The 250,600-nt window shown below is 35.0% G+C and overlaps 19 protein-coding genes across 25 annotated transcripts; 9 read left to right on the top strand and 10 right to left on the bottom strand.

Annotated features, from left to right (window-relative positions):
• The first annotated feature begins 10,334 nt into the window (after positions 1-10,334).
• On the top strand, positions 10,335-23,827 carry LOC123705853 (zinc finger protein with KRAB and SCAN domains 1-like). The gene is made up of 6 exons (XM_045654908.1): positions 10,335-10,548; positions 15,568-15,797; positions 15,908-16,045; positions 16,871-17,184; positions 19,109-19,259; positions 21,322-23,827. The coding sequence occupies exons 2-6, from the start codon at positions 15,569-15,571 to the stop codon at positions 21,582-21,584; spliced, it is 1,095 nt and encodes a 364-aa protein (XP_045510864.1). The 5' UTR covers positions 10,335-10,548; position 15,568; the 3' UTR covers positions 21,585-23,827.
• Positions 23,828-33,440: 9,613 nt separating this feature from the next.
• Positions 33,441-34,693, top strand: LOC123705986 (the record flags this gene model as incomplete). Its single annotated transcript, XM_045655108.1, has 2 exons — positions 33,441-33,628; positions 34,522-34,693. Coding segments are annotated over 2 exons (360 nt in total), but the record flags the coding sequence as incomplete, so codon positions are not given.
• Positions 34,694-40,039: 5,346 nt separating this feature from the next.
• Positions 40,040-41,069, bottom strand: LOC123705855 (carbonyl reductase [NADPH] 3-like). Its single transcript, XM_045654910.1, has one exon. The coding sequence runs from the start codon at positions 40,954-40,956 to the stop codon at positions 40,132-40,134; it is 825 nt and encodes a 274-aa protein (XP_045510866.1). The 5' UTR covers positions 40,957-41,069; the 3' UTR covers positions 40,040-40,131.
• A 1,333-nt stretch (positions 41,070-42,402) lies between these two features.
• On the top strand, positions 42,403-47,515 carry LOC123705850 (transmembrane 9 superfamily member 4). The gene is made up of 9 exons (XM_045654901.1): positions 42,403-42,590; positions 42,665-43,050; positions 43,135-43,290; positions 43,679-43,956; positions 44,069-44,272; positions 44,527-44,944; positions 46,669-46,852; positions 47,013-47,151; positions 47,233-47,515. Exons 1-9 carry the CDS (start codon positions 42,576-42,578, stop codon positions 47,331-47,333), a joined length of 1,881 nt encoding a protein of 626 aa, XP_045510857.1. The 5' UTR covers positions 42,403-42,575; the 3' UTR covers positions 47,334-47,515.
• Positions 47,516-50,340: 2,825 nt separating this feature from the next.
• LOC123705854 (neuroguidin) lies at positions 50,341-53,990 on the top strand. The gene is made up of 2 exons (XM_045654909.1): positions 50,341-50,821; positions 52,321-53,990. Exons 1-2 carry the CDS (start codon positions 50,813-50,815, stop codon positions 53,197-53,199), a joined length of 888 nt encoding a protein of 295 aa, XP_045510865.1. The 5' UTR covers positions 50,341-50,812; the 3' UTR covers positions 53,200-53,990.
• A 1,592-nt stretch (positions 53,991-55,582) lies between these two features.
• On the bottom strand, positions 55,583-58,222 carry LOC123705856. The gene is made up of 3 exons (XM_045654911.1): positions 57,784-58,222; positions 56,867-56,996; positions 55,583-56,745 (listed from the first exon to the last, which is right to left on the bottom strand). The coding sequence occupies exons 1-3, from the start codon at positions 58,080-58,082 to the stop codon at positions 56,545-56,547; spliced, it is 630 nt and encodes a 209-aa protein (XP_045510867.1). The 5' UTR covers positions 58,083-58,222; the 3' UTR covers positions 55,583-56,544.
• A 4,532-nt stretch (positions 58,223-62,754) lies between these two features.
• Positions 62,755-66,263, bottom strand: LOC123705985 (radial spoke head 10 homolog B-like). Its single transcript, XM_045655106.1, has 8 exons — positions 65,849-66,263; positions 65,661-65,719; positions 65,420-65,572; positions 65,037-65,267; positions 64,838-64,951; positions 63,797-64,763; positions 63,498-63,713; positions 62,755-63,038 (listed from the first exon to the last, which is right to left on the bottom strand). Exons 1-8 carry the CDS (start codon positions 66,183-66,185, stop codon positions 62,755-62,757), a joined length of 2,361 nt encoding a protein of 786 aa, XP_045511062.1. The 5' UTR covers positions 66,186-66,263.
• An 851-nt stretch (positions 66,264-67,114) lies between these two features.
• Positions 67,115-68,076, bottom strand: LOC123705857. Its single transcript, XM_045654912.1, has 3 exons — positions 67,849-68,076; positions 67,342-67,522; positions 67,115-67,264 (listed from the first exon to the last, which is right to left on the bottom strand). Exons 1-3 carry the CDS (start codon positions 67,858-67,860, stop codon positions 67,116-67,118), a joined length of 342 nt encoding a protein of 113 aa, XP_045510868.1. The 5' UTR covers positions 67,861-68,076; the 3' UTR covers position 67,115.
• Positions 68,077-82,338: 14,262 nt separating this feature from the next.
• On the bottom strand, positions 82,339-88,589 carry LOC123705851 (CDK5 and ABL1 enzyme substrate 2). 4 transcript variants are annotated; one of them, XM_045654902.1, is made up of 9 exons: positions 88,141-88,589; positions 87,947-88,071; positions 87,672-87,855; positions 87,318-87,578; positions 86,770-86,805; positions 85,688-85,814; positions 85,282-85,475; positions 84,197-84,404; positions 82,339-82,571 (listed from the first exon to the last, which is right to left on the bottom strand). In XM_045654902.1, exons 1-9 carry the CDS (start codon positions 88,476-88,478, stop codon positions 82,431-82,433), a joined length of 1,614 nt encoding a protein of 537 aa, XP_045510858.1. In that variant the 5' UTR covers positions 88,479-88,589; the 3' UTR covers positions 82,339-82,430. The 4 variants fall into 4 exon arrangements, with proteins under 4 accessions (XP_045510858.1, XP_045510859.1, XP_045510861.1 ...); XM_045654903.1 differs by having other exon boundaries at positions 87,965-88,071; XM_045654905.1 differs by having other exon boundaries at positions 87,672-87,822; positions 87,965-88,071.
• A 1,756-nt stretch (positions 88,590-90,345) lies between these two features.
• On the top strand, positions 90,346-208,868 carry LOC123705849 (E3 ubiquitin-protein ligase mib1). Its single transcript, XM_045654900.1, has 17 exons — positions 90,346-90,534; positions 90,644-90,839; positions 91,041-91,237; positions 91,432-91,599; positions 91,822-91,929; positions 92,284-92,469; positions 92,930-93,085; positions 93,436-93,580; positions 94,782-94,954; positions 95,567-95,836; positions 123,515-123,666; positions 200,386-200,644; positions 200,848-201,034; positions 202,710-203,098; positions 205,311-205,509; positions 206,047-206,357; positions 207,217-208,868. The coding sequence occupies exons 1-17, from the start codon at positions 90,424-90,426 to the stop codon at positions 207,355-207,357; spliced, it is 3,348 nt and encodes a 1,115-aa protein (XP_045510856.1). The 5' UTR covers positions 90,346-90,423; the 3' UTR covers positions 207,358-208,868.
• Positions 208,869-209,215: 347 nt separating this feature from the next.
• On the bottom strand, positions 209,216-211,458 carry LOC123705852 (WW domain-containing oxidoreductase-like). The gene is made up of 6 exons (XM_045654907.1): positions 211,393-211,458; positions 211,180-211,309; positions 210,733-210,986; positions 210,467-210,646; positions 210,036-210,303; positions 209,216-209,598 (listed from the first exon to the last, which is right to left on the bottom strand). The coding sequence occupies exons 1-6, from the start codon at positions 211,425-211,427 to the stop codon at positions 209,329-209,331; spliced, it is 1,137 nt and encodes a 378-aa protein (XP_045510863.1). The 5' UTR covers positions 211,428-211,458; the 3' UTR covers positions 209,216-209,328.
• Positions 211,459-213,899: 2,441 nt separating this feature from the next.
• Positions 213,900-217,311, top strand: LOC123705844 (pre-mRNA-splicing factor ATP-dependent RNA helicase DHX16). The gene is made up of 5 exons (XM_045654894.1): positions 213,900-214,483; positions 214,578-214,714; positions 214,893-216,456; positions 216,562-216,964; positions 217,072-217,311. Exons 1-5 carry the CDS (start codon positions 214,152-214,154, stop codon positions 217,294-217,296), a joined length of 2,661 nt encoding a protein of 886 aa, XP_045510850.1. The 5' UTR covers positions 213,900-214,151; the 3' UTR covers positions 217,297-217,311.
• Positions 217,312-217,313: 2 nt separating this feature from the next.
• Positions 217,314-218,105, bottom strand: LOC123705848 (succinate dehydrogenase assembly factor 4, mitochondrial-like). 2 transcript variants are annotated; one of them, XM_045654899.1, is made up of 2 exons: positions 218,014-218,105; positions 217,314-217,757 (listed from the first exon to the last, which is right to left on the bottom strand). In XM_045654899.1, exons 1-2 carry the CDS (start codon positions 218,063-218,065, stop codon positions 217,459-217,461), a joined length of 351 nt encoding a protein of 116 aa, XP_045510855.1. In that variant the 5' UTR covers positions 218,066-218,105; the 3' UTR covers positions 217,314-217,458. The 2 variants fall into 2 exon arrangements, with proteins under 2 accessions (XP_045510855.1, XP_045510853.1); XM_045654897.1 differs by having other exon boundaries at positions 217,319-217,757; positions 217,837-218,059.
• A 221-nt stretch (positions 218,106-218,326) lies between these two features.
• LOC123705846 (V-type proton ATPase subunit d) lies at positions 218,327-220,385 on the top strand. Its single transcript, XM_045654895.1, has 4 exons — positions 218,327-218,567; positions 218,666-219,174; positions 219,254-219,508; positions 219,592-220,385. The coding sequence occupies exons 1-4, from the start codon at positions 218,447-218,449 to the stop codon at positions 219,751-219,753; spliced, it is 1,047 nt and encodes a 348-aa protein (XP_045510851.1). The 5' UTR covers positions 218,327-218,446; the 3' UTR covers positions 219,754-220,385.
• On the bottom strand, positions 220,379-221,564 carry LOC123705847 (probable tRNA(His) guanylyltransferase). The gene has a single exon (XM_045654896.1). It carries the CDS (start codon positions 221,311-221,313, stop codon positions 220,399-220,401), a length of 915 nt encoding a protein of 304 aa, XP_045510852.1. The 5' UTR covers positions 221,314-221,564; the 3' UTR covers positions 220,379-220,398.
• A 2,728-nt stretch (positions 221,565-224,292) lies between these two features.
• LOC123705843 (conserved oligomeric Golgi complex subunit 6) lies at positions 224,293-226,350 on the top strand. The gene has a single exon (XM_045654893.1). It carries the CDS (start codon positions 224,463-224,465, stop codon positions 226,305-226,307), a length of 1,845 nt encoding a protein of 614 aa, XP_045510849.1. The 5' UTR covers positions 224,293-224,462; the 3' UTR covers positions 226,308-226,350.
• A 2,842-nt stretch (positions 226,351-229,192) lies between these two features.
• Positions 229,193-230,402, top strand: LOC123706114 (39S ribosomal protein L15, mitochondrial). The gene is made up of 3 exons (XM_045655271.1): positions 229,193-229,388; positions 229,475-229,629; positions 229,707-230,402. The coding sequence occupies exons 1-3, from the start codon at positions 229,287-229,289 to the stop codon at positions 230,332-230,334; spliced, it is 885 nt and encodes a 294-aa protein (XP_045511227.1). The 5' UTR covers positions 229,193-229,286; the 3' UTR covers positions 230,335-230,402.
• Positions 230,403-230,895: 493 nt separating this feature from the next.
• On the bottom strand, positions 230,896-234,944 carry LOC123706113 (adenosylhomocysteinase). Of its 2 annotated transcripts, none has more exons than XM_045655269.1 (5): positions 234,926-234,944; positions 233,778-233,831; positions 233,105-233,295; positions 232,146-232,298; positions 230,896-231,942 (listed from the first exon to the last, which is right to left on the bottom strand). In XM_045655269.1, exons 2-5 carry the CDS (start codon positions 233,797-233,799, stop codon positions 231,016-231,018), a joined length of 1,293 nt encoding a protein of 430 aa, XP_045511225.1. In that variant the 5' UTR covers positions 233,800-233,831; positions 234,926-234,944; the 3' UTR covers positions 230,896-231,015. The 2 variants fall into 2 exon arrangements, with proteins under 2 accessions (XP_045511225.1, XP_045511226.1); XM_045655270.1 differs by lacking the exon at positions 234,926-234,944 and adding an exon at positions 233,918-233,972.
• Positions 234,945-236,737: 1,793 nt separating this feature from the next.
• Positions 236,738-246,983, bottom strand: LOC123705935 (importin subunit beta-1). Of its 2 annotated transcripts, XM_045655053.1 has the most exons (10): positions 246,802-246,983; positions 246,127-246,368; positions 245,810-245,990; positions 245,095-245,354; positions 244,740-244,926; positions 243,511-244,652; positions 243,251-243,421; positions 243,038-243,160; positions 241,989-242,281; positions 236,738-238,792 (listed from the first exon to the last, which is right to left on the bottom strand). In XM_045655053.1, coding segments are annotated over exons 1-10 (2,658 nt in total). In that variant the 5' UTR covers positions 246,860-246,983; the 3' UTR covers positions 236,738-238,791. The 2 variants fall into 2 exon arrangements, with proteins under 2 accessions (XP_045511009.1, XP_045511008.1); XM_045655052.1 differs by lacking the exon at positions 236,738-238,792 and having other exon boundaries at positions 241,985-242,281.
• Between the last annotated feature and the right edge of the window lie 3,617 nt (positions 246,984-250,600).

Below are 250,600 nucleotides of genomic sequence, written 5' to 3'. Positions count from 1 at the left end.
AGATGTCGCGAACCTTAACTAGTCGGACCGCTTGCGAGTCGCAATCATAACACACAAAATTCATTGTCGACTGCAATTATTGTTTCTTTGTTGCAGCCATATGTCGATATTTATAATTGCGTTTGGCCTTTAATTAATAAATGCATTGAAGTTAATATACATAATATTATGAACAATTTAACGCTAACGTCTTTATCAAGTCCCACCCTTTGATATTTGATATGACGTTAATAAAAGCTCAGCATGTGCAATTTAACTTCTAGTTTTTAAGCACATTAATTTAACTCATTATATTTGTATATTTACATGTTTGGTGAAAATATGCATAATTTTCGATGTTATAATGTGAAAATATATAAATATTTTGTCGCTGAAACATCTGTAAAAAGTCGATTAGTTAATAAACACATGTGATACATAAAATACAATAAAATATAGGTTCTACTCGTAAGTACTAACCGGTGGTTTAATTATAGATAGATCGTAAAATACTTCAATTCCTTATGAAGAGATACAGTTACGTAGTTTTTGTGATGGATATGCCAGATGACTAGGCTACATTCCTGTGTTCAAGTTGTTCATTACACGAAATAATGCATTGTTGAAAAATAAAACAATGTTCAAAAATCATTGATTATTAATGTTGTTTAAAAAATAACAAGTCAGTAGAGCAATATGTTTTCAATGGACATTCCCATTAGTAATTCTGAATTAAAAAATATTAAATGTGGATAACTAGATACATGTCATGTTGAAAGTTATATATTTCGCCCTTCATCATCTTCTACATCCTTCGTTTAAAAATGTAATTACATAGGGGAAATTGATTTCATATAATATCTTTCACACATAGCTTTCACGGAGTTGCAAAAAATACCTTATTGTATATTATTTATTACAAAGTATGTATTTTGTTTCATACCTAGATCGTAGAAATTATTATTGTTATTGTACATTGAATGTTACTGTACCTATCCTCTTTGTGAACTTTTATATAGAGGCTGTTTAGTGTTTTGTATCTCAGCACAAAGTACAGATGAATCTATTTTCATGGCGCTTACCTTTATATTCAAGGCCACGAATATGTTGAGCAAACAATTCCCAAGATGGAGTAATCTAATGGGAAATTTTATTATTAGAAAAAAATCTTTTATCCATACTAGTAATATTATAAATGCGAAAGAAACTCTGTCTGTCTGTTACTCAATCACGCCTAAACTACTGAACCAATTTTCATGAAATTTGGTATGGAGATATTTTGATACCCGAGAAAGGACATCGGCTGCTTTTATCCCGGGAAAATGACGCAATCGAGGAAATCCCACGGGAACGGGAGCTATGCGGGTTTTTCTTTGAATGCGCGGGCGAAGCCGCGGGCGGAAACCTAGTAATTAAATATTATCTATTGCAATTAAAAAATGACAATATGTTAAAACCACTGTAAATAAAATACATTTAATGTTAAGTATATAAAAAGATATGTAAAATTTATGGATTGAAAAAGCGCCTGAGGGAATGGTAATGGGAAGCTTGCAAGCGCAATGTGCGTTTGCGACCTTTTGTGTGTAATTATTAGGCGCGTGCGATTCGAAAACCGCTATTTGTTGCCTGTTCAGATATAGAAACTACTAAAAAATTTCATACACCGGCTGTTTCTTAGCCAACATTAATATTACTTATATCTCGCGATTTATTAATAAATGTTTACTTACTTATTATTCATTATTATTGATTAATTATTTATTAGGTAAGTACTCTTGGACCATCTATTTTTTTATACAATAGGTAGGTACACCTTTATAGCTTTTTATGAGTTATTAACCGACTTCAAAAAAAAGGAAGAGGTTATCAATTCGGCCGGTATAATTTTTTTTTAAATGTATGTACACCGATTACTCCGAGGTTTCTGAACCGATTTACGTGATTCTTTTTTTGTTCGATGCGGGATGGTGTCGAATTGGTCATATAAAAATTTTATTCGGATAGGCCCAGTAGTTTTTATTTTATTAGCATTTTTGTCTGTATTTGTAATTGTTGCAAGTGCAAGTTTGAAGTCGGTTGTTTTTAATGCAGTTATCACTTGTTCACTATTAAAATAATTTTATAGTTTTCATAGAGATTTTAGATATTCCAGGGGCCAAGGTTCAAATATAAATATTTTTTTTATGGCTGTGAAAATCTTAATTTCCCAAGCATATTTAGGCACTTGGAGAAGATCTATTTTGATCACCACACAATATCGGTAAGAATATTATGAACATGCACATAACACTTTATATGGTATGCCTAACTATTAGTGCTTATCATTTTCTACTTTAGATATTAAGGAATATTCAAAAAAAGAAAAGACGTGAAAATGCAACTGTTAAAAGTTCATTCATCATTCTTGTCTTTGTAGTGCAAACTAAATAAAAAAGTCACTTGTGACAAAAGTGCTACACTAATAGGCGACGTGTTCATTGCTGTGTATCTACTGGTTGCAAATTTTTATATACATAATAATGAGGAGATGTACATCATTTTGTCTGTTTGACGAAAGGCTTAATGGAGATATTTAATCGCTGTGTTTTGACGGCGGCGGCCGCGGCGCGGCGGAAAGATCGTTTTATTATGCGCCCACGCCTTCAATATTAATGTGGTTAACGACAATCTGTGGCTTGCCGAAGGGATAATTATTTTATTACCAAGTTCGCATGGATAATACTTGACTTTTTACGTGTTTTTAACGATTAACCTTGCTTATTTTCGATGCACATGCATGAATTTTTTGATCAAATTCTTGCAATTGCAGATATTTTCATTTCATAGTAATGTATGTATATTTAAGTGTAAATTCCCGTTTCCCCTTGCGGGGTATGGGACAGATGCATTTAATGCATTTGTTTAGCCTATTTTGTCCTGTTAGACTGAGACTTTTTTTTTCTTTTTTTTTTGTAAGTCGCCACCGGAAATAGATCCCTGGATCCCACGGACCCCTGGAACACACTTTGCTCACGCATTAACCACTGTACCAAGGAGACGGTCTCTGTATAGACCCTAAAAATACCTGAATATTGGTTTAAAAAAAAACTAGGTACACATCTTTCCTCTTTCTACACTATCCAAAAATCGAAAATAATATAGCGATTTTTAACATACACAACATTCCTATCTAGTATTTTCTAGGGTTTGATTTTACGCGAGTATTATACATTTAGAAATTAAAGACTTTTTAACGGATTTTAAACGCGATTTATTCATTCTATTATTTTCCCGACGTTTCGAACACTTTACAGCGACAGTCTCCCCGTGACCACGCTCGCTGTAAAGTGTTCGAAACGTCGGGAAAATAATAGAATGAATAAATCGCGTTTAAAATCCGTTAAAAAGTCTTTAATTTCTAAACATTCCTATCTACTACACAAAATCAAACACTAATAAAATACGAAGTACCGTTACATTATGTACAGTAAAATGTGTGCGAACGTCGGTTGAAAGTGAAATTGTATAGGTATACGATATTATATCGAGAATCGTCTCAGATTGGAATCAATTAAGTGGCGGCGAACGCTCCTGACGCGGACGGCCTTCGCGCCACCTGCCTCAGCGCCCTGCGGAGACGGGTCAACGGTACGCGGGGCCCGCTCGGCCCAATAGACGAACGGGACTAGCCACTTGTATTTGAGGTCACTTGTAATCTGATTGTATAAATCGTGTACCCGCCGCAATCGCTTCTTCATTATCGAATTGGGTCAATCGTCTAATGGGGTATTCGAATTACGCAATTGTCTTCGATGTCTTCCACTTTGAAATTTATATTACAAATCTATATCGAATATCAAGTTTATTCTGCCGTGTGTGTTTTAATCTTATTGTTGTTATAAAATAAATGACCAAGATGCAAAAAAAAACATATAGCCGATGGTAGCTAAGCCCGTAAGGCAAATGTTAAGTCGCCGGTTGTCCCATTCATGCTCGGAACAGTACTTAGCAAAGTTGGATATTAACTACTTTGCTTGAGGGGAGAATAAACTGAGAAGTTTTTAATAACTCCAATCAATTCCCCGTATAATCGTAATTTAATGACCAAAGTGGTTAGGTATAAACATTTTTATTTTAGAAATATAGGTAACTACTAACTACTCTGGGTAAGTAAGATTTGTCTTTTGGTTGGGATTTCAGAATGATGAACATTGCCATTAAATATGTACTTTAGTAGGATTAACGAAGAGGAGTAGTTAAATAGTCGTTTTTTATCAGATTTATTCTTTTAGGGTCTACAAAATGTAAAATTTATTAATAAAATAGATTATGCAATAAATGGGCGAAATTGTAGTTAACGGATTTCATTCATCAACTGCGATAATAACTTTTGTTTTGAAAATTATATCGAACCATTTATAGTTATCATGTTAAAACTAAATGTGTAGACTGTAGAGCTTAATACACCTTACCAATCAACTACCGATAAATAGCGTATAAAATAGGCAATGAACGCGATCGCTGCGACGAATTCCAAGCTTCACTGCCTGAAGCACGCATCTACTTTTTGCACAAGCAGGTGCAAGTGCATATGCTATTAAATTGTCAAAGATATATACACACTCGCATGCGGCTCTGATATCTCCCAATTCGAAGCCTAGGATTTACAATTGCATCTCATGTTCTGCGTAGAATGTCGTGCATAAATACTTATAATACTGACAATTGATTGAACCGAAAGTTAACCTTACAATGTTTTACCGCTATTTATTGAAATAATTTGCATATGTACCAAACATACGCATTGCGTAACAGTAATTGAAAACCGCAACATTGAAGATCTTGCGGCCTCGGTCGAAGGAACATATGTGTGTGATAGAAAGATCGCAATTAGCTACTAAGAGTTGAGTTTTAACTTTTATGTCGTAATGAGCGGGCGGGGCGCGCGCGTGCACAATGCTGAGCTTTGTGTGCACCGAGCTTTTACGGTTTCACTCGCGCCCGCCGCCCGCCATATGACTCACTTCTCTGTCTGTTATCAAATTGATCAAATTGTTTTACCACTATTTAATAAAATTAAAGTAAATGAAGCATTTTTTACAATATAATATTCAGAGTGTACAATATTTATATGGTCAATTAACATGACCAATTAACATATTATGTGATATTATGTTGAATTAAACGTCAAAATGAATAAGTAAACTCTACAGTTAAAAAGTTGAAAAGTAAACCTAAAACCACATCGTTATACCCGTACATATTTCAAAAAAATTCTTATCAATAATCTGATTAACAATTCAATCTACGAAGCCACTGTCGCCAATCTCATTATCATATTGTTAAGTTAAAAAAAAATCGTAAACGGACTATGAAAAGAGATTCCTACTATGGAAATTACTTTAGCATGACGATTTTGTTTGAAGAAAATGTGTACCTACACATGCGAATGAATTTAACTTACTAATAGGTAAACTCAATTCATAAATGCGTTTATCAAAAAAAATCTGTTTCAACATTCCCAAATGACGGCATTTATTTAATTCATAATTGTTAATTCATATTTCAAAATGAGGGTAAAGTAAATATTATATTTTATCTTTGAGTTCCTATACCTAATAATACCTTCTAATTTGTTAAAGTAAAATGTTTGCGTGCTAAGTTATTCTTTGTTTTAATTATAGCATCTATTGTTTATAGGCCTTATAATGTGTGTTAACAAACAAGTTTTATTGACATAGTATGAAATAATTTTTAATTTTAAAAGTATTTCAATAAGATTGGCTTGGATAAGACGTGATATTATTTTGAAAGTTCTACTAACCTATATAATTAATAAGTTAGAGACCGCAGGGCGCAGCTTCATTCGCGTGATAACCGTATACAAGTGCCAATACCTATGCTAATCGAGACTTTAATCTATCGGTGTAACGAATTTCATACAGATGCGATTTTGCCTGAAAGATTAACAAACGTCCACACATTCTTACAAACTTTAGCAAATAATAGCACTGGCAAGATACAGATTTTAAATTAAGAATCCTTTACCGTACCTATCTGAAACGATCACAATTATAAAAAGAGAAACAAAAGATTGTTAATTCTTGATTCACCGTGTAATTTAAATAAGAGCGTATTTTAATAAGGGGGTGAGGTAAGTGTGATGGGCGACACGCGCTGTTTGAATAAATCCGTTAAGGCGCGCACGCACATGTCGCGGTGCGGGTGCTTCTGAATCTTATCGACCGCGACTGAGGGTGCCCCAAGACCCACTAGGGATTAGCTGAATATCGATATTTTTTTTCAATCGATTTTTTAAATTAATGTATTTTATGTAGAGATGTAGAGTTTGAAGAAGGCATCATGTAAATGTTAGAATTTTTTACTTTTACTAAGGTATTTATATAGGTATATTTATTATTTTACTTGTATCTATAGGGACATATTATTGTTGAAAAACTGAACGTATTAAGTATAACATAATTCTAAAAGGAAAATCTCGTACAAGCGCCAACAACTCTAACAATACCTATAGAAAAGAAAGAAAAAGAAAGAAAAAAAAGCTTTATTGCCAACAAAAACTTAGATTAACTTAACTTAAAAAGTAAACATAATATATTAGGCAATCGGAACAGACTCAGCCATGCTGTGGGCTAGCACCCGAACAGCGCTGATTTTCAGTCTGCCCGCGTATTTTCCGAGGTCCTACATTTAAGTATATAAATACTAATAATAAAATTACATCTATAACTGTTCCTATCACTAAAAGTAAAAATTTATAAATACGTCTGCATATTGTGTACATATAATATATGCATATACCTAAATACTATAAAATAAACAATATTATTATACTTAACTACATAAATATTTAAATAATTCGGATAGATAAGTGGGTATTTATATTATTTATGAATGAGAATATATAATATATGTATTGTAATATGTATATGGATGGGAATATTTGTAATCAAAAATTTTTCATAGCAGAAATCGAACATAGTTTTGAATCATATTATCTACATTTACTTACAATAATAAACCACTATTTTCTTTATGAATATAATATTAAATACCTACTGTTTAATAGTTTAAGATCCTGCATTTAAATATTTCCAAGAAATTAATAGATTTCAATAATAACTAATTAAAGGGTTGGTCGATTGGCACTATCTTAGTGTTGTGACGTTGTCGATAAGGCTGTATCGAGCTCGAGGAGCATCTCTAGCGGCTGCCACCTGCCACCCGCACCCCCACGCTATATTTTATTCCACTTAATCGTCCTTTCCGTTATAATGCCCGTTTTTTATCCTGCACTTAAAGCAAATATTCTTGTTTCTATAAACTCAACAATGTCCGACCGCCCTATTAAGCATAATAGACACTTTTAATTGAGAATCTATAAAAGGTTTCGCGAACTGTTGCCCATATAAGGGCGGTGCATTCATCAGGAGGCCGTGGTTCTCATCTGCCCAATTAATAAAAGTTGACTGTGAGGAATGGCGGAGGACGACACTGTCAGCCGTCCGAGTACCGGTTCTGCAGCTGAAACAAACCCGTAACTACCCGCCGAGTTTTATTTTTGATTTGCTTATCTATCGGCCATGTAAACGTAACTATGACATATTTTGCTAGCATCCCATAAAATGAAATCTTATACATAAACAGCAATTTATACTTTAGCCTAGTGCTTCAGCTGCCTTATAATATATAATATAATAAGGTATAAAATCACCAACGCGCACGCTGGACGGCTTAAATTATTTCCATAAACTGGTTTTCGTCATCAACCTTTAACATCTTCTTTTTAACAGAGATAATTCTGTTACTGTACCATAAGTTGTGTTTCACATAACCGACCTTATTACATAACAATTTCAACAATATCACATGAAACATGTACCTACCAAATAATTTAATATAATATTATGATCTACCTTTAACGAGTAAAATTGTTGATTAAAAAAAATTACAATCACATACCCGTCGATCTTCTCAAAATCAAAACATTTCCGAATCGGCGTATTATAATGAACAGTACCGCAATCTAACATCAAAAATTTGAACAAAGGGAGGCAAAAATGCGGTCAGAAAAAGGATGATAAAAAGTTGCGCGCGCGCGTGCCGGCGTGACATGTGCGCTAACGGGCCGCCACGCGCTCGCCGTTACATCCACGCGTGTCAAGCCTCCCCCGCCCCCGCCCCGCCACCCGCGCCCGCCGCACCCCGCGCTCACCCCGCGCACCCTCGCGCCTGCCGTACACCCCATCTCTGAAGCACTACTGAAACCATACATTTCCCGTCTGTAATAAAATACCTTGTAACCAAAGCAGATTAGCCGTATAATTAAATTTCCCGAGATTGCTATAAGGGGTTAATCGAGTGTGTAATATCATTTAAGTGGACACGTTAATGAGGGCGTAATTGTAAGGAGATATATTTCAATAAGAGACGTTTAAAAAAAAAATAATTAATATTGTCGACATTATAATAGAGAATTTTTAAATGTCGGTTACTCAATGGTGTGTTCAAAAAATTATTTATAAGTACTTACCAATGTAGATGAATTATGTCAGTGATAGGTATTTGTGGTATGCCTACCTACTTCATTCCCGATTTTTGGAATTTAAAATTGGGTCACGATGATCGTATTTTCCTTTCTTGGGAATAATATCTAAACCTTGATTATTTCAAGTATTCTGTCTTTAATACATATGAATTCAGAAGAAGGAATACCTACCAAAGATTAAATCCAAAGATTTATAGTAGATATACAAAAAATACCGATTAACGAAAAAATCTTCTTTACACCAGCTAACAAATGTTATAAAGCAGGGTAAGTTACAAATTACAAATGTAGTAATATGAACATAAATTTAATTAGTATGATAAAGTTAATTAAAATAATTCCTGTATAAATTGATTTGAAAATTTCAACGTTCTGTACCTACGTATGTATGTACTTGGGTACTGTACTAGATAACCTCGATTTAGATAGGTACACGTTCCAATGAAATTTTATCAATCAATTTTTAAAAACTTAAGCTCTCTTTGAATAATTCGGAATGAATAGGTAGATAATAGTTTTTACCTAGGATATAATGTTTTCCACGGATAAAATAAATTGGTGTACCTACTTTGGAGGCTTTAAATATCAAATATTTTAGATTTAATTTATTTAAAATTAAACAATAACCTACGTCCTACATCATCGTTTTAAAGAAGGTTAAAACCTTCTGTTTATTTTAACATTAATTAATTAATTTAATGTAATTTAATTAAGTAAAATAAGCAATGAACCCTAAATAGTAAATACTGGTAAATTTATAAAATACCATATACTAATGTAGGTAATTTTTTTATTGTCACCGGACACCGATCCTTTATGTTCAAAGTTTGATTAAAATTTGTCAAACAATGTTTCAAGTGGGTCAAATAGAGTCAAAAGCACAGGTCAAAAGTAATCGGTAGGTACATCCAATTATACAACTAATAAAAAGCTCGATTTTTTTATCGATGCTACTATCTTTTGTCCGATAGATAGAGCCTTTACTTTTAGGTATGTAGGATGATTTTTTTATCAGGCCGATATTATTACTATTGCGTTATCAAAAATAAAAGTAATATATCTATTGCAATTAAATAAAAATATATTTCTTTAAATAATCAAAAAGCAGTTTTGTTTCTAAGTTCATCTAAGCAACGCTCCGCCCAACGCTAGCATATGACCAATCGCGCCGGATGGGCGGGGCCGAACTCTAAACAAATCTGAGCTTTATCTTTCCTACGAAAAACTATTTCTCCATATTAATTGAATTATATGTTATGACATACTTAATAGATAATCAATATTTAATTTTATCAAACATTTTTACTCCAATTATTTCCCTTCGACAATTTGTCATAATCCATTCTGATTAAAAAATGATTGCAGTTTTAATAAAGTGCGTAATTTCAATTTGTATAATTTTTTGTAAAACTTGTACAATACACATAATATTTAATACAACTCTGATTATCATCGCTCAATTATTGTGATTTATTAAGAACAATCAACAGTTGCTAATGACTAAAATTTAATGTTGCACGGCCAGAACTACTAATTTCCACTCATTTGTATGCGCAAAAGACATTTTTCAGCATATCTTAAGCGTAGTTAGCTGTGTGCAAGTAATAATTAGCCAATGTATGTGAAGATGCGACGCGAGTCACCTGTCAAGTAGCCGTTTTATCAAATCATTTCTTTATTGCGTAGCCTCCAGACCTGTTGTTTTTTGTTGGCAAAGTTGAAAAAAACACTATTGTGGATGAGCAGTTGGGTAGATCGGGGCGCGCGAGCCTTATTTCAGTCAGGTGCCAGGCGCCGAGCGCGATACACCGTACACTGTATTCCTCTCCAACCTATATACGCACTACGCAGCCTTTACGAGCGCACTGCCTTCGCCGGTTACACATTGTTTAGTATTTACGAATACTAAACCATGGTTATTTCTTTTAAACTGAGAACAAAGAAAACTTAATAATATAAATCGTGTATTTCTACTGTGATTCAGTGACAACTTGCAGTGATTAACTTTGCCGCCCAAGGTAAGCCCTAATTCAGATTTTTACCTTTGCAATGTTTCAATGGCTTCATAATATAATAATAACTACCTATTAGTAACCTTTTACTTTATTGTTATGATTTAATTCTGATTACATACCTTATGCATTTGAAATTAAGGGTTTGGTCTAGTAGTGCAAACAAATGCATCCTGTCATCCTATATGTAAATAATACAAATGTACTAAGGGAAAGTTGCTCCACTTAATTTTTAAAAATTAAATCATTCGTATGCATAATTTAATATTCGTAATAAGTACCTAAAATGACAATTTGAAACAATTTTCGTGAAAATTACACCGGGTGATTCTTTTTATCAGTACACAAAATTTGCGAATACGTTCTATCAAATTTTGTATATCATAAAAAAAAATGTAATGTTTGTGTAAAAAATTATAAAATAGAAAAATGCGCAAATGAAAACAAAAGATATTTATTTTTGACTAGCTTCCGCCCGCGACTCCGTCCGCGTGGATGTCGGTGTTCGCGTGGATGGTTTATTTCTCCATTTTGAACTGGGAAGACGTTTCTCACTAAATTAATATTAGACGATTATGATTCACTCCAGTCCAAACAGCAAATAAGCAGGCTTCTGCTTCTGCAACGTTTAGTTGTCCCTGAATTTGGAAAAAATAGTCATGTTTCTTATCTATGACAAAAGTGTTATTTTTTTGCATTGTATTTCAAATATTAAATTTTTTATTTTTAACCGCATTTTCCGCATTCATGTATTTGGCCGGAATTAGACATTTAACTTCTACTTACTAGTCCCATTTTCCCTTCTTGATATGGGAATGTATAAAGTAATTTTTTTAGATATTTCTCGTTATACTTTTAAAAAGTTATAATTGTCATTTTGCTCATTAGGTAAAGTAATTTCGATATCAGTTTTAAGTTTTTTGATACCTGCAATAATAACGTCATAATCGCCTGCATATACTTATCGATTACACCCTGTATACAATCCACCATCCACATTCATAATGTTTTCCTGTCCTCCTCTCCTTTACATTTTAAATGAGTAAATCTGCTACCACTGAAGGATGTTTCATTGTGATCAGCAAATTTTCACCACTGTTGTCGATTATTTGTTTTTCATTTTTAATCAGCAATTGGGAATCATCAGTTTTATTTTTTGCAGATTGGTGATGTACCCTAACAATACGTCGAAAAGGGAAAGCATCAACGAATTATCGTTTTCGTCCTCTTTTTTTATTCTTCGCGTCTCTGTTACTTGTGTTTGTTTAGTTCTCAACACCTATTGAATTTTCTATGTTATTGTGATCTTCCATTACATCTGAGTTTTGATGATGTGATGATAATCCATTCGTTTTAATATTGGTACTTAGAGGTCTAAACTAGAAATGGTAGACTAAATTTGTCAGCGCGTCTGTAAAATCAGAATATAAAACCAACATCCTGTATTTAAGTTACAAAATTAATAATCAAATAACATGCCGCTACGTTCAAAATGACTAGAAGAAAAAATTAAAACACCTCGACATATTTGGAATTTTGGAGTAAACAAATCATTTTTCCCGTATGTCCCAAGTTCAAGTTCTCAATACAAGTTTATATTATGTTTCGTATTTCTCAAACGAAAAATAAACATTTTTGGAACTTCAAAAAAAAAATTATATTATAAGAAAATTTATGAGCTTACTTTAGTTTTAAAGAAATATACATCCCTTTACTGACACCCCGTAAAATAACGAAATTTTTGCCAATCACCTTTGGTTTCATTTACTTTATGTTCGAAGATAATTTTTTTTCTAGTAGTTACACGCATATTTTTTTCGTTTATTTTCCATATCGAAATCAAATGTTTAAAAATACGAATATTTGCACAAAACTAAGATAAAAATAATCAATTAACAAAAATATTAAATTTAATGAAGTAGAGCAACTTTCACTTCGGTATGAAGGAAAATCGAGCGTAGAGCACACGTCAGAACGCTCCGGCCCAAGGAGCGCGACTAAAGAAATTCGCTAGGATTTTTCCTACTTATTTTAAATATTTTTTTAATATTTAAAGAATTATCAAAATTCAAAAAAAAATTTTTTAAAGGTTTAATACTCATTCAACTCGAATAAATTAATGGAAAAAATAACTTTTAGCAGTATTTATCAATAGTTTTTGTAAGGCAAAAAATGGGAAATTTAATGAATTTATAACGTTCTAATTAGGAAAATCATAAGTTTTTCGGCAATTGTATTCAGCAGATTTTAATAACGACTATATAAGGATAATAATGCGCTGATCAAATTGTATAAATTGTAATCGGTTGCAACGTAGTGAGTGCACAAACTTAGCTCGAAATGTCTTTGGGGGAAAGAGACTTATCTTGAAGGCCTGATTAAGGTAACATAAAGTAACTTTATAAATGTGAAAAAATTCATGCGCATTGCGTATATAACACTAATTGATAAACAAGAAAAAAAAATCAGTTTATCATTTCAATAGCCGGGAAAAAATTGTCAAATAACTTGTTGAAAACGCAATTTTGCTAGACTGCAGCCTTAAGAAGATTTTAAACACTTAGGTAGGTACACAAGTCAAACAGTTTGCCGCTATGTTTGCCGCCCATAAATTTTCTTTAGTTTTTTAAAGTTTCTTTTTTTATATTTAAAATATTTTTAATTTTAAAATCAAGATATTTAATATTTGTAAATAAGGTTGTTTTTGTAAATTGTTGGCAAATTTGTTAGTTTAATTAATTTTATATCCTATGAATCTTGCAGGGGTGATTATTTTACATTGAAGAGAAAATTTAAATATATATTATTTAGATATTTATGAGTCTCGGATAAAAGTAGATAAATGAAAAACTAAAAATTATTATTAATTAAATTAAATATAAAATATATTTGGGGTTGAAAAGGCTATTCATAACTTTTTACTAATTAGGTTCACTTACTGAATGTATTTTGTAAGTAATATCTTTTACCATCAATGCAAGAAAGAATGATGTCATTGTTAAAACAATTTTATCGGAATCGAACCCAGTCTTTTTACCATCTTTGGGCCCCGAGCCGGGTATTTTCCTATCTAGAATTTCATACAGGCTCGAGTATTAGTAGTGAATCATAAACACATATTAAAATAATGTAAGTCAAAGTAAGGAAGGGCTATCAGTGGAAATGCTCTTATAAAGTTAGAGCATTGTTGTAAAGCTCACTGCATATAAATGATTTAAATCTGACAATTAAATTATTTTGGTCAATATATACTTATTATTATATTTAATTACTGGTAAGGATAAGTTCCAAGGTATCTTTCTAAGTATATAATTGTAAAAAATATGTTAATCTGTACTTTATAATATAAAGCTGAAGAATTTATTTGTTTGTTCAATTATTTGAATGCTCAGGAAGTACTCGTTCACAGGGCGGATCTAGCGATCCCACGATTACCTACTAGCGTAAATCAATAGATAAATAAGTAACGCTAGGTACTCATAAATAAGTAACGGTAGGTAGATAAACGCAAAAATATGTTTTAGTTCTCACTTAAATATAGAGATTTGGTTTTTTTACATTTTCTTATATAGGTACTATATTATAGAGCCAATTAATTTTTCAGATTGTAGCTTACAATATCTTTCTTTTTATTTTGAAAATACATAATGGGTTCCTAAAGGTCGTTGAAGATTATATCGGCCTGATAAATTAATTAATGTTGGATTATCTTCAAGTGAACACTTGGCGGTTCCCACTAAACTATATATACCTATGAAAAGAAAATGAGTAGACACGACGGTTATAATTGCCATTCACCACCTAATGAAAACTTGCTTTAATAGAACAAAAAATTGTGACACTCAACCCTCGCATTACGCTCCTTACTCAATTACCAGTAATAGCTTGAAGCAATTGCATTCAGCTGTTTGTATTGTAAACTCTGTGTTAGTTAGGAATTTATTACACGTGTAGACGTATCAATCGGACCCAAGTCTTAATTATGATAACATCTTTACGACAAACAAAGGTACCGTTAATACAGGTGGATTCGTCAGATATATATCACCCTCTGTCACTTAATTATTTCCCCAACGTTAATTACAAATTTGGCAATTCATTCCCGATGATTGTGATCGTTATATTTTGATTTAGTCGGTCAGTTAAGTAATAACCTAATACCAACACACCTTCACTTTAACATATTTGTGTTATTTGACATGGATTAGAAACACGATGGGTGAAGTCTAATGCTTTTTAGTCTAATGAAGATTGTTTCAGTCCGATATATCGTGAATTATTAATGCGCGTACGCAACGGGTGCCGCACCGTACCGTCCACTTTCATTATTCTGATTCTTCATTTACTTGATTGAGCTTTTAATACGATTCGTTGTCGACAAACAGTTGAGCGGATTAATCAAGGCGAGAGCTGTCAACAAATAGTTAGATGGGCGCTAATGGTGATGGTCACGTAATAACTTTGATGACAAAGGTGTATTCGTACACTACTGTGTACACTACTGCTGTGGGATCAGTATTAGCTGTACGTCGCATTACATATTATGTCGTGATTGCTCATTAATTACGTTTGCTTTGTGTAGCGTGACCAAAAATTTAATCTTGAAAACTATGTTTTTATATGCAAATTATTTAATATTTACTCAGATGTTTTGACATATCGACCACTAAATGCATGAATGCAGTATTTATTTAGATATAGGTATTTACCTATACAAATTTTGTTTAAAATCTGTTTCCATTAAGCTTTAAGTCGACATTTTAGCAAATATACATTTGATATTCATATCCACGCAATGCAATTGAACACAATGAAAGTGAAATGGTTCGTAATGTATAGAAGAAACATCGTTTTATTAATTAAAATGAGAAAATATACATTTTGGCTTGTGAATTGCAAAAAAATAAAATAAATGCGCTAACAGACTGCATTGCCATGACGTCTTTTATTTGATAAGAGAATCACCGAATTGTAAGTGTTTAATTAGAATTTAAAAAACGCGTATTAAGGCTATTATTTTTGCAGGATGTCACGCCACGTCCTTCTGTCTCGGCTGGCAGAGCAGTTCCAAGCCTCATCGCCGCCGGCCCAGCGTTTCCCGTCCCCCGAGCGGAGTGTGTCTCCTCACTCTCCGACATCTACGAAGTCACCACCACACTCCCCAGATTCACTTTCACATAACCGATTAGACATGTTGCAACTGGGAGACATTGAAATTGCAGGGAGAGCACTGAAGCAATATGCTAGAGCTACAGGTAAAATTATATAAATAAACCCGAATATTCTTATTTATTCAGCCGTTTTTATTAAGTTGCATTTTATCATGGGTATTAATCTAACTTTATTTTTAATTACGTTCAAATAGAGCTCGGGGCCTTGATGTACTGCAGCGGGCTGGGTGCGCTTTACGGCGGCGCAGGAGTATGGCCGCTGCTGCTGCCACGAGCTTCACCCAACTTTGTCCCACCACTCGACCATATGAGACACACGCCACCACGAGAAGGTAATTTGTTAAGATTTATAAGAAAACTATACCTATAATTGTTGATTAGGTACCAAATGCATGATTTATAAACTAAAGCGTGTTATCGAAATATTGACGTCAAAGTAGGTGACCTTGCTTGTAGCCAGTTAAAACCTGATATCTTAAATGTAATTATTCTGTGTTTCATGAGTTCTACTTGAAAAAATTCTGACGAATTACGAAACGTTGACGACAATATATTCTATCAAAACTTCACCTCGGCCTCCTTAAAGACTTCTCATGTTTCCCTCATTAGAATAGTTATCAGTGCTGTACAGCGATTAATAACTCGCAGCGCTGATACGACGTCGTTTACATGTCGTTTACCTCCATGAGCGAAGCAAAGTTACATGTTTCCAATTCGCCAAGGAAAATCGTGTACCTACCGTCTTACAAGCGCCGTATAACGTACACAAATTCTTTGAGTATTCAAAGTACACGTTATCCACACTCGTGGAGGTTACGGGTGTTCGATATAGATAACTAATGAGGACCTAGATTCGAAAACATTTGATTTCGTTTTAACTTTTTCAATTTACTTTTAAATAGAGAACGTTAACGCTTATTCTTTTAAATGTTATGTTAATTAAATAATGATGATTAAATAAAAAGGAGTATTCTTCATTGTTGCATACTAGGTATCTAAAATTGTATTGTAAAGGTAGACATGACGCAATCAACAAATACCAGCGCACCTGTACAGATTTCATGAACACTCATAGAATTATAGACGTCCGATATGACCCGACTGACTTTCAAATGATCGCATGAAAACTGTGAAGGGTAACAATACACTTGTTCCAGATGACGAAGAAGAGCTGCCTTTAAATTTATCGACAAAAAATCGTCAAATTTGGTCGCCCGGTAGTGCTTGCGAACGAGAGCAAGACAGAGACACTGATTCTTCCACGGGTCGCTGGGATGCGCAGGACGAGGGTGACGCACCCCTGGAACTGGTCAAGCGCTGTCGCAGCAGTCCTGATGAAGACCACATCTCCAGCTCTGAGCCTCGTCGCTGCCCCTCCGCGCCCGCCTATCAAACATTCCCACCCCCAGCAGCAGATATCAACTTTTCATTATTACTCAAAAATGAAAACAAGACTGAAAAATCATTTCAGGTATGTACTGTTGCACATTTAATTATCACTATAAGTAATTAAAAAATAATAATAGAAAAACTTCAAGGGAACGGTCAATGAATTGCGACATCCTTTAACGAGATCGGGATAACTGTACAATTTCCGCTCAAAATGCTTTTAAATAGCAAACCAGTATCGGTTTTTTTACAAATCAAATAGCAAAAGTTGCCCCTGGCTTAATAAGTACTCTTGTATCGAAACAAGTCGCACGTCATGTGCTATTTGAGGCTACACACAGCCTTTGAACATCTTCTTGCATTTTAATACTTTCGTTTCATCGGATGGCATTTTAGCCACGTCTATTTTAGGCATAATATTAAATATTTTTAAGTTGTTTTGATAGAACGGATACTTTCTACGTCAAAGTATGATAAGTTCAGTTTTTAGGTACATTGTTAATTGTTATCATGTAAAACGACGCGAAACGAAGTCTGGGTAGGTACCTTTTGTTATATTGTTTTTTAATATATATTCAGGCAAAACATCAATACATATTGTGTTAATATTAGTAAATCACACATTTTTTGAATCATTAAAATAATTATAATTTTTTTTTAACTTCTGTTCATTGTTAGTTAAATTTTTATTTTGCAGTACTTTTTTATTAGCTCCAATTATAAAAAAAAATTATTCGTTTAAATTTTCTTTATATCTTTTATATTTGACCTCATAAAATCTAATAAAATAATATTTAATAAACATTTTAAACCTCAGTCCATGTTAAAATACCAATAACCATATGTGGATGGACTCACCCTCGCCAGCACCTGTGTTGTTTATAAGAAAATGCATCGATATAAAAAGGCTATCAAAAAACTATGAGTTTTTGTAGGCGCGAGGTGAGGCAGCTGCCTCGCCAACTGTCACAGGCCGCTACTCGGATTTGTGTTCGGTTATCATTTGCCGCATACTTAACGGGCTAACCACCCGAGTAATAGCGGCATACTTACTTTTTCCGTTTTTTAAAGGATTCCCTCCAAAATTTCGCGGGACAGGTGGTGTATACCTAGATACAAGATGAACAAAGCATAATAATTAAAGTTTAATAGTTTTTGCCATTTTACACATATTACGTTGCGTTATTAGGCGACGGCCGGGAAAATGTAGTATATGTACCTAGATAATATATTGTTAAAATAAACCACCTATAGTTATGAAGAATAAGTTATTTAGTAAATATTTTATAATAAAAATCCTACATACGTACCTGTTCCATGAGTGAGTTGAACTTCTTAAATCTTTCTATATATATTTACTCATTTGAATAAAGAAATACCATTGAACAATAGTATATTAGTAAAGATCTACTATTTATTGCGTCATAACACGTAGCCCGTAGGTGATTTTCTATTCAATTCTAACAACATCTGATCAAATAAATCTAAAATTTGAATCTTTTGTAACAATAACTTCGGAAGAAACGGCTAAAGAATTTGTTTGTTAAGTATGCAAATGAGGTTTCGATTGTCTTTAAATTATAACCGCCTGCTGAGAGTTAACTGTTTTACAGTTTCAATCGATACTTCGTAATTGTCCGTAATTGTAAAAAATACGATTTAGTAAAACCCAGTATTAATCATACATTGACAAATGTTAATTACTGCCTTGGAAAGTTTAACACGGGTTGAAAAATCAAAGAACAGAGCGAAGAAAGGGTTTTCAACTGCCCTGTAATTATTACATTATTATTAGCTAGCGTCTATCTACTTGTCTACGTTTTAATTTATTTTTATTTTTTACATTGAATTAACGTCAATATAATGGTTTCAGTGGTTTCATGTTTCTGCCTTTTAAAAGTTATGAAATAAGTTTGACATTGATACATTTTGTACTTTTTACTCTTTTTCTAGCGTAAGGTTTAAGTATGTCTAAAAAATATTAACGAATATTTTGTTTTGTTTAGTGCAAGCAATGTGGAAAATGCTTCAAACGCAGCAGCACCCTGTCTACTCATCTCCTCATTCACTCCGACACCAGGCCGTACCCGTGCCAATACTGCGGCAAGCGCTTCCATCAAAAATCGGATATGAAGAAACACACCTACATACATACAGGTAATTTAATTGTAATTAAAAACACCATAATTATTTATCACGTATTAACTTCGCATATAAATTATTCTAATTTGTAACACTGACAAAATTATAATACACACTTTGAAACTTTACTCGTTTGATTGAAGATAATATTCAAAATTACAGCACTACAAGAAATAAAGTTACGTAAAGGACGGTGACTATAATTTGAGTTTACTAACGATTTTAGTAAGTGTTATAGTTTAGTAAAGGGCCGTGCACGTACAAGGTGTCATTTCGACGACGGGTATTTGATGAAAAATAGAGAATTTAATTATGTATTGAAATATGCAAGATGCACTGGTTTATTTTCCTTTCTATACCTATGTATATAAGTAGGTTTATTGTGTACCTATTTCTATAGTAGCACAGTTAGAGATGTGGTATCTAATTGATAGCGACTCAAAAATATAAAAAATATATGTTAATAGACCTTCATTTAACAACGTAATTTAGCACGTTACATTTTCTTGGACTGTAAATAATAGTAGTTCCGTTACTCACTTTTTAAGGCGAATTATGAATGTTTTATAGATCAAGACAATATCAATAACAATAAAAGTACGAAATCGATGAATGTTATTGATAACAAGGCAGCGCTCGCTACCTTGCACGACGGCAAATCGCTGCCAGTGTACGACGCGTTAATGAATTTCCAATGAGCAAAAAATAGGCGACACTCCTCACTGCAACCCATCCCAGCATTTTTCAATGAGGTCGCAATTAAATCTTAATATGTTCTGTTTTCCGGTGCTATTTATCAGTTTTGGATATATAAAGAATTTACGGTATTTATAATCGTTTTATATACATTGGTAAAATATACAGTTCCTAAAGTAAGGTCTTGTGTAGTATATGAAATTATTGACACGGAATGTTTATCTATAGGTAGGTAATAAAAGGAGAAAAATTTAATTTTGAATCATCACAACTTTTTAGCTCTAGCTATTGTTGCTTTAGTTGTGTTAGCTACTGCCTATTAAGTAATCTGTGCTCTAGCAGAAATAAATGATGTGTCATGTGTGTGTTATATTATTCGTGTATATATATTGTTTTCATTTATTTCAGCGATTCATTATGCGAAATTACATACAAAACGTAACATTTATTTTCTTAAAACAAATCTATTATCGATCCATATAAAGTATCCCAGGGACATTTGTAGTGAACCATTCAGAATAATATATTTTTATTTAACCACTTCAAGAAACTTCAACGAGATGAATTAACTATGCAAAAAAGCATTGTGGACATATTTGTCTCCGCTGAGACATCTCGTCACGTCTGCACATAGTTCCGAATGATTTACAGTAACCTTACAAGGCACTGGTCCACCCGATAAATACCTCATGATCAATATTCCAAAATGTGGCCAGCCTGCAATTAGCCGCTCAGCCTTCGCAGACCTTCACGTGCGATCACACTACAAACAAAGAGACGATTTAAATCCTGTTCTATCTATAAAACAACATTTTAGTTTTTTGCTTAAACGCATTCGAGTTTTCAATAAGATTCCAAATTAATTTTTATGTACTTATATGTATGTATCGATACATTCCTACCTACTTGTAGTTGGGGTACAAGTTTCGCTATGGGTAGAGCAGCTTGCGGGATTTATAAAATTAAGGTTGCAGAAAAAGAAAAAAATATAGTTGCCGATTATATCTCGCTTCTGGATAAGCGGCAATAATCTATTTTTTGTAGTACATTATACTACTTTATGTGCATAGAATCATACATCAAATTTGGTAATGTTACTTTTTTTCTCTACATGTAGAGCATTCTGCATCTATGATCGTCAAGGTTTTCTAAAGTTGTTGAATAAGTATATTTGTTTGGTGACTGCATATACATACTTGGATGTCCATCTAGTGCAGTGATCTGTTACTGATTTATTAACAAACATTTTAACTCCTCTTAGGGTTTATGATCGCAAAACTGCCTACTATTAAAAATACCTGAGTTTCAGGAGTCAATACATTCATTCATCCTCTCTAATTTAAATTATTTATCTAAGTATATGTTTATTTGTTTGTTACAGGTGAAAAGCCCCACAAATGCGTCGTATGCTCAAAAGCTTTCAGCCAAAGCTCGAACCTTATCACGCATATGCGTAAACATACGGGGTACAAACCTTTCTCCTGCGGTCTATGCGACAAAGCTTTCCAGCGAAAGGTGGACCTACGCCGACACCGGGACTCACAGCATTCAGATGCGATAGAGACTCCCAATACAAACTTGACAGCTCGTTACCGATACTACGGAGAGGAAACCACCTCCCTAGCACCACTTGTTACAAACTAAATAGATTTTTATGACTCAAATATACATTTTTAAACTCAAGTTTTCCAATGCATATAACATATTTTTAATTGACGCATTTAAAACGCAAAAGTATCTATCGTCCCGGTGAGCAATAAATATAACCAAAGAGCATTTTAATTGTTGTTGCCATCATTGCATTTATTGAGTTAGAGGGTACTTTAACATAAAATAAAAGCTGCTTCTAGAAAGTGGGTAACAAAATATTTAATATAACTATGTAAACTGTAGGTTTTTTTTCTGAATAAGTGCCTTAAAATGCCTTTTACTGTAACGTAATAATGTACCTAGCCATAAAGATCTTAGACACTACGTGGTCATCGCTATATTTTTCAGCTATCCGTCCATTGGAACTGTTTCTTTAATAAGCTTATGTGTGTTTAGTTAATATTTACAATAATCTGTAGGAATTATAATTTATGCATTCTATTTTTATGACTTCAATGCGTTTAATTCCTAGTCAAGTCTTACATACGTATAGTTTTTTTTCTTTGAAATAATTGGGGTTGTCGGTACCTACGCATATTTTTAAATAAAATTATTCGCGTTATCGACACAACTGCCTCTTCATTATTAAAATATTGAAAAATCTAGTAAAACGAGATGTAAAAGTACCTTTTTAATAACCATTCCACGAGTTAGACAGTGTTTAAGTATATATATATATATATATTTAATTCGGTGTGATTTAGTACAAATATTTACTTTTGACAAGTGAAATTTTTAAAATTGTTTGCACAGCAGATTGTATGTGTATGAAATGTTGTATAATTAATCTTAAGTAAATGGTGTTTGTATGTATATGGATTAATAATTATTATTATTAGATGTGTAGATATATCTGTTTCACGTAACGAATGTAAAATGAGTGAATTTAAGTCTATTGAAAAAACCAAAGTAAAGTGTCTTGTAGTCGAGTGTAAAACGCTTTATTTATAAAACTTAGTTAATTTTACAATAGGTTCTCTATTAGATTCATTTAGGTTTAATAATTTACCATTTTATTTATTTTGCTGTGCATTTGATTTAATTATTATTATTTTACAAAGGATTTGTGTAACCACTAAACAATAAGACGTTCACGTTACCAAACAAAAATTGTAATAAGTATTTAAACATTTCATACGAAATCTCATTTGGTGTTATAATAAATATCATAAAATTTGATTACCATCACTGAGTCAAATTTTAAAAAGCTACCATAAGTAGGTTACCATTTTTCATAAATACCATTGTAAATAGCATAACCTGCTCTACTATAGACATACGTTAAAGATTCATTTCAAACTCTTACCTATATATATGTAGAGAATGTATCCTATAAAACGACCATCTATTTTACGTTTATTGAATAAAAAAATACATAATTTGGGTTTTTTTCGCATTATTAGCACCAGCTTTTCTTTTTACCAGCGGTTTCGTTCCTATAGTTAAATTATGCCGTGACAGTCAATTCCAATGCAACTTCTGTCCGGCACCGCCCATTTCGCTTCGTTAGAATTTGTTTTAGGGCCGTTTTAACGTTCATTCATAAACTATTACCATTCCAAATTTCTGTGAAATTACAACAATGCTAAAATAGATTTAAATGATACATATTTAAATTTTATAGCTGTACCAACTTTAACTTATAAGTAGATATTGAATTATAATTTTAATTTAATCTTCTAATATAAGTAATATGTGTATTCGTATTTCAATTAATTTTTCAATTTTTATTTTCTCGTTTTATATACGGAGCATATATATCGTTTTATTTAATTTCTTTTCCGTACGTAACCAGTAGTTAGTAACATAATATGTAGATACTGAAATAAACGGCTAGAACACCAAAGCAGTAATAATATAACATATTATCTTTATGAAATAACTACATAATTGTACTAGCTACCTATCTACTATCTATGTTTTAAAATTATTTAAGTTCTCAAACTTTCGTTGATAATATGAACGGTTTAGGAACAAATAGGTAATCTGTATGTGGAAATAATTATCTACCTTCGTTTTTTGAACAAAAATGAAAACCTTGAAATTTCATTATTTGTATTTGTACAATATATATTTTATACAGTATATGTCATCGGTACGTTATGTTATGCGGTTAGACCGATAACAACTACCAATAGCTAAGAATTTTATGTTGTACTTACCAGTTAATAAAATATAATTTGTGTAGATTTTAAGTTCGTATTAAGATAAGGCCAGTTTTAATAAAATTATTTATAAAAAAATGTATTTTATTCTTCAACTTTTCTCTACCTGCCGTACCAAATTCAATACGTAAAATAAAGGTAAAATACGAAGAAAAAAAAAACAGTCAGAAAACAATCAATAATTTTTTGGTATTATTTTTCCATTACTTACTTATAGATAAAATTAATAAACTTCTTCTGTTTTAACTAAGCCAAATTTTAGCTCTAGCTTTCACCCCACGACATTTAGACAACTTTTTAACAAACTTACGACTTCTCTCGGTGTTCATCATATTTGTTTTTATTTTTTTTTCATTTTTGTTTTTTTTCTTCATATTTTTCGTATAAAAGATTTAAGTACCTACTAACTTTCCTAGCAGCTTAGCTGTGTGTTGTCACTTGCCAATCACATTTTATCGGTGACTATACCATCCAAACCACTAGCCACATTTTAAATCGGTTCTCAAAATATATCGATTAAAGATAAGTAAAATATTTCAATAATTATCCGCTTTTTCGTAGTTCATTTTGTACCTACAAATGTGGAAAAGCATGACGTTGGTATAATTATTGGAACACAGGTTCAATTTCCACATTCAATTGAAATAACCTTCATATTTTTCGTACATTGAATGACTTATATTATGATTTGTTGTTCGTCCAATTCATAAAAATGGTAACAGAAACGATTATGACAAATATAGACCAATAACAATATTACCTACTATTGACAAAATAATAGAAAAGTATAGGTAAACCAGAATCTGATGGCAATTATGGAAATCAAAATTTTGAGTGTGCAACCCTAGGGAAAATGGACTGAATGATCTTGATACTGCTTATTTTTTATTTTGTCCTCAATATCATTAGTCACATTACATAAGTGGACAATACTGTACTTAATAATGAGATATCCACTTAATATTATGTAGGTATATACTTACATGTATAATATAGGTACAATTATACATATTACTTTTATACAGGTAATACATATTATTATTTACATATACCTATATCTGTATATTCATTACGAGTATGCCATGTGAAAATATCGATATTATAATGATAATGTAGATCAAAACTGCTCATAATTTTTTATTAAATAAAATAAAAATGTTTATTTTCGTAAGTATTAAGAGATACACACATTATAAAATTGACTTGGACAGCTTGGACTTGAAGAATAGCCGTATTGGAAACTCCTGTAATAAGTTTTCATAAAATTATATTCTTAACAACAAACAATATTATAGTTACCTACATATAATACTTTTTAATCTATAGCTTATAGTATCAAAATGGGTAAGTCCAATTTACCCATTAAATTTTCAAAATTGAAAATTGTGATGTGTTGGACCCTTCTTCATCAAATGTTTTTCTATACACATTATAAACAACACCTCTTGCTTGTGATCGCAGCGGCTTTTTCAACATTTTCGAAGATTTTTTAGACAAAATCCTAAAAATTATTCATCAACTGCAAAAAAGACAAATAATTTGACAACCAATTTGATAGTTGTCAAATAAGTTGCCACATGAAAATCTTTTATTTCTTAAATATAAATATGCCATCAGATTCTGGTAGACGGGCTAGACCTATATATTAGTAGCCAACATAATTACAGTTTTTATGAACGCTTTTTATGAGCCAACTATAATTACAGTTTTTATGAACGCAACGACATATTAACAAGAAATCAATACGGATTTCAACCGCATAAAAATACAACACAGCTGCTTTCCACCTAAGATAGTCTTCTTAAACATCTTGACAGTAAAAAGCATGTCCTAATCGTATTTATTGACTACTAGCTGTTGCCCGCGACTTCGTGCGCGATTAGGTCGTTTTTCGTCATTCGTAGTTTAAAAAAAAATACGTGACAATTTATCTTAAAATGTTCTTAATAATTATAGTCTCTTATAAATTTAACTACATTAAAATTGAACACTGATAAGAAAATCTTAAAATCTGAAGAAAACATGAATGAATGTGATTTTAATTCTACATTACTTAGTAGTTAGTTCGTGTTCGTGTTCGTGTTCGATGTTCGTGTTTGATGTTCGTGTTCGTGTTCGTGTTCGTGTTCGATGTTCGTGTTCGTGTTTGATGTTCGTGTTCGTGTTCATGTTCGTGTTCGTGTTTGATGTTCGTGTTCGATGTTCGTTGTTCGTGTTCGTGTTCGTGTTTGATGTTCGTGTTCGTGTTCGTGTTCGTGTTCGTGTTCGTGTTCGTGTTCGTGTTCGTGTTCGTGTTCGTGTTCGTGTTCGTGTTCGTGTTCGTGTTCGTGTTCGTGTTCGTGTTCGTGTTCGTGTTCGTGTTCGTGTTCGTGTTCGTGTTCGTGTTCGTGTTCGTGTTCGTGTTCGTGTTCCTGTTAGTGTTTGATGTTCGTGTTCGTGTTCGTGTTTGATGTTCGTGTTCGTGTTCGTGTTCGTGTTCGTGTTCGTGTTCGTGTTCGTGTTCGTGTTCGTGTTCGTGTTCGTGTTCGTGTTCGTGTTCGTGTTCGTGTTCGTGTTCGTATTCGTGTTCGTGTTTGATGTTCGTGTTCATGTTCGTGTTCGTGTTCGTGTTCGTGTTCGTGTTCGTGTTCGTGCTCGTTGGTCGTGTTCGTTGTTCGTTGTTCGTTGTTCGTGTTCGTTGTTCGTTGTTCGTGTTCGTTGTTCGTGTTCGTTGTTCGTGTTCGTTGTTCGTGTTCGTTGTTCGTGTTCGTTGTTCGTGTTCGTTGTTCGTGTTCGTGTTCGTTGTTCGTGTTCGTTGTTCGTGTTCGTTGTTCGTGTTCGTGTTCGTTGTTCGTGTTCGTTGTTCGTGTTCGTTGTTCGTGTTCATGTTCGTGTTCGTTGTTCGTGTTCGTTGTTCGTTGTTCGTTGTTCGTGTTCGTTGTTCGTTGTTCGTTGTTCGTGTTCGTTGTTCGTGTTCGTTGTTCGTGTTCGTTGTTCGTGTTCGTTGTTCGTGTTCGTTGTTCGTGTTCGTTGTTCGTGTTCGTTGTTCGTGTTCGTTGTTCGTGTTCGTTGTTCGTGTTCGTTGTTCGTGTTCGTTGTTCGTGTTCGTTGTTCGTGTTCGTTGTTCGTGTTCGTTGTTCGTGTTCGTTGTTCGTGTTCGTTGTTCGTGTTCGTTGTTCGTTGTTCGTGTTCGTTGTTCGTGTTCGTTGTTCGTGTTCGTTGTTCGTGTTCGTTGTTCGTGTTCGTTGTTCGTGTTCGTTGTTCGTGTTCGTGTTCGTTGTTCGTTGTTCGTGTTCGTTGTTCGTGTTCGTTGTTCGTGTTCGTTGTTCGTGTTCGTTGTTCGTGTTCGTTGTTCGTTGTTCGTGTTCGTTGTTCGTGTTCGTTGTTCGTGTTCGTTGTTCGTGTTCGTGTTCGTTGTTCGTTGTTCGTGTTCGTTGTTCGTGTTCGTTGTTCGTGTTCGTTGTTCGTGTTCGTGTTCGTTGTTCGTGTTCGTTGTTCGTGTTCGTTGTTCGTGTTCGTTGTTCGTGTTCGTTGTTCGTGTTCGTTGTTCGTGTTCGTTGTTCGTGTTCGTTGTTCGTGTTCGTTGTTCGTGTTCGTTGTTCGTGTTCGTTGTTCGTGTTCGTTGTTCGTGTTCGTTGTTCGTGTTCGTTGTTCGTGTTCGTTGTTCGTGTTCGTTGTTCGTGTTCGTTGTTCGTGTTCGTTGTTCGTGTTCGTTGTTCGTGTTCGTTGTTCGTATTCGTTGTTCGTGTTCGTTGTTCGTGTTCGTTGTTCGTGTTCGTTGTTCGTGTTCGTTGTTCGTGTTCGTTGTTCGTGTTCGTGTTCGTTGTTCGTGTTCGTTGTTCGTATTCGTTGTTCGTTGTTCGTGTTCGTTGTTCGTGTCCGTTGTTCGTGTTCGTTGTTCGTGTTCGTTGTTCGTGTTCGTTGTTCGTGTTCGTGTTCGTGTTCGTTGTTCGTGTTCGTTGTTCGTGTTCGTTGTTCGTGTTCGTTGTTCGTGTTCGTTGTTCGTGTTCGTTGTTCGTGTTCGTTGTTCGTGTTCGTTGTTCGTGTTCGTTGTTCGTGTTCGTTGTTTATTTATTTATTTATTTATCAATTTAATATACCACACCAAGTAATATTTACAATTATACAAAGGTACATCAAAAGGTAGGTACATAAGGCGGCCTTATCGCTTACTAGCGATCTCTTCCAGACTGCCCAAGGTAAGAGATAAAGAAGAAACGTACATGTTACGCGGGTGGCTGATATAATAAATAAAATAATAATATAGATTATAGAAGATAGAATACATAAAATATATAAATTAATAATAGGAAAGGATAAAATACATAATATTAAGTAGAAGGATATGCTAAATTGGAGAGGTGCTTATATAAAAGAGTTTTAAAAGATTTTATAGAGGAAGCTCGTCTAACGTCCACAGGCAGAGAATTCCACAGTCTGATAGCGGTTACAACAAATGAGTTACCAAGGAAGGAAGTATGGTGAGAAGGAAAGCTAAGGAGAAGGTTATCGGCGGAACGAAGAGTGTAGGAACCTGAATCTAAGAATTTAAATTGATTTTTAAGATAGGAAGGAGAATTGGGATTAAAGAGGATGGAATATAACAACTTCAATGCATTTGCATTCCGGCGAAGTCTAATAGGAAGCCACTTGAGTTTTTTGCGAAACTGAGAAACGTGATCGTATTTGCGTAATCCGTAAACAAAACGAATGCAGAAATTTTGGAGACGCTCAAGTGTATTCAATTGCTCTTCGCTAAGATCAGTGGTACAGGCGTCAGCGTAGTCAAGGAGTGGAAGGAGAAGGGATTTGGCTAACGTAATTTTGGTAGAAATCGGTAAGAAATGCCGTAAACGTCTCAAGGAACTTGCCGCAGCGTAAAGTTTACGACTTGTTTCCTTTAAGTGGTACGACCAAGACATGGTCGTGTCAAAGTGAACCCCTAGATTTTTGACATTATTTTTAAGTTCGATTATGGAGCCATCTATATAAACTTTAGGGATGTATGCCCAGTCAATGCGCGAAATTAAATGGTTGTTCGTGTTCGTTGTTCGTGTTCGTGTTCGTTGTTCGTGTTCGTTGTTCGTGTTCGTTGTTCGTGTTCGTTGTTCGTTGTTCGTGTTCGTTGTTCGTGTTCGTGTTCGTTGTTCGTGTTCGTTGTTCGTGTTCGTTGTTCGTGTTCGTTGTTCGTGTTCGTTGTTCGTGTTCGTTGTTCGTGTTCGTTGTTTATTTATTTATTTATTTATCAATTTAATATACCACACCAAGTAATATTTACAATTATACAAAGGTACATCAAAAGGTAGGTACATAAGGCGGCCTTATCGCTTACTAGCGATCTCTTCCAGACTGCCCAAGGTAAGAGATAAAGAAGAAACGTACATGTTACGCGGGTGGCTGATATAATAAATAAAATAATAATATAGATTATAGAAGATAGAATACATAAAATATATAAATTAATAATAGGAAAGGATAAAATACATAATATTAAGTAGAAGGATATGCTAAATTGGAGAGGTGCTTATATAAAAGAGTTTTAAAAGATTTTATAGAGGAAGCTCGTCTAACGTCCACAGGCAGAGAATTCCACAGTCTGATAGCGGTTACAACAAATGAGTTACCAAGGAAGGAAGTATGGTGAGAAGGAAAGCTAAGGAGAAGGTTATCGGCGGAACGAAGAGTGTAGGAACCTGAATCTAAGAATTTAAATTGATTTTTAAGATAGGAAGGAGAATTGGGATTAAAGAGGATGGAATATAACAACTTCAATGCATTTGCATTCCGGCGAAGTCTAATAGGAAGCCACTTGAGTTTTTTGCGAAACTGAGAAACGTGATCGTATTTGCGTAATCCGTAAACAAAACGAATGCAGAAATTTTGGAGACGCTCAAGTGTATTCAATTGCTCTTCGCTAAGATCAGTGGTACAGGCGTCAGCGTAGTCAAGGAGTGGAAGGAGAAGGGATTTGGCTAACGTAATTTTGGTAGAAATCGGTAAGAAATGCCGTAAACGTCTCAAGGAACTTGCCGCAGCGTAAAGTTTACGACTTGTTTCCTTTAAGTGGTACGACCAAGACATGGTCGTGTCAAAGTGAACCCCTAGATTTTTGACATTATTTTTAAGTTCGATTATGGAGCCATCTATATAAACTTTAGGGATGTATGCCCAGTCAATGCGCGAAATTAAATGGTTGTTCGTGTTCGTTGTTCGTGTTCGTGTTCGTTGTTCGTGTTCGTTGTTCGTGTTCGTTGTTCGTGTTCGTTGTTCGTGTTCGTTGTTCGTGTTCGTGTTCGTTGTTCGTGTTCGTTGTTCGTGTTCGTTGTTCGTGTTCGTTGTTCGTGTTCGTTGTTCGTGTTCGTTGTTCGTGTTCGTTGTTCGTGTTCGTTGTTCGTGTTCGTTGTTCGTGTTCGTTGTTCGTGTTCGTTGTTCGTGTTCGTTGTTCGTGTTCGTTGTTCGTGTTCGTTGTTCGTGTTCGTTGTTCGTGTTCGTTGTTCGTGTTCGTTGTTCGTGTTCGTTGTTCGTGTTCGTTGTTCGTGTTCGTTGAATGTAGGATGGACATTTTATTTTACGCTAATAATGAATAGGAATGGTAGCTAATTTTTTAACCTTTTATTATGTATCAAAATATAATATTAAATAACTTTAAGAGAACTGAAGATAATTAAAATTTAAAAAGTTAGTAGTAGCATTTGAATGACATGTAAATTTACTAATACACACTTATCATTTTATTCTCGTTCATATTGGACATATGCATTAATGGATAATATCCAATGAACTTTTATTCTGGGGGTTTTTAATAAGACAATATTAGAGTAATCAACTATCATTACATTAAAAAATGAAGAATGAATTACATAAAAAGTAATATAAATCAGTCTTCCTGATCATCATCGTGATCATAATGTACATGGTCATACGAATGGCGCCATAACATATTTTTACGAGAATAAAATGATAATAGGCGTTCGTCATTATTTCGCCGATTCGTTTTTCCGAGAATATTATTGTAACTTTTTCACTATCATAATACTATCATAATTTTCTAGTACGAATATGTTCTGGGAAAAAGCAGTGAATATTATTGTAATATCTTATAACTTTGTGGATTACAGGAGAAATATTACAAAAAAAATTGTATAGATGTATTAGGCTACGTAGGCTTCAAATATCGCATAACAATAAAACTATGATAATGGCGATTATCATTTTATTCTCCGGGGACGGCGATATTATAAAGCTGAAGATATTGAAAGAAAGAAAGAAAGAAAGAAAAGTTTATTCAACACCACACACATAATAAAAGAAAAAAAATAAACACAAAACAAAAGCAACAAATTAAAAAAGGAAAAAAAATAGTATCTACTTATTCCTAATCAGTGTGGTGCTAAAAAGGGTCGCTCACGTCACTCAGCATGTGCTGCACTTGTTGTGAATCGCTGATTTTCAGTAGCCCCTTGTTGGAGTGCCAGTCAATAGACTTGAATTATATAATATACGTATTATAATTTCTCATGTATACTTAAATATAGGTAATATATAAATATATAATAATTAGTAGAATACACATTGTTTGTTTGAACGCGCTAATCTCAGAAACAGTATACTGGTCCGATTTGAAAAATTCTTTCAGTTCTAGATAGCCCATTTATCGAGGAAGGCTATTATATTGGATTGGATTATTGGAAGGTTGTTATAGGCTATAGATAAAAAATCTCACTAAGACCAACATAAGAGGAGCAATGTGGGTGAAACTGCGGGGCACAGCTAGTATTTTCTATGAGTGAACCGATTTTTATATTATAGCTACTATATTACTCAATTTGTCTGTAATTCTCTAAGTTCATTCCGGTTTCTATTATTTAACCAGACCCATGACTGTCAAACGTCTAAATATTTACTCTGGTAGTTAAATAATCCAATTTACATGTTACACATAAAAAAGTTATTAATCTACCCAGCGCTTTTGAAAAAGTTAGGTCCTTCGCTTGAAATACCAAGAAGGGCACTGTAGGTACCTTATTAGAAATGGCGGAGCTGCCAGTGACTAAGAACCATGATTGATATAACTTTTCCTCAATAGACTTATATAATTTTGGGGCTAATTTGCCTTATTCACTACGCTTGGTAGGTAAGGAGGGACTGACTAACGACAGCGTTTTATGACATCCGAGCAACATCCGAGAGATCAGAGAATAAATTGAACTCTGCTATTCATAGACTCAGTTTAACAGTTTTAGAGGGGATCTCTTTGAGATAAGCGTAAAATATAAATATAAACGACTTGTCGCAGTCAGTTTTCTGTGTATTTAAAAAGCAATTGTTTGTTACTACAACTATGTAGATATTAGGTTTATCACATCTAAGTCTGCAGGTTTACGTTATAAGTTGAGTGGCAGTTTTTAAATACTTAACCCGTTAACACACTATAAAATGGCTTCAAATAAATAAACGCCCACACAGCCATATAAAGGCTTCTGTTGTTGCATGCGTATTAGGCGATAAGCCGGTTGTGCACCACCCCTTACCCTGTCCACCATTACGATTTCTTAATACAATTATGTATGTAAGAAACGAGTGAATCCATACAAAATACTCAAATGCAATAGAAATTCTTAATGAGATTTATTTGTATCTATGACATGTTTTATACCTGTAATACTAGCTGTTTCCCGCAGCATTATCCGCGCGGATGTATTTAAATTTCAAATAGATTATTGGCTAGCAGGTATATGTTATAATACTAATTTATTTTGGGGAATTAGAACACCTCAATAAAAAATCTCAGCATCTGATTATAATATAAGTATGCCTTTAAGAACTTGAGCAGTGTCTATGAATTTGAGTAAGCGAACAATGGACATTACTTATGACGCGCTTTGGTTAATAATGAAATATAGAAAAACAAATAATAAGGTGAGAAAACTAGCTAGATAGATGGCTTTTAAAAATATATAAAATATTTTAGCCGAGTCATTTGTATTCAGCAAAGAGGCATTCGCCATTCAGTATCTCATCATATATTCAGCTCAATAATACCAGATTACCAGGGCCAAAGCTGCCTAATTCTCAGCTTTTATTAGTTAGATTGTTAGTTATATAGTATTTCTTTTATTTCCTTGAGAATCCATTGTCATATTCTGTCTTGAAGATATTGAGACTAAGATTGAGACCACCTCAACTTAAATAAAAATTATTTTTAGATTTGATTCACATTGCTATCTTCAAATCATGTAAAAATCACTGGGCTGATTTTGATAAAATATATTTATAGGTAATAGACCGATATTAAAAGGCTCAACCACAGGCTCAACTTCATTTTGTTTGTGAAAAATAATTTTAGGATGTTTCTTTATATTTCACACATGTACCTACCTCAACGGGGAAAAATGTCGCGATTAAAATATACATACAATTCAACGACTTGTTATCGGTCTTAAAAATAAATAGAGATTTCTGAAAAGTTTTATTTTCCCTCTTCTTCGAAAATCCAAAATGTTGTCGAGAAAGCGCGGGTGGAATGCTATAATTTTTATTTGTTAAAATTTTCATACATAGCTGAAAAATACAGCTTTTATTGTAATGTAGCCTTATCTCTTACGTGCTAGGGTTTCGCTTGTACCTATTGTATTTGGAGTGAGCGCATGCGTTATTTGTATTGTTTATATCGTTATTTTGAATATGACATGAAATTTAATTGTTATTTGATAATTGCTCAGCACACATGTTCGCAGACGACCTGTGTGCCATGCGCGCGGGTACGGACCTCGCGGAGACCTGCCGGCTCGTACAGACTGATATAGATGCATTAGTCAAATGGTCACATGACAATGGAATAGTCTTAAATACTGATAAAACTAAGCTTTTAATCGTACACTCACCATACCTATTGTCTGGCTAACGAAAGATGAGACTGGAAAAAGGCGGCAAATTCAAAAAATCAACATATGGCAACTTAGGTTATAGTTGGAAATATAGTTTTAATACTTTTATTTATTATTTTCTCTTACGAGCAAAAAAAAAACAACAAATTCTTCATCTTTATAATATTGTTTTATGTAATATAGTACAGTTAAGTGATAAAGATAGACAAAAAAGAACACCGACTGAGTGCAAGAAAAAACAATAAAAATACAATTAGTTTGTTTAATCAATATAATCATAATAATATTAAATCTAAAAATTCAACCACGAGTGAATAGTAAGAATCACTATCATTATCTCTGACTCTTATTATGAACTCTTCCATTTCTGCAGTTATTCCATCTCGTTTTTTATACTATCTTCAACACGAATAACATGGTCCGGTCATAGTAGAAATCTCGTCAAGATACTTATTTTGTGTCTTTAAAAATTTTGAACGAAACAGTTCATTCAATTTTTTTTTATTATTGCTTGAATAGTTTATAACTGGACTATTGGTATCATCCATGTTACCTGCAAAATAATAAATATTAAACAATGCAATCAAAATGAATAGTATCAAAATATCAAAGTCACACATAACAATGCATTGAGATATTTCACGAAAACACTCTTGTTTTTCCTAGAAAACTACATCTCTTTCAACTTGTTTCTTTTCAAATTTACTAATCATAGTAAAAAGAACCCTTTTTAAGTCGCTTTTCAATGTTTTCGTCTCGTTTTCAATTAGAAATCACTAAAATCGCGGAAATCATTTTCACTTTGACACATCAACAACTCAGGTTTTATTGACAATTACGTAATTATAAGTGTTGCCATATAAATTTTCGAAATAAAAAGCCAGTCTCATCTTTCGTTAGCCAACCTCTCAGTCAAACATATTCCATGTTCACCCACACTTTTGAATGCATCCATAATAAATTTAAAACTTGTATTTGTAAACCGATTGAACGCGTGAAAACTGTTACATATCTGGGCATGAGGGTGGATGAACATTTTTCTTGGACTAACTACACATATAGACTATTATAGGGTTACAGGAAAAGTCGACCTAGATCCGTTAATGGCGTGTAGTACACATTATTTCTGAATGATTTTACTATGAAACCCCCCCCCCTCCTAAACTTAACCGTTTTCGAGATATTCGAGTTTTAATTTTTTTTATGAAAATGCCCAATTTTTCGGCTATTCAATTGAATATTTTGAATTGTTTTGACTCTTATGATTATTTTTTTGGTTTTTTACATGAAGAATGAGATGCTTAATGACCTCAATGACTAAAATTGCACGTAAGTTAACTAAATAGGTCATTGTAGACGATCGAAACTTAAGAAAATAAGTACAAATTATAAAAAAATATTTTTCTTTTCTCGATATCTCAAAAAATTATTATGGCACTTGCTCTGCAAATGTGCTTAAAAACACCTTCATTTTATCAGCTATCCAACGAGGTATAACACTCTAGGGTATTTATTAACCTCAAAGGTGAAACTTAGTTTCTAAGGCTACATGGCAGTCAGAATAAATAGCGCTTATTTAATCTAATTAATTTGACTTAAGTTCAGCATCATCATTTCAGCCTACTGGCTTCCAATATTGAACATAGGCCTCCCTCGGCTAGCTACTACCTTCATGCATGCATCGATATCCCGCTATCCTAACCTAGGATCATTCAGTTTTATAGCATTTTTTTTGTTCAGATCGTCGATCGTACAAATAATGACCGTACGCCAACTATTACTTGAGCGTAAGTGACTAGTTACTGGCTTTTGTAGGAGAATAACGTTTTTGAATAAAACTTTATAGTTCATGTTCTACGTGTCCACCTCTAGAGGTATTTCGCACACATTTTCTCATTCTTTCACGTAGTCTACTTTTCACTACACCAGTGGTTAATGTTCTTCTTATGTCGTTAGCAGCATTAATTATCCTTTCTTTGAGAATTTCCACTGATGATATGGGGTTGGGCTCACTGTAGATGAGGCTCTTTATGTGCCCCCATAAAAATCCATGGGGGTCAGGTCGGGACATCTGGCTGGCCAGGGTAAAGGCCCACCTCGTCCAATCCATTTGTTAGGATAGTTAGTGTCCAACCATTCCGTAACGCTTCTTCTGAAATGAGCAGGGCAGCCATCATGTTGAAACCACATGTCCCGCAGTAATTGTAATGGGAGATCATCTAGTAGTAGGTATTCAAAAACGTTATTTTCCAAACAAAAGCCAGTAACTAGTCACTAACGCTCAAGTAATAGTTGGCGTACGGTCATTATTTGTACGATCGACGATCTGAACAAAAAAAATGCTATAAAACTGAATGATCCTAGGTCAGGATAGCGGGATATCGATGCATGCATGAAGGTAGTAGCTAGCCGAGGGAGGCCTATGTTCAATATTGGAAGCCAGTAGGCTGAAATGATGATGCTGAACTTAAGTCAAATTAATTAGATTAAATAAGCGCTATTTATTCTGACTGCCATGTAGCCTTCGAAACTAAGTTTCACCTTTGAGGTTAATAAATACCCTAGAGTGTTATACCTCGTTGGATAGCTGATAAAATGAAGGTGTTTTTAAGCACATTTGCAGAGCAAGTGCCATAATAATTTTTTGAGATATCGAGAAAAGAAAAATATTTTTTTATAATTTGTACTTATTTTCTTAAGTTTCGATCGTCTACAATGACCTATTTAGTTAACTTACGTGCAATTTTAGTCATTGAGGTCATTAAACATCTCATTCTTCATGTAAAAAACCAAAAAAATAATCATAAGAGTCAAAACAATTCAAAATATTCAATTGAATAGCCGAAAAATTAGGCATTTTCATAAAAAAAATTAAAACTCGAATATCTCGAAAACGGTTAAGTTTAGGAGGGGGGGGTTTCATAGTAAAATCATTCAGAAATTATGTGTACTACACGCCATTAACGGATCTAGGTCGACTTTTCCTGTAACCCTGTATATATGATAAATTAAAAGTATTGTTAGGTAAATTCTATCACTTTAGTTACAAAGTTCCTATAAAGACTTTAAAATGTCTGTACATGGCCCTTGTTGATTCTATTCTTAGTTATTCTCTGGATTGTTATGGACTTACTACTAAAACTAACTTAAACAAATTAGAAAATATGCAAATTAGATTTTTAAAACTCTTAGTCAGTAAAAAGATAAAACATAAATATAAACATAACTATAGAATGCTATTTAAATTTTGTAATATTCTTCCAGTCAGCCTTAAGCACAAATATCTTCTTGCTGTAAACAACCCTTCTCTAATTCTTTTAAATACCAATCATACAACAAGGTCAGTGACCTCAGGAAAATACGAAGTACCTAGAGTCAATAATTATTTTGGAGATCGAACCTTAGATAAACGTTTTAGATAGGGAGGCGAAGAGGGGAATTTTCTGTAATACTCGAGCGTGGCAGTTTAAGATATGAGAGATACCTTAGACCTAATAGAACAACCTTGTTAACTATTTAGCTCTATATGTAGTGACGCGCGCCTAGGATAGACGATCAGATTAGTAAAAAAAAATCGATAGTCTGAAATACTCGAGCGCGTCAGATTAAGATATTGGGTGTTGATTTTAGTGTTTTAAGACTAAATTTAACTAATCTGATCATAAGTCCTTGACGCCGCCGAGTTATAGGGTCGCGAACTTGTAAAAAAAAAACGTTAATCCGGCATTCTCGAGCGTGATTGTTTTTATTTTTATTTTGAAGAATATAATCTAAAACTTATTAAAAATACAAAATCTGCCGGTTTCCGCATGACCGGAAGTCTGGAGGAGCCATTTCATCTTCCGAAAAACGCGTTGCAGCATATAAGTCGCAAACTTTACTTTTTACAAAAAAAAAGTTTAAATAAACAAAAAAGGTAATTTTATTTTACAAAAAAAGGTCTCTTTTCATTTTTGTCCAAAGTTAAAACTTTTTTTACTTGAAGCATCGTAAAAACTCAAACTCCCGGTTTTTTGTGTATATCTCGAAAACTGAGGGAGTTAAGAAAAATTGATATGAAATAACGATGATTAAAAAAAAGAAACCCACAAACCTTTTTCGGTCAGATTAAGAGAACCCACCAACATTTTTGTCAGATTAAGAAAATATGCTTTCAGGATACCGAGATAAACCTCCCCTATGAAAATCTGACGCGCTCGAGTATTTCAAAAGGACTCTTTTTTTCTGCATTTTCAAAAATTCATCATAACTTATCGTCATGTCGTAATCGTCAGTTTTTTTAAGGGGAGCTTCCTTGGGGCCTACTTAACACCCCTTCCGAAAATCTGACGCGCTCGAGTAAATTTTTTTTTTGTGCATTTTTGACGAATTTATATGCCTAGCCCCACCACGCAAACCGGCAGATTAGTATACCGTTGTTATCAGAGGGACTTGGGGCATACGTAGTATGAATATCTGACGCGCTCGAGAATGCCCAAGTAACTGTTTTTTTTTACATTTTTGAAAATCCGTACATGCCAAACCCACCGCTAAAATGGTTTTTACCATAGAAGCTTTTCTTTTCGAAATTATTTTCTCTTTCGATTTTGATAAGTCTCGACGACGCCGTTGAATTACGCCATTTAGCTACCTCGCCTCCCTATCTATTTACCATATTTTCTCAATAGTTTACCAGAATACATACGAACAGAAGCAAATATCCACAAATTTAAAAGATTATTAAGAAAACACCTTCTTCAGTCAATAGAATGCTAAAGCCAAGAAGCTTAAAGCACAAGCTCCTAAATAGATATACCTACTCACTCAAATAAATACAGATAATAATATATTTATATAATATATTTAGTTATAGATAAGATATAATATATTACTTGATCCCACAGACAAACTGCATGTGCAGTTTTGTGGGACTTAGACTTGAAGTTATTGTAAGTAATAATTTGTAATAATAATTTCAATAAAAAAAAATTGAATGATTATCAATACCATATTACAATAAAATTGATTAGGTATGAGAATAAATAATTAAGTTCATCGATTGAGTTACTTTTAAATTGTAATTTTACATATAAGTTATGAGAGCTTTCATATTATACATCATTACATATATTATACGCACCCATTTTACAATTCAAGTCTAGGTACACTAGAATCGTATTTATTTTTGAACATACTGTATTGTAAAATTGCTTAGGTGTGAGTACTGTGAACATGTCAGCTTTCCTTAATCGACCAGTAATAGTAGTACTGCTATTTCATACTTAATTTTTTTATGTCTGATGTAATTAACTACCTAAGTACTTATGTATCTTAAATTTGTATTACGCTGACACTATAACAATTGTAGATTCATAATAACATGAAACTGTCCCAGATGCCCAGGGTGTCCACGTCGTGATAAAACCACAAGCGACCTTACGATCATTTTAATTGAAAGAATATTATTCGAAAAGATTAAAGGCCCACTGCAACCACGTCAACTTCTGATCAATAAACTATTAAATTGGAATGCGTAACTTCATATGAGTAGTGAAGGAGTGCTCGCCTTATTAGTTTTTACTTGTAATATAATTCATGAAAGATAACAATGCATTAAGCCTAAGGAATATCTACTTGCACGTGGTTTTGGCCGTAGAGGAATTCGCGTGACACATACACATTGTTTGATTTCATGCATTTCAAACCTCACGGCTTTCGAACATTCATCCTAATCCATCCATACTAATATTATAAATGCGAAAGTAACTCTGTCTGTCTGTATGTTACTCAATCACGCCTAAACTACTGAACCAATTTTCATGAAATTTGGTATGAGATATTTTGATACCCGAGAAAGGACATAGGCTACTTTTTATCCCTGGAAAATAACGCAATCCCGGAAATCCCTGGTTCTTCTTTATCTGCGCGGGCGAAGCCGCGGGCGGAAACCTAGTATTATTATAAATGCGAATGTTTGTAAGTATAGATAGATGTGTATTACTCTTTCACGAAAATACTTCTGAACCGATTACAATGAAATTTGGTATATTGTACCTAGGTAAGCTGAAGACCCAGAAGACATAGGCTACTTTTTATTCCAGAAATCCAAAAACACGGGCAAAGCCGTGGGCGGAAATCTAAGGAAAGATATTGGCAATGCTCAAAGACGAAAATAGATATTAAATAGATTTGAATGATCGAAGGTAAAGTCAAAAGAAACAAATAATTAATCTAGAAATTCAAATTTCTCTTTGTTTACTTTACACATTTTCAACTGCGTTTTGAATAAAAATAATTCATAATTTTAAATGGATGGAAATTGCTCTATGAAATATTTATTTTAATTCTAATAAGAAATTTCTAATAAAAGAAATTCTAAAATTAAAGCCTACCTAGAATATTTCAGGTTACATCCAGGAATAATTATAAAGGAAACACATTTAAACTAAAAAAAAACATATATTATTAATTTTAAAGTGTTGTGACACTAAATATTATCACAGGATTGAAACAATAATAAGTAACATATATTCAATCATCCCAGTTGACTTGATGACAATCATGCCAAATGAAGGTTCCCTTAAGGGATTGTGGAGCTTCTAACGCTAAGTACAAAGGAGCTCTAGCACCACGTTCAGGAGAAAAATCTCCCATGCCCTTAGTCATGTCGGTTTTTACAAAACCCGGATGGACACAGTTGACAGATACATCTTTACCCTGCGTGATAAATTCCCTTTGCTGTACAAAAGTCAGAGCTGACAAGGCTACTTTAGAAACCTTATAATCACTATAGTGGCCAGCGAAAGAAAGAAATCCATTTTTACCATTCTTTACAGCTTGCAAAAATTCATCCACAAATTGTAAAATCTCATCAACAGTTAAATCATCTTTTATCAATGTATCCAGCCAATTCTGTTTCCTGATGTTTGATAAGAGACCCCAGTCACTACTGATATTAATAATCCGAGCTGTATGTGTCAAAAGAGGAAATAAAAATTTCGTTATCCTTAGCAGGCTGTAAAAATTTGTATCGAGAAGTTTTTTGGCATCATCGAAGGAAGAAACAGCTTTATCAAAATCAAGTATACCCGCGTTGTTTACGAAAACATCAATGCCCTCGTGCTGTGATTTTATAAAGGAAGCAAACTGTTCAACGGATTCATCACTTGTAACGTCCAAAATATGGAAATGCGGTCGCAAACCAATTCGTTCTAGATCCTGAACTGCTTTTTGACCTCTTTCTTCGTTTCTAGCTGTGAGGTACACAACACCGTCGAACTTTTGACATAATCCTTTAACAATTTCAAAACCTAACCCTCTGTTTCCACCTGTGACTATAGCTACTTTGGTTGCCATTTTAAATGAACAAAATTTTATAAACTAATATGAAATATAACTTGTAAATATAAATATTTTTAGTAAAAATGACATTTACACCCCGGTCATTTTCGATTATCAGTCGAAAATCAGTCTTCAGATTTAATATGTCACTGTCATTTAAAAGATTCCTTGATTAGCACAGAGGAAATAATATATTTTGGACTATTTTGTTTACGGTTTTCCTTCTACTATTTTATAAAACTAATAATAAAACATATTTTTTTGATATCATTTTACTTCTTTCGTTATACAATGGTTACATACCCATTATGATCTAAAACTATGGCATCCATGATTTTTTTTGTACAAATTTAAAATATTGCATCAATAACCAAAAATTGTAAGTTGACATTTGACATACTATGTCACAAATGTCAAATTTCAATTGACATTTGACAAGCGTACAATCTAAGGCCCCGTTTCCACCTGCAAGTAAACTCGCGGAAGTCTTGCATGAGTTACTTGCAATGTCGTTTACATATCCTGCAATTTATTGCTGCAATAAATGTCATGCAAGAAGCTCGCGCATCATACTATCGCAACTTATCGCGGAGGTGTTTACACACCAGATCTTGCGAGTGACGGGATAGGAATTACTGTTACAATTTTTCTATTCTATTTTGTGAAATAAATCGTATACTATAATTTATAATGTGTACTATTTAATGTAAAATGATCTAATGAACTAATGTAAATAATATATTGTTTAAATAATAACTTAGTTAAATTATAAAATTAGATAAGCATAATATAAATATATTGTATGCCAATTTGTTGGTGAATTGTGCGGACATGAAATTTATTATAAAAATTTTGTAACCACAACTCAACAAATAAATTTTCATTTCATTTCATTTTCAAAAAATAATCACATTATTCCATCTTAAGATCTCATATAATCCTATTGACTTTATAGTTTCTTCATTCTTCACAAGAGCATTCACGACTCATTAATTTCAAATAAACAAAAATCAAAAGCCATGTGGGCGATACTTGCAGCTTGCTGCGAGATATACGGAACTAGACCGATAAGCTGCGAGAACTGTCGCGAGTAGACGCAGTCATGTTTACACATGCTGTCGCAACTTCTCGCAAGAAGCGCTTGACAAACTGTCGCGACAGAACTTGCAACATAGTTTACACATGCAAGCTGCTGTCAGACAGACTGTCGGGCAGTTCTTGCAGAAGTTTACTTGCAGGTGGAAACGGGGCCATACGGAACTAGACCGATAAGCTGCGAGAACTGTCGCGAGTAGACGCAGTCATGTTTACACATGCTGTCGCAACTTCTCGCAAGAAGCGCTTGACAAACTGTCGCGACAGAACTTGCAACATAGTTTACACATGCAAGCTGCTGTCAGACAGACTGTCGGACAGTTCTTGCAGAAGTTTACTTGCAGGTGGAAACGGGGCCTTACGTACAATTCACAACTTCCCGAGTCAAGTCAAATCTGTTTCTGTGGTCAAATCAATGTTCAAAATAAAAATCTAAATTAATTTCAACAATAAATAGTTGAACCGTTCCACAAAACTTATTTATTAAGAAAAATGTATTTGTAAATGTTTATTTGTTCTTAGTACATTACGTTTTAATAATGTTCTCATATCGAGTATGTGCATAGTAATCTATAATCAATTGTCTTACGGCATTAGTGGAATACTAAAGTTTTTCTTCTGTTTCCAGATTTCTTTTCAGATTCTATTATTGCTATTCAATTTTGCTTTTAATAATGGGTTTTATGTGCCGGGCGTTGCACCCGTGGAGTTTAAAAAAGGGCAAAAAATCGAAGTTAAAGCTGTGAAAATGACCAGTACACATACACAATTACCGTATGAATATTATTCATTACCATTATGTTTGCCAAGATTTGGGGCGTTCTTATATAAATCCGAAAACTTAGGTGAAGTTTTGAGGGGTGATCGTATTGTAAATACACCCTATGAAGTTCATATGGCAGAAAACATTAAATGTAAACTCTTGTGTCATGAAAAAAATAATCCAATGAATTGGAGTGTGGAAGAATCAGAAAAGGTTGCGAGCCGCATAGAACATGAATACTATGTGCATTTGTAAGTCTTTAATACAGAGATTTTTTTATGCATTAGCTTTTACGAATTTATTTTAATATACTATTCATGCAATTATCTTTATAGGTTAGTGGATAATTTACCTGTAGCTACTAGGATTATAAACCGAGAAACATCTGAAAGAATAGTTGAACAAGGATATAGACTTGGATTTATGTCAAAAGGAAAAGCATACATCAATAACCACTTAAAATTGCTACTTAAATACCATAAGCATAGTCAGTAAGTATTTTGCAGCATTTTACTGATATATACAGAAATTATTGTTACAGTAACATAGAAAAATATAGTAGAAAAGAAAATCTTTTCAACCATCTTCCGATTAACATTCATTTTCAATATAATGAAAGTAATACATTACATAATAATGATTAAAGCAGCAAATTGTATTGGAATTTCAACTACCCTATAGCAATTATCCAGTCTTTGTTCTTGAAATTAATAAATCTAAATCAGGGATGGCAATTTGAGTAATTTATAAAGAAAATCGGACATTATATTTTTAAAGAGATAGTGGGTGATATAAGTTAATAAATACAATGTAATTAATATTTATAAATAAAGTTATTCTATATTATATTGTAGTGACATGTAATATTATTTGTTTCAGAGATTCATATAGAGTAGTGGGCTTTGAAGTTGAGACACATTCAGTCAGCAAAGATGATATAACATTTATCGATGATTCTTGTCAATTTGCACAAGACGCTAAGCCTCAATTAGTTAATGAAGATTCTGGAACCAAGTTGTTCTTTACATATTCTGTGGAGTGGGGAGAATCAGATATTCAATGGGCTTCTAGATGGGATATTTATTTGGGAATGAAAGATGTTCAAATACATTGGTTCTCTATAATAAATTCCATAGTAGTATTGTTCTTTTTATCAGGTAATTGTTGTATGCAATATGTAATTTGTACTTAAAAAATATGACTTTGTTAAGAAGCATTGAAATATTTAATTCACAAGAAAAAATTGTCTAAATCATTTTTGATTTCAAGGAATTTTAACAATGATAATGGTCCGCACATTGAGAAGGGATATTGCAAAATACAACTCTGATGAAAATATTGAAGATATGATTGAAGAAACTGGTTGGAAGCTAGTTCATGGTGATGTTTTCAGGCCTCCACCAAAACGAATGCTTTTCGCTGCTGTGATCGGAAATGGGATCCAAATATTTCTAATGGCCCTTGTAACTATTTGTAAGTCTCACTGTACCTGTTACTGCAATTACATACAATGAAAAATGTGCTCTGCCTTTCGAAATACAAAAAATCATAATATATCATGCTAATTATTTATTAAATTTAAATTTCCATTACTCATTATACTGGTAATGAGTATTTAGTATTTAATTTTGATACCGTATATTGAAATTTAAAGAAATGCAGAACTATTTTTTTTTTTACTGTTTTGATAAATTTTTGATACATTAATATAAGACATTTCTTTTCAGTTATTGCAATGCTTGGCATGCTCTCACCAGCCAGTCGAGGTGCGTTGATGACTGCAGCTATATTCCTCTATGTTTTTATGGGTCTCATTGCTGGCTACTATTCAGCTCGCTTATACAATACCATGAAGGGAAAACAATGGAAGCAAGCAGCTTTCCTAACTGCCACCTTATACCCAGCAATAGTATTTGGAAAATGCTTCTTTTTGAACTTTTTCATTATGGGCAAACATTCAAGTGGAGCTGTGCCATTTTCAACTATGATGGCTCTTTTATGTCTATGGTTTTGCATATCCCTTCCCCTTGTGTACATGGGATATTATTTCGGCATTAGAAAGCAACCATTCCAACACCCTGTGCGAACAAATTTCATACCTAGAAAAGTTCCTGAACAAGTGTGGTATATGAATGTTTTTATATGGTGAGTCAGCACTTTATTTTTTATCATTTTTTGCTAAGTATTATTTTTTTTTATATGCTAAGACCAAGAAGCTTATATCCTCTAATACACTGGAGATTGCACTATGACCATTAACTTGAAACAAGAAACTATGACATTCAATGACGTCAGTCATGTTATTTGTCTCTTTCTGTCGAGTGACCACGCTGGTTTGTAAATTCAGGATTTTTCAAAATAGAAAAAACTAAAAATCATGGTCTATAAATAATAACGACATATATTTTTAACAGTATTTATATACATATATTATGGTCATACTTTATAGGTAGGTACATACAATTTTAATTGGTATAGAATGATAGTTATAAATAACTTTTGGCTACAAAGCTTGGGTATGAACCGATATATAGCATTAACATCCTTTGTAAATAGAGGAAAGTTGTGTTTTGCATCAGATGCTGTTTACCAAATTGTTAGCTACTCAGATCTTCTTTTTAAACGCGTTGCTTCGACGGGTCAATTTCAAGCCAGAATCATCAAAGAAAAACTGTTTATAGCAGCCTTGCACAAATTTCAGCTAACTTTACAAAGTTTATTTTTCAAAAGGTATTTTTTTCTGGGTCGTAATCCTCAGTAACCTTGATGGGCACATATATTTCTTTTTATTTTACTTTTTGGAAAGCTGAAATACGTAAAACAAAAAAATATGAGGTAAGTTAAAAAAGTATAAATTTCAATGTAAAAACGAACAATCTTATAACTACATGTGAGTGCAATACCGATGTCATGTGTTGTTTCATTACTAGTAACAATCTTTAAAATGGTGTTCTAAATTTTCATCATAATATTGTTATTACAATATATTCTCTTCGCTATCCATAAAAACTCGTCATCATGGTTACCTTACTTGTTAAATCTGTTTATTGAAAACTTGTTGAAAAATGATAAAGTATTAGGGAAATAACAAATTTAACATGACTGCTTACTAAAATGATGCTAAATTAGACAATTTTTGCCATTGAAATGATTCTAAACAGGTAAATGCATTGAGGAATATTGTAAATAACGTAAATATACACTTGCCTGTGAAATTCTATGCCAGAATTTGGTGTCCAAACACTTCTGCAATTTTGCACAATACAATGCATTCTTTATATTCGGAAAATATTCATTAAATAAGCAACAATATTAACTTAAATATTCGAAGCGACGCAATTTTTTTGACACACATGCCATATTGACAAAGTGAGAGTTGCTACAATTTTATTATGGTGACTACCCATAATCAGGGAGTATCGCTTTTTAATAATTGGTTCAGATACTTAGTTTATTTAGCATAAATAATAATTGTCTCATCCAACAATGCTTCTGAATGATGTTGTTGGCAATTTATCAACAAACTCATGTACAAAAACTAACCTTTTGCACAGAATATTACAGCATACATAGTAGCCTTGGGAAAACTTCGTATTAACAGTGGCAATACCAAGTTAGGTGTGAAAGTGATAAAAAACATGAACTGGGCAATATTTTCTTGTTACACGTCAATGTTCATACCGAAATCTCCAGTGTATTAGATATAAGCTTCTTGGCTAAGACTTTTTTAATCAAAATGTTATTGAACTTTGACAGTGTAATCCTACTCAAAAATGTGAGACATTGTAGAATATAAATATTAGCATTTTACCATACCAATAAATCATGTAATTAATGCCTTAATTGTACTAATAAATGTATTTTTTCAGTATATTGATGGCTGGAATTCTTCCATTTGGAGCAGTTTTTATTGAGCTGTTTTTCATATTCAGTGCACTCTGGGAAAATCAGTTTTATTATCTGTTTGGGTTCCTGTTTCTGGTGTTTTGTATATTAGTTGTGTCTGTATCACAAATATCCATCGTCATGGTTTACTTCCAGTTATGTGGAGAGGTATTTATCAACATTTTAAAATTAATTGGTTTTTAAAATCTTTAAATGTTTGTAAGTATATTATGTATATCCATAAACTAGATACAAAAAATACCGTCGAACTGGTTTTTTATTATTCTAGATAATGGTTAGAATATTAACAGACATTCTTTTTTTTCAGGATTATCACTGGTGGTGGAAGAGTTTCATAGTATCGGGAGGTTCTTCTGTATACATTTTAATATACTCTGTATTTTACTTTTTCAAAAAATTGGAAATAACAGAGTTTATACCAACTCTTCTTTATGTAGGTTATACAGGTTAGTTGTTGATTTAATAAGTGGGGATTTAGATAATGTGAAATAACCAACAGCAATATAATACATGACAATATGTTTCAGGTCTCATGGTTTTAACATTTTGGTTGCTGACGGGAACTATAGGATTTTTTGCGGCATACACATTTATTAGGAAAATTTATGGAGCTGTCAAAATAGACTAAATTTGTTTCTGTATGAGAGCTGTGGCCTGTGAAAAGCAAAGAGGAAATTACGTATTTTTGCGTATACAAATATGTTGTGTGTGAAATGCGTTTTTGGAGGATGCACATGATATTTAGTTTTAAAAATTTGTAAATAATTTAATATCACGAGATGAATAATAGTTATAAGTATTGGTATAAAATTAAATTTGTGTGATTTCAACAAGAACATTCAGGCTAACAGCCTGGCTGTCTATCATTATCAAGCACTAGTTGCTCCGCGCGGTTTCACCCACGTGACTCCACCCGTTTTGGTGTGATGATATATAGCCTATGATAACTTTCCTCGATAAATGGGCTATCTAACACCGAAATAATTTTTCAAATCGGATCAGTAGTTCCCGAGATTAGCGCGTTCAAACAAACAAACAAACTCTTCAGCTTTATAATATTAGTATAGATAAGTATGAATTCGCCGCGTGTGCGTTAATGAGAAATTGCTAAAGCTACATCATATTATTATTTGTCAAAATTTAACCCAAATTATGTAATATAAGCTTGGATCCAGTAGTTTAAAGGCTGATTTACGCAACACCGTGTCCTTAGAAAATTATGAAAACAAATTTCCAAAAAAATTCAACAATTTATAAAAACTTTATCTTCTTCACAAAATCCGGAATATTAGCTACTTATCAATATTATGCTTGGTGTAAATATATTCAAGTGGTATCATTAAATCAAAAAATAATTAACGAGATAATTTATCTGGGGACACGGCCGCGGCATTGCCCCCGCCAAATCGAGCCAAAAAGCGGCCCTACTATCCTAATTACTTTTATTAACCAAAGTAACAAACGATATGGTTAACTTAATTTTTTTATTTTATTGATTTTATTATTATTTTGTGATTTATTTTATTATAAGTACTTGATCTGTTTATTATTTTTAGTAGATAGGTAGGTCTATGTGTGAATCTGTACCTATTGAGGAACAAAAATGTCACGGTTCATAACTTGTATCAATCTTTATTATACGTAAATTCTGAAATAAATTGTTATATTCCCTTAAAGTTGTAATTGTATTTCCACTGATGCTAAGAAAAATTCAAAGGTTGTTGTTGATATGAATGTCTTTATATGCATGGTGTGTATCCGATAGGTAATAATAATTTAATAATTAATATGTAATACACGTCATATCATAAACTTCCACATTTCCTAATTTGCATTGAATTCCCTCTAGTAGCTAAGTTCCCAATAAATAATGTAATTAAGTAGGTACATGAACAACATAGGAAATAAAGAAATTAAATTAAAATATTGAAGTGGAAATTTACTTTGTACCTATTTAAATAAAATGTAAATCCTATGTAAAAGTTAAAGCGAACCGTTTTACAAGCATCACACCTTACATCACACCCTTCCTAATAAATTTCGTTAGGAGTAGTCATTATACATTGAGTTGTGCTTGCTTATTTTTGTATTGCTAATTCTTTAGCGTCTATCGTTTCTTCGGAGCAAATCTTAATTATTAAAATATAGTTTATCGTATGAAATCTATATTATTTTTTAACCGACTTCAAAAAAAAGGAGGAGGTTATCAATTCGGCCGGTATGTTTTTTTTTTTTATGTACCTATGTACACCGATTTCTCCGAGGTTTCTGAACCGATTTACGTGATTCTTTTTTTGTTCGATGCGGGATGGTGTCGAATTGGTCCCATAAAAATTTTATTCGGATAGCATTTTTGTCTGTAGGTATTTGTAAATTTTGCAAGTGCAACTTTGAAGTCGGTTGTTTTTAACGCAGTTATCACTTGTGTTGTTTTAATTTAATTTATCGATTAACTTCATCCATTTGTTAGTACTTAGTATGTATATGTATCACTAGCAGTTCCACGTGGTTTTCCCTGCAATGCTCTGCTCCAATTGGTCTTAGCGTTGATATACCTACAGCTTTCCTCGGTCAATGGGTTTATATGCCTATTTATTATATCTAGATACTATAGTACTTACGTAGTACGTTCTCTTACCAGTATTTGTACGTAGAAATTTTCAAATCGGACTCGTAGTTCCTGAGATAAAGGCTTCAAACAAACAAAAACATCCTTCAGTTTTATAATAATATGTAAGTATGTACTAGATTACCATTTAAAAAAAAACCCGCAAAGTTCTTTTTCCTGTGGGAATGCGTCTGCGTCTTCAGCTACCTACATAAAAAATTGCATTATAATCGATTCATCATCATCAGCCCATATACGTTCCCACTGCTGGGACACGGGCCTCCTATGAGGGTACAGGCCATAATCCACCACGCTGGCCAAGTGCGTGTTGGCGGATGACACATGTCGTCGAACTTTTTTAATTCTTCGACATGTCGGTTTCCTCACGATGTTTTCCTTCACCGTTCGAGCAGTGGTGATGTTACAACATGCGCAGATAAATTGAAAAATCAATTTATTTCCTGCGCGCTCGCCTGGTCTCGAACCACGGACTTATTGATTCGAAGTCTAAGGTCTCACCACTGAGCCACCACTGCTCTAATCGATTCAGTAGTACATATTTGTGCGATAGAGTAACAAAAATCCCTCCATCCTCACAACTTTCGCATTTATAATATTAGTAGGATAAGTATTAGTTATATAGTTATGTCACTTAAATGTGACCGTATGTCTGGTAGTTCACTGTATTTTAGCTCCCGAAAACGAATATGAATGCAAAAAAAAATATAGGTAATATAAAATATGTAGTATTCTTCTTAAGCGGTTGAAATTGCGGGTTTATAATGCCTCCTCCACACTACTCGCGAAGTTCCTCGGCGAAGTACTCGGCCGAAGTTGACTGAAGTCCGCGGTGCTACACTACACACTCGTTCAACTTCGCGAGGAACGCATACGTTCATATTCAAAACGAACTTCAGGTAACTTCGTGCCCTTTGACTCGGGCGCAAAAACCGACAACAAACGGAAGTCGGCCGAGGCGAGGTAAAGTTGGACCTGTGAGTTGGACGAAGTAAGCCGAAGTGCCTCTCTACATTATTCTATTCGTCTAACCTCGTTCAACTTCGCGAGTAGTGTGGAGGAGGCATTAGAATTTGAGTTTTTGCCAAATATCTTATTTTTTCTATATGGCAGGAATATATTAATTACTCTTTCAGAAAGTAGTAACACTAAAACATTAGTTGTCATTACTTGCTCTGTGGTTGTCAATTATGTGATGTCAGTTACGTAGTAACTAATACTTAATCTGTGGATGTCAGCCTCTGCCCTCTTTGTCAGTGCATCAATGAAATGTGAATAAATCTCTAGTTTTACTTTTTTTAGTTTGATTTATTGTGCAATGAGAGAGCATTTCAACTAGTTTTTATTTCTAGAAAATGACAGAAGAATTATAGTTTAGTGTACATAACAATTAAAAAGAGATTGCAAGTGTTTGTGATTTGGAAAACAAATGTTCTGGGGTTATAAAGTATAGGTTAATTAGCTTCCAATAAACAAGCATCATGGTTCAGGTATATTCTATTAATTATTTAGATTATAAATATGGGATTAGGTATTTCTTTAGAAATTTGCGGCACGAATTAAGGGGGGGGAGGGGTGGGAAAGGGAGGGGGGAGGTAAGGGGAGACCCCCTATAAAGTGGGGGGGTGCGGAAACCACCCCTTCTATTTTTTTCGATATTATATTTATAAATGTAGTTAGAAGTATATCGAAGATTATGGGCATTCTTGACTGCTGCGGCGCTGCAGAACGTGGCGCTTGCCCCCGTGTACCTCGTTGCAGGCAGGAGTCTTCACTCGCCTTCGTAGCTTCGGCTTTTTGGTCGCCTTTGGCGACCAGCCTCAGCCACTCCAGCTCGCTTGACTCTGCCTGCTCCTCAGCACACGCGGGCGCCACGCTCCTCCGCGCCTCCGACTTTTTTAATACTCTCTAGTGTATGACAGACAAGTACCACGTGGATTCGGGGTTGACAGATTCGGTTCCGTTACTAAGAATTTGTGTGCAATATCAAACAATAATTTTTTTTTTAATAATTATTTATTCTAATTATTTGTACATCTAATATGTACATGTTTGATACAATTTACAAGGGTAATGAATGGATCCATTTTATTTTTTTCCACCCAGCGTCTCCACATATTAAATTCTTTTATAATATCATCGAATTTTGGGTGGTTTGAGTTATCTTTTTAAAAAATCTTTTTACAATCAAATCAAATATTTTCCATCAGGGGCAACAAATGGGTTGTCTGGGTCTGAGTGATTAACTTTTTTATGAACATACCAATGTTGCCCCAATCATATACCTAAGTACTACTCGCCAATAATCCTTATGAATTGTTGTCCCTCAGCAACATGCTTTTGAATGAACTATGAAGGAACTATGGTTTTGAATGTACATTTTGACATTTGTTATCTCTTTCAAACACAATATTCTTGAAGTTTTGTCAACGTTTTTCTAACAATTTTGAACATAACCTCACAGATTAAAATTAAGATTTCTGTGTAATTATACGTTTCCGCACGAAAAGCCGCTAATGTATGTTTCAGGCCATTATTATCGATCAGAAAAAATAAAAATCACGCCGAATTTCGTGCCGCAAATTTCTAAAGCCAACCCTGGGATTATGTTAAACTCACCATAAAACTAAAAATTATTGAACTTTTAACGTAGTTTTTTTTTTCAATCAAAAAGACAGTAGACACACCAAAGTAAAAAAAAAAAAAAACATTTAAGCCTAGAAACATAAGATTAAACTCGCATTAATCCCAACGGGTGATACTTACATGTTTAGATTAATGTGCCCTTATATAAAACGAAGTATATTTCATTGAAAGTAGAAGAATTTATACCAAAATGTGAATCAAATCTTTAATGGTATAAACTTAACTGTTTCTTTATACATACATTAAAATATGCGGTGCAGGATTTTGACTATATATGTCGCTGTTAAGCCTTGTCTAATAAATATTCTTTGTTTGGTCTAATAAAATCTTTTCTTTTACTCAGGCTACAGATGAAATGGAGCTTCCTGATCTGCCACAAGCATTAAATTTGTTAAAAGAAATGAATATGAATATACAACAAGTGTCTCAGCTCGTGGACAATATGTTGATCCGTGTGAAAAGTGGTGAAATGACAACTGATAAAGGTTTGAGCTTTTTAGAAATGAAGTATCAAATGTTATTAAGTTATTTAATAAATTTAACTTACATTGTGCTAAGAAAATGTTCAGGAGAAAAAATTGAATCTGATCCTTCAATTGATAGACTTGTAGAAATTAGAACGGTACTTGAAAAGATACGTCCCATAGATTCTAAGTTAAAGTATCAAATAGATAAACTTGTGAAAACAGCTGTTGTTGGTGCAACCTCAGAGGAGGATCCACAGTCCTACCATGCTAATCCGGCTAATCTAATAAGCAAGGTTGATAAAAGTGAAGATGAATCCAGTGAAATGTCTGATGATGCTGAAAAACCCAAAGATAATAAATCAAATGTGTATGTTCCTCCTAAACTGGCTGCAGTACACTATGAAGAAAATATTCCAAGGAAAGACAATGAAAAGAATAAAGAGAGAGCTAGAAAGCAATTCCTTAATTCAAGTGTTATGAGAGAACTTCGAGAAGAATACTCTGAGGCACCAACGGAAGTCACAACAGGGAACTATGTCAAGCACTCAATTTCTAAACAGGAACAAGAAAAGACTGAGTATGAAGAGAATTATCTAACACGCTTACCAGTTACAAAAGCTGAGAAGAATCGTAGGAAAAAGCTAACTACAGTTGGTATGCTTGCTGATGAAATAACTGGAAGCCGTAGCATTTCCCGTAAACACAAGCTCAAAACTAAGAAAGGCAAAGGATTCAAAAGAAGGAAAACACATTAACCATGAACCCTTCTCAATTTTATAAATTAGTAACATCATACCCACTCAATGTTTTTCATATTATGTAATTTTAAATTTAATTTATAAGTTTGAGCCCTCATTTTTTTAATTTTAAGTATGGATAGCTTTTTACTTTTAAGACTGTATAGGGGTTAATCAATTCATTTGAGCATTAAAATTTATATTTTTATAACTTTTTATAAACATAAATATAAATTCTGTTAGGGAATGTGTCAAAGTTAACTAGCATATCCAGTTAATTCTTCAGTTAATTAAGTGGAGTTATAAAAAACACTTTTTAGTTATTTTTTTATAACATAAGAATTGAATAAGGTACCTAAATAGATAACAAAAACGTTTAGAACATGATTGTATTATTAAGAACTGTCTCCCACACAAGCCTATTGTTGTTGTAAATGTCAAATATAAATAATATAAAGTTTCATTAAGAAATAGAATACAGGGTACTGAATGAGATAATTTATTTGCTAGATTAATTGCACAACTTTTTTTAAAACTATAATACAATGTTAAATAGTTTACATATTTTATACACATAGCAAGATTTATTATTAAATTCATATTGTGATTTATCTTGCCTTGCCCAGTGTGAGTGGAAATCATGGTTGTTACTAAATGTAAATTGGAAAGTATTTGTCAATGATTGTCAATGATTACTATGGGAAACAACCACAGAACAGTAAGAACATAATAGAAGTGCTATAATGTCATAATTAGTATGAAAACCAGTGTCGCCAAACCCACACATTTAAACCGATAGTTATACAGTACACTACAAGTAAACTATGCCTTTGATTGGACAGCTTAATTTGAGTAAAAACTGACTTAGGTTATAAATTCAGCATTTCAATATGTACCCTAACGAACCAAGTTACGGTTTATTTTAGTATAACATCCCTAGGTATATTAGCTGTTTTGTTTCTCTTTGCTCAGAAATTCCAAATTCGAAAACATTCAGCTATTCCACAACAGAGGGCGTTGGTTTTCAATACATATAACTTTGAAACTCAACACATAAAGATAAGGTTGAAATTTGTGTCACTCTAAATTAATGACATTAACTTGACATTAACCTGATGCTATGCTCTAAGGGATGTGAGCCTTGTTATCGATAATTCACAAATAAATATATTTTTGTGCATTTTTTTTTCTTTCTATTATATGAGTATAGGATAATGTGTCACATTTTGGAGTTTGTTTATTACTACTAAGTACGTCTTTTCATATTATTATATTTAAATAAAAAACGGAATAGAATAGTATAAATCTATATTTACAAAACAAACAGAAAATATGCATTATTTTAAATCTTGGAACTGCCGTAGGTTTGATGTATCGGTGGCCTTTGTTAGACTGCTCATTGCTGTTCGGCATCCAGTTAACTCGTCACGTTGCATTTATTATCCATTTCTCTTTTAAATTAGGCTCTTTCGAAAATCTATAAATAAATAGGACAAATGAAAGCTAAGGAAAAATAGAATAAAATTTAATATTTATAATGTTTGTCTTTTCTAAAGTATCGATACTGTCGATATGCGCCACATGCATCACTAATCCGACATTCGTTTGTTTATTGCAATAATATTCCAGAAAGTCTTGTTTGCTGTTCAATCTATATTAGTACTTATTTCTTATGGATTAAGGTTCATTTTGACTTAATATTTTTATAAATTTTTGACAAATTACGACAAGCGAAGTTGTTACATAAAATATATTTAAAATAAATTAAAATAAGACTTACCGATGGTATGAAATGCCTCGATTGCTGATATTATTTCGTCTGCTATCATTTTTCCACTCTAATACCGAACAACACGCTCTAAATAATGAATAAATATGGAAATAAGGTTTGACAGTTGACAACCGACTCGAATATTTTTCTGCGCACAACTGAGAGCGAGTTAGGTGATCTTACCTTACTAGTGACACGTGGGCCACGCCCATATCGCACTTCTATTATGTTCTTACTGTTCTGTGGAAACAACTATAATGTTTATCACATATAATGGGTGTGTTTGATTATATTGATGTTTATATGAAAGATTGGGCACTGGAACAAGGCCTACACCTTTTTGTCATGTTTACAAATAAGCTTATTATATTGTCACTTCTCATTTATTTGCAAAAAACTGTGGTTTTTAGATGGCATTGAAGCATTGCAATTGCCAGCAAACTAATTATTGTTATAATTTTTGCTCCATTATTTTAATTACTTATTGTCTTTAGTTTTATGTGTTTTGTTTGAAAAAGTTGTTTTATTTTTATTAATAAGCGTCAATTGGGATATAACTACATCCACTGTATAAAAATTAGTATATCTTCTATAACTGCTGTGTAAAAGTCCTTCAATGATACTACTGAATGCCATTGGCACCATTCCGGTGTAAATAATTCATTTATTTATTCAAGTAACCACGCATTTTGTTAGTAACAATTAATAACTTAAAAATTATGTCAGTAAAAATAATACAATTTATTATGACTGCTAGAAATGCACACCACCGCTACAACGCTATCAAAGAAGCAGACAATTTGCAGCAGTGGTTTACATACCAGCAGTCGAGGCGACTCGCTATACAGCGCATGATTACATTGGGGCTGTCCAGCACACGGCGCACCAGGGATGTGCATCTCTTTCGCATTGTAGCGTAAAAACAGTCTATACGAGCTTCTGCAAACATCCCTGATGCGCTGCAATAACGGGGCAGCCCCATTAACAATATATGCCCGAGATGTTTGAATTTAAAATAATTATAAATAAATTTTGAAATAAAATGTATAAGCTCTTTTTATTTTTGTTATAATATAATAATTAGAGCTTGTTTTATCAATAAGGTTGATAAAAATATATACTGACTATGGGATATGTAATATACTTATTACATAAAAATTTATATATGTTTAATGAATTATTTGCAGATTAGTCGAGGGCTTAAAAGTAAATTGAAAGATAATATGGCCTTTACTTGCTTATAAGAGACCCTAAAATCGATATCTCAAGATAAACCCATTTTCGTAAGTGTTTATTATCAATGTTTCGTTTATTATAGATACCTGGTAATCAACTAAGGATAAAATATTAATTTGATGTTTAAGCATATTTATTTTAACAAAAAAAAATTATCCATATGAAGTATCACACTTGTTTTGATTAAGTTGTAGCCTAATAATAATAACCTTTGGTTTATTGTATTTTTTAACTTTTTGAGTTTTAATTTTGTTTAGTTAATGTTTAACTTTTTTTTTGTTTGTATGAATCGATTGTGAATCTAAATGTAATAAATAATTTTGGATACAGATTCTTTTATTTATCCCTGAAATCGACTACAGTTTTGGAAAATCTTGAAGGCAGGTAGCTGGATTAAAAGATTGGTATCGAAATAGTCGCATTTCTCGTATATGCCCTATAGGAGTATGGGTGTCCAGACACTGGTAGTCACCTCTGGGCGGAGCTGTTCCATGGTTATGAGTTAGATCGGAGCGGATAACTCTATTCATTAACCATATTGGAGACGCCATTGTTAACTGAAAATTATATTTGAATTAAGTAAATTAACCGAAAATTGCTAAGTTTTATAAGATGTTTTGCCTTTGATATTTATAAAGCATGAAATAGAAAAGCAAATTAAAATAAAGTGAGGTATACCGGTTTTGTCACTCCTGGATATGGACTCCTGTAGTCGTCTTGTTGAGTAGTGAGATAATCCATAACACCAAAATCATAAGGTAGTTGGGGCAAATCAGCTTTCTTCATTAACTTATTTCTACCAGGTGTGCTATTGAAATAGAGAAATGCAGATTATTTACTGAACTGATGACTGGACCGCGATATTGGTGTTTTATCTTAGTTTAAAAAAAATTGAGGGTGCTTTTCCATCAGAGCTGTGCTATGCGACGTTGCTGTGGATGCGTTTGATATCCACCGACCACCAACCATCCATTTATGATTTATGCAGATAACATTGGTGGGAACGGGTTCAACTAAGATAAGACGTTTTTTATATGGAAGGATGTGTGCTAATGGGTATACCCATTAGCTATAGCAATGTGCAAAGCGCTTACTATCGAAACATCGCATAGATCAAGCTGCGCATCTTCCTCTCGTATCTGCTTTGTTGCGACGCATCTTCATAGCACATCTTACTCGCAACGGCCAACGCTTCATACCTTAGCATCACTGGAAACGGTTACTTTAAACATAGTTTCACAGCATATCTATTACATTTTCGTAGCACAGCTGCATAGCACATCTCTGGTGGACAAGCACCTTAAAAAAGGACTGGCCCCAGATCAATCTAGAAATGGTGACCGAGTTGACGGTTGTCCTTTGGGAGCAATCCCGTGGGTGCTCCATTTTAACGAAACACACAAATTTAAAACGAAACTGATTCATTAAAATACAAAATAACTAAATAAGTGAACCTATGCATGTAGAATATTAGCAAGGACATTATGGTCATTGTTTTGTACACGTAAAATCGAGCGTGGTCCGACCGTTATAATTTAAAGTGATAATTTATCTTTCATTAAATTTAGAAATTAGATAATTTATAATTTACTTACTCTGTACAAGGATAAGATGTAAAGTTAACAAGTGGTTTAAAAGCGTAAATTGGGTCAGTTTTTGTAAATACTTGTTCAAGCATACTTCGTGTTTCTGTTTTTCCAATACCCTGATCTTGATTTCCCCAACGTGTATAAGTGCTGATGTGGTTGCTTAAGTAATCGCGATACACATAATTATCTTTCTTTTCCGCATGTATCTCATAATCCCAATTCTCGACTTTAGTTTTAGGTCCATAGGTATTTTTAGAAAATAAAATTTGTTGGGGCTTTTTGGCCATAGGATTTTTTGTTCTCATTTTTATTTATTTATAACTAAGTATATCGGTCATAAATTATTATACTAATAAATATTCTACGAAATAGTAATTAATGAAACCTGTTAAATTACAAGGTGACAAAAAACTTACAAGCCCCATTTATTGAAATTTCTTTTATATAATTTTAATTATTGTCTATGTACAATTATTGTATAGTACCTGTAACCTGATGTGGTACCTGTTTATACTACTCACGTACTAAGACCAAGCCTAATACACGTAGTATATTATTATCTGTGCTAATACCATACCAGTGTACCCACAAGTGTACTTACCACGTACTTACCTATTTATCGAAATAATATAAATTATGCAGACGTGCAGATGAATAATTTATTATTAGCTAAGTACTTCCAAAATATTATATTTTATGATATTTCCGTAAAATATACAACTACTAAGTACGCAACTAAGTATTTTATTTTTTATTCCTTAGACTTTAGAGTTCCTCACAGAATTCCTATTCAGTTGTATCAAGCTATCTGACTATCTACCGGTATTGGGTACCTGTGGGGTACCTACGCCCGCGCCCTACACGTTGGGTGCTCGGCCATATGCATAGCTCCCACTGCGGGTAGAGCAGAACGTTCTAATGATTACAAGTATTACAATAAATCATTTCCGTATTTACCATCTAATATATATTATAAAGGCGAAAGTTTGTAAGTATGGATGTATGGATGTATGGATGTTTGTTACTCTTTCACGTAAAAACTACTGAACCGATTACAATGAAATTTAGCACACATATAGAGGGTAACTTGGATTAACACATAGGATAGTTTTTATCCCGGAAATCCCACGGGGACGGGAACTATGCGGGTTTTCCTTTGCAAACGCGGGCGAAGCCGCGGGCGGAAATCTAGTATTATAGCGCCAAGCAATGTGGCAACCCCGCGCGCCTAAAGGACTCGTCGACCGCCCGTTCGGTTTCGGGATACGACGTAGTTATTTAAAAAGTGAAAGTTAGTCCGTTACAATCTCGCCAGCGTCCAGCCATGTCTCTGCGCTTTTTAAAATTATTCATTGTAACGGTTTTGATCTGATCCTTGTAGTATTTTGTGTTTTTTAATATTATAATAAATGTTCTTTTATCAGTAATAGTGTATAATTCCAATAAACCCATTAACTAACGAACCCAAACTATATGTGGCGTCCCAACGTTAGGCTGTGCAGTATTTAAGTTTAAAAGACAGTTAGCAAGTATTAAAAACTTTTGTATATAATATTATGAATATTATCGTGTGTTTTGAACATAAGTGAATAGTGAACGTCGTATTAAACTTATAGTGATCGTTTTAATTGTAAGTTTAAAGGATATTTGAAAGACTTGTGAATATTAAATGTTAGTTAATAATATTTGCTATAGTTTGGTTATTTTAAATACGTTTGACTTTTATAATTTTACATAGTAAGTTTTAATTACAATAGATACTACATATGAATGACTATTGTTATAGATTGGGTTTTTATATACGTTAGACTTTTTATAATTTACACTTTACTTAGAACATTTAATTACCTTTGTGTTTGCATAACTTTTATTATTAACCATGGTGCTTTCTCGGTCACGTGCGAATAGTATCGGACACAGTGAACAGCGACCTAACACACACCCTGTTGTTGCGGAGCAGTATGACGGTTCGTTACCGTCTACTTCACATGGCAGCGCCGTACCTGTCGATGTTCGTACATCGACACCGCCGCTGGCTGGACCTATGTCCGCCGGCGTCTCGGCCCCATCACCTCCGCCGCTATACGGGCGTGAGTCGCCCGACTACTTACCGCGATCGCAGCACGGGCGTGCTCCGCCTGTCGCCTCACCTCAGCCGCCGGCTTCAGCACCTGTGCTTTTATCAGATCAGCAGTTTGTATACTTACTTCAGGCATTACGGCAGCCGCCTTACCAGGCCGCGCCGCCGCCGTCATCAACTGTAAGTAATCTTTCAAATTGCTCATCAAGATTTAACGGCGAAGGAGACATAATGGCATTCATAGACGCTGTTCAAATATACAAGGACTGCTTAGGAGTCAGCAATGACATGGCGTTGAGAGGATTACCGATGCTACTACAAGGTTTTGCTGCCACATGGTGGCAAGGCGTGAAGCACTCCATTTCTAGTTGGGATGAGGCTTTACATCTATTGCGTCAGACATTTGGACCGCGCTTGCCACCACATAAAGTATATAGAGAAGTGTTCAGCCGCGAACAAACAGATGAAAAAACAGATGTATTTGTGTGTCGAATACGATCGTTGTTTGCACAACTCCCACCAAATACACTGCCAGAAAATCCAGTGCAGCTTGACATGGTTTACGGCCTGCTTCATAGAAGGATTCGTGAAAGAGTACCGAGAACTATATTTGCGTCGTTCTCCGAGTTGTTACAACACGCCCGAGTGGTGGAAGATATTTTTGATGAAGTGCGCGCTACCGCGCCCGTCAAGGAAAATACTTATATACCCGTTACACCGGCACTTGTTGTACAATCTCCGTTAATACAAACACCTTCTACCTCTACATCGATACCTTCGTCTAGCAATACACCACCTAACAATAGACAAAGATTGAGGTGCTCATATTGCAAAACTTATGGACATAATATAGGCGACTGTAGGAAGTTATCGCAAAGGAGACTCGCTTCAGAACCTGTAAAAAAGGAAACCGCACTTTCACCAGAGTTATTGGAACCGCGCCCGGCAATCACTTGTTTTGGATGTGGTGCACCGGGGGTGGTTCGATCAAATTGTGAAGTGTGTAAAGAAAGACGAAGCGCACCTATGCCTTCCACATCTTCATTTCAATCAATAGTAGCTGACATTTCAGTATTTAAACCGTGTGTGCGACCAATTTTCAGTGTGGAAGTGTACAATACCATCGGTACCGCTTTATTGGATACCGGTGCTAAACAATCCGTTGCTAGTGTCAGTTTAACGAGATGTTTGCGTGCCAATGGGCAAGTGTTCAAATCCATAGAAACCGAATTGAAATTTGCCGATGGTACTAGGCGCGTAGAAATAGTAGAAACCGCTTTAGTCAATGTAAAGGTTCACGGAGTTGCCATAACTACGCTTTTTATAGTTTTACCAGGCGCCACCGATTCATTATTGGGGATGAATTTTATCCGGGACGCTGGCATGGTACTAGATTTTTTTAACAACAAATATTCAATGCGCTCCACCACTTTTTTTGAACTCAAATACGAACGAGACGACCACGTTGTGCTTGTGGCTCGTTCTGCTATGGTTCTCCGCGAGTGCGAGACAACTCTCTTAACAGATGTTGATAAGAATAAATTAACAACTATACTAGAAGATAATAGTGGTATCTTCAGTTCAGGGGGAGGACCTACTTCCATCGCTGTGAATAAGATTGAACCTAATCAAGGAACGGGTCGTTCGGGGGCAATAATCTCTGATACAAATTATTTGCCCAATAAAACGCCCTACCTTCAAGTAAAAGGGCGAATTGATCATCCACAGGATTTTAGAGAGCGTGCTGCTGATAAAGACCGTCGTCTAAGTCCTACCTATAAGGAGGGTGCTCTCGTACTCGTGGAGACCCATCGCCCAAATAAAGCTTTTAGAGGATTCACCAGTAAATTTGCTCCCAAACGCGAAGGTCCGTACAAAATTTCCAAATGCGTATCTTCCACGACCTATGAAGTCGTGGACAATAACAATACCTTCCGAGGCAAGTACCATGTCAGTCTTCTGACCCCTTATACCGGTGTTTCCACCCCAATTGTTCATGGTCGTAAAAGAGGTAGACCAAAGAAGAAACAAGGTCCCAAGCCAGCACCAGATATTGCTACTGACTTGGAGGGGGAGGATATAGCGCCAAGCAATGTGGCAACCCCGCGCGCCTAAAGGACTCGTCGACCGCCCGTTCGGTTTCGGGATACGACGTAGTTATTTAAAAAGTGAAAGTTAGTCCGTTACAATCTCGCCAGCGTCCAGCCATGTCTCTGCGCTTTTTAAAATTATTCATTGTAACGGTTTTGATCTGATCCTTGTAGTATTTTGTGTTTTTTAATATTATAATAAATGTTCTTTTATCAGTAATAGTGTATAATTCCAATAAACCCATTAACTAACGAACCCAAACTATAGTATTCTAATATTTATTCCTAGGAGTAAATGATTTCAATTTCATAACCTTCCTATGTTAGTTCTATGGTTAGTTCAATCAAACAATAAACTGTACAAATAACTTTTGCGCGTAGAGCAACAGCTCCACCCGCTCTACCTTAGATCACACTTTTATTGCAGTATACACACGCGCTATCAAAATATTACGTCGGTATGTCCAGAAGTTTTTTTTACCTACGTCTCAAGATTGGGTGTTTCATTAAAAATAATTGTGAAATATCAAATTGCCATTGCTTTGCAAGCTAGCGAAGAGAATTAGATAAGGTAAAGTTAAAGTAAATATCTATGAAATACCTATTTGGGTTCATATTATATACCACCTTTATACCATATTCAACCACTTTTATTATGTCCCCACAAAGTCGTTTTCAGATACTTGAAAGTAATTTATAGATTGTGCAGTGAATCAAACAGATATGATACAGATTCGATGCCTTTTGTCTTGGGAGTGTTCGTCGAGTAAAAGAAACAACATTTTAATAATATAAAAACGAATTTATTTACTTTATTTTGGTATTGTTTTCATCAGGTGTAATATTCGAAGATCGCTCTCGATTATTTATCTCTTCCTCACTCAAGCGCATGCTTTCTTCAACACATGCTATGAATACTTCGAAAAATTCAAAGAAAGTCAGCTCTATATTTAGATTCATTATTTTATCCTTTTCTATGATTTGAGGAAAGATAAGGGAGAAGTATGATATTACAGTCTTACTGGAAAGGTTGCTGATGTTAAACAATTTTAAGTCAGTCATTTCGAAATTATAATCTATCTCTTGATTATCTGAAATTAAAAAAAATATAATTACGAAATATATAACTAGTTAAATTAAATAAGTACACAATTTAAAAAAAACATCACGCCTATCAATCATTATCTAAAAATATTAAATGTGAATCCATACTAATATTATAATAAATGCGAAAGTAACTCTGTCTGTCTGTAACTCGATCACGCCTAAACTACTGAACCAATTTTCATGAAATTTGGTATGGAGATATTTTGATACCCGAGAAAGGACATAGGCTACTTTTTATCCCGAGAAAATGATGCAATCCCGAAAATCCCACGGGAACGGGAACTATGCGGGTTTTTTATTGACTGCGCGGGCGTAGCCGCGGGTAGAAACCTAGTAAGAAATAAATCATAACGTTAGGGAGATATAACGTTTTATATGCGTACTAGTTTTACCAAATCCTTTACCTATAATACCTATATGGCACATTGCATAAAATTAGTTACCTGCAATAAAAGTTATTTCATCACCAAAAACATAAGCATTTCGACCAAGTAAAACTTCTTCTTCCTTTAAAACTGGTTGTGGCATATCTGTGTAATGTGGTGGTCGTCGCATACCACATAGAAAGTCTCTTACAGTGCAAGGCTCTCCTAAATATCTATATAAATTATATACTCCTTTAAGCGGTACGAATGATCCATATCCACTTGTTAAACGACCTGTAATCATTATTTTAATGGTACCTAGTAAGTTTAAACAATAATTGTGACCTAAATATGAGGAAATACATATTTATAGGTACCTTTTTTACGGCCAACTCCCGGTAAAACGTCGTTTTCCATAAAAATTCTAAATGCTCCGGCTAAAATAGTATCAGGCTTTTTTTCAGGCAATTGATGTTTAGCGTATAGCTTATTAGCGATCGAAATGAGGCAGTGTAGAAATTGCCAAAAGTAAATTTTTTCAAATGGATTGTGTGGTGATCTTGCTAACCATTCGGGGTTAGCATGAAACATTCTATCTATTTCTACAAGAGTAAGTCCTTTCTCGTGAATGTTACAATCATAATATAATTGCCATAAATATAAACGTATAAGAATTGGCGTGTGGTGTATTTCTTCATCGTTACAGATAGTTGCATATTGGTAATATATACGTTTCAGTTGTATTTCATAACACTGTAGAGATTTTCGCAAGGAATTTTCTTCAAATTTTAGAAAATCTACGAAATTAAAACTATCACATTCCGTTTGTCGGTCATTTTTATGAACTGAAGTGTAATCTACTGTTTTGTTGTTTTCCATATATTCATTTATAATAGCATCTCTTGTTTCTTGGTCCTTATCAAGATTTTTAATGGCTTGTTCAATGTGATAAAATAATCCTATATATTGATCACAAATGTCAAATTGATAGGGTTGTTGAGGCTGGGTCCTTTTATAATCCATGGATAAATTATTACATTCGGTGTTATCAGATAGCGGTCCAAAGTTATCATCCATAAACAAATTTTTATGCTGAAGTATTAATCCACTATTCGTTATAAATTTCCCCGCACCGTGTTTATTATTATTCTTAAACTCTCCCTTATAATATGATCCTAAACCAAAACCTAGGTTTAAGACACCATATCCATGACGTCGACCTCTCTCCCAATTGCCTCTATAAGCAATAATGGAAGGCAAAGACATGGAATTGTTAAAATAAGAATCCCAAATATAAATTCCATATCCAGACATTACACCATTCTTCCATTCGCCCCTGTAAAACTATAAAGACAATTATTTTAAAACGAATCTCAAATCTAGTAATCAAGTCAAATAGCTTTCCAGTTTCCACTAACATCGTGATTTGGCCATATCATCAAACCTTTTCCATCTCTTACGTAATAATCCCAATCGCCTTTATAACCACTCAAAGCACAATATTCACGGGACCCAAAACCATGCCGTACATTCTGAAATAAAAGGAAAAAATATAACCTTTTAATTAATAATTCCACGAATAATTAATTTGTTTAACATTTTCTAAGAAAAACTAACGTGGACCCATTCTCCGGTATAGGAATTTTTAAAAGTTCCGGAAAAATATATGGCCCCGAGACCGTGCTTAGTTCCACAGTGCCAGCCTCCTGAGTACGAAAGTTGTTTACGGGAATCGACGTAGAGGCCTCTACCGTGACGAATGTTTCCAACAAAATCACCCTCATACCATGTATCATCTTTCCACTGAATGATACCTTTACCATTTATTTCGTTATCTTTGAATTGACCCTATAAAGAATAGAGAAGAATGTTTACATATTGTACCTTGGTATTATTTGTATGTATCAAGTATCAACATATATTAATATTATATGAAATATGAATTCAAGTGAAATATTCGAATAACATAGGTACAGCAAAGTAGTAAGGTGTATTCGTACTAAATAAACTGTTCCATCAGCCCACTGGAAGCGCCCTTCCCCATGCATGCACTTCATAGATATATCGCCTTCATAAATATTTCCATTGCGGAACCGTATGATGGCTCTTTCATCTGGAGATGCCCACCAACATTGTTGGATTGACAAATCAGTCTAAACAGTTAAAAAAATAAATTAGCAGCACCATATAGTATCATTGTTAGCAGATTCGTTAGTCTATGTTACTTTATAAGTGACCTACCTGTGCATTGTCGTAGAACTCCATTTTCGATTGACTTTTCTTATTTTTACTTGATTTAACTGTAAAGTTTATACATTTTTAGGATGCAAGTGACTAACTACATTAGATAAAAAATAATACGTTTATATTATTTTTCTATATTTACTCCAAGAGTAGCTCAAACTGAAAATACTATAAGGGTCCTATACCTATTGACTTTTTCTTCTTGCTTCCAAAAGTCAACTCGCTAGCTGTCCGTGGAAAATCAGTAGGAACTTCCTCGACTTTCCTGGTTTCTATAACATCCCAAGAATCCACTATGTGATCAAGCATTGATTCGAATAACATAGTGACGAGCTCTTTTTGAACAGAGCCCTTCTGTCGGGCTTCTATAGAAGCTCCAGAATCGCTTACGAGACGCACAGTGGATGGCCCGCGAGCAGTTGAAAATGCTTCGTAATCGATTTTTTCATCTTTATTGTGTTTACCAATTACTAAAGAGCTCTCGCGTCTTGTGATGGTCCGTTGGGAATCAACGTAGTACATATTTTATATTGCTTTAAATTAATTTGAACTAGATTAAAGTCTTGAATAATATAAAATATGTTAAATAATTACTTGTCAAATTGACAAAGTACCAAAAACTTTGTTGACTGCAAGGAGTATGTACGTTTTTGTATACCTACTTACCTACGGCTACGTATAAAATCAAAAATAAAATAAGTAGGTAAAAAAATTCTAAGAGCTAGCGCGCACGAGCAACTTTGTCTCCGCAACTAGGTATATTTTTGTCTCTCCACCCATGGGCTAGTAAAAGTGCACGCACGTAGCGACGCAACTCCCCATAGAGTTGATGGGAGAGACAAAATTGAAAATAGTTGCGGAGACAAAAGTTGCTCTTGCGCGCTAGCTCATAATCTAACTAAATACTCTCGCAGTAATAACTAAATTCAATTAGGTAACTATTTGTTTTCTAAATAAAATTTAACATAAAGTTAGCCCCTATGTTGTCGAGGAATGGCAATTTATACATATCTAATATGTAGTTATAACAGAAAAATGTTATCCTACTAGGTAGTAGGTACAACACCGTTATGTTCTATATTTATTAATTTAATATTACAGTTTGAATTTATATAATTTATTTTATCTTTTTACACATCGCATGATAGGCGTTCTAGATACTTAAATTGTCATCTCATTTATTTCCATTTCCATCGATTTATTCGATACAAGAGGATACAAGCTTAAACAATTCACAGACACAATTTAACTTTTAATATTTCCTGATAAAAAAACCTTTTTAATATGTTATAGCACGTTATAGAGCAAAATTTAACCAGATTCGAAAATTTTATCCAGACTCCGTTTTAGGTTGGTTTTAGGCCTGAAAACGGCATTATGCTTTATAGCATATAGCATTATTTGTGTTGTAATAAACCGGTAGATATATACGTAGAATTGAAACGAACATATTTATTTGTCATAATTTTGTATTTTCACAAGAAATTTAATCTTTCTCTTCAATTTCCGTTCAGAATGTAAATTATGATAGTAAGGTCTTCTAGATGCACTCTGCATTAAATCAGAAGTATGTGTTAAACCCTCGTTTAACACAGAACGACCTATTGAAAAAATTGCAGTTTATTATACGCACTTAAAAATAAAATCTACTAAAACAAGTGATTTTGAAAATTTTAACCCCATTTCCAAAATTTCCAAGGCCAATATTTCCACGATGACGAAGGACTGTCTTGATGTCCATCGTTTGTAGTGCCACTGAAACTTTCTACGGGTATTCTCTGTAGAGATTGACTTTCACCAGCCGTTTCTCCTCTTAAGCATGAAGTCAGACATCCCATCACAGTGCAGAATAACAGAGTCTAAAATCATTAAAACAATATAAAAATCGACAAATCTATTTGTTACAATTTTCTTGTGAGCAAATAATGAAACAAAATTAACTAAATATTATAAACTTGTATCGAAATTGTTTTTCAAATAAACGGATTTGAAATTTTTTAAACATATTTTATGAGAAATCTAAAATGTTTAGTATTTAATTCAAGGACCAATGGCTTGATTTTACGATCACTAATTGAAGATTTCTCCCCGTTTTAAATAGCAGAAAAGTTCATTATGAGGATCGGAGATACCAATTTTGTATTTTAGAACACGAGTAGTTATAAAAAATTAACATTAACATTACCTTAGAGTCCATTTTTTCGAACAACGAATTGTCTATAAAATCTTAAAATCTTTAAAGACTGTATTCTGAAACTGTGTAAACTGTAAACCATATAAGTAATGTATTCTTTTATTTACACAGTTATTAGCGATTACTTAAGAACGGTTAAGTCATACGTTTGCTGTACAACTAGGCTTATTATGACTGAAGTAACTAGCATATTGTGCTAAATCCAAATTACCCAGGAATGTAGTATCAAAACTTGTTTACTTGTAACTGTCTGGTACAGTTTTTATGTAACGTTATGAAATTATAGAATTATAAGTAAATGCTTCAATAGGATTGCGGTCAATCTTTATTATTGACAAGGAAATTGGTGAAAAAAAAAACATTATTTTGAAAAAATATTTATTGTATACATATTAAGTACATTGCTCATTTAAACTTTGGATTAATAACAAGAGGACATTTGTTTTCTATGTTACAGTATAATACAATATGGATAAATAATTTCTAAAGTTAAACATTGGGATAAATTTAGTGTTTTGATAATGTCGTTTACATTAACAAAACACAAAATATTATTATTGAACATGAAATAATTTTTCTTATTTTAGTTAGATGATGAGACTGCGTGTGAGGGTTCTCGTAATTTTTATGTTTAACAAAAATGCACTAAGTATTGATAGGAAAGACGTAATTTCATATGTAAGTAGTCATAAATACATAATATCTCTATCAATATTTTTATTCCGAGGAACTCTTTTCCCGCTTGTCACGCATCACAGACTTGAATAATAACAATTATCCCAATGAACTTCAGATAATGCAGAATAAATTCTGTCTTAGTGTCTATAACTTATATAAACGTGGAGAAGGGTATGTCACAGAGGTACCTACATGATGTAATAATACTTGGATATTGGATCGTATTTAACATATCAACTGCTAAGTAATAAAAAGAACAAATAATGGCAAGAAACTTAAAAAATAAATAACAACAGGATTGTATAAATTAATAATAATAAAAAACAATATCTTCTTCATACTCGTATCCTAGTTGGTTTTAATAAACTCACACAAAGAAAGAACCATCTCAATGAGAGTTAATAGTTACAACTTACAGTTAGTACCTAAAATAATATACAAGTACCATTTCTTAGAACCTTGTCCATAGATATACCTAAACACACCGATACTCTAAAACCTTTACAACAATGTTAACAATTCGATATTAAAGCATAACAAATCTGGGCACTTTTCTTACGATAATTTACGGTAGGAAATGCAGTTTGAGTTAATATTCAATTGAAAAAAGGAGAAAAATACTTAAATATGGATATCACATCCACGGCGATGCTGATGGGAATGTTACTTACTCTGTCGCCAGAATAAAGTTGTCCCATGAAAAGAAAAAGTAATTAATTAAGAGACAACAATTTTATATTCTCCACTTTATACCTATTTACCAAAGCTGACACATCACAGACCAACATTAAAATATGTGACTATATCATACTATAGATATATTATAATATTATGTATAATAATTCGTAGTTTGTAATTTATGGACTATAAATTACAATACAATAATTACAATTATAAATTTACATAAATTGTGCATTATGATCATTCCACTTTTCCTAAAAATACGTCTATATATACATCATTGTGCATTTATTTAACAATTTCAATAATTATACACTTTATCTATATTTTCATTTCTTAAACTTATCAATAGCACAAAATACATGTTAATAAAATACCACTTAAATAACGTAAATAAAATCACACGATATTTTAGATACAAACATAAATCATACTCGTTGCATTAAAACAATTAAGATTAGAGATAAAAGCAAAGCAATTAATCAAACGATAATCAATTAATTTAATAGGACAATATAATAATCTAATGAATAAAGTACAAATAATTTAATACGTTAATTATCTTTGGCCTCGTTTTTATGCTGAGCAAGATACTAGATATCTTAGAAAAGTATTTCATAATATAATTACTAATTAGGTCTATAAACGCACCTCGAGATGTATTAGCGACTTACTATTTCCCTGTAAAGTTATCAGAAATATTTACGAATATTAGCCGATGGGTCTTTCTAGTTCTCCTGTCTCCATAATAAAATACGGAATCATCTCCAGTAAACCACAACGACATTAAAAGAAATGTGAATTCAACATTATGGTAAAGTTCGATTCAAACTTAATGGCGGTTCGGACGTTAGCCGCAAGTGTAGGACGCAGGTACAGTCAAGTTGACAATCCCGCTGGGCGCTGATACCCAAAATTGCGTAGGTACCTATTGCGCATCGGAACGTACGATGTTCCGAGACGCCAATCCTACCGTACCTACGTAAGATTTCATTTAAAACTTTGAGACAAATTCTAATAGAAGTGTAACTAAAAAAAAGTGTACTATAGATAGTGCTGCTATATTTGTAACTGGCTAAACAATGACACTGTCTTAAAAATTACACGATACACTAAAACATCTATTAGTACCTAATTACTTCTCGCAAAAATCGCATATCTTTCGCTATTGTGACTAAAGGGAGACCGCAATGACCATTAAAAGTAAAAAGGTGTAGACAGGCTACCAGCATATCATTCGATATTCAAAAACGGCATACTAAAAACCACCTAACACACTCACGATAAACATCAAAGTAAGTTTCAACTATTGTAAGCGAAAAAGAGACAACTGAGGTCATGTTATGTTCTGGGTAATTAGTCACATTTCAACCTGTCGCTCTCGAAGCGCTAATAAGCCAGGTTTCAACATGCCCGGATCGCCTTTAGCCTCTCTATACTTTTCTACTTACAATATCATTGGGAGACGTATCATACGCTTCCACAAATAATAATTCTTGAAATATCTTTCTGGCATATCTGGCGTTCTGCTTGTTTTTGAAGATTCCCTAAGGCCGTGTCTGAACTGCAGATATTTTCCGCGCGAATAAAATCCGCGTGATTTTTATTCCGCGGTCAAAATTACACCTATACGCACTCCGGATAAAAATCCGCGAGTAATTTGTCAGTTCGATGCAGTTCGCCGTACAAAACGAACGTCTAAAATGGATAAACGATCAATTTTGATTTACTTGCTACTACGGCGGCGACGTAACAGACGTATCAAAAGAAGCACTCGATTCACCCGTTTACGGCTTTGAGACCAATGAAAGGATTTTCCTACATAAAATATCAAGAGCTACGAAAATACAGTAAAAAGTTTTTCAGTTATTATAGATAGGGAGGCGAGGTAGCTAAATGGCGTAATTAAACGGCGCCGTCGAGACTTATCAAAATCGATAGATAAAATAATTTCGAAAAGAAAAGCTTCTATGGTAAAAACCATTTTAGCGGTGGGTTTGGCGTGTACGGATTTTCAAAAATGTAAAAAAAATAGTTACTTGGGCATTCTCGAGCGCGTCAGATATTCATACTACGTATGCCCCAAGTGCCTCTGATAACAACGGTATACTAATCTGCCGGTTTGCGTGGTGGGGCTAGGCATATTAATTCGTCAAAAATGCACAAAAAAAAAATTTACTCGAGCGCGTCAGATTTTCGGAAGGGGTGTTAAGTAGGCCCCAAGGAAGCTCCCCTTAAAAAAACTGACGATTTCGGCGTGACGATAAGTTACGATGAATTTTTGAAAATGCAGAAAAAAAAAGTCCTTTTGAAATACTCGAGCGCGTCAGATTTTCATAGGGGAGGTTTATCTCGGTCTCCTCAAAGCATATTTTCTTAATCTGACAAAAATGTTGGTGGGTTCTCTTAATCTGACCGAAAAAGGTTTGAGAGTTTCTTTTTTTTAATCATCGTTATTTCATATCAATTTTTCTTAACACCCTCAGTTTTCGAGATATACTAAAAAAACCGGGAGTTTGAGTTTTTATGATGCTTCAAGTCAAAAAGTTTTAACTTTGGACAAAAATGTAAAGAGACCTTTTTTGTGTAAAATAAAATTACCTTTTTTGTTTATTCAAACTTTTTTTTTGTAAAATATATCGTTCGCGACTTATATACTGCAACGCGTTTTTCGGAAGACGAAATGGCTCCTCCAGACTTCCGGTCACGCGGAAACCGGCAGATTTTGTATTTTTAGTGAGTTTTAGATTATATTCTTCAAAATAAAAATAAAAACAATCGCGCTCGAGAATGCCGGATTAACGTTTTTTTTTTACAAGTTCGCGACCCTATAACTTGGCGGCGTCAAGGACTTATCGTCAGATTAGTTAAATTTAGTCTTAAAACACTAAAATCAACCCCCAATATCTTAATCTGACGCGCTCGAGTATTTCAGACGATCGATTTTTTTTTACTAATCTGATCGTCTATCCTGGGCGCGCGTCACTACTTAAAGAGCTAAATAGTTAACAAGGTTGTTCTATTAGGTCTAAGGTATCTCTCATATCTTAAACTGCCACGCTCGAGTATTGCAGAAAATTCCCCTCTTCGCCTCCCTATCTATTACAGGATGAGTAAAACATCATTCGATGATTAACTACGACTATCTGATCCAGCTATTATCTATGAAAATACAAATAGGAGAAAAGTAAATTTTATTCCGCAGTGCGAACCAGCCTTACGCAGCTTCTATTTTTTTTTTTTTTTTTTTTTTTTTTTTTTTGGTAATAGGGAAGCGCTTGACCACAATCTCGCCTGATGTTAAGCTGAGATGCGGTCTAAGATGGAACGCGCTTCCCTAGAAGGTACCTGTTCACTCTACGCTTGAAGACCCCCATATTGTACTCGTCGGGGAACACAGACTCAGGAAGCATGTTCCAGTCCCTCGCGGTTCGGATAAAGAATGTGGAACCGAACCGCTTAGTCCGGGTACATGGAACGTCCACCATATGGCGATGCCTAGAATCTGTGCGCCTCGACGATCGATGGAAGAACGGGGATGGCGGAACGAGATCGTGCAGTTCCGCAGCGCACTCTCCAAAGTGTATCCGATAGAAGACCGATAAGCTGGCCACTCTGCGGCGGTGACCGAGGCTCTGGAGCTTTTTGCCTACTAGGTCATTGTCGTTTATGAGCCTCTTGGCACGCCTCTCTATCGCCTCAAGCGCCTCCAGCTGGTACTTGGCGGAACCGTCCCAGAGGTGAGAACAGTATTCCATGCACGATCGGACTTGTGCTTGATAAAGGTTGAGCAACTGTCCCGGGCTGAAATACTGTCTCACCTTCGCCAGAATTCCAAGCTTTTTTGAGGCTACTTGGGCTTTAGATTCAATGAAGGAACCAAAGTTCAGAGTAGGCGTTAAGGTGATACCAAGAAGCTCGAGGTGGTTAGTTATCGGCACGGACACACCTTGGAAATTCGGAGTCAGGTGGAATGGACTCCGTTTAGCAGAGAACAGACACGCCTGGGTCTTAGACGCATTGAACTTGACCAGATTGGCATCGCCCCAGTCGGAGACCGCCTGTAAGGACAAGTTCATGCGATCGACCATCGCCTCCCGTAGAGACTGAATTTGTGCCGTACTGGCTCGCGCGCTGGATACATATCTCTCCACAACAGTGCTATCGTCTGCGTACCCATAGATACCGGGTTTCAGCAGATCGTTGATGTGTAGCAGGAAGAGTGTTGCGGAGAGAACTGATCCCTGAGGGACTCCGGCATTTATAGCCATTTGGTCGGACGAGCAGCCGTCAACGACTACCCGAAGCGACCGGTCTCTCAGAAAATCTGAGATCCAGGCGCAGAGACCAGCAGGCAGACCGTAGGATGGAAGCTTGCCAATAAGACTATCATGCCAGACCCTATCGAAGGCCTTCGAGATATCAAGGGAGACAGCAAGTGCTTCACCATGATTCTCGATGGCCTCGCTCCAGATGTAGGTGGCGTACGCTAGAAGATCCCCAGTGGACCGGTTTCGGCGGAACCCGTATTGTCGGTCACTGAGGAGGTCGTTCGCTTCTAGGTGTGCCAGGAGCCGGCTGTTCAGTACACGTTCCATAGTCTTACAGAGTATGGACGTGACTGATATTGGCCTGTAGTTGGAAGGATCGGCACGACTGCCTTTTTTGGGCACAGGCTGCACGTTGGCAAGTTTCCATGATTTCGGTACTATTCCAGTCGTCAGCGAAAGGCGAAAGAGGCGTGTCAAAACAGGAGCAAGTTCAGGCGCACAGGTTTTAAGAACTATGGCTGGAATTCCATCAGGGCCACTGGCTTTATTCACGTCAAGATTCCGCAGCGTTTTAAGAACCTCCGTCTGACGGATGCGAATTTCCGGCATTTTCGCCTCGCATCCAGGTAGACTGGGAGGTTTTGCGCTTGCGGGATCCAGACGAGAATTTTCCGCAAATAGAGTAGCAAATAGGTTCGCTTTCTCTACGGCGGTGTGAGCCAGCGTCCCGTCAGGTTTCAGCAGTGGAGGAAGTGAGGGGCGGCAGAAATTCGATTCAACCGACTTTGCCAGGGACCAAAACGCTTTACTACCGGAGGGGTAAGAAGCCAGTTTGTTCCCTATACGGCTAACGTGGTCAAATCGAGCTTTCCGTAGAGCCTTCTTGCAGGACTTGGCAGCCCGGTTAAAGGCTTTCTTCTTTTCAGATACATCCCTCGCTTTGCGGTGTCGAGCGTCAACCCAAGCCAGATACGCCTCTTGCTTTAGCGCTTCAGCGCGTCTGCAATCGGCTCTGAACCAGGGCTGAGCTTTGCCGGACATGGCTACGTCGGAGAATGGAATAAAGTACTCCATTCCCTGTCGCAACACATCAGTCACAGCATCCGCGCAGGTCGAAGGGTCTTCAGAAGAAAAGCAGACAGGCCGCCAAGGATATGATGCAAAAAAGGAACGCATCTCATCCCAATCTGCTGATTTGTATTGCCACACGCGCCGAGAGCCCTTAGGACTGGGATCGGGCGGCGAGTAGACAGATACAGATTTCACCAGACAGTGATCGGAGCTGCCAAGCGGCGAGGAAATCGCTACCGAGTAACGGTCTGGATCTGTTGTCAGCAGAAGGTCCAAGCAATTGGCTGTATGGCTCTCAACATCAGGAACCCGCGTCGCTCCTTGAACCAGCTGGGTGAGATTCAATGCTATAGCAAGTTTACGCATCTCTCTCCCAGCGAGGTCAGTGCACTGGTATGGGTATAGCCACTCCTGGTGGTGGGCATTAAAATCCCCCAGTAACACAAGCTGAGCGGAAGGGTATTTGTGCTGAGCAGCGTCCGCCGCCTCACTTAGGTACTCTGTGAGCCTGATCGTCTCCTGGTCTCCACTGTGCGCTCGGTAGACACATGCATAGAGAAGTTTCTCTGGGCCTGTGTCCACCAGCATCCATAGTACGGAAAAATGGGGGTCTTCAAGATACCGGAGACGCCGACAACAGATGTCGTCTCGGACGTACGCGCACACACCTGACCGAGCTTTAAAATTGTGCTCCAGGGTGTAGCCGGGATAGGATAGGTACGCCAAGTCAGACGGACATCTTATCTGCGTCTCCGTGAGGAACAAGATACAGGGTTTATGAGTCTCTAGGTGGAAGTGGACTGCAGCGAGATTTGAGTGGAGACCTCTGATATTGGTGAGGTCCACTTTCAGCGAGAGGGAGTGCTGCCGCTGTGCAACGTTACTTCTGTATCTTGCCTTTTTCATGTGTTTTTAGAGGAGAGTGAAGAAGGTGAGAAGACGGTAGTGAATCGAGGCGCTTTACAATTGGACCTGAGACACACACTTAGAAGCCGCAATGACGGGGACTAGTCTGGAGACTGCGGGGACGCCCGAGCCCCCCCAAGTTGTCCATAGGGCCCTCTCATCCGGTCGCCAACCGGCACTATATAAAAAAAGATTGTATGAAACGGTTACTAAGGTCTATGGCGGGTATTTTTGTCCTTTTTACTCTTACAGAATCTATCTCTTTTTTTTTCTTTCAGTATTGTCATTACTGTCAACGTCACATTGTTAACCGAAAAAAAAACAAGTTTCTCTGTCCCTAACCCCTTAGCTTAAATCTTTAAAACTACGCAACGGATTTCGATGCGGTTTTTTTTAATAGATAGCGTGATTCAAGAGAAAGGTTTATCATTAATATTTTATCATTTTTATAATAAAAAGCATTAATTTTTGTACACGGAAAAAACAAACTATGGAAAATGTGTTTTTTCTATGGTACGGTTGAACGGACCAAGGAAAATATATTGTGACAAATGGAAGTCTCTGGGAATTGACTAGCTTAACATGCCTGCTGTTGATGTAACCTGTCCACATTTTTTTCGTTTCTTTCGATATATATATAAACTTTTTTTATATCTCAGTGTATGTTTAATAATATTGTTTCTTTGTTGTGCAAACAATGGGTTAAAGTGGTCGGGATAGAAGATTTGGCTTATCTGCCTATAGAGAAACTTCATTCGCTAAAACATGTGTGTGAAGTGCATTTCAAACCCAGAGATTTTAAGAAAAAGAAAACCCAATTAAAAAAACATGCTGTTCCATCAATTGGTTTGATACGTGAACCGTTAGCAGATGAATTACTAATAGGGTTTCCCCTTCATGTAGCTAAACAAGTAGCGAATATTGGTAGGTAACCCTAACTATATTTTATAGTAAAAACAATAGCTTAAGACTTACTATCTTATTCATGCAAATTATCAAACGTCTAATAAACCTATTTTAGTCATAAAGAGTTTTGTCATCATCTCTCTACTGAATATTTGGCCGTGAAAGAATGAGATAAACCATTTTATAACTAGGTTTTTTGTTAAAAAGATTTATTAGACGAATATAAATTAATTGATTTTCATTTAAATGGTTTGCCCTACATTATTTTATATCACAGATCGAGTGAGGAAGTACCTTACCCCAGAGGTACTTCTAAGTTGTACCCTGTGTTATTTTTTTTTCTTTTTACAGAATCAAGTTCAAAAATTCTTACGGAACACAATTATTCCAATATTTCCAAATCATCCATTTCTGGAGAGAAAACTAGAAAAGGCAACATAGTCCAGGTACCAACACACAAATTATAAAAAATGAAACAAAACTTTAGTTTATTGATATATTCTCTGTGCCTCTCGGTTGTCTAGCTATGACTTACTTTGGAAAATAACAATGTTTTCTTTCGCAGAACAGTCTACTTCCAAAGTATATAAAAAGGAAAAAAAAAAAGTGATCCAAGTAAGTGCGATAAAAGGGATCAAGGGTCTGGTGTTTCTATGTCAGGACATGGTTAGTATATTTTGCAAATAGTTATCAAACAATGCATTCAAGTTGTTGGTAAGATAAACTCCATTTTCTAAAACATGTTAAGGATTTCAAACTCACAGAACTTAAAAAAAACAGTATAAGCATGTTGTTCCTTTAACTGGCTTAATTTTATATATGAACCGTTAGCAGATATAGAGTTTCCCCTTGATGTAGCTACACAAGAAAACAGTAATAGTATATCACTAATTATATAAAAACAATAGGTTACGGCTTAGCCTAAACAAGGACCAATTAATAACATATTAGAAACAAAACTTTAGTTTTTTGCTATATTCATTGTGCCTCTCGGCTGTGTAGCTATGAGTGCTATGACTTACTTTGGAAGATAACAATGTTTTCTTTTCCAGAACCATCTACTTCCAAAGAATATAACACGGGAGATAAAATGGAATCTGATCCAAGTGAGCACAGTAAACAAAATCAAGGGTCTGATGTTTCTATGCCAGGAGAAGGTCAGTATATTTTGCAAATAGTTGTCAAACAATGAGTTGAAGTTGTTAGGAAAGATTATTTGATTTATGTACCTTCAGATAAACTCCATTTTCTGAAACATGTTTGTGTGTCAAGGATTTCAAACACAAAGAACTTAAAATAAAATAAAACAGTTATATAAGCATGTTGTTCCAGCTAAACAAGAAACCCGTAACGGTATATAACTATATTAACTATATCTATACTTAATATTATAAAGTTGAAGAGTTTGTTTGTTTGTTTGTTTGAACGGGCTAATCTCGGGAACTACTGCTCCGATTTGAAAAATTCTTTCGATGTTAGATAGCCCATTTATCGAGGAAGGCTATATAACATCACGTTACGGCCAACAGGAGTGGAGCTACGGGGGTGAAACCGCGCGGAGCAGCTAGTATTTTATATAAGACAATAGTATAAGGCTTTTTCTTTTTAAGTTGTAATCTTTGTTTATTTATTTTTTCTTTTCACAGAATCAAGTTTGATAAAGGCGGAACACAATTATTCCGATATGTCCAAATTATCAATTTCTGGAGAGATAAGGCAACATAACCCAGGTACCAACACACAAATATCAAAAATGATTTAAAATATTTAACTTTTCGAATAACATAATAGAAACAAAATGCTATGACTTACTTCGAAAGATAACAATGTTTTCTTTTCCAGAACCGTCTACTTCCAAAGAATATAACACGGGAGATAAAAGGGAATCTGATCCAAGTGAGCGCAGTAAAATAAATCAAGGGTCTGATGTTTCTATGCCAGAACAAGGTTACTATATTTTTCAAATTTTTGTCGAATAAGTGTACTAACCTTTCTCTATAATATTTATTACTACTTTTCCTCTTGTTAATAATATATCTCTTTTCAGCTTTGTTGGTCACACCTCGAAAACGCAAACTTTTAAATTAATAAATACGAAATTAAAAATTCGAGTTTAAAGAAAAAACTTAATGAAATCGCAAATATTGAATCGCCTGTTTTAAAAAGTTTGGTTGAATCTGGTATCAAAAATCAAAAACGAAAGAGTGTGGCTTTGGCAATATACAAAAAGTCGCCAAAAGCATATAGATATCTGAGCCAGCTCTTGCCTCTGCCTAGTATTCGTACATTGCAAATTGTTTTAGAAAATATGAAGCTGGAGCCAGGAATCGACCCAACCATACTAGAACACTTGAAAAAAAAAAGCAGAGAAATTATCTGATAAAGAACGAACTTGTTATCTGTTATTCGACGAAATTTCTCTTAAAAGACGGCTCATTTACAATCCCTCAATAGATCAAATAGACGGCTTTAAAGATCTTGGAGATAGCAATGGACGATCAGAACATATCGCAAATCACGCTCTTGTATTTATGTTACAAGGCGTGCACAAAAAATTAAAGCAGCCGATTTCTTATTACTTTGTCAAGGGTACTATATCCTCACAAAAATTAGCAATGCTTATAGAAAACAACATCAGGACTTTAAAGTTAATTGGCTATAATATCATAAATACTGTATGCGATCAGGGTTGTACGAATGGAGGTGCTCTCAGTCTTTTGAAAAGCAGATGTGAAATTCTTCCCCACGAAAACTACTTCTTGCTTGATAATGAAAAAATTTACATTGTTTTTGACGTCCCGCACCTTTTTAAATCCATACGGAACAATTTTCTGAAGGGTGGAGAACTAATGCTTGATAATAAAAAGGCAAAGTGGAGTCACTTGGTTAGAGGAGAAGAAAAAAACCGCATGCAACTGCGATTCACAAAAATAACTAAAGCGCACGTTGCTCCAAAGTATCGGGCCAAAATGAAAGTAAAGACTGCTGCTCAAATTTTAAGCAACACCGTTGCTGCTATCCTGAAATTAATGTCTGAGAGCATTCAGGACGAAGCAGAAAGTAAGGCCGTTCTACAGACTGCTGAAATCATTGAAAACCTTGATCGGTTATTTGATTGCACCAATGGGCCAGCTTCCAAAAATGATATAAAAAAAAATATTCGCACAAACGTAAGCAAAAACAGTTTCCATCATACGCTTTGGCCGAAATATAAGAAAACTCTCGCAACACTACACTTTTTAAAGTCCGATAGCCAACTGCGATTGAGGAACATTAGATGTGTTAATGGCTACATCACAACAATATCATCTCTACAAAATATTTGGGAAGTAGTAGCTGCAAAAGGATTCAAATATCTCAATTTAAGGCAACTGAACCAAGATGCTCTTGAAAATTTATTTGGCATGATACGACAACACAGTCCAACAAACCGGCACCCAACATGTTACCACTTCAAAGGAGCATTAAAGTCATATATTCTGACACGCTTAAGCACACCTCTAAGCAGGGGATCAAACTGCCAAAAAGATGAAAATGAAATCTTATTCGGTTTTCACGACATTGTGTTCCCCAACATTTCTAAACCCAAAATTGATAAGTCGACTCATGTGCCATCCATTCCTGAAATTCAAAGTAGTCAAGATATACCAATTCTCCAAATTCCGGAAGATAACAGTACAACACAAGAACTGCAAGAAATTGAAAATTATTAAAAAAAAATCGAAATACAACCGACAGTGTATGTGAGTGGCTATATAGCGTATTCTGTTTTGAAAAAAAACTGAATGTTTAAGGTGTAGGGACTCTTTAACAATTTCTAGCCCGGTAGAAAATTCTATCTATAATTATATTTCGCTCAGAGAATGGTGGAAGGAAAAACAATCGCTCACCTATCCAACAATAAAACTATGTGAGACTGTGGATGTTGCTCGCAAGGTGTTTGAAGAATATTTATTACCATGCCTACATAGACACGACTTGTGTGTTTATTCAAAGACCGTTATGATTGCTAATATCGATTTTAACTGGATATGTAATAACCATAAGACCAGCATCGTCGATGCATTAACACAGCGCCTGAGTCTTTTATTGATTAGAAATTATTGTAAAATTGTAAATAGGTCCCTTGCAGTCCCTGAAGAATCATGGGCTGATTCGATGAAAAGGGCAGAGCAACAAGGGATGGCAAAGTGAGATATTGTTCAACGATCTGTGTAAAAGAAATGTACCTCATATTGGTATCATTGAGTAGATAATTACTGCACAAGGCGCATCTCCGAAATATTTTTCTAAATATATAAAGTTGCTGTTGAAAGTTTTGCAAATATGTATATTACATAGTGTATATTTAAAAATATTTTGGCGGTGCGACTTATGCAGTAATTAATTAGAGATATTACCAATATTTTGAGATACATTTCTTTTGCGCCGGGCCTGGGTCACTTGTACTGTATATTAAATATTGTGGGTTATCCATAAGAGATAGACATATACCATCACGGACTTTTCTGTAGACCTTTTCAATGTGTACAATACTTAGTACATTATTTTGATGAAACTCGTAGGGTTCAGCCTGCGTTTGCAATGTAAGCGGAAAAAATGTTATTATTTACGACATCACATTAGAAACCTCAAAACTAATAGTACTTCTCCACTATTTAATGGATGTTATTATACATATTATAAACCTCTTGATTCACTCTATTTATTAAAAAAAACCGCATCAAAATCCGTTGCGTAGTTTCAAAGATTTAAGCGTACAAAGGGACATAGGGACAGAGAAAGCGAATTTGTTTTATACTATGTAGTGATTACATAGTGTATATTAAAAAATATTTCGGCGGTGCGACTTATGCAGTAATTAATTATTACTCAATATTACCAATATTTTGAGATATATTCTTTTGCGCCGGGCCTGGGTCACTTGTGACCATTGGCCTTTGCACATAACATGTAAATATTTTTTGTAGCGCGTTTGTTGTATTTTTTTTTAGCGTTCAGGATCCCACTAGTGCTGGGTAAAGGCCTCCTTATTTCCCAATACACTTCACGATTCTTAGCCATTCTCCACCAATATTTCGACGAGTCCAGTTTGTTGCGCCACGCCATCTTTATGTTCAAATATTTTGGCAGACATTTTTTTTAAATAAATATGTAATACCTAAATTGTTTTGTTTATTTTCCTATATAATAAACTGTCACTATCACTGAATGTTACTAAATTTTTTATGATATCGATAAAAATCAGATGTCGCAACACGGACAACACTATTTTCAATCGGTAATGTTGCTTGCGACTGAAAGACTTGTATCCATGGTTATGAATAAAATAATTATTTAAAAAAAATGGTCATGTTGCCACCAATGGAAGCAAAGTATCAAAATGTTTGAAAGTTGGTACTAAGCGCATGGTAACTGTTTCATAGTTTATTATTTTCAAAGGGCGTCCCACCTCTTAAAACGTAGTGATTATATCCTCTTTGGTGCGAACATAGTCATATTACATACTCCACAAAATATCCGCGCGGAAAAAAATCGCGCGAAATCTGCACCAAATTATAGATTTGTGACTTCTAATTAGCGAATTATTTTCCGAGCGGATTTTATTCCGCCAGTGCGGAATGCGGATACTCTCATTGTATTCAATGTGTTACAGAATTGCGGATAAAAATATCCGCAGTGCGGACACGGCCTCACCCAACTCTTACCTTCATCTATATTCTATATAATATTATAAATGCGAAAGTAATTCTGTCTGTCTGTCTGTCTGTTACTCAATCACGTCTTAACTACTGAACCAATTTTCATGAAATTTGGTATGGAGATATTTTGATACCCGAGAAAGGACATAGGCTACTTTTTATCCCGGGAAAATGACGCAATCCCGGAAATCCCACGGGAACGGGAACTATGCGGGTTTTTCTTTAACTGCGCGGGCGAAGCTGCGGGCGGAAATCTAGTATTCTATATCCAAGCATTAGCCCGCAAGTTGTCTACAATACTGGCTCGCCTGCGGTGGTACGTGCGCAGACAGGGCTCGCAGGCCAGCCGGCGCCAAGGTCACGAGTCGTGCAACAGCCGCTGGTAGTGCGGGAACACCTCGTACGGGGGCACGTGGAGACCGAACTCGAGCGCCACAAGCACCGCGAACTCGAACTTCATTAGGTCTTTCCTGTTCACTCTGAATGTTGTTTCGATACGCTGGAATAAATAATTTTGACAGATGTTGGTTATTTTTTTTTTGTAAATGCCTGATGCCAATTGATTTTAATGTATAAGCACAGAATACATAATAGTAGCTAAACGCTACAGAACGGACACTCTCCGCCTCCCGCCAAAATTAAACACTTACCTCACCCCGCACGATCAGACATAAAATGGTCCATATTTTTCTACAGGGACGATACGCAACGAAGATTGACAACATTAATCAAATTGACTTAAAGTATCTTATTATTTTGGATTTGTGATTATCGTTTTTCGTAGAAAATGGTTAGATATTGTGCTGTTTACGGATGTATTTCATCAGAAAAACGCGATTTTTTTTTACGCTAGTCAAAAATGTGCCATCCATAAAGCGTTAACACACACATTTGCAGTCTCTACAGTGTGACTGTCAAAACGATAATTTTGTATGGAGTGTCCGTGGTGTGGTATAAGTACATTTTACCTATACCTTAACCCTTAATTACTCGCGTCCATATAGTTACACTTACGCTCGCGTGGGGTATATTTAACCCCAATTTTAAAGGTACAATAAAACATATTTTTAATGACATACTTTTATTTTTATTGTAAAAATTAGAAAGAGACAACATTGTTCTAAATTATTAACTATCTTTAATCAATATAAATGTAATAAACTTTTAAAGATGAAACTTTAAATTTAGGAAGTTTTTAATCAATACATTTATCACATATCATAGTGGAATGGTCGCGACAAACTTGCTGGTGACATTTGGCACACATAAATCTTATTTTTTTATCCTTTGACCTTGGACAGATATGGCACCTTTTATAAGTTGTCGATGGACCACCTCTGGAAGTGGGGCTAGGATCCCGAACTTGAGCATTTTTTTGCCGTTTTTGTATGGCCCTAGGCAGTGTGGTAAATATAACCATAGGCCATATTTTGTACGTATTTTGCCGACGTTATAGCTAACACACATTTGGTTGAGTTGTGGTCACTCTGGATCACGTCCTCGTCTACCTCATCTTCATCGGGACTATCTATGATGCTTTCTACGGCGTCTTCCAAACGCTTAACAATCTGGTAGTCAGAAAGACGCTTAATTGCCATTTTAGGCATTCTAACCTAAAACAAATAAACAAAAAACAAAGATAAGTAAAAAACGAACTATTTAGTATATGTACTGCACATTATAAAATAAAAATACACATACTCACTCGTCCAAAAAAAGTTGCACGAATACTCGCGTGGGGCAATATATACCCCAGACGCGATCTCCTGACACAATCACACGACATGGAGCGGCGCTCGCGACTGATTCGCGGCGGGGAAGGTATTTAGGCAGCTAGTAAGAACGGCACGCAGGTAGCTTTAAAAATGGCGGAGATACGACGCTTCAAATACGCCGTGGGGTCAGATATACCCCACGCGAGTAATTAAGGGTTAAAAGGACACTCATTCATGAACAAAGAGTTGATTAAGGAGTGATAGTTTAAATCTAGAATGTCAATCGCGAATGCCAAAGATTATGAATATGTTTGTATTATTTTTTTAACATTAATTATGAATATACAGGACATATTATATAAATATGTATATATATAATAAAGAGACTATATGATTAACATAAACTTACCTCTATAAGTGCTTTAAGCATTTCACCCTTAACGTCGTTAAGTTTCGCCGACAACAACAAACAGGCGCCAGCGCACAATTTCCTATTGTCCTTATTTATAAGATTTGCTAATATCAATTTTTCGAAATAAACGTATGCTTGGGCGACGGAAAGCAAATCGATTCCACCACTGTCATGTTTCGCTATCTTTCTCATCTCTTTCTTTATGCTGCAAAACAAAAAAACGATATGAAGTAAAAAAAAGTATAGTTTCCTACTGTACAAACCCTCTCTAGAATAAAATTAAATGACACATTGAAAATGTATATCGGTTACAGACAATAGTAAATACAAGGCAGAAGTTGTAGATAAAAAAATTGTGATTTACCCTCACAAAATTTGTAATGCTCAAAAAAAAGCAACCAAATGTACCTATGTTTAGTTGGATAATGAATTAAATAGATAATGAATTGTTAAATGTTACTGTTATTTGTTATTATTTATAAAACATTTTAGTTCAGGATACATCGCCCATTTTTGCAAGTGACTACTATCAAGCTGATTTTCCGTTTGTAGCTTTATTTTGATGAGACACCGAATAATTTCGTGTACGAAACTCTCGATTGTGGTAGCTAACAGAGATAACAAGGATAAAATTTTTTGATTTGATGGTTCTCAAATATTTATTACGCAATTTGTAGGACAACATGTCTGTTGAATTATATAAACATTAACTAAGTGAAAACAAAAAAATCAGCTTGTTAGTAATCATTTATGATGACCTCGCTATCGATACACTTTGGAAAGGGGGACTCTTTGAACAAACCTTAGATTTTGTAGGACAAATATTTTTTCGAATACTTTAGGTAATTATCTTGAGATTAAACAAAAAAAAAATTCATTCAGTTAGTAATAAATATTTGAGAACCATCAAATCAAAATTTTTTATCCTTGTTATCTCTGTTAGCTACCACAATCGAGACTTTCGTACACGAAATTATTTGGCGTCTCATCAAAATAAAGCTACAAACGGAAAATTAGCTTGATAGTAGTCACTTGCAAAAATGGGCGATGTATCCTGAACTATTTAAAATATAACCACCTACCTCCTCAATTTGCTAAGAGTTAACTTGATGTGCGGGAATTTTTCCCTGAATTTGTCGTTTAATTCCTTCTTCAAATCTTGTGGTCTAACATAATCAATTATTGAAGTCATATACGATGTGAAGGTGAGCAGAGTTCTGTGCTTCCCCGCTATTAATTCAGGATCGTCAAGTACATTCGGACAGTAATGCACAGCCTGTAAAATTTATTTTTAAAACATTTATAAAAGTCTTGATTCTTTGAAGTCTTTGTTAATTTCTCTCCGCTTTCAATACAAGCATATAATTAGGATATTAACGAAAAAGTATTTTGCAGAATTTAATTATTTATTTTGAATAGGTAAGGTTTATCTGGAAATAAGGAGATAAGAAGAATATAAAAATACTTTTTCTTTTACTTTTTACCTACCTTTGCACTTCCATATTTTTGTGCTAAAAGGGCCTCTTCATCCCAATCGAAGGTTTTGTTTTCAATCGACGAATGTGGAGGAGATGACGCTATTGTGCTTCTTTGAGCCGATTCATATGAGAAACACCTAAAATCATAAAACATAAATTTAATTACAAAAAAAAAATAAGATGTAATTAAAAGAATATTGCCAACATTTTTTGCAGTATTCCCTCACTTACAAGCGTGGCACTATTTCTAATCAATACTTAAAGTGCATGCAATAAGCCACTTAAAAATTACTAAACCGCAGAAAGGGGTGAAAAAATAACCATTTAAAAGTGCATGCAAAACAGCCATGCCACCAAGAGTGAAGTTAAGTGAAGAAATTCAAATGTAACTGATTTGTTATATGTTTTTAATTTTTATAACCTTCCCTCAGTATTGTAAAAAAAACTTGAATGGCAGTTTTTTTTTTTAATTTTTTCTAATGTGCGTAGCTTGCGCAGTGCGTCATAATAAAATGAATTGTAAAAAGTAAGTAAGGAAATAAAAATACCTTCATCAAATCTAACAAAAACTAAGAATAAAATGAGAATACCCATATGATAACTGTGATATTTTAATTGATTTTTGGTTCATTGGTTACTTGTGACGAAAATAAATAAAACTACAAAAATAAATTGGTAAGGGCAATCTAGTCTAGTTCTAATAAAAGTGTTAAATCATAAGAGAGCAGTAAAATTTAAATCAATAATTTGTACATAAATACAAAATTATTCATTACTCATTAGCAAAAAAAAATTAGGAATAATGATAACTGTGTTCCTGACTTAATTTTTTTTTATTACACTCAATGATGAGCTAAAAGTCGATTTTTGTAACCAAGCCCAAACAAAGATTGTTGAATAATCATATTGGTCAACAGCAAATGAGAATCTTATCTTAATTGTTAATCAAATAATAAAATATAATAAACTATTTACATTATGCTATAATTTATGATACAATATTCCTACTTATTATTCTACATTATTATTTACCCCAACTACTCATATTAAAATGAAAAGTGTGAGTATTAGTATATATTTTTTTGTTTTTACCATTTTTTATCCTTGTGCCTCGTCAATAACTTAGTCCTGAAATTTAAATATGATAGAAATGATATGAGATGGAATGTGACAGCGAGACAATCAACAAACAAGTCAGATGTTCAAAAGTAAAACATAGAAAATATGAAGAGAAGATTGCTATACTGAATACTCTTTACTGAGTGATATTTATTAATATGCACTCACATTTTAAGATTAATGATTTACTATTATCACAACATAGTAAAGAATATAACAGAAAATACATTTCACATCAATATGTTTCAAAAATTATGAATACATCAATGCATTATACTATCTTAAAACATATGTGTTGTATTTGTAAAATATTTACCTCATTTTTGCTTAGTAAAAATTATATTTTAGAAATTATATACCAGTTCAAGACAGTAGAATGAATTTTATATTCAACCACATGTATAATATGAGAACATGAAAATGAATACAATATGCATGAATGTGAAAAGATATACCAGGATAACATGTAAACATTGACGTTGTAGCATGCCCAATGATCTGGCAAATAAATTCAGTTTTACCTAGCTATTACATGAGGGTGCCGATTGAGTAGTTTCCATGAGGCCTTATCAGTAAAATCTGCTTCATACATTTTCCTATACTGTTCCCTTGTGCATATTCTTGAAGGTACCAAGAGTTTGGAATATGATATATCTTGTCCATGTTCCTCACGTTCCAATCCTAGTAAGTCAAATGGATCCACACCATTATCAGTTATAGCAGAAAGTGGTCTTGGGCCAGATGTATTTCTTCGTCTGACTCCATCTTTCCTCAAGTCAGATCTGTAATAAAAATAATTGTTTAAATTACATTACATACATACATTCTATGGCTGACAAGTTAATAGTTTAATGTTTAATAATAAAAAAAAATACCTTGCACATCTAGTAGTCTTTGAATAAGGTATTGTGCTGAATAAAGCACATGGAACTCCTTGTGAAGGTGTAAATGCAAGTCTTTCGTCTTTGAATGATACTCCCTTAGATCCACGAAACAGCTTGAACTCCTTGGTATAAGTCTGGTTTTCTGGAATACAAGTGCTACTGGTTCTAAGACGACCTAAAATAATAAACAATAATAAAAGAATATTATTGTAAATTATTTTGATTTGCAGTAAAATTTTGGAATGATTAATAAAACATATATTTACACTGTATAAAAATGTTACCAAAATTCAAACTCTCTGCACTACTTTTCTCTTCTTGTGTGCAGGTTTTTCGGATGCGAAGTGATGGGTGCCTATCCTTATACAACTCAGCGTTTCCAGAAGAACACCTATAAATAAACCATTGTTATCTATGTTACGATAATTATAAGGCTTATCCACTCAATAACATTACGTACCTTTCTCTAAACGAATTATTACAAGCATTCTTTACGGGGGTCATGTGTGCAAACTCTGAATCTGAATTCAATGAATGGTTATCACTTCCTATTCTATGCAAAGGGCTGCATTGCGGCATTTTGGTTTTGATTTTGTGGCGCGTAACATCTTTTTCATTATGATTCGCAACATTCTTTACCTTAGATGCAGAATCACATTTATCAGTTTTAGACGTCTTGTCTAAAATCTGGCAGAGCTCAGTATCCTTAAATGAGCCATCGAGGGAAATGTTAGAAAGAAAAGTAACAGCAGCTAATCGTCTTCTAGCTTTTTCGTACTTATTTCTGTTATGAGACATTTTTTAATTCAGCTTTTATGTTTATTTGAACAAACTTAAATTATAGGATAAACTATTTTTAATTAATCATTGCGAAAAAATGTAACAATCATAGAATAATTATGAACTGGATTACAAAAACTTGAAGGTCGCAACAAAAAATCAAAATGAAATGAATATTGGAACGTCAAAATCAGATGTCACAGTCTAATGTCAATATACTCAGTCAATATACTTCAAAATACCACAGCCCTACAAACAACGCCTACAAAAATGTTAAGTAGATTTCACAGTATACCTAATAATGAAAGACCTGTGGAAAGACCTAATACCTATATACAATTAAACATAAAATTGGATTGTCTGTTTGCAATATTAACTAACTACTTAAAAAAATGTAATATTAACCATTTTGTACTGAAAGGATATAATAATAAACTACTTATTTGTTCCGGCTTATCTCTGGAGCGGCTTGAACACTTCTTGAACAACTTTGACGGGACTTTCCCTGACATATAAGAAGCAACTAACTTCCTCACGTGCTCACAGTATTATTCTTATTTTTCAAAAGGATTATGAACATAATTAAGAGGAAAATCGTTTATGCGGATGAAACTGTGGGATGCACGTTAGACTGTTAAGATGAATGAAATACATCGGTATATTTCCAGTAACTAATAATTCATCATCGTAATCTTAATTTATTTAAAGTACCACAACATGACTTTATCTAAACACCATAATTATTATAATATTCTTCTTCTTCTCTTTTTTAATGGCTACACCCAGCTGCAGAGGATCTCCGTATCCAGTGTGAGTGGAAGAGTCAGGGAACTATGTAATATCGAAGTAAATATTATAAATATTGCTGCAGCTAAACATTTTTTACTATTATTAGCTTTATTCACTACTACAGTATTACCTATTATAACCTAAATTTACTAGGACTTTATTATAAATTGCCTTTAAATTGCATAGTGAAATATTTTGTTCTACGCTTTTATGGAAGGACTGCTACCACAGTATTACCATATTTCCTACAGTATGTCGACGAATGTACTTGTGCAGAGAAACGGAGGGGAACTGGCGGGGGGTCGGGCGACGCGGGCCGCTTAATGCAATCACGCTGAGTTTGCATTAACTATCGCGACAGGACGACGCAGTCGTATTTTTTGTGTAATAATTTTATTATACATAGGTACTTACATATTCTATTATGGCGCGCAAAAACTGTTCCGTTTACGGATGTAAATCTACATTGAAATCCCAGAAGGAAACAATATTTCAGAAAGATTGTATTAATAAAATTGTATCTGTTGAATTAAAATCAAAGCTATGTATATGTTGTTCTCATTATTTTCTAATCAGATTGTACATCCCAATGCAAATGCATTACTTAGTTAAATGGTACCTATAATATACAATTAAAAACATCCAAAAATAAAGTGTCCACATAAATAATATTTAGCAGTGCAATATCTGTAATTATAAATTTATGAACAAATAATTACATCAGATTTAATAATCGCAATTATTTTGAATGTACATATGAATAAATGATTTCATCATAATATTAATAATCACAATTGTTTTATTTCCCATTTGTTGCAACCCTAGCGTATTTTCGTGTGGCAGCGTAAGTAGGTACCTACGCTGGCGGCGGCGTCGCGCGACATCAAAGGCGTTTCCTTACCGTAGGAAATAATATTTATGCTACTGTGGACTGCTATAATTGCTCTAAAAGCTCTAAAGATTCTCCCTCTGTGGTACATATTTAGTAAAAATAAAAAAAATGTTATCTATGAAATTGAAATGTCATCTGTCAAACAATTGTAATGTCAAATTGAAACGTCAGTTTTAGTTTACAAATGCCAATGCTATTATGCTAATTCTCAATATTGTGTACGATTAAAGTTTGCCTTTAGGTCGTTTGCCTAAATATTATTATATTAATCATTTCCTGAAAATGGAATCAAATGTGGCAGGAGCTACAACATCGTCAAGAGCGACTAGATTTATGATGGAAGGGGTAGGAGCTCGTGTAATACGAGGACCTGATTGGAAATGGGGCAAACAGGTAGAGTATATTTTTTAGTTATTTCTATGATATTTTATTATTATATTTTTAAAGCATGCAATGAAAATTTAGATCCTTAATATTTTCTCTACAATTTCGCTATTTTTAGGATGGAGGTGAAGGACACGTAGGCACGGTACGCAATTTTGAATCTCCGGAAGAAGTGGTAGTAGTGTGGGACAATGGAACAGCTGCAAACTATCGATGTTCAGGAGCTTACGACCTGCGTATTCTGGACAGTGCACCCACAGGGGTAAAACACGACGGTACCATGTGTGATACATGCCGCCAACAACCTATATTTGGTGAATGTTATTTTATTTCAAATTAGATTTTCTCCAATAGTAGGATATTTATTCCAGTTTTATTATTTGTATTTTATAGTTAATTTAAAATGTTTCCTATAAACCATTACTACATTACAGTAATAATTAAAAAATAATGTGTAAAATTGAATACTATGTGTTGTCCAAATTTTTTTTAAATTTTACATTTGAATTTTATAGGTATTCGTTGGAAATGTGCAGAGTGTAGTAATTATGATCTATGCTCAGTCTGTTACCATGGAGATAAGCACAATTTGAGGCATAGATTCTATAGAATAAGCGCACCAGGAACAGAGAGATGTCTTGTTGAACCAAGGAGAAAAAGTAAAAAGCAAGCTGTTAGAGGTATATTTCCTGGAGCTAGAGTTGTTAGAGGGGTGAGATTTTTCATCTTTATAATTGATATGCTTAGCATTAGTGTGTGCTTAAATTTTAATGGCAAGGATATATTGAATAATTATTATTAGTAACATATTTGTTTGCTTACATTATAAACAATGGCCACAAACAATATTCTCTTCACTTTTAAGAGTGAAGTACCAGATGTTAATAAGTAAATTTTTTATATAAGGTTGATTGGCAATGGGAAGACCAGGATGGTGGAAATGGCAGGCGTGGAAAAGTGAATGAAGTACAGGACTGGTCTGCAGCCAGCCCTCGCTCAGCTGCTTATGTAATATGGGATAATGGAGCTAAGAATCTTTATAGAGTTGGATTTGAGGGGATGGCAGATTTAAAAGTATGTATTATGGCGTAGACATTCATGTTTCTAACGTTTTGATTATTGCTTCTTTTTAATATATATATTTTGTTGTGCCTTACTTAAGTATAAGTTTATTGTAATTATCATTTGTCTGTGTTATCTAATAATGCCTTACAAAGATAAAGGCTTTATTTTATTGTACTCACAAATTTATATTATTTTGATAAACATTATTTAACATGTTTTTTTTGTTTATAGGTAGTAAATGATGTCAAAGGTCAAAATGTTTACAAAGAGCATCTGCCTCTATTGGGGGAGCTTGGACCTGGTAGCACAGGGCCGCATGGCTTGCAAATAGGGGATCAGGTAAATTTTTTCTTGTACTACTAACTACTGAAGCAAATAACTCAAAGAAAATCATACCAATAGAAAAAAAAAAATATAATTTGTGTCATTTCCTTTTCCATTGCTATATTCATAAAAATATGTATAAGACTTTTTACTATGTATTTGTTAAAAATAAAAACTTAATGATAGGAAGCTCCTTCTTCTCTTAATTAATCGCTCTACCCAATAAAAAGACTTCACCACTGGCCACATTATATGGGTAGTGAAAGCTAATTAAAGTACAATTAAATAATGGCATTTACACTGACAATAATTTAACATACAATGTATGTATCAAATCAAATAATAAATCAATAATCTCTCTCATTAAAGGTCAACATAAATCTCGACTTAGAGATAGTACAGTCGCTACAGCTTGGCCATGGAGGGTGGATAGATGCAATGTTCGAATGTCTGAGCACAACTGGCACTGTTGTGGGTATTGATGAGGATCATGATATTGTTGTTACTTATCCTAGTGGCCATCGGTGGACGTTCAATCCTGCTGTTTTGACAAAGGTAATTTAACATTTTCCCGTAATTTTTGTGTATTAATAAGTCAGATAATTAATTAACATGCTTGTAAATTCATGATGCACAGTGGTTAGTCCCAAAATATGTTTTTGGATCTGGTTATAAAGAATTAAATGAACAAATTGCACAAACAACAAATCACTGTAGGTGACACAGTAGATTGAATGACATAAAAAATTATATTCATTAACTTTGTAAAGATTACTTGCTTTAATAAAAATGAATTGCTAAATGTGTTGGTAAGGCGACGAATTTAGTATATTTTATTCTTGCCAAAGAAGTTTCTCTTCTGATACGTGTGCTCGACACACACACTCTATTTTTTTTTTAATAATGTGTTTGTAATATTTCACTAGCCCAAATATTAAAAATGTGATGTATATAACAATGACTGTTAATTTATTTTAACATCACGACTCCTATATAATATAAAAAATGTTCACAGGTGTGCAGTGCAAATATGAGCGCTTCGACATCCGGCGGCGCTACTTCTGGCAGTAGTGTGTTTGCAGTCGGCGATATTGTTCAAGTCTGTTCTGACAAGGAACGTGTGAAAGCATTGCAGCGCGGACATGGGGAATGGGCGGAGACTATGGCGCCTGTGAGTTGACATAATATATTTATGGTCTTATTGAATAATTAAGTTTAATTGAATGGACAATATTAATACATTGACATATGGCTGAGGATGATAAATAGTAGAGAAATTCCCCCCCCCCCCCCCCCCCCTTATTTTTTATCTTACAATATTGTATCAATGGAACATGGCCTTTGTTAAACTTAATATTTTGTTTTTATAGTTTATGAGAGGCTAGGTGATTTCCCGGTATAGCAAAAAAGACAGGTTCGATTCCCACCTCATGATCGACTTTTTTCTATTCATATAACAAACAGAAAAATATGTATTTTGAAGTAAAATGATCGAATTATACCTTCCACAATTCTTTACAGACCCTTGGTAAAATAGGTCGCGTGCAACAGATATATCACGACAATGACCTTAAAGTGGAAGTCTGTAATATGACCTGGACATACAATCCAAATGCAGTTACTAAGCTTGTTTCATCTGATGGCAGCCTTCCGTATTACTCCCCTGGTGAGTTCAGTGGTGAGAAAAAACAATGTTTTACATACATATTATTATTTTTTAAGTCTATACATATAATAAATCTGTAGAAGGGTCAATTCTGTACATTGAAAATATTGAAAAAATAAATACCAGGGGGTGTTACTGGATCGATACCAAACCCAAATATGTGATTAAAAAAATTTTTGTCTGTCTGTCTGTCTGTCTGTATGTGAAGGCATCACGTGAAAACTAGCGGTTCGATTTCGATGAAACTTGGTATAATTATACCTTATTATCCTGGGCGTAAAATAGGATACTTTTTATCCTGGAAAAATACGTAGAAAAAAATTAATCTTAATTTTTCAGTTTTATCCATAGACGTTGTTCCGTAGAACCGCGAACACACGTTGCGTATTATTATAGGCCTAACCGTATTTGGGAATTGGATCCAATAGATATTTATAAGATGTTATTGTCAGAGGTCTCAAAATGGAGAAATAAACCATCCACGCGAAGACCGACATCCGCGCGGACGGAGTCGCGGGCGGAAGCTAGTATAATAATATTATTTATGCCGATCCGCGGGTAAAATGAAGTATTGCGTTAACTCATGTGTTATTCTGATGTGATATTACTGTAAAGTTCCATCCCACTCGTACAGTCGTTTTTTCGCGAAAGAGTAACAAGCGTACATACATCCATCCTTACAAACTTTTTATATTAAATTCGAAAGTTCCATGCATCTCTACAAACTTTCGGATTTAATATATATTCGAAAGTTTGTAAGGAAGGTTTGTAGGATAAGATGGATGCTTGTTCCGTTGTTACCATCGATAAAGAAATTGTCATCCCCCAATTGCAGTGTGTGTAACATAGTGGAGGATGTTTACCATATTATGGTGGAGTGTGTCCGGAACGAGGCTGAGAGATCTTCTGCTGAGTTCAACCTTAGGTTGTTGGGCAATGTTAATGTTTTTTTGGCGCTTCCTTCTTCTAAGGAAGCTAGATTTATTTATAAAATTGTTAATTTAGGTATTAAGCGTAGGTAGTTGATTTTTGTAATGCCAATGAGGGTGGCATGATCATGTCTGATCAAACCCTCGTTAATAAAATAAAGATAAAAAAAAAACATCGATAAAAAAGTAGCTTTATACTGGTATTTTTTTAGTCTTTTGAGTATTTGTGTTATATAGAATTATTATAATAAATCCATCGTGTTTATGAACAGGTGAGCGTCTATCCGTGTTATTGAAGCGGTTGTTCGAGTCGCACGGCAGCGCGAACGAGGAGCTGGTGAAGGCGGCGGCCAACGGGGACGCGGCGCGGTGCGCGGACATACTGGCGCGGGCCGACGCGCAGGCGGACGTCAACGGCGTGTACGCGGGGCACACCGCGCTGCAGGTACACTAGTGCGATCAGTATTATGAGTTAGAATGACAGAAGCGGCTTCATACGTGATTGAAGGCGAATTCCCATGGGAATTAGATTTTTACATTGTAAAATATTTAACATTTTATATTTAATAAAATCGCCCCGTTATGACGGGTTATGTCAGGAAAAAAAAAAAACAAATATGTTTAAAAAAAAATGCAAAATATTGAGTTCAGAACCTTTTCCTTTTCTTTTGAAGTCATTTGAAAACAAAACACGCATACTTTTGAATTTGATATTTTTTGACGTGACAACGTCTTATAATTCGATAGAGCCGGCTGCACGCCCGAAAAAACATGACTCATGCGGCGTTACCTCGCTCTGAGGCGTTCCAGTGCAAGCGAGAGCGCGGAACGAGCGACAAAGAAGCACAATCGTTGTCACGTTCAACTATCGTCAGTAAACCGACTTTACAGACAACCAATTTTTTTTTGGATTTATAGAATTGAAATACTTTATAAATAAAAATTTTTAAAGAATAGATGCGGTCCGAGGCCGCCTCGTGATCGGAATTTTTTATATTCTTTATAAATTAATAAACATCCTTTTGCATTTATAATATTAGTGCGTGTTTGTGTGCAGGCGGCCGCGCAGAACGGGCACGTGGACGTGATCCAGCGGCTGGTGGAGGCGGGCGCGGAGGCGGACGCGGAGGACCGCGACGGGGACCGCGCCGTGCACCACGCGGCGTTCGGCGACGAGCCCGCCGCCCTGCGCGCGCTGGCCGCCGCCGGCGCCGACCTCAACGCGCGCAACCGCCGCCGCCAGACGCCGCTGCACATCGCCGTCAACAAGGGCCACCTGGGCGTCGTGCGCACGCTGCTGCAGCTGGCCGTGCATCCCAGCCTGCAGGTCAGTACACAGCACACGGCAACAAGGGCCACCTGGGCGTCGTGCGCACGCTGCTGCAGCTGGCCGTGCATCCCAGCCTGCAGGTCAGTACACAGCACACGGCAACAAGGGCCACCTGGGCGTCGTGCGCACGCTGCTGCAGCTGGCCGTGCATCCCAGCCTGCAGGTCAGTACACAGCACACGGCAACAAGGGCCACCTGGGCGTCGTGCGCACGCTGCTGCAGCTGGCCGTGCATCCCAGCCTGCAGGTCAGTACACAGCACACGGCAACAAGGGCCACCTGGGCGTCGTGCGCACGCTGCTGCAGCTGGCCGTGCATCCCAGCCTGCAGGTCAGTACACAGCACACGGCAACAAGGGCCACCTGGGCGTCGTGCGCACGCTGCTGCAGCTGGCCGTGCATCCCAGCCTGCAGGTCAGTACACAGCACACGGCAACAAGGGCCACCTGGGCGTCGTGCGCACGCTGCTGCAGCTGGCCGTGCATCCCAGCCTGCAGGTCAGTACACAGCACACGGCAACAAGGGCCACCTGGGCGTCGTGCGCACGCTGCTGCAGCTGGCCGTGCATCCCAGCCTGCAGGTCAGTACACAGCACACGGCAACAAGGGCCACCTGGGCGTCGTGCGCACGCTGCTGCAGCTGGCCGTGCATCCCAGCCTGCAGGTCAGTACATATACAGGGTCTCCCACTATCACTAGTTCACGGACTCTAGGTACTAGCTCACGGATAGCAAAGTTGGGCGGGTTGCTGGTTAGGAGTGTACACATAGATTTAAGAATTCATCTGTTTGAGAAAAAAATGCGTCTGGATTTTTATAAGTATTTTTTACGTAATCAGCGTATGCAATCATCCTGCATCCTTTAAGCTAAGTATACTGACGTTGGGACACCCTGTATACAGGGTTAAAGTTAGCACATCATCCTTTGCAGGCCCCTTCACTACATCATTTCCACCAAAATTTGTTCTAAAACTTTTTACATCTTGCTAATAAACACATAAAAAGATAAAGCAAAAAAATATTTGCTGCCGCGATTATTTATTGGTCTGTATTTTTTCCATTGCTGCCGCGCGCACCGCGCATCACGTGCCCATATTTTGCCTACGCAAAGTGTGCAGCGTAGAGTAATGCGAGTTGCATTACACTATTAAATACGCTGCAAAAGCAATAAAAAATTTTAATAATGAAAACCTTAATTTTTTTAAACTGTTAATTCAAAAAAGTCGTTGAACATTAATGTTATTTGGATTGATGTAGTAAAGCTGCTTGTAAGAGGTGATGCTGAACAATATTCGTCAAACCAGTAGTGGTGAATGATACCGACAATTCGTATGTATTCTGTTATGCTTAAAGTTACAATGTATGAAAATATAGGTACGACAAAACGTGTCAAATGGTTTGTCATAACCTATAAGCAAGTGGTGGGTATAAAAGCGGCCCTTCGTAATCTATCCTAATACTAGATAGGCTACTTGAAACAATTTTAAATGCATACAAGTAGATTCAAACATTCGCCGGCCGCTGACATGGCAGGCCCGCTCGGTTTGTGCGGTAGTTCAAAGTTAACCTAACACGCTATATGGACCAATTCGACACCATCCCGCATCGAACAAAAAAAAGAATCACGTAAATCGGTTCAGAAACCTCGGAGTAATCGGTGTACATACATAAAATAAAAAAAAAAACATACCGGCCGAATTGATAACCTCCTCCTTTTAATGAAGTCGGTTAAAGAAAACAAGTATTTAGTAATAAAATATTGAACACAAATTATTTGTCATTTGTAAATTGCATGTACCTAAAATAAAAAGGGAAGTACTTAAAGCTTTTTGTTTCGACAATTTAAAATTGTTTAAATTTAATGTAGTAAAGGCCTGTCCATTGTTATATGGTATATCAACTAAAAGTCAGAACGCGTCCTGATTATTCATAAATAAATAATAAATAAAATAATTATTGGCCGATTAAGGAAAGCTGGCATCTTCACAGTACTCACACTTATGCAATTTTACTATACAGTATGATCAAAAATAAATATGATTCTAGTTTAAGAGTAGACTTGAATTGTAAAATGGGTGCGTTGTAGATAATATGAAAGCTCTCATAATTTATATTATGTAAAATTATAATTTAAAAGTAACTCAATCGATGAACTTAATTATTTATTCTCATAATCAATTGTAAAATAGTATTGATAATCATTCAATTATCAAATAATAATTAAATTTAATGTCATATTCAAAATAACGATATAAACAATACAAATAACACTTGCGCTCACTCCCAATACAATACAATTGAAACCCTAGCACGTAAGAGATAAGGTTACATTACAATAAAAGCTGTATTGTTCAGCTATGTATGAAAATTTTAACTAACGGCGTTTACATTTTGTTTACAAAACATATTAAAATTATTACATAACTAGGTTACCGCCCGCGGCTTCGCCCGCTATAACTATTCTTTTGCTCAATGAGCATTTTATTCTTGGAGTGTAACATTTACGAGGGCGATTCAATAAATACTTAGCCTACAAAAAGTATACGAAAATTTTGGAAAAGTAGCAATTTATTTTTCAACATAGTCTCCTTTTAGTTCGATATACTTAGTCCAGCGATGCTCCAACTTTTTTAACCCGTCCGAAAAATATGTTTTCTCAAACTCTGTAAAATAGGCCTTCGTGGCAGCGATAACCTCCTGATTTGATCCATATCTATTCCCGGCGAGGGATTTTTTCAGATTAGAAAACAGAAAAAAGTCACCAGGGGCTAAATCTGGAGAATACGGTGGATAAGGCAGCAATTCGTAGCATAATTCGACCAATTTGGCCATGGCAACGGCAGACGTGTGAACCAGTGCGTGGTCGTGGTGTAACAGCACCTTTTTCTTAGCCAGATGGGTTCGTTTTTTCTTTAATTCGGCGTCGAATCGGTCCAATAAATTGGCATAGTAAAGCCCTGTAATTGGTTTACCCTTCTCGAGGTAATCGATGTAGACAACTCCTTGTGAATTCCAGAAAATGGTGTCCGTAACTTTTGTGGCCGATTTTACTGTTTTCGCCTTCTTTGGAGCACGTTCCCCGGTCTGGATCCATTGTTTTGATTGATCCTTGGTCTCTGGTGTGTACCAGTGAATCCAGGTTTCACCGACCGCCACAAAACGACGCAAAAACTCCCCTGGATTCCGCTTAAACAACGCCAAACACGTCTACGACGTGGGCTCACTGTTGCGCTTGTTTTCCGGTGTGAGTAAATGCGGCACCCATCGCGCCGACAGCTTTCTCATGCCGAGTTCCTCGTGAAGAATATGATTGACTGTTCCTTCTGAAATGCCTACAGTCTCAGCTAGCTCCCGAACCTTCAATCGGCGATCTGTCAGTACGAGATCATGGATTTTTTTAATGTTTTCCTCCGTAGCAGCTGTTTTTGGTGCACCTGGACGTGGTTCATCAAAAACCGACGTACGGCCACTTGCAAACTCGTTGAACCAATTCTTGACGGTGGCTATCGATGGAGAAGAGTCACCGTACATAGCATCCAAGCGGCCTTTGATTTCGATACGCTCTTTCCCGTCCAAAAATAGGAACCGAATCACCGAACGATATTGCTCTTTTTCCATTTTTGTAAAACCGATCAATACGTTCGCTTCCATAGGTTGTCAAATTAAAACAAATGAAGGGATTGGAATGAAAATTAAAAAAAATACTTAAAAACAAATGAGCTACACTGTGGTAAACCTATTTTGAAACAATAGCGCCCCCTGGTGATGAGGCTAGGTACTTATTGAATGCACCAGGTATATTCCGTCTGATCAAACTTGATATGCAACAAGGTGTTTTTATATTGTGTTCTGTCAAATTTTAATGTGATTGTTGACATTTGTTGATTGTTTGTGACAGTTCGCTTCAATTAACTATTCATTTTAGCCTGTATATTTGCTGCATAAGTTATGACCTGGTTAGTTAGCCTTTGTGGATATAAAAGCAAGCGTATGAACCCGTAATACACGTAAAAGTACTGTAATAATAAGGTGTGAACTATGTCCTTAAAAAAATATATTTGAAAGTATAGAAATAGAAGCTTAAAATCCAGAGAATCATTTTACTGAAAGTTTGAAAAACTCTGTGGCTTTTCACGCATAACCGACGCTAGCAGAACTCGTAGTTCATCGCTGCGACAGCTGGCTTCTATGTTTTAGGTACAAATAACATAAAAAAATACCCTCCGAATTGCGCTTCTGTTTTTTTAGGGTACGTCGTTTTAAAATAAGAACTGATATAATACATTTTTTTCTTAGCCTTTCCATCCGTAAAATCGTATCCTTATTTTCGAGATAACTAACAAGGATACAAACTGATGATATTTAAATTTTGATAATATAATACTTCTGACCGCTAGGTAATTAAACTCTAGCGCTTGACATCAGGTGACCCACCACCTTTGTGGACGTTAACATAAAAAAAAAACTGTACGAAATTTTGCTTGTAAAAAAGCTGACTTTTTAAAAATATTTACATTTTTTACGCAAATAAAGGAATTATTAAAAAAAAACATTCATCAAGTTTTTATTTATTGCGATTGTTATTATGATGGAAAGTTTTAAATCACCTGTTTTATATGAGTGTACCTGCTATAAAAGTCAACACAAATTACTAATTAACGTCCCGTGACGTGTTTCTGACAAAAATGAAAAGGTTCGTTTGTACTTATAACTTTTTGTTGCTGATTGATATGGGTTTGTATGTTACGATTAAATGAAAGGTATACAAATTTTCATATAATTTTTTTTTAAAGGGACTTTGTTGCTTAGCGAAGACGTTATTCCGTATTCATTTACAATCAATCAACATATAAAAATGTTATTTCTATAAAATTTACCAATTAAATTCATAGCCAAGTATAAGATGTCGTATATCGATCGTCGCCATTTATAACTCTTTTCTCAAAGAGAAAACAAGTCGTATCGTGAGCGTTTCCAATTTGACTCCTGCGATACATCATACCATTCTGAAATGGGGGGCGCTATAATTGTAGGGACTATACGAAATTGAGATGATAATAGATAGTAAAAGTATCTTATTGAGACTGTGAGAAAAATTAAACACTCTGGCTGGGCCTGGCTTGGAGCTGTTATTTAATTTTTTTTATTGTGAAAAATTTCAATAATATTTCATTCAACTTAGATTTCGAACTTGGGGACTTCACATCGTAATCACTAGAGTCTAGACCGACAAAGTAGTTGAAATATATGAGCATAATATTTATAAGCTCATAAAAAATGCTGCTGTTGTATACTGAAAACAAAAATGTCGGTATAATCTACTTCATATGGATAAAGATAACATGGAGAGACTGGATGTAGTCACATGACATAGCAATTTATCACGACAAAGTTTCAAAGCGCTTGAAGCTAGAATACCTACTTCGAGTAATAAACTTACGATGCAACCATTTCATACGAAGCCACCGTCATATCTGCTGTGTATGTAGTTTCCAATTGCTAGCAATCACATTTGGGTAATAGCAAAACTTCGGTTATTTCTACATCCTTTGCTGATAAACTTTGTTTAACTCTTCTATTTATGTGGTAGTGAGTGAGCACCTTTCGAAATCTATAATTTTGTTTACTAGCCGCTCTTTTGAAACTTTCAGGAGCACATGAGAATAATTATAAGAAGACTATAGGCAGTGTGGTATTCTTGTATACACATGTAATCAAAAGTTTATGCTCAAAAACACGGAAGTATATTGCGCTAGTAGGTAACAAATGTAGCAACGCTCTTCGACATGTGGCCGCCGTAATTGCCAAAGTTAGGTTGTCCCAACTCCTCACCGCCTTGACTTCTCGAGAAATTTCCGTCTTACCATGTACTTACAGTTACATTTACGGCCATTCTTCTAAAAAGGCGAAGATAGTACTTAATTATACACAAGTAATATATTCGCTTTATCTTATGACATACATATAACACCAAAAACAATTCATCCAAGGAACGTAATTCCCTAACAAAGTCCCCTAAAATTGAATACCTCAGGCGGTTCTCTTCCATGCAGTAAAATTATCTCTCAAATCTTTGTTTAATGAAACAACTATCTGAGAGCTAGCGCCATATTGAGGCGCAATTGGGCGTAAAGCTATTTAAATCTGAATAGAGCATTGTGAAAGCCCGTCACCTTGATTCAGAGACAGCGCCAGCGTCGCCTTAATAAAGTTAGAATGTCGGGGAGGCTGTGGACTGATATTCCATCTAATGCTGCTTCAGGCATACCAGTTAATTAATTCATAACTGAACGGAAGAAAGAATTTGGTTAAAAATGTAAAGTACATAATCTTATCAATAAATATGCTGCGGAAGTGTTGACAGTTAACACATTATGCCATTAAATAAATGCCAGTTAAATAAAAGAAAACAATGTCAGCAGTCAGCAAATACGTTTGTTACGTAAATATCGACTGGGTGTGTTGTGAATTGAACAGAATACCCGATGAGGGGAGGCGTATGTCCCATTTTTACCGCATAAGTAGGCGAATTTGGCTTACGTTGAGTGGCTTAGTAGCGATCGGAGTTCGTTATAGCATGGAGTTTTATGTTTATAATTGAAGTTTAGCAAATGTTTAACGATGTACGTGTACAATCATACTAATCTACGAAGTGTCATTAGCAATAAAGAACTACTAAAACAAGAGGGCTTACCACAAAAGTAAATTCAGTGTTTCCGCTTCTGGTTATATGGCGATTTATATTCTGCACCCACTCGCCGCCTGAGAAATCTCATGTTGGAGGTGCTCTTTCAATTTGAATCGGAACACTCGGATCGGGGAATAATGTATTTCGGTATCGACCCTCCGCTTGGAACGAATCCTCCTGTTTATCGCCGTTCTCATATATTCGGGCGTCGTCGCGCCTTTATTTTTTTCATTACAAACTGTGTCGCACTGTTTATCCATCGGCGCTTAATACTTAAAGTAAATTTTGGTTTAGGCATTAGCAAGTAGCTTTTATTTTGTATTTTGTTTTTAAATAGTTCGTAATTACTATTATCAACCTTTCTAATTATGTATGATTTTCATGTACAGATGAATAGGTTAAATTACCTCAAAAAAGTAAATTGTGTTCATAGTGGAACTGTAACTATTGAAATTGATTTTCAATGTACCTACAGATTTACAATAAAACTAAAAAAAAATATATTTTTTTTTAATATACACCGTCATTTGAAATATCCAAGCGAGACTTTCTTTAAGTGACCGGGGCTTAAGAGGTTACGTAGTCGGTTTGTAGCAAAACCCTTCTACGGCGGAAAGGCTACGAATTGTCACTGTAGATACCTTTGTAAATCTCTACTTCATAAAAGTTAAGTAATATGTGTTTATAAAGCATATAATTTTATTTTATTTTATTTCATATACGATATAAGATATAAAGCAGCGTAATATACAGTACATACACTCGTACATTACAAATAAAATTATTTTTTATTGTTTATTTTCAAGTGACTTTTCATAATAAATTGTTTTGAAGGTTATTTAATTTGAACCTTCATTTGCAAAGTTTCGTAGTTTCGTTTATGATAGTTTGAGTGTTATAGGTAATGTTGGGCTCGATTAGCGTCGATGTCTGAAATGTCTCATCTAGTATTCAAGACGCGACGCGGACATCCTGCGAGCCCTTAACCCGTTTCTCCTATTCGAGGACTGTTTACGTCGTTTTGTTTGATAATCTGCTATTGTTTCGTTGGGTTGCGTAGCGTCCTTGCACGAATTATACGAGTTATCTTTTGAGAACGTGCGCCGCGTACGGGTATGTAATGAATAAATAATTCAAGATTCGCTTGCATGAACATGATAGACTTATCGCGATGCTTTATAAGGAAGATCGAGAAACAATTTCATACATTCATTGTTACTGGAAATTGTTTCTCGCTGATATACACCATTGATAAGTTATTGCTTGATTCGAGTCGTTCATACGATTCATGAAGCCATTCCATTTGCGTTTATATGCCTATTTGTATTCACTCTCTTCGTGGCTAGAAAAATCTCTATACTACGACGCTCTTTTCAATTCGAATCGTAACGGCCGAATCGGGAAATAATTTATTTTGGATGCGACCTTTTTATTCGGATAGGCTCTGTATTGGTGTCGTGTTTTATGTCGTTTTTCTTGTTTTTATTTGCTATATCCGCTTAAAGTGCGGACATACCACAAAGGTCGTAAAACACAGACACCTTCGCTTCTGCAAACGATGACGTATATGTGTAAGACAAACGAGGTTATGTTACGGTATTCGAAGAAGTAAGATTTTCACAGCTATAACATTTTGCAATTTATTTCATACTTGGATATTCCTCCCGAGTCTCTTATTCATATTAATATCACGTATCTTAGCACGCATCTAGGTGCGCGACACTGTAATGAACGGGTTATCACATTTATTAACCCTGCAATTCTGTATAGGGTAAACGAGAAGGTGTAATATAATCATCTAATGATAGAGATATGCTTATGAAGGAGTATTGTTGTTGTGTTATTCTTTTAGAGATTTGAACTTGGTTGTTTTGGAGACGTCGTTTTAAACAAAATTAATTTTGCTATAGTTTTAAAATTTCAACTTGAATAGTTTACCGAATGTTTCTCTATTAACTGCTTTAGAAATAGTCAAAAGGACAGTCTGCGAGGGGTTCGCGTATTATACACTGGTTGGAGCAATACCGGGATGAGGTTAGGATGCTGACGGTGCATTAAAAGGAGGAGCGTGACCGTCTCGGCATTACTGGGCTCTGCCTCAGATTTGTTTCTTGCCTCGACACAAGCGTCTTATTGAAATCTAATTTTCGTTAATCCCACGACCCTAGTGCTAACACAGCTCGGGCGAAAGCTTTCCAGTTATTTATTTTTTTGTTACAACGGTTAACTCATATTTCCTATAAGTATCTAATTTTAATTAAAATTTATGAGGTAAGTCTTGTTCTTAAAAAATGGACTAAATAGAGCTTCCGAAACTGAGGCTTATTATTTTTTTTAATATTTACATATAATTCAGTATCAAACATTTCTTTTATAATGGAACAGCTATTCCGTAGGGTTTAAATAAAAATAGCTTTTTTGTTTCATACCCCTTACCCTTTTAAGAAATATCGGCATTTTCTCTAAGGCTATTGGGATGCGACCGGATAATTTATCTATAAGTAGGGACTAAAAACGTTTACGTACGCTTCAATAATTTTAACGTTATTTATCTTTTCATACTTATTGCTTCGTATCAAGAATCATATTGTTATTGCCTATGGGATTATAATCATTAAATTTATTTCTGGTACAGAATTTAAATAATTATTGTTGTATTTCTTCTCTAAATTGAATTTCTGAATGAGTTTTTTTATAAAGACATCAGTTTAATTGCATAGTTAATGTTTTTAATGTTCAAGTAATAATTACAATACTAATTATTACTTGAACATTAAAAATAGTTTTTCATTCACCGTATAGCTGGAGTTAAATAGATTTAACAATGCGATCACAAAAAGCTCTACATTAAAGTATACGTTTTGTTCCTTGTATTAAATACTTAAAAGCGATTTAAATTTCATTGTGGCTCTGTTGCGTTACACCAATGTCTTAGAGGCATGTTACGTTACATCCTGATTTATACTGTTTGCGCGTAAAGCGTAATTAATGGCTTTATTAATCCTCCCGTCTTACAATTTCAGATATGTGGTCTACTAAATACGGCTTAAACTTAAAGGGCGTGTCTAAATAATTAAAACATTTGTACATTAATAACAAATAAAAATAATTACTTTTTGTACTCCATATAACGAAAATTGTTATATTAGACCTTTATAGTTTAATCTAATGCATAAACACTTAAAATCGACGATTTACAAATTCCACACGTAACATGTGGAGCGGTCTGGTAAGGCCATAAAACCCACTCCTTTTAGACAAGAAGATATAAATTTGAATAATAATACGTGATTAACGGTAGCCGGAGTTTCATTATGGAGCGTCATATTTCTTGTGTAAGTAATATCGCGTGTGGCCCACATTTTGCCGGTCGGCTCGCAGGTGAAAAATTTGAGCTCCATCGCGTTGTGGTGCGAGCTTAGTGTTTTATCTCGGCTTAACGTTACGAGGATTTGTGGCTCGCTAAGTAAGGTTTTATGTCCCTGAAACGCCTGCAAGTTTGCTCCCCAGATAAAAATGTATCTCTGATGTTGCAGTTAAGGTAAAATGAAACGCGCAAAATCTTCCTACAAAAATATACCATAACAAAAAAAGGTGTGGAACATTAAAGCTTGAAGGGATCGAGGATTTAATAAAACTTTACGAAAAAAAAATATTTAATATACACTACCCAGTACGCGGATTATAACGTAAAAGGATTTTGCGAAGTATCGCTTGTATTTGCTGCTGAACAAAGTTCCTTAAAAGCAATGGTGCCGGAATCGCCAGTCGTAAATAACGCGCAGTGCACGCCTGCTTCCTCCTACGCTTTAGAGCAATCCTTCACAACTGTAGGTAACATTAACGTATATCAAAAGTTTCTCCTCCAAGACTTAGTTCTGTATGCGCCGAGAAACAGGAAGTTGCTTACAAGCGGGTCGCGAGATGCGTTATGATGATTATTTCTTAACTCGGATTTGTATTTTGCAATTTGAAGTGAAGTTGTTTTCACACCAGTTTGTTCTTAAATCATATGTAGACGATGAGAATATTGTTTAGAATATAATATGTCTCACAAAAATAAACGAAAGGATAGGTACAAATGGATAAAATTTCGAAATAATATAATACACATTTTGATGTGTTACACATGCCACATACATTATTTTCGTGATAGTTGAAGAACACAATAAAGAATATTAAAATTCGATGTGACAACATAAAATACAGCGTCAAGGAATGGAATTCAAGCGGCGCGCTATTCGGTGTCGTGTGTCGTTGTCGGTTGGAGAGCTAGGCGGCAACCGGCAACCATTGCCGCAAGCTGCGAGCGTACGTACGGAATTCGGAATAGTCTAAGCTCTACGGTTACACTCACATCGTACAAATAATTTATGTTCCGTACCGTTTACCACTGTAAATGAAATACCTAACATGTAGTGACGTAGTTTATTGTTTTTACGCGCTCATGAAAAACGGCTTGTTTAATTGCTTTATGCAAAGGGCATTGAATTACTATCACGAGTTTAGTCTATCTAACCCTTTTCATCTACTCGATAATCGTTGAAAATACATTCGACATACATCACAGAAGAAAATAATATTGTAATAAAATACGAGCTGCATGTTGACAGATATGTCCAGTTCTAACAAAGGAACTTTGGTTCGCGGGGTTTGTTTAGATTTCATACGGGATTGAGGAAACATTGGAACGAAATAATCAGATTCATCGGCCCTTTGTCTTTGTCCCGGTGTTATCCCGACTCGAAATGTCGCCGTTTATTGTTTACTTCGTTAGCGAGGTCTGTCTTCGCCAGTACACACGCTGCTTCCTTGATATTTGATTTAGTTATTGTCGGACATGTTCGTTTTAAATTTTGCGCACAAGGTTATCATCGTCTCACAAAATGGTGTTACAAACAATTACATATATACATATACAAACGATTAACACGTATCTTATGTGATTGCAATTTGGACTGAATCCATTTATTTTAATTTACATCAATAAATTTCTATTTATATACACTCGTATAAATAAAATAAAATGAAAAATAAAATAAGGTCTCTCAACTGATTAAAAAAGTTATTTAAGAATTCAATAATAAATAAAATATATTTTTTCTTATTAAATATTCATTACAATTTTAAAACTCGTTTCGCTAATTGTACCTTTTTACAATTAAATATCCAACGTTAAAATTTTCTCCGTTTAAATAAAAAAGGAGAATGAGCAAAGAGGAAAAAGCAGTTTCTGTGTATTAAGAAAATTATCTCCAGTATCCTTAGTAATGGTTATGATTATCGTTATTGCTTCCGTAAGGGTAAAATATCGTAAATCGTATTGAACAAATATAATGGTTATATCGCTATCTGAACGGCAAAATCTTTGAGACGTAGTATGGAAAACGATAAGCTCCTTTATTTCATGAAATAATTTATAAATTGCAGGAAATATATTTCAAGGAAACTGAAGGCTAAACGTTGTTAACTTTTACTCTTATACGCTTTAGTTATAGGCTTAGCCTACGCTTTTGTACTTAACGACACCTGCGTCTCATATAGAGTTCGCACCGTGTAAATTTATGTATGCTTTCAACGCTTTTACCGTGTGCCACCTGACCTGTACGGGCCTTATGCTGGACAAATGTCGCTTTGTTCAGATTTATATTGGGTACTTAACATCAATGTTCCCAGAGCGTAAAGAAAATAAAGATAATGACATCTAAATACTGCTTGTAAAATTTTTCAATAAGAAGAGAAAGAGTTTTTTTTTTATATATATTGTAAATTGATATTGATAATTCATAGATTTAAAAATTGATATTAAATAAAATACATATTTTGGGAACATATTTGTATGCTATTTATAATTTTTTTTTAATATTTCCTGTTTACTTAACATTATTCTTTACTTGTAGAATAGAGATTATCAAATTGTTAATTAATATCTTTGTGACGTAGAAGGTTATTCAATATTGTATTTTAATTAAAAGTGAAGAAGGAATGTCCAATAATTTCAATCAGTAAACGTCTAAAAAAATTGGCAAAAGTATTTCATTTTATTGCGGCGAAATCACAGCACGTTGCGTGTACTTAAGAAAAAAACTTTTTTAATATCAAATGACACGACGACTGAACTGTCCCTTCGACCCGGAATGAGACTAGTCGATTTTAGATCTATAAAAACGACTATCAAGCGATATTGCATTTCCACTGAAAATTCTTTATTTTTTGGGATAGAAATTAATATTGTTTAGAAATTGATTTAAGTATATACTACAGTGCATTATAAGGTAAAAAATATGGATTGCTATTTCATCAATCGAATATTATTATATTTTGACTAAAGAGTAAAGACACAAACAGATTCTCCGAATTTTTTTAATCGCATTGAATAATGATTTTAACATCGAAAAAATAAATTCCGTAAAGGCTAATAAAAACATGGAACAATTTTTAAAATATTTCGAATGAGGGGAATATTGTTGTGGTGCTTCAGGCGTAGGCGGTGCGTGAAACAAGAGCCGCCGCGAAAACGATTGTGGGGCTATCACGTTCAGGCAGATTTAGTGTACCGAGATAGCTCCTATTTTACTACTAGCCTAACCACACGGCGCTACGGAAAAATATTTTGCTGTACGCCACCTCTGAATAAAGCAATTTGTTTTTGTAACTAGCTTTAATGCTTTGAAATAAAACTTGCTCTTATAACTTATAAAATTATTCAATACGCCTCTCTTAAAAATAATTATTGTACATAATAAATCATCCTAAATTTAGTATTACGTTATAACATTACGTCAAGTTATAACTTGAAGAATAACCACGTTCACTAGTTTGATATTAAGTTGAGCTCGTGTATGTACCGCCAGCAAATAACCGACTCATCGGGCAACATTTATTATTAGCACGAGTTTGAGCAGGGAACTCGATAAGTTTACAGAGCGAGAAGTTGTTATAAGTATTCCCAGGCTGGAGTTCCCTGGCGGGCCTGCTTGGCGTCAGCCGGGCTGCGCGACTCGGGAAACATCGTCCGAGACGCCACAAAAACTTCACCCTCGCTTTATTATACTACGATGCTAATTAAAATAGCTCCGAATAGATTACGGGCAGCTTCTGGCAGAGAGCGCTTAATGCGATGCTTTTACGACGTCACGCTTTATGCTCTCTCATTAGCGTCTCCGGGGTATACGTCTTTCATGAATATGTTCTTTGTCTACTGATTTCTGTGAGTATTATTGAGAAGACTGAATTAATCACCCTGAAATAAAATGATATCGCCTTATAAGCACTTCGTTTATGCCGCGAATCAGGTTTATTAATTAAAAGCAATTCATACTATTAATCATTGAAATATAAGATCAAGACACTATTATTGTACAAACACAATGTTCCTACGCTGTATTTAGAACAAATATAAAATAGTCCATATATTATATCTATACATATAATAAATCTGTAGAAGGGTCAATTCTGTACATTGAAAATATTGAAAAAATAAATACCAGGGGGTGTTACTGGATCGATACCAAACCCAAATATGTGATTAAAAAATTTTTTGTCTGTCTGTCCGTCTGTCTGTATGTGAAGGCATCACGTGAAAACTAACGGTTCGATTTCGATGAAACTTGGTATAATTATACCTTATTATCCTGGGCGTAAAATAGGATACTTTTTATCCTGGAAAAATACGTAGAAAAAAATTAATCTTAACTTTTCAGTTTTATAGACGTTGTTCTGTAGAACCGCGAACACACGTTGCGTATTATTATAGGCCTAGCCGTATTTGGGTCCAATAGATATTTATAAGATGTTTAATTGTCAGAGTTACTCAAAATGGAGAAATAAACCATCCACGCGAAGACCGACATCCGCGCGGACGGAGTCGCGGGCGGAAGCTAGTTGGGTCATATATGCTGGAGGGTATTATACAATATTATAATCGACTTTGGTAGGAGTGTGACAATGGCGCTCGCCGCTCGTTAACCGAACGAAAATTACCTATTGTTAATGTTTTAATTCATGTCCGCCCTTTTGCTTGTTTTATCCCTACGCGTTCATTTATCTGTAGTAACCACCACATAATCCCTTTCTCTTTGATTTCAATATACATTACAATAATATTTTTCATTCTTATTATTTTACTAAATTCTATAATTAGGCAAGCCCATTTGTTTTTCATTCTTTCAGTAAAACATAATCGTTATACTATCACACAGTGATTTTTTCATAATGTCATAGTTCTACATTTTTTTGTTAAGAATGTATCAATACAATACAAATTACCTATAATTAAAATAACAGTGAAAATGCTTTGATATCGACTAATATAAATTCTTTGAATTCAAATACAATAGTTTACATTTAATAATCTAAGTAGAATGAATATTTTGATTTGTTTCGTAAAGCTTTTCCTTACGGCGTGCTAAAGTGGTTTTCATTTAATTTCAAGTCATGACGAAACGTAGAATGAGAATAGGCGCCCATTTTCCGGAACCTGGCCTTTGTGCTCCACCAAAGCCGTCGGTTTGTTTATTTCAGGGGCCTGGCTCGTAAACACTCGCAGACCGATATACTAAATTTAAGGTGGCCTTCTTTATTTTCCCTCGAGAAATGCTTTTTCGGAATTATCCATGGTTTACTGGAATTTTTATACTTCTCATTTTTACGAGAGTTTTCAAGTTTTTAGCATAAAGTGGCTGTAATGTTCTGTTTTTATATTAGTTTGCCTTTTATTTTTTACTACTACACCAATTTCATACGATGATACGTTCCAGAAAATGATCAAACATTTTCACCAAAGTAGCTGTTTCTCCGTGCTACTTAATTTACTGCCGCTGTAGCGCCAGAAACACGCTCCATATCCACCGCATTATTGCCGTCTTGAAAACAAGAATGCCATACACAGTTCCTTCATATCTCCTGAATTTAAGCGTCTGCCTGTCTTAGTATTTTATTCAGTTTCATAATGCTTCTGCCAAAATTATTTGCTTGCGCGTCGCTCGGTTTATATCTACTCGCTTTGATAAAATAATAAAAACGAATGACTGAATATATCGAGAGTTATTTTAGTGGCAAGTAATTTGCAGAACGAATTGCTAGCACATTTAGAAAAGTGAGAATCACGGGAAACCATAAAGTACGTGGCTGTAGTTTTAACTTTGAGACTTAATTACTTTCAAGAGCGAATATAACTTAGTAATATAAGCAATTAGAAACTTATTTGACGCTGCCGGTCCGCCTGTTCCGCCTCAGGGGCAGGAATCGTGAGCGGGATGAGCCATTACGTGCTTTTGCAGAACTTTTCCTTTTAAAAGTCGTCTCTACTCTTTTGAAACTTATTATATTGGATAATTTGGCCAGGAATATGAATATGACGGTAGAAACTTCCGAGTTTTACCTCTTTAAACAAAAATTTAGTCTATTATATAAAAATTATGTGCCTAAAAATTACCTCTCGTTCGCATTTATTATATTAATTAGTAAAGTTAATTATGCACGGCTAATACTTATTTAGAATATACATTGAGCTTTAAAAGTAGGCTCAGTAATAAGTTCCTTTTTGTGAAATTCGTATCAGCGTAGCACAGATGGCTACGTTGACAACGAATACTTTTCACAAGGATCTGTTCATTGTACTGATATAGGTACTTCTATTGCCAATTATGCAAAGCGTCTTTCGCGTTGTGGTGCACGGGTGGCAAAGCTCGCGGGCTCTGTGGGGCGGCTGCTGTCGCGCTCTTTCCTCACTCGTAGCGAAATAACGACCTCAATTTACATAACAATGCTTGTCACCCCTTACACCCCACCAGCGGCTTTCGCAGGCAGCGCAGCGCAGTCCCACCGGACTCTACACCTTTTTTGTTCATGAAAATCTGTCCGTTTGAACTGTCTATTAACATTTATAAATTCATGCGTATAATTAAAAATAACCGAAGATGAATGGCTTGAGGTTAGCAAATGTAAATATGTTCAATTCGTAAATTTACATGTAGAGAACGGCTACTCCGCTGCATAAAGATTGCAAGAACAGATATTTCAAACCCGATGAAAAAGGAATAAATCACCTTGCTATGATAATTAAACAAAATAAAATCATAGAAGTGTGTGCCCTACTCGGATTTAAATCTTAAGACTGGTGCACTACAAGCAGCTTTGATCGTTCAAACGCAGAATCACGCACTTCAGCGTCGCTGGCGCTCTGCTTTCTGCGTACAACCTCAATCAACTCTTCTAGCCGCATTCGAAACTTCTTCGTATAACTTTCAGTTTAATTGAATCGAAGTTTTCGGCTTTTTGCGGCAAGCGTGCCAGCCACGCACGCTCCTCCAACTTCGATAAACTTTCTTTATTAAATTATTGGGAGTTCAGAAACATTCGCCTTTGAAAACGAATTGAATTATAGATAGCCATAAGTTACAATTGAGTCGTATTTATTTTATTAAAATGAAATATTGTATTTTTGTAATATCTTTATTAACGACAAACATTTAGTCCTTATAATGATTATTAATAGAATCAGTATTCCATCGCAATTCATCGAGCAGGTTTCTCTTGTCTTGAATTATATTAACAAATATTTCAGATAATAAAATGTTGAAAGATATTTCAAAGACCTGTACTAAATAAAGAATCAAAGCTGAAAATCATAGTTAAAATAAATTATATTGTAATACCCATTAAACTCATATCTTTATTGTGCATTTAAATGTGCTAACTTTTTATCTTGACAGTATTTCGAGATAAAGCTGTAAAATTCCTTAAATTAATATCACAAAGAAAGAGGATTCGTATCGTCTCCAAGTAAACAGTCTATAAAGATTCTTCCTCGTAACGACTGAGACATTCGTCCTAAAGTCTCCCGGAGTATTGTTTTGCGGCGTAGCTTTATCTGGCGTGGAGCGAGTTGTCGTTTCAGTAATTTATAGTTGTTTCCCCGCCCCGGGCTCAAAGTAACGATACGAGACGTGGAGCTTTTCTGCCAAAATGGAGTCCAAGCCCTGGCTGAATGTTATTAAACGTCCGTAATGTGAAAAGATTGCCAACTCTAATGGCCGAACTCAAACGTCATGTAACATATCATTTTAATGTAGCTTTTGGTTAGATTTAGTTCAACGAAGTCGGTGTCTGCTTAAAATACAAATATATGTAACGAACAGGATTAACTTTTAAATTGGTTGAAGAACTTTTTTTCAAAAATCATATTATCCCCGTACTGTTGTATATTCTATTGCTGTAATTTCGATCAAAAACGTTTCTGAATTATATGAAAAGTACATCAAAATATGTTATACTTAATTTTTAAAAGATATTATTATTTCGTTACCTAACAATGTTATTCCGTTAATAATGGCATATCTACGAAATCAGGGGAAAATAAAAAATACGTCGCTAGTTCGCGAGCCATCCATATAGTGCTATTATTCATGTCTTTTGTTGAGCTGTATTTATGGGGCGTTTCGGAAGCCGATCGTTGCGGATATTGGAGATTTACCTAACTATGACGAGATCCGCACCAAACTTGTGCTAAAGCTTTTTCGCTCTATATAAATATATTATCTTATGTAACATTATTTAACGATTTGACTTATTGAATCGCAGCTATTTCATTTAACAATGACCTAAATAAAGTACGTGTCATCCATCACCAATTTTGCCCTTGAATATTCGCCAAAGCCTTTAGGTTTCTTTCCCAGATCATTGGCCCATTATCCCAAATAAACCATATTCCCAGCAGAACACTAACGCGTTCATAAGGGACGTAAAAAGCTCTACGATAGACTCGCTATCAACGGCGGGATAAGTGCAGCCAGTAAGGTACGTTCAGTCGATGACAGCGCAATGGTTCCCAGCGGACACCTCGCGCGATCCTCGTAAATTGCAAATATTAGATTATAAGTACAGAGCGGCGAGCGGCGCGGGTGCTATCAACCAGATACCGAACTCGTTCGCTGCTTAACACCGCCGGCGACGCCGTGATCTGAATTTGCTTTATAGTAACTCCCAATTGCATCATAATCCCGCTTCCAAAACTATAGTTACGAACATCCGATAATATTTTAGTGAATAGCGCGAGCGTTAAAACTTGTATTATGTACAATATTATGTACAATATTGTAATATTAAGCCAAAATTAAATAGTTTATATGTCGTGTTGATCATAAATTTCTACATACAATATTTTGAATACGTTATAATATATTCTCTGCAAGATTTAAAGTTTGCATTTTGTTGAAAATTCTAGTAATGAGTTACAAAAAAGTAATATAAGTAATTTATACAATGTAAATTTGAGTGTAATTAAATTTGCATTCTATGAAATTTACATTATTTTCAGCTTAATTTAAGGATAAACACTAGCAAGGGTTAAGTCTAAAATTTCTTAATAGAGAGTCTGTGTAATTTAAAGGAATGTGTTCTGTAATGTCCCTTATGCTGATCATGATAATAACAGAAACAGCTGCGCCACTGTCAGTTTGCCTATACAGTTCCGTTACGGCTTCATTAGACTACACCGCCGGTTGTTCCCTACATAAGATTCTTATGTGCACCTCCTCTCTACCACATACCTATCGTTAGTACGCATATTGTCAATACAAACGGGTAAAGGTATTTAAAATACTTAAGACAGTCATAACATGACTGTCACACACGTACACAAAATATTATCGATCGATTAAGTACATATTATATCCTAATTTAATGCCACATTTTGTTGGCTCAGTACTGTGTATCTCCTTAATCTAATACTAAGGTATTTGACTTTTACATAAATGGTTCGTACTAAGAGTCGATGTTTATTCATAATAGGAGGTATAATATATGTAGAGAGCAAGAGCTTGTAATGCATTACTGGCGGTCACGCGGCTCTGACGCTCGCGCTCCCGACGCCCGCTCTTCAGCCTTTGTGAGCCGCCCCGTGTAATTACTCTGGGACCATGGGAAATAGCTCACCGGGCGCTAAAGCACTTTTGTATTATTACAGTAAATTAATGCAGATAAAAAAGACGACTTTATTCTCAGAATATGCAAATTAAGATCGGAGCCTTGTTAACAGAGGATTGTTCTAGAATTTTTTAATATACGATCAGATCTCTAGATTTGCTGCCGTCTTTCCTTAAGTGCGCATTTGTTCAAACGTTTCACAATCAAATATCTTCTTATCTTTTAATTGTTATTCAGGAAATATTCGGCGGTTTATTGTTAATCATAAGCCATAAGATAAATGATCACTGCGTTTAGTTTTATCGCTTCTTAAAGTAATTTTCAAACAGTCCTTAAAAATTATGTTTGTAGCTAGCGGCTCTATGATATCATAATAGATATTAACGTAAGTATTATGCCGAGTTCGTGGGGGAGTTCAGAAACACGTTATCTAACGTTTGAAACTTTGTAAAAGATAAATTTGAGGCAGAGATAAATACAGAGGCAGTTTTACGATAGGCGGCTTGCGTGGTTATCAGGACTTGGTGGAGTAATATTTTACGTATGTGCTATGTGTTCGTTCGCACACCTGTATTTAATGCCGCTCATTACTTCTCATTACACAACCCTTGTTAATTTTAAGTTTATTATTACCGCGTTGCTCAACGTTGTGTACGTTGTAATTAAATAAGTTTTATCAATTACAACATTATTGTTCTTTATTGCAAAGTTTGGAATTTATTCGGAAATTCGCGGGATTAAAAGGAAACGTTCGAGATTTATAGAGAGTATCCTAAGTATTTGTTGAATTGCACCGTGAAGAACCCTTTTAAAAATTCTTTTTGTACACGCCGGCTCAGGGAAAGTTCCACTTAGTTTGTCCGCTACGGTGCCGGTACTGTATCTAAGTAAGAACATTGCGGGCGCTTGAAAGGTCCAAGACGTTTTAAAGACCTTTCTGTTACAAATTGTTACACATTAGTGTATTTCGTATTGCACACGTGTGTGTGTTTTGGAAATAAACCAGATATGTTATCTGGCTTATGTAGTTGAAAAAGTATTTAAAGTAATATACAATCTACTTTTGTAACACACATTATTCAATATCGGTAGCAATTGTTCTTTATGTAACGAAATCCCAATTTATACACCTTATGTTTATTTATGTAACAGCAGCAACAGGAAAAAATATGTTTTATATATTTTTTTCGTTTACGGTCAAGCAGATTATTCGTCTCCGGGGCGTCCGTGTTACGACTCTTAAACGTTCTCTCGTTCTGCCAGCTTGGATACTGACTCCTCAGCCGTGTAGATAAAACGTTTCATTTTATTTTCACATTTGTCAGCTTTCGTTTTGTACCCACTAACATAAATTGGATGCGGGAGATACCTCGCAGGTGAATGTAAAATAGCCAGCTTTTCCCAAGATAATACAACCGAAATTTTACGACACCATTATGCGATTTATTAGCCGTGTCATACAGAAGAAGAATTTTTATTTTATATTTTTTGGGGAAATAAAATTTTCCGTCTTTGCAAAGGTTCAACTGACAAACGTCATTATACTTTTCGTGCATCTTTTTTACTGTACATTTTTGCTTTTATATTATCAAAGTAAATAAGCACGATAATGTTAATCGGTGTTTCAGAACGTAAACTAGGCGCGATTTGTGCAAGCGTACGATCCACCTAATAACTGTTGTCCCGTACACTAATGGCTGAAACAGGCGTTCAATTAAACGTGCCAATTCGGTCGGAGATAGCTCTGTTAAACACTACGCATAGGATACTAGTCTGACGCTCAGCCTCATTTCATTCTCAATGTTTACTGCAAATTAAACCTTCTATACGTCAAAGCATATACACATGCTTTAAACTGTCTTATAGCCGTATTCTTAAAATTTCTAAAGGATTATCCATTTGTTTATATCATTTAAAGGATATAACAATATTCAATCATCCATGTTAATGACTATATTGATCGCACCGAGCGCACATATACGTTTGAACTATAAATTAATGAATTAATCCCAGCTTGCCACAGTTCCGATTCGCCATATAACAAATCCTGATTTGTCTCTCTTAAAATAAATTTATTACTTTTTGTATTTGAAATCCCATTTATTTTCTTTAATTTGTTTATTGCGGTATCTAAAAATAATAAAAATATCTCTATTTTATAACCTAAGTGTAAATGCTTAATAAATTGTATTCTTGATGACCCTGACAATACCAAAAATAAAATAATATAAACTTAACACAGAAGAAAGTAATGTATAATATGTAAAATAGAAATGCTTTCTAAGGCTCATGATACTTTTTAATATATTTAAAACGTATGTCCCTTGTAAAATTACCTTAAAAATGGAATAACAGATAGTTTTCCACGTTCACAGTCACCCGCAACAGCAGCGTTAAAACATTCACATGTAATGATTTTGCGTTCGTTCGATTTGGTCGTTTGTATATGGAACGCTCTCCATCGCATCGTCGTCAGCGAAATCTTTTGTTTTTCCATTTCCGCCAATATCCGTCAAGGCTCGCTCGCTTTGATCAATGGAACGGCGCACTGCCATTGAGGAGACCGTCACACCGAACAACGAGCTTTTCACTTGTGTCGACGACGACATAATATGAAAAAACTATTATGGCTCCAATAAATGGCCCTTTGATTTTTTATCGAAGCCGGCTAAAAATCGATTTCGTATCCAAATTGAAAAACTAAATCATTCGTGCTTCCGTTCAGATTTCATTTGTGTTGATTGAAAAATTACTGCTACTGATTTACTGACACAATTTTTTCGTTCATTTTATCGAATTTACACAACACAGCTGCCAAGATTAGTACAATTAACTAATGAAAGTTTGCCGCTCTGTTTCACTTCATAAATATTTTCTTATAGCCTGTTACCACGACCTGTCGATAAATTTATGGAAAGGCCGACGTCACCTGAAATTTTATGTTTCCTTTCATCGCCACTCGCCTCTTATATTTTATTACCCAGGCCTTTTGCTAAGGTGGAACGATAGCTGTCATCTAAGCAATTTCCAGAAATTCTTACTCGTATGGATGTACCACTTGATTGTATAATCTAAAAAATAAAAAATAAAATAAAAACTCAAGCAGATTTTGAATAAAAATAATAATTGATATTGTAAATTAATCTTATAATTGAATTGATTTTATAATGTTTATTAGTTGTATAATTTTTTTATACTTACATATTTTTAAGGCCATTACTAACAATAATATGGATGTATCATCTAAAATAAATAAATAAAAATACGATATTTGATGATTTTTCCTTACAGTATATACAAATAATTTACTTTTATTACAAACTCTACTCAGTTCGAGAATATGGAACATAAATATAACAACAAAAAGAAAATGTGAAATGATTGAATCTGATATATTTGAAAAATGTATCCATATATGTAGTGGCTATTGTAACAAATTCATTATTTACACCGGTCGGTGGGGTAGGCTTCGGTAACAGTTGTAAAAGTCCCTACGTTTGTACGTAATCTCAGCAAACTCACAATGCTATATTCACCTAATAAATACTTCCATTTCCGAACATTTCCAAACTTCGCGGATTGTTATTGGAATAGAGGACCCAAATATATTAGGTGCCCGGTTATTGCATTTGGCATGTGTTTTCAGCTGTCTATTTTCGGTTAAACGACTACAATAGATAACGTTGCATGGTAATTGATGATTTGTTGAAATACAACGTTTTGATTGTGAATAGAATACAATATTATTTGTCATGACTGAAGTATAGAAGGTTGTTTTTATAATATCGTTTAGGTCAATTACTGCAAATTCAAATTGTATTTTTAGATTAACAATATTATTTATGTTTCTACTGATAGCTTAGTCATATAAATATGAACAGACTCTGACCGTAACTTAAGATAGGGTTTATTAACATTCCTATTTGTGCGACTAATTTCGTTAAAAACTCTACTAACAATGATGATGTTGCGTGAAACTATTTTAAAAACACAATTATTTCTTAAGCTCGTTACTAAATAACATGACGAATAGCGTATAAACTATATAAACCTTACATAAGACTGGCAAGCGACACGTCTCCTTTTCATTACATTATAAGCCGCGCGATGTATAACGCTAATAGTTACAAGTGATTGGATTAGCGCTAACGATAACAAATACCCGCCGCTCACAGCACCGCTAAACAACATGCTTTAGACCATGGATTACTGGAGAATATATATATAATTACCGATATCCATTGCAGCTAGACGATGTCTCGTTGGTATTTAGCTTGGAAATTATAGTTCCCAAGTTTCCTATTATGAATTAGCGTGTCTGCAGTTGAAGTTTGAATCTTCTTTAATTCCAACTTTGAAAACTTGGACTGGATTTTTTGATTTAAGCATTCGATTTGCAGTCTGCGAATTTAATTGCAAACGATTATGTGTATACGATTTTATACGAAGTTAATTATAGAAGAAAGAAGGTACGATAATAACATCTTTCAAAATAAATGTCGTTAATATTATTAAAAGGATAAATCAATTAATAATACTCAACTCTATCACCGTTAAATCTATACCGATAAAATTGCTTCTGAGTGACATTCTAGGCATTTTTTTAGTTTTGCCCAAGGCTTATAATCCAGGTAAAGCATTGTAAAACAGTAAGTTCGAGATAAAAACAGTAGCAACATTGCTTCATGCTATTTTCTTATTACTTATTGTATTTCCATAATGCCTTGTAGAAATACTATCGGGCTTAAAGACAAATTCATTTAAATACGTAACACAGCGACAATGCGGACCACAGAGCTGGGGCGACATTCAGTGTTAAATCGCACATAGTACATTACAGTTTTCCAATACCTAAAGCAAAGCGCTCGCCGTCATTGCGCTCCACTGAAATAACAAGGAATTGCTTAGTTGAAATATTGGATCTGAGTAATAGATACGAGTATTTATGAAAGAACGTGTTTGTCTTTGTACTAATGATTTTAGTATGATTAAAATGATTGAATGTTAGTAAATACTCAAGATATAGTTGAATGTATAGAGATGCGGAGCGTGGGGGCTTAATTCCGCACAATCAATCAAGGCGGCTGATGAGGGTGCACGCTGTTAGTACACCGGCCGCACTACTTAACTCGTTGTGCCAATCGATACGCGCTATCGATATGGATTGGCAAATTAATTCGGTTAGTTAATTACTCGCACGCTGGACCCGAACGGTAAATAAATATTTTATCTCTTGTTGAATTTCCATAAATTTTAAAATACCCCGGACCGACCCTATTTGGCGAGCGTCCATGTTATGCCGGTTTGAATTTATTTTTGCGTTATGCTATTGTTTTCTTAATCTTCGTTTTGGTCGTAAAATCACACGTAGGCTCGACGTTATTAATTTGGTTCCGTATCTCACAAAAATTATTTCGTAAATTACGCAAAGGTGTACATAGGTGATATCGTTAACGAAATATTTCAGAGATGTGTTAATCGCTTTGTTTATAACTACCCTATGTCCATAAAATATGCATAAGCTATGCTATAACTGAGGATAGAACGATTATTACTATGATGCTATGTAATGTTAAATAGTTTTGATTTTTTTAATAAACATAGCTTTAAAAATGAAAATCACATCATTATAATCAGATATTTGTATAAATATCGCATAAATATCACGAAATGGTCTTATGGCCTTCATCGTAAGTCAGCGCGATCCGTGATGGTGCGGCAACGCTCTGATGGCGGGCTATATGGTCCGTGAATAATCCTCCCGTAATACTAGACTAAATGGCTTGGAATTAAACAATTAGTTGTTTTCTTTCTGCCTCGTCAGTGATGGAGCTCTGCCCTACTGCGATCGGGCGTGCTATTTATTTGATACCGATTATTGTACTGGGTGCGGTTGCTTTGGTTTAGAGGACAATGCCCTATTGAAATAACGCCTGTTAATTAAAAATTAACACAAATTATAACTTTTGGTTGAATCATGTTCCATTTTTAGTTTTTTTTATTTATGTAAATACGGGCCAATGAAGCCGTTTTTGTAAAGTAAGTAATAACAATCTGTTTTTCTGATGAAGCGTCAATATTTTAAACCCAATAAAAATCCATAGAAAATATTCAAAATTTCGGGAGAGCCTCAGAGCTATTTACGTTATGAAAATTATTGTAAATGAAATGCTGCATGATAGTATTTAATATCAGTATTTTATCAATGTTTAGTTAATAAAGAGCCTGGTGTGAGATAAAATTTTAATTCAGAGCTTTATTAATGCAATGTTTTAATTAGAGTTAAGAGGTGGGTCCGCAGCTACGGAATCTCGCAAGCCATCTACGCGATATGATCACTAACCTTCCGGATTTCTTTTCAAGATTTGGGGTTGCCTTTCCAACCCATTGTTCTTATCTTTGTTTGTTTTAGTTACGTTTTTGTCTCACTCGTGGTTTATTTTATGGAGATTAAACTAAATTACTACCGGTGTAAAATTACGACTTGCTTTTAAAATATTGTATTATTTGTAAAATTATATTCAAATTCAAATTATATTTATTGGCAAGAATGTAGTTACAAATTATAGATGTTATCATTACAATATTATGTGGCTAATACATTCTACCCATTGATTGGGTGTGCAAATAGGTGGAGTATCCGCATTTTCTTTGAGAATACTTATCACTTTTTCTGTGAATTCAGTTTATGCTTATATTGAAGTAGGTATTATATACAATTATAAAAAAAAAAACTAAAAAAATGTAATAAACGACGGGTATTATATTGTGAAATTCGCGTATGTAGGTAAAATATGTCGCCAACGCTAGTAGGTTGCAACTCACGTGCACCTGCGGATATTGCCGCGTAAATCACATTTCTTTTCTGACACATATTTCTTCTGCTATTCGATTAACCCGTCTATCAAAACCGCAAATGTAATACTTTTAATATCAACATTTCTATGAAATAAAACTACATAAAACCTTATTGAACTGACCGCATTTGCACGTAATAGCTACTGTATGTGCGTATCTGATAATAAACATCGTTGTAATCAGTGGTGAATCGATTATTATCGTACTGATAACCTCATTAGGAAACTAATTTATATAAGCATTTAAATAATTACTATGTGCTTGTTAAGCATATAATTATATGGCTCGGACGACATGAATTACATGCTGTAATGGTCATCTATACGCCAAGGGGATTAATATTTAATGCTGCTATTCTGTACGGAATTACTCTGACGCTGTGGTTGAGCTTCCACTGAATTACTGCCTAATAGCTGGACTCGGTGTCGAGTTGTCGATACCACATTCTGTCTAGTTAAAGCTAAATTGCATAAAGTTCGTTAAATTTCAGTTTCTCGCTGGCATCAAATTGAATTTATAGTTTTATCAGCAAAATAAATTGAACAGATGCAGCAATAACGTTCGCTACATCTGCAGACTGACGTTCTTAAATTTATTTATTGATGTTTTAAATAAAGATTCCAATAAATTGTGAATCAATAAAATGAACAGTTATTAGCTAATGAAAATCACTTATCTCGTGGCTCCCAAATTAATTGTAAAATGACAGAGCAGCACGGCTCAGTTCTCTTAATGTTCGCTCACAAAGCGAAACGGCTCGGGCGGCGCCGTAGCGCCACGTAGCGACGGTGATTATGATAATGACGCGGTAGCCGCGCTTTTTGTGTTGCTCGTCTTACAACACTGAATTCGACACTATTCCTGATTTTGTTGGGTTTCTTACGATTCTTACGCTGCCCGTTTCAGAAAGTGGAAATGCTTTTAAATTATGCAACTCTACATAATCCACGCCCTAAACGCCTTCTCCGTTACCTCAATTATTCACTCGAGCGGTTTGATGTTTTAGAAAATTGTCGCGATATTGCAGACGAGTGTCGTTGTATAATTTAGTAGCCTTATGTTTTCAACACATCTGCTACGAAACTTTCATTTTCTTTATCTTATAAAATTATGTTTAAGTTAAAATATCTTTTTTTTTTTTTTGTAGAAACATGTATTTTTGAACTTTAAATCGTCAAATTTCAATTTATTTTTTATTCCATTCAGGATTCCGACGGCGATACACCATTGCACGATGCAATTTCAAAGAAACGGGACGACATATTGACTTTGCTGTTGGACCACGGAGCGGACATGACACTCACTAACAGTAACGGCTTCAACGCTCTGCATCATGCCGCACTTCGGGGAAATCCAAGGTAATATAATGTTAACAGTATAGAGAACATATTTTTACGAGGTATTTCAATAATTATTGCGGAATGATTTAACGCAATATGCAAGGCAATTCACGATACAAAACGTCTTTCTTTAGCTATTAACTCTTACCATCATTGAGATTTCAAAATAATTAGGTAGTAAAGATAAAGGTGAAGGTAAAGATCTGAATTTCAGGTCTTTCTATGACATGGAAACATATTAAGATCGATCTTTTACAATGTATGGTCAATCTTTCCACCGTTAACAGTTTCAAATTTACATAACTTCTACAATATTATCCATTTTAAATTAAGTATAATGATTTACTCGACAGTTTGCATGGAATACATTAACTATTAAGCCACATTTCTTGGTACGAACCCAAGAAATACCAGTCTCTTCGTCGTTTCTATTATCCATTGCTCGGTTGATACTTTTAGGTTTTATTCGTTGCTTGTAATAAAATACGAAGGCAAAAAGTCGAAATCTGGATTCGTATATCGTTAAATAAATTTAAATAATTTGAAGGGATCTGCGGATCTATGTAGGAATTTATCGCGGGAACGGGTGGTTATGACCGAGCTAGCCCGATCATAAACTCGTACGCGCACAACGGTTGCTGTCCGAGGCCTCTTTATTGCGGCCCTACGCATATCTACATTATTCATGTATTTATATGATTTTGCACTGCTAATATATGCGATTCTAATCCGTTTATGATTGTTATAATTGTATGTCACAGTTATGCCCACCAATCTACAATCTAAAACATCTTTATGTTGTTATACGTAGGCATGCTACGAAATCTTTACATCTCTTTATCAATTTTAACTAGTTGTTTTAAATAGTTGTTCACTTAAACCACGTTTACACCCACTCAATTGTTTCTTCGACTTACACTCAAACTAAAAACTGTTTTATTCATGTAAACATAATTAATTTCGATTTAAAAAAACAAAAGATATCAATCAATTATGTTTCTTTTCTCATTAAATAGACAGTATTGATGAATTCCATAGTCTCAAAAGAAAAACTGAGTAATCGTAATAAATGACTGTCCAGTAAAATCGACCTTTTGATATTATTGCTATACAAAGCTGGGTAAGCGTATTTTATGAATCAGTAAGCAAAAGTAACGCAGAATAATGAATCACCGCTGGAGAATCGTGCGTGAAGCGGTTTATTTGTTGAGGGTCCGAGGCAGCGCTGGATCCGAGGAGCTTGCGACCGAACGCTATAATATTCCAGTCACGGGACGCGTCCTAGGGAAATAATACAAAATGAGCTACGTGACCAGTTCATTACATTGAAACATGGCACGCACTCGCGGTCTCTTCCAATCTGAACGTATCCCTTTTTCATACCCGCAGCTATCGAAATGTCCCAACTATGAATTATGCCTCCCTCTTACTTATCAATATCGAATTTAATACACCTTTTATAATAAAAGTAATAATGGTTTGCATGAATTCTGGGAACGTGAATTTTAGCCGTCTCCTTAATATTTCCATATTTGGGCGTCTTGCGCATTGAACTAGATATGATTTTATTTTTACGTATAGGTGAATATATTTTCTATTTATGGAACGGACACGCGTGGCTTATTTTATACAGGCCATGGATATATTTCGATCTTTCATTAATTTCAATTCATATTAATTTCTCATGATTGAAGCCAAAGAGAGCTTTTACAAGATAGGTATTTGTATATGGCAATAAAATATCTTGACATATACGACTCGGAAACATTTGATTCTACTAATAAAACGCAGGTAAACAGTATAGATCACCGAAGTTTTTTTAAGATTGTTGCTTAATGCGAATCGAATAGGAGATTGTCGTAAAACGTCCCCGATTTTATCGCGAAATGAGAAGTCGCTCGCGACTTTTCCCATTCTACAAAAACGTTCGTTTCCCTCCCGAGATGTAAAATCGTTTTATTTTATTACTTCCGCCAGTATAGCGCTATATCGATATTGTACCTCTCACTACGGAAACTTTTAATAAAAATCCTGTGCAATTTATTAAGATAAATAAGAGTTTTCCGAAGATATTATCATTTTAATACTCGATTACTTAATTACAATTCGTTAATTTTATCTTTTAATGGGACGTAATACACATTGCAACGTTTTCAGTTAATTCTCCGTCTGTGAAACTGATTTTACGATTCTTATTCTTTATTTCCTTGTTAAATTAAAACTGTATCAATTTTTTTAAATTACCCGTCATAATAAAAGAGGAATGAAGATGTAATATTTGATTGAATTTCTGTTTTTTTCGGTAATCTTCTATAGTACTCTATTGCTTAAAAATACCATTGACAAACCGATTCAATAAAAATACCGATACATTTTACCTTTCACAGCGGAACTCTAAAAATACAACAAATTATTTAACATGGAAACCTTTATTATTTCGAAGCATAAAATAGTGTTTCACAGATTGCAGTGATTAATATGTTTTACAATCCGACAATCATTGGAAGCCCGAACAGCTGCGACGAGCGCGGTTCGTTTCGATAAGACGAATATTCGCGCTCAGCATTAATCGTGAGCTTAAATATTTTAACGCGTCGTAACATTGATTTATTCGGAGCGTAATCTCCGCTCGTGGTTTGTTTGTTCTTCGGCTCGAGACGTACAGGCAAGAACGGGCGCCCTCTATCTACGCAGCCAGTTTAGTGGGCCCATATAATTCATTCCATCAGCGCCGTGTTTATTGTTTGCCGTTAATAGCCTATCTATGTCTATTTTCTTTCGAGGGTATAATCGATTGTTTCCTTCTACGGCCGCTATCTGCATTGACCACACGTACGGCGCTAAACAAACCTTCGATCTCTGCACAGTCGAGAATAGAATGAGCGCAGCATTCAGGGGAGATTTATGTGGTCATTGTGCGGCGTTAATTGCAGCGAATGGAGCAAAGTGCGATGGTATCCGACTATCTGAACGAGAATTGTAATCCCCAGACTGCATTGCCAACCATGCCGACCTTATAGATATTCCATTTGTAACATTAAACGTCAATGTGGACTATTTACTACGCAAGTTATTACGCTTGAAAGCTTCAGGGTAAGCATTTAATGTTTTTAAGTAATATCGTGTAACGGAACTCATAGGATTTTTTATTTCTGCTTTCAATATGATGATCTGGTACTAGATTTATGATCTTCATGAAGTTATGTTAATTTGACTCAAATAAAAATATGGATGTGCTTCTTGTAATAGTCATAAAAAATAACTGCATACAATTCGTTAACATTAATTAACAAAATCATACCTTCAATTATGTGATGTGTTACAGACAATTTGTTGTAGGTATTGTAAATGAAAAATGTATAGCGTTGTCAGTATTGCCGTCCGCCGGCCGCAATTAGCGGCAGCACACGCGGATAATCCGGCGCCGCTCGCCAGTCGCCGCCCTAACACTATTGCCACCAGCGCTTCGCACACGAATGCACTACGAATTCAGCGAATAAATTCATTTGTACGCAAATTGTATTGGCGCTTGCAATTAAAACTTTGTTGGCGCTCCAGCTAAGATAAATAACACTAATACATTCTGGTTATTGCGGAGAAGTTGCAGGATACAGAGGATATATTAATGTTGTTACTAATTTGTTTGGGCGGTGCCGGATTAACGGTGCTGTCCTCGACTTATATTTCTACAATGGTCCCTTCGTCCCCCGTTGCCCCATATTTAATATTTGACCTCCTTAGAGAATTACCAAAAATACATAAAGTTTCTAAATAATCTATGATTTTCGCAGAACCCTCTTTTGTTTTACGTGTTTTGTTATAACTATGAGGTATGTATTAAATTATAATAGTTGGAGATATTAATTAATTAAACAACACGGGAATACTGTAAGTTTTGTATACTAAGTAATAAAAAATACTTGACGAAATAAACTGTACAATGTTCTGAATTATAACTGCTGAATATTGTCGTTACAATTTTAAAACTGAAGGTGTTTCAAGCGACATAAAAATGTTTGAAACCATTATAAAACTTTTGATTAAGATCTTGCATTCTACTTTGCGCCGTGCAAAGCTACTTTAAAAATAAATCTCTTTCTTTTTGCCTCCCCTTACATTACATAAGAAAAGTAAAAAACGAACGTAATAAATTGGCGCAGTGGTTCAGGGCGTGCGATAAGAAAATCCACTATTAACGGGATCTAATTCAGTGAGGCGTTCTAACTAACGTCTACTTTGAAATTGATTCCACAACTTACAACAGAGTACTATTCAATTAACTTAGATTGCAACGGATCATTTGGAAGCTCGTAGATCAAATGTGCTCAAATACTTTTGTGGGATATTAATCACAAGGAGTGGTTATTGGCATTCATTAGCAAACGGATAAAGTCTAAGGCTAATATTTCAGACGCTGGAACAGATTGTGTTGATAGCAGATATTATATGTTATGAGTTATGTTTTTTACCGTCTGTTGTGTTTTAGATCTGATCGTGCAATAAGCGATATAAGGTTTTTTTCATATTCGATTAAAAGTGTTTTGCCATTCTTTTAATAGAAGAGGCTTAAATGTACATATACAAATTGTAATAATTAATTTAGAATTACTGACAAAATGCGATTTTCCACTGCAATTTTTGATTAGTATTAAAGACCATGAATGCCATTGTTCAATGTTCAGTTTCACTTAAGAACAATTATCAAAATTAATTATATTTTATTTTAAACCCATATTGTATTGATATAATCAAATTTATATCAAATCAATATCAACCAGCAATATACGTAAATTATATTAGATTTGATTAATGCTCAGCTGCCTCGGTTAGTTATATATGCCATTCCAAGTTAATGTTTATTACATTCACGTTCCTTTGTATTGCTGAATAAGTCTGAACTGGGAATAATAAACCAAAAGTTAGTCCGTCCTGTCTAGATTCGTGTTATTATTGCGAGTTTCTAAAACGCGATTTGAACGAGAGTAATTTTACAGAGTGCCGTAGCCTCCAGAACTCAACGGTCTTAAACTGGGGCCTTAGCCAAACGGCAAAACGCCAAGGAATAGAATACGCTATCGATAGAAATTGACATAAGCGTATGATGTTTTGCATAAGGATTCGGTCACCCTACCAACGACAACGACGACCACGAACAAAATTTTCATCCAGTCGCAATTAAATAAAATTGTGCAAAACACAATTAAAAATGAAATTTAAGAATTTCCTGTCGTATTGGTGTTTGGAAAAAAAAATTTTGAGATCAATGGATAAACAAACAGGTTTTTCATAGAAACGGTGGCTCCTAGAAAAAAATGTATTTAACCTTTTTTATAGATAATTAGATTATATACAATTTTGGTTCAGGTGATTGTATGATAAACTTACCGTCTCGGCGAAAATCGCAAAAAACCCTATTTCTTTTTATTAATTGACCTCGAATTTTTTTATTCCTGAGTACCAGAATGACGGGAGATTTTAATATTGATTTTGAACAAATTTCGGCAAGATTGGAACTTTGGTCGTGGTCGTCTTCGTCGTTGGTAGTGTGATCGAACCATTACCAAAATGTCATGAGCTTATGTCAATAATTAGCGTTAGCAGTTTCTATTCCATGGCGTTACGTACGTTTGTCTAAGGCCCCTGGATTAAATGGAGCCGTAAGTTATCATCAACACCCATAAAATACAGACTGCGTTGAGTGAGACTACAATTTATGAACGGTACAAAGCGCCTCGTTGAGATTGGAAATTTTGACTTGCTGAATGCAATTTGGATATCTTATATCTGTTTACGGCAGCTGTTAATCATTGACGCCTTTCATTTATATTGTCTTTACACTCTTATAAATCTGCATTGAACAATAACAAGAGAAATAAATATATCTAAAGATACTGCTGCTTTGAATGTGTTTTAATACAATTTATTGAAACTTCTTAATGCACTTTTATTAAACAGTTCTTATTAGTCCATATGAAAGTATGTCAACTAGGCACTATGTCTACGCTTATTTCTGTAGAAACATAAAAATAATATTAATTTCTATGGAGCGTTTATCTCGGTTATACTGAAAGTAATTTGAACTTATGAAAAAATTTTTAATGAATAAAACTTAATAGGCCAAAAGACCACACGTGTTACCTGGCGTTTGTTATTTTGGGTCACGGCATCTATTCCCTTTTAGTAAAAAAATTACGTCCTCTAAAATTTTCAAAATTATTATATTGACCTTTTCGATTCGGTCATAATAAATTTGTAGTTCCTAATCAGTTCATTTGTGGGTGTGCAGTCGATTGCGCTCAGATGCGGGCATCGTGGCGAAGGTATTTTCCAGAGCAGTAGATACACATAAATAACACAGAAACAACTTAGCGATGAGTAACTAGTAAGTATAACGCAGCGTATACGTGTATGGGCTTGCCTGGCTGTTCCGCTTCTTTGTGTACTTTACCATTGTTCCATTTGTTAATGTTGTTAGTGCACTTTTTCAACGACTACGCTAATTTAAATACCTCTTGTTCCTTTTGCGAAGAGTGGCCGTCTTCCGTTTTCCGCGGGTACCGTTCCCTTTTCGTTTGAGACGTCCGCATCGGGAGACTGCATTTAAATGAGACACTTAATCACTCGGGTTGGCCTCGTGTTCTTTATAGCGGTTGTTGTCTTCGTTCATTACGAGAATAAAATATAGATTTAAATAAATTCGCAAATTTATTGAGCAAAGCGTTTAATGTAAGCTACGGCTTGAGTATCTTTTTAATTAACCTTCTAGTTTATCGCTTAATTAGAATTTACTTAAACATTAATTAAATAATACTCTTTACGAGCCAAAGATTCGCAAGGAGTTTATAAATTAATCAAATTCACTTAAAATCCACTCACAATAAATTATTTAAATAAATAAGTTCATTTTATGTCTATCGCAGCAACTATTCTTACTCTTTATACCTTGCTAAATCGTGCATTCAAAGACGGCTCCCACGATTTAAAAGTGCAAACGAGGCCTTTCTGTTCAATAGTGGGAAGAATCCTTTGATATATTACAGAACCAATGCAAGTAAATAGAATAAGAAGAAACGTAAAAGGATTCCAACTCGGAAAATATGGACCATTGGGAATATGTCGCCGGCGGTCGCGCCTAGACCGCTAACACCCACTCGAATTGTGTAAATATGAGTAGGGTAATAAACTCGTAGCGAGGAGACTGCGCTCGGATTTGCCTGTATGAGTTCTGTACGTGAGCGGCCCCCGCGTGCCCGGGCCCGCTCCCCCCATTCCTCATGCCTAACGTACAAACCTAACTTTTCATCTCAGACATCGCTTGCTTTCCTCTGAGACGATACTTATTTCTTTGGTGCTTTAAAGAATTTTGAAGTGCACGAGTTTCCTTTGAGATTGTACCGAGGGATTTTGTAAATTAATTTCAAGTGAAATGTACTGTAACACTTTATGTATTTTCCTAGTAATTGTTTGCGATGTCATTTCTCTCGTTTATCAGATTTGTTGTATTGTGAAGATTCTGTTTCTGACTTATTATTAGGATATAATATTTAGCAATGTTTAAAGGTCTTATGTTAGGCATAAAAATCTTTCTTTTTGTAGACGGTTCAGTGAGAATGTTTTATAACATAAAGTTTCCAAGATAAATAATGAAAAGATAAACATTTTCAATATATTTAAAGTTCTTAACTATTCACATATTGTTATAATAACGCAATTGTGTTTTTATGATTAGCATAATTATTATCAAACAAAAAGCTACAGTAAATAATGAGTTATAATAATAGTAATCAATTATTGAAATAGTTTGCATGCATTACAGATGCGGCGCGCATAATTAACAATCCGATAGATTGTGTACAAATAAATTGGTAATAAATTATGTAAACCAGATAATAATATTTAATGCATTTTATTTGAATTGTTGAACAATACTTGAATATGAAAATAGCTATTAATAAATTTAACAATGAAAAGAGCGTTTAATTGATAATATAAAATGCTTTATTGGATATTGGTTTTGTATTACACGCCATTAATCGAATTCACAGAACCACGTTTATAACGTGTTGTCTATTTGAATATACATTTTAAACTTCTTTTCACTTCGTCTAACGCCTCTCAAACATTTATTCATTGTGTCTCAAAGGGATCTCGATAAAGCTGCTTTTATAACGTTGATCATAGTTACATAAAGACTGAATAGTACTACTAACAACCTAATTTCATTCTGTATTATATTAGTAATTACCATTTACCAAAGTAGAAAGTCTCAGATTAAAATTAATTTGAATTAGACCAACCTTCTAGATGTTATTCAAACATTCATATCCTTTAAATTTTATGCTTATTTTGAAATTATCACTTTATTACTCTATCAAGAGATTTCTTGTCCGCACGATAAAATAATGTTCATTGTCACGTGGATAATTTAAGATAAATTAAAGAACGGTTTCATAACTTCTAAATATTTTCTCTACAGTTTATCTATCAGTTAAAACGACGTTTAATGTATGAGAATGTACCTCAAAAGTGTCAAATAGGCTATCAGGGACATTATCAGTGAGCGGCGAAATCATCCCTAAAGATTAATTTTGAAAACAACATGCGAATATTCTTTATCCAGTGAATTATAGCCGCGCTGAACACATTTTATTACCGTAACACGAAAACAATTCGATTTAAATAACAAAACAATTTCTGTCGGTCCTGCGTCAAATGTTTTTTGTCCACGGTGGTTGTCACAAAGCCACACGTCACGGCTGTTTGCGTATTAATTTCTGTACTAAGCTGAGTGGATCAGAATGTCGGCGCGGCTCTCCGAACGTAGCCTATGATGCATGGCCCGGCTTGGTGAGATATTCGCGGCGCGAGTGAAACGGACACCGCCATCAATCACAGGTGAATTCTCTTGCGCTGACCACTTACTTCGGGAACGCTTACTACGAAAAGGGGACACAATGGTCTGTTTTTAATTTACTTGAGCACTAGGCAATAACGATACTCAACATCTTTAGTGGGTATACGGACTTAAAATTTTACTACTTCAAATATTCTTATTGAATTTACATTTACAACATAACTGAAAATGTATAATATTCCTCTGCTTCACATTTAAATCAGATTCATTTAGTAACACACGGGAAATGCAAGACAATAGACAATAGTATAATCTCTAGAGGTCTGTAGGTTTGTCTAAATGTCTCCAAATGTCAAACGCTTCGGTTACTTGTATTATATAACCTTCACATATAGTAGTAATGTAGTTTCACATAAATGATAAGAAAAACATACAAAACTACTTAAATTATGAAATAATTCCGTTTAGATTCCTTTTTGCGAAATATTTGTAAGCTGTTTTAGAGTTTCACAAAACACAGTGTCATTATAAGGCTTAGTTATTCAGAGTGTCATATTAAATCGGTACATAATATACGATAGGTATTCTGCTCCCGTACAATCTCATTGTTATGTCTACGAATATGAATACATAATGTTGTTACAAGGTGCAATACTGTTGTCGCGAACGTATATAAAGCTAGATGTGTATCTAGTCTCAAGAAGCGTTTCAAAGCCTTGAGATGCGGAAACTTTACACCGTGCAGTCTGAGTTTACCCTAGGTAGAAGTAGTGTGTAGGGTTTGTATTTGCACATCCCCTATGCAAGGCACGAGTTTCGATACTTTTCACGAAGGAGAACGTCGCTCAACAATGTTACACGCGATATTGCCAATCACTCATGGCTCGCGTCTGCAAGACGTAGACTTAGGAGCGCTCTTTCTTTTGCGCCATTTGTCTTGATTGGCGCGAAGATTACTTTACTAATAGTTCTCGTCAACACTTTCTTAGCTCTTCTCTGCGTTGTGTTATATTCGTCAAATTCGTGTATGTAAATTATCAATAAACAGGCTACTACATAGTTGTCCAAATATATCTCACAGTTAATTAACAAACATCTCATAACCACAATCACAATTATCATAGTAGTAAGTATGCGATTTTCAATGATTAGATTATACATGACGTATCGTATACATTTTTAGATCAAAGGGTAGACGAATAAGCCATTCAATTCGAGAGATGAATCGAAGCAAGCGGATCAGTGTCATCGAAGAAAAAGTAGGTGTATCGAGGTCACGTTCATTCCATAACTTTGTTAGTTTCGTTATTACGATAGACGTGAAAACAGTAACTGAAAGACGTGACGGCAATATTAACAATCAATAGCATTATGTTTTATTATTAAATATAATTTCTGTTTCGCCACAACACTGATTCTCCGTTTTAATTTACTCGTTATATTGTAGACTAATTAACTTATCTCGTTCCATTATATGGTAGACAAAATTAAACAGTGTAAATGAAATTGAATGTTGAAGTTTCCAGTGATATTCTCGGTATAGTTGACTCGGAGTTTTCAAGCGCAATGTTTCGCATTATACTTGACATATACGAATGGACACTTTCAAGGCGGAAACTTAAAAGGCACTTTTAAGTATCATAATAGAATATCTTAATGCAATCTGAGGGATAACTAACTTTTATTTAGTTTCCAGTCTTTGTTTTAAACTTGGTCTATGCGGACGGTAAAGCTTTATATTGGTAGTGCTCGTCGGACATTGTTAATAGTTTCTTTGTTCGCAAAAATAAGTATGAAAGACGAAGCAAAATATTGGATTTACAATTTTAAGCAATTGTGTAGTTCCTACAGTATCTTTTTCAGTTTATAAAAGCAAGCAAAGCTACCTAATTCATAATACATTTTTAAATACTGCACTTTAAACTTGAACACCTCGTCATAATTACGTCGAGATTTAAAAATAAAAAATTGCTACATTTATCAGAAAAGTAAACAAATCATTTATATTAAAAACATGATACAACTTTTTAACATTTCCAACAAAGCTTTTCTATCGAGATCGTTCTAAGAAATATCTCTCAATACTTATTATTCACTGCCCTTACCTCAAGCGGGGAGCTTTTGTATAACCCACGTAATAAGCGTCAAGCCACAACGAATTACAATAGCTCTTGGCATGCAGAATGGAGCATGACTCGGGCATTATTTTACTATCAGTCAAGATGACAGTTGTATTTTTCGCGACTATGTAGCGTCCGACGCTTGGGCGCCAGCTCGTCGTTTATCATCGACTCCGCCGTGTCCAAGCCCTTACTTATAATGAATATGTTGCAAGAAAAAGTAGAGTCACTCATATTGAGGCGGTGCATTATTAATGAAACTCGGTTTCATATGAAAAACTTACCGTTCTATGCATATAACTACGTTCAACTAAAAATAAAAACGTTGAGTATAACGTAAACGCCGATTAAAAATAGATTTGTATAGAAAACTCTATTTATAGGCTATAGAAATATCGAACCACGGCGTTATTATTATAGAATAACTGAGAAACATTCATCTTAACTTAAAGACGGTAATACCCTAACAAATATTAAGAATATTTCATCGTCATCCATTCCTTTATTCGATTTTCGCTAAAACTTGCCGTCGATCCAAACTTTCGGTACTCAAAATTGAGATGAGTTTTCTTTATTAAGTCTACTAGAGTTAATTCATTAATCGTGACTAATCTTTTTGTCTGCTTACATTGCAAATAACACAATGATTTTGTTGTTTTGTTTATATTTAACGTTATCGTATAATTATAATTAGAAAGTACTTAGTAACACTAGCGATGTCTAAATCCGTAGTTTATTAGCAGGATAATACGGGGCTAATGTCGTTGAGCATGGCTATGGCGGCCGGTACTTGCGTTGCACCAAAAGCCGTCGTCAGCAGCACGTGCGACATGGCGCCGCACTCCGTACTCGCTCCACGTTTATTATCGAGTGATTGCCCGCCTGCGTGATTCGACTTGCCAACTATCTTTTTGAAGCGATACGAACGTACCGCTCGGAGATTAGCTTCTTTTATTTCCTTTTTATAGTCAGTCGCATGATTACAAGAAAGGTAGACTCGGTACGAGGCGTAATTCCGTGCGAAATTTATGTCGAATCGACGGTACTGCTGCCGTTACGAGATCATTGCACAGAGCACGAATAATAGAAAAAGCAATGAACACATTAATATGAGTATAGGTACGATTTCTATCTACGTAGACTGGCTAAGTATTTTACAGAATCGACCTAGTTTTTCTATGCCTAGTGCCGGAAGGGTTGGAACACGGGTTAACCACTTGCCAGTAACATGGTCTAAGTTATATTGTAATATGTATATTGACCTCTACACATTAATTTTTAAATCTTAATTAGTCACCTGCAACAAATATGTTCATAAAGCCATCAGCAATTTTTGTGTTATGTCAAAAAAGTTGTCTATAAAAACCACTTTCACGCTCCTGAATAGTTTAGTTCTGTAACTTCAAAAATTAATAATGTTAGCCGCTCTGCGCGCTTCTCTCCGCTTTGACTTCCATAGACACTTTGACAGTTAGTAGCGACAAGTCTGAATTATCGGCGTGCGCGGCTTAATCGTTCAGGGCGCGATATTGGCGTTACATCATGTTGTCAGCGAAGAGAAAAATTGCCGCACGCCGCCCTCGCACGCCCTCCCGTCCGCTGATGTCGACAGCGCGTTTATATTACAGGGGGATTTATTGTATTTTTATTAACGCACGTATATCGGTTCCTATAGCAATTATGATAACTTATAACTATAATGCGCGAACGTTGCATACTTTATGAAGACTTAATTTTCCTGAAGCATTGCAGGTATAAATAGAATTGTTACCCAGGGCAACAGTTACAAAGATATATTATCTATTTTGTTGGTTTGTATTTTTATCTTACGTTGCAAATCGATAACGCTAAGACTCCTCAGAGTCCTTTCACAATAAACTTCAATAAAAAAAAGCCTTTAAGCAACAGCTGATCAATACTCCCCATCCATTAAAATAAGTAGACGCGTGCAAGTATAAGACGTGTATTGATGACTCACTTGACTCAAATGCATTACAATTCTTTTAAAACATTAATTTCAAGTTAATTCAGTACATATTTTATTTCATACTTCACCCGCACGAAATGAGTCGCCCATTAAAATAATTTCCACATTAGTGAATACTTGAAGCTTTTTAAGAAGCACACAAAAAATTAAGTTTTGTAAAACTGAAATTAACAATGTACTGTAATTTATAAATATCTATTTTAATATGAAATATGCCAAAGGTCTCCCTAATACTGTGTGAAACGGCGCAAATTTATAATCAAATCAGGCCTGTAATTTATTCATTCACTTGTAGCAGTAGAAAATTTCATGAAAATATATTTCCCCTCTTCGTTTTTATAGGAATAGTTTCAGAAATTACCTTACTTTGAATGAAATTCTTGTAACTTGAGGAATTGCTGATAACGAAAATTTCAGAAATGTATCTTGAAATCGGTTACGTATTTCTTATAATCTTTGATAAAAAGAGGATTAATAGGATTAAACGGGAATGTAATCATAAAGAGAATGTTGTCATTAAGGGTACATTACCTAAATTATATTAGTTTAGGAAATACTTTAGTAGAATAAATATTAATATAATCTTTATTAGAAGAAAAACATTTTCATATATCTCCTCTAGCTGTGTATTCATTAGTTCGACAAATATTAATAACAGTTCCATAGAATCATAGCACATAGAAAGCCAAACATGACGAACGTCGATATTAATTACCCATTGTTTTCAATTGATTCAGAGACAGTAATTTATACGTTCAAGACATTCGTACTACTATGACTGCGATTAATATCCAGCGCCATTCAACTACAGACACACCTGTTCGATTTATGGTCTCCGTAAATTCATTGTTATTCACAGCCAATAAGCATGATGTACGACTCTTATCTACTCTAAAGGCTTGTTAGTGACGCTTTATTTGTGATGTACAAAATTTAGTTCGTAACGAAATCTAGATTATCATTACATTTTTTTTGAAACACGTCATTGTTTAGTAATTCAAAAGATTGAAAATACAATTGAAAAACTTCAATTGTACTGTGCATATATCTTTTGGGAATCGTTAAAAATAAAAATTATTTCGCCTCTATAAAATATAAAAAAATGATTGCTTTAATTTATTCGTTCATAGCCAATATCTTTGATATTGGAACATCATCTAAATTATACGAAAAATCAAATATGTATCAAAAAATAAAATAAACTAGATACCAATAATATTTGTAATCAAATAAAATTGTTTAAATATTATAGATCCTTAAATATATTCTTTTATCATAGCTGCTTAGTACTTACGGACTGGAGGATGGTGCAATAATTTAAAGGCTTAAAGAACTAAACCCTCATAGCCGGAGTCTATCGTCCCACCTTTCGTCCGCTCGTTCTAGTAACGAGCGGCAGTAGCAGAGGGAATAAACATTAATTACTCCTTATTCTCACTAAGTGGATTCGTTTAAACACCTTCTAAATGTATGAGTGAAGACATAAATCGGACAGACATAAATATTCTATTAAAACTCTCCACTCTGAATTGTCGTGCTACTTATTCACCACAATAAGCGACAAATGAATACTAAGTATATTAGGTACATATAAACTTCACAAATTGTTATAAAAATATTAAAACTTTTAATACAACGCGAGAGAAAAGGCATAAAAGTAATCCCACCAAAAACATTTTCATGTAAAATGTTGCCAAGACGAGCCCATATGACTCGCACTGTCAAAAAGTTATCAGATCTCATGTAGAGCCAAGCTTCTAACACTACACGCCCTAACTCTACAAGGCCTAACTTCACAAACTCTACACCTTAGTCAAAATATGTGGCTTGGCCATTTCGCTACATTCACATCGGCGTAAGGTGAAAAATTAATTCACTGTTCATTACTTTTGTGTTATACAATAGTTCTTGTAGTAGCGAACGGCCAAGCCACATATTTTGACTAAGGTGTAGAGTTTGTGAAGTTAGGCCTTGTAGAGTTAGGGCGTGTAGCGTTAGAAGCTTGGCTCTACATGAGATCTGATAACTTTTTGACAGTGCGAGTCATATGGGCTCGTCTTGGCAACATTTTACATGAAAATGTTTTTGGTGGGATTTCATTTCTTTTTGTAAGTTGTTTGTAACAAAATTTTTTTTTATTTTTTTCTTCTTTTTTTGGGGTGTATTTCTTGCACATCAGAGACGCCTTTTTTTATAGCCCAATCTCTTGTCAAGGACATTTTATTTTTATTTTTAGCTACTGTGTGGACGTAAGAGGCAGGAGACGTTCGCAACACCTATTCATTAATATTTATATGATCTGATCTGAAGTATATTATGTCTCAATATATGTCGATTAAATTTTTAATTTTTTTTAACAAGGAGTACCTATACATATATATATCTAGGGGAACCAAGTTTTAGATTATTAGATTAGACCTCTAGCGATATCAAAATTTAATTTAAAATTACAGGTCTCATACAAACTCCCATCCCCTAGTTTAAGGGGTTGGGGGATGAAAGTTACAAGTTTTATAATTTTTTTGTTGTTTGTGTGCTAATACTAGCTTACATACAAAATTTCAGCTTTTTAGGACATTAGGAAATACCTTAAGAATTTTGATGATCATCAGTGAGTCAGTGACGAAATTAGCGTTTTTTAGATATAAATAAAATCTGAAGTATAAAAGCTAATGTAATTAAAACTTAATATGTTCAATAAGTCCGCTATTGACAATATATCGCGAAAATTTTGTTGATCTAGCATAATCCAAACCCAAGTTATGAGGGTTCAAAAAAACGTCGAAGCGCTTCGAGAAAAGGTAGGTTGTGCCCGTGCGCTTTGCTTTCGCTTGGCTCGTCTTGGCGGGGGCACTACCGTGCCCCCAGATTTATGAAAAGATTTGAAAAGCAATTGTTTGCGAAACTCATAAAGCACCTACCTGAGCTATGACAAATGGATTTAAATTTGCGTAATCTTCCACCAAAGTAAATTTTAAGAGTTTTTAAATTAAATGTATTTTATTCCTCTATTCGTTCACGTATTCCACCTATTGTACTAAAATATTTAAATAGAAATATTGTAAATTAATTATTCTTTGTTTATATGACAGATTTTAAAAGGTAATTTCCATTATGGTGAAGGTATGATACAAAAAGAAAAAAAAAAAAACTTTAAGTATACTAAAATTTGGTACTATTCGTTAATAGCACACGTTTATAATTTCCATGGAAAGTAAATCGAATATTGTATAGTATTTGTGTGGGTAATAGCGGTAGAAGATTGGCGTGGTCGAGTGTTCGGCATGGTCCACGTGGCACAAGATTGCGGAGGCGCTGTTTGCTCTTTGGCGAAGCCCGCAACGGTCTTACGGTTCAGCGAGCCGTGCGGCGACCGCGCGGCCTCTCGGGTCACGTCTCCGACCAAATTGAAATATCCCGCCACCCTGACTTGTGCTTGCACTCACACCAGCACCCCTCCACTTCATATATAAGCAATCAGACATGTGCCGCCGACGTATGTGTTATGTGCGACTCTAATCTACCACCCATTGTTCTTTTTATAATTGCAACCTACTTAAATAGTAAAGAACACAATCAACATTCTAATACCATTATGATTCAGATTGTATTCCTACTGTGAAATTAATTATGGTAGGAAAAAATACGTCTCCGTAGCACTTGAAGCTATTCGGGGGTATCGAAGCGTTTGTGCCATATTTCGCGAATATTATGTATTGTTATGGTTCGCGAACGATTCAATTTCCGTGCGCAGACAATGTTGGAATTTACGTGCGCAGATTTACATGCCAGAGAAATAATTTTCAAACGGTACTCGAACTTTACTACCGTACATATTTCGGAATACTTACACTGTTACGTAAATAGATACTCGTGGTGCTTTTCAGTTATTATTTATCTAGTGGTGAAGACAAAGTTATTATTGTAAATCAAGTTTATCTTCGGGTTATTTATAACTAGACTGTATTAAATTTAGAATAAAGAACTTATCATTGCTTAATATAAGTATCGATACCTCATTATAATAAGAGACAACATTAACTCCGTTCTAACTGCAAATGTTTAAATAGGAAAGCTTATACTAAGTAAGAATATTAAATATCCGCTTAGTTTATAAACCAAACATTAGAATGTAAATTAAGATTCCGTTTGAATGTACCGCAGACAAGCAGCTATAAAAAGAATGGATTCAACGCGTGCACACAATGTTTAAATCGATAACCTTTGTAGAGGTTGCCTTACGAAGCCCCTTTGCAGGTAATCCTGCCCACTTGGAGTTATTGCCGCCGAGGGAAGGAAAGATTACCTCGGCGGGAGATAAGGAGGTCGACGGGGCTCGAGTGCGATTGTCCCCGAGTCAGGCGTCGAATTGTGTCAAGTGAAGCGGCAAATTGAACGGCCGAGCCTTCTGCGCACTCCGTCACTAATCGTCACATAAACTGCCGCGACCCTGACGCTTAATTATGCAAAATTATTTTTGCCAGACTCCAAATTATCTTGAAATATTTTAACGCCGTGCGTAAAAAGTCTATATCTATTTCATCATTTAAAGCAGTCCTTATTGCTCTATTTTATAATAGAGCAATTCTCGTAGCTCGAAAGCTTCAACCGTCTGAAGAGAGATAAATCAGCAAAATGTTTTGAGTGACGTTAATGATAGGGCGTTTAGTAATCGCAGTCTCGTAGCAACGTAGCGCCCAATTACGGGTGCAGTAGTGAAGGCGGAGGGCTACGGAGACGCCGCGGTCGGAGTCACGCGGCGCTCCCGTCGTTACGTGACATGCCACTAACATCTGCGACGACCGTGCCTTTAGCTGCGATAATAAAATATGAACTTCAAGCAGCAATCAGGATTTTCACATCTATTCACAAAATTGTGTTCTTACTCGTGATTCTTATATTTGTATCGCAGATGATCCTTAAACGCATGGAAGCTCTTTTCTCATTACGGAAAAAGCAGTGTTATTATAATAATAATAACTTCAAGATTTCTGTTCAACGATTGTAAAAATAAAAATGTCTTCTACTTGCACGGAGTGCACAATAATTAGGATATCACTGATATTTTCCTTTCTTGTTATTACATTTAGATCCGTTGAAACAATTGTATTTACGTTGGACGTTGTTCAAGTTTCTACAGTGATGGAGATCTGTACCAGTACCTTTATATTTTTCATTTGGCTATATTTGTCAAACTTTTATTTTTATATTTCAACATTAATATATAATAATAATCGTCGTTTTTTATTATTAGTATAAATAGGTGGATGAGATATAATACAAGTCTATATGAGATACAATACAAGTTTTATACAAAAAAGAAACATTAATATTGATAAAGGTTAATATTTTAAAGAAAGTTTTGTAAATTTTAATGAAGCCATCTTAATTCATTTATTAAACTTTTTGCTTTGAATATCACCTATGATTAATTAAAACACACCTGACTCCTTACTAATCTTTTAAAACAGCTATAACGGTAACATAAACTCTTTATTTTCGAACAACAGCCATAAGCCATAAGAAAATGTGATGTGAAATGAAAGAAATGAGTATTTTCAACAAAATACTCCACGTGGAATCTTATGATAAGGTGAACTTTCCCTTGCTCACAAATTACACTGAATTTCGTTGATAGAGAGAAACTTTGTTCAAATGAAATCACTTCTACGGTCTCCACAACATTTCTCTGTTTTACTTTCTGCCGACTCACCCAATCGTGAATCGTGTCTTTCGGGATGGGAACTACTAAAAGAAACAAATTGAGTTTCGCTTACCTAATGCCCATTACGCTCGAGTTTAAATTTTAATGACTTCCGAGTCCGAGATAGCTGTTTCGATCCTTTATCGACATCAAACAGAAGTGAATCATTTCGTAATGTAATTTAGCGAGTACCATCTGTTTTTATAATACATAAAAAAGAATGTTCGTAGCTTTTGGTGCAAATGGATTAAAGAAATATTTAATTCTCTGAACCACAACACTCATGTAATGGAAAAGTAGCGGTTAGCAGAAAGGCATTGCACGAATCCAGTAGGTACTCATATTTGAAATAAAGTCGGTCCATTATGTAATTGCCATCTAAGTAAAATTTGTTATCACATATATTGGCATTCAAACGTTTTATCCGTTCCACGTTTGAATTTACGTATTGTTTAAATGCTAATATAAGATCATGCATTCAGTGTTCCTCTTTGTATGTATGATAATAAATGTATTAACATTATTTTCATTTCATTGTTAGCGATTTCCAATTTTCCATTGTTTGCGCAGCGTTAAATTAATGGACCTCAGAATTAAACAGAAACGATGACGCGTATGAATGTCAAACAGAAGTTTACAATGAACGGTGACGTACGATATCAATTTTATTGCGTTGTCAACGCATAACAATGCAGTGGCCGGTGCACGGTCGGTTAAGTTGTCAATCACGTAATTGACGATGTAGCTCTTTGACGTGTACGTACGGCGCTGACACAGAAGCTCGGCCGCGCACTCGACGGAGCGCGCGTGCCGATCGGCGCCACTTCGCCACGATAGCATCGCCCACTCTGTACTTGGCACATACACATTACTCCGATCTGACTTACGATCTTGCATTAAAAGGCAAATAGTTTCTCCGTCCTTTATTGGCGGTGCTTTAATTTCGCGTTCGAATCGCTTTTAAAAACTCATCGTCTCGGCGCTCACATGTTTATATTCAAATTCAGGAAATTAATGTCCCGAATACAATGAGGTATAAAATTGCACGATCCCGTTTTATATTTCACGGTATGTGTGCGGGTTAAACGCAACACAGTAATTATTTCCATATAACATAAGCCGAGCGTTGCGACACGTAAGGCCTCGAGGGACTCGTCATGTAGTCCGAGCGTTGTCCGATCTCGCAGCCGGGACATGGCAAATCGAACTTGTTCCAATGTAGCTTCGTCACTCCTGCTTCTGTATTATGTATATAAAAATCAATGCCACTTTTCGTTGTAATTCCATAACTCGAGAACGGCTGAACCGATTTCGATAATTCTTTTTTTATTATATTCCTTGAAGTACGAGGATGGTTCTTATGTAGAGAAAACGTTAATATGTACCACGGGCGAAGCCGGGGCGGACCGCTAGTTATGTATATTTTATTTCATTGCAGTTTGAAATGAAACAAAAATTTTCATTAATTAATGTACTAATAAGATTTTTTTTTTTAATTTACTAAAGCTTTGAATTAAATGATAAATGATTGAATTCCAAATCAAAAATAAGTGTTTATTAGAAAAAGTAAGAAAGTTATCATGTTTGATACCTTTAATATTATAATTTATAATTTTTGTTTGTTTATTATACCGGAAGTAGGTAAATTAAGTTTAAACTTTTATAAAATTTACTATATTTTAATATTATTACTATTTCAGGTAAGTCTGATGCGATGCAGCGTACATGAAAACTAGTAAGTATGTATATAAAAGTATCGTTTACACAGCAATAAAAAAACAGCTTCCACGGTATATTTATTGCCAAAAATAATAAAAATAGAAGAAAAAATTTGTCCGTCGCTTTCGCCGCCATCGGTGTACACGACACGGGGAAAGCCTCGGCTCAAACTTGGGAGCGAACGGAGACATTTGATTTTAAGCCTCGCGGACTATAAGTGTTATTTCTTTGGGAGAAGTATTATTCTACAAGAAGAGCGCTGCTTCGCCGTCTCGAATGCTCCATTTAGTTCCAAAGTTTTTCTCGTTTATCACCGTTGGGCTCTCAGAAGCGGAGATTTTTCCTTTAGATTTGTTGTCACGCCAGACCTTTTTAATGTACCTTTCTTATCGTTGCGTGATTAAGACGAAGCTTATTTCAGATTTAAAACTTTCCACTTTTCCAATAACGTCAGCCATGCGAACAATCGCTTCCTATTCGTTTGAATTATGCGGCTTACAAAATATATTATAAATTAAATTTTAAACGTTGAACGTTTCGAAGAGTTCGGTGTGTTTTAAATGAATTAAAGACTTTAAATATATAAATAAATCTAATAATAAAGTTGAGACATTTCTCCGAGCAATTTCATCAGCGTCTGACCAACGAGATAAGGCTTAGCTTTTGGCGATACGAGTGTTTCGTTAATTAAACAACGGAGCGACGGTGAAAAGAGGGTAAATTAAGTTCTTGACAAAATCAAGTACGTAAACAAGGCATGAGTCTGTAATTTTATAAGAACACGTTGTGTCCGGTCTCTCAGTATTTGCACGGCGGCCCTGACTGGGTGGACAAGAATTTAATAAGTTGTGTACCTCCGTTTATTCTATTACGATTTCATAACATGAAAAAGTTGCAAATTTTGTATTTTTCCGTACACTGTCAATATTATGTTACGAATCAACCATCTCGTTACAAACCTAAAATTACCTTTTACAACAAAATATTAAAGAAGGAATCGTAAAACATACTAATAATTTATACAAAAGCAATTTAAACGCAAAAGCATTTAAGATATTAAAATAAATTTTCTTCATGGAATGGAAACATTTTATATTCATGACCGGAAATATAGGTGCTCGAAATTGCCAAAGACTTCGATTCGCGCTGGCCAAAATGTATCCATCAATAATTTATTGGAGCCAATAGATTTAATGTAGTTATTATTCTGATTGAAAAAACCCAAATTTATTATTAAAAATGCCTTAATATTTACATACATGATTATAATAATTGAAACATAGCATAATGCCGTTTTAACATTAAATAAATCATTTATTTCCAAATTAAAAATATTTACAAATTAAAGTGACCCAGAATTAAGAAAATAAAACCTACAAATAAGTTTTTCCAATATCGGTAAGCAAATACACATCATCCCAACTGTCCTTATCATGTGTGCGGCAATTCATAAACATAACGATAAAATGACAAGGATTAGAGATGGGAAGGTTCTCGTAAACAGTTCAGTAAATCACCGGGATTCCGCCGCAGTTTGACTTGGACAATATTTATGCCAATAAAATCTCTAACAATGCTGTTGTTGTCAACGATAAGCCGTCCAACCTATTTTTTGTTTGTCACGGATAACACTATCACGCCAACCAGTATATCAAACATTCACGATCGCTGCTAACAATATTGACTTTCAGAATAATACAGTTTTGGTCTGTTCAATTTATAGTTTTAATCTAGCTGCTGCAGTTTCAATTCAATTATAAACGTAATATAAACTTCTATTATAGTTTAAATGTCTCATTACGCACAACAAAATATGTTAAAATGAAAAATACCTTATTGCATTGAAACTACATAAATAGATACATATAACAAAGACAAGATCACAGAAACAGAAAAGGGCGGCCTTATCGCTAGGTAGCGATCTCTACCAGGCAACCCAAATGATGAAATATGTTTTGTCTGTTTCAGACTTATAATTTTGCAGTTTGCTTTAAAGCACGAATCATTATAATTATGTCCTTATACTTGCCATAAATGAAGAGAAGAAGAAGTCTTTATACTCCGAATATTCTTCAAATAGTTATTACAGACTCGTGTTCACTTCATTCGTAACTTGCTACGAGAACAAATACATATTAAAATGCTTTCGCTTCTTATGATTTCTGAAAGAAACGAGCTGCGCTTTAATATAAATATTTTTGCAGCATCAACGAACATTTATCTCGGCTAGTAATAAGCATAAGCATGTTTGCCAGAGTCGCTTTCTCCGCGTTCTTAGCTTCTCAATAACTTGAAAACTATCAACGGCAGCTCTCGCGGGTGGATAAGTAATAAAGTAAGTTGGAGAGGAAAAGTAAACTAATATCGGCTGGTTCGGATCGTCGCCGGTGGTCGCTGGTAGCGCTTTGGTAGCGCGCCACCGGGACGTCATACTCGCTACAGATTTATTACTTTAATATGAGCACTCCATCCGCCGCCTATAAATGTCACCGTTACCACCCTTTACTTTATTTCAACGAAATGAAAACTGTCTCATTTCATACGTTGTATTCGCTAATCGATACAATTTTGAATTGAATTATCGACAAACGAAAAATTATCTAAGATTTTACAGTCTACCAATTTCAAAATGTTTCGTACAAGCGCAAGCGTACTTTATGAACATCAATAGTTCGAGTTGCAAAATATCCATGTTAAAAGAGAGGCATATAATGATTCATCCCTCCTCGGAACCTGAAGAGCGAAAACAAAACAATAATCATTAGCACTTCTCCCATCTTTCTCACTTCAAAAGTCGTTTGGCAAACTTTCTTAAATTTCGCGAAAAAAGTTTTTGGTACAAATTAAGAGCGAATTTAACTCCGTCCGTTTAGTCATTAGTAATTTCAGAGTTCTAATGAATTTTCTTCTTTGACATTGAGAAATGATTTCGACCCTTACTTCTATCGCGGGGACATCTGTAACGCACCACACTAGACCTACATCGATCCGCGGTCAGCGGGACGATTCCGCCCTTACCGACTCATTTACATACACCAACCATGAGCTCCACCTTTATTTTATATGTTACAGAACAATATACACATACGACATTATAAAAGCTCTCACAAAACCTTCAATAACAAACATAAACACCTTATAAATGTTTTGCTAAAGTAATTACTTTAAGCCGTTAATACGATGTTATAGATTTAATGAAAGGACAATTAATCGCAACGTTAGAGTTCAATAGTACGTTTCGGACGATAACTTTAAAGTAGAATAGGGTGGGTGTATCCTCTCTCCGCTCCCCTCATTACCCTAACTGTACCCCATTAGGCTCACGGGCCGAAATACCCCGGACCGTAGTTAATCCACGTCCTCATTCTCTGTTATTTCGAAGGTTTGATCTAATCTAAACAGGGCTCAGGATTCAACAACGCTACAACACCAGTATTTCGCGCCAGTTGTCCCTTTTATGTACTCGACTATCCTCATACCCGGTCCCGTCGGCCTGTCAACGTTCGCCTTGCTATAAAAGGAAATAACACTTCCGAAACTTCCGCAGTGATTTCGTGTTAATGCCTTTGTATGAAATTAATTTTGTTGTCGGACGAAGTACTATGAGCGCCGTAATTGCGACCTTGTAAGTGAAGGGTTAGTTTTAAGAGTTAGTTACGGTCTTATTTATATTATATATAATTGTATTCTCATATATTTTGTTTAATAAACATTAAACGTACGTGAATAGTACTGACAGTGGCATGACTATAGAGGTACATACTTGAATGAATGGATAGCAAAGTAGAAGGGGTCAATTTAGAAGCTATTATACGGTGGCCGTTAGAGGCCTACTTCCGGCGACTGCACTAAGCTGCCGTGTTCCAATCCACTCGCTCAATTTCGGCCTTTCTATTTTGAAATCCAGCTATGCTACATTTACTATAACTAAACATAATGTATTCAGTATTATAAAAGATTAACTTATGGAAATAGTGTTCGTATGAAAGCTTGTTTAATTAGTAAATCACAAAAAAATATGTATCGTCTTTAAAAGTACCACCTACCTAAAAATATAACATCCCCATATTACCCACCTGAGCTATAAGCCGATTTTAGATTACCTCCTCAATTTTTACGAACCACGGCAGAAATTTAGATTGAGTATTTATGGATTCCATATTCATTTATAGCTTAGGTCGACCCGATTTTACCATACCGACAAGGTCGATCGTATGAAAAACTTGAAGAGGATCATTTACATTTACGCCATAAAATATAGTCTTCGAACCAGTAGTGCATGGAGCTGAGAATTGGACACATATTTTTTTTATTTTACTTTTATCTTTTAAATACACTTCTTTTGGAAATTACTTAAGTATTCTCTATACTCATTGTGTAATTCGCGGTAAAACATAGAATAAATCGCGATTTAGTTTGCATTCTAGTTAGGGCGAGACGCATCGCCAGTCGCTACGGCAGCGCGCTAGTGGAAAAGCGTTGCAGTACATTGTAACGGGGCACAAACGAGGAGTTATGACGGCGGCGGAGGATTACGTGAGTGGATGTCGTAATAAAGCTTGCGATGAAGCCGTTAACCGAAGATAAACGTAAATATCTCTGGGCGTAGCTGTCGGCTGCTCGACCGAACTCGCCTTAAACCATGAAACCCCCAGCCTAACAACATCCTATCTTCCCTGGCGTTTATTTCTTTTTGTATCTTTATGATTTTCGCATAAATCAATTTTTCCTATGCTCGCTTTATTGTGGAAATAAATTGTAGCTAAGACCATGTAAAATAATGATCTCGACCGATAGGCATAATAACGTTAAACATATTTTTACAACGTTCACTTATTTAATGTTCTAAATAAGCAAACATTCTAATAATATATTTTTAACGGAGTTCGTGGGTATCATTTCATGATATACTCGTATATCATGAAATGATACCCCATCGTATCACCCATCGTATTAATAAAAACATAATATTACTCAATTTGACATTCATACATTAACTTGTTTGTCTTGCGTATTATTTGTCTTAACTCTTGGTCTTATCTCCGAAATTAATTACATAAATCTTGTTTACATACGTCTTAAGCTTACGGTGGTGTACAATAATTCAACCAGGGCAAGTTTACACAGCTAACGAAGGATGTCTCTAATATGTATAAGTAGAACTTTCGACATTATATTTAATCGAATCGATGAAAATATATGACTTCGATATTCGAATAGAGTCTAATAGAAGATTGAACAAATTAATGTTCGATATAGATTTTCATTCATCACGAACGCATATTGCGACGTGGATTTCAATCACAGGCAACGGTTCCGCATCGGCGTCTAGTAAAGAGAGTAAATGAAGACTTCCTCGCAAGTCGTTCAAATATTCCACAGGCGGGCTGGAGCGGCAGAAGCGCGCCCGCACTCGCGCGGTAATCAGCTTTTGTGCGCGGTAATTGGGTGTCTGAGCTGCCAACCGAAGCATTTATTCCCGATAAATTGAAAACTGCTTTGTGCTTTGAATCATTTGTAGCTGAACGGTCTTCCCCTAAACTTTTAAGCTGGCAGAACGTATCTTCTTATTTTTTTATTATTATTAGGAAGAGAATATTTTCCTATGAGGATCTTAATGTTATTAAAGAAAATGAATTCCGAGAATAAATGCTATATTAAATTTCATAAATCACGACAAAAGACACTGTATATTAAAGCTATTGTTTCAGTTTAATTAAATAAAAGACTAAAGTTTCTCTTCGTTTTATCTCCATGATTAAGAAATTGTTTAATATTGTCTTTATATTGGTAAGAGCAGTGCTAATGAAAATATTGCGTCGTTAGTGTTACCCTCCGTCGCAATGTTAAGGCCCTTACCGTTGTATCTACGAGCTGGAACGGCGTCATTTACATATTTTAATAAAATAATATCGCAACTGAATCGTAACTGAGAACTTGATTTAAGTTCTTACCGCGATGAATGTAAATTCGCCACCGCCGCTGCCGTCGCAATTCGTGATTTCAATTCCAGAATTAATGGTTGCCGTCATTCGTGGCTCGTCTAATATTTGCATTACTTCCGGAGACTCTTTGCAATAGATATGGAATAAATTAGTGCAGATGGATCGGTCGCCGAGCGCTATCTTGATAAAAAATGCGATGCGAAACCGTGGAAAGTTCGAACGGCTTCACTAACGTATGCGGTCCTCTCGAGAGGTCTTTATATATTTTTGCAGTATATTTGGTAGGCCGTGCACGATGTCGCTTGGCCCTGCTAAGCGTGCATTAATATTGTCAATAGTTGGAGTTAGTGGAAGTGAAGTACGTGTTCCGCCTGCCGCTATCTACGGCGTAGCTCGCGCGGTGAATTCGAATGGCCTCTCACACCGCGCGGGGCTCGGCCGCTCCCGGCAGCCCACCTTGTGAACCCCCGCCTCCCCCCTGCACACCCCGTAACGCCCCATAAACTCGCGTCTTAATTTTAACTTTATTTCTTACCGCCACTGTTCCAGCAAAATTAAGTGTGAACGAACCGCTGAAAGATTCACACGGCTGAGTTTATGCGTTATAAACAATGTCTGCACAAGTGTAGTTCGACATATACGTACGAAATTCATATGATAACCTCTAGTTTTCTTTTTTTTTATCAAAATTACAAATCTTGACAATAGATTTAATATTGTTAAGTAAACTGAAACTTATTGACGAAGTACGGTAGCTACCAGAACACAAGTATATTTATGTGTTTGATGACAATATCCCTTTTATTTATAAGCTTGCCCTAAAATGATATTATCACTAGGTATAAATTTTTAGTATGGTATCTAGTTCACGAAATCCGAAAATCCACGATTTATATTAAATCTAAAGCGTAAACATTTATACAATTGTAAATATTTATCAGCGTTTGTATGTTAAAAATAATTAAACAAAGCTCTTGAAGCTAACGTTCCCGTAAGCAGATAAAGACACTAACAGATCCATACATTAGCCTTTATGAGCGCCCAGCGCTTTGTTTAGGCACGTATATGCGTATATTTTTTACTCTTTTTGGAAAGAAGCTTGCTTTAAAAAGTATTGCATTTAAATAATGAACAAAGTGATATTTTCTTTATTTTAAAGAATTTAAAATTTTTGTTATACATAATTTGTTGTTATGATAACATGATATATTATTACATTGAAATTATTTACAACTAGCGGTACGCCCCGGCTTCGCCCGTGGTACATATTTACGTTTTCTCTACATAAGAACCATCCTCGTACTTCAAGGAATATAATAAAAAAAGAATTAAAGAAATCGGTTCAGCTGTTCTAAATTTATGCGCTTACCAACACATTTTGGGATTCATTTTTATATTATAAGAAGATAGATAGATATAGATATACTAGCACTCGCTGTTTTCCATCTGTTCCTGAGGTATTTATATTTATATAATATCGTATTTCATACTCTTTGCCAGTCGAACAGTGAATATTTTTCGCGGAAAAGTCAAAGCGAATTTCATGCATTTACAACATGACGAAAATTTCCCTTAATTTCCCTACAACATTGCACAACGTTTCAACGTAGTCTCGAATCTAGAAAGATGAACAAGATATTCAAGTAGAGGTCGGTGTATACGCAAACGATTGCAGAGGCTAGCATGATAAGTACAGTGGCCGCAACCCCTCGCGGCCCCCGGCGGCACCGCACAATAGCGATTACTGGGACAATCGGGACGCCCTGTAATACCACGACGAACGCTGCGATGCAAATAAATTTGAAGAAAGTCGCAGCCGGACAGCGCTCGTTATTATTCGGTTCTCGCGGAATGGCTTTTATGCCCTTAATGGAAAAGTGGGATATTTACTTCGGTTCTGTACGACGACCTTCCTTTCACGTTTTCCTTGTTATCCTACGATTTGTGCCCAAATTATGCAATTTACTTTTACTTACACTTCTGTTCGCTTTATTACCTCTTTTAACTGTTATCCTTAGCTTAATGTATGTTTACTAATCCAATGACAAGACCATTACAAAACAACATTATTGATTACCCTTAAAACATTTTTTTGTTCATTACTATAGTTAAATAGCTGACCATTGAAACACTCCGCATCTCTATTCCGTATCTACATCCTATTTTGTATTGAAACTGATATAATCTCTTGTGAATTGATACGTAAAGTACATTGAAAGTTATTGAAGTAACCATAAAGTAAATAATGCTTAGTAGATACGCCAGTTGGTGCGAACTGCCCCTTTAATTATGAAAATGTATGCGAAGCACATGAAAGTTTCTGCAATTATGCCCTCGCCGGCGCGCCATCCGTGCGTCGTGCGGTAGCCGGCCGTCCTTAACTACAGAGTGCCCTGCCTGCTGCGCTATTCAATTACCTCATAACGTTCCGACTTTCGACAGAAAATGTCAAGATGCTCTCATTATACATAAAACCTTCTTTAAAATAGCTCTTGTAAAACTAGTGGAGAACTTTGAAAGAATAATCTGTTATAACATAGTTGCTAAAGCGCTTCTTTTATTGACTTTGTGTTATGAAACAATTCCAATTTCCAAGTATTCTACATTGTAGCAAAGTATTATTAGAAATGTAAATAGCTAAACCTATATACACAAAAATATGTTTAGCTATTAATTTATATCGGGCAAAATAAAGGGATCCACAAAATTCATAGCCACCGCGTTGGGGTCAATTAAGTAACGATAAAATTTTTAGTGTTGCGTACAAATTGTTGATTCGCACCGGCTGACGGATGGTCGCTAGTCTGGCGCCGGCAAATGAGCACACGATAAAATTATCGTTAGCGGTAACGACATGAATAAATGCAATAGGGTGGTTCGCGAGTGAGTAAGAGGAGCAAGAAGCGCGCTCCGAGCTTTGGACGACTGCGGTACGTGCTCGTTAGGACTTTTGTGCGGGCGGCACGACCCGCACGACCCGCTCGGCGCAACTCTCAAATCCCGGTCGACTTTCAAATATGGGCTCTATGTTAATTTGCTTGCATATAAGCTCTGCAATACGTACCCCATGCGATGCTGAAACATACAAATAGCGAATGATGCACGCCAAAATAAACTTTGTTTGTGTATGCAGTCAATAACAAGAAATACCATTAGTGGCCAGCCGAATGTAATGAAACTCCACAGAACGACGTACAATGTAAATATGTGAGTAAATAACATTAATAGTAAATATAATTAAGCTACACGCGTGTATTAAACCCGAATCATGTAAACCGAGTAATAAATATCGGCATACAAATAGTACCAAAATTATTGGGCGCATGAGAATTACCATTGTGGTTTAATATTATTTGCATTTATAATTTTACCCTTATCCTTTGATATTTGTAAAGTTAAATGGGAGAGATTTTAAAAAACAAAATAAGGTAAACAGATACATTTATCTTACAGAATGTTCGGCCTCAATGTACATTAAAGTACGAACCTCGCCGCACAAACTACTGTTTGCTTTGATTTATAATACGCCGCTGCCGGCCGCGTGGTTGGAAATTTTAAACGTCACGCATTTATGATGAATACTCGCAATTTTCTCGTGGGGGTAGCGGAGTTGATAGCGCTACGACTTTATCGCACTTTATTTGGTTTGCATATGCAAAGTATACGGTTCTTCTGTACGGTCGCAATTCAACCGATATGTAGATTATTTTTACAGCTTAATGTTGCGTATTTATGAAGCGCCGCCGGCCGGTAGAATGGTAAAATTGTTCAGTGTAAAGATGTTAATGTAAGTCAGTGTCGGTGTGTCGTTGCATGTCACAATCGCGTCGCTTTCACCCCTCCCGTCTGTTGGAGGATCTAATCGCGTCGTCATCGCGAGTAGGCTAGGCTCATGTCGTTTCGCTACGGAATTGCCATAAATCAGTCGACACCACGTGATGGATGATATAGCCCCGACAAAAACAGAATAATCTAGTGTGACTATGATATGATTTTATGCTTTGCTATCTTAACTGCCTCAACTAAATACGCTTATTTTTCTTTTCTTTTTTTCTCATTATTTTTTACATGTTCCTTGGTAAAACTAAATTATCTTGATAAAAATTATCAGAAATGTATCCCTTTCCTTAAGAGACTTATTATAAGCTCGCCTTTAACAGAAATTATTTGATTTTTTTGAGGTATTAAGTCTTGCTTTCATTCATAATTATAATAATAACAATTTTAACGTAGGAAACAAAACAAAGCGTTACATAAACAATTAAAAGTGGCACATTAAGACCTAAAAACTAAAAGCACACAAAAAAAGAAATAATGTTCTCTCGGGAGTAATAGTAAACAGCGCTCGTGATGAGTGAGGACTTGAGTCGAAACGATGGTTGCTCCGTTATGGCAAAACGTTGCTAACTTGTTTTGCTTGCTTTATATATTTTTATAAGGCTATTTGTTACTCGATTCAATATTTTCAACGTGAAGTGAACATGCATATTTACTAGTTATATACATTGCCGATTAGTGAAATAGCAAAAACCAACAAAGAAAATAAACGTGAACCGTTACTGTAGTAGTTACAATCGTTGGTACAAGTTAAGTTAATATTGCGCCAATTCTGAGCTAGGACAAGCTGTGTATTGAAAATGCACACCCGCTCGTTAGGTTTGGACGATGGCGCTTGCGGTCCGACGCGTGACGTCACGTCCGGCGGTCCCGCCTGCCCTCATTAGCATACATTATATTCGCCATTACGCCCCGCGCAGCTTGCGGCTTTATAATGTTTTTCATACTACGGCCGTATGGGAAAACATCGCTTAACGGCAGCTGTATCGTAAATCATTTAAAGCAAACTTGAATATAACTGATGATGCTTTACCAATTTGTGAATGAAATACATAAAGATAAGCTTAGGCAGCATAACGGCGTCGTGTCGCACACACGGGGGCTCCCGCTGCGCTCTGATTTAGTCTCCCGCCCCCGCCACCTCCACTAACACCATCTACGAGCAACGCGTTTCTCAGATGCTACTTATGACTTAAATCCCTTTTATACGATTTAAAATTCAAAGTACTTTTAACTCGCGCGTGATGAAAAGGGATTTGTTTGATATCATATCAATTATGAGAATCCGGGAGGCAGTTAATTTTTAATAAGCAATCGTAATTTTGTAACCGAACGTCGCGACACGTAATTCACTGAGCTGCCGGTCAGCGAGCGAAGCTAATATTTGCATATCGCGATTGATGCGAAGCAATCAATACTGCAAATAATGGAATTGTCATATAAAATCTACAAAACGGATTGTGCTCAACTCGTTAATAACAAAACTAATTGAATTAAATACGTTTGTTTCTACATTAAACAGTCTTTTAGCAATTCATGATAGTAATAAGTTTTGGTCCTGCGTATTTTCAAATATGTACAAAGAGCTGATATATTATAAAATATAACAGCTGTTCAAGACATATTAAAACCAAATTCCGCAACTAAGCTGTAGGATATTTCTCCCTACTTTGTTCAACTTATTCCCTAAAAGTAGGTAATTGAATACTTCACGATATAAAAAGCAGAACACAAAATAAATATTCATCTATATGTTCTCATTGCAAAGCTATGGCAAGACAGTCGCTATTTATCCCGAGCATGCAGGCTTTAATTTCCGGTGTAAGGTTCACTTCATAAAACGTGCCCAGTAGCCTGTTTCAATAGCCACACTAATTTCTCTTTAAGATATTTTCTTGAATTAAAATGTCTTTTACAAATATAAATGCTGTGGATGTCAATAACGCCCAGTGTATATTCTTGGTATTAAACTGGACGAAAGTATTTTCCATTTTAAAACTTAAAAGCGAGAAAACCATAAAAGGTACGCTATCGTTTGTAGCAAATACGATTGTCTTTATAAAATCGTGAAAGTTTACAATAGTATTTTATGGAACCACAATACAGACTATGATATAACAATTTGGAAAGAAGCAAGCTAACAAAATGCCGGTGCACAAAAGCGACACAATCAAAATAACACATCGGCGATGCGCACCCCGAATTGCTGTGTCAAAGTATTCTCATCCTGATTGCGCCGTTCTGCTTCCGTGGTACTTTTGCCCGACTACGTTAGCTTTTTGTCCTTTTATAATCGATACAAGGAAAATTGGACGCAGTATCTGTAAGATTCGATAATTAAAAGAGCAGATCGATACTTGCCGTCATACTAAATATTCTTGAACATTGAGATAAAGTCAGGAATTTTTTAACCTTATTATGTTATCGTGTTATAATGTTGCTTCCTTTGTTATGTACCTACATATAACACGCCTTAATTATAAGAAGATGCATAAGGCCACCCAAGAAGGACTTGTACCTAGTAACGATGATGTCATCGCGTACACCTGCGATTCCAGAGAGTATTACGGCAATCACCACCACTGCGAGTAGCGACGCTACCCGCCGAAGACGATGGACACTCTTGGAACCGGAGGGACGTTGTTTAACTTAGATATAATTTAAAATGTAATTTTTTTTATTGCATTAAATTATTAATAAGTAAATTTTGGTTTTTTTTGCGCCTTCGCGGGTCGGTCAATATAATTCCTTTCCTTTTCAAAGGACAAAAACAAACAATACGTTTGTTTGAGATATTTAAATACAAACACGAGTTTCCCCATACACTTATTTGTGTGTTATCACTTCTGTGTTTCATTTTCCCAAATGTGCTAAATAAATGCCATTTACTATTGTGTACAATGTGTGTTTCTTGCTCTCTAGAGGCATATTCAGAACCCCTTTTCGCTATTAACCCAGAAAACTGAAAGTTTCCACACCGAAACAAGGTACGCAGATGTTAGAACTTAATAGCGCTGTCATACTTAATATATCCACAGGTAATGTAATATGTAAATATTAATATAGCGGTGTGATACTGCGGCTATGTTTTGTCTTATTCTGTTTTGATATTTACAGTTAGCGAATTGATGAAACATGTTATTGTTAAAATATAATTTATTAAATATTAAATTGGCTATTTAATATATTTTATTAAATAACCGGGACTTTATTTTCGCAAATATTAAACACTAGCTTTCCGCCCGCGGCTTCGCCCGCGTTTTGAAAGAAAAACCCGCATAGTCACCGTTCCCGTGGGATTGCGTCATTTTCCCGGGATAAAAAGTAGCCTATGTCCTTTCCCGGGTATCAAAATATCTTCATACAGAGTTACTTTCGCATTTATAATATTAGTATGGATGAATAAGACGTTTCCTATTCTATAAAATTCTTGAGATTCAATGATGAAAAATAACACGTAGGCGTGTGCTTGGTGAGAGCCAACTATCAACACGGCCTGCTCGATGTAATTCAATTTCTGTTACTCGGCTAACAGCCTTCAACTGAAACGTCCGGATGAACGGTCACGCCGCTGCCTTTACTTCATTACGAATGACGTTAAGTGGGCAATTATTCTGAATCCAAAGTTAGTAGGAAGGAATCTAAGCTAGCAGACACTTGATTAATATTCTACTCAGCAACTTAGTTTCCGAAAGTGCTTACACCCTAAAACATACTAATCATGGCGAATCACTCAATCGAATTAAATAAATTTTCATATAAAAATAAACCCAGGAAAATATTGTCGAAATTTTGATAGAATACTCGGACGTGAGCAATATTCTGTCTTTGATTTGGTCAGAAACAATTCGGATCACAATCCTTTCAGATAGTATGTAACAATGAGTTTAATCCTATTAAAACGGACACACATTGTGCCAGAATTGTAGCGTGGTGGCTTTGGTCTGTCGCCATTCTCATCGGGTGCCTAGATCTACTAACCGGAACCGGACCTTAAACAGAATTAAACATGGTTTAATTTTCCTACCGAAGTGTCGGTGAAAAAGCTCCGCCTAGTTGAAACACAACTATGCCGGGAGGAAATAAAATAGTACGGGAAGCGATGCGGGCGTCGGACGAAACGATTATGCAGTCGAGAATAATGGCCGCCGGTCCACATGCACGTTTTTGTTTGTGGTCTGTGACGCGATTTATACGTGAATTTCTACCATCGCTGAAGTGAACACTATTCACAATAATTGCTTTGAACAAAATTTCATACCGGCTATCTTTTGTCTAAATACACGCTCCGGGCTTTACGTTCACCTGAAATTTATAACTTTGTTTCAGCTGCAGCGGTTACTATACCGTTTTATATTTCCAAGTCGTATGAGCAATCGAAACTCTGACAGTAGTGGTCCTTGGTATTGTAATAATAAATGCTGAAAATGCCCGGAATAAATTAGTTATGTAAATTTGACTCTTTGGTCGTTTATCGTTTAACGCTTACTTTTGGCATAGGGACCTATAAGAATTTACTTAATAAAAAGTGAAATTCAGAAGTTTTGTGGAGTATGTATGCTTTATCATAATTGTTTTGTAGTATTTTCTCGTGGTTTTGTTATTCCATAAAATCAAAAGGTTTCGTAGTTAATCACCATGGGGAATAACTAAGTTTAAAACATACTGTGTGTTACTACATAGTTTTGTGATAGTACCGTGAAAGTGATATGCGTACATAAATATTGTTTTGTTTTTTATCTTTTAATGCTCAACTAAACCAATATATTGTCATAAAACGAACATATACCGACAAAAGAAATTAATTATGTTTTTTATGTTTGCGAAATGATCTTATATTGTTATTTGTAGAAGGTTTGATTCTTCCGATTCTCTTTTGCAATGTAGGTATTAGATGTGTCTGTTGATCCAAACGGAATGTTGAGAGCGTAACTTTTAATAGCCTTATCAGACTCGGACAGACCGCACTTTTTACCTCTCGCCCATTTCAAAGAAACGTTTATACATTGTATAAAGGCTATTTTAAGATATATCTTGCAACACGTTTTTTTTATTCCAATGTCCAGTCATTTATTTAATTTTATCTAGACATAATTTCAGTCGAAAATGACTACTAAGAATTGCTTTACTGCTTCGGTAAAAGAGTTCAGTACCGTTAAATCTGCTATAAACAATAAAATTTGCATTTATTGGTCGTCGTCGGTGTCGTAAACTGTTGGTGAGCCAACTGCCAGAGACATTTCCAGTGAATGTTTGATATCATTAAAACCGAAGCAGCAATTGTGGTATGATCCCATCGAGGCAGCGAATTCGACACAATAATTTTTTGCAACTCGATGAACCATTTAAGGTAAACCTGCAAAATCTACGCTCTTATATACATATCTATCATTTATTAATTATTTTTATATTCATTTCCAGCTTTATATGAAAATCTATCATTCTTTATACTAAAAATGGAAAAATATGTCAGCATTCTCATCTCGATATACAAACACATTAAGAAAAGTTCCATGCACGGTAAAGTATAAATGTTCAATATTTTATAGGAGCGGGATGCTTATAATGTTTGAAATTATTCGTGCTAACTTTAGAGAAATCCTTTTTAAAAATAGAAATGTTTCCGAAAAAGTATTAAGTAATTGGATCCCACAATTTGGAAGGTATTTTTTCGATTTAAACTTTTAAAATCCAATTTAGTAATGTACGCTATTGGTAATAGTGGACATAAAAGTTGTCTGCATCGACATCTACCTAAGTGATGAAATTCATAGGAATAGTGGAATCTGGGACAGGATAATGCAATGAAGCTAAGAGTTGGGCGTTCGGTCGCGATAGGCAGCAAGGCGCTCGCGCTGGGGCACAATGGAAGTGCGGCACGACGACGGAACCGGATAGCGCCTATTGCCGGGCTCCGAGCCGATAAGGGCGCGCGGCCTCGCCCGCTCCGCGCCGCCACCGCGCTGCCGCCCGCTCCTGATTTATGTACGACGTGTCTCCTTTTTAATGAGTCCGCAAGAAGATATCTTCACCGACATTACAATAAATTTCTCAACTGTGACTCGCCGATGGCTCCGCATCGATATCTACAAACAAACGCAGCTCCATTCCGTTAATCCGCCGAAGCGACCATACGTATATAACTCGCTCTTATCTCTGGTAATGGCCGTCTATCTAGTTGATCTGTCGGTTTTATTTATAGCCATGTTTTTCTTTACACGCTCCTTCCAATTTGTGGAGAGTGAAAGGGATTGTTATGAGGCTGCCATGTTTCATAGCAATAAACATGTGTATCCAAAATAACAACATTAACAATTTTCTTCGCCTCTGTTGTTTCGTGTTGCTCACTGTTTTCTTTTAGTTGTTTGGCTGTTTCGTTGGGAATTTACAAACTATTTCTATTTAGTTTCCTGAGCTTAGTCGGAAACTTGGAATTCCACTTAACCGCTTGAATTTTATTTCAAAACAACATTAAATAAATCAATATCAACTATACAAAAATATATTTCATATCCTGGAAAGAAAATGCGCTGCTCGTGCTTGTTTTTGTTAATTTTACATATTTATAAAAAAAAAGATATCACATTATCGGTTCTTCAACACGGTTAAGGATAACTGCTATTTGAAAATCCAAACTACTCCACGATCGTTTTGGGCAAGCTAACAAAACCTTATCTGATAGCACAGCCGTATTCCAACCATTTTATTCAACATAAATGGGATTTGAACAATAATACCTTTAGGATACCGACCATTGTTTTTACTAGAGCCTTAGCTGTAATTTACGAATAGATTAAAGCTGACTACCATATACTTGTGCATGCTGTACCTGTTCTATACATTTAATACATAGTAAAGGCCTGTGCCTCGAGTTCACAGAATACACAACGTACATATATATACAACGTACAACTAGACTCTAAAAGTAGACCATTTTCTATTTTAATAAATTCGTTAATGGCATAGAAAATGTAATTGGATAAATAAGATTGCATTTTGCTGTATTACATCTTATAACATGAATCATAAACATGTTTGTAGCGATCGATACAAATCTTTCGAGGATGCTTAACTAAAATTAAAAAAATATATATATCTATCAGATATTTTTTCATGGCCTTATACGCCTGGCTAGTAACAAGACAACATTTACCGAATCTACTTCGAGTTCGTTACTATTATGTAACGAACTCGAAGTAGTCCAAACAAAAAACAAAAAAACTCCAAAGTGTCGTTACCGATAAAAAATAATTGAAAATATAACGGTTTTGTTGGTATTACCAGATCGCATCCGCGTTTTGTGTAAGTAGTGCATTTATCCTGCTAAATTTATAGCTGCTTTTATATCGGCCGTTACAGAGAGGTCCCCTTTAGCCCATATCAGACCGCGCGGAGCCCAGCTTAGTGAAGTCGCAATTACGTTTTACCGGCTTTGACTCTAACGGAGGCGACTTTTGCCGTCCATCGAATCGTAATGGAATTAGCGTTCCAACGTTCTTTTAATTTGTGCTCTATCCTTGTTCTAAACGAATCTTCCGCTAGAAATGATCCTTCTTTTTTGGTAGAAAAAAATCTCAGAATGTCAATAGTTTTCTACAGCATAAGGAATGAACTTTTTAATTTCCAAGATTTAAATTCCTTTATTCTCGTCTTTGAGTGAAAATCTTATTGTATACGGAAATAATCTCATACATATTTATTTTCATATTCATAAAAAATTTGAGCTTATAACTCCAATATCCAAAAGCTACAACGACAACTATAATTTATCATACGCCTAAAATATGATGATTTAAATGTGTAATTAATCCTTATAAATATCATAATCATTCTTATTTTTATTTTTCTCATTCAAAATATCTAAACATTGAACTCGTAGCGTTTTGCTACGCATTCACTACGACGACAACATACATCACACGCTACGCTTTGAAGCCCGCCAGTTAATAAACATTAAAAGTTAAAACTAAAGAGTACATTCAGCGTAAATCTTACATTTTCAGTGAATTGCAGTGTATGCGTAGTGCATTAAAAATAAGGCGTGCGACACCTGTACCGTGCCGAACGGCAGCGCCTCATATAACATGCATGCGCTAACACCCTGCCGGCCGCCCCTTTGCATCTCATTGCTGGTGACTAGTGTACACGAGTACAAAGTCTCCTCTTTACTGATTAGCTTATTAGGTTGTTTGCACGAGAGTTATGAATGTTCCTTTAAAGCGCACAACAGATGCGCCAAAAATTACCAACGATCAACCAATACTTATTACCAATACTTATCTCTACGACAGTTTTTCTTCCACAACCTGATAATATTTGTCAACATGTAAAATCGAAATATATGAGTCTATTAATTTATGAATACAAAATAAAGCTTTTATCGTGCCGTCCGATAGATAAATCAAAAATGGCTTAACATCTGCATGAATGATTTGTCTTCTACGTAGCATCGAAAACGTAAATAATTTACGAGCGTTCTGTCGATGCATGAATATTCGACGACAGTTAGCCAGGAAACATTTTTCATCTCGGGAGGAACGGTAGAATCTCGCGGATGGATATTATGCTTTAAAATTGAACGCTGATATATTATTTCCTCGGCGGAATTTTAATACTAGTGTCGGTATTTTACAATCAAATCGAACCGATATTATGAATGCGATGAATTGTGAAATATCGTATGTTGGAACCTTGTTGGAACTTTTATTAATCTATGTAGAAAAAAAATATTGAAAGTTTGTTGATAATAATTAATGTTCGAACTTAGCTAATTATTATAAATCAGTATCTTTGAAGTACCTATCGTTTTAATTGGATACAGATTTAAAGATGTAGACGCATGAAATGTATATTAGATTTGTGAGGACCTTATTTTGTATCAACGCAACAGAATCAAACGTATTAATGTATAAAGATATATTCCAAGTGCCGCCTATGACTTAGGAAATTTTTATTGGCCCAAGTTAGGAGAAATATGATGTACATAATTGAGGAACATTTAATGGTCTAACATATTATAAACGATATTGGTTCAACGAGCATGAATTTTTAAATGATGATAATAATTATACAAAACAATACGATAGTAATTCTAATACATGATATACAAAATTACTTTTTTTGTATGATTCAAACGGACTGTTATTGTGAATATGTCAGCTTTATATCATTTAATTAAATGAAGGTGTAATTGTAATTTTCTTAATAAGGGTAACTGTAAGTTGCTATGAAGTAAAAAGTGTAAGTCAGACGAGTCGTACCCCTTTGATCCGCTTGCCCTGTTTTCTACGTCGTCGGCACCAACGCCGCCTTTTAATAACACAGTCGAGTGCTCTCGTAACCAAGATTAAGATGACTGCAAATATTACCTGCAACGTGTTTATACCGCCACATTCGTCCCTCGATTTTACCGATACTAGATACCTTAATAGACAAAATTTTATGTCCGATATTTAGACTGATATATATGGCACGATCTCGTTCGAATTTAAGGCCGATTTGGAGGAAATTGAAAACACTTCCATTTCATGGAATACGGCATCGTCAATTCGCTGTATCTAACCGCGAATACTATAATGACTATGGATATTTAGAGGGGTTTTTTGTAGTCTTGCGTATTCCGTTTATTCAAGAAGGCACTATTGTCTTAAGAGTTAAGTTAACATATTAGAAATAAAAAGTGATCAATATTTAGCAATATTTAGATTAATTAAACATAATAATCTTCAAAATTTTCTATTGAGGTTATTTACCACGGGCTTAGGAAATAAAATATATAAAAGCCCCGAGTTCAAGATGCGTTGACAGCAAAGTTAGAAAACCACCCTTAAGAAAGTTGCTTAACTTGTCCCCCCTTCATTGCGCTGCGTCGTGACGCTAGGCGACGTTCTCGACCTCATGTAAACTGTAATCCGCTGATGATACCCGGCTTTAGCAGCTTTATATAACTTGTGCCAGGACTTGTCTGATAAACGTGTCCTTAACTATGGCCGACGTTTGCGGCGCCAAACTCACAATTATGTTCTACAATACTGTACATACATTCAATAGTTTAAAGGCGACTAATATAAAGTGACTTGCAATCGTACTAGATAAAAATCTATGCAATGAAATAAAGATAATGAATTATTATCATTTTGTAGAAAATTCATAAGCTTCAACAATACCTTTTACATAGGGTCAATTCATTTTAATAAAATAATATGAGTAGGTACCCAATTCCAATATTTTAAAATCTTGTTCCTTCTTTTCGTGCAAGTAAATGTAGTGGATTGAAAGATTTGATCAGTGTATTTTTGTTACAAGTTAGGTGTAAGTCGAGGATTCGCGAGGTTCACTCGACTGCGCTTGAATAGCGCTCGCGTCGCATTATCAGCCGTCACTTCGCTCGACAGGTGTCGCCTTCAGCTAACTCGAGAGTAAATTACTAGCTTTGAAGTCGCTGAATCAACCCGACTTCCTGATCGATTTTTAAACCACTACAGAATGAAGACATAGCATGTGTAATGTCACGTGTGTAATACCCTTGTACATTACCTGTATGTATATTGTACGATGCAAAAGCTCTATGAAGACAAATTTCTAAATTTTTTATACATCTACGTACATATCTAGCATATGTAATTGAATAACATTCTAATCTCAAACATCTAAATTCAACCTTGCCGATACAAGGATTAGATTCACATGCTCCGTTCGTAGCGTACACAGGTGTCAGTTTGCATAGTAGGATGAATAGTAACATCTTGCATGCTAAGCGCGAGCAGCTAGCTCGTTTTCGTATTTAAATAGGCAAATGGGAAACAGACGCAACGAGTCGACGAAGCACTGGTGGTATTGTTTTAATTAAAGTAATTGGAGGAGGCACGTCGAGAGCCGGCGCTCGGTTGGCATGATCTGTGCCTTGAGGATTTACACCAATTTAAGACCGAGCTCAGCGAAGCGTCAATTAATGCTGTGAAAGATACTTGATCGTAGAACAAAATGCAAATTCCGCCGTTGTTTTTTTTCCTAGTCGATGTACGTTTTTAATTAAATTTTAGCTGAAGCATTGCATAATTGTATTGAACAAAACATAACGTAGTTCAATTTTGATCCTCAGAACACATAACAAGTTCTATATATTACGAATAAATAAAGTCCGCAATGAAAAGGTTTATGTTGTTATTACATTTTCTCTTTGAAGCGACAAATGCGACGACGAAGTATAAGAAAAGAAGTAACGATACAAAACAAAACAACCAAAGATAAACGGAAACAGACTCGCTCATAGAGAAAAGTAGAGACGCTAGTGCTACGGAAACTTTGCGGGCAGACAGTTTTTAACTATTTTTACGTGCTATGTGTATCGCTAACGAATTTAAGCAGTGTTAAAAAGGTTTCTGAAATGTAAATTTTAGACGTATCTTATATCTTTTCTTCATTTTGTTTTCTATCCATTTATAAATGGAACCTTAATTATAAAACAATACATCTAAAACTTGTGATTCAGAATATGTGAAAACTATTTTAAGAAAACTTCACGCGCGCCTAGCAAAAAGTTTGATACACAAATTTAAAAACAGATCATATTTTTTCGAAGAAGATAGAAGAGTTGCGAAGTGGCAAAACAGAATTTAATATTCGTAAAAGGGTTGACGTCGGGAGCGGGCAGCGCGGCAGTTGACGCGTGCCCTTACTAGGAGTTTTTTTGGCCACATTCCAAAATCAATATCTTCGAATATACAAGCCGTCGCACATTTTGCACTAATCTTAGTGGAACAGCAACGTTCGGCTCAGATAAGGATCTAGGTAATATGGGGGGCCAATTGGGGATGCAATTAAAACCCTCCTTTTCTTTATTCAGTGGACTGTATTTCTTCTTAATAACGACGTACAATTTCTCCTTAATAACGACGTACAATTTCTCCTTAATAACGACGTACAATTTCTTCTTACTATTTACAATAGCGGTAGGTATACTGAGCGACGACTGTTGACCGCGAGACTTCTTGCTTCTTGCTGTTGCTCAAGTGACGAGCTCTTGACTAGTGGTGAGTGGTGTCTTTTTACGGTCAAAAGTCGCCTTCTTTATACAAAACTATAGGGATTACTCCCGACGGTGGGTAAGACGCCGTACCCCGTAGGCTAGAGGTGCATTTTTACAGAGTATACACCCGACGGTGGTAAAACTATCGTGCGTCTACCGAATACATTACTACGTTACATACAATGATAAAATATAAAATTCTCTAATTGAATTACACATTAATAACACAAATAAAACTTTAAAACTGTATATAATAAAACACACGAATGACATTAAACAATAAAACTACTTAGACAATTACAGGTGGTGAGACTATTTACATTATAGGATTAGGTTGTCGTCCGTAACATCCTCCCCCCGGCGCAGAACATCGGAGCCTTCATTTATCGGGAGGACGACTAACCTCCTCACGGGTCGCCTAAAAATCCCCCCCTTGGTCCTTACGTCGGCGCTTCGCACCACCTTGTCCGTCCCTTCGTACACACGTTCTACTTGCCCTAGAGGCCACACGTTGCGCGGTAATATTCCGTCTGTTATCAACACTACGTCCCCTTCCTTGACGTTTGGTGTCGACCGTACCGCGTCTCCCCTAGGTGTAAGCGTAGGCAAATATTCCCTAACCCATCTAGCCCAGAAAGCGTCGGCTAACGCTTGCGAAACTCGCCAAACCCGCTTATCTAACCGGTTACTGGATCCTAACACTGGCATACCGTCTGCCGTTCCTAGTAAGAAGTGGTTCGGAGTTAACGCCTCTGGGTCTTCAGGGTCGACGGAAACGTGCGTAAGCGGTCGCGAGTTTACTGTGAACTCGACCTCGTTCATCAACGTCTGTAGCACTTCGTCCCGGGGTGCTTGTTCATTCAATATAACTGACAATGCGCTCTTTACTGTACGAATTTGTCGTTCCCAGCTACCCCCTTGGTTGGGTGCGCCCGGGTCGATGAACCTCCACTTCGTTCTTCTTCCCAGCGCGCATCCTTCCAACTCTGGAAGCCACTCTGCGTAGGCGCGTCTTAATTCGACGTCGGAGCCGCGAAAGTTAGTACCGTTATCGCTCATTATAACCGCTGGCCATCCGCGTCGCGCGGCCATCCTACGCAATGCCATTATGGCTGAGTCCGTACTCAAACTATGTAAAATTTCTAAATGTATCGCGCGCGTCGTCATACACGTGAATAGCATTCCCCACCGTTTCTCTCTGCGCCTACCTACCGTGACCGTCATTGGGCCGAAACAATCTACCCCTGTACTCGCGAATGGACGGGAATACATGTCTAGTCGTACCCGCGGTAGGTTGCCCTTTATGGGCACACTTGGGTTGCGTCTCTTCACCGTGCATGTGACACATTTACCTATAACTGATTTTACTACGGCGCGTATGCCTATCACCCAATATTTTTGCCGTAAATTATTTACTACGTGTTCGCGACCGATGTGAGCGTTTTCACGGTGTTCCTTAAGAACGATAAGACGTGTGAGCGGGTGCTTGCCATCGAGTAGGACCGGCCGTTTTCTAATTTCCGGAACGTCGGCTGCGTTAATCCGTCCTCTCAAGCGCAATAACCCGTCTTCGTCTACACAAACGTTCAACTTAAACGCGCGGCTAGTGCGCGGGACGCCTCTGCCGCACTCGAGCGCCTTGATTTCATCTGCGAAGCTTTCTCGTTGCGCCTGCTTTAATAACAATCGCTCCGCTTGCTCGATTAACGTTACGTCCAGGCATTTCGGTTGTTTGCGGCATTTCGCGACAAACAACAGGACTCGTGCTAACGTTCTTGTGCACCGCGTATACGACGAGAACCGCGTGACGTCTATAAGCGGCGTTACTTCCGTCGCGTGCGCTATGATTTCGCTTGAAATTGTTGTTGATTTTCCTACGCTCTCTTGGGGCCACGTGTCGGGCGATTCTAATAGGAATCGCGGTCCCCTAAACCAGCTGTTCGTGCTTGTGAGTGCGGTATTTCCTGCTCGTGTGGCTGCGTCCGCTACATTCTTGTCCGTTGGTACCCATCGCCACTGCTTTGCGTTTGTTAACTCGGTGATCTCGGTAAGCCTGTGCGCTACGTACGGCGTGTATCGCGCGGATTCGTTCTCGGAACTACTTTTGAATCCGTTATTGCTTACGACGTGCAACACCGTCTCATCGTCCCGCGTTATTGATCGGCGCGGCGCGGTCCCGTGGATGACCCAACCTAACTGGGTAAATGACGCCGCCGGTTCATCCTTTCCGCCGACCAATAAGCGTCGCGAAACGATTAGGTGCCAGTTGTCTGTGCCAATCAGTACTTTCGGCGTCGCGTTCTCGTAGCATAAGTCACGTGCCCTTAATGATGTTAGGTGCGAGTGCACTAGATACTCGGCTCGCACCGTCTGACTCCCGATACGCAAATCTTTCATTGTATGCGCCTTTAGTCGTTTGAAATCGCTCTGGCCGCGACCGCGTATACTAATCTCTACTTTCCTGCTTTCGCTCTCATTCGTAGCAGACGAGATTCCTCTTATACTTAACGGCTGCGTTGGCCCCTGTGCGCGTACGATGTTTGCGAGTTCATCGTCTATCAAGGTGACTGTGGACCCTTCGTCCAGTAATGCGTACGTCTCTACTTCCCCGCCAGCGCCTCTGACGGTGATCGGACAAACCTTAAGTAGAACCTTACTGCGAGCCGTCGTGGCGTGGACTGACGCGGTATGTACGGCTACGTCCTCACTTTGTTCGTTTTCCTGTTCGCTATTTTTCTTCAAATGCAATAACGCGTGATGGCCCTCTCGGCACTCCTCCACGCCACAGCGTTTTGCCTTGCATCGAAAACGTTTGTGCTTGCTATTCATGCACTGGAAGCATATGTGCGTCTCCTTCGCCCATTCCCATCGCTTTTGAACCGGCATTGCTAATAGCTTTTTACATGTAAACGTCTTATGCTCCGCCCCGCAACAAAAGCATACGTCCTTACTCTCCACCGCCGCGGTGGCGTATACTTTCATCGGTTTGCGTTCGTTACGTTGTACCGGCTCGTTATACCTACCGATGTTTCGACCACCTATAGCGAGCCCCGAGGACGCGAAAGTGTGCCTTAGACTCCTATCCGCCTCTCGCATAAGGAAGCGTGATAGTGTCGTGATCTCTGGCTCCGCGTAATTTCCGTTGTCCTCCGCGTAATCGCACCAGCGTGATCGCATGTGCGGGCTCAACTTGTCTACTACAGTTCGTGCTAACATCGGGTTTTGCAAGTATCCTCGCTCATCTAAACACGATATTACCGTGACTATATTTTGCAACTTTATCGCGAACTGATTTATTTCGTTGGGCGTGGTCCCTAAACGCGGCAGACGCTTAATGTCCTCTAACGCGTTATCTATAATAACCTCTGGTCGTCCGAAACATTGTTCTAACGTTTTTAGTATAACGTCCGGGTCGTTCGCTGTAAACAATAACGCGGATACGGCTTGCCTAGCTTCTCCTTTTAAGCAAGACCTTAAGCGTGCTATATTCTCGCTTGCTGTGAACTTATACTGCGCGTTTGTTTCTACATACGCTGCTTTAAACGGTAGCCATTCGCCCGGGGCCCCGTTAAAGCCTGGCAACTCCATAGCTTGCCTTGGTGGCGGTCGATTCCTTGTTAGCTGCTCTAACGTAACCGCGAGTTTTTTTATATCGCTCTGTCGCCGTGGCGACGGTGATTGTTGGTCCCTATGCCTACCCGGTACGCGACGAGACGTCAGCTCGCGAATCCCTGTCATACTCTGCCGTGCCTCTGGCGAGTGGTTCCGCGGCGTCTTCGCCCCTGCTCCTATCGCGGCTCTGGGGATTTCCGACTCCCCCCGTGGCATACTGTGCTCTAACCAATCATTCACGCGATGTTTAATAATCTCTCCCTCAACGCTCTCCCTATCCGTTTCTTCCCGAATATCGACGACGTCCGCCTCGAGTCGTTTCCGTTCTAAATCGGCCTCGATGCGTAGCTCTTCCCGCCTAAACGCAGCTAACTTTTCCGCGGTCTCTAACTCTCGCCGTTTGATCCTAGCCGCTACGCTCGCCGACGATGATCTAACCGATGGCGCCGCGGTGCGCCTAGCTTGCGTTCCTACAATCGTCGCGGGTGTCGTCATCGCGGGTGTCGTCGTCCCTATACCAACGTGTGTGTCCGGGACTTCAAAGGTGTCGGCCGATGCCGACGCAGGACCTTCGGCGTGTACCCTATTCGCGTCCCCCGTAGTCTGACTGCGCGTTGTTGGCATCTTCTTCGGGCGCTGGTGCCCCCCTACCTGCCTAACTGGCCCTAGCAGACCTTCAGGAGGGCTCGGCTCGCACCGAGATATGCTCCTTCAGGGATGGAATATAAGGATAGGAAAGGGAGGACCTACCCGGCAGAGAGTGCTGGAAAGTACTGGGTGCTCTGTCACCGGCGGGAATGTCCGATGCTTTTGGCAGTACCTACAGTCCGGTCCCAATACCGTCCAACACCTTACCGGCGTAGCAGTGCTTTTCGGTTCGACGCCCGTCGCGTCTTTTGACTGAACCGGCAGTGTCACACCACACACCGCACCACTGTCTTGCAACAGCGTTAAGCTCTGAATTCACAGCGTTTGACACCGTTAGGTGCTGTGAATTAGAGGCGCGGTGAAAACCACGTTTTTTAATTGAAGCTGGATCACCCCGATGCCGCTGACTCGCTGCGCTGACTCGTTGCGCTGACTCGCTGCGTTGCTCGCTGTGCTGGCTCGCTGCGCTGACTCGTTGCGCTGCTCTGCACCGCAAACGCCTGCCCGTCGCACCGTTGGGTGATCTTGATGTTACTTGGGTCTCTTCGGTCTTCAACCAGGTCTTCTCACTGCTCGTACCGGTTTCTTCTTTATCCGGCTTCCGAAGGGCCAACCTCTATGGGGGGCCAATTGGGGATGCAATTAAAACCCTCCTTTTCTTTATTCAGTGGACTGTATTTCTTCTTAATAACGACGTACAATTTCTCCTTAATAACGACGTACAATTTCTCCTTAATAACGACGTACAATTTCTTCTTACTATTTACAATAGCGGTAGGTATACTGAGCGACGACTGTTGACCGCGAGACTTCTTGCTTCTTGCTGTTGCTCAAGTGACGAGCTCTTGACTAGTGGTGAGTGGTGTCTTTTTACGGTCAAAAGTCGCCTTCTTTATACAAAACTATAGGGATTACTCCCGACGGTGGGTAAGACGCCGTACCCCGTAGGCTAGAGGTGCATTTTTACAGAGTATACACCCGACGGTGGTAAAACTATCGTGCGTCTACCGAATACATTACTACGTTACATACAATGATAAAATATAAAATTCTCTAATTGAATTACACATTAATAACACAAATAAAACTTTAAAACTGTATATAATAAAACACACGAATGACATTAAACAATAAAACTACTTAGACAATTACAGGTGGTGAGACTATTTACATTATAGGATTAGGTTGTCGTCCGTAACAGGTAACTTACTTATACGATACAACTGCAAATCGTACAATACAATTGTTTATCAAGATGCATTTTAACGTTTAAATACAACAGTTACGTATTTGTAAATAATAAATGTTTTTGTAATGTAAAAACATGCAGTAGTGTATGCTAATGTAAAATTAAAATATTTTCATAGTCGAATAATATTAACGCTATGAATATTAACATGTATTCATTATTAATAATAATTAATTAAATTAGCATCTTTGTATATAAAAAAAACAAATTTGAAGGAATTCAGGAGAATAGAATGTGATAGGTGAGTTCTCGGTTAACAACAACACTATAAGACCCAATTCATTATTTGTAAATATCGAGTTTATGTAATGAGTGAATAATTTTAGGAAAACATATGTGTATAAAATAGCAATCTGGTAACGTAATAACATTAAAATTGTACACTTTAGACGATCATTCAAGTGAAATCCTTCCCAGGGAATGGCCGGCGTGGAGCTTATTTGGAGAGCAAACTCAACTCGAGTCTTGAGTATTTGAAAACGAGGCTTTATGTTTCATTTTTGAACTATATATATATCTCGTTACTTCGTAACTCGGTTGCTATGGATCGTGAGCTAAATTGATATATTCCTACAAACTTTAATATATTCCGCTTCCGCCTTTATCCAACTTTTCACATTGTAAGTAGACACCATAACGGCTTTTACGACAAATATCATTATCGTTGTGCCGAAATATCACGTGGAAATGAAAACGTTCGAGGACACATGAATGAATAATACATGAAAATAAATCTTTTTCTCGTCGACGTCTCTTTCTTTGAGTGGAATTTGCAGTAGATAAACATTTTTATGTGAAGTACAATATAGGAAAGAGAAGGAGCTATAACTTTGGCGATATAAGCCGAGTGCCCTGAACTTATAATTTTATCAAGTAGAATTTTAATGTGCTCACAGAAATGAAGTAATCGTTTGAAATCGAATTAAGGCAATGCGACGCGAAGGGTGCATTCGGGTGCGAAGGGATGCACCGTGCTCGAGAGCTTGGTTCATTTAAAGGCACTTGTCTGTAATTGCTGAGCGACTAAGACTTGCCTGCAGCAGGCGCTATAACTAAAAGAACTTTTAATAGAACCACTGGCTTTGCCGACCGTCGATATTCCTTTTGCGGACGGTTCACTGCACAGTCTTTTAGCTTACGCAATGCTCATGGTCTATTAAATAGCATAAGCGGTCTTTCGAATAAGCTTTTAATTGAACTTCCTTGAAAAAAATAATGAGATCGACCAATTTATAAACTAAAATTAAATTACAGGACATATACACAATAATACACACGTACCTATAAAAATAGTCTCGGACGCTATCTTTAAAGATTTTCTTATTATACAGTGCATCAGCTCTGATAGGTCTTAGATCGCTGTTGCGATTTAATGGAAAACGCAATAAATAGCCCGGGCGGTACCGCTTGACCCACTTCTCGTTACATGCCGAAACACCAGCGATTTAATCGCGACCTCCAGTTCCCCTACCTTTACTTTAAATACAACACAACGCCTTCCTTAACTCCATAATTATTATTTTTGTATTTTGCACATTTATTCAATGAGCGTAACTTAAACTTTTTGAAGATGACTGAGCTCTACATGACAAAATTTTGAATTATGTAAGTAAGTATAATTAATATTGATAAAAAAATTCTTATTCAAATTTTTTATAAGACATATAAATTATGCCTATATACGCTTCTCACTTTCCTGTTCTATTAACTGAGTATACGAGTTCCGTTTTATCAGATAATGGCATCGTTTTCTACACTGAATTCTAATCAGTAGAAGGTACACAAATAACTGATTGAGCTCAGAAAATATATCCGAGCGTTATCTAAATCCTATCTCGCAGTTTTATCGGCTAGGATACAATTCTGCGTTCTTTTTTCGATTTAAAGAGTAGCGGTGTTACGTGTTTAATTTTCGGTCGAGTTGTCGGCGCGGAGCGGCGTGCGGCGATGCGGCGTGCGGCGGTGCGGCGCGGTGGCGCGAGCGTCGCATCTGATAAGGAAGCGGAAATTGCGCGGCGCATCGCGTGCGCCACCCGACGCGTGGCCGTGACGTGCACTCTGTTCCAAACATATTTTATTTCACGCTGCTTCTTGGTGCAACCCTGCAGCCTTCACTACGCCACATTCGCGTCGTCTCATTCTCGAATCTACTTTTCCATTTCTCAGAAAATATTTCAAATTAATAAAAGCTCGGAACACTTATATTAATTAACAAAATCCTCCAGCAATTTTCCCAGAAGAATTTGCAATTAGATGTTGAATAAAATTACTTTTACGTAGCAATAAAAGCTCTATTAAATTACGTATTCCGTTATAATGCATGGACATTTCTTGAAGCGAGAAGGAAAATTGTTACAAAAACAAGTGATCACTTAGACACGTTCTATGTTATAATAAAGTATTGGGTAATTATTTGTATGGAAAGAAGGTAATTGCATCTGATATAATATTACAAATCTTTTATATTTTATTCACTTCCATGACTGTTTTCGGAACAAATTTGTTTACAAAGACATCAGCAACGAGCGTGTCACAATAGAAATATTATAGACGTGTATGTACAGCTATACATATGTGTTGTCTTCATAACAAAGCAGAAACGAGCGCTCTCACAAATATTTTTGTGAAACTTTCATGAATATATTAGCCATAAATGTGACTAAAGGAATCTATTCCCTGCTGTGAACCAAAAGCACAAAACCCATACTATGTCGTAGAGGCGACTTCATAATATAGGTATATAAAACCTTAATTGAAACAAAAGTCAGATTCGAAATAATTTCATTTCGCCAGTCATAATACTTATAAAAAATAAGTATAATTTGTAATTTTGTTTTCGCATCCGTTTATTTTGATCTCATACGCAAATTAAAATTTAATGTTATCCCTCCAATGAAGCCTTCGAATATAACGCAAAAATTACTCGGGTAGCGTAATGATGAAACAATGTTTCTATTTCTTTTTGTAACATATACCTTTGTGCTTTAGCTTTTTTATACTATATATAATCACGATACGTTAAAATTTTGAAATGCAATATTGCTACACTTTTCCCTGACTTTCATAAAACTATTAGTTGATCAGTTATCTTAAAACTGCATTAATATGATTCCAAAAAAAACCAATTGGTAACTTGAATCTTTAATTAAAGATTCAAGTTACCCAGTCAGATATATAAAGCACGATGAATAAATATAGGAAGTGGTGGTCGCGTGTGGGAGGGCCATAGCGAGCGGACGGCAAGCCTTGGTACGGTGCTTTCCGGCGAAACGCAAGGAATGTTGCCAATAGATTAACTTCTGATCTCTTTTCCGATATTATAGCGAAGCACTTATGTAAGGAATTCTACGCAGTTCAATCTGGTTTGCGGCGGGGATTGTTACCCGAATTCCGGCTCGGAGATTTGTCAACCCTATATCAAATTTGATAATGGCATCAAGTTAATTATTTGATATTCTTTTTTCGATAAGCAATATTATGTTAGGGTATTAGACGTAATTCGACGAAAATGAGTCTTAAAATCTGATAGCCACAACGTTTAAGCACGAGATAAACACAAATAGAAATGCCAGACTTTTAACCATACACTTGCTATGAAAAATTTGACCCATAAAAGTTGTAGTTTCCCGTAATGATGAATAAGTCTACGATTTCTTTTTCTTTAACGTTCGACCTCGTTTTTCATTATGCATTTCGAAAAATAAACAAAAAACGCAGTCAAAGCCAAATTTCAAAGGCATATTTTGCTGGCCAGCTATTCCTATAATTAATTACACGGAGGTTTATAAATGGCTTTGTCTGTTTAAGAAATTCAGCAAATTAAGCTCAACTTTAGTAGCCTGTATAATATTTATTCTTTTGCAATAATTTTTCTTTGGCAAATTGAAAAAAATAAGAATCCTATGTTTGGCAGTGGGTAAATAAGTATGAATGTACATTAATTTGAAATAATTGATCCCGCCTTTTAGACATTAAAAAATATAAGAAATTTTAAAATTTTAAATAATATCGAGAGGGTTTCTATAGTACGTTCTGGCGTAGCCTGCCGCCGTAGCCGACCGCCGGAGCTACGCAGCGGGGGCACAGGTAGGGCGGAGGCGCGCTGCGGCTTGTTTGCATACAAGCGAATTCCATTAGAATCCAACTTGTGTACAACAGCCTCTACGCTTCATTCATATCCCATTAGCTGATCGATTCATAGGCTCTTTTACTTATGCATACATTAATGCTACGGTTTGCTCGCATTTGCAGTGTTATTTATGGCCGGTGTAAATTCATACGAGTCAATATGCGAGCGTGTAGGCGCATACAGCTAAACCTTGCAAATGCCCGGATTAACAATTATTCGGCCAAAGCTACGTTGCACTATTAGTATTGGATTTCTGTTTTGCAGAGTTATTGTTACGGCGGGTGTGAAATCGTATTACTCTAATTGAGAGTTATAGAGAGCTTATAGGAATATTGCGGCCTATCAACTTGTTTTCATTTAAATAAAAAAGTTTAAATTAGTGGAAAAATGGCCAAATGAACTCAATGTAGGTTTTCACCATAGAAATCTAAATAATAAGACATCTCTGATTTTCCAATAAATTTTAAAAAGTACCTATTACAGAAAATTTCCGGTATCGCAGGAAACACGACGGATCCCTGTTGTAATAATTAATTGCATTTAAATATTTTCCTGGGGTGTAATGATAAATTTTAAATTTTTAGCTAGACCTCGGTCCTCATGCTTGCCTTTTTTTATGTTTAAAAATACAAATTTTCTAATCAAGGAAATAAATTGAACGAAAAACTAAGAAATAAAAACTTCGTTTTTAATTGAGAGATTATTTATATTTTATAGTTATTTATTAAGAACTGCTTTCCAGACTGAACAAAACGAACTGAATATTATTATTTGATAATATAATAAGCGTTTGATAAGATAAAATAATAATTGATTTCCACAAACTTTAAATCAAAACATAGTCGCAACGTCAAATTCATCCTCGGCGTATGTATGATGCACACTTGGCATTTTTTTTTTGTTACGTTTATAATTATTTTTATGAGTGGATTTTTTGAAAAATGCATTTAATTATCGATTCATTTTTCAAAATCAAAAATCAAAATCAAAATTGTTTATTTGGAACACAACAACACATTACAAAAACTTTATGCACGATGGCACCCATAAAAGCTTAAATAAGCTGCGGCACAGGTGCCAACGCCCGCCTCCAAACAAAAATTTTTGAGAAGGACTTTGTTTCTATTTAAAATGTATAAGCGACAGCGAGAATAGGCTTTTGGTTTTCTTTTCAATCCATCGTTCTCCTTGCGTTTCCGCTTCTTCTATTAAAAAAATATATTTTATTCACTAGCGGTTCGCCCCGGCTTTGCCCGTGGTACCTACATGTTTACGTTATTTTTTCATAAAAACTATGCTATCTCTCAAGTTGGATCGAACTGCACATGGTGTGCGAATTTTATTATAATCGGTTAAGTGGTTTAGGAGTCCATTGAGGACAAACATTGTGACACGAGATTTATATATATTATTTATATTTATATATTATATATATTAAGATTTATTTTCCAATGTGACCTGTTAATATTAATGTAAACACAGAATTAGTAGTTCTGTAATTTTATTAACCAATTTTTATTTATTTATTAACCATTATATTTATAAAATTACAATTGACATTTTTGTTGATCATCCCCAATTTAAGGTTTTAAATAACCTAAGTATTTCTTCGCCTTATTTACTTTTGCATTTTTATTTAAAAAAGAAAATTATATCCCTGTATAAAATTCCCATGAAATCTTAAATTTTGCTTAAAATTAAACTACTTCGTACTAGGAAGATAACTTGAAACTGATAGCACATTTCCACCCGAAGAAACAGTCGCAAAAACGAGGTAAAATAAGAGCGTGCATGTTTGCAAAATACTAAAAACGTGACCGGACACGGACGGCCCGAGCTCCGACCATTATTATAAAAACTCAACATGAGAATCCATTTAATTTAATGTTACATAAATGTACTCAAGCTTTTAGATGTGTGTTGAACTGTGCAGTGTGCCAGTGAAACAATAATTAAATTTTCCCTCGACGCCGAGTGTGGAGTGTGTCGTTTCATCAACCTGCGCGCTAACTCGCGGCCGCCGCGCCACCTCAAATATTTAATTCCAACCAACCATTGTACCGTAATGCACCGGAAATGAATTCTCGGGACATTTCACTTATGTATAAGCATATTTCTCGTTTCGTAAGACCTTACAGTGTAGCTGTTTTAAATATTTAAGTTTTGGGTGGTTTACGTAAAACTGAAGAGGTTTTTGTTAAAATACTTAATAGACAATTACTTGCTGTAGAATTCGACACTTAATGATTATTTTTATTAGGTAATGTCTTAGCTTTATCCTTATCAGATAAAAATTTTAACTCAAAATTAAAGGTTATTTTATGAAGCTGGAAATTTTAAAGCAGACCTGATCTCGCCTACGTTAAGACGGAGGACGATGATTGGCCTGATTTCTTCACCACAGGCTTATTTCCATCTTATTACAGGCAGCAAAGCGATATTAAAACGGGCGCTATAGCACCACCCGCGTCTCCGCCCTGTCTTTGGGTCCGTGAATTAGGTTAATGGCCTGCCAGGTGATTTCCTTCTAAGCCGTATTTCGAGTAAGGCGCCACCGCCCTGACACGCCAATGTCACTGTAACAACCCCAAATGTTAGACTTATACACGACACGCGTTACACGAAAAAGGCAATTCGCTTCATAAACGTACACGCGACTCTATGATTGCTCTGTTGCAACCGTGCAAGATCGCAGATAAGACGTATCTTCGGTAATTTATTGTAGCAAAATATTTCAGTATTTCATAGTTAGAACGTTTGATCAGAGCAGTCCCGGGGGTCTTTGATTTATGGTACAAAGTCTCACCACGACCCGTCGCGTCGCCGCCGCTGCCTTCGGCGTTTTTGCAACCCTCCCCCTCGCTACTCAGAAACGCTGTCATAAAATATGAAATCTGTATTAGCTGTAAAATACTTTCAGCCAATCATTTTTCAGCTGAAAATATATCGTCATATACTTATTTTTTACGTAATAAATCGATTGAGAATTAAATTCATTATATTTACTTACTAGTAGTTACTGCAGTTAAAATTAAACCGTTCAATTAATTAATCGTATGGATTTGGGGAAAGTAATTACGTATTAAATACGATAACTCACTGAAATAGATGATAACTTCAACATTTCATTTAAAACTCATAAAAATGTATTAATCTCTTGTTTAAAAATTTTATAGTAATGCAATTACATTACTACGTAACTAATTAGTTAACTTCGTAAACGAACTTGAAATTTCAAAAAGGCTGAAAAGCTCGAGAAAGGAATAAAATATATTAGAATTTGTATTACCGTAATTTCAAATATTTACTGGTATAAGAAAAGCAAAAAATAATACTAGAATTATGCATGAAATTATTATTTGCAGCTCGTATCTTTATACGAATAAATATTTTATGAATTATATTTTACTTCTTGTGAACATTTTAAAGAGAAAAATAAAAAAATACAATATAAAATCAACAGCTAACTATTATTACATTCCAATAACGAGAATGAATTATTTGCCACATTTTGTTCAACTTTCGAACTTCAAAGGATGCTTAAAATTAATTACTTTGATCTCAAGCTCTCGCAAGATTTATCCATTAGCTGTGTACATATTTGTCTTTGCTATACGAAATGAGGTATGTTTCGTTTAACGTTTACATAATTTAAAGTAAATGCTACTAAGCGTTGTAAAGTTTACTTTATTGTAAGAAAATACTCCAGTAAAGTAAAAGAAAATTAGGTCTAAAAATAAATTGTCATGAAATCATTTAATGCTGTTAAGGAATAGATTTTCAATGATTTTTAAAACAAGATACAAGCTTATTTTTAACGTATGATAGATTGAGAAATAAGATTATGTCGATAACTTTCGTAATCTCACAATAAATGGTGAGAGTTTACAATCAGCGTAATAAAGCTTATTTGCTCGTCAGTTAATTAGAACCGACAATTAAATACAATTTAGTGGAAATCGGTATAATATTGATTACCTGATTATTACAGTGGAGATGATCTATCTGACAAATTCATGAGAAATTTTTATTTTAAAACTTTACTGAGTTTTAATTTCAAGGCAATATAATATAATGTTTGATTATGATATAACAGAAAATGATATGCAGTAAATTTTTGAACGAAGCAAATTAATAATTCGATACAAATAAAATAGCATAAAATAATATACTATAATTGTTAATTAAATACCTATGACAACATTTTAAAGATCATCGTTTTTAATTCATTATAAATTTTACTTATTTATACATATTTAATTAAGATAGGTATTATATTATTTCATTGTTCGATTATTAATGTTAATAGAATTATATATCAAAATTCAAAATATTTCTACATAATATCAGATGGATCATATTGTGTTATGATGATTGTATACAATTCAATTATTTAGTTACAATACACATGCAATATTTTATCTATGTTAAGTAAATCACATCACTTTAGTTTTGTTTTCTTCAGGTAACAGCGTCTTCTTAAAACTTTGTATACGAAAGTGAAGCAGATGCCAACTACAGCTGGTTGAAGGGGACCAAATGATAGTAAGGTACAATTTGACCCGAAGTCAACCAGCTAAAGTGAACAACGCTAACACTTCCGTACATATCTTCATTTATCTTCGTAGAAGTACTTTACCAACGATTCCTCTCTTCTTACAAAAACATAAAGCACACAATATGTCAGTACAAGTTTTGTTGTGAAGCCGAAATTCGTGAAACTTCGTAGGCGTAATGGGATGAAGTCGGGTTTGTTATATTTAGAACGTGTAAGATTTTGTGTGTTTAATGAGTTCAAGAATAGTGACGCGCGTGGCGCGAGAGGTGCGAGGTGAAGCGAGGGCGACGGTGAAGCGGCGCGGTGGCGGCGCCACATATAGGGCTGAGCGCGCGCGGCGCGGGCACACGCAGTGTAAGCTTACCAGCGCGAGGCGCGAGCACGCGCGTGCCGGCGCGCCGACATTGACGCGCCGCATGTAACCGTACACGCCGCCTCGCTATTTTGGTCCCGGCCGCTGCACTAATTCGGGCAGGGTTAACGCCGCGGCCTCCCCGATCGCCGTCGGCGGCTGAACACTTCCGTCTTCGTTATTCACGTTGTCACTCAAATATTACAAGTCGCTCTATTCGATCGTACGTTTATTTTACGCGATCTACGCGGTGCTACACAATCACTATCTTCTCCCCGACATCCCCTATTTGGTAGCTAGAGCCCGAGAGTCTAACCCGATGACCCCGACGTCATCGACCTGCCGCGAGCCCAGACGAGGGGTTCGTTGACATCTAGCTAATGTGACCTTGCATCTTCGTTTGACCTAAATAAAAATAATTTTAAACAATGTCTTTGGAGATTTTAAAATTTTAAAACGCGAGATATTAAATTCAGAACCATTTTCCCCAGCTAGACTTTCTACGAGATAAGAGGTGACCGACCCCAGGTAGAGGACACGACGACACCTCAGGTCGCTCTTAACGTCCGCGAATGCATTCCGACCGACGGCGACGCGACATCGCGAACCTACTAACCCCGCGCCGCAAGGGGACCTGCGCCCCGCGACCCTCCGAATCCGGCGACCCCTCACCCCCTCTTCCGGTCCATCCGAAAGCTTCGAAAATACTTAACGTATCGCGCGTAGACTCGATAAAGGGAGCCGTCGGGAGAATAATACGATACGAGGCCGGACATATGAATAGTATACGATTTAGGAAGATTTTTTAGTAATGTATGTCGGTTTCGAGCAATATGTAGATGAGGGCGCGTATCGGCGAGCGCGGGGCGGGCGGGCGGCAGCACGGGCGGCTAGGGCGGGCGGGCCTCGCGTCTCGACTGAGAGGCGCGCAGCATCGCGGCGGCGCGCCGTGCGCCCGCCCCGCGCCCCGCCGGGCCGCACCGCCGCACTGTCTGCCGCGCTGCAGCCTCGCGCCACCACCCAGCGCCACCGCGCCACCACTCAGAGCTCCCAAACTCTACTCCCACATACACGACACGCCGGTTATGAATGGCACATAAAATTACTAAACGATTATCCTCACGCATTTTTGACCCCGAATTTTATATGACAATTCGAATTTTATTTTTTCCAGCTATCAAGATATTCTATAGCTTATGAATTATTTCATTTTTTTATTCGATTACGTTTTGTTACGGGTTTTATTACACACCTTTTAAAAATACCTATCTGTAAATGTTTATGTTTATCATTATTGTACCAACTGTAATGTAAACATAATTATACTTTATCTTTCAAACAGATGCATAACTTAATCGGCAGCTTAACGGAAAACTATAATGATATTCTACACAATATACAGTTAATATTATACACACAAAATGCTAGTGAAAAGAATATGATTTATTCTTGAATAAACTTGACAATGTCTTAGAAACGGGTTTCAGGGTTATAAGCTGAATAAATGATAATACCTTTTGGGGTAAGACTATCTACCGCACCACACTCGTGAAGCTTATTATGATCAATTTGCAAGAACTCTGGTGCTTCTATATTTTCTCTGTGTAAACTTTGTGATATAAAAACAAGCAATTTGTTATTATTTAACAATATTTATTTTCTTACAATACATCAATCACAATTGTACAATTATTTGATCGAAACAAATCTTATAAAGAATCTTAGAAAGAAGATAGAAATAAAATAATGTGATTAAAGAAATCTTTTAAAATAAAGATGTAGAAAACACACAAAAACCTATAAACAATGGTTTCCAAGAAAGTTAAGACGCATTAAGTTGCCATACAGCCCGCTTTCTGACCGGGACATATGAAATTCCATTAAAGGAAATAATGACGAAAAAACGCGATGAAACCGTGCTTTGATGATTGTCAATTCGGTCGCTAAATGGTGGCGGGCGCTTTGAATAGTTGGACTGTAGGCATCGATATTCTGTGACAGTACCCGTGATTATTTCAACACGAACGCAATTAGAGAGGAGCGGCGAGCCTCCTCCTGTTTGTTTTAATTACGTCGAAATAACGCCGCGCTGCCCGCGACCGCACCCTGCCCCTCCCCTCTCTTCTACCTCCACTTTTATTGCAAATTGCAAACCCATTTATGATTGAAAGAAAAACAAACCAATTTTACTTTGAAATCAAAAAGCCGAGCTTTAATAACTTTAATGTTACCTCAGTGATAAGAGAGTAAATTACAAAATGTTTTACTGAAGCACCTCCGATTTGTGTATTTTATTTCACAGCTGTATTTGCGTTTGTAAATATTTATTTCGATATACGTATTGTACACAATTGATTAAAAAGAAAATTATAAGCGAAAGTTAAGTAATTTTTATCGTTAAATATGGTACAATATTTAAGTCGCTTAAGGACCCTTACATAGCATTATGGTACGACGATATAAATTGGTAATTGTTCTGTTCTGTGTTTTCGTATTGTATTGTAGGTACCTATTAGCAAAGTTCAAGTTCAATTTATTTTATTGGTCTATTTTTGATAACTAAATAGCTCATTATTTTATGAATTCTTTATATCTTATTTATATTTTGTTGGATGTAGGCTTTAAATGCCTACAACTAATTAACGTACACTACCCAACGTTACACTGACGAAATGTTATTTTACATGAAATAAGTTTCTTCATTGATATGCTACAGCCTAATATCCATTGTTACTACTCCTGGAGTAATCAGTTCTGTGGTAATAATTATCATCTATATATATAAAACTCAAAGGTGACTGATATAGTGATCTATCAACGCACAGCCCAAACCACTGGTGACTGGACGTATCGGACTGAAATTTGGCATGCAGGTAGATGTCATAACGTAGGCGTCCCCTAAGAAAGGATTTTAGAAAATTCATCTCCTAAAGGGGTAAAACAGGGGATGAAAACTTATACCATGAAAATTTATCTTTTCCACGCAAGCGAAGCTGCGGGCAACAGCTAGTAAAGCTATAAATACGTATATTGGGTTCATTGGCACGACTAAAAAAGTTACTTGGAAAAAAATCACTAATACCGTAGAACAATTATTCTCAGCGGAATTAGTGGAACCGATATCGTACAAATTAATGGTTACGTTATTGAATTCTGAATACAAATAAAAAGAGAAATGTGTTCAAATGGCTTTCACAAATTACGATCGATTCAGTCAACGTCAGATAACATTCCAACCCTTTTGTTTGAAGTGAATAGCGTCATTTAGAAAATCCTGATTTGTCTCTCTATTTTCATATTTCTTACTTGTGTTTTATTTGTACTGTGTGTTTAATAAACAGCTTTTACGCTGATATGAAACAGTTAGTGATTATTAGATCTTCTTCGTCTATTTTTCACGGCTTCATATATTGTATGTAATATTATTTTTTCTTTTATATTGTAATTGAAACTCGACTATTTTGATTATATTATATTAATCCATTACGGCTTTCAAATATAAATAAAATATTAAACTCATATGAATGCACTTGTATTTTCCAAATCTTTTAATCGGATTACTACAATTCATCAAGTGTTTTAATTGAAATAAATATACAAAATTTTATGTATCCTCTATGACTGTGTTAGTAGGGATTTAAAAAATTTCTGAATATTCTTCATGTAGGTTTTGGAAATTAATTAATTTCGTATATTAATGTTTGTATATGTACATTAATTGTTTTAAAGAGGCAGTTCGGGCGCTCTACCTCTTAAGATCTACTGATAAAATATGTTTCGTAAAACAATGAATATTAAATAATGTATATGAACAACTAAATATTACAAAACTATATAAATGTTGTTGTTCGACTATATGAATGTTGCTGTAGTGATGACCGGGCCCACTCCGTCTAGTATATCTATATGTAAAAATGCACAATACACAACTCTACTAGACTACGAAGTCCTCATTTTTTTATATTTTGATAATATTTCTTTAGCAAGTAAAAAAGTTAGCGCCACGTTATCAAAAATTCATCTCTAAAGAAAAGTTTTAAATTGTTTCGCACCGAGTTCTCATCTGAAACCTGTATTATACGTATCCACCAAGGAGCGTAAATTAGTTAATTTGACAACAATTTTGGTTAATTTTAATGAATAAAATATTTCAAAGACTAAGCTCCTTATAAATTACAACTAATTACAACTAATTACAACTAATTGGAGAAATTGGGCAAACTATGTTGTAGTTCAATAACTAGTGCTTCAAAAGAGTTTCTTATATTAAAGTAAATGTTAATGATCTTGTTATAAAATGTGATTGAATGAAAACAGCGAAATAACAACTAGGCGAGAAAAATATAGCGCTTTTAATGTTAATTTTATCTAGATCTTATAATTATTAGCAAAAGCTTAAAAGAATGATCCCTTCCTCCATTGTACAAAATGTACTGATTCTCTCCTTTAATTCACATAAATTTCTCGAGTAATGCAGTAAACGTTTATTTAAATAGTTCTCTAGCTGATCGTAAAAAAGACGAATAAATCGTGTGATATTAAAAATTCCATTCTAGCTCACCTGTTAACAACAAATTTTAACTAAAAAGAAGTTTCTTTAATTGAACAAATTAAAATAGAGAATCGTTTGTTACTTCATCAAACAGCATCTTAACAGCATCGATAATCTTATATATAAAAATGAATCGCAAAATGTGTTGGTAAGCGCATAACTCGAGAACGGCTGAACCGATTTCGATAATTCTTTTTTTATTATATTTCTTGAAGCACGAGGATGGTTCTTATGTAGAGAAAACGTAATCATGTACCACGGGCGAAGCCGGGGCGGACCGCTAGTCTTCTTATATATAAAAATGAATCGCAAAATATGTTGGTAAGCGCATAACTCGAGAACGGCTGAACCGATTTCGATAATTCTTTTTTTATTATATTTCTTGAAGTACGAGGATGGTTCTTATGTAGAGAAAACGTAATCATGTACCACGGGCGAAGCCGGGGCGGACCGCTAGTTATTTCATAAATCTATATTAAAGGTAATCTTTTTATAAGTAATTCAAAGTCGGATAGTACGTAAGTAAAAGTATAGTAGTATTTTTATGAATACTTGTTAATGTTTAATTATTTATCCTAGTTTATTAAAAATAGGCCAACCGTTTTGATAGTAAATAGTGTTAATATACATAAGTATATAAGACTATATAAATACTATAGTACCTACTTATATAGAAAGGACGAAAAGAGCAGAAAAAGACTACAAATAACTAAACAATACACGTAAAATAATTGAGGTAATTAAGTGCTTGTCACAGGTCATGTCAATAACAACGCCGTGTTTTATCTAAGATAAACGACCTTTCCTAGTTTTATTTTCGTATTGGAATATTAATTAAGGTATAAAAATCTACTTAATATGAAGTATGTTATAATGAATGTCTTGGATATACCACATAGCTACGCATTTCATACAGTTCATTAAGCGATATACGTGTATTATTTTAAAACTATAAGTTAATCGGATTCAAAATGTTTAAAGATGCGTCCTTTATTTTTTTAACTGCGAGTAAGCGATCCAGCACCACCAAATAATCACTTTTTTCAATGAACGGAAAAGCCGAGCTTATTAAAAAGAGCCTATGTTTTTCCTTAGCTTTAGTTCTCGTAAAATAATGACGCCGCATTTAATTAAAATAACTTTATCACTTTTCTCAGTTTGAATTCTAAACGGAATTAATATACTTACTTATTGTATATTGTTATAAACTTCTAAATAATTGAAAATGTAATTCATTAAACAGGAAAAAAAATTATCGTCTTTGAAACAATTGCAGTCGCTTTAAAGAAACACATTTCCTGTTTTATTGTTTCCTAATTTTTCTAACTTGTTCCTGGCGCGGCGTGTACGCCAGCCAGCGTATCTTTTGTTCCATTGCTTGAAGCTTCCTTCCGAACGACGTTACGGTTAAATTGTCGCTTTTATTATTATCCTCCTCCTGGTTGCAAGTCTGTACTATACTTACGTACGTAGTGTAGGTACACTATCAACCATTTGAACTTTATTTTATAGTACTTTTCGTTTGTTACACGAACCTCGCTGCAGCGTGATTGAACTAGCTCATAAAGGGTAAATCTATCTCGAACGTAAGATGGGTTTAAGAGGATTTTTATTTTTTATATTTCATCCGGTTAATCTGATCCAATCCTCATACTCGCACAAATATAATGGACATGTCCCATATTTTTTAGTCCCTGCGCGTATTGTATTGAAACATTTACAATATCAATTTTTTATACACAAAAGATTCTCTATGTCGACGTATGTGTATTGTGTACCTACTTGGTACAGAATTAAATAATAAATTGAAATTGTACTTGCAATAACAGAAATTAATTTCCTACCATTTCGTTTCCTAAATATCATCGTCGCTACATCATCATTATTCATTATTTTGCACATAATTAAATAGCAAACGTAGAAATTGCATATATGTATACCAGTCAATATTAACAGGCATTCGTACACTAGCTATAATGAATCCGTTCGAAAATCAATCGTCCTAAAAAATCGTTGTTCAAAACAGTAATGAACGCAAAAAATATTTTACTTTTTGGTGGCAGTCGGCGCTAACTACGACACTCAAAGCCTCTCAAATTGTGTTGCAAATTGCAGCAACGTATGCAATGATAACAGCTATTGTGTTACGCAACAACGAGCCGACTAATCGATTCACTTTACCAATTACATTTCATACTATATGTTAGTGATGCTTTGACTGATCCGTCTAACTGGCAAAATTGTATAGGCTCGATATTATTGTGCAATTTGTTATCATACATATTCATACGTGGTACATTCACATGTTAAACACTGAATTTGAAATGCAAAATGCTCTTATTTATAATTTAAGGCTTTCAGATTTAAAACTCTCCATTCCTATTTTGTGTAATCCGATCGCATCGTTTCGTATTTAGCGAATGTAATCACGGCGTGCGAACAATAATTAAACAGCACTTGAATTCGTTATAGTTTTTAATTTTAGACGTAAATAAAATCGAATCTTTCGATTGTCATAGAGGAATATCCTTAAGGAAGTAGTAAATGAGATCACTATTTTGTTTGTACCGTATAGACTAAGTATTCATTGCACAAACTACGTTAACTTATGTCTAATTTTAACATGCACGATATTTTTGCTTACAACCTAATGCTTTATTCACAAACAAAAGCATTTTTTTATATGTTTATATTGAAATAGAATTCAAATTGGAAAGGTTTTCGACCGCCAAATAATTCTAAATAACATGATTTGGCTTAGGAGGATAGTATTCGGTTGAGTGAGGGGCGTTTAACGGGCTAATTATCAAACGGCTAATGAAGTTTGTATTCAGCGGGCGGGCTCGGGCGCCGGGCGGCGGAGCTCGAAGGAGCTACGTGCGCCGACTGGCAAAGTGCCCCACCTGATAACACCCCGCCCTCCACAGAAAAATTGCAGAGAAAAAGTTTCATCGCGAGGGAACGTGAATGAAATGAAGAATTGTGTCGGTCGCTTTCGGGATTATTCCTACGATAGAACACATTCACTTATTTCTGTTTCGATTTATCTATCCGTCTCGAGCTAACCATTTTTGAGTGTCACTTCATATGCATTGGCTCGCGTTAGTTCATTCGCTTCGCGTCGCCCGGGGAGCGCCGAGACGACGCGACGGTTTCAACAGAAATGTACATAGGTGTATATTTAACCGTATCGCAGAGTTGCCGTGACTTGACACGATAATTTATGGTTAGTTAGGTAACACGTACTGAACACGAGTGCCTATGTATCTTGTTTAAGCGACATGAGATTAATTATCACTGAAATTATTGCGGATTCCGCTTTACATATGAAACTTTGAATATTTTAAATTAAAACAACGCGTTCGCAACGCGTGATCAATATGCTCACATAATATAGTGGTTATGTTTTGTAGTTGCTCGTTGACCTACAGTTAAATATCGCTTTACAAATGTAATCGAAACCGTAGTACTTGCGTCATAAATATGTTGATTGATCTAAATATTGAATAGTAATTAAATTAGACACTTTTGCTGAATAGCCTTACAATATGATTATCATACAATAATTCAAACTTCACTCAAAATCAGTTCACTTACATTCAATACATTAAACAAAATCCTTCCAACGAGGACATTTTTGAATTGCAGCATCGAGGAAATGGTGCAATTTAAGGTACTTTATGCTTTGCGGTTGTCAAGTTAACGTTTAAGCTTTTAAAATAATACTCCTCTTGTGGCTCGTCGCGGTCGGATAGAGACTGTTCATACCAATAGTGGGTAAAGTTTACAATTTATGAAATAAACGACTTTTCATGGTTTACTGTTATAAAGAGAAAATCCTGAACATTAAAGTCTTCAACAAATAGCGAACTACCTACGTGAAATGTCAGGAAGCTTTAAATTTAAAACTTCTTATTAATCATAAAACATGAGATGTTTTCTTTATTTATAGGTATTAACAATTGAAAAAAGTGAAGTAGGTGTGTATTCTTTTTTACCACCTATTTAGATGAAGTGTAAAAAAATCATGAAAATTGGAAAAATCATAAGTCTCTTAGTTAGCATTTGAACTATATTTATAGAGTTCAAATTGTTATATACACACGATACCATATAACGATTATTTCTTGAAATTAAATTAAGCGAGTTAATATAGATATTGGATTATTAATAATTAAAAAATAATATTTCTAAAATCGTAAATGAAAGGCCTTTCAATCAGATAACGTTAATATTTAAGTTATTAAAATAATGTAGAGCACAATTTAATGAAGGTAATTATATTAAATCAACGGTGCAAATGGAGTCCTTAATCTGTCTGTTCACCCACGCATAATATACTTTTATTGGGAAGAAAATATAAAATCTCTATATGTATAAAAATGAATCCCTATTTCCCTTGGTCACGGCATCAAGCGTGAACGGGTCGACTGATTTTGATATTTCTTTTTTTATAATATTCCTTGAAGTACGAGGATGGTTCTTATGGAGAGAATAGATATTTGTAATAAATAAATTCAACAGATTTTATAATTTTATTTGGAAAAAATATTTATTATTTGTTACTTTTTAATACAAAATAAGGGAAAGAAACAGTTTAGGGTATTTGGCGGCCTTATCACTTAGTAGTGATCTCTTCAATGCAACCAGGGTAAAAATATATCACTTTTTATTTAAACATTGATGTTAATCTTTTATATTAGTTATTATATAATAATCATCATTAAATACAGCAGCAGTGCCGGGCAGTTGGCGCGGCTGTTACTGATGAAGCCCAGACCGCAGTCGCCTGCTACTAATTACTTAAATATTCGCGTTACTATACAGATTCGCTTTAGAACCTTAGTTTTCTACGGAGATTATTTATACCTTAAGCAAGTGTTTTTTGCAGTAGTTTAAATTTATTTATTTCAGGCACTGATGCAATATACCTACATTATACATAGTATTATTTGGTATATGACAGATATGTGCGTATTTTTTCTGAATCAACGAAATTTTACTAAATTTAATTAACATCTATAGTTTCAATCAGTTTAAAAAATATGTCAACACAACCTACAATAAATTAAGATTAAAAGTTCACAATCACTATCACTACAAAGTATAAAACAAAGTCGCTTTTTCTGTCCCTATGTCGCTTTGTATGCTTAAATCTTTAAAACTACGCAACGGTTTTTTATGCGGTTTTTTAATAGATAGAGTGAGTCAAGAGGAAGGTTTTAATAAATAATCAATAATCAATAATTTTATTATCCAAAATAATATGATACATACAATATAAGAACCCTTTAGTATATAATTTATTAGGTTTAAGACAAAGCGGGTGAAGCCGCGGGTGGTAATTTAGTCTACAATAATTATTAAGAAAAAAACTTTCTACGTTCTTTTTTTATTTCTATTTTACATGAACTTTATAAGTATTTTTCTCAGAGTTGAACTTGCTCTATTTTCCATGCAAGAAAAATACGGGTTACGGGACTCTGCTAGATAATCGTAGCGGGAAAATATCATATTACCAATATTGGTTTCGCTTATAGCGATTACATACCTATAAGTAGACTGAAAATAGAAATGTGTAAATAATGCTCTATAATTTTATTAAACTTATCGATTAGCTAGCCCTCTATCGTGTAGAGATAACGGGAATATTTATATTAATAATAATTATAGGAAAAGAGTTCCGAAATAGCAAAAGGATTATTTTGCAATAAAAATCTTTTTCTGATAATATTATAAAACAAGATTTAAAAAAATGCCTGGTACGTTTTTACCCTCTTCATATACCTAACCCCACATTCGCCTAAATATGTGTTTTAATACTACGTTTATCAACCAACGATTTTTAATACATATTATTTCGTTTGAAATAGTTTCTTATGGTGACATGTACAATGAACATATCCTTAAAAAAGGAGCATATCGATTCAGTTTAATTTTGGTAAATAAAAATGTTTAAAGAAATGGAGCATCGTAAAGCACTCGATGACGTGGTAGCTGGCGGAGCGTAAGCAGTGTATACGAGTATGTATGTATTATGTGCTCGATAAAACAAAGTAAATATCGTGCCAAGCTACTCGAAGCACGCGCGCAATTGACTGCATGTGCATGGGCGGTGAATTTGAGCTCATCAATCTGACACACAATAAATTACCGTACATTCTGTATGTTCAGTTTATGCGTGTTTATTTATCTTGCTTCGCGTTTCAGTTTTCGCGATAATCCCGTCGAACACATAGAACGCGCTCGCAAAGTTACGCCAATGTTTGCACATTCATTCCATTGATACGAATTGCTGACTCTAATGACTGATTCATCAATAGTGTTTGGAATTCACTTCAATTTCTTACACTCTACATCAAGCTCTACATACGTTCAATCGCTCTTGTATTTATAATAAAGCAACTCTATACTTAACCTAAATAAAAATATATGTATTCCTATTTCGTAAACATGCCAAACACGAATGTTAAACTGCTTATTCAATACCGCATAACTATTCCTTAACCTCCATGAAATAGAAAAATTCTTGGCTTTATTTTTCTTAGAAATAAAATGAGATAACGCCATCTATCGAACGACTCCGTAAATTATTTGTAGTCTCTATATTGACTGTAGTTTCGATATTTGACGTCATATTCAATGTCGCTACGAATACAACTCTATATTATCAACATTGACGAAAAATAGAGAATCAGTTTTATAGTAGTAATCAGTACTATTTTTCATATACAAAAATATATCATATCGTTTATTAATATACAATATTATATTTATTTTATTAAATTAAAAAATCAGCTGTTTGCTCATTTTCACCAGGAAATGCAAAACGACATAGTATAATATCTACCAGCCACTTATTAGGTATAACTTTAAATACGTAATATTAACTTCATATTAAAAAATTCCTTTAATAAAAAAATATATGTCTAGTGGTTAGTTCAACCGGCTAGAATATGTTAAATTAAATTCTATATGAAGGAAAATTGATAGAGTAGGTAACCACTTGTGCTCGACCTAAATGCTTTGACGCTTCCACGCCGGTCCCTTTGAATGACATCCTCCATCAAAAAGTCATGTCGCGTTATTTCTTCCTCTACATCAATCTTTTATGTTCAGGAGTCAGCTGCACGAGGTCTTTGTCATAAGTAAGTTATTTATTATTTATTAGCTCCTTTCCGCAGCTTCAGACGCCTTCGATTCTCATAAATATTTACCGTCTAGTCTATAAAGTCCTAGTATTGCTCGAGATAAAAAAATATAAAGTGCATATAATTACAATACTAAGCATAAAAGTAGGACGAATATATTGTCTTGACCCACGTTTATCGTAGGCACTAAAATGTGTTATTATGGTTTTATTTTAGCTTTGAAATATGTTAATCAAGCATAATATGGTGGTTTAGCGATAAAGTAATATACAAGTAGAAATATCACAGTTCGCTATAAAAATAGTTTAATATTACCATACCATAAACATTCCATATAAAATGTTAATCTTTAATGCGTTTATTATTAAATTGTATCCATATAATAATGCCTGCAAACTAATTCGTGGCGAATTTTGTGGTTTCATAGCATTAATATGAGTAGAATTTAAGATGTGTTTAAAGAAACAGTACATTAACACGTTTCATCGTGTTATGTATTATATTTTATGTTCATTAAAAATAGCTGTGTTATTTGTACGTTTTATGTGCTCCAAAAGTCATAAATTCCATTCAAGAAGATAAGTAATATCTACATGACTAAGCAGTAGTCCGTCAGAAAGTTTCACGGGCCTCTGGAGCGATGCCAAGGAGTCGTCTCATGGCTATTTTCGCGTCATCCATACGAATGCCATGACATCGGCCTGACCTATAGCTACTTATACAAAGTGCGCTATGGAAAATAGAATATTGCTATCGATAGCAATTATTATTGACAGAGTTATAATGTCGACATTATAACTCTGTCAATAACCTATTTAATAAAATTAATGACTCGTTAACTATATCAGTAGCAACGATTTATTTTTGTTAGCATTATTGTGTAGAACTTTTCGTAGAAATTATTAAAAATTAATATCATATTTCATAGCTTGTTATGTCCATAAATACTCCTACTTTATTTACCTCTCATATTTCAATTTCATCAGATATTAAATGTTGAGATAAATACAAGGAAAATGAAACACATTTTTTCATCGGAATGTTTTACTATTCTATTTATTTAATGTTGCATTGCTTATTCGACAATATAAATTATAAAACATAACTAGGATTACTCGGTTTTACCCCTTGGATCACAAGAGCATTCACCCATTCATTGTCGAGAAATAATACTAAACCGAATAGCACGTAAGTAACTCTATTAAAGTGGTCTTTGACTAGCATTCATTATGCCCCTGTCTAGTTTTACATTCCTTTGTCAGCGATTGTCGTTGCATGGATGCATGAATAAATTGTTTTTCATAGTGATTTTTGAGAGTCGAACGTTCCGAGCGAACTGGTAGGTCAAGATCCCTTTCTCATAGAAAACGCTTTTGTGTTATAGTAAAAAGCGTGTTCTATTAAAGGGCGCGGGTCGTGCTCGGTTAAGGTAAAATATGCACTCGCCGTGTTCCGCTCCTGTTTTGGGTCTCGCCGGGAGCGGCGATGATCGGCGAAAGCGCGGGAATCAATCTCCGCGCTGCCAGCCGCGCCGCCTTCGCGCTTTGTTTTGGGGACCTATCAATGAGGGGCTGCTTTTGGTTCATTATGCCGCGTCATACTACTTATCTTTTTAACACAATTAAATATCGCGGGTAACAAAATACTGTTATTGACCCGTTTTACATTTTAAGCGACGTATAAATATTATTACTTAATTAACACATTTTAACACAATATTATTTTATACCTACTTCTATAATTACAAAACGAAATATTAATCCTTATAGATGTAAATCACATTTAGTTCATGTACAAAGTAACTATCCACAATAATATATCAAGGTAATAAAAAACAGAACTCTACCTGTTTATGTACCCTATAAAAATAATCGTTCTTGAATTTTAATTTTACATTCTAAACTCTACATTCTACATAAAAAACAAGTAATTTATTTAGAATCATATGGTAACAGACACATCAATAGTAAACATTGCAACAATATCCATTATAAGCTTATAATAATGCAGCAAGACAATTTAGAGCAATAAAATGTTACGGCTCACTGGTGTAAAAACAATAGAGGCAAGTCGAAGGCGGGGTTCGGGTATAATGTAAAAGACATTGTCTGCGGCTCGGCATGGGCAGCGCTACGGCACCGCCAGTCAGCCGCGACCGATGCGCATAATGAGATGCAGTGTTCCTCCAGATGTGGCGCACCCGCCCACACTAATGTTTTTTGTATAAAAACCTTTTTTTGCCACCATACATACTAAATACCAACAATGTCACCCGGCTAACTACGCGATATTAATAAACCATTAATGTATTATAACTAACATACACGTGTTCGTATATTTATATCTATATGTAAAATATCATACAAAAATCTTATTAGATAATTTATCGGTAACACACACTGTTATGGCGGATAATTTATTCAAGAGTACAAAGGATACAAAAATAACAACAATAAGAAAAAGTAAAGCATCGAATATACACAATAATGATTTTGTTTGGCGAGTTGCTAAATATAATCTTGTTTGCGAGAAGATTTGAAAGCCGTGGCCGTTGTCGCCTCAAGTTTATTTATGTAGTCATAGCCAGAACCGTTACCTACTACTTGCCAGATGTTATATTTCAGCAAATGAATAATATAATAATTACTTATTCTACACCCTTCATGTGAATGTTATATGACAAGTAATTAATTAAATTTATATCATGCTAAAAAAATTATCTTACGATACTATCGTCAAGGGGTGAAGTATATCGGTCCATATCACATCAGTTATTTAAATTAATTATTCAGTCACACTTCTCAAAACACATAATAATTTTATATACATATCATAGTCTAACACAAAATTTCTTCAGCAATTCATAGAAAAACCCCGTTGATATGCCGGCGCAGCTCCATACTTCTTTACATTCCATATGAATATAAGCACTATGGGAAGTAAGGAAGCACGGAACTAGCGCATGGCCATGTTTCTTGCTCTTCTTTCTTGATTCACTTTACCACATTCTATCGCTAATGCCTCATCACCATTAGCACCTAACGTTCCGAGCACGACGCCATCTAGGTGGCTACAATATTGATCACTTATGTCATTTGCCGATATAAACGCGGTGGTGTCAAACGACACAGCGTGATGGCAGCTCGACGAGCACTGGCAGCGCACTCCATGCGCAAGCGCAGACCAGCTCTAAAAATGGACTCAACCGGCGGAGTTCGCTTACGACTCGCGAGTACCATCCATTCCAAATTTGTATTTTCCCAAAATAGAGCGGACGGCGGACGCCCATCGGATCGGTTACTCGAACGTGCACCGACCTGCAGCTTGCGGGCTGGAGCGCAGGGTGCGCCGGCCCGCGGCGGCGCACCATGGGTTATGTAAGGCGCGCTGTAAACCGCGCCGCGTGACGACCGTATCGAAAATAAACGTTCACGCAGAGGCGACGCCGGCGACGGGCGCCACATGTGCGCGCTCCCGTCAGCGCTGCGATGATCGCTCGCTGGAGGGGAGGTTATTATTAGTCGAACACCATCTACCACTGTCACCTCCCGCAGGGTAGTCGGGCTATACATAGTTCACGTCTTGAGATCTGGCAATCTTTTGCGTTCACTGACCCCCTGAAAGAATGTTAATTATATATTTAATTCTTATATAATACGAATTATGCGTACTTACGGATAAATTTACATTTTATAAAGAAGTGTGAATTTAAACATTCAAACAAATTTAATGCAAAACAGCAACACTTAAATTTGGATATAGTTTTGAAATATTGAAACTTTAAATGCCTAAAACTCACATTGCTGACCATAAAGCTTGCCTGTACGTTCTTTCAGTCAATAAAAGAATTTGGCAAACTTTCGTAGACAAACAAGTGGGACGACAGCCAACTCATCTTTTGTCTGCTTGAAAGCAACATAGTTTTGTTAGCATTTTTATACTGCCATGTTTCAAACTAGTAAACAGGAAACATTTACACTATGTGAAAATTTTCTTACGGTCGGGTCCAGATAAATATTCGGAATCCTTATTTAAGGCAGATCAAGTTTTGATAAAAATTCAGTATCAAATGTCGGATATTTATGGGACTCGCGGAGCCATAATCGGATAATATTATTTCCTTCACGTATTGTAGTACAAAAGGGAATACTTTCCTTTGAATTTAACGACATTTTACTTGATCAGCTAAGATGCGCTAGTGGGTAAAGAATTGCGATGCTGGCCGCAGTATGAACGTCCAAAGAGCGCCTGTTGAATATTAATGTGACATTGTTATTGGCCACAGTTGCCCGCTGCTGCCCCAATCGCACATTTCCATAACTTACTATTCGGGATCTGCGGGGAATCAGCTCGCTTTTGTAGGAATATGATCGCTCAGGATATCCACTCATATCACGCCTCTCAAATCTGTTTGTCACGGTTTCACACTAACCTATCCGTGGCTTTAGCCTCTAATGCTTCAATATTTTATTGCGATAGCACCGCCATGCTGTTTAATGAGTCATAATTGAATCGTGTCTTGCACTTATTAATACGGATAAAATGGATCGAACAGTAACATTATAAAATCAACGATGGAATATATATCGTGTACGTTAAAATATTCCAATATGTTTTATACAAAAGAATCGTATGCTAAATAATGTTTATTACATACGGCCGTTTCCGATAAACGCATCCCAACACCGTTAAACTGAATACTAAGAAAGAAACTGAGTGTGGTTCATTTCAAAGCAATTTTTTATGATCCGGTTTAGGCCCAAGAAAGCGTAAATAAGACAAATAATGCACCACATGTTCTAAAGTGTGATCTCATAGTTCTCCAAAACAGGGAATCGGTATTATTCTTTACAATCATTGTCTTTATGTTGGGGATTTATATATTTAATGGTTACACTGGGTGAGGGTAAATGTTTACATTAATATTACGAAAAAAAAAACAAAAACATGGATTAAAAAAATTGTCCAAGAGGTAATAGAATTTAAGAAAAGTTAATATAATATAATGTAATATTTATATAAATACCCAGAATGCCTGATGTGCTGGCCAAAATATATTTCTGAGCTTTTATATAGATTCGCTTTAAGTTTGAATGTAGAAAAAGTTTGATGAGAATGTCTAAAATCGTCTCCATAGCCTATGTTCATATGCGACGAAAACCTATTGTGTATTTTAATGAGATTTTTCTTTACTAATACATATGAAATAATTATCAATACATAAGTAAGAATAGATAAAACCTAAATGGTCAGTAATTGTAATGTAATTGAATGAAAAAAGTGATCACGACTTTGGTATCATTGAAGTAATATAAATAGCATTTATTATCATAACTTTTTATGAATTTTAAAACTCTCGTATATAAAGAATCATTAGTTATTGATTCATTGTTATTCCAAGCTTATTAAAGTATACAAATATTATAAAAGTTAATTTTAGAAATATTGCTCTACCTTTCAGTAAAAATTAATATTAGATGATTTCAAACTCGTGTAAGTATAATTGTATAAAATATACACGTTTTCGATAACAGAATTTGTATACATTTCAAGGTGTGCAATACAAAACTAAAGAGTGATACAAAATAGCTGCCATTTTCGAGGCTTGTCTATAACGAGCGCTTTATGTTAAGCCGCACTACAAATTAGCGCTCTCACTTGTAAAACGGTGCGGTTTTAAACTAGCTGCAACTCAGTTAGCAACTTTGCAAGTTTCAGTTCATCTGCAGTACGCCCTGAGTACTGCTAATAACTACTGTAATCTAGCTTTTCCTTTTCGTCTTACACTATTTTGTCTTAGAACAAGAACCCATCGTATGCGGGCAAATAAAGTATGAAGTATACAATGCACACTCGTGTGTATTTGTTGGTCTTGTTGTATGTTTAGTATCGAATAGGTACTTTAGGTATAAACATTAATAGCATTAAAAAGTATATCGCATACTTTTGGAGGGAGCATAGGTTAAAGAGTAGAATTTCGACTTATGATCGATTCTATTTGCTTTTTTATGGTAAGTTGATGTGCATACTACAGTTGTAACAGGTTATGTGAAATTACAAAATTATTTATTATTTACAAGATATTATTGATTGACCTTCGGAGATGCTTTAACTCTACATTTAGTAATTAATGATTTATATAAATTACATAATACTAAATCAAACAGTAATAGTATCATTAATTTTAACCAAAATGACAAGATAAGTAATGGTCTTATTATGAAGAAAATATGGGAAGAATTTCTGTAAAATCATGTTGCTATTTTAATAACTGTCGACGATAATAAAATTAATTGACATATTTTAACTCAAGAAATCGTATGTCAGTCCCTTAGAGAACCCTTAATTTAAAACATAAAATGCCTCAATTCTTTCATATCTTAAGAATGTAATTTTAAAATAACCCTTCTCTATCAAAAGTAAAGAAATTAAACTCGTAAAGGAATTTTATACTTGTGCTATCTAAATAGGGCTAAATAATTTACTATAGTGTCAATTAAGAAAATACGATCGCTATGTGTAATTATAACGAATAAGCCACTGTTGTGTTACGCTATAATTTAGCGTACATTGAACGTTTAATTAAAAAAACGCATTTACAATGGCGTCATCCAACATGACGCTGCGCGTGATATTCCTGCTTCATTTTAATATCACATTATATTATAGTTACACCACATTGTTTAAGGTTTATTTATTAAATCCATGATAATGTGAAAATACTAAAGTGGATTGATGATTTTTATAATACTAGTGTTCCTCATTTATTCTTGCCTTAATAACTTACGATATCCTTAGTGTACTGTTGTATTAAAATGTATTCTAAAATGACATAGCAAAATACTTGAAAGATTTTCACTCGGTTATTCCAGACTTTCAAAATTGTGTAGAAAAATTACTGAGGTGGGGCGTAATTGACTTTCAAGCTTCATTGATTAAATATCACTTCGTAGTTCACTGAATATTGAGAGGAAGCAATAATGAGTGATAGGATTGTGAGAGTGAGGAAGGGTGCGCGCGAGCGGGCGCGACGCGACGCGCGACGCACGGATTCCAACTGTTGGTGTTCGTAGGACAAGCGCGAGCGCCGCCCGATGACCACGACGTTTGACCTTATTTAATTAGTTTGTTCGTTTTTACTCTTTGAACGTAACGCAGCATATTAAAATGTGTACCACCTAATTTATTGTTGCCATCTACGCTATTGCTACTGTTAATTCCACATGTACGCAAAACGACGAGTGTAAGAGCACGCATTACGTAGTTTTTAATTTTCAGCGTTGTATTTAAGAAGTAATTTCCTTAGAGAAAAATGTTTCGTTGCTCTCGCGTGTCTTGAAATTAACTTTTACACCTTACAACTACAGACGCGATCCTGTGGTCTATTTCTGTTCGGAGTTCAACCACCTCGGCACGAGCACGAATTTTTGCTATCTAAACTACCTACACGTTTTTTTCCTGAAACTTTAATTTACAGTAATTGAATTATGATATTTTTTAAATGATGTATGCAACAACAACTTTTTTAAACTATATTTCACTTGTAAATAGATACCTATATTTTTTTATAAAAAATATACTCTGCAACAAAACGTTTTCCTGTGGTTTTCACAATGGTACCGTTTTTAGTAAGGTCACATAAATATTTACAGAACATTTAATTATATTAATACTGCATAATAGAATGATACGATTCTCTGAAATTTCATTCAAATTTTCGAAATAACATCACATAACATCAACATTCCTTGTTAAAGTCGTTAAAACAGAAGAAAGTTAAAAATACATCTTCGCAGTGGCTTTGACTCTCGTACCTATATGGCGCTGGCTGGAAGTTTCTTTATAAAGTTAAATAAAACTCTTTAAATGTCATTTGCATAACAAACGAGATAACGCAGTTACGAAATCAGCGATACTCAAAGAAAAACAGAAATAACCAACTATCTGCAACTCTGTACATAGACGTGATCTGTATCGATAGCAGTATTCAATTTACAGACGCAAATATATTCTATTAGTCATTTACATACAAAACATTTTTAAGAACGTTAAAACTGGGGTTCAAGTTATAATGTTAACTTATTAAAATATTTTCTTTCGATGTTGATTGTATTTCTTTAAACATATTACAAAACGTTTCTAAAAAAAATAAAAAGCTCTTAGACTTAGCTCTTAGATAAAATTTTTTGCAATAGGTTTGAAAAGTTAGCTTAGTCAATTGGTAGAGCTTATCATCCACTATGATGATAATTAACCACTACAAAAATAATAACCGAACTGACATTGTTACAGTGCCATGAAGATAATGCTGGCCAAACTACCTCGTCCATGGATAGTGGACGACGCGAAGGACGACGGCTACACGGCCCTCCACCTGGCGGCGCTAAACAACCACGCGGAAATAGCTGAATTGCTGGTCCGGGGGGGCGCAAGGCCAGACCTGCAGAACGCGAACCTGCAAACAGCCCTCCATCTCGCAGTGGAGAGACAGCATACGCAAATCGTCCGCCTGCTCATTGCGAACGGAGCTAACCTCAACATTTGTGACAAGGTTAGCTGAACGTTACGTTATGCGTGTGTACATTTTAATTGAGCAGCGAGCGTACTTTAATATCTTTACATTTAGTTTAGCTATTTCTTTTTTGGTTGTTTATTCTTTAATGTCCACATTTGCAATCTGTATTTCACTTACAACAAAACAACAACAAAATGGTGAATTATTTTATTTCCAAAGAAATAATTTGTTTTCAATAGGACGGTGATACGCCTCTTCACGAGGCCCTAAGACATCACACGTTGCAGCAGTTGAGGCGATTGCAGGACGTCACCGATTTCCCCACACTCGGCGGGATTGCGAACGCACACGACAAAAAGTCATCCGCCTCCATCGCATGCTTCCTTGCTGCTCATGGCGCTGATTTAACCATCAAAAATAAAAAAGGTACAGTGAAAAATTTATTTCAATAATATGATGAAATAAAATATTTATAACCTTTGAATCTAAAAGGGAAATGCTTTACTCATTTAGTTGATTGCTCAACTTGCATCGGCGCCAAATTACTTAGACGTATCGTGTAGTGCATTTGACTCAATGATCCCGTACTTCTATGATTAACAATAAATTTATTTTATGTTGTACTTACAAGATTTTATGGCACGGATCGTTTAATAAATTAACAACCACTTAATTAAGGATATTTCTTGTTTCCGTTAATAATAGAGTTCTGGTTAACAAATTTAAAATTGAGTTAAACTCTATTTTAAGAAAATGAAATATTTAATTATTATCGTATAGGAGGTAGCAACGTTGACAAGTGAGCATTTTAGTATAGTTGGTTCTTTGATATGCTGTTCCTCTTGCTATTTCGGTTAGAGTCCGGGCTGTCTGGCTAGCCGCAGTGGTTGCGTTTAATAGTGCGCATCTTATCTGCACAGGAAAATATCCTTAATTTAAAGTCATTTTTTAACGCGTAATTTTTAATCTTTTGCCTTTAGATAGATCAATTAGACATACATTTTTTATTGCAAGACGTTTTTTTCGTTGTTAAATAGGTGCCAGACGCAATTTTTATTTCAAAATAATTAAAATATCATCGAAGTAAGTGAAATTCCATAAACATGAGTCCCAGTGAAGGATAATTAATCACTGTGTTACTTATACTATATATAATATTCATTTTACTATTTACAGTTTTTTTGCAACAATCTACCATATCGCCTCCTTTTCCCAACGAACCTTAAATAGGACGTTAATGTAAACTTGATAAAAACCAAATATCATCAAGAAATTAAAGACTTTTTAACGGATTTTAAACGCGATTTATTCATTGTATTATTTTCCCAAGTCTTTAATTTCAAATGTATAATATTCGCGTAAAATCAAACACTAGAAAATACAAATATCATCAAATTCATATTTATACCCAAAAGTGTAATAAATATGAAACCATCTATTAAAAATATTAGTTTACTAATTATTCAATATAAGTATTAAAAAAGGATAATACAATATAAATAATAAAGTTATTACTTACCTTTTAAGCGGACTCATGTTGATGTAATTTCACTTATTTCGATGACATTTTAGTTATTTTGAAATAAAAATTGCGTATGGCACCTATTTTACAAAGAAAAAAACGTCTTGCAATAAAAAAATTATGTCTGATGGATCTATCTAAAGGCAAAAGATTAAAAATTACGCGTTAAAAAATAACTTTAAATTAAGGATATTTTCCTGTGCAGATAAGATGCGCACTAATAAACGCAACCACTGCGGCCAGCCAGACAGCCCGGACTCTAACCGAAATAGCAAGAGAAACAGTATATCAAAAACCCAACTATACTAAAATGACTTTTTTTTAAACGTTGCTAGCTCCCGTACCATTATTTGTAAGTAGTTGTTTTTTTTATTTTCGCTATTTAGCTGGGTTAAGATGTGGGTTGTTATGAGTTACAATTTTCCACGTGCTGTAGAAAAATAAAAAGAATATTCAGTATATTATGTATCTGCATAGGTATTCTTATTAATAAAAACTTGTATTTTTTTCAAAATCTACATTAAAACTAAATAATATCAATATGGACTGGTCTGCAAAAATCCACATTGAAACTTCCAGGTCAGACACCATTGGACCTGTGCCCCGATCCGAATCTATGTAAGACGCTGACGTCATACCGCAAGGAAGCCGGCACCACCAGCGATGGTACCCCCGAGAGCGAGAGTTCTTTGAGTGCTCCCGTCGCAAGCACATCTATAGCATCTCACACGCCGCAAACACCCCAAACGCCACAAACGCCGCAAGTGCCGTACACGCCGCAAGTGCCGCACGCGCCGCAAGTGCCGCACGCGCCGCAAGTGCCGCACACGCCGCAAGTGCCACCAGCCACTGACGCGCCCAAACAAGACGCAGCCAGCGACGAGTGCCTCGTATGCTCGGACGCCAAACGGGACACACTGTTCAGACCCTGCGGACACATTTGCTGCTGTAACGTCTGCGCCGCAAGGGTGAGAATCGCCCGACATTACACCATTTAACACGATTCACAACCCATTAATTTGCTTATTTATGAACGCGATTGAATTACGTTTTATTTAACTTAGCTTTATACGGGTTTTCGTGTGATTTTAAATGTGTCTTTTTTATCATGGCCGGACGTGATTGGATTAAATATTTATTCTATTCTTTGTTCTTTTCTCGTAAAGTTCTATAATCTTCTTTTGCTACCTCTAAAATTACGGCGAGCATTGCGGACAGTTTATAGTTATAGCGATATAACTTTAAGGGGATGTCTGGCTACAGTCTGTAGGTACTGCGGCAAATTCAAAATGCGACGTAAATACCGTAAAACCTGTGTGTAGAAACTAGAAACTGCATAGTTAGTAAACTTATAACTAACCATTCTTCTATAATTTGGAATGAAAATGGATCTTTAATGACAAATAACGTTACAAAAGTCTTATATGATGAATACTTCTTATACTTTGAATCGAATCTTATATGATGATACATAAGTTAAATTAAATTATTCCCGTGGCCAAACTAAAATCAAACCTGATATGTGTGGAGAATTTATTAAAATCGTACCTAATTTTCTTGGCCCCGATCCAATCTAACTTTTCTTAATATGCGCAATAATTTTATTGTACAAAGCCAAAAACTACGTAGGAAATACCTACTCTTTAGGTAGGTATATAATTAGAACAAACATAACAATATACAGAAAAAATAACTATACATGAGGTTATCAACGTTTACAGAGCATCGGAAATTTATTAAAATCGAATGCTGACTGACGTCTATGAAAAAATACTTAAATAAAACATGGACTACTAAAACCATCACACTAATAATATATTGAATCACTCAACAGATGTTGTTGTTCGATTTTAGCTCACTAAAATATTCGAACTCATAGAGCACACTGTAGATTGGTATAGCAGTTGCCAAAATTACACCTATATATCATTTTTATTTCATAAAAAAAGTCGCATATATGAAATTGGAAAATATTCTATACTTTTTAATTGCCTTTTTTGTGCAAAATTGCAGTTTATCATTTTAGCTTGACTATCACCCTATTAAATAAATAAAAAACACCCACAATAGAATTCTGGATGCGATAATGCCAGTGTCATTGCTATCGTTTGATTGATTTTATACCAGAAAGGGGTGGCAAAGAGCCAAACGACCCATTTTAGGCACGCAAAGACACTCGTGGATATAATTTTCGACAAACTATGCTTCAACTATATACACATAAATTATGCAAACAAAACCCATAGAGTTTTCGGTTATAATGCATGATTTACTTGTTTTGCTGAACGTTAAGAAAAGTAACGTAATTACTCTTTGCCGTGAATAGATAAATATATGACCTATTTCTAAACATAATCTCGTTGGTCTTACTTTGATGAATCAGAGGTTCTCGAACCCATATATTACCAGAATTAAATCCAGTCAGTTCCTGGAAAAAAATAATTAACCTCTTAATTTTGCTAAAAATTGTTTTGAAATGATTTGGGCACTTTTCTCTATCCTACGTGAAACGGAAAATAATTCGTGACATTAGCGTACCTCAAATCTTCGTCCATTCGCTGCCTATTGTGTAGAGGGCCCATTAGATAAGCGTGTCACTGCTCGTCCATTATTTTATAATTCAGTTGAAATTTTTTTTTCATTTTTTTATATCGATATTAGTAAACTTATAGGCGGCATACGAATTGGACTCTAACGGTGCTTTTCCATCTGAGATGTGCGAGGATGCGTTGCGAGGAACGTGTTTTAAAAGAACAAAATCCTGTCGTTTTATTTACCTCGCCTCTGTCAGCACAGCTTTGGTGGAAGCGATACTATTGGTTCTTTACAAACACATACGCTCGCAACGCATCATCGTACATCTCTGGTGGAAAAGCACCCTTAGGGTTGTAGTAATTTTTAAATCCACTGTTCAAGAGGAACATTTGTAACGAGAATTAAAAAAAAACACTTTTAATTGAATCAGACTAATCTTTAACACATTTAATAAGAATGGACGATAATTTCATTTAGAAAAAAAAGATTTTTACGTAAAATCAAACACTGGAAAATACTACACCACATTTAGTGCTAGATCCCACCGCAGGATCAGTGCGTTCATAGTTGACTATGAACGCAATAGAATCTTAAACTAATTTATTTATGCAAAACATGAGGAGTATAAAGTATATTCCGTGTCAGGTGAAGAAATGCCTCGAGTGCCGCGCGAGCGTGTCGTCCCGTTCGCGCGTGGGCGAGTGCGTGGTGTGCTCGGAGGCGCCCGCCACGGTCGTGTTCCAGCCGTGCGGCGACGTGTGCGCGTGCCGCAGCTGCGCGCCGCTCATGCGCAAGTGCGTCAAGTGCAGGACGCCGCTGCACCACAGCGGGCTCAACATTGATTGTGAGTTGATAATGGCAGGTGAAGCCGATGTAGACTAGTTGAAATGGTATGAGGTATTTGATCATAGATCAGAAGGTGGTCAATGATGTGAAGAATTTAAAATAAATTCAGTACTATCAAAAGTACTATACTAAGCTGGGACCTACTGGCTTTTATCTACATTCTACGACAAATCTATACTAATATTATAAAGCTGAAAAGTTTGTTTGTTTGTTTGTTTGTTTGAACGCGTTAATTTCGGGAACTAATGGTCCGATTTGAAAAATTCTTTCGGTGTTAGATAGCTCATTTATCGAGGAAGGCTATAGGCTATATATCATGACGCTACGACCAACAGGAGAGGAGCCACGGGGATGAAACGCACGGTGCAGCTAGTGCAGAATAATTTGCAAACACTTTATCAGTTGTTTGTTATATTGAACTTGTAATGTGAAACTTAATTTTAAAGTTCATAGAAAAATCACCGTCTACTACTTTGACTGATATTAAAGCATGACACATTTCAATAGTCACCAACACATAAATCGCATGTTACAGTGGAGAAAGAGAGCACGAGCAACCTAGCATCAGTTCAAGTGAACAAAGGGCAACCGGCACCCGCACAAGCGGCGCCTCACCACATGAACAACGGCAGCCGAACCGCAGCACCAAATAGCAACAACAATTCCCAAGCCACCGGTCACACAGCTCAGCCACCCGCAGCTGTGCCGCAAGCTAACCATGCTGTGCCGCAAGCGAGCCATGCTGTGTCTCCAGCTGGCCATGCTGCGTCCTCAACTTCGCCCGCTGCGCCCTCTACGGCCGAGGTACAGAAACTACAACAGCAGTTGCAGGACATTAAGGAACAGGTAATTAATATAGATAAATAAATGAGAGTAGTTATTGAAATGTTAAAATTAGTGAATAACAGACTATTCTTATCGACTTACTATTGAATTTTTAATTCGACGGTTATAGTTTGTTTAGCATAAATTGCATTATTCGATAAGGCTAGAATTTAAAAAATAATTATAAACTGTCATTGTACGTGGAAAGACCAATGCACTTGAATTCTTGCCATTAACCAAACATACAGCAAAAAACCACTAACAGCTAGTTAATGGTATTTTCTGCTATTCTCAAACATGAGCTGTGGCTTCATTTAAACAAACAATAAATTAATTAAAGGGTGCATAAATATTCATGCAAATAGATTAATACATATTCACACACAAAGTGTAGTTATTCAAAATACCAAAAACGTAGTATAGTCCTACTTATATTTGAAATTTCATGAAGGAATAACAAACTCTAAACTCTGCATTTATTTATTCAATTAAATTTCTTATAAAAGCACTTTTGAATCATCATAACATATTTTAACACCGATTCGGAAAGCAGTATTAGTACATACAAACTTTCGTATTTATTAACCGACTTCAAAAAAAAGGAGAAGGTTATCAATTCGGCCGGTATGTTTTTTTTTATGTATGTACACTGATTACTCCGAGGTTTCTTAACCCATTTACGTGATTCTTTTTTTGTTCGATGCGGGATGGTGTCGAATTGGTCCCATAAAATTTTTATTCGGATAGGCCCAGTAGTTTTTATTTTATGAGCATTTTTGTCTGTATTTGTAAATGTTGCAAGTGCAAGTTTGAAGTCGGTTGTTTTTAACGCAGTTATTATAGTAGTATGTATTACTATCGTTAATTTGTTTGTTCCCAGACAATGTGTCCCATATGCCTCGACCGTCTCAAGAACATGATATTCCTGTGCGGGCACGGCATGTGCCAGATGTGCGGGGACTGCATCACCGTGTGTCCGATTTGCCGAAAATTGGTCGAAAAACGCATACTACTGTATTAGTACCAGATTAGTACAATAAAATAGTGCATGAAAATTTGTTTGATCTGTGTAACTCGCATAAATTATTATAGGCTGCATGTTAAACTATTGTAAACGTGATGATGTTAAAACATTGGTAGGGCTTTTAAGTTTTAATGCCTTCGATTAGATTTAAAAAGTATCCAAATATACCATGGAATGTATGTTATTAAAAATAATTTTCAAGGTTATCCAAAAATGCATAATTTAGAGAAACTTTATACTTTATATTTGGCAATTCAGGAAACATTTCTCTTATTAATTTTTTTTATTGTGTTTCCAATTTATATTAAAACAAAGATCTATAATTTAAAAAAGTAATACGTTGGAAAGATTTAAAACCCGCAAGGAACAAATTGCAAAAATAATTGCAATTTGTTATGAATCAGTGTATGGTAATTATTGAACTCTTATACAAGTTATATCTACTCAAATATATTTAATTATTATTTATTGATACAACTATTATGTGAATCAGTTTTTGTCGTACTGCTTACATTCGCTTTTTAATTTCGTTTTTGTCGTTTTGATTACAGTCGCTTTTTAATTTCGTTATTTTCAAATGAAGGTAATTTATTAAAGTTAAGAATTGTCGATATGGACTAAAATGAATTAAATGTTAGCAACAATATTTGTTTACATACGGAAATATTTAAATGCATTAACTTTAATTATATAGTTTTCAAAATATTAACTGTTAAGTACTATTCTGTTGATTTCTGAATTAAATCTTAATATGTTATTTAAGTCTTTCGTCATATATGAATATTTACACTGCTTTAATTTAGAATAATTAATTTTTAATTTGAATGAAATAAATGTTATGGTTGATAATTATTATTGTTACAAGTATGTTTATTAGATGTTACTGCGAACTTATTTTAGATAGTAAATGGGCTTACAATGTAGGGAACAATATTGAGTAAAGAATTCTATACAAGTTTTTAAAATAATTAATAATAATATTGTAATGCTGGTTGCCTTAAACAGAGATGTAATAAGTACTAATGTATTCATATGGAGATTGTATATTCTGCCACGACTAAAAAATGTAACTTTAGGTATAGGTACCAATGAATGTAATTATTTATTTTCATAATTTATAAACAGCCAGAAAGGCATAGCTCATTTATACTTTCATTAAATTTTAGTAAATATTACATCTATGAATATATAAATTAAACTCATGTGAGTGATAACAATGTTAAAGTTGAATATTTAGCTTTTGTTATATAATCTTTATAGCACTGTAATTTAGGTTAATTAGTGAATTGTTTCCATTTTCATTAATTAATCAATATTTAACGTAATTTTATTTAAGGCACAAATGTTAAATGTTATTTATCAAAGCAAATTTTATACGCTCGCATTCGTATTGAATTGCTTCAGAGTTCAGACTTAGATAACTCAGTTTAGCTTGTCTATGCCTTGTTCAGATATTTTTTAATATTTTCATTTAATTATTTTAATAAACGAAATTTCTGCCCGTGTCTCAGCAGTGGGAACGTATGTGTCTCAGCAGTGGGAACGTATGTGTCTCAGCAGTGGGAACGTATATCCGGGCTGATGATGATGATATTTAAAATGAGATTTTTTAAATTACATTAATAAAATACGATACCGGGCGTATAGATGTAGCAAAGCAAACGTGATTAAATGAATTAGATATTAGAATATTAGGGCTAGAAAATTGTGTACTTCTAAATACTTATGTATAAGGCGCGATATGCATTTATCTTATACCTAGTTAAAGTGGGTCTTGCATTTTTAACAATACTATACAATATTATATTCTCAAGTTATCTTACATGTTTAAGATTTTTACTGTATCGTACTTAATAAAGTGCTATTTAATCTTGAAATATTTTTTATTGTTTCTCAAATCCATGCAAATAAATTAAAATGTCACTTGTGAAAATAAACTAAAATAACATTCATAACGATACATAAAAATTAACCCGAATAATTCGATACCAAGGTATCGTCCATGGTATCTTTTCCCATGTCCTTGTTCATAATTTCTGGTCTGATAATATTGTAGTCGAAACCAGAAATTCTTTGACGAAGTATATCTCTGGTCACATCTTGCAACCTGAACGAGAGATGCGTGTCTCTGGCCAATGCACTCTCACTGCAGCGTTGGTAATCTTTTATATAAAGGGCGGATAAACCATCAAGCTCTGGAGTTATTGCACAGAACAGGACTATGGCCGCACCTTGTTTCTAAAACACAAAATGTTTGAATTACCTACTATCTAGAAAAGGTACAATAGTTATATATATATGCTATGCTGTTCGTGGACTACGACCTATTAAAAATAATATAAACAATTTATTTAATAATGGCGTAGATGATAGATCGCGAGTCTTTTGGGATAGAGTTTTCTAGGCGAGGGGAATATGTGTTACCGTTTTAAAATTTAAATACCGTTAGTTTAGTTATCTCGCGATATTTTAAACGGTCGAATAATTGTGAACTGCACCTTAATTCGTTATACATATTTCGTTAATCTGTACTTAGTTAAATTGTCTAATTTTGACTACCCGTAAAATAATGAATTATCCCTGAATGAAAGAAATGTACAAATTTAGCACCTAATAATATTAGTTAATTTATACTATTTGAACATTTAACTACCTTCGTTGGATTATGAACTCACCACAGATTTTGAAAACGGTCTCATAGAATCATACAGAGCTTCATAAACCCACCAATTACGTGGCAGTCCAGTTTTTATAAACGAGCCAGGGTGTGCGCAAAATACACCTATGTTAGTGTTCACCCAGCGATAGCTCAAATAATGCATAGCGAGGAGCCCGCATAGCTTTGATATGTTGTAAGCTCTGATTGAAGTGTATTCTTCTTTAGGAAGTGATATATCGTCAAGTGTCGGTGATAACATTTTTTCTCTAGACCATTTTATATTTCTGAAACAAATTAAAGATAGAACAACTAATTTATATTTCCGTTAAAGTACCTAATTGTCCATACACCGTTACTAAGCTCATATACACTTTTGGTATGGTATGTAAGCAGTTTATAAATATGAAACTTGAAAGTAATTCGCGACTTTTGATAACAAAACCAAACCTATGCGATTCCGAAGATGTAAATACCACTCTTGCATTTGGAGCAAGAATTTCTTCGAGGGATAATAATAAAAAGTATTGGCTCAAATAGTTAACTTGAAATGTTGTTTCCAACCCATCTTCTGTTAGTGTCCACGGCAGACCAAACGTAGCTGCATTCAATATAACTATATCAATTTTCCTGCAATATTTATGTTATTTAAAACCAAATTATAATTGCAATTAAATTTTGACTTAGGTACGATATTACGTTAGGTAATTAATTACTTTTCTTGGCTGAGAATCTTTTCCGAACACTTCTTTACTGAAGATAAAGAAGCGAGATTCAATTCGAAGAGCTTAATATTCTCATACTTTTCGCAAACGTTTTTAGCAACAATATTGGCTTCATATACGTTACGACAACCCATTATTACGTTGCAATTAATTGCATTTAAACAACGAGCAATCTCTAAACCGAGACCACTATTAGCTCCCGTAATGAAACATGTTTTATCTTCTAGGTCTGCATCTTTAACGATCTGAAATAGGTCGAAATTATATGAGATTTAGTAGGTAGCACGAAACAAATGCTGTGCAAACATTTTATCGTTCTATTAGTTGGAGTTACGGAATGGAAGAAGTACCTACCTATATTATACCTATGTACAGGTAGAGTAACTATGTAGACGTAATTAATTAAATAAATATCAGAAAATGTTAAAAAAAATGTACCTCCTCTGCTGTAGGGCCACGTATCCTTACAAACTCTAAGTTTTTGAATGGGGTTTTAATCCATTCTCGAATTTTAGTTTCCTTGACTAAATTATAAACTTTATTAGCTTTAAAAGTCGTCGAGTACTTTCTATAAGATGGGAAAATACATTTGGTTACATATAATTAATTCAAATGATACATTTTACTAGGTTATTAAACAGTATACTGTACCTAAATATGCACTTAGAAAACATTTTCTTGATCATTAAAATAAACGAAGATTACTCTCCGTTGCAACTCAAAATATATAAATTATTTTAATATGGCAGTCAGGTGACATAAAAAAGTTAAATTAATGAGGTTTTACAATAACATAAAGAAAATAAACATATTTAATTAAAGTTGCCGTGGGTTAGATGATAATATGTCGATCCTCCGCGTATCCTACCCAGCAAATCCGTGCCGAGGTCCACCTTTTTTTTTTTTTTTTTTGTAAGGTGTTTCTCAATGTTAGCCAGAAGGGCTTCTACATTTTAACGCGTACGCGGGGGTGAACTGAAGGTTCACCCTGGTAGCGACATGCACAAGGGCGTCCCCCCTTGACGGGGACCACGAACCTCGGCTTGAGTTGTCGCTTGAGTGGAGGAGGCCAGAAGGGCCCTAATCGGACGGGGAGGTCCACCTTTAATACTCTCTTAACCAAAGGTTTCTTCCTTAGTTCTTAAATTAGTTGTATTTTATCATTCAGATATACCTAGTAAAAGTTATGAGGAGTGGCAGTGCCGGCTATGGTTCAACAAGGGTTCAACGCGGGGGGAGCGACTGCTCGGCACATCGTCAGGAGCGCCAAAATATCTATAATTATAACATTATAACACATAAGATGACGTAATCTAATCGCTTGATTGGAATTAATTGAAAATGAAAAAAATGAAAATGAAAAATTTCTTTATTAATTACAAGAAATGTTACATAATATAGTTACATGTGCTGCATTGAACCCCACACTAGGATCCCCTGTGTTGTGGGGCTCAATCTCTTTCGCCGTATTAGTTACATAAAAATATTTCAAAGTTTAATTGCCATTTAATTATGCTGCATCGTAGAATAGAATAGAATACAATTTTTTATAAATAACAGAAAAGTCATTAAATTGAAATCACGGAATGTGAGTTTATTTGAATATACATAGGACGCACTGAGCGGCGAGGGAAGCGATAACTTAAGGCGTAGGCGTTAACTTGTTAACTATGCCGTTTTACAGAAAAAACAATCTCTTTCATAATATTAATATTTAGTTCCATAAATATATTATTTCGAGTTCTTGTTGCCTATATTTGCCCAACAGACGTCCGAAAGCCACAGTCCAGGCACCAATGACCAATAGTAGGTAGATAGCGCTATGCGCATTGCGCATGTTTCTTGTAGTGCGCTCGGACTTGTTCTTTTGTTCAAAATTGGTCTGTATTCAAATCAAAAATACATATTAACCCTTCAGCTGTGGCGGCCATTTTGCACGGTTTCGCGCATCTGTGAAGGCCATTCTGCGTGGTCAGCGCGAAACCGTGCGAGTTATAAACAATGACGATATCTCTAAAATTTTGTAGGGAGCTACTTTGTATAACTAATATCGTTCGAATCGTTATGAAACAAGCTAATATATAAAAGATATCTTAGTCATAAATTACTTTGCAATAAATAAGTAATTCTAGCTTGAAATCAGGGTGAGCAATTTTTTTTAGTTCATTGTACAAAACTCGTTAAAAATAAATAAATAAATAATTATTCATACAAAAAGGTTTTATTGTATTTACAATAATACATATACAAACTCATTAAATAATAAAAACCATTCATTCCCATACATTTTTTTTAAAATACAAGGCTTACAAAAACATTAGCCATTCCGAGCGGCCGAGCGCCGGGCAAAAAATAGGGACCGTTAATTATTCTTCAATCCAAGTGGTTTAGGTTATTAACTTATATTAAAGTTCGGTTCTTATACTTGACTACAAAAGAGTTTTGGCTGTAAGAAGTTTTTATGTTACGAGAAATGAAACAACAAAAAAAGCACTTGAAAAAAGTACCTCTTGAACTTTGGATACCTGACAGGATGAATTCTGTTACATTTATTTGATGACAGATGTCATGATAAAGCATAGTGTTCATTTACGAATCGTTAAAACAATAAAAGACATATGAAACCTTTGTAAAACATTCCTAAAATCGATGACTAAACCCAATGACGCTGTCGGCGCTGCGCGCGAAATCGAGACGTTGGACGGTAACTTTTTAAAGCGCTAGAGACGCTCGTAGCTACGTTTTTGTTATGTAAACATGTGGATGTATGCCATCCTTGTTCTTCTGTTGATATTTTGTGTTAGTTTGAGTAGGAAAGATATAGTTTACGATATACAATTGTAAAAAATACGACAGAAGGTACGTCACGGTATAATCAAGCTCCAGGAGCGGGGTCCACAGATGCGATTTTTTTGACATCGTTCTTCTAAAGATTTTATAACAGACAAGGGGTTAATATGATTGTGGTTTTAGGACTTAGAGTCCTTTGGGAAAAACTATCCATAGATAAATATAACAAAATTCACATTATTACAAATATAATCACAGAATATATGTGACAGAATATAATGCACCCAGCGCCATAGTGCAGCATTTATTATCTTCAATCACGACATTGACAACGTCAAAAGATATTTATATTATCTCTATCTCAGACTTCAGAGCAATATTTATTAATGTGTGTGTTTATGTGTTGTCAAAGCACAAGCAGCAAAATAATATTATTTTGTAAAAGTTTAAAAGCTTATATTTATTATATTTTATGTACCATATTAACACTACTATCTACTGTAATGTTTTAACATTATTTCACCACACAAATTATAAAGATATACCTACTTAAGTTAGAGTAGAGTTTATGAATTTATGATAGAGTGAAAAAACATTAATACTAATTAACGTATATTACGATGGATAAGCGGGGCAAAAGACACCATTCGTCGTCTGATTCTGATAGTGTTGAAGAAAGTCGCCTTAAGGACTTAAAAGAACGAGATGAGTTTACCAAAAGATTACGAAAACGTGATGAAGAAAAGGTCAAGAAAGTAACTGAAGTTACCAGTAAGAGATCGTATGAAGAAGCAGCAAAGCGGCTCAAATTAGAAGCAGAAGATAGAGACAAAATTTTACCAAAACTTCGTATTCAATCGCGAAGAAAATATTTACAAAAAAGAAAAGACGATAAAGTTGTTGAACTTGAAGATGATATTGCTGATGATGAATACCTTTTTGATGAAAGCGTGTAAGTTGACATGAATTGCTTTTTTTTTCATAACTATAACCATAAATGTTTTTTAAATTATGTGTCCCAGCATTAATTAAATTTATTTATTTAGACTTACAGAAAGAGAGAAGAAAGATAGAGAGCACAAGAAAACAATATTGAAATTAGCTAAGGAACATGAGAAGGCACGAGAGCTTGAAAATATACAAAGGTATCATATGCCACAAGATCTTGGCAAAGGGGAAAAAGGTAAAATTTTAAGAATTCTAAAAATAAATTAATTATTTCCCTTCTCAGTGTATCTGATAAAGTCTTTTATTATATTTATTCAATAAAAATATACTACTAACAAAATAAAACTATTTCAAAAAATAAATTCCTAAACGGTGAATTAAAGTTTAATTTAAAACAATACATATTTTTCTAGGTGAATACATTGAAGTTGATGAAAATGAAAAGTTGCCTCATTCAGAACAAAGAAAGTGGGAGCAAGAACAAATTAAGTCTGCATTCTTTAAATTTGGTGCAAAAGATGCAAAAGCTCAAGATGAATATGAATTACTTCTGGATGAACAAATTGACTTTATACAAGCACTTCAACTTGAAGGTAACAAAGAAAAGAAAGAAGAAAAAGAAGTTTCTGAGTTTCAAAAAATGAGAATGACTATAGAGGAAACAAAAAAATCACTTCCAGTTTATCCTTTTAGAGATTCTCTCATAGAAGCAATAAAGAATTACCAAATCTTAATTGTAGAAGGTGAAACAGGATCTGGCAAAACAACCCAAATCCCTCAATACCTTCATGAAGCTGGCTTTACTGAAGAAGGTAAAAAAATTGGATGTACACAGCCAAGGAGGGTTGCAGCTATGTCTGTTGCTGCTAGAGTTGCCCAGGAGATGAATGTCAAACTTGGAAATGAAGTAGGTTATAGTATTCGTTTTGAAGATTGTACTTCAGACAGAACTGTCATCAAATACATGACAGATGGTACATTACACAGAGAATTTTTGTCTGAACCAGATCTTGCATCCTACAGCGTCATGATCATTGATGAAGCGCATGAACGTACCTTACATACTGATATTTTATTTGGTTTGGTTAAAGATATAACAAGGTTCAGACCAGATTTAAAACTTCTCATATCCAGTGCTACATTAGATGCTGAGAAATTTTCGTCCTTTTTTGACGAAGCACCTATATTTAGAATCCCAGGCCGGAGATTCCCTGTTGATATCTATTATACAAAAGCACCTGAAGCAGATTACATTGATGCCTGTGTAGTCTCAGTTTTACAAATACATGCAACACAACCATTAGGAGATATTTTAGTATTCCTTACTGGCCAAGAAGAAATTGAGACATGTGTTGAGATGTTGCAAGAGAGAACAAAAAGGTTGGGTAAAAAGCTAAAAGAACTTGTAATACTACCTGTTTATGCAAATTTACCTAGTGACATGCAAGCAAAGATATTTGAACCAACTCCTGAAGGTGCACGAAAAGTGGTACTTGCTACTAATATAGCGGAGACATCACTTACTATTGACAATATTATTTATGTTATTGACCCTGGATTTGCTAAGCAAAATAATTTTAATTCTAAAACTGGTATGGAAAGTTTAATGGTTGTACCTATTTCTAAAGCTTCAGCTAATCAGAGAGCTGGCAGAGCAGGGCGAGTGGCTCCAGGAAAATGTTTCAGACTGTATACTGCTTGGGCATACAAGTATGAACTTGAAGATAACACTGTACCAGAAATACAGAGAATAAATTTAGGAAATGCAGTGCTTACATTGAAAGCTTTGGGAATCAATGACTTAATACATTTTGACTTCCTTGATCCTCCTCCTCATGAGACCTTAGTGTTAGCTTTGGAACAGCTATATGCTCTTGGTGCTTTGAATCATCATGGAGAGTTAACTAAAGCAGGACGACGAATGGCTGAGTTTCCAACAGACCCCATGCTTGCGAAAATGCTGTTAGCTAGTGAAAAGTGAGTGAAGAGTATTGATTATGTTGTAAATTACTTCTTTTATTATTTATATCATAACTTATAACTTTTATTACTTTACATTAACTTTACCCACTTTTTTTTCAGGTATAAATGTTCAGAAGAAATTGTAACTATAGCAGCCATGCTGTCAGTAAATAGTTCAGTGTTTTATAGACCAAAAGATAAAATAATCCATGCAGATACAGCTAGGAAAAACTTTTTCCATGGCAGTGGGGATCATTTAACACTGATGAATGTGTATAACCAATGGGTTGAATCTGAATATTCTGTACAATGGTGTTATGAAAATTTTATTCAATATAGGTCAATGAAGCGTGCACGTGATGTGCGAGACCAACTTGCTGGACTAATGGATCGAGTTGAGATAGAAATGGTATCCAGTTTAGCGGAGGATGCTAATATTCGTAAGGCCATCACTGCAGGATACTTTTATCATATAGCAAAATTTTCCAAAGGTGGCCACTATAAAACTGTTAAACATAACCAAGTAAGTTTTGAATATGTATTAGAAAATTTAACATTATTAATAATTATGTACCTAGATGAATTGGAAATTTTTTATTAATCATATTTTTAATGTTTTTTTTTTTTCAGACTGTAATGATTCATCCAAACAGTGCCTTATTTGAAGAACTGCCAAGATGGGTCATATACCATGAACTAGTATTTACATCTAAAGAATTTATGAGACAAGTAACAGAGATTGAAAGTAAATGGCTCTTAGAAGTTGCACCTCATTACTATAAAGCTAGAGAATTAGAAGATTCAACAAACAAGAAAATGCCAAAAACTATTGGAAAATCTGCCACTAAACAATAAAATACATATGAAAAAATTAAACTCATTTTATTTTCTTTAAACCTTTCTATTATATAATACTTTATCCTCGATTGAAAAGGGATTTTTTTCTTTGCAATAAATATGTTATGTATTAACAAAAAAAAAACAATTTGTGAACTATAACTAAGTTTTACATTTCAACTAAAAATCTGATACTCTTCCTTTCCTCTCCCAGTCACCAAATCTAGTTGGTTCTGGTCCTCTTGGCCCACCTATCTCTCCTGTATGGGGATTAGTGTCATTAGGCCAAGCAGGCAAAACATCTTCTTTTGGTGGAGACAAGTCCGCTTGCTCTCCCAAATCTTTTATAGGAGTAGTCTCTCTCAATTTTTTTCGAAATTCCGCCAACCTTTTCGATTCTGCTTTTGTCACATTTTCCTCGGTTTCAGGAGAAGTTGGCTTTTGTGAATATTTAGCTAGTGAAAAGTTGCTCAATATTCCTACAAATAAATAAAAATTATCAGATTATGTACATAACAGGAATTCAATTATTTAAACGCAATTTAGGCAGAAACTTACTTGGTATATTACTTTTAGAAAAAATTAAAGAAGTAACTAAATGCATCTTTAACATTTTAATTTATTTTTATCCAAGCAAAAGCCCAATTTTTCTATGCTTCACTTACAAAATACTGTTCAATAATCCAAGTAGAAATCAAATCGCATTAGTTTTAAAATTTAAAAACAAATAGGTACCTATGAATTGCGATTTGTGAACGTGAAGTGAGAACCGAATTGTGACAAGCATAGATAAGCAAGTTGAATTTGACAATATTTCATATTCTCAAATCATTTGAATTTCAAAATTCTTTTGATTTTTGTTGATAAATAAATATTGGGTATGGTCACGGTATGGTCTAAGGCAAGGTCTAAGGCCTAAAATGTTACTGGTATCGACAAGAATGTCTATTGTCTTTTTTATTTCGAGTAGCAGACATCACAGGCAGACATTATTTTCAAAGACGATTTTTTTGCAAATCTGCTGTCTGACATCTATTGTCTATGGAATTATCATATGATCAATCGATGGTTTGGGTACCTATTGTATCATTGTAGTTTCCTCCCTCAATCTTTAGATTGTAGTATTTGAGATCCGAATTTAAGTCATACGGAGAGAGGTGATACCAAAATGAAGGGGTGCATTTTTAACATCGATGCAGGATATTTGGAGGGCTTGTGCCGTGGTTTCAAGTGTGGCATCCTAAAGCAATCAGATTATTTGAACTTGGTGCAGTGCGAGACCCTCGAAGGTATGTAATTTTATATTTTTAAACAATACAGATACATAATTAATCCTTCAACGTAAGATTATGGCTTCAAATATTGTTAACTGTAAAATATTTTGCAGATTTGAAACTCCACCTTCAAGGGACTGATTATGGAACGTTCTTGGCAAACGAGCCCAGCCCTCTCGCCGTATCCACTATTGACGATAAACTACGTGAAAAACTCGTTATTGAGTTCCAACATCTCCGCAATCATTCAGTTGAACCAATGTCAACATTCTTGGATTTCATCACTTACAGCTACATGATCGATAACATTATTTTATTGATTACTGGAACTTTGCACCAGAGACCGATCTCTGAGCTTATTCCGAAGTGTCACCCACTTGGATCATTTGAACAGATGGAAGCTATTCATGTAGCTGCCACACCAGCTGAGCTGTACAATGCTGTGTTGGTGGACACTCCACTTGCACCATTCTTTGTGGACTGCATCAGTGAACAGGATTTAGATGAGATGAACATTGAAATCATTCGTAATACTCTATACAAGGCATATTTGGAAGCCTTCTATGAATTCTGCAAGCAGATTGGAGGAACTACTGCTGATGTCATGTGTGAGATTTTAGCTGTAAGTAGCTGTATGCATATTAAGCATTTTAACTTAAAATGTATGCTTATCAAATATAAATGACTTGTTATGTTTTTAGTTTGAAGCTGACCGTCGTGCTATCATCATCACTATCAATTCATTTGGCACTGAACTATCAAAAGATGATCGTGCTAAGCTATATCCACGCTGTGGTAAGCTGAACCCCGATGGATTGGCTGCTTTGGCCCGTGCTGATGACTATGAGCAAGTGAAAGCTGTTGCCGAGTATTATGCTGAATATTCAGCACTCTTTGAAGGTGCAGGAAATAATGTTGGTGACAAAACTCTGGAAGATAAATTTTTTGAACATGAAGTGAGTAAAAACTCTTTTTTTTTTGGTGAATCTATTAGAAAACATTATTATTGAAATCATTAATTGTGACTATTTTATTTTAGGTGAGCCTGAATGTTATGGCCTTTTTACAACAATTCCACTTTGGAGTATTTTACTCGTACCTAAAGTTGAAGGAACAGGAGTGCAGGAACATTGTATGGATCAGTGAATGTGTTGCACAAAAACACCGGGCCAAAATCGATAACTACATTCCCATATTCTAAATTGGCTATTGATTGAAATACTTGCAATATTTCTGTCTATGTACATACTTGTAATATGATTTATTTTCAATCTATTTATCAAATGAATGTTATTGAATTATTGTGATTGCCACTGTTGTTATGTAGTTGTGATGTTACAACCATTATTATCACTAAATGCTTGGCAAGTATATATAGTAAAAGGATGAGTATCCCAGATATTTATTAGCTTAAATATAGCTATTAGTTGCTATGTACAACCATTCCAATATTTTTGCCAAGAATCAAGTATTTCTTCAAATAATATTAAATTTAAAACCCAGACAGTTTAAAATAAACCTATCAATGGTGGAAACTTTTTCATCTTTGATTTGAAAGTATTAATATTCAAAAGTATAAAAATGATTTTCTTGGGGAGAAAGTTATATTTATAATTGTAACCAGAAAACTTTGAAGAATTCTTTTATTTTATCATACTAGTTTAATGTTTGAAAATCTATATAGGATTGCAAGACATCTCTCTACCTTTTTTTTTAAAACTGTTGTCTATTTTTCTGTTGAAAAAGGTATTATTATTGAAATATATTAATATTAAATTATAGAATGTTTAAAATGAACTAGTTTGTGACTCAATAAAAATATATAATACTGTATACATTGTTTTATTTACAAAATAATATTTTCTCTACTCTGAATCTGTTCTCTAATTATATCAGTTATTGGACCATCATATGATAATATTATTTTTGATCTAGGTTCCAGTAAATCACAATGTTTCTGCCAAAACTTTTCTTTTAACATATCATCATGAATATCAACAATAGCTGTCATTTTTTTATCAGATGTATCTTCACTGACAATTTGCCGCAACAGTATTGTTCCTCTTTTGAAAATCTCTTGTTCTTTGTTATAATTTATGTTGAACTCTTTGAATAGAATTTCATTTTTATCAGATGAAACAGTTCCACACAGTCTCTTTTCAGCCTGAACTGGACTAAGTTTACCTCTCAGTATTAGTGTCCAAAATGTAGTATTATACAAATTATTTATATGTACATCGGCTTGTCTCCACTTCAAGTAATCAATTATATTCTCATTGGATGGATATAAAACAATTCGGCCATCAAACGCAGGAGGATATTTCAGTGGTTTCTCACCAAAAAATTTAGTCCAGTAAAAAACATATGATGATGAGAACTTACTGTTAATAGTTGTTAATAGTTTTGCTGCACGCCTTTTATACAGTGTAGTGTTTTTTTTAAATATAAATGAATACTCATCACTTTGTCCAAAGGCTATGCAAATTTCATTGAAATCTTTCAATACACTAAATGCTGCATAATTCATTAATCGCAATGCTCTGATATCATTCGGTTTTTCAAAATTATGGTCATCTGAAAACTTATGAAAACATTTACCATCTAGTCTAACCACAATCCAAGTATTTGGTAATAATGCATCATCTTGTTCAAAATTTTTCACATATTCAAAAGAACTTTTTGCCATTTTTGTTACAAATATATTATGAAAGGAATATTTCATACATCTATTGACAACACTTGATATTTTTTTAGTAAGCATGAAACTTCTTATTTATAATACCTAATTAATCTTAGTTCAATAAATAGTTTTCCAAAAAAAATGAAAGTACTTTTTAAATGTATATGTACTTTATACTTCTAGCTTTCATTCAACTTTTTATAGGTACTTTATGAAAGTCAAGTGAATTTCTCAAACCAATATCTTTATTGAACACAGAACAGTTATTGAATCACAAGACCAAAGAGTACCACAGAGCAAGTAATATAGAAGAGTACTAAGAGCAATAAGAAGAGTACCCTAACACAAGACACAAAACAAGGCAACAGCGTGAGACCTCTGAGCGCTAAGAGCAATTAAGTCTGAGCGTGAGACAGTCACATGTGACAGTGTCAGATTGACATAAAATTGTTTTTTTTTTTTTCTTTTGACTAAGAGCGTTTTCACATTATCCGATCCGATATCGGATATCGGAAGCCGATAGCCGATATCCGATATCGGACACAATTTGCCCTTTCACATTATCCGATAATATCGTCCCGATAACATGAGTGTTGCCAGAAACTGGAAAAGTAGATATATTGGGAATTAAAATAAACAGTGGATGCATTTGTGTTACAAAAAATAAACTTTATTTTAAATGAAATAAATAGTAATAAATAAACTGATGTTTTTCAAACCGGTTTAATCTGCTGACTGCGGAGTATGGATTTGTACCCTCTGCAGAGTCAGAATCTAGTTTCAATATTCAACTTCATTGTGAGGCTTGTTTTTTTATATGCTGTTTTTCTTTTTTTATTATTAGAACATGTTGTGTGGTCGTAGTGAATTTTAGAACTTTTTTATATTAAATCATGTATTATATGACTGTTATGTTCTTATACAAATAAAATAAAAAAAAAATTCAACTCAGTATTAAAGCGACGAAACTAGCAAATACAAATTCAAATTACATTTACAAATGTAGGTGCTGTTATTACAATTTTATAGTGCTAATATGTACATTCTACCTAATATCTGGGGGTGCAAATATTTAAACAGAAATAAATTAAACTAAACTAATTCACAGTCACAGATTCCGCAATGTACATAGTACCACAGACTAATAATAATATAGCCATGACAACCAAAATAGTAAACAAGCTCAAAAGTCGCCGCGCGTTCTTGACAAAATTTAGGGTCGCCGCCTTAGATTATGGATTGGTCTCCGCGCACGCTACGACTAGATACCGCCGGCGTACTCGAAAAATGCGGCAACTAAAAGTACGCCGAAATCGGCGTACCCGAGCCAGTCGTGTCACGAGCATTGTGTGGAGAGGGTGTACCGATAGTTTCTAAAGATTTTGGACAAAACCTGAAGTAAAATGCCTGTTTGTGCCATAAAACTGTTTAAAAAAAATACAACAAATAATAAGAAAGACACTGGGATCACGTAACATCAGGAATAATCGTATTATTCGATATTTCACCTGTACTTTGAAAATGTTGTTTACGAAAATACGACGCCATTTAGTGTTGCCGTACTGCATATCCCAAAAACACACTTTTAATTTGAACTTATTTTATTCATAATGTTTTTTTTTTTCAATACTATTAGGAGTATTAGGTACTAACGCATATTATAAAAAAAATGATAATAACAATAATTTATTTCTGTTTAACCTTGTTTAACTGACTCATATGTTATTTTTTTATTACTGCTTTTTTACTTTTAAAAAACCTTTGTGATAGTATAGTGGCATCGCAAGTGGATTTGAGTCACATGTTCATGGGTTCGATTCCCGGCAAGGCCAAAATGAAATGAAAATATTTTTCAAACTTCTTTCCAAGATAGCCCATTTCCCATTTATGGGGTAAAATTTATGTAGCTGGCAGTACAATTCTTCACACACACTAGCGTCCTTACAAATTGCCTTACACACACTACAGAACTGAGTTGCCGCACTCACGGAGCTATTGTTTTTAGGTGGAGCGGTATCTAGTCGTAGCGCGCGCGCGGAGACCAATCCTTAGTCTAAGGGTTGCCGCATTCTAATTCTGAAATTTTAGAGAAAACTAAACAAAATTGCCGTATTGTAAATTTTCTTTTCAATAAAAAGGGTTTGATTTAAAAAAAATCAACTGATAGATCGTAGTTGTACATACAGTAAAAATAACTACAATAAAGAAACCGACTTCAAAAACAGCTGGAAAAGTAAAATATAAAAAAGATTTGATATTATTAATTACTTAATATTATTTAGATGTGCTATTTATTATACAGGTTTGATATCGGCGCTAAAACAAAGCACTAAATCTGTGACTCAATGACAACAATACAATAAACAGCTTACAGCACAACAGTAGTCCGAGTAGGAGGAGGAGCGAGGCAGAATGAGTAAATAAAGATAAAAGATACTAATATTTCGAAGATACGGTTGAATTTAAGAACACAATATATTTTTGTTTACTTCAGTTCAGCCAATTGCCGTATATTATAGGACGATATTAAAATAGCTCCCGTATAAATCGTATTTTTAATGCCTTTAAATACTTAAATGATGAATGTTTTCTTAATAAAAAGGTTTAAAGTAAATGAAAGGATTTTTTTTTTACATTTAGCGCCTAGAAATGACTGAAAATACACAAACTAGTGCTTTTTTTGCTGTTGGTATACTACCTTTTCGAAAATTGAGCTGGTAACACTGAACATTATCGTCCGATAGTTCACGGGAATATCGGTGTTGGCTCCGATATCCGATATCGGACCGGACAATGTGAAAGACAGGTACGTAAATCATACATTTTACTTAGCCTCCGATATCGGATATCGGCTATCGGCGTCCGATATCCGATATCGGACCGGACAATGTGAAAACGCTCTAAGGCTAGACTAAGGCCTGTGACAGGCAATAGGCTATAGGTATTTTTGTTCATTCTCTCTCTACGGTATTTTTACTATACATATATTAATAATTATATTACTTGCTCTGTCATCTGTGGTATTTACCACTAATACCTAATCTGTGGTATTTACTTTACTTCATCTTTACTTGCTCTGTCACATAATTCATTCATGTACTTTTGATAAATAAACCGATTTATATTCCCTAGGTTCTTACTTGTGTTATTATTATTTATTTTAAAGATTATTTATGAAAATATAATCAATAAGATACGATTTAAAAACGCTATCTTCAATTAATTCAACAATGGAGAATGTGTATAACAATCCTATACGAATGAGAATCAATAAAATATTTGATAGCCACGTAATAGCCGATAATAGCGAAGCTTTACATACTATTTCTGGATTGTGCTCCTCAGATTCTGCTTATATGAGAAGAACTCTGATCAACGAAATTGAGAAAAAAGACTTGTTGGTAAATAAAGCTATTTTGTCAGAATACAGTAAGGTAAAAGACAAACTGAATGTTTTATTGGAATCTTTACGAACCTTAGATGTAGCTGTTAAAGATATGTCAAATAGATTAAATGAGTCTAAAACAAAAACACATCATATTATTGCACAAACAACCAAACTCAATGAAGAGAGAAAGAAAACAAATAAGAAGCTTACCTGGGTTAATGCCTTTGTTAATAATTTCCAAATATCACCAGAGCTCAATCAGCATCTATACAATACTTCAACTATGTCATTAAACTTCTTTAATTCATTGTCCCAAATTGAGAAATTGCAAGATAATTGTAAGACCCTTGTTCAGTGTTGGTATCAAACCCCAGCATTTGATATTTTAGAATTAATTGGACTTCAACAAGAAGCAGCTATTGAGAGATTATATCATTGGACTATTGGAGCATGCCTTGTTGTTGATTCTCCTAATAATGCCCTAATTCCTAAAGCTTTGGCAAAATTTGAAAATAGACAAGTTTTGTTTGCCAATATAATTGACGAATATTGCAATGCAAGGAAGGGAGTGGTTGTGCAGTTATTTATTGATGTGCTGACCAAGGGAGGTGAAAATGGTTCACATCCAATTGAATTTTATGCAAATGATCCCAAGAGATACATTGGAGATATGTTGGCTTGGGTTTACCAAGTCATACCAATAGAAAAAGAATATTTGATAACATTATTTAAATTTTGTACAATGTCAGATAAGGATGAAAAAATCATTGATGGGCTTATAAGGATAATGGATTCTTTATGCCCTCTGCTTAAGGTTAGAGCTGAACTTATATTAAAACCCGATAAAGATCCATTAATGCTATGGTCTATAAGTAACTTGATAACATTTTACAAGAATACAATACAAAATATATTTGCAAAAGGACATTTGATTGATACTTTTGATGAGCTTTTGAGGAAATGTGAAGATAATTTCCTCATGACTCTAGATAGTAAAGTGCAAAAAGAATTAAGTCATGGAGTGAAAGCACCACCCTTAGATTTGAATCCCTCCATTGTTGTAACAGATTTGGTTGGATTCTTGAGAAGTTTAATGAATATATCTAACAATTTAGACAACTCAGATAAGAGAGTGATAATAACCCATATTTTAGACCCACTTTTGCATGCTATAAATGAAACAGCTTGTCATCTCAGTTCCACAGACATGTCTGTGTATATGTTGAACTGTATATATCACATACAGTGCACATTGTCTTTGTATACTATACTGGATGAATACAATGAAAGATTGCAAGCACAATCTGAAGCCCAAATTGATACATTAACATCAGAGCAAGCTAGTTTTCTTGTAGCAAATTTAAATATGGGACCGATATATACAATCTTACAAGAGAAAATAAATGGACCTCTCTCTGCTATACCAGGCATGGATACAGCTTCACTGAAGGTGTTTCTTAATAAATTTGATATGTTTTTAGTAACTCCTGATGTATATATACTCCCACAATTGAACTTATTGCTTAGTCATACGCATAGATCATTGGTCAAGAAGAGAGCATTTGAAGTTATTTTTGCAATTTATGACCAATTATATACTGCAATTAATGATCCTAATAATGGTTATGTAGATCCACAAGTAATAGTGCGTAGATCACCTAGTGAAGTTAAGAAATTGTTAATGTAAAATTATTAAAATTATGAACATAATAAATTATGACGTGCAATAATTAAAGGCTTTTAATTATTATTTATATTAATCAAAAAAATTTAATTGTTTTGATTTCAAACTTCTATAAATTTTAACATGTAACTTGAATTAAGCTCTAATATTTTTTAATAAACTAGCGGTCCTCCCCGTGATACATGTTTACGTTTTATCTTCATAAGAACCATCCTCATACTTCTAGGAATATTATAAAAAAAGAATTAACGAAATCGGTTCATCCGTTCTCGAGTTTTGCGGCGATTCGTTTTTATTATATAGCTATAGGTACTAGCTTTCCGCCTCCGGCTTCGCCCGCTTTGTCTAATACCTATTAAATTATATAAGTACATATACTTTCCTCTTGAATAGCTCTATCTATTAAAAAAAACCGTATCAAAATCCGTTGCGTTGTTTTAAAAATTTAAGCATACACAGGGACATATAGAAAGCGACTTTGTTTAAATACATATGTATATGTAACTAGTAGTAGCTCCTATATAATATATCCAATGCCCGATAGTATTTTTCCAAATCATTTTTATTTCAATAATAAATTATTTTTTAAGTACATGAATGTCTTGGAATTTGAAATAGGTATTATTTATGTACCTAATTCAAACGCTACAAGGGCGAATGTGAACTATGACGTATGACGTACAATCCGTTTAAACAGGCTCGGAAGTTTGAATGGGCGCTAGAGGGGAAGTACCATGAACTTGAAATACTGGGAGATAGAAAAAAATTATGAAAGGAAACATTTATGATTTAAAAAAAAAATAGAACTACATTTACTACACAATTAAAGATTTGTGAGCATTCTCACATAATTTGTATCAAATTGCAGAATGAAAAAATTATTTGGAAAATCCAAAAGTGCACGACTCATATTGCTCATTTAATTATGAAATACTAGCTTCCGCCCGCGACTCCGTCCGCGCGGATGTCGGTCTTCGCGTGGATGGTTTATTTCTCCATTTTGAGTAGGTACCTCTGACAATAAAATCTTATCTATTGGACCCAATTCCCAAATACGGCTAGGCCTATAATAATACGCAACATGTGTTTCGCGGTTCTACGGAACAACGTCTATGGATAAAACTGAAAAATTAAGATTAATTTTTTTCTACGTATTTTTCCAGGATAAAAAGTATCCTATTTTACGCCCAGGATAATAAGGTATAATTATACCAAGTTTCATCGAAATCGAACCGCTAGTTTTCACGTGATGCCTTCACATACAGACAGACAGACAAAAATTTTTTTAATCACATATTTGGGTTTGGTATCGATCCAGTAACACCCCCTGCTATTTATTTTTTCAATATTTTCAATGTACAGAATTGACCCTTCTACAGATTTATTATATGTATAGATAAAAAATATATATATATATATAGATATAACTAGGTACAGTCTTGTAGTTTTCGTTTTTTATTTTATTAATTGCAATTAAACGACACTGAATTAATTAATCATTCGCATTCAGTGACCTACAATCGTCGAATAGAATATTTAAAAAAAAATTTAACTCAAATGATGGATTTTTTCACAAGTTATAGTGTTTTCAGGTTTCACACATGACGGACAGGAAAATTTTTTGACCTATTTCGGTGTTTTTTTCCAATTCTATTGAAGTAAATCAATTTTTAAAAAGTATGGGATTAATCTCCATTAAATTATCTCGACAATAGTATGCAAAATATCTTGATTCCGTGAACTAACAAGGCTATAATAATAAGAATAGCTGCAAAAATGAGGCGAAAAAAATTTTTCGATCGTAAAGCACTCTCTGATGCTTCGCATCGTCGTGCAATAACAAGTTATTATTTTTTTAATTTCACGGTCTTTATTTCGTGCTAAGATTCCGTGTTTCAATGTAGGAAAATTAAAAAAAAACAGGACTCTATTTCTTAAAAAAAAGGAATGTTACCTATAACCGAAAATTCTCCAGTATTAAGTACTTTTCCATCCTTTACAATATTTATGTATTAGTTATCTCTAATTATAGTCTAAGATCCGAATAACCATATAAGACATATTTTCTATAAATTATAATATAAAACACAAATACATGCCCGATGATAACTTACCTATAAAAATATGCTCACGCAATTTTTGTGTCTTTATTACTTAGCTTTATTATGATCAATTTACACTTGTCAGCAGGTCGGTGGTATTCGGTGACTCACCATAACCATACACAAAAATAAATAAGTAGGGAAGTCTTTATAGGCAGATCTCTGGCATATTCTATGTATTAAAAACTATGAGCTGAAATAAATTTTGTTTTGGTTATCAAATTAATGAAAGTGATGAAAGAAAATCCATAAAAGTTAATAAAATTAATATAAGCCTTGACCACAAGCATAGGCAAGTGATCATAGGCATATTTGTTTATAAATAACTAGATTTCCGCCCGCGGCTTCGCCCGCGTTTTCAAAGAAAAACCCGCATAGTTCCAGTTTGACGTTCCTATAGGATTTCTGCGCAGGAGACGAGGCAACGCACACAAATACCTAGTGTTATCATTTAGCATTTTGGGATTACGAATTCAATTTCACACACGACATAGTCAAAAAAGGTACCGGCATAAAGTGAAGTCCCATGTTCCCTAGTGGGGTAAGGGGCAGATGCATTATACATCTGTATCACTGATCGATTTTCTTTAGGGACCAGTCACCTACTGGTCCACCCTTCTGTGACCTACCAGACTGAGACATTTTTTTTTTCTTCGTCTCCACCAGGAATCGAACGACCCCTTTTTGTTATAGCTATATACCGGCTCCGGGCTCGGTACCGGTGGTCAGTGTCTGTGGATGAGTTGACAAATGACATTTGTTATTTCTTATTTGAGTTTTGACACTGACAGCGAGACTAAGAATGGAACGAACTACGAAGCGCTGCCAATTTTATTTTACATTGTAAATTTTAGAAATATTTATAAAAAATTAAGTCACCATGGGTTCAAGACAAATAACAGAAAAGTCTTTAGCTATGCTAAGATCATTACCAAGGGTGTCTTTAGGAAACATACGAGATAATCCCGGAAGTATGAAAGCTGTATGTTCTCTTGGAGGTTATAGTGTAATGTTTGAATTCTTCTACAACTAAATATTGAATTATTATTTTTTTCTATATTTTCTTAGGCAAAACGAGGGCGGGGGCAACATGGTGGTGATAAACATGGCGCGGGAAATAAAGGTTCAGGTCAAAGACAAAATTATATGAGGTTGGGCTATGAAACTGGAAATAATCCCTTTTATTTAAGAATGCCACAGGAATACTATTACAGAGGGCACCAGTAAGTAATGAAATGATCTATTATATAAAAGTAAATAAAAATAATGTGATAGTTAATTTTATTTTTTATATTTTCAGTCTCCGCAGACAATATCCACCCTTATCTCTACTAGATGTACAAAAATTAATTGACAGAGACTGCTTGGATATTACTAAACCTATAGATTTGGCAACCCTTGTTAAGTCTGGTCATTACAATTTCTTCCCAGATCAGAAACATTTTGGAGTCAATCTAACAGATGAGGGTGCTGATATTTTTGCAGCCAAAGTGAACATTGAAGTTCAATGGGCCAGTGAACAAGTTATAGCAGCTATTGAAAAAAATGGAGGTGTTATAACAACTGCTTATTATGATCCACACAGCCTATTTCTCTTGAAAAACCCTAAAAAGTTTTTTGAAAGTGGTCAAGCTATCCCAAGGAGAATGATTCCTCCACCAGATGCTATAGAATTTTACACAAGTGCAGAGACTAGAGGATATTTAGCTGATCCAGAAAAAGTATCACAAGAAAGGTTAAGATTAGCTCAGAAATATGGATATGAAGTTAAGGAGTTGGAGACTGACCCACAATATGATATGTTAGTGGAAAGAAAGGACCCGAGACAAATTTTTTATGGTCTTGAACCAGGTTGGGTTGTCAATTTAAAGGATCAATGTATTTTGAAACCTAATGATGCTGAATTACAACGCTTTTATGCATCTTAAATTATGTTCTCTTTAGTTTGTGGGAAGGACTTTGCTTCAACATTAAAGATTATATAAGTTGGCTTGAATTGTGCAGTGTGGTTTAAATGTCTATATTATGTATCTTGCAGACAATTTGTTCATAATTTAAAAAATGTTATATTAAATCATAAATTAGGTCTTGATTTTACTAGGTCCTTGTTAATTGAGCTTTTTTTTAGAAATGGTTCCAGAATCATTAAATCCTATGCATATTGTATGGTAATGGGGGCAATCAAGGTGATTAAGATCTTGTGCTCTGAAAACCTGTTTTAAGGAAAATAAAGTTACTATCAGGGCATGTAGAAGTATTTTAAAAAAATTGCATTAAGAAACTAAACTGTTTATGATATAAACAATTTTTAGAATGAATGTGCTTCATTCCCAATATAGATTAAAGAACATTATATTTATAATGACCTTTGTTATTTATAGATATTTTGTTACTAACACTCACTTTTATTTGTATTATAAAATTCATGAATAAGATTAATTAGTGTTAAATAGATGTAATAATAGTTCTTTGAAATAAAATCCATAAAACACGAAGAAAATGTTATTTTATTTTTTACCAGTACACCATTATCAAACACAAGTTGTTTCAAACACTGCATTTTGTTATTTTTATACATGTTCATATATGTAAAAGTGCATCTTAAAAATTTAATATCTGTAATGGTCTGGTTTGTAAGGGCCTTCAACTGGTACACCAATGTACTTGGCTTGTTTGGAACTTAACTTTGTAAGTTTAACTCCAAGATGGTCAAGATGAAGGGCAGCAACTTCCTCATCTAACTTCTTTGGCAATGTGTGTACACCGATAGGGTATAAATTGTGTTTTGTCCATAACTCAATTTGGGCCAAAACTTGATTTGTGAATGAGTTGGACATGACAAAAGATGAATGACCCGTAGCACAGCCCAAGTTAACGAGCCTTCCAGAAGCCAGTACAATTATGTGATTACCATTATCAAGCTCATAACGATCAACATGCTGTTTAATATTGACTTTCTTTGCATTTTTCTCTAACCAAGCCACATCAATTTCACAGTCAAAGTGGCCAATGTTACATACAATAACATCATCTTTCATTTTTAAGAAGTGGTCCTTTGTAATGATGTCAATGTTTCCAGTGGTGGTCACAAATATCTGACCAATTTCAGAAGCCTCATCCATAGTTGTTACTTGGAAACCTTCCATAGCCGCTTGAAGGGCATTAATAGGGTCAATTTCAGTAACTACAACTCTGCCACCAAAGCCCTTGAATGCTTGAGCACATCCTTTGCCCACATCTCCATAACCGGCCACAACACAAACTTTGCCAGCTATCATAATGTCTGTGGCTCTTTTAATTCCATCAAGCAGTGACTCTCTGCATCCATATAAATTGTCAAATTTACTTTTAGTAACAGAATCATTGACATTTATAGCTGGAACCTTTAATAGACCTTCACGGAACATTTTGTACAAGTTGTGGACACCTGTTGTTGTTTCTTCACTTATGCCTTTGACACCTTCCAAGAGGTGAGGGTATTTTGTGTGTACCAAGTTTGTCAAATCACCACCATCATCCAGAATCATATTCAATGGCTAAAAAATAAATGGTTTACTTTACTACACACAGTATACTACCTATTTATATTTTTTAAAGGTTATAATAATGTTAACAAATAAATTCTTTATGCAAAGGTTATTTTAATGTTAATGAATAAAATATAAAGTAGATATGTAATAATGTAACTTGTTTCTTCACACTGAAAAAAATTAGATAAAATATAGAACTTCTAATATACCTTTCCATCTGCGAAAATGAGTGTCTGTTCAATACACCAGACATACTCTTCTTCTGTTTCTCCTTTCCAAGCATAAATGGGAATACCTCTCGCGACTAAAGCAGCTGCGGCTTCATCTTGTGTGCTGTATATATTGCTGCTGGACCACTGGACCTGGGTAAACATTCAAAATAATAAATAAAAAAATAATATAACTCAATTGAGTAAAAATTTGTTTATATCTTCAGACTAGTTAGCTATTTCTGTAATTTGCAATGTTGTGTCTATTAAAATATGAAACATTTATTATTTATCAATAAAAGCCTTCATTCTAACAATGAGGTTTTGCATACATATTATTATGTTGATAGATAATAATTTAACTAGGGCTGATTACTTTGAAAATATTTGTATTTCATAATAGGTCAAGGGTGAGGATTATACTGTTATTACATGAGATAAAGGAGGTCACATGGATTATCATAACATCAATATCATAGAAAAATAAATGTATGGCTCTAAAAATAAAAACAACCAAAATTTACTTTCTTGTTTAGGCAAAGGGCAGCTTAATTTATATAAAAATAACTCTCTTAAAAATTCTAGTTAAAATGATAATAAATTAATAATGTCAAGTGTTTTAGAGACTATCAGTAACTTTATCAGCACACTGAGAAACTGGCCCTAGATATTTCAATACAATAAATACATAGATAAACAAGATATAGGTACTATAAATAGATAAAGATAGAAAGCTCCACACACAGACACACAACATTAGTAGTGTATAAGGATATACATATTTTGTATGTTAATCTGATTCACTAGTAACATTTTGCAATAAATCTATCTATTAAATCCTAGTAAAAAATATGAAACATACCCGATATAAAGATAATGTGTGATAGATAAAAGATATCATATTCCATGAAATCTTATCAATAAGACATTTCGAACATTTGCTTCGCTGTATTACTTACTTCAGCTCCCAATTCAATGAGAGTCTCTATCAGCACTGCTGTTTGTACAGTCATATGAAGACTGCCAGCTATTCTGGCACCCTTCAAAATTTTCCCAGGCGCATATTTACGACGGCAAGCCATTAACCCTGGCATTTCTTTTTCAGCCAGCATAATTTCATTGCGGCCTAATTCTGCCAATTTCTCGTCCGCTGTTAAGAAACATGATGCAATCAGCCATAGAATATGAAATAAAATCAGACTATAATATTATTTAATTTGTTATCACGTTTATGTTTTGATTGATAATGTTAATTCTGTCCATCAAATATAATGATGATAAAATCGATAATGCTTAAGGTATCTATAATTATCAGTATGGGAAAATGTTATAAATAGATAGGATTGATACTCAATTCGTGATTTATGACACAACATTATTGATAGGTATAGATGAGAAGAATTAAAGCAGAAAATCTTAAAAAAATATCTATAAGCAAGATGTTGGGATAGTAAAGGAACATCCGAGTTTCGTTTAACCTATACAACCATTACCTCCGTTTAAATGGCAAAAATATTTGATTTAATTAAATTTAGTAAGACTGACAACAACTGATATTGTTAAAATTTTTTAAATAGGTACAATGCTTACGTTCTGTTGATGATATTGCATTAAAAAGTAAAAAGAACTTACCGATTTTGTATGGTGGCTTCATTGTGTGATGTGTTGGTGTTTAAAGTAGTTAATCTAAAAGAAAAAAAAACAAGATATATAAAAGCAAATAATCATAAGAATGTTATGCTAAATAAATATTGTAACATAATAATATTCACCTAAGATAAAATTATTAGTTTTAGTGACTGGTAGTGACTAGTGTGAGCGGCGAGGTAGGAAGAGAAGATTGAAATGACAGTTGACAATTCAGAACCACATGTTAAAAATCATAAACAGAGCACAGATTATTAAGATTGTGGATATCACAGCATCTTTGACGTAGTCTAAACATACTGTACTCTGTGCTGTACACGAAAATGAACGAACAACAAGGAAACCATTTTTTTGCAAGATCCACACAAGATCATAATTAAATCAAAACTAGCGGTTGCCTGCAGCTTCACCTACGAGGAAATTTAATGGTGCAAACTTCCTTCCCCTTGAATCCCCTAGAATTGATCAAAATCCTTTCTTAGCGGATGTCTACGTCCTAACATCTAACTGCGAAATGCATGCCAAATTTCAGCCCGATTCGTCCAGTTCACTATTAAAAATTAATTAGTGAATTATTGTCAGTCAGTCACATTTGCGTTATAGGTATGTTTATTATTTAGATAATGCTCTAAGCTCTAATTTAGATAACGAAGTTTTTTTAGTGATTTTACTTTTTGAAGTGAAATAATATCTTTAGGCGCGTTGGGAGTAAAATTTCAAGTTTTCGTGGCAAAACCGACACGTCGTGAAGTAAGGCGACGATTTTGGTATCTTTGAATCGTGTCAAAGCGTTTCACTTCTGACACGTGTTCTCGGCATGCACGCTCTTTTTACACTAAGCCGAAGTGTAGGTAACAAAGACTATTCACTTTAAAAAAAAGGGAACATCTTTCTTAGTTCTTTATAATTTATTTAATGACAAACTGATAATATTAACCGTTTATGTGTGACTGTGATCAAACCACGATCAAACCTTGGGTACTTTAAAGTTAATTATTGTAAAGTGTAAACACAATATCATTCTACACTTGTAACACTTGCATCACAAGGTCATACGAATGATTAATATTCTAATATCTAAGTTTTATAAGCCAAAACAAAAAAAAAACTTATTTAAGTAGGTAGGTACCTACCTAGTTGAGCCGAGGCGCTGCGCTGTAAATAAATATTATGGGTTTAGAATACTATTTAATATTCTATTTTCATTTTAAGACGTTTAATAATTTAATACTTAATGAAATCGATTCTCTTATTTAATATAGGTAGGTACTTATTCATTATGAATTATGTGGGTCCGTAACTAGGTACCTACTCAATTAAACAAAAGCCAAAATAATAAATGATGAGGAAATTGATACTTACAATTTACAATAGAAATGAATAAATTTTATTATCTTACACGTTCGATCAAATACACTGCCTCGTAATGAATGGCGTAGTTCATCTTTTATCTTTTACTTTACCACGTTGATCTCGCTACTTTATAATTTAAATTGACGAGGGATTCATAATTTTATATGGTAACTTATATCGGGAACAATGCTTTTTTAATTATTGAGAAATAGGAAAGCAGATAACTTTTTTCCATAGGGAATGAATAGGTACCTTGAAATTTCTCGTAGAAGATGCTGGTGAATACTTATTTCTAATTTTGATAAAAAACGATTATTATAGAAAGACATTTTTTTGAGATATAAATACCGATATATCTTTATAAAACTTCTTATCTCTATACAGCGGATCATGATTCATGATAATCCGTGCAGCCTTATACATAAACTAGCTTGCCGCCCGCGTTTTCAGAGAAAAACCAGCATAGTTCCCGTTCACGTTGGACTTCCGGGATGAAACCTAGCCTATGTGTTAATCCAAGTTACCCTCTATATGTGTGTTTAATTTCATTGTAATCGGTTCAGTAGTATTTACGTGAAAGAGTAAGACAAATACACACACATCCTCACAAACTTTCGCATTTATAATATTAGTAGGATAGTGTAACTAATACGATTTCCTTTTATTATTATTTCAAGGCAAGATTTTTTTTTCTGGCAAAGAATAGCTAAATTAAATTCGGTTTGCTCCGATGGATAACGTTGATGTCGTAAGTTTCAACGCAGACAAAGCCGCAGGCGGAAATCTATTATAATAATAAAATGTAAAATAATATTATGCTTCCACTTAAAATTCAGATTTAAATCAGATGCTATTTTAGTCAAGCTTCACGCGTGTTAAGATAAAAATGTATATATTATGTTACATGTTGTAGAATATTTTGTTGGAATATTATGCCGATGGCAATCAAAGGCAATACAGGATATTTTTATAAGCACTTAAAATGTGTTTATCATTTATTTTTTTCCTTTGCTTAGTAAAAAATCTATACATATAATAAATCTGTAGAAGGGTCAATTCTGTACATTGAAAATATTGAAAAAATAAATACCAGGGGGTGTAACTGGATCGATACCAAACCCAAATATGTGATTAAAAAAATTTTTGTCTGTCTGTCTGTATGTGAAGGCATCACGTGAAAACTAACGGTTCGATTTCGATGAAACTTGGTATAATTATACCTTATTATCCTGGGCGTAAAATAGGATACTTTTTATCCTGGAAAAATACGTAGAAAAAAATTAATCTTAATTTTTCAGTTTTATCCATAGACGTTGTTCTGTAGAACCGCGAACACACGTTGCGTATTATTATAGGCCTAGCCGTATTTGGGTCCAATAGATATTTATAAGATGTCATTGTCAGAGTTACTCAAAATGGAGAAATAAACCATCCAGGCGAAGACCGACATCCGCGCGGACGGAGTCGCGGGCGGAAGCTAGTAGCAGAATAAAATCTATTTTTTCAATACTTCAGGTTTGGACGAGCTTTTTTGTTTTGCCCCCTAAAACCGTTATAATAGGGTAGCTGACAGCTGTAACAATAAAACACAATTAACTTTAAAATTGCTTTAATTAGAGTAGAACATTTTACAGGATAATAGTTGCAAACAATAAGAGAAATAAAAGATGTAACAAAATAATTTCAGTATTTGATTCGCATAAGAAAAGTGGGTGGTATTTAAAGACTCGAATGCCTATGATTCTAATTAAGAACCTTTCATGGCATGGCACTAGTCCTCATACATACTCCTATCATCCTCAATATAAGTACACATATGACACTGAAGAATCGTAAAAAAATTACAGATCAAATATGTACATCTATATTCATAACAGTCGTAACACAATTTGGACATTATAACAACATCGGACTGGTTAACACTGTATAAAACGTTAAACTTAGAAAAACAACCTAACCGGTAACATAAGGCAACGGTGAAAAATCACGCCCAGGCCGGTGTTGTTAAATACCCTTAGTGACATCACACATTTCTTGCATAAATCGCGCAATCACCATCCCTATCAGTGATGCTCACAGACTAGCAGACACTCTAGAAAATCATTTATTTAATTGTCACATAATGATTTAATTAATAAAGCTCTTTTAGACTTTCGAAATAAAAAGTTATTGCCAATTTCAACATCGCCGACTGTGCTTTATTTATTGGAGGAAATAAGCGCGTAATGTTTTACATTGACGCTAATAAAATAGTTATAAATCCGATAAAACATTTTACACATAAAGGCACTGAAGTCTTTTATTTTAGAAAAATGATATTGGACAATGTTGTGCTGGCAGTTTCATTATTATAAAAAAGACAAAGTCCTCAATTGATATAAAATTTACAGATGTTTATTATACCATCAAGTAAAAAAGTTGTTAGCTGATTCCTACCAGAGATAATTGAATAAAATCGCCAGCAATCTGAGATTCCAAATTATAAAAAAAATTTATGCACAATAAAGTGAACAACTGCTTATCTCATTTCATATTGTCGCATTTTACTATAATTAAAGTAAATGGAAAAGAGCCTTTAATTACATATGTACAAGAATGTAAGCTTGAGATCCGAAGGCAATGCATCTTTTTATTCACCACAAAGAAAAATCGAAACACAATGATTAAGTAGGTAGTGATTGTAAAAAATTGTTTCAATTATTAATCACAAGTTAATTTTTATTACAACAGTTTCATCGCTTTAAAATGTTTATTAAGAATAACTATTAAGGTAACAAATAGTACTTATAGAAAAATTGCACCATGTCTACACTTATGAGCTTGTTTATAAAATATTAAAATGTCTCAGTTAGAAACGAAATCATTGTAATATTAATTTTTGTCTGGATTTTCAATCGTGACGAATAAAAAGCAGTTAGCACCAATATGGCGTCCTTAGACCTCTATCGCGTTAAGGGGATCAACACCAACCATTGTTTAGTTAATTCGCGCCCATTTTTACAAAATATCTTTGATATTCATTTACATACATCACCACATATACTACCGATCATACGTCTCCTTTTGTTCTCCTTACAAAAAATAAAAATAATTTATAAAATTCACAATCCCTTGCACGTGTGCATGCCTATAATAACATACGTCGACTTTCATACAATCTCACTTTCGTGTCACGTAAGTAAAGATACCACAGCCACTGTCTGTATCTATAATACCAAATAGGAAAATGCTTTGATATTAATTTTACATATTGTAGATTAATATGGAAAGATTATGGTGAGGCATACATAATAATTATATCAAGAATGCAGCGCTAGGTGCATTAGCTTTGTCTGAATTACTAATCATACATGCCTACATAAGAAAAACAAAAAGTTTGTCGCAATATAGTTTTTTTACAAAGTTTAACGTAATAAATAATTATAATAGGGAAACAAACAGAATGCAAATAAAAATGAAGTACATATAAATAAATATCATATCAGCAGTAAGGCCAAAATAAATTAACACATTAATGTCTTATGAATGCACCTATCGACTTACAATAAATGACATGATATGACCTCCCAATTAATAATTATACTTTTATCCTGGGGTAGCTTGGTTGTAACTTGGTTACATCACTATTGCTCCTCGATGTCTCAAATCTGAAACAAGATAATAAAATAAATTTTAAAATATTTTAAACTAACAATAAAGAGATTTTTGTAAGTTTCCACACTCAGCAATATCTCTTTTGCTAAAATATAAAAACGACGCGACGTACGAGTACACAAACCTTAATTTATTATTGTACAGATTTAAAAGTAACATCGAAATAAAAATATTATAAATATTATAGGTACTAACTTCACCTGCGTTTTCAAAGAAAAACCCGCTTAGTTCACGTTACTGAATACTGCGGGATTACCGGGACAAAAACTATTTCATGACAATCGGTTCAGCAGTTTTCGCGTGACGGAGTAACAAACAAACACTTTCGCATTTAGAATTTAGGTATATAAATAGAATGAATTTGTAATTTACTTGAAATAACAATCGTGAGAGGCTTTTCATGGCGGAGCTGCCATTCCAATAACAAGCATTCGCAAATATATATATTACCTATGTAAGGTATATGATAAATAAATGATATTGCGATATCATAAACTTTATACACAAAAAAGATTACGACTTATGTTGAATAACTCAATAATGTTTACAATATGTATTACACAAATAATTCAGAATTAATGTTGATAACAATATAAATATGGACCCGATTATTTGTCGCATATGCTTATCGATGCAGAGTTGTGTTTCGGTCAATAACATTTAAAATCAATTTGATAATTTTTTATCTATAAGATATTATAAACCAAGCTAATTTTCGTCATAATTTTTTTGATAAATACCTATTTATTAATAGACTTTTATATTGTTAGATTGTTTATTTTTTATAAATAAAACATTTATTGATAACCAACAAAAACAAAAAATTTCCCATCACGATTAAGATCATATTATATAATCAACTATTCATCTGTTATTTTTCTTTTTACAAAATGTATCAATGCATGTTTACGGTAATTATTATCTGCATGATAATGATACAATTATTATTTTTTATTAGCGCATTCTTACTGATTATTAATTACAGTTACATATTTTTATATTGCGCAATAGTAGCAATTTTATTATAAAAATAAAATACAGTCGTGGCCGATTTTGAACTTATGAATTTGTTTCATTTAGCTTATTTATCTTCGTAACATCATTGTATTTTCCGAAAGCGTTATAGGTATATTATAGGTGTAGTTAAATAATTAATTTTCAAACCAAACCCTTAGGACGATAAGTAGATTAGGGGAAAATTTGTACATACTTATACCCTAATTTGAATTTGATAAAGATACTCAGAGAATTCACCAAGCGTGGTGAATTGGCGCGAATATTTTAGGTTAGGTACATCATCATCAGATAGTCTAGATATAGTAAGACAAGTAATAAGTATGGCATAATTACTTACCAGAAGGAAATCGTCATCAGCGAAACTATTAAATGTTCGATAGTATTATTTCTTTTTGATCTTTTTCTTTTTATATTATGTAGGTAGTAAAAGGTAAATAATCTATTCAAAATAGTGTCATAAATTCCAATCCAAAGGTCATCAATATTAATAGAATAATGAGGAAAGATTTGAACGATTGTTTGTAATGAAATGACTCAATAATTACGGAACCGATTCCAAAAATTCTTACACTAGCAGCTAACAAACGCTACATTATTCCTGAGTGACATAGGCTATATTTAATGTTTTTGTTCAAGCAGAGCCGGATGAAGTGACTAGTTCGTACTAAAATAATATCCACCGTATTTATTGTCTTTCGATTTGAGCGAGAATTCGCATTCGCAGTGTGTTGCTTATCGATAAAACTGCATTATTAGGGCCGGCGGCGCAGACATAGCGAAGCGCATCGCATATTTCACTGTCAAACTATTTATAAGCTATTTATTATCAATATTGTCCGCATTAAAATAGTATTCAAAATCGTGTTATTCGACAATTTATTCCCGAGAAGCATCGAAGCGTCACATGCGAATGGTAGCGCGAAGCCATAATATCTGCGCCGCGGCCGGTCCTTAGGGTAAAACATCGAGCATTCCCCTTTTATTTTTTTATGGAACCGCTCTTCGACACGACGTTCGAACTTCGAACCAAGGAACAAATTATTGTTGAAATTTTTCAAAAAGGCACAAACTGACATAACAACATTTTCTTCCATTACAAAAGGTTCAATCCTAAGGTTCAAACTTAAACTTTACACAAGGTATAAGACAATTTTATAAGAAAATGCATAATCGCTGTGAAGTGTGAGCAGTTGAACAGAGCGTCGACCATTTGCACCTCGTCAGTGTTTTAACGCGGTTAAAGTATTAAGTAGCCTATATCACTCTCTAACCTATCTCCAGACACAACAATTATACCATAAATTTACTGTGAAGTGAAAAAAAAGACACGAAAACATCATTTCGCCTTTATACTTTTATGTTAGAATTAAGGACAGTGTTACTATAGCCGGAAATTAATAATGTATATCCCACATACAAGAGGCATTACTTTGTCTATTGTATATTTTTCGATACACCTCTTATCATACATTATTATGCAAAAACAAAACCAATTCTTCAATTTGTTATTGCAAAAATATTGATGAAATGATAATATTAGTACTATACTACTAGACTAAAAATAGATAGTGGACCGATAGTACTTAATGCATCAATGTGAGTATACTAACTACTACAACTAAATTGATATGTATATTAACGTTACAAAAGCTCTATAAGCGACTAGCAGTCCGCCCCGGCTTCGCCCATGGTACATTTTTATGTTTTATCTCCTTAAGAATTATCCTTGTATTTAAAGGAATATTATAAAAAAAGAATTAACGAAATCGTTTCAGTGTTTCTCGAGCTTTGCGCTTGTGAAAAGTGTGAAACTTCTTCAAGCGCGTTGAGAGTAAAATTTCAAGGTTGTGTCATGGCAATACCATCACGTTAAGTAGGGCACGATTTTGATAACTTTGAATCTTGCCAAAAAAGTTTCACTTCTGACATGTGTGCTCGGCACACACTTTTTTTTAATAGATAGTGGTTCTCGAGGAAAATTTTACTGTATATTTATGAGGTTTTGGACAAGGCGGGCAAGCCGCGGGCGAAAAGCTAGTTTTTGAATAAATTAAAGATTTTTTTCTATTTCTATTCTATTCTCGTCGTCATAACTTCGGAAATACTGCATGTATTGAAGTGAAATATAAAACTAATGTAAATAATGTTATATAAATAGCAGTTGTGACTCACCAGCTCGTGAGCGGCGCCTGCTGCTTGAGCTTGCGGATCTCCTTGGCGGCCCAGTTGGCGAGCGTCTTGGTGCGCTGCGTGCGCGACTTGCGCGCCGCCTGCAGCAGGTCCAGCAGCGGCTTGGTCTCGAGCAGCGGGATCACGCGGCCGCCGAACACCGTGCACAGGTCGCCCGTGAGCCCCGCGATCACCGACATGTGCCCGTCCGTGCGCTCCGGCTCCGACGCCACCTGCACCATGAAGTTCACGATCGCCGGCACGTGCGGCTCCACCAGCGCCACGTCCGACCGCACCTGACCGCAACCGTGTTCGATTATAACGTAGCTCTGTCGTTTGCTCTTCCATAGACAATAGCGGAGGAACATCAAAGAGTATGTCACTTGTTTCTGCTAAATACCCATAATTAACATCACAAAATTCACATTAGGACAGTATAATAAATAGACAAACATTTATTCACCAACAATAAATGTTTAATTGTAGATGGTGGTAAGTGCTATGATAAAAATTACTAATACCAAAGATTACTATATAGTCACCACCTAATTGTAACAATTATGGGCGTTTTTCCATTACCCGGCCCGGCACCGGCACGGCAACGGCATGGTCGGGGACCGGTACCGGCACCGGGACTTCGTTTTTCCATTGCGCCGGTGTCGATGCCGGTTTACGCCCGGTCCCTCCGCTCCGCTCTCTCCTACCCGCCCCGCGCAGTTACACACTCACACGGCTACAATTCAAATAAATATGCAATACATATGCAATTTTGCCGGCCGGCACAAGTGGGAAGCTTGCTACCCCGGCGACGGCGACGGCGCCGGCAGGACTTAATGCCGAGCCGGCGCCGGCGCCGGTAAGTGAAAAAGCGAGCCATACATTTTCATACATTTTTGCTTCCCCGGCAACGGCACGGCGCCGGCGCCTGCGCCGGTGCCGGTGCCGGGCCGGGTAATGGAAAAACGCCCTATGTGTACCAATTCATAAATACACCGTTACATTCAGTTACCTGCTTAAAATATTATAAATTTTAATAAAAGTTTGAATCATACCTCTCCATCTACACCTTTCAATCCCTGAATGATTCCTGTGTAAGCTTCCAGGATACTTTCTCGGAGCTCTCCAAGATATTCAACCATGTCATAATCGTTACGATCTACTTGAATGGTGCTGGCCTGTAATCAATATTGTACACAATGTAATAACATATTTTTAAGGAATTCTCTGTATATGGAAAAATAACACAAATAATTTTTTAAGTTTACCTGCAGCAGCATTTGCATTACAACATCAAAATACTTCTTGAAGTCAGGTCCAATACTCAAAGCAATATCACCAAATACAGACAAAATTTGTGGCTTCACTGAACGATGGATGGTGGGATCACTCAAATTTTGCAACAGCAAACAAATAATTTCATCACAATATGGAAGCACCTGGAATATCATCAAAGTTTAAAATATAAATATTATTTAATATACAAAATTTTCAAGTGTTTATTTTGATATAATATGCAATTTTATACCTTGCTCTTTAGTGCACGGCAAATGTCGCCAGTTAGCCCCACAGCTGCTATGCATACTTGATATTCTTGATGGTTCTTTAAACCAACATACAGATATTGCTTAAAAGCATTCATATATTTTAGGAACCCTTCACCCAAAACTTCTACGAGCGTCGACACTGCCATCAGGGCGTCTTCTTGTACGCCACCAGCTTTCCCGGCATTACCGGCGAACATCGTTAAGAGAGCAGTCATTATGGCGTCCGATATTTGTGGCGCATCTTCTGGTGTCATTTTACGGAGGACGGATTGTAAAGTCGCACACAAGAGACTCTGAAGATCATTGAACTGGGAACGATCTGCTTGACTAGATATGTGGTTCTCCATTTGTAAGACTTGTTGTAGTCGCTCCAAAATTACCATTGTTGTTTTTTGAACAGTTACATAACAATCAGTTGGCGAATTTTTGACCATTTCCATGAGAGCTTCATATGCAGCTGACCGTAAACTATGTTGTGCAGCATCTTGACGATCAGTAGTCTCGAGTAGTCGCTGGATAATAAAATCGAAATATGTTGACATACAGTATGTTTTTGGTTTGCTATCATCTCCACAATCGGCCGCGTCGTAGGCCGCTTCAGCTAGTCCTGTGAATGCCCAACAAACATTAGCAGCAACTCTGGGTTCTGCTTTGAGACCATTGACAAGACTTTCAAGTAAAGGTTTCAGATAAGTTTCATTGATAGCAGCCTCAGGAACTATTTCACAAATCCTTCCAAATGTCCATGCAGCAGTATCTCTCACTGCCACACTGGAGTCATACATGGCTTCAATTAAAGTAGACATGGCATTTTCTACTAGGGGTTTTAGAGTATTTGCTTCGAGTCCTCCCAAAATCGAACCAAAAGCCATTAGTGCTGCTTCTCGGTATCGCCAATTTTCACTTTTAATGTTAGCATTGATGAAAGGTAAAACATGTGGGACAATTTCATCTTCACAGCAGTTTGAAAGGAGCATCAAACATACAGATGCAGCTTTGGATGGATTCCACTCTAGTTCATCTTCAGAATCATCTTGCTTGGTGAGTTTTTGCATGAGAACTGGAGCAATATATTGTAGTGCTCCTCTTGCATAAAATCTTGATGTTCTAGCTGGTGGTCGACCTGCCAAAACAAAACCAAAAATATTTAATCAAGTTAAGAGTTGGAAAATATAGTATTAACAATAATTAAATACAGTATAATACTAACCAACTTCAGCAGCTTCGGCTTCTTCAATAGCCAAATCAATCTCTTCATCGCTTACGTTCGACCAAAACTCAATACCTTGCAATGATATTTCATCTACATCTGATTTCATAGCTTCTAATGTAATTGGAAATAGAGCTTGACCCATATAAGGTTCCATATATTGGTAATATAAAGATAATATCTTCACCTATAATGAAAGGAATATTACCATTAATAAATTTATATGAAATCTGTTTTGTTTGTAACATAATACATGAGATAAATTTTAAAATTAAAAATGATGAAAAAGGTATAGAACAATTAATAAACAACAGATAAAATATCTTAGTAAAATAGATATTAATTTATTACTTACTAAGCATTGAAGTGCTGCAACATTTATCCTCATATCAGGTGATTGAGTTGCTTCACAAACTACCTCCATGATAAAGTTGCGTTCATTCTCTTTATCGAAATTTGCTTTAGTAAATTCTAAAGAGTTCAGAAGGGCTTGTGTAGCGGCAAGACGGACATGATTACTGGGCTCAGTTGACCTCATGCCATGGATAATGGCAGTTAAAATAGGATTACTCTGTTCAGTTAAAACCTCAGCATCTATTTCTTGACAAATATAACCTGACAAAATAATAAAGTACTATGAGATACTGAATAGTTCTTATTACTAATAACATAGGAGAATTTTCTAAAGAAAAATTGATATTTTCAGATCAACAACCTCAATAGGATTTTTACATTGAAAATTTTTACTTTGAAATCAGCTTTTAGCAGTTGTGTTGCAAAAACATTATCATGAGGTCAATAGTTTTAGATTGTATTAGTGAATCAATTTACGAATCAATTTTCAAAAGACTAATATATTTTAATGAAGATATTTAAAAAAGGTTTACTCTTGGATGAATTATTTTCATATAATAAAAATACTTCACTCTATGTTGCTGTGTCACAATAATAGAAGATTAACATATTACAAAAAAAAAAAAAACACAGCATGTAACATGACAAATATTACCTTCCATAGGGTAAATTGTAGATTCATTATTTTGTCCATAGGTTTAACCAAATATACTTACCAATAGCTTCTAATGTAGCTTCTTTTTTTAGTTCAGTTGATTGAGCATTCACTACATTTTCTACAAGAATGGGTATGAGATCATTCCACTGTCCCACTGGAAGTTCAGCAACTGCTACATATGCCACACACTGCGCAGCAGAACTGGGCCTACTGTTCTCTGTTCCTATTGCAGCTAAGATCTGAAAAAGAAAAAAAAAACATTTTTTTTGGTATTAACAATGAAAAACATTATGTTTCAAATTGATTTCCTATAGGACCTTGAGATACTACAATTAGAATATTACAAAGCATATGATATATTTGCGTTTTTCTTACATTTTTCTTTATGTAAAGCCTAACATCTTCAGGTAAGGCTAACCATCTTTCTTGATACTGTTGTTTGAATGTGGGGTCTTTTGATGTGAGGTGGTTTTTTAGCTGTAACCCCGCAGCCATTCGCGCCACCTGACTATTTCCGCCTTGCACCAGGACATCAGATAGCATTTTGATGAAAGTTGTGAAGTTCGTGACGGCTGCATGTTCGAGGTATTTCTCAGCAGCTTCCAATTCATTTCGATCTGTAAACGGTCAAATAACATTGTGGTAATAACACTTAAACAATGAAATGTAATTAGAAAGTAAGGATAAGACAGAAGAGTAGAGGTTAGTTTCGACTGAGTCTGATCGTTTATATTACCAGTTCATAAAATAAATATATACAAGCTTTTGCTCATAAGACTAGGAAGATGTTTCAAGATTGTTATTTCCCGAAAAAGCTAATCCTACGAACTAGAAACTTCGTTACTGTCAACTAGGACATGTCACGCTTATTATTATTTTATAATTTTACTCCTACTATGACTCTTTTATTGTTAAATATATGTATCGAATTCTGGAAAATAAATTACTAGTCATATTGAAATTAAATATCTATTCTACTCTTACATGCTACGTGCAATAAGTCATTTGACAATAAAGAAGCGCCATGCTCGTAGAATTAACGTTACTTACCAGGGGATATAGTCTTTTCTAATACTTGAATAAGTGATATCGTCGATCCCGTATGCATTTTGTATCACTGTTCTCTAAATCAACTTATAACTACTAGATTAATCTAACGAAAGATTAAAAAAATTTTAACCGGCACACGACGAACGAACTCACTCAGTTCACAAAATTAACAAATTTCTTGCCATACCTAAACAATTTTTCTTTGTACATGGAGTCAAATTGCCATATAAAATAACAAAGTTCAATTTTGAATGTAACTGAATTTTATGCAAACCAAGCAAACATAAGATTGATAAAAAGTCTTATATCTATTTAAATAAAACTCAAAGGTGACTGATATAGTGATCTATCAACGCACAGCCCAAACCACTGGACGTATCGATCTGAAATTTGGCATGCAGGTAGATGTTAGGACGTAGGCACCCGCTAAAAAAGGATTTCCCGAAATTCTTGCGGGAACGGGGAAAAACGGGGATGCACGTACAAAGTCGTGGGCGGAAGCTAGTTAAAAATACATAGGTATTGAAATAATAATAAAGTGATTATATTATGCTAATTTATTATTAAAATCTTTCTTAAATCCAAAGAATAGAAACAAAAATGTATCTAATGCGCTTATTACACTTACCTAAATAGAACCACTAAAAAAATTAAGTAATTTAAATTTAAAAGAAAAATTAGAGCAAAAAAGCTTCTGATCACAATTCACACTGGGTTAAAAGTAACTAAATCATATAATGAAGATTATGAGTGTTTCAGAACTGAGGGTGCAGAAATAATATACGAACTAATTTTGAAATTGTTAATTTAAAAACACTAAACACATTTAAAAATAAGATAGTTCATAATGTGTAATAAAAGAAAATTCATAATTGGTAATGTAAAATGTTATTAATTAGTTCCTTAAAATCCAACCCATACCCATATACATCCTTCCTCTATGCCCATACCCACAAAAATTAACTTAAAGCATTTTGTAAATAAAAACTTAACTTTTTCAAATATTTCTAAAAATAGACGATTATTATACTAGGGGTAACTATTGTCAGCAGGATTAGGATATTACATTTTTTATTACTACCTGTGATTACCACACATTATATTCTATTTTTCTTTGAGTACCTACCAAGGTACCTACTAATACTTCTTCGTATGCTTTGAAAAGTTTGAATTAAACGATGTCATGAGTTTAAAATATTATGAAAATATGTAAAAAAATCTTGACTAAATTCGTAGCTAATTTCATCCATTGCTTCTAGAACACTCATAATCTCCATTATGTGATTAAACCACAGGATTAAACTAACTACTTCCAATTTCTAAATTTAGGGACTAAAAGCCCCTACTCACGGTTCAACACAACCCACAATCTGCTGACACAATTTGTTGAAGTCGCGATTGAGCGTTCTCTACTCACGATTCATCCAACCCTCAATCTGCTGATACAATTTCATTCCGCGATTGCTTGCCACAACGTGTGCACGTCACGTTGATGCCTGGCCTGATGCTAAACCTCAGCGCAATAATACGCATTATTAATGGATATACTAATTTATGAAATAAAAGATAATTATCTTTGTAAAGCTTGTATTTTTTCCAATTTTATTGATAGATTTCAAGGGCTATAAAGTATAAACGGCTATAAAATATAAACATCTTCCTCAAATATGTAAAAATGTCTTTCCCGCGTTTATCTCAAAACCGCCATTTTGCGATTAACGCGGCAGCGCGATTGAGCCGAGATTGGAGCAATCACAATACTCACGTTTCAACACGCATACAATCTGCTGAGACAATTTGTCGGGTTGCTTCCGCGCCGATTCAATTCGCAACATGTTGGGTTACGCCCCCAACGTGCCCTCAACTATACTATTCACGACACAATCTGTCAGCTCACTGCAGATTGTGTCAACAGATTGTTACTGAAATTGAATCGTGAGTAGGCTACTTAAAGTAGCCTACGTGACGTGCACACGTTGTGGCAAGCAATCGTGGAATGAAATTGTGTCATCAGATTGAGGGTTGGATGAATCGTGAGTAGAGAACGCTCAATCGCGACTGCAACAAATTGTTTCAGCAGATTGTTGGTTGTGTTGAACCGTGAGTAGGGCCTTTAAAGTAGCCTACTCACGATTCAATTTCAGTAACAATCTGTTGGCACAATCCGCAGTGAGCTGACAGATTGTGTCGTGAATAGTATAGTTGAGGGCACGTTGGGGGCGTAACCCAATGACCTATTATACTAGTAGACGCGGCATACGCCAACATCATTGCACTAAAAAACAGCGTAATTAATACATACCTACTTACTAACGCATTATCACCAATACAGTTGTTCTCTCTTTCACTCTCACGCACGAGACATAATACATGTCTCACTCATGTACTTCGTAATAACAACTGCCGATTAAGGCGATTAACACACGGTGCCGCGTGCCGCCGCGGTTGGCGGTGAAGCGGTTCTCAAGTTGCATTGGCTTCTATTAAATCCGTTGATACCAAACACACATACACCGCCCGACCGCGCGGTCGAACAGTCCGTTCCTCGTAGGGATTCACTGCCAACCGCCGCGGTGCGCGGTGCCGTGTGTTAATCGCCTAAAATACAAAAAGAACGTCCAGCCACGACGCTGAATGGTGCGTGACTAAGTGAAACTCGGGCACTTACCTGAGTTTTTTCTTGCCAAAATAGAGAGCGGGTAACGTATCTAGCTCTTTTATATATCATAGGCGTAACCCAACATGTTGCGTATTGGATCGGCGCGGAAGCAACCCGACAAATTGTCTCAGCAGATTGTGTGCGTGTTGAAACGTGAGTATTGTGATTGCTCCAATCTCGGCTCAATCGCGCTGCCGCGTTAATCGCAAAATGGCGGTTTTGAGATAAACGCGGGAAAGACATTTTTACATATTTGAGGAAGATGTTTATATTTTATAGCCGTTTATACTTTATAGCCTTTGAAATCTATCAATAAAATTGGAAAAAATACAAGCTTTACAAAGATAATTATCTTATATTTCATAAATTAGTATAACCATTAATAATGCGTATTATTGCGTTGAGGTTTAGCATCAGGCCAGGCATCAACGTGACGTGCACACGTTGTGGCAAGCAATCGCGGAATGAAATTGTATCATCAGATTGAGGGTTGGATGAATCGTGAGTAGAGAACGCTCAATCGCGATTCGCGACTGCAACAAATTGTTTCAGCAGATTGTTGGTTGTGTTGAACCGTGAGTAGGGCCTTTTACTGTTCTGTGATTCTGTTCTGTGGTTTGAATCCTTAGAGTATATATACTATCTATAGAGTGCGAACAACCAAGTGGGAACAGTAGGCACAGGTGGGAACAACACGACGCTCCCGCCTCGAGCGCTCGCAGTCGTGGTTGAGTGCTCACGAAGTGCATTGCTCTAGATTTTTTTCATATTTACGAATAAACGTGGTGAAATGTGCAGTTCTATCTTGCAAAAACGATACTAGAAAATAAACAAAATTGAAATCCACTATCAAATTTCATCAGTAAGTCGATAGTTTTACATAATTTGATGAAAATAAATCTAGCATCGCGGGGGTGAAGAGTAGGTGGGAGGCGGACACGCGCAGGCTCGCTCGCGCGCCTCACTGCCGCCACGTGATCGTAGTGATGTGACCTGACCAACGCTGTACTCGATATAAAGTTTACTAGAAGAACTATATTTTAACAAATTATTTATTTAACTTTAAAATTAAAACTCTTTTAAAAATGTATTATAAATAAATTTGTGGTGTGTTTTGTATGATACACTTTCTAAATTATG

Source organism: Colias croceus, chromosome 3, assembly GCF_905220415.1.
Source record: "Colias croceus chromosome 3, ilColCroc2.1".
NCBI classification, from domain to species: domain Eukaryota; kingdom Metazoa; phylum Arthropoda; class Insecta; order Lepidoptera; family Pieridae; genus Colias; species Colias croceus.
This window is presented reverse-complemented; position numbering and strand designations above follow the sequence as displayed.

Bases quoted from the DNA above. Each gene is read 5' to 3' on its own strand.
- LOC123705846 (XM_045654895.1), top strand. From the start codon at position 218,447: ATGAAGGGGTGCATTTTTAACATCGATGCAGGATATTTGGAGGGCTTG. The intron at 219,175-219,253 runs GTAAGTAGCTGT...TTATGTTTTTAG, and splicing joins TCATGTGTGAGATTTTAGCT to TTTGAAGCTGACCGTCGTGC. The intron at 219,509-219,591 runs GTGAGTAAAAAC...ATTTTATTTTAG, and splicing joins ATAAATTTTTTGAACATGAA to GTGAGCCTGAATGTTATGGC.
- LOC123705851 (XM_045654902.1), bottom strand. From the start codon at position 88,478: ATGTCTCATAACAGAAATAAGTACGAAAAAGCTAGAAGACGATTAGCT. The intron at 85,476-85,687 runs GTAGGTAAAAAG...TAAATTTTACAG, and splicing joins AAAAATATGGAAGTGCAAAG to GCTGTGCATTACTGTCCGAA. The intron at 82,572-84,196 runs GTAAGTTTATGT...TATTTATTCCAG, and splicing joins TGCTTAAAGCACTTATAGAG to CGTATCGAAACAACATTCAG.
- LOC123705852 (XM_045654907.1), bottom strand. From the start codon at position 211,427: ATGATCAAGAAAATGTTTTCTAAGTGCATATTTAG. The intron at 210,987-211,179 runs GTACATTTTTTT...GACCTATTTCAG, and splicing joins GTGGCCCTACAGCAGAGGAG to ATCGTTAAAGATGCAGACCT. The intron at 210,647-210,732 runs GTAATTAATTAC...TAAATATTGCAG, and splicing joins AAGATTCTCAGCCAAGAAAA to GAAAATTGATATAGTTATAT.
- LOC123705853 (XM_045654908.1), top strand. From the start codon at position 15,569: ATGTCACGCCACGTCCTTCTGTCTCGGCTGGCAGAGCAGTTCCAAGCC. The intron at 16,046-16,870 runs GTAATTTGTTAA...CACTTGTTCCAG, and splicing joins ACACACGCCACCACGAGAAG to ATGACGAAGAAGAGCTGCCT. The intron at 17,185-19,108 runs GTATGTACTGTT...TGTTTTGTTTAG, and splicing joins AGACTGAAAAATCATTTCAG to TGCAAGCAATGTGGAAAATG.
- LOC123705985 (XM_045655106.1), bottom strand. From the start codon at position 66,185: ATGTACTACGTTGATTCCCAACGGACCATCACAAGACGCGAGAGCTCT. The intron at 65,573-65,660 runs GTAGGTCACTTA...TTAACTGTTTAG, and splicing joins AGTTCTACGACAATGCACAG to ACTGATTTGTCAATCCAACA. The intron at 63,714-63,796 runs GTACCTATAAAT...TAATGATTACAG, and splicing joins GGGAGTTGGCCGTAAAAAAG to GTCGTTTAACAAGTGGATAT.
- LOC123705843 (XM_045654893.1), top strand. From the start codon at position 224,463: ATGGAGAATGTGTATAACAATCCTATACGAATGAGAATCAATAAAATA.
- LOC123706114 (XM_045655271.1), top strand. From the start codon at position 229,287: ATGGGTTCAAGACAAATAACAGAAAAGTCTTTAGCTATGCTAAGATCA. The intron at 229,389-229,474 runs GTATGTTCTCTT...ATATTTTCTTAG, and splicing joins ATCCCGGAAGTATGAAAGCT to GCAAAACGAGGGCGGGGGCA. The intron at 229,630-229,706 runs GTAAGTAATGAA...TTATATTTTCAG, and splicing joins TACTATTACAGAGGGCACCA to TCTCCGCAGACAATATCCAC.
- LOC123705848 (XM_045654897.1), bottom strand. From the start codon at position 217,891: ATGTTAAAGATGCATTTAGTTACTTCTTTAATTTTTTCTAAAAGTAAT. The intron at 217,758-217,836 runs GTAAGTTTCTGC...ATTTATTTGTAG, and splicing joins TTCTAAAAGTAATATACCAA to GAATATTGAGCAACTTTTCA.
- LOC123705855 (XM_045654910.1), bottom strand. From the start codon at position 40,956: ATGGCAACCAAAGTAGCTATAGTCACAGGTGGAAACAGAGGGTTAGGT.
- LOC123705935 (XM_045655052.1), bottom strand. From the start codon at position 246,859: ATGCATACGGGATCGACGATATCACTTATTCAAGTATTAGAAAAGACT. The intron at 245,355-245,809 runs GTAAGTATATTT...TTATTTTGTCAG, and splicing joins AGCTACATTAGAAGCTATTG to GTTATATTTGTCAAGAAATA. The intron at 243,161-243,250 runs GTAAACTTAAAA...TATTGATTACAG, and splicing joins TAATGCAAATGCTGCTGCAG to GCCAGCACCATTCAAGTAGA.
- LOC123705849 (XM_045654900.1), top strand. From the start codon at position 90,424: ATGGAATCAAATGTGGCAGGAGCTACAACATCGTCAAGAGCGACTAGA. The intron at 91,930-92,283 runs GTAAATTTTTTC...CTCTCATTAAAG, and splicing joins GCTTGCAAATAGGGGATCAG to GTCAACATAAATCTCGACTT. The intron at 203,099-205,310 runs GTGAGAATCGCC...ATTCCGTGTCAG, and splicing joins GTAACGTCTGCGCCGCAAGG to GTGAAGAAATGCCTCGAGTG.
- LOC123705847 (XM_045654896.1), bottom strand. From the start codon at position 221,313: ATGCTTACTAAAAAAATATCAAGTGTTGTCAATAGATGTATGAAATAT.
- LOC123706113 (XM_045655269.1), bottom strand. From the start codon at position 233,799: ATGAAGCCACCATACAAAATCG. The intron at 232,299-233,104 runs GTAAGTAATACA...ATGTTTACCCAG, and splicing joins TCATTGAATTGGGAGCTGAA to GTCCAGTGGTCCAGCAGCAA. The intron at 231,943-232,145 runs GTATATTAGAAG...TTTATTTTTTAG, and splicing joins TCATTTTCGCAGATGGAAAG to CCATTGAATATGATTCTGGA.
- LOC123705850 (XM_045654901.1), top strand. The intron at 44,273-44,526 runs GTAAGTCTCACT...ATTTCTTTTCAG, and splicing joins AATGGCCCTTGTAACTATTT to TTATTGCAATGCTTGGCATG. The intron at 44,945-46,668 runs GTGAGTCAGCAC...GTATTTTTTCAG, and splicing joins TATATGAATGTTTTTATATG to TATATTGATGGCTGGAATTC.
- LOC123705844 (XM_045654894.1), top strand. From the start codon at position 214,152: ATGGATAAGCGGGGCAAAAGACACCATTCGTCGTCTGATTCTGATAGT. The intron at 214,715-214,892 runs GTAAAATTTTAA...ATATTTTTCTAG, and splicing joins TCTTGGCAAAGGGGAAAAAG to GTGAATACATTGAAGTTGAT. The intron at 216,457-216,561 runs GTGAGTGAAGAG...CTTTTTTTTCAG, and splicing joins ATGCTGTTAGCTAGTGAAAA to GTATAAATGTTCAGAAGAAA.
- LOC123705857 (XM_045654912.1), bottom strand. The intron at 67,265-67,341 runs GTTAAAATTTTC...TTTTTTCAATAG, and splicing joins TTGGAAATTTTGGAAATGGG to GTCGTTCTGTGTTAAACGAG.
- LOC123705856 (XM_045654911.1), bottom strand. From the start codon at position 58,082: ATGAGAACAAAAAATCCTATGGCCAAAAAGCCCCAACAAATTTTATTT. The intron at 56,997-57,783 runs GTAAGTAAATTA...CTATTTCAATAG, and splicing joins ACATCTTATCCTTGTACAGA to CACACCTGGTAGAAATAAGT. The intron at 56,746-56,866 runs GTATACCTCACT...TATAATTTTCAG, and splicing joins ATCCAGGAGTGACAAAACCG to TTAACAATGGCGTCTCCAAT.